General features: G+C 41.1%; 4 protein-coding genes across 7 annotated transcripts; all 4 read left to right on the top strand.

The window, feature by feature from the left end:
- Positions 1 to 94867: 94867 nt before the first annotated feature.
- EPCIP (exosomal polycystin 1 interacting protein) lies at positions 94868 to 101321 on the top strand. Its single transcript, XM_065397564.1, is given in 2 exon segments — positions 94868 to 94897; positions 100605 to 101321. Coding segments are annotated over 2 exon segments (747 nt in total).
- A 12895-nt stretch (positions 101322 to 114216) lies between these two features.
- PAXBP1 (PAX3 and PAX7 binding protein 1) lies at positions 114217 to 149467 on the top strand. Its single transcript, XM_065412352.1, has 18 exons — positions 114217 to 114700; positions 115539 to 115667; positions 118219 to 118395; positions 120954 to 121175; positions 121810 to 121913; positions 123287 to 123507; positions 124474 to 124663; positions 132746 to 132869; positions 135762 to 135861; positions 136656 to 136771; positions 138755 to 138954; positions 140042 to 140186; positions 140342 to 140463; positions 141292 to 141368; positions 141691 to 141757; positions 145540 to 145686; positions 146167 to 146321; positions 147989 to 149467. Exons 1-18 carry the CDS (start codon positions 114217 to 114219, stop codon positions 148104 to 148106), a joined length of 2898 nt encoding a protein of 965 aa, XP_065268424.1. The 3' UTR covers positions 148107 to 149467.
- An 8234-nt stretch (positions 149468 to 157701) lies between these two features.
- SYNJ1 (synaptojanin 1) lies at positions 157702 to 265377 on the top strand. The gene is made up of 32 exons (XM_065423535.1): positions 157702 to 157739; positions 159241 to 159386; positions 188677 to 188763; positions 190277 to 190544; positions 194139 to 194364; positions 195839 to 195922; positions 196647 to 196708; positions 197200 to 197296; positions 200347 to 200516; positions 202325 to 202406; positions 205924 to 206076; positions 209404 to 209560; positions 210807 to 210830; positions 217702 to 217893; positions 218022 to 218106; positions 223398 to 223538; positions 223991 to 224183; positions 225339 to 225497; positions 228499 to 228655; positions 229059 to 229176; positions 229305 to 229520; positions 231869 to 231947; positions 234302 to 234461; positions 239432 to 239644; positions 241171 to 241308; positions 241936 to 241974; positions 250151 to 250198; positions 251942 to 251980; positions 252080 to 252150; positions 257953 to 258061; positions 260755 to 260978; positions 265357 to 265377. Exons 2-32 carry the CDS (start codon positions 159263 to 159265, stop codon positions 265375 to 265377), a joined length of 3936 nt encoding a protein of 1311 aa, XP_065279607.1. The 5' UTR covers positions 157702 to 157739; positions 159241 to 159262.
- An 8580-nt stretch (positions 265378 to 273957) lies between these two features.
- Positions 273958 to 287901, top strand: CFAP298 (cilia and flagella associated protein 298). Of its 4 annotated transcripts, none has more exons than XM_065415754.1 (8): positions 273958 to 274027; positions 274794 to 274977; positions 276984 to 277151; positions 278529 to 278596; positions 283055 to 283213; positions 283779 to 283910; positions 287093 to 287188; positions 287297 to 287901. In XM_065415754.1, exons 2-8 carry the CDS (start codon positions 274839 to 274841, stop codon positions 287405 to 287407), a joined length of 873 nt encoding a protein of 290 aa, XP_065271826.1. In that variant the 5' UTR covers positions 273958 to 274027; positions 274794 to 274838; the 3' UTR covers positions 287408 to 287901. The 4 variants fall into 4 exon arrangements, with proteins under 4 accessions (XP_065271826.1, XP_065271818.1, XP_065271811.1 ...); XM_065415746.1 differs by having other exon boundaries at positions 273964 to 274034; XM_065415739.1 differs by lacking the exon at positions 273958 to 274027 and adding an exon at positions 274366 to 274428.
- The last annotated feature ends 457 nt before the right edge of the window (positions 287902 to 288358 follow it).

Here is a 288358-nt window from a genome sequence, read left to right as displayed (position 1 = left end):
ACAAGTACTTCTATACTGATGTATCTCTACACTGATGGATCAAGGTTCATGGCAAGATCAAACTCGCATGTTCCCTCATTTTCAGAATGGTCAGTTAGTTTTGTTGGCATGTCTTTAAAATATATAAATTAGGGCTGCTGTGATGGTCCATTTTGTTGCTTACCCCATGAATCACTTTTTAACAAACCCTGAAGGTTTTTTTTGTTAATAAACAGCTGATTGTAGAAGTTGCTTTGTCCAGATTTTAAGCCTCAGATGTTTCAAAATGTCCTAATTAGAAACCCTGAGATCTTGCTAAGGCACTCTGTATAGGGCATTATTTTATTCTCTTCTAGTAGATCTCCTAAAGTGATTGTTCCCAATAAAAGCCACCTATTGCAGTAGCCTGGCTGGTTAATAATGTTAATCATAGGGTTATGCTACAAGGAGTCCTTGATAGAAAAAAAGAAACTTCCAATATGTTCAGCAATTTTATCCCTTGCTGAGAAGGCCTGGCAAGTGGCTCTTATGATAGGATGCTGAGCTACAACAGAGCATAAAACCATCAAAGGCAAGGAAGCCAAGGGGAGTGCAGACACAATCAACTCTTCAATTTCCAGCTGACCAGGCTTCTAAGTTAAGGAAGCTGATTGCCTCCAACATATCCTTTACAAAGCTGCCAAGTTATTAGGGGGTGCTCAAGGGAAATGGAGTGCAGAAGGCATTCCCAAAAGCTTAAAACTATATTGAATTTCCTTGAATTTGCAATCAAGCTCAACTTACTTTACCCTGAGTAAATAGCATTATTTATGTGTGATGCTAGATAGTTTTCGTTTAAATTAGTTGAAACTAAATATAATTTGAATTTCTTTGTGATTTCACCTTTTTCCCACATGTGAATTACCTGTCAGCATCACCATTTGATTTGCAAAAGTGTTCTAACCTTTTGCACCAGCCTTCTGTTAGTGTACATGTGAGAGGATTTCTCGCTCATATGATCTTCAGCTTTCTTTCATGCTGATCCATTTTCCCCTTGTGTGTATATCAGAGCCCAAGATGTGACATGTTTACTCTTGCTGTCAAATCTTTGGTGGTAATGTGTGCGCATGTTCATATGGAAGGTGGTCTATAAAAATACGTGGCATTTACTGTTACCTTAAGAGGCAGAAATACACTGAAAGCCAAGATCAGAGCAATGAGATTAGCCTAAAGGGAATATTTGAGATGGTAAAGTAATAGGGTAGTGCTGCTTAATCAGCAATGATCAGGGCTTTCCATTTATTATTAGTTATTAATATTTTATTAATTGTTTGTATGACGGTAGCACATAGGGGTCCCAATCAAGATGGGGGCCCCATTGTGCTAGGCGCTGTACAAACACAGAGTAAAAGACAGTCCCTGCCCCCACAGGGTTTACAGTCTAAATAGACGAGAGAGGTAACAGATGAGAGGGGAAACGGGTGGAGTGACTTGCCCAGGCTTACCCAGCAGGTCAGTAGAAGAGCTGGGATCAGAGCAGATGCTGAGAGAGAACCATCCACATGAGACAAACAGCAGAGCATGTGTCATGGCGGTTGTGAATGCAGATTTGTAGAGTATGGCAATGTGAGACAGAAAGGAGAGGCTGGGCTTGAAAAGCTACAAGATCAGTGACCTGAGGGAGTGCAAGGGGGGCCAGAGCTGGGAAGGGGCCTGGCTGAACTAGATATGGGACTGAGAGCACTTCTCTTCCTATGTAGGAGGATGTCTGCCTTATTCCTGTTTGTGTTCCAGTACTGCCTAGGTGCCCCCGTTGTATCAGGCACTATACAGACTCATAATAAGAGAGAGTCCCTGCCCCAAAGGGCCCACGTTCTAAATAGACAAGACAAAGAGTGGGTAAAAGGAAGTATTGTTATTTCCCATTTACAACTGGGAAACTGAGGCACAGAGAGATTGTGACTTGCCCCTGGTCACAAAAGAAGTCAAGAAGAGCCAGGAAATTAACCCTGGTATGCTAAGTCCCAGGCCCTCGCCTTAATCACAGAACTTTCCTCCCTCTCTGTCTTGGTGAGGCTCAGTTGTAGAAGGATAAGAAAGAAATGTGTGTTCTCTGTTGGGGGAGAGGGAGCCAGAGAAATGGGGCACTGACAGGTTTAAAGGTGGGACCCGCATGGGTGGCAGTTGGAGTTCAGTTGTGACATGTCCAATGGGTTGGCCGTGATGATGAAGTAAGCACTGACACGTTGGGGCTACTGGCTTCAGTGTGTCCTTTCTTTCCACATCCACTAACAAACCCAAGGCTGGATTCTGTCAGGCACCCTTAAAGAATCAGGACTTAACCCCTGTGGGCAGGAAACTTAGTTACAGCAAGATCTCCTCAGAGAAAGCGGAAGCGGGTTTCTCACTCCAGCAGGAACACAGACTGTTGGCATGTGCTCACGACACAAGCCTTAGATACAGGACATGACACAGAACTGAAATCTGTGACCTCTATTATTAAATGACGTATTTTAGCTCCAGTGGGCTAGATTCTCAGCTGGTGTCAATCAGCAAAGCTCTGATTGACACCAGCTGAGGATTTGGCCCAACATATTATTCTTTTGGCTGCTTTCATGGAGCATTTTCACGGGGGTAACTCTCCGAGCTGTATGTCACACTACCTATTTCCTGTGATAACGTCTGAGTGCGTGCTTTGACAGCATGATTGCTTTTGAATTGGCTGGCCTCCAGGTTCAGTATAGCTGCAAATAGGCCTACCGATTTATCGGCACATGAGCCTGCAAAATAGCTACTGAAAAATTTAATTTTCAATTAAGGGTTTGCAACAGTTTGTCACATGGCTGCTGCCCGGGGGGGAGACGGGGGAGGGAAAGGCGGGGATAGGGCATTCAGCCTGTAGAATAGTAACTCACACTAACATATGGTTAAACACACTGACTTCAGATAGCAAAATCCAACCTGCATGTATTTATAGGCTAATGACTGCTGAACCCCCCCTTAGGAAAATTAGGGGGGTTGTTTTTGTGTTTTGCTTTCAACGGCCTTGCACATATTGGCCCCAGTCTTCATCCCTTGTTGTGCATGTCTATCAGGTCTAAATGTTATTAGGCTAGGACAAAAACCTCAGGTAGCCTCTCCCTCCTCTACAATGACTGCAGTTAGAAAAGCTAGACTCCTGCTGGGAGTAACAAGGCACCCTGTCAAGGTCAATGGTGGGGATGCAGGCATCTGCAGACAAGCACTTGCCCCCATTCTACACTCATGGTCATTGTTGCTTTCCACTGACCAGCTGCCTGCGATCCCTGGACCAAAAACAAAATGGGTAACACAGCCCCCATTCAACTGAGATTAAATGCCTGAAATGAGCCACACCTCTGAACAATTGCTTCCTATAAGAGGAACAGCATTCAATAGCCATGGAGCCCCATTGATCAGTGTTATAAAAGAGGTGAAGTCCTGCATGAAAAAGGTTTCACACCGCCCCTTAAACTAGCTCTGATTCTTCTGAGTCTCCCTTCTTTCACATTCTGACTGTCCATTTTGCCCACATTGTAGTCAGTATCTATCACATCCCAAGATTCAGGCAGAGATCTTAAAAATTCACACATACTCACTGTAAGGCATCTTATTCCTCACTGATCACATTAGGACCATTATCTGTACAACTTAACTACTTTAACAATTAGTTACTATCATTCATACTGTTCAATCAGCTGTTAAATCCTCATTTATGTTAATTTGAATGTAAATGCACTGCTCAGTAAAATGTTAGATTGCCATGTTTACAAATATACTACAGGTATTTAGAAATTTAGAAGATACAAAACATACTGTTTAAGCTACTTGTGATGCCAGCTTAAATAACTTAACTGTATTTATCAGTTACTTAGCAATTCTTTTCACATATTACTGCTTTTCTGCGCACCACACTGGTCACCCAAGACAAAAATGTGATATCTTTTTAAAATAATTTAATAACTGGTAATCTCCACTATGGAATTTAATTATACACAAATAGTATAATTTAGCAGGAACACATTTTTCTAATCCATGGAGACATTTTTTAAGGCTGTTGAATTTACAGATAAGGGGAAAACAATCTCTCTAGGCTGGTAGTTGTAGATCTACTTTGGGGTCTGTACATATGTCAACATTAAAGCAATTGTTCTAAAATGGGCCAGACAATTTAAATCTAATTAGTCCAAGAATTAGTTTCAAGTTAGTTTGCCTTCATACATTATCTTCCCTTTCTATATCTCTGTCTTGTGACAGAGTGCATCTTATTTCTTCTACTTATTTTTTTCTAATGTACTTTCAACAGGATTAGGTGCATGAAGTCTATCATCAGTCTATATTATAGAAACTATTCCCCATGTACACACTGGCTATGTTCAAAACAGATTCCATCTTCAGATGTATGTGAAACCAAGTGGGAAGGGATTGCATTGCTTTCTGCCTTTTCATGTGTAGCCCTGAGGTCAAGGCCATCCTGAGGTCCTAAGTCAAATGAGTTTGGCGGTCCTAACTCTAGTAAATAGTTGCCCAGGTCACACACAAAAAAGTAACATGCTGGCAATTCTCTAGTTGGGGAAATGACCAGCGTGAAATTGACAAGGAGGCTGACTTGCATCGCACCCTAGAAATGGTTGTCTCTCTAAGTAAAAGTGGAGGTCACTTAAAAGGTCATATGCAAATATTTGCACTCAGGCTGCCTGTACTCTGCTTTGTCTCTTGAGAAATGAAGAACAGCAAGTTCTAGTCTTTGTATTAATTTTGGTCTCTAGGCTATCATCTCCACAAAACAAAGAATCATCATAAGTGTAGATTTGTCACAAGGAATAAACTCGTATTATCATCATATGAATCCCTGGGTTTCCATCCTCCCATAGCTACAGGCCCTTCAATGCCAAAGCAACCCCAAAGTCTGTATGTATGAGAATCTGGTAATAGGTGGAACAAATACGTTCAACAAATTTTATATAAGGCATGGGGGAAATTTTTGATTGAAGATAATATCAGAATGTCCGGCTGAAAAGGTAACCTGGCAGTGTCTGGTCAGATGTACCAAAAGTCCGGTTGCCACGGGTGGGGGTGAGGAGGTGGTGGGTCATCAACCCATGCCAGCCCCTGCTCAGCCGGGGCCCTCTCTTACCTGCATCTCATGGGCAGGCAGGCAGACAGCAGGCTCAGCATCAGGCTCCAACTCCCATCCCAGCCCCAGAGCAGACGGAACCCAGCTGCGGGGTGAGGGAAGAGGAGAGGATCGAGCAACAAGGAAAGGGGACAGGGGAGAGCAGTGAGCAATGGGGGGAGAAGAGAAGAGGAGCGAGCAGGGGCAGGGCCTCAAAGGAAGAGGTGGAGCATGGATGGGGCTTGGGGGAAGGGGCAGAGTAGGGGCAGGGCCTTGACGGGGGGAGAGGCAGGGCAGGGGGTCCGGTTTTCACAAATTAGAAAGCTGGCAATCTATTAGCAGTAGTATCTCTACTAGGGGTGGAGAATACTGTAAATAGCATGGGAGGTTTAGTTATTGTAGATGGTGGTAAATGTCCAGTTTTTAATGGTGCCCACTGTTTAAGTGCTTGGTCTTACCACTATTACACAAGAGGTACAGCTCAGAGAAAAGGTGAAGGTCTCCAGTGTGGATGTGCATGGAGCAAGTGAATAAGATGCACTGGACTAGATCACACAGTGTGTTGAATGGGATAAGAACATTATATTCAGAGACAACAATGTCAAGGGGACTTGTGTAAGTACTGAGGGTAGCAATCTCTCTAATTGTTTTATGAAAGCCAGATCAGAATACAGTCATTCTGAGTTCTTTGGGGTCCTTATTGCTAGAACAGTTGGGAGATATGATTTATTGGAATGGAAAAAAAATCTGGCAACGGGGAAGCTGAGGCAACTGAAATGTGGTTTAAAAGTTTTACTCTTCAGTCCTCAAGAAGTTTAGGAAGCCTAATACTACATTTATAATGGTGATAAGTTTGCAGCATACTTGGTATCTTTTTGTCTACTTTAATTCTATATTGTAATTTTTTCAAATATAAACGAGAAAAATGCAAAAAGAACAGGAGTACTTGTGGCACCTTAGAGACTAACAAATTTATTTGAGCATAAGCTCAAAGAGAAAAATGGCTATAGATAAAGTTCTCTCTCTCTCAATCTCGAAAGAGAGAGTTATCTGTGAAGCTATTCATAGCTATGGAGAGACAGAATGGAAAATTGTGACCTCTAGAAGTATTATGAGGGTGGAAACATCAAGACCTAGGCCCTAGATCATTCAATGGGATATACACAAACAGACCTTAAATGCTTGGCTTCAGTGGGACTCCACATGCACATAAGGGTCCAATCAAAGGATCCCGTTGCAGGATCAGGCCCAAAAAGGAGAGAAACTACTTATCAAAGAGGTGGCATTAGTAAGAGTAATGAAACTAACCTAAACAATGGAAAATATAAGTTGGGTCTCACAGAACATTTCCTCACTGCAGAATCGTCTCCCAAGAGAAGTGACGGAGGCCATATTAACAGAATAATTTAAAATTAGACTGAATAAAATACTCAAGAATATATGGGAGGAAACAACTGTGCAGTAGGATGGTCATAATGACATAAAACATTTTCCCCATCTCTAATTTATATTATTCTGTCTCGTTAGACTGACTTAGCGTCAAGCTTTAAGGTAAATATAATTGGTAATGTTATTTCTCGAACAGTTAGGCTATAGTTATTGGTGTATACTATAGCTATTACTCGTAGACTGAGATATCAATGAAATGGCATAAAATCCTAGAAAATTGTAATTCAGTATGAAACATATATACATTGCCTAAGTCTAGAAGGTTACATGTTGTCATCTTAATTCTAGTGCTGACTGAGGGGAATGTCCATTTTTCTATTGTGAGAAATTTTTTGTATAAATTTACATTTGGAATACACCTTTAAGTCCTTTTAGCAGACCCCCTCCTATTTTTTCATAAGGGGACAGATGCCTGCGAAACAAATGTGACTCTGATAAGGAGAATAGTAGTAAAGATAGTGGGCTGAAATCTGTACAGAAAAGCTCAACAGAGCTGTTCCAGACTAACCCACTTAAGCCCCTCCCTGGGCTTCCTACCAACACTGGGCCAGACCCTCAGCTGAGCATATTTGTACTTTCATACTTCTGGATGCAGCTGAGTATTCCTGTTAGACTACCAGACAACCATGTTTATTACATTTTCTTAAAGGTACAGCTACCTTAAAAATAAAGTTTTTTGTATGATGAAAAATTGGTTGTCTGGACAATCTTCAAAGTGCTCGATTTGTATAAAATCTTAATCCTTAGGAACTCGATTTTAACTACTCTCAGTGTGGAGTTTTTTTTCCCCTCAGTTCACACACCTTGAGACAAAGGCTATAGTTCAGATGAGGGGAGGGGGAGGGAATCGTTTTTTGTGCAGGATGCATAACAAATTTATTCCAGAGACAGCCTGAAATAGGCTGCACAAAATGGATAGAGTGTCTTCTTGAAGAAAAGGCCTCTAAGTAAACTCCACTGCCATTCAGAAGATTTGCTCTGACACTTAACAAGTGGTGCAGGAAGAAAGAAAAATCTGTTGTCAGGTTTGGGGTGTTTATCAGCTACCCTCTAGACACTTGACCTGATGCCGTGGACCCCCTAATCCGCTGATCTGCATGCTGCAAGTCTTGCAAGATTCAGGCCCACAACTGCTGATGAAATTGACTGGAACACTTGTACTAATACACTGATCCCTCAGTACATTGTGTGCCACTCACCTACTCCCGCCTCTTCCCCCCTCCCACCATACAACTCCCCCTAAATTTAATTCTACTCACAAATTGTGAAATAAGTTGTTTGGGCTGGATTTGTAGAGTGAATTGTCCTACTAATGAAACAGTCTGTTCATTATACAGTTGTAGAAGGAAGATTTAGCGCTCCCATACCCCAAGACCCATGCAGGTTAACGTTTTTAGACTGACAATTGACAAAAGAATGAATAGCCCAACGCTGTCAAATCAGGCTTACAAACAGCTTGGCATACAAACAGTTACTGCTTGTGTGCATGTGGATTTAGGGTCCCCAGTCTCTTAATGGCACAGATTTGTAAGTACAAATCGGTCAGCCTTCAAACTGTTTGCAAAAGGAATAAAATGACCAAAAATAAGTTTGTTTTAGGCTTGTTCCCTCCCCTCTCCAGCAAGTAACACCATTAAAAAGGGGGAATGGTGTGTTATGGTAGCATCCACTTTCATGTTTTCTTGAGGGGAACATACCCAACTAACCTGTTTCTGTCATTCATAAACTATTGTGCCCCCCTTTCCTTTCAAAGCCATGGAAAGTCCAATAGATTAATTCTAAGATCCGAATATATGAAGCATTCATTTAAATTATTTTAATACTTGCTGGTTAAAACTGTTTGCAATTTCCCCCCATTTTTAATTGTATTAATCATTAACTATAGTTATTTAGATTTTGAACTCTTGTGTTAGATAATTGTGTATGAACTAGATAAAAACAGTTTGATTTTCATAAGCTAGGTTGATTTATTTTGACTAATGAATTGAACTAAACAGAAATCATACAGTGAGAGTACATGGTGGGAATTTTTTACCAGATTTATCACCAGAGGGATACTTTAAATCTGGATCAGTATTAATAATTTTTTCTTGTATTTATTAAAGCTGGAGCGGAAATAATAGCCATACGCAATATCACACAAGAACTATCATTCTAAAGCAAAAGCCAAAAAATAGTAAGCCAATTTTTTTTTAAAGGATAAACTCTAAACCTGTTTGAAATAACTTGAGAGCATTCTTCTGATCAGATGCACATTTCAAAAGTGAAAATGTATTTCAAAAAACCCTCCATCTATGCAATTTTCATGAGGAAATACTGTTTCTTCTTGTTGTTTTAGAGGGTGCATACTGTCAGAATGTTCACTGCGGAAGAGTGTGTAGTAACCCCTATATTAAAATTTCCTAACACTTCCCCTTATCCTATAGAAATATACTAGTGAAAAACTAAGAAGATGCTTTTGAAAGAAAGGTGATCTGCAGTTATGAATGAGTAGATTGTTTTAACTCAACACAATTATTTGATCATTCTGCTTTATATTAAATATCCCAGGGCAATTTACAAGCAAGGGATGCAGAAGGTGGGTTATCTGGAGTATCAGCATAAATTGGCAGTACCAGGCTCGTATACAAGATAGCCACATAGATCAGATGTGTTTCCAATCCTGACCTGATATTATTTCAAATATATTGGACAGTGTGTAACATTTATTTAAACAGCCTTGTGAAATTGCCATGAAATGTTACCAGCAAAGGGACAAAATCTAAGCTTCTGCTCTTGACCATGATCACTGGTGAAAATGTAGGCTAGGAATTTTAAAGGGGCCTAGTCATACAGCTAACTCCCTAAAGCCCTTTTGAAAATTCCCCCCCCAAAACCTAATGATCTCTTAATCATCCACCGAAAAATGAAGTGGCTTTCCTCACCCTAAGAGGGTGGATAAGTACAATTTTGCAGGACTATATTTCAAGTACTTATAAAATGGCCAGTTTTATTGGTGTTTAAAATATATTTGGCCAAATTCTCCATTTGGATACATGTGGGTAATTACCATTGACTTTAATGAGAGCCACGCATGTGCATGGGCAAAAGTTACCCCATAGTGTGATACAATGGCCCTGATGCCCCACTGTATTGCACCCATTGTACGTTGATGTAACACCACCGATTTGCATGTGCTTTGAGAGCGGGATGCTAGATTACACTCATACAGCTCCTCACATCTCAGAAGATCCCGGAGCACTTTCCAGACTGCACATGAATTTGTTTGCAGTGTTGTGTGTTAAGTGCGCAATTTCAGTCAGCTATATCTCTTAATGGCTTTTAGACTGAGGGCCTGCTCTGTCCTATGTGCAGAGCTAGTGGGAGAAGCAGGTGAGCTAGTGTGAGCAGGAGAGGGAAAGGCGTTAGTGGGTTTGCGACTGGGAGGCAGTATATGGATGGCATTTTTGAGGGGTAAGACTGTGAAATTGATGGATTTAGAGTGGACTGGGGTGTGAATGGACTTGGGGTGAAGGCAAGTATTTTACCCAGAGAATGTCACATGTATCGTTGATTGAGACAGAAATCCCATACTAAAGTGTTATCATCCCATTATTCCCCATGTCACTGATTTCAGTGTGAGCTGTGGGTGTTCAGCAGCTCAGAAAATCAGACCCCAGGTGACTAAAATGGGCCACACAGAAACTGACGCACCCAAAATTAATGGACACGCCAGAAAACATAGGCCTGCGTGACTTGCCCACAGAAAGCCTGTGGTGCAACTAGGAATAGAACCCAGGTTTCCCACATCCAGTCTTTTGCTTTAACCACAAGATCACCCTTAAATATACCATAGATGGTGTGATGTGTCATTCTATATTCTTTATAAAAATATTATTATGATATGAATATGATATAACTGAGATGTACTTTATGCAAGATGGCTCATGTGAGATATCATTGGAAAGATTATGATTTACTGAATGTGATTTCCAATTTGTATGCCTGTATCATTACTGTATCTGAAGTTAGGAATATTGACTATGTATCTGTATTTCAACTATGCTACTTTGGGTGACGCCTACTGCTAACACTTCAGGTACAACAATGAAAAAGCCAGATGGGGGGATGGCCCATCAGTGAGGACAATGAACTGTGAAAAGCTCCACTGACTCATGGACGCTGTGATCCTACAGAGTCAGGTGGTCTTGTCACCTGATACTAAAACATTACCTGGGACTTCTTGTAACTTTCCACTGTAAGGGAAGGGGGGTCAAGTTTGGGAAACAAAGGATTCCCGCCTTATGTAAATCCTATTTAAGGGTAGGGAGGAAGGCAAACAGGATTCCTCCTCTCCATGGCTTGTCTGCCCTAGAAAGTCTGCAAAAGGGAAGGCAAGGGGTGAATCCAGAGGGGTCCAGTCTGAAAAGGAACATAACTGGAACTCTGAAACACAGAAACTTTGCAACCTGCCTGCAACAATATCTAGGGTGAGAAATACTATTTGTAATCAATTTCTTTAGTGAAACTAGCTTAGTTTGCATGTTTGCTTTCATTTGCATAGTAATCTGCTTTGTTCTGTTTGTTACCCCTTAAAATCTGCCTTTTATAGTTAATAAAATTTGTTTTTTTTTTATTATTAAATCCAGTTTCTATAATTTCTAACTTGGGGGAAAGCGGGGGGGGGGGGGGGGGTAAGAAGTGTGCATATCTCTCTCCACATTGAGGGAGGGGGCAAATTTCATAAAACCTTTGGGTTTGTACCCCTTAAAAGGAGTGAGCACCAGAGTGTTGGAGCAAGCTGAGTCTTCCCAGAGCTGATCTGCAGCTGGGCTGTGTGTGTGTTAGAGGAGGCTTTAATAGCCTGGCTCAGCAAGACAGGTTAAAGGGGGCCTATGCTAGCAGAACAGGTAGACTTAGTAGTATCTCAGCACATCAGGTGGCTTCCTAAGGGACATAACCCATCACACATGGCATGAGATGGGTGGTAGACTCACAGCATGTGATACGACTTCAGTCATTATAAAAGTATTGGTAGGAGCTTTTACTGTATTTCAGACTTGTTTGAGATACTGTAGTGTTAATGGCAGTAAGTACATTTTGTCTAGTATGTTAATGAGAGAATACGGAGTTTGTTTTTATATTTGAGAGAACAGTGCATCAAGGCAGTACAATAACATTGACTCAATGAAATGTTTTGGAACTATTTTCCATGTCAATGTTGTTGGGCTTTTCATGATTTAATTCCAAACATTCAAACCCTCTTGATGTATATTACCTTCCTATTCATAGGCTTCATGAGATCAGTAGACATCACAGCCATATGTACTATTTATACAATATACTATTAAAACAGTGGTAAAATATATTTTTAAATGGAAAGACAATATAATCCAATGTAACTACTTTATGATTATTAGTGTGAGGAAGAATGGAAAATATGAACTTTTATTCAGCCTCAGTTAAAGGTCCATGAACAGAAGTTCAATAGTAAGATTTAAAATTCAAAACATAAGAATAAGCAGCACTTCATTGCAGAGTTGAAAGATAATTGCACAATTAACTGCCTGGGGTCAATAATGCCAAAGCTGGTTGCTTCTGACAGATAGGGATAATCAATGCAGCCTCTGTATAAAAGACGTGAAGGTAGCAATGGAAAATAACATAGCAAAAATGTTTCAGTGTTATAATGAACACCAGCCAAATCATTATTGATGTTTTACTTATTTTAAGTGTTCCTGTGCAAGTATCTACTTTGATTAAATGTAACTTTAGAATATTGCTATAAGATCAGTATTTATCCTGATCTAAGCAAGGACACTAATTTGGAAGCTTAGCAATGTATTCCCATTTCAGTTTCAGCATTTACATGTGTAACTGCAATGAAAGCTAACAGGAATTCATGTCCTGGTTTCTAGAGGTGCTGAGAACCTGAGCTCCCATTGACTTCAACCGGCATCCAAGTTTGAAAATACAGGCCCAAGTGCATAAATTCCATGGCATCATGATGAGAATGTATTCCAGGAAGTCTCTTGATTACCCCAGCTTTGGGAGGGCGGGGGGATGTGGATATAAGGGCTTGGGGGAAGGAAGAGAATTCCACCACACATCCTCTGCTGCATAATCAAGCTAAATGTCAAGGGATACACACTGCATATTAAGCCTTAAAACTTTCCATGTAAAAGATGAAAAACATAATCATAGTTTCACAAGATATGATATTTATTCCTCCACATTATGATTTGCTTTTACTCTCCTCACTCTCTGTGTGGTATCAGTCATCCCTCCAATGGGTGGCTTCTTCCTGAGCCAGTCTAATCAATTCCCAACGTCACCTAGGAAGAGGGTAATGAATGACCTAAGGAGGTATTTCAGTAAGGCATTTGATACCCTTACACATGGGAAATTATTGGTTAAACTGGAGAAGACAGGGATTTATTTTAGCTAACATGTTCATTCATGACCTTGGCACAAAAAGTGGGAGTGCGTTAATAAATTTGTAGATGAAACAAAGTTAGGAGGTACTGCCAATATGGAGGAGGACTGGAATATCATACAAGAAGGTTTGGATGACCTTGAAAACTGGAGTAATAGAAATGGGATGAAATTTAATAGTTCAAAGTGCATGGCCATGCACTTAGTAACTAACAATAAGAATTTTTGGTATAAACTGAGGAAATATCAGTTGGAAGCAACAGAAGAGGAGAAAGATCTGGGTGTATTGGTGTCACGGACTCACAGATCGTGCCCACTCTTGGCCCCGTGCGGTCCGTGGGGGGTGCCCCTTTTAGTGAGACAGCCCTTCTCGGGGGTCCACTCTCTCTCGGGGTCCGGCCCCTCCACCTCCTGGATCCGCACCTCTCTGAGCCTTAGCACGTCTGTCTCTGCCGTGGGCCCCCTCAGGGAGTCCACGCGCTCTGGACCCCCGGGGCCTCCACCCCCGAAGGGGTTGATGCAACCCTGTTCTCTAGACCGGAGTGACTCTCAGCCAGCATGAAACAGAAGGGTTTATTGAGAGTTGAACACAGCACAGGAAACTCTCTGACCCTCAGGCCTGGCCTCCCTCAGCCCAGCACATCCCAGTCTCTCTGCATCCAGGTGGGCTCTGCCTGCCTCCCCTCTCCAGCCCGGAGCCCCCCTGCTCCCAGCTGGGCATCTCAGATCACCGGCCCCAGGCCCCGCCTCTGTCCATTGTCTTCCCTCCAGGTAAACAGGGTCGTAAACCGGGGCCTCCTCTCCTGCTTCTCCCTCTGGCTGGAACCGGCTGGTTAGGTCACTGGGTCCTCACTCTGCAGCCCATTGTCCTCCCACTGGCCAGAACCAGCTGCGGCTCCTCAGCTGGGCCTCTGGGTCACCAGGTCGCCAGGTCATCGGTCGCTGGGGTATCCATCCTCCCGGCCACCGGCTGGGTCCCCACGTCCTCTCTCCGGTCCTCTGCAAAACACACTCCCTCTCCCCTCACCTCGTTAAACCAGTAACTCCCAGGGAAACTGAGTCCCACCCCCTCTGCATGCAAACCATTGAAACCCCACAGAAAACAGGAAAACCCCCCAGAAAACAAGAAAACCCCCCACTTCGTCACAATTGGTCGATCACAGGATGACCATGAGCTGCCAATCTAATGCAGCCATGAAAAAGCGTAAAAGAATCCTAGGGTGCATCAGGCAAGGTATTTCCAGTAGAGATAGGGAAGAGTTATTACCATCATGCAAGGCACTGGTGGGAACTCATCTGGAATACTGTGTGCAATTCTGGTATCCCATGTTTAAGAAAGATGAATTCAGAGAAGGGCTATTAGAATGATTAAAGGAAGGCAGAACCTACTTTACAAGAGGAGACTTAAGGAGCTTGGCTTGTTTAGCCTAACCAAAAGAAGGCTGAGGGGAGATATGATTGCTCTCTATAAATACATCAGAAGAATAAACACTGGAGGGGGGATAGGAATTATTTAAGTTAAGGACCAATGCTGGTGTCACAGGATTGGTGTAGGCTCTCCCACTTTTGTGCCTGCACCCGGTGTTTAGGCTGGTATAATAAAGAGACTTCCACGCCTTCTTTTGCTGGATCACCCAAGTGTCTTTATTTACAGCGTTCGTGCAGTTCCCCGGTCTCCCAATAGCTAGCGCCCCACAGACCCTCCCCAGGGTCTCCTGCCTTTGAGGCTTCCCTCTTTGGTAAGGAGACAGCGATTCTACCCTCCTGTCTCCTCCCAGTCTAGCCTCCTCCCGGAGCTTTGTTCAGGGTTTTTATAGCCCTCCCGTGCCTCAGCCCAGCTGTCAGCACTCAGCTCAGCATGTTCCTCTGAGTCAACCCTGATTAGGGCTTGCAGCTGGGCTCCCTGCTGAATACCTGTGTCTCTCCCCTGGCCTCCTGGCCAGAAAGCAGACTGCAGCCAGCATTTTGGCAGGGCTTTAAAGGGGGTTTTACCCCTGCCCTGCCACAGCTGGCACAAAAACAAATGGATATAAACTGGCCATCAACAAGTTTAGGATTGAAATTATATGAAGGTTTTTAACCATTAGAGGAGTGAAGTTCTGAAACAGCCTTCCAAGGGGAGCAGTGGGGGGAAAAACCTACCTTGTGTCAAGACTACACCTGATAAATTTATGGAGGGGATTGTATGATGAGGTTGCCTACAATGGCATATTGCCCATCTGTGACTGCTATTAGCAAATATCTCCAATGGCTGGAGATAGGACACTAGATGGGGAGGGCTCTGAATTACTAGAGAATTCTTTCCCAGGTGTCTGACTGGTTGGTCTCCCCCACATACTAACTGATTGTCAAATTTGGGGTCAGGGAGGACCCCAGGACAGATTGGCAGAGATCCTGGAGGGTTTTCACCTTCCTCTGCGGTGTGGGGCACAGGTAACTTGGTGGTTTGTAGTAGAGTAAATGGTGGATTCTCTGTAGCTTGGTCTTTGAATCAAGATTTGAGAACTTAAGTAACTCAGCCAGAGGCTATAGGCCTGTTACAGGAGTGGATGGGTGAGGTTCTGTGGCCTGCGGTGTGCAGGAGGTCACATTGGGTGATCATGATCGTCCCTTAGAAGAAGCTTTTCCACCCAAAGAAGCTTAATACCCTGGGCCTGATTCTCCACTGCTTTGCCCCTCTTCTAGTCATTTATCCCAGAACAAAATGGGTGTAAAATACTACCATCCTGAATTGGTAGCACTCTCACAGCTGTAAATGACTACCAAGGGGCCAGGCAGGGGAGACTCAGACCCGCTCTCTTTGCAGTGCTGTTGATCCAGCAACATAAAAAAGACCAACTCTGAGCCTTCAGTCTGGATTCCTCACACCGATTCAAACTGAGCAATTGCTCAGTGGAGGATCAGACCCAGGTGGCCCAGCTGCCATTTAAAATACAAAGTGCCATAGGTGTGTAGAATGCTGTACAAACATTTCAGTTATAACATGGCCCCTTGCTGCAGAGAGTTTTGTGTCTAAGTGCGTGATCCTTAAGTCCTTACTCAAGATCTACTACATGACTTCTGTGGGAGTTTTGCTTGGATAAGGCCATGTTGGATCTATGTTCCATGCTGACAGAATGTGACATGAATGCAAAATATTTTGTCATGCATCCCATCCACCAGACAGTGCCACAATTGGGCCATTAAAATAAACCTAGGAGAACATTTTGTGAAACAATTCAACTTCAAGTGATTAAAAGGATTAATTTGGTGATGTTAAAATCACGTGATTCATTATTCATCAGTTACGGGTCTAATCCACACAGCTGATTAGGGCACATCATTTCCTCAAATTAGAAACTAAAGGGACATTTTCAAGCGACCATATGGTTCTACTTCAAAAGTAGTTAGTTTACAAATTGAGCGCATTGACTAATCATGTCTCTCGATGAAACGTGAATGAACACATCACATGTATTTGGGTGGTTGGGGGGGGGTTTGTTTCAGTTTTTGGTTTTTTTGTTTGCTTGTTTTTTGTGAACAAGGTCTAATAAAGCCAGGCTTACTTGCTGGCTTGCTGTCAGAAGGAAAAGAAAGCTTCAGATAGTCTTCTTTGTTTCTCCCTTCTGAAATCATGCCGGTGGTAGCTCTTTCTGGGGAAAATGCTGGAATGGATGGTTCCTCCAGTTGGATTGGCTGTGACACACTTGGAATTCTTTGCTCTTCACTCAGCAGAGCAAGATGGGAGTTAATTATATCACTGCGGTTAAACAGAGCTAGAGCTTTGCAAACATTTGTTAAACCCCTGCTGAATATCTCTGGGAGTGGGTTGGGGGAGATGTTCCACAGCTTATAGTAGGAAAACATGAAGGGACACTATTCCATCTGGAGCCCCATTAGGTGTAGTTAGTAATATAATGCAAAACGGGTGCCTGCGGTAATGTAGCTGACAGGACAGGGTTTAAGGGATGGAAACTGTGAATGTGGAAAGAAGAGTCTGAAGTCTGATTCACTTTATAAAAGCAATGCCTTTGAGCAGACCCTTGGTGGAAGAATCTTGCTGATGTTACTACTCTGGCTGGCGTGCTGGATGGATTTAATAATTATTTTGAGATGGTGGATTGGCTTGAGACAGCCTATAGCCTTGCCCTTGCCAGCCTTCAGACAATGTGAATGCTAATGGAAAATTTGGTTTCATGTTTATTTTTAATTTAGGGCCTAATCTATAACCCAGGGGAAAGATTCCCATTGACTTCAGTGGGCTTTGGGTCAAGCCCTTAATCTTTAAGAGGCAATGTTTGGACAGATCAAAAAACAGAGGGACAGCTCTTCAGTGTAGTCAATGGAGCTAAGACAGCTTCTACCAGCTGAGGTTCTGACCCAGACTTTTCAGTCACCCAGTTGGAATGCCAAAACTGATCTTCAAAATATAAATGGTATTTTGGCAAATTACTGTCAAATGGGAAACAATTTCAGTTCAAATCACAGCCCATTTTTCTTACTGAAAAAACAACAACATAAACAAAAGAGGAGGTGTGCTTTTCAGAGTGGTAGCTCTTTGGGGCAGGTGCTGTCATTTACTAGATGCTTGTACAAAGTCTGGCACAACGGGGCCTATGATGGGGTATACTGCTCCAACACTGCAGCCTGACACTAAAGAGTTAATAAAAAGAGTCGCGACTAAATGGCTGGTTAGTGACAGCTGGGATAAAAAACTGCAACCCAGACAGAGCGGGGTGGCTGCTGGAGAGGCGGAGAGCCACTGCCACTGTGTAGGAGCGCCACAGCATCAGAGAGAGAAAAACCACCCAGCGAGACCAACTACCTGGCAGAAGGATCCAGGGAAGGTTGCCCTACAGAAGCAATAGGCAGGCAATAGGTAGGAAGCAGCCCAGGGTGGCAGCAGGTGATCCAAGCAAACAGTCCTTGACTGCCTAATACAGGGTCCCTGGGCTGGGACCCACAAGAGAGGGTGGGCTTGGGTCCCCTCACCACCCTCCACAGGGGAGGGGAGCAGAGACTGTCAAGGCTCCAGATTTTGGGTGACAGTCCCCACATAAGACTATTGGACTTCATTTTTGTCCCTGTTTTAGGTCCCCTTGTTCCTCCCTGGACGTAGACAGGAGAGGGGGATATCGGACCTAGAGCTAGTGATTACAGGCCCGTCTCAGGACCTTGGGGGTGAGACACCTGTTATCACCCCAATAGGGGAGGGACTCAAATGACCCAGCCAGAGGACTGGAGCTGTAAAGAGAGCCTGGGCACGGCAGGCCACACTTCTGAAGTGATACCAAAAGGAAAACTGAGGCAAAGCTGCTGTTACAAAACACCTGATGAACCATGAGTGGGTGCATTAAACGGTGACAGGCCCCAGCTGCTTGGCCTCTGGGCACTTCCTCAATAAAAATGTTAAATAATAGTTAATAATTTGTGAGAGAATGGAAGTTGTCATATTCAGATCACTTCTCATGTGTTTAATGAAAATGCCTCAAATTCAGACCCGGTGTAATTGTGTGAAGTTCCACAGAAGTAGAGCTGGTTGGGAATTCTTTGTCAAAATGTTTTTTCATTAGAAAATGCTAATTTGTTGAAATGGAGACTGGCTTTGACACATTTCTCGGTTTGAAAATTTTTGGAAAAAAAGTTTTGAACTTGTCGGAATGCCCCGTTTCAACATTTTCTACATGAAAAAGTTCCGGTTTTCAGTCCAAAATGACTTTTCATTTTGAAATTTAAGTCAAGTTATAGTAAAAATATGTTAAAAGCCCCAAAAGCTCAAAATTGAAACAAAAAATTTTGAACCACCTGATCTGATTTTTTTTTAAAAGAGGTTTGTTTTACAAACATTTTCGAGATTTCAACTTTTCATCCCAATTCATGGTGGGATAATTTTTTTGAAATCTTGAAAATTCATGTGGGACAGGGAATCAATTTCTGCCCAGATCTATAATGATATCAATTGCATCATAATTATTAAAAAAAACTTATTGTTACAAAAATGGGAAGGGGAAACTAAAAATCAAGACACATAAGATAGCTGAGAATTTATCTTCCATAGAAACTTTATGAAACTATGTAACAGGAACGCAGACAAGAAAAGTGTGAATCAAAAAGCTAAAAGCTGAGAAAAAAAATTCCTCTTATAAAAGTAAAGAGCCCATCTGTTTCAGGAATCTGGAAATATCATATTTCCCTGTGTGCCTTTCATTTCCTTTAGAAGCCATGGCATGTACTACAATTAATTCTTTACTCCTGAAGCTTTAAATAAAAGGTTGTTTCAAATCCAGAATGGCATCCACTAAATTTAATTAATTTCCCATGCAGCTTCCCTGGTAAAGGGGCAGCTGCTAATTGTGAGCAGCTTCTAAAATGTAGATTAGTGAGACTACTCTGGTCAACACAAAGAAGAGCATTACTAATTTCTTTCTATTTCTGAGCACTATGCAAATGACCATTTATAGAATCATTTTAATATTTTATTTTTTATGTGAACGTAGTGTTTGGGAAATGTGTTTGATTGACAGGCCTGAAGACTGAAGTCTTCTATTTACCCAGGCAACAGGTACAGCATAGGTAGCAGTCCCCACAAATGTTTATATTTATCTCATTTTTAAGGCTGATCATACAAAATGCAATTAAAAATACATGGAATGTGTTTGGTACATTTACTGAAAACCCTATGCCTCCGTGTTTATAGCGGGGAGGCCAAGCATGCTAAACCAGGAAATAAAAAAATTAAGCTTATGACAACAATGCTACATTGTAGATAAAACATATAACATGAAATATACTACAACACAAACAATAATCCATTAAATAATGTATTTAACAAACAACAATGGAAAAATATTATAGAAACTGGTTGCCATTCAAAAATTCAGCATGAACCAATAGTGATGGGTCTATGGTATCTGAGATATTTGAGTTATTTCACATTCTGGGTGTATGGAAAACTGGGGTATTTTAGCTACCACTGTGTAGTAACTTACCAAATGCTGACAGTTTGGTAGCAACCATGTAATAGTGAGTACCAAATGCAACAATGGCTGACTCACCATTGCTGTAGAAACCTTATTTATTTGAATTTTCTGACTTTGTGTGCGTGATTTCTCAACTTGAGCATTGTGCCAATGTTGGCATTTGCATTTACATTCCCTGTTCTTATTTTATTGTTAAAGAAAAAAGTGAAAGGTTACGCTAAATTGCTTTAGTAGCACACCCTTAATTGAGGTATCTTTAAGGCCTTTACTCAGGAATCCTTAAACAGCTATGGGAACTTCAAAACTAATTCAGTCGGCATGGGCACAACATTCTAAACTGCTCAGCCTTTAATATGCATGTAGGAACAATCCATACTGAACCATTTTTCTTCAATTTTTCATTGTTTTAACTTCACCAATGAGGACCATAAAAACAAATAATGTTAGATTATAACTTCAGCCACTTTTTGGCTTTGGAATACAACATAGCTATCACAACTCATGGAGAAAGTGTACTTTTTTCTCACTTGCCCCACTCAAAGATTGTTGAACTGATTTTCTTCAAATTTTACAAAATATCGTCTTCCAACTGAGACCACAGAGGAAAAGTTTCAAACCTAATTGAAAAATTAGGCAACCCCTCCCCCGCCTAAAAAAAGAGTGGAGTTAGAATGGAATCTATGCTCAACCTTAACTGTTGGATTAATTGTCATAAATTCTATACTGAATGTAAGGGGTCCAATTTTCTGCTTGTTGAACTCAGTTGACTCCAGTGGAGTTATGTCAGCAGAGAAGATGGTTCAAGATTTTATTTTCTTATTTTATTATCTTATTTTATTATCGTATTTTATTTAAAATATTATATTAAATCCATTTTAGTTCCCATAACAAAAAACTATGCAATGGAAAATGTTCTAATCTTTCTAAGATTAAACATTTTTTTTAAAGTATAGGAGTAAGACGCTACAAAGCGCCATGAATAAAAGTGGCAAAATATGGTTGGGAGGCTTTTATCTATTTTAAGCACTCAGATACAATGGTAAATAGGTTTGGAAGGAAATGAGAGAGAAAAAGAAGGTGATTAAAAGAAGAAATAAAATAAAGATGTGGAGAGATGGGTAAATTCACCAGCTTCCCTCTAGTCTTTCTCTGCCATGAACATTCTACAGCCTTCCCTGTTGTTGTTGTAGTTGTTCACAAAATTCACAAAAAATGCCAGGGGTCTTATTTTTCATATACTTTCAGGCCCTTTTACAACCAGAGCCTTAATGTAAATGAGAATCAGGTCCCATATGTGCACAATGTGTGGGAGTTAATTTTGTCTGTCTACACATTTATACCATGTTCATTACCATGATATCTGAGCACCTATTGGGCAAAGAACTGTACCAGCCATTCCCATGTATCCAGCCCCATGCAAATGCACACAGCTAAGACTGTTGTTAACTTAATCACCAATGCATTTTGCTATGCTTTAAAGCAGCATTTTATCAATTTATTGTCCCCTGATTTACATAAAAATAGTAATAACTAGACAACATGCAAACACATAAGCATGATAAGCATGTTCTGCCCTGCAGAGCCCTCATAATTGAGTGATATCTCAGCTTGAGTCAGGAGTGCTGGCAGCTTCCTAGAAGTGGGGGGGACACCGGCTCCCAAATGATGGCCCCGCCCTTGCTCCACCGCTTTCCCCGAGGCCCCACCCTCGCTCCGCCCCTTCCCCTGAGACTACACCCTCATTCTGCCTCTTCCCCTGAAGCCCCTCCATGCCATGCCTCTTCTTCCTGAGGCCCCGCCCTTGCTCCGCCTCTTCCCCCTCAAGGCCCCTTCTCCACTCACTCCTCTCCACCTGCTCCCCCTGTCATTTGCCCTTAAGGCAGGTCCCCCTGTTCCAGTGTCCCTGGCTTGAGTAACAAGCAGATTTACAGTAGTCATCAAAATGTCTTTTCAAGGGAAAAAAGTTACATTATCAAATCTTACTATTACTGATCTACAGGAGATGTGAATTTGGGAACGTACTTGTTCTTGACCAAGGGGAGGCCAAAGTCTGGGATCCTGGACCAGGTATCAGCAGACCTTAGCGAAACCAATTTGCATGAAAGGCCAGGGCATACAATCATCAGTACTGGAAGAAGGCTATAAAAGCCATCAACCCCAAATAGGGAAGTGGCCAGCAAGAAGAACTTGACTCATTCTCGCTCCACATTCGTGAAGACTAGGCTTGTTGCAGGAGTGATGTATGTATGGACGTTTTGGGTGAGTAAAGAAGGCAAAATAGAATCAGGTCATGCTTATGTTCTCTTCAGGAGTGTGGGTAGGATTTTTTAACTAAATAAGCCAATATCATGAAATTTCACCACATATTTAGATGTAAAATGCTGATGAAGTCTTCAAAAACGATTGCCAAGTCTGAGTGGTTTTAGAAGAGCCACTAATGCCATAGCAGAAAACCAGAACAGGGCCGTCCAGAGGGGGAGCCAAGTGGGGCAATTTGCCCCAGGCCCCGGGCCCCACAGGGGCCCCCACGAGAATATAGTATTCTATAGTACTGCAACTTTTTTTTTATGGAAGGGGCACCTGAAATTGCTTTGCCCCAGGCCCCCTGAATCCTCTGGGCAGCCCTGAACCAGTACAATCACTTGACAGACCAATAATACTTTCATAAATATAGAATGAAACACAGACAACTATTATCACACTGGGCCCAGTCCTGAAAATCCTCCTCATCTGATACTCCTGTTGAAACCAATGTGCATTTCCCATGCAGAAGACTGTCCTGGCTTGTGAGCTGTACATCAGCTATTGAAATTTGTTTTTTAATGTGTCACCCCACTATTGCGTGGAATGAGTAAGACCATAAGTGCTGCATTTATCAAATCAATTACATTGTACAAGGCAATTCTAAATACATTTTAATGAAAAGTTTATGAAATCCAAAATCTAAGTTGTTATTACATATGTCAAATATCAAGATAGAACTACACATGAGTTGTCGTAAGTAAAACATTGGACCTATGTCCTGTACTTAACATGCACTCAGTAACTGGTAAGATAAAATGGCACCAATGTTTGCAGTGATTCCAGATAATGTAACATTTCTGAGCACTTGTTGCAGGCATGATGTAAAATGTTTCAGAGTCAGAGGTGAAAGTAAGCCGGTCCGGTCCAGCGTACCGGCAAGAGCCAATACGCCGTGCTGGACCGGACCGGCTTCCCCAGGCTGGCGATTTAAAGGGCCCGGGGCTTCCTGCAGCGGCCAGAGCTTCGGGCCCTTTAAATCGCCTCCCGAGCCCCGCTGCCAGAGCCCTGGGGTAGCGGCGGCAGGGCTTCGGCAGTGATTTAAAGGGCCCGGGGCTCCAGCCGCTGCGGGGAGCCCCAGGCCCTTTAAAGCACTGCCCGAGCCCTGCTGCGGGAGCCCCGGGGTAGCGGTGGCAGGGCTCCGTCGGTGATTTAAAGGCCCCGAAGCTCCGCTGCAGTAGCGGCGTCCAGAGCCCCGGGCCCTTTAAATCTCCCCTGAGCCCCGGGGCTCCCAGCCGCCTCTGCAGCTGGGAGCTCCGGGGTTGATTTAAAGGCCCAGGGGCTCCCAGCTGCAGCCGGAGCCCCTGGGCCTTTAAATCTTGATTTAAAGGGCCTGCCTCTTCTGGTGGAAGCCATGCCTCTTCTGGTTGAGGCCATGCCCCCTGCTCAGGACTCCGGTGTACTGGTAAATCCTTTAAGTTACTTTCACCCCTGCTCAGAGTAAGGACAAAATAGAGGTTTAATCCTGCAAACCCTTAATTGTTGGCTTCAGTGGGGTGACCAGTGTGAGTAAGGTCTTGCAGGATCACCCCTGGATGTTCAGTAATATTACTAAAGTGCTTTTTATACAGTGACTTTAATTGGGATGTGACTTTAACACATACATTAAGGTCTGAAAACCTTGTAAAGTGTTAACTTGAGTTGAATATGTTGGTCTTAGTGGCAGAAGGTCAGAACTTATATAACCTGTAAAGAATTACATACAAAACCCCCTATGCTAAAAAAACATTGTTAAAGTTGCAAAGTCAAGCACTCAAAAGTTAGGAAATGGATTTGAAAAGGACTTTTATTGTACTGGCTGAACAGCATCATTCCACTGCTGAGAGTTCCTCATCTGCAAGTGAGAGACAGCAGGGATAGAGGAAGAGAGAGGCTATGTCAGCTCCTAGACCTGAATCCCCTTCACCTGAAAAAAGGGGAAGAGCAGAAGAAATTGAATCTTTTTTCAGATCCATCTTTGTATCGCCCTCTTAAGACTCGTACAAAGTCACTAGGCATATCTTTCTCACCTTTTATGTCTCTCCATCCTCTGGTGCCATTGCTGTCTCCAGTGAGGTCCATAGTGGATCTGAGGTCAGATTCTGAGATATAGGATGATAGAGAAAGAGTTTAAAAGACCTGAACGGTCCAGATTAATGCCACCTAAGTCCGGGTTTCCTTAGTCTTTTGGACGTTTGTCCCTCCTCCTCTGGGTATATCTCTGGATCCAAGGTACTGGGAAGACTGACAGTCCTGGGCTCCATTTTAATTTATTATTAAAATAGTGTTTATTATTTCTACAGCATGAGCCAGAAAGGTGAGCGAATTGCATGCTCTGATAGTGGATCCGCCACTTACTATTTTTCAGAAAGATAAAATGGTCTTTAGACCTAATCCCAGATTTTTACCAAAAATAGTATGTGAGTTTCACGTCAATAAGACAAGTAATTTACTGGCATTTTTCCCAAAGCCGCCTGTTCAATAAAAGGGAATCTTCACTGCATACTTTAGATGCTAGAAGGGTTTTAGCATGTTATTTAAATAAAAACCAAGAGTTTCAGGAAGTCATCTAGATTACCTGTTTCTTATGCTAAGACTCATATGGGACATAGTATTTACTCAGACTGTTTCCAGAAGGGTTAAACAACATATCATTGAATGTTACAAGTTAGGCACAGGGTCTGCTGCCACAGTTGTAAATTTTCATTCTACTAGGGCAGTGGCAGCATCTTTTGCCTGCCTGAAACATGTTCCCTTGGGGAAATTTGTAAGGCTGCTCCTTGGAAGTCAGTCCATATTTTACGGATTTGACTTTGAGAGCAGATGCTGGATTTGGTAGAGCGGTGCTTCAATCATTATTTAATTAGGATTCCGCTCCCTCCTGCTGAGTTTTCAGCACTACTTGCCAAACGACAGTACCTAGAAGCGGGAATATGCAGAGCCACTCAAAGAAGAAATGAAGGTAACTCACTTGTAACCAGAGTTCTTTGAGGTGACTCTGCATAGTCACACTCCCCGGCCTCCTTTTACTCTTGCTTAGATCTTGTCATGGTTTCTCTGAGCTGGCAGTGGAAGGAAGTGATGCAGTAAAGGGCACAGAGCCCCCCTATAGAGCCTTGCCCTCAGAACATGCAGAGACACTGAAGGGAGAGGTCCGAGGAGGAACATGTGCACTCTAGCAGGCACTGCTTGGAGAAGGGTCTGCCATTGGACTCCTCCAGGCGGTGCAGTGTGAATAAGTGGAGTCGTTCCAAAGAGCTCTGGTTACAAGTAAATAGCCTTCATTTTTCTCACGGGCTCCATGGGCACCAAAGTATCTGAGTTCTTAACAAACTTTATTTGAATTTATTTGAGAGAGTGGAATTTTCCCCATTTTCCAGATAGGGAACTGAGGCGCTCAGAGATTAAGTTCAACATTATTCACTAATTTTGGGTGCCCAACTTGAGATGCCTAGAACCTTATTTTTCAGAGTGCTCAGCATGAGACAGCATTTTATATGTTCAAAGCACAGCTCCCATCAACTTCACTTGCAGCTGTGAGTGCCCAGCACTTCTGCAAATCAGACTCCAGGGTCTCAGGTCAGGTACCCAGAAAATGATGGACAGACGAAACATTTGGCTTAAGTGTCTTGGCTAGCATCACACAAACTCTGTGGCAGAGGCAGGGATAGAATCCAATTTTCCAGGGCAGCATTTATCTGCCTTAACCATGAGATCACCCTTTCTGTTCCTGCAGTCCCCGGCCTCGTTCATTACACGTCTTCCAACTTCATAACAAATGAAGCAGGGTCCTATAGACAAGAGCCTCATCCACAACACAATTCTAATTCATCCCCAAAGCAGGTAACCTCCTGTGCATTGAAGGAAGCAGGGTCCTGTGGGGAAAAAAGCATGTAATCAGTTAGTTAAAGACTGTATCCTAATGCATATGCTCAAGAGGGTTGAATTAAGGTTGTACAGGCAACCTGAATTCTGGCATTTCATAATCTTTAAGTGCTTGACTTTGCAGCTTTGATGTTCGTTCAACATAGTTTTTTGTATGTAGTTTCTTGGGTTATTTTTAAAAAGTAAACTGAAAAAAACAGAAATTCCATCATGTGACGCCTATATAGGTCATCAGCAGGACTGGACCATTCAGATCCACCACACAAACCTCTGCCACTTGAGCTAATGGAATAACTGATAGCAGTATTAGGCTGTCATCCTCCATGTGGACCAACACTAAAGGGGGATGCGACACAAATTTTGTCAGTAGGTTTCATAGACATTTGTTGACAGCACGGGAATGGTGAGACTCAGGAATCTTGGGTTCTACCCCACACTCTGGCAGGGAGTGTGCTTTAGTGGGTACACACTTTTCTGCCCAGTACCCCAAACCATGACCCCCCTTCAGCCCCATTCCTTTCAATCTATCCTTGTCCCATTCCCATTCTCCTCACTTAGCCAGGCCCAGTCTGCACTCCTCAGGCTTCTCAGCCAGGTTCCAGTCTCCTTGCCCAGCCAGTCCTAGTCTCACCTCTTCCAGCTCTTCATCCAATCTTTCTTTCACCCAACCTAGCCTCCATTTCCCCCACCCCCACACACATACATTGCCCATCTATATTGGCTCCCAGGCCCAATCTCCAGTGCTTCCCCTTTGTCCCAATCTCTTTGCTCAGTCAGTCCCAGTTCTCCCATCTCCCCCGCCCCCTAAGTCCTTGTCAATCTGTCTTTCTGCTCCACCTCATTGGTTCGGTCCCTATCATCTTGCTCAGCCAGTCCTCGTCTCCTCCCAGAGTTCCTCATCTAATCCCAGTGCTACCAGCCCACCTCTCTGTGGATCACTGTGGTTCTTTTAAAAAAAAGCATAATAGTATGAGGAATAACCTTTTGCTTATTGGGTTGTAATGCTTCCTATGTCAGATGACCTACCAAGATAATAATGAAACATCTTTCTTTTTAGATAAAGGTCCAAGGGACTGAAAAGGACTGTTGAAAGCAGTTGCTATTTAGTGGAAAACAACGCATGAAATGCCCATTTTACAAGAAGGAAATGTTTCTAACCACTGACTGTTAACAGATGCATGAAACAATATGAACTCTGTTTCATTTGGTTAGGCTTCACCACATCTCCCTGGAACCATAACTAATCCTCTTAACTGAACAACTTCAAAGTCTTTGATTTGACACACATTGCAGGCATACAACAGATACCTCTTTGCTTCTAATTACCTGCTGGCAAAAGCTACAAAAAAAGGTGTTTCTCAAAGAAATGGCCCACTGCCTGAGATAGTGCTTCAGTTGAACCAATCAAAAATCTCTTCCGTTACAGAATGCTGCTCAGAGGCAGGCAACGGTCCCATTTGAAACAGTTAGAGAGTTATTTAATCTGACCTCTTCTCATCTCCATGTTTAAGCTAGAAGCAACACTAGGGTTAAAAGCTAAGGGCCATAACCCTGCAAGCCCTCTCTCACATGAATATTCCTTCTCTGGGACTCTTTGGATAAATAAGGGTCTGCAGATCAGACCCTAAGAATGGGTATATAATGGGGGGGAAATAAAAATCCCAACTACATATTCACAATAGTGAACAGGAAGATCACCTTCTTACCCACCTACTTATAATGTGTATGGGGGGGAAACTGCGTGGCCATGCGGGACTTCAGTTGTAGTGACACATATATGCTGGAGGTTTCATGTTGCAAATACTAAAACATCCTTGGAATTTCTAAACATTATAGATGACAGTTTCCTAGCTCAAAAAGTGTTGTAGTCAATACAGGGAAATTCTATATCTTGACAGATAAAGAGGAATTGATCACAGAACTAAAAATTAATGGTAACTTAGGTACAAGTGATCATGACTTGATCCCATTTATAGTGTGCAAACAGAATAAAGTCTAGACCAGTGATATAGAAAAATTCAATCAGAAAAATGTGAATGATCATTCGGAATTATTTAAGACCACTTTACTGGATGACCAAAAAGCCACAATTGAGGAAGAAGGGCCATGTTGATTAAAAAATTGAGCTGGTTTAGAGGGGAAGTGAAGGCAGCTATAATAAGTAAAATAAATAATATATAACAAATGGAAGAAAGGGGAAGTTGATAATAATAAATATAAATATGAAGCTAGAAATTGTAGGAAATGGGTAAGTAAGCTAAGATACACAAGGAGCAATCTATGGCCAACAGAGTAAAGAACAATACGTCAGAATTTTTTAAAGTATATTAGGAACAAAAAGAATCCTAACATTGATATTGGTCCATTACTAGAAGTATATGTAGAATTATCAATAATAATGCAGACAAGACAGATGTGTTCAATAACTAATTCTGTTCTGCATTTGGGAGAAAACAGTTGATGTAGACATATCATATGATAACACTCTTTCCATTCCACTAGTATCTCTGGAAGATGTTAAACAGCTGTTGTTAAAGTTAGATATTTTTAAATCAGCAGGTTTAACTTGCACCCCATAGTTTTAAAAGAACTGGCTGAGAAGCTTCCTGGACCATTAATGTTGATTTTTCAATAAGTCTTGGAACACCAGGGAAGTTCCAAAAGCTGGAAGAAGTGAATGTTGTGCCAGTATTTAAAAAGGGTAAACAGGATGACCTGGGTAATTATAGGCCTGTCAGCCTGATATCCCGGGCAAGATAATGGAGTGGCTGATACAGGAATTGATTAATAAAGAATTAAAGGAGGGTAATACAAGTAATGCCAGTCAACATGGGTTTATGGAATGTAGATCCTGTCAAACTGACTTGGTATCTTTGTTTGATGAGATTACTAGTGATAGGTAATAGGGATGATGTAAAAACATAGACTTCTGTAAGGCATTTGACTTGGTACATTTTGATTCAAAAACTAGAATGATAAAATTAACATGGCGCACATTTAATGGATTAAAGGCTGGCTAACTGATAGGTCTCAAAATGTAATTGTAAATGGGGAAACATCATTCAATGAGTGTGTTTTTAGTGGGGTCCTGAAGGGATCGGCTCTTGGCCCTATGCTATTAAACATTTTTATCAATGACTTGGAAGAAAACATAAAATCACCACTGATAAAGTTTGCCGATGACACAAAAATTGGGGTAGTGGTAAATAACAAAGAAGACTGGATCATTTGGTAAACTGGGCACAAGCAAACAATATGTGTTTTAGTATGGCTAAATGTAAATATATACACAACTAGAAACAAAGAATGTAGGCCTGCTTACAGGATGGGGGACTCTATCCTGGGAAGCAATGACTTTGAAAAAGATTGGGGAGTCATGGTGGATAATCAACTGAACATGAGCTCCCAGTGTAACACTGAGTGTGTCTACAATTAGACACCTGCAGCTGGCCCATGTCAGCTGACTAGGGCTCGCGGGGCTTGTGCTGAGTCAGCTGACTTGGACCAGCCCCAGGTGGCTAATTGCAATGTAGACATACCCATTGTGGCCAAAAGGGCTAATGCAATCCTTGGATTCATAAATGGGAATGTCAGGCAGGAGTAGAGAGGTTATTTTACCTCTGTTTTTAGCACTGGTGTAATCACTGTTGGAATACTCTGGCCACAATTCAAGAAGGATGTTGATAAATTGGAGAGGGTTCAGAGAAGAGCCACAAGAATGATTAAAGGATAACAAAAGTTGCCTTATAGTTATAGTCTCAAGGAGCTCACTCTATTTAGCTTAACGAAGAGAAGATTAAGGGGTGACTTGCTTACAGTCTATAAGTACCTACATGGGGAACAAATATTTAGTAATGGGCTCTTCAATCTAGCTGAGAAAGGTATAATATGATCCAATGGCTGGAAATTGAAGCTAGAAAATTTACCAAGGATTGTGGTGGATTCTCCATCACTGACTATTCTTAAATCAAGATTTCTAAAAGATGAATTAGGAATTACTTTGGCCTGTGTTTTCCAGGAGGTCAGACTAGCTCAGGGGTCAGCATCCTTTCAGAAGTGGTGTGCCGAGTCTTCATTTATTCACTCTAATTTAAGGTTTCGCATGCCAGTAATACATTTTTACGTTTTTAGAAGGTCTCTTTCTATAAGTCTATAATATATAACTAAACTATTGTTGTATGTGAAGTAAATAAGGTTTTTAAAATGTTTAAGAAGCTTCATTTAAAATTAAATTAAAATGCAGAGCCCCCCGGAACGGTGGCCAGGACCGGGCAGTGTGAGTGCCACTGAAAATCAGCTTGCGTGCCGCCTTCGGCACACGTGCCATAGGTTGCCTACCCCTGGACTAGATTATCACAATGGTCCCATCTGGCCTTGAAATCTGTGAATGTATGAATCTATATATAAAGTCTGGGTTATATATTTAGAGATGTAGAAGACAGTCTACTACATTGGAACTGAATTATTCTCAGACATACAGACTTGTGTTTTGTCGTGTGTTTTCTACAATCTAAGGGTTAATTTCATCTCTGCTGTAACCATGTTGATTCCAATGGCAGTTGCATTTGCTGTGCCATGCATGAATTTGTTCAGAATTTTTTTTATCAATATTATGTTTTAAAGAATAGCTTTCCCTGGTGTTTTTAAGAGCTTGTCTAAACACAAAAGTTTTATACCATTTAACTATGCAGCATAGTTACAATGGAACAACCCCTATACTGTGGATGCAGTTATACCAAGATAAGAATAGATTATTCCTATATAGGCAGGGCAATAATCTATACTGGTATAAGGCACCTTTATACTTGTATAACTGCCTCCACATTATTGGGGTTGTACTGATATAACTATGCCAGTAGAAAAATCACCCCCTAATCAAAATAGTTATACGGGTACAAAAATTGTATGTAGATCAGGTAAAAAAATACCTGCTAATATTTTGATATGTGACTTTTCCTGTTATAACAATGCACGGGACAAAATAATTTTCCTTTTCTAAAAATCTATTTTTTATTAAAGCCACTGCCACTAATACCTCTCTAGATATACAGTGTGAGTCTGTAGATTTTTCTATAGTGCCTCCTTTAACCTGGGTTTATAAATCAACAATAACAATGCACTTTAGGCTAAATCTGGCATAAACAATCATTTTTCAGTTTAATACGGCTGATTTCAACTGTAAAGCAATTAAAAAACACTACCATGAGTACAGATCCCATGACTCCCCAAGCCCCTCTTTTTAGCTTTCATTCAGTGTTATTAATGCAATTTGCACATCACCGAAAAAAGAAATCATGATTTCTTTTTAACTTCTCTGTGTCCAGATTAACCTCAGAGTGGTACAGTTCCAGAGGTGTGTATGCCCATTGCTACACACCCATCCCTTTTCTTTGCCCCTGTAAATCAAACACACATTCTGCTTATGCCACCTTGAAACCCCTGGCAATACCCCTATGCAAGGACAGTCATAGCTGTTGTCAATCATAGGCAGTTTAGCATGGAACAGAAACTGATTCCTAGATGGTTTGGGGGCAGGTATCATGTCTTTTCTACGTTCTGTAAAATGCCTAGCCTTGGTAAGGCACTGTTTAAACAAAACTAATTAATAATAATCTGAATGACCTGGCCATTTGGATCAAGGTGGAATATTAATTCTGCTGTATTATTAATTGGCTTGTTCATAGGGGTAGGAGAAAATAAGAATGGCCCTTAACCTTCATCTAACCAAACCTCTCTTCAGGTGCAAATAAGGACCCTGTTCCCTCTCCTTAACTACAGCATGCTCACATCCCATTCTTCTCTCCATGAATTTGCAAAAGGAAGGCAGGGAGCCATGGCCTAGGAAAGCCACAGGGGGAGAGAGAGAGAGGTGAGTTCCAGTGTTTTGGGCCATTGCAGTAGAAAGCTTTTCATAAGGGGGATGGAAGGAACCACTGAAGGGATTTGAGCTAGGAAGAAATCCCAGGGGCCTATTGGAGCGTTCCATGGAGTGGAGACGGAAATCTTTCCAAGTTAGGAAACATTCAGAGAGTCATTCAAACTGCTGAGGTTCTCCCTCGCCTGCGCTGTTAGTGTGTTCAACACTGGGAAGCTTTTACTGTAGTTTTTGCCTTCAAGATTGAGAAAAATGTTCACATTGTCAGTGTGCTAACGGGTCAAAGGATAGCTTGATATTTGTCACAATGCTGTTAAATAATATCAAATAAAGCAAACAAAAATTATCTATCTTGGCCCCCATCACCATAGTCTCCAAGTGCCTCACAGTCTTTAATGTATTTATATTCACAATGCCCCTCTGAGGTGGGGCAGTGGTATTAGCACCATTTTACAGGTGGGGAAAACTGATGAAATTTCTACAGCTCAGGGACTCGGTTCTCCCATCAGTGGCCCAGGAGGATGGGGGGTATATTGTGGCCTCTGAACCAGCAAGATCAGCTACACATTATTGGTGATGTCTGCACCACTCTCCTCCCTGAGAACTCTCTCCTGTCAGCATAATTAATCCACCCCCAGCAAGAGATGGAAGCTATGTCGGCAGAAGAAGCTGTCCCACTGACATAGCACTGTGCACACTACCACTTATACCAGCGTAATTTATGTCGCTTGGGGGGTGAGATATTCACACCCCTGAGCAACATAAGTTTTGCTGACATAAGTGGTAGTTGTGGCACGCTGTGCCTGAAAGCATCACACTGGCACCCCCATATTCACCACTGTCATATAATTAGGATATGCCTTGTGAGGTCTCCTTCTAAAAGTCTTGATCTGTTGAACATTAATCTCCTGTTGGATTGTATGTGCTACCATCGTATGGGAAGTTATGAAGTTTGGCTCTGTATGTGTTACTGAAATATGGAAAAAGCAACAGAGGGTCCTGTGGCACCTTTAAGACTAACAGAAGTATTGGGAGCATAAGCTTTCGTGGGTAAGAACCTCACTTCTTCAGATGCAAGTCTTGCAATGTCTTGCATCTGAAGAAGTGAGGTTCTTACCCAAGAAAGCTTATGCTCCCAATACTTCTGTTAGTTTTAAAGGTGCCACAGGACCCTCTGTTGCTTTTTACAGATTCAGACTAACATGGCTACCCCTCTGATACTTGAAAAATGGAAATACCCACAACCAGCCTTTCAGATACAACAATGGAGAAACCAGACAGCGTTGATGGCCCATTAAGGGGAATCCACACTAGCAAGGACTATCACAGGATCTGTATACAATGAAGACTTCTCAGAGGGAGCACGTAAAAAATAATGAACACAGCTTGATTCACGTCATAGCAAAAGATCTTTCCAGCAAGCTGGGAGAACGTATAAAGGAGGGGAAATGACATCACCATCGGTCCTCACTCCCTGCACAGCTCAACACCTGGAAACACGGCTGGAGAACAAAGACCTTGAACAGGGAGGTGGTCTCAGGCTGAAAAGAGGAATCTCAGCCTGTGTATGAAGGAACTACATCATCAGGGTGAGACACTGCTTGATTCAAATCCTGTCTAGTTTATAGAACTCAGATTGTGATTCTACTTTTATTTCTTAGGTGACCAACTTTGATCTGTACACGTACTACTTATAATCACTTCAAATCTATCGTAATAAATCTGTTTTATATTTTACCTAAAACAGTGTGTTTTGCCTGTGGGAAATCTGCTCAGGAACTAGAGCTGGTGCATGTCCTCTCCACATGGAGGGAGGGGTGGACTGGGTAATAAACTTACACTGGTCAGGCTTCTGACTGGGGCAGGATCCTGGTACAGCTCTGGGGTCCTAGGCTGGGGGGTTGTGGGGAATTGGTTGGAGTCTCTCTATTGTTAGTTCATGAGAGGCTAGAAGAAGCATTAATGTAACTCAGCTGGGTGCGTCCCTGCCTGTGAACGTCTGTACAAGTGCAGTACCTGGACAGGTTTGCAGTTTGCCACAGCATCACAGTGTGAAAGGAGCCCAGATTGGTAAAACTGAGGGTTCAGCGGTACCCCAGTTCCAGATTGCATCCTGGGGAACCCGTCACAGTAGTGTAGACATAGCCTATGACCAAGGTTGTTAGGATTAACAAAATTAAATCGGAGACTAAGGTTTACGATTTCAAAAGGGCTAACTTTAATAAATTAAGGCGACTAGTTAGGGAAGTTGATTGGACTAACATATTTATGGATCTAAAGGCGGAAGGCGCCTGGGATTATTTCAAGTTGAAGTTGCAGGAGCTGTCGGAGGCCTGTATCCCGAGAAAGGGAAAACGGTTCGTAGGCAGGAGATTTAGACCGAGCTGGATGAGCGAGCGTCTCAGACGGGTGATTAAGAAAAAACAGAAAGCGTACAAGGAGTGGAAGATGGGAGGGATCAGCAAAGAAACCTACCTTATTGAGGTCAGAGCATGTAGAGATGGAGTGAGAAAGGCCAAAAGCCGTGTAGAGTTGGACCTTGCGAGGGGAATTAAAACCAATAGTAAGAGGTTTTATAGCCATATAAATAGGAAGAAAACAAAGAAAGAAGAAGTGGGACCGCTTAAGACTGTAGATGGAGTGGAGATTAAGGATAATCTAGGCATGGCACAATATCTAAATGAATATTTTGCATCGGTCTTTAATGAGGCTAATGAAGGACTCAGGAATAGTGGCAGCGTGACGGATGGGAATAAAGGAGGGGGGGTTGACATTACCGTATCCGAGGTAGAAGCCAAACTCGAACAGCTTAACGGGACTAAATCGGGCGGCCCGGATGATCTTCATCCGAGAATATTGAAGGAACTGGCGTGAGAAATTGCAAGCCCGTTAGCGATAATTTTTAATGAATCTGTAAACTCGGGGGTGGTACCATTGGACTGGAGAATAGCTAATGTGGTTCCTATTTTCAAGAAGGGGGAAAAAAGTGACCCGGGTAACTACAGGCCTGTTAGTTTAACATCTGTAATATGCAAGGTCTTGGAAAAAATTTTGAAGGAGAAAGTAGTTAAGGACCTTGAGGTCAATGGCAATTGGGACAAATTACAACACGGTTTTACAAAAGGTAGATCGTGCCAAACCAACCTGATCTCCTTCTTTGAGAAAGTAACAGATTTTTTAGATAAAGGAAATGCGGTGGATCTAATATACCTCGATTTCAGTAAAGCGTTTGATACAGTACCACATGAGGAACTATTGGTTAAATTGGAAAAGTTGGGGATCGATATGAAAATCCAGAGGTGGATAAAGAACTGGTTAAAGGGGAGACTTCAGCGGGTCGTACTGAAAGGTGAACTGTCAGGTTGGAGGGAGGTTACCAGTGGAGTTCCTCAAGGTTCGGTTTTGGGTCCGATTTTATTTAATCTATTTATTACTGACCTCGGAACCAAATGTAGGAGTGGGCTGATAAAGTTTGCGGATGATACAAAGTTGGGAGGTATTGCCAATTCGGAGAAGGATCGGGATATCCTGCAGGGAGATTTGGATGACCTTGTAAACTGGAGTAATAGTAATAGGATGAAATTTAATAGTGAGAAGTGTAAGGTGATGCATTTAGGGATGACTAACAAGAATTTTAGTTATAAGCTGGGGACGCATCGGTTGGAAGTAACGGAAGAGGAGAAGGACCTCGGAGTCCTGGTTGATTGCAGGATGACTATGAGTCGGCAATGTGACGTGGCCGTGAAAAAAGCTAATGCGGTCCTGGGATGCATTAGGCGAGGTATTTCTAGTAGGGATAAGGAGGTGCTGGTTCCGTTATACAAGGCACTGGTGAGACCTCATTTGGAGTACTGTGTGCAGTTCTGGTCTCCCATGTTTAAAAAGGATGAATACAAACTGGAACGGGTACAGAGAAGGGCCACTAGGATGATCCGAGGAATGGAAAACCTGTCGTATGAAAGGAGACTCGAGGAGCTCGGTTTGTTTACCTTAACCAAAAGAAGGCTGAGGGGGGATATGATTGCTCTCTTTAAATATATCAGAGGGATAAATACCAGGGAGGGAGAGGAATTATTTCAGCTCAGTACTAATGTGGACACGAGAACAAATGGATATAAACTGGCCGTCGGGAAGTTTAGGCTTGAAATTAGACGAAGGTTTCTAACCATCAGAGGGGTGAAGTTCTGGAACAGCCTTCCGAGGGAAACAGTGGGGGCGAAAGACCTCTCTGGCTTTAAGATTAAGCTTGATAAGTTTATGGAGGGGATGGTTTGATGGGATAACGTGATTTTAGTCAATAGGTCAATAACGTGCCATCGCTGGTAATTAGTAACAATGGTCAATGATGGGATATTAAAAGTTACTACAGAGAACTTTTTTCCGGAGGGTCTGGCTGGAGAATCTTGCTCGCATGCTCGGGGTTCAGCTGATCGCCATATTTGGGGTCGGGAAGGAATTTTCCTCCAGGGTAGATTGGCAGAGGCCCTGGAGGTTTTTCGCCTTCCTCCGCAGCATGGGGCAGGGGTCGCTTGCTGGAGGATTCTCTGCGACTTGAAGTCTTTAAATCATGATTTGGGGACTTCAACAGCTGAGTCAAGGGAGAGAATTATTCCAGGAGTGGGTGGGTCAGCTTTTGTGGCCTGCATCATGCGGGAGGTCAGACTAGATGATCATAATGGTCCCTTCTGACCTTAAAGTCTATGAGTCTAGTATGAGACTACTCTAACTTCCTGTGTGGACACTCTTATTTGACTTTTTCTGGTTTATCTTAAACAGCTTCCAAAGTGACATAAGCCAAACCTGAAAAAGGACTCTTTTACCAGAGTAAGTCTTGGTCTACACTACCAAATTATGTCGGTATAACTAAGTTGCTCAGAGGTGTGGATTTTCCACACCCCTGGGTGACGTAGTTATACTGACTTAACCCCCAGTGTAGACAGCACTATGTTGATGGGAGGACTTCTCCCATAGACATAGTTACCGCCTCTCTCAGAGGGAGAGCATCTACATTGATGGGAGAAGCTCTCCCATAGCTAGCATCTTCACTAAGCGCTACAGCAGAGCAGCTGCACCACTACAGCAGTGTAAGTGTAGACAAGCCCTAAGAGTGTTTATATGGGGAGTTAGTATCACTGTGGTTTAAATTTACACCCTACCTTATACCAGTATAACTTCCCATATAGAGACGCCTTTAGCCTGGGCTACACCCTCTCCCCAGCCAGTGTTACCCATTTGGGGTTAAGGCTAGTTAGCTCCTTAGCAGAGAGGTGGTTGTGGACTCCATGGGCTACTCCTCAGTTTTCTAGGCAGAATTGCTGCCACCAGGTGCATTCTGCCCTGGCTTACATCAACAGACACTGAGGGCTCAGTGCACCCTGAAATATACCAAAGATTTGTCTGGATGTGTTTCCAATAACAGGTGCAATGCAGATAGCTCAGCTAAATCACTGCGCCAAGAGGGCATTACATGCTGACGGCTTATGGAGCAATAAGAGAATGTTTTGATCAATGCATTTTATAAACTGAAAAGATATAGTGAGTGAAAACACCAAATTTCAACTATTTAACAAACATCTATAGAAGGATGTGAATGGAAAACCTGGAATTCTATTAGGCTTATACGGACTGGTGCTCTTGGAGATACAGTTTGCTAACCAATCTTGCTCATGTTTCACAACAGAAGAATGGAAACCAACTGCTAATGTTCAGTGTCCACAAAAAAAATAATCAAGTGTCAATCACTGGTTGAATATAAGACAGTGGGTGGCAGCAGGGAGGTTGCTCTTCCTACCATATGTCTTTTCTCTTGCATTGGATCCACTGTGGCATTTGTGAAGTGTCAGTACTTGATTCCTTCCATTACCTGGTTTTAATTAACCCCCTAAAGTCCCTTTGTGTGACTGGTGATGTCAGCTGTGGCTCTGAATAGAAGCCATCCTGTCAATATTTTTCGGAACAAGCTCCTCCTGAATGGGCCCAATGAGCCAGCGGACTGTTTCCTCTTTAATCCCACATTTAATAGCACGAGCTGGTGACAATAAACAGCTCCTCCAGCCTCTTCAAGCTTGATTCCATTTGACATATCCAACCCTCTTTTGTCAGCCTCACAAGGACATTCCACCTCAATGTACTCCACACAAGATTCACTTCACAAGTGTCATTGAGATGAAACAGTCAGAGTACTGGGACCTGCAACTCTAGGCCTCAGCCTCCATGACCAGCACTGACACTTCTCTCGCATGCCTTTGTGACTATATACCTTCAGTGAATGAACCCATTTTATTTTCTAGAGCACTTGTACAGCTATAGTCATCAAAGCAATGCAACTGAATGCCACTGTATAAATTTTCTTTCCCCCCCCTTATATTCCTATAAGGACATGTTTTCATCAAAGAAGGAAAGGATTATAGATTTTGCCATGGCAACATGCTATTATGAATTCAAATGTACTGCTGGAAAGGAGGGAGGAAAGACATTTATTTCTCATAATTAAAATTAGAAAAGGATTTAAAATTGCAATTTTACATATATATTTTTAAAACTAGAAGCAGTGCTCATTGCAATGTCTCGCTCTTCGTTTTCTCCAGGAGCTTTATTTACTTCAAAAAGAGATTTTGGGGGGTGGGAGAAGAAAGGGCTTTATTTACTTTTTCTAGTCATGAGGTTGCCATTTCACATGCAAGGTGTTTGGATCTGAAAGTCGTTTGCTGCCTGGTGGAGGATTTTGCTATCCAAAAGGAGGAGGAAAGGTCAATGAGGTTGTTAATGCCAAGGAGCCATGTTTTAAATAAGGGAGACTTCACAAGCAAAAGCTGTGCTGGCTATTGCCTTTCATTTGTATTTACAGAGTTGGAGCCAATCGCACATTCATTAAATATTCCTTCAAATGCTCACTGCACATGGAATAAATGAACTAATTAGGTTAGGTTTTTTTTAAAAAGTCCTAGAATGTATACAATTGGCTAACATTGAGTTGAACACTGTGCAAAGAACACCTGTTAATATCTTTATTTACATGTTCCTATGAATTTATCCTCTTTGCTTATGCAAAAAGGGGAAAAAAAGATTAACCACAAAGTAAACACCAAACAAAATATCTCAAAGTCAGCAGATTACTGATACTCCAAGAAGAGGAGAGAGAAAACCAATGTGAACTTAAACATAGTTGTTTAAATCTCTGTTGCTATTTGCTAACAAACAAAAAACCTACCAGCCAACCAAAGAAAAAGTCACTAAAAGTAGCTGTTCTGTTAGAGTTATGTGGATATGACCTAAATTTTCAAAAGTGACTAGTAATTTGGGAAGCCTCCATTTCTAAGTGTTCAACTTGAAATAATTTTAAAAGGAGCCCAGTTTCCAGAGATCAGGTGCTCAGCACTGTCTGAAAATTAGGCCCCATCACGTATCTCAAGTTCAATAACCAAAAATGGAGGCACCCAAAATCACATATAATTTTTGAAAATGTCACCTATATATTTATAAATATCCAGCCAGTTCTACGTTCATGGTCCTTTTTTAAAATACATTTCCTTAAAGGTGCCTGCAAACCTAAGTCCTTCCCTCTAGGATGTTTAAACCAAATTGATGATGAACACCTCCCCCCCATCCCTCTCTCAAAAATTATGGAACCGACAAGACATATGATAAGCATTACTGCTCTCTCACCTGCTCCTTTATTGCAGCCCAACCCTAAAAGAAACTATCATATACTTGTTCTGTGTACAGGACTTCAGACATCAGAACGGACAGTCCCACAACTCTCACAACCATTTTAAAAAGTGTAAGTTTTTAGATCATTAATAAATGTTTTCTATGGACTCAAACACCTTTATGTTGTGTTAAACAATTTAAAGAGTCAGTGATACACAATGGACAGTATGAATGAAATACTGGCCCCACTGAAGTTAGTGGCAAAACTTCCATTGACTTGAATGGAGCCAGGATTAAGATTGGTGAAGTAGACTAAAACATCTCTTGTGAATCTCCATGCACATTACAATACAGGAGAAACAAGAGATATTTTTGGAAGCCATGTAAATAGGTAATATGATCAGTAGTTATTAAGCTCTACTCAAGCACAGAATACAAACATGTTGCTTTGTGGTCTCCAACAATACCAGCCTGGCTTGTGATCTCATCAGTCCCCACACTAAGCACCATCCACCCTAGTAGTTAGTTTTAATACAGCCAAATGCAAAGTTATACATATAGGAGCCAGGAATATAGGCCAGACTTACAGAATGGGGGATTGTATCCTGGAAAGCAGGGACCCTGAAAAGGGCTTAGGGGTCACAGTGGAAAAGCAGCTGAACATGAGCTCTTAATGCAATGCTGTGGCAAAAAAACTATAATGCAATTCTGGGATGTATAAACATGGGAGTAGTGACTAGGAGCACAGAGGTGATTTTTCACTCTATACACAGACTTTAAGGTCAGAAGGAACTATTGTGATCATCTAGTCTGACCTCCTGTGGAATTCTATGGAAGAATTCTTCTGTCCACCTAACTATTATTGCCTCTCAGGGAGGTGGATTACCTACGCCGATGGGGAACCCCTCCCGTTGGTGTAGATAGTGTCTACACTGAAGCACTAAAACAGTGCTGCTGCAGCACTGCTGCTATGCCACTGTAGCATTTCAAGTGTAGACAAGCCCTCAGTTTTCACTTATGGTTGCAGAGAGACACCTGAAGGCATGAAGCCGCTGTATCCTGAATGTCTGATACCAGAAGGCACATAAAAAGAGCCCCACATTTATTATTTTAAAAAACTCATGATTTTTAAGTCAATCTTGGGATTTTTTTGAGACCTGACTCAGGATTTTTGAATACTTGGGGTTGTGAATACTGCCTGTAGGAAACACGCTTGGTGATTCAGTAGGTGGCATTCCTTCTGAATGCACTGTCTATGTCTAACTGTGCTTTGTTTTCCTGTCACCATGTGTATGTATGTGAGAGCTTATGTATGGCTCTCATTTCCAATGGAGTTGAATGAGGTACTTCACCTGACTGGGTCTGTTAGACCTGTCCTGTCAGAAAGAGAAGTGTGGATGGGAAGCATTGGTATATGTAGCAGTGCTACAGCAAAACCCTTCCCAACAGGTACCGGATGCAGTTTTTAAAAGTCAGACTTTATGCTGGAGCAGATCCTCTCTGCACCTCCAAGATGAAGGGGAATGGCAAGATGTTTGTAGTAGATGTCTCCAGCTCATGTTCAGCCTCATCTGTCAAATTGGGAGCGCTAAACATTATCTGGCACTTCTCACAAAAGTAGGTGATATTAAATCTAGTGTCCTGGCTGAAATCCCATTTGGATAGCAATTTTCTGCTTACCAAATTTCCCCCCAGCCATGTAAGAGATCCTTCCTGAACAATTGTGTAGTACTGGAATGAGGCTGGTACACTGTCACATCATGATGTTGTATCTAGGGTTGCAAACATCATCCAGCAGCGATCTGCTTTCCTGGAGACATCACTCCCCAGCTGACAAAGATTATGTGCCACTGCCAAACAGTTACATATCCATGCAAATTAAATAAAAAACTTGTTCATGTGCTTAGGTTTACCCAAAATACCCCTTGTAGTTTTTTTTGCTGGTGTGTTGTCACTTAGGAAGAGTGTGAGATTCTTTCTCCCCTGGCTAACAGAGATCATTTGTGCCAATAAATTAACATGCCTAATCTCTAGAGCTTTGTCTACACCATGTGCACTGCTGCAACATGCAATCACACTGTGCTGTAGTGCAGTGCACCCTCCCTAGCCATCCAGCTTCAGGTGCACACTCAGCACTCCCTGCGCTCACTGCTGGGCCTATAGATTGTTGCAGCTATTCTACAATGCCTGACCCAGCTCCCTGGAACAGGTGCACAAAGTCTATGGTTTACAATGTATATTTGCACCTGCTCACATTTTTTGTTTGTTTCTGTGGATTCTGAGGACATTTCTGTCCTGCACAAGGAATGGATCCCAAGATGGGCAGGGGTTGCACCTTACTATACTCTCATACTCACAGATGCCATGGCAGAGGACCCCCAACACCCTGCCAGGCCCCCACTGTCTAATAGATTCAGGGCCTGGTAGCTCAAAGCTTACTATGAAAAGCATCGCTGCCTTTGGGTGGCACTACTCAAAGAGATAAAGGACTTATGTTTTATTACTGTTACTCTTCCATTGTATTGTATGTTTTGCTACATTGATTATTTTCCTTTCTTTTGTTATTGTTTTTTAATCAGCTTAACAGTTGTGGGGGGTTTCTACCCCCCAGGTATGCTGAGATGGAAGTGGCAGCACTCGCAATTCAGTTGCAAGTCTCACAATCTTTGGTGTTTTTCTTACAGCCCCAGCTCTTGGAGTCATGTGATTATGTGAGACTCTCAGCTTTCTTTCTTTTCTTTTTTTTAAAGTATATAGTCTTTATGGTTGCAGAGAAAAGCTTGAAAATGTGACACACACACACACACACACACACACACACACACACACACACACACACCCTCAAAGCTCCCGTACAGAAGGCAAATAAAAAGATTTTTTTTAAAAAAGCTCTCATGATTTTTAAGCCCGTCTCATGAATCTTTGGGGCCTGACTCATGATTTTTGAATGCTTGGGGCTGGTGATGTATGTGCATGTGAATGTAGTGTGTGTGCTCTTTAATCCTTCACTGTTGTTCTTATGAAAACTTACTGGTCAAAAAATAAAATTGTAAAAAAAACACTATAAAAGTTATTATTGTAAAAGAAAGTCTCAACCTGTTTTATTGTAAAAAGAGTTCTACAGTGTTTAAACAGCCAAAAGAAAAATCAAAATCTATTTTACTTTGAATAGGACTCTACACCTACATGAAGGAGATGTTAGTTGGCAGGTGAAAGACACTATGTCCTTCATTTTTTAAATTATTTTTAAAAAAAATTTGTCCATTCAAAGCGAAGCAAAAAGGTTCTCCTTTGTCACTCAGTGCAATTTCAAGGATTCACCAATGTACAGATTTTCCTTATAGCCAAACCAAAAGTTCTGCATGAGGACAATGATAATATTGTTCTTAAAGGGCCTGGTCCAATGTCCTCTGAAATCAGTCTACACAGGGTATGTCTACACGGCTCTGAAAGTGAGTCTCGCAGCCCTCAGAATAGCGATGTGGATGTTCGGGCTCCGGCTTGGGCTCTGAAGCTCACCCCCGCTCCCTAGATTTCAAAGCGCAAGTGCCAGCCCAAGTCTGAACATTAAGGCAACATCCACACAGCTATTTTTAGCACGCTAGCCTGAGCCTCACTAGCATAAGTCTGTTGACCCAAGTTGGGAGGCTGTCTCCCAGCAGCTGTGTAGACATACCCACATTGACTTCTGTGGCCTTTAGATCATTTTGTGGCATGCCTTTCATCTGAACATAATGTGCTGGCTAGTACATTAGTTTCCTCTACTGACTGGGAAGCCAGACATGCTCATATGTGTGAACATGTTGCTTTCAAGGGGGTGGCCTACAGAGGATATAAACCCTAGCACTTCTTCTACTACAGCTCCTTGAGATTCTCCTTGTGTTTTGGAGTTAAAGGTTCTGGCTTCTACACTTAATGTTGCATCTGCACAGATGAGGTGATGACTGTGATGTCTGTAGCTATGAATTAGTTAGGTAAGGATTCTGATGGTCTGGACAAACAATAATTAAGCCCAGCATCACTTTGCATGGTGGCTAAGTATTATTAGCTGGGTTAACTGAGGTACATGACTTATCCAAGACCACATGGCATGTCAGAGGAAAAGAGCAGAACCCAAAATGCTGTCTCCAACGTGCTAACCATTGGACCCACTCACTCCCAATCATAGGCTGGAGCACCCATGGAAAAGAAATAGTGGGCACAGCTGTTCGGTGGTGCTGCCAATCACCTGTTTGGGGACGCCGCCAAACAGCTGATAGGCAGCATTGCCAAACAGTTGTTTGGCAGCTCAGAGAGGGGTTTGGGGGAGGACAGAGAGCAGAGAGTGGCAGGTGGGGGTCTCGGAGAGGGGGCGGAGTGGGGGCGAGAAGAGGCAGAGCAAGGGCAAGACTTTGGGGAAAGGGGTGGACTGCGGGTGGAGCCTCAGGTGGAGTGGGGGTGGAGCATCCCTGGGGAAAAGGAAAAGTCAGCACCTATGCTCCCAATCACAGGGAGCATGTGAGAGCTGAAGGCCACAATTAAAATTCAGCTTGCCACATCACATGAGATAATCTGAATGTTACCCATGTAACCATCAGTGTATAATATTGCCCAGCAAGGACAGTTTCAAAGGGTTGGGAAAGAGTGGGACATAGTCCAAGTCTTAGGCCATGTCTACACTTACAAGCTTACAGCAGTACAGTTGTACTGATACAGCTGCACCGATGTAAGATCACTCGTGGAGCCGCATTATGCCGATAGGTGAGAGCTCTCCCACCAACATAATAAAACCAGCTCAACGAGCAGCAGTAACTATGTCAGCAGGAAAGCATGGTTTTTTTCACATCCCTGAGCAACAAAAGATATGCCAGCATAGGTGCTAGTGTAGACATGGCTCTAAGTGTGTGCTGAATGCCAGAAAGAAAAGCAAGGGTAATTGCAGTATCTCTAAACACTGCTACAAACTCAGTGCTCAGACTCCTGTAGCCTCCACAATGCCAGTCTAATGTAATTCTAGAGGGAATGTATTGCATGGAGGTGGTGTCAGTTTATTCAGTCACTACCCTGCCCCTACCTGGAGGCTCCTGCTCAAACTCTCCTTGTGAGACTCCCACTGCTCCACCTAATGAAGCTCACACACGCTCTCCCTTCTTTCCTTCCAGCCATTCTCACTCCTACCACATTCTTCCTGCTTAAATAAAGGAAAATGTACAGTTTATTGCCACTTTTCCAAACCCCAATGCCTTGATTACTGAGCTGGGTAAAAGCTTGGCTTACATATCCCTAACAGGGGCCCTGATTCTATATCCTGCATGCTGTGGCTTATACACAGGAAGTAGTAGAATGGAAGCTGAGGAAAGATGGTGGGAGTGTTTGCAAGAGCAACAGAGAGCTCTCCATTACTGCGGTCTTTTTAATCTGTGTAACTGTATGTGGCTTGTTAACAAAAGTGAACTAGAAGGCAATGGGCTGAAAGGGGCTCAGGAACACCGAAGTAGTGAGTTTTAACATTTTTGTCTGTGCTCTACTGTTTATCAGTAAAGTCAGCCATGACACAATCAGCCATTTTGCAGTTCTGCTGAAGTTGAACAGTGGATAAATTATATTGACTCAGTGAATCAGTTTTTCTTTGCAAATCACAGTCCTGAAGACAAACAGGGGCTTGTGTTGTGAGCTCTTTAAGCAACTGCACATACAAGATACTTAAACATCTGACAGGGCCTCATTTGGGAAAATGTATGCTGAGGCTGTTGCAATAGCAGGAGCAGTATTGTATTTAAAGTTAAACTGCTCATTTTGGAAGAGAAGTGACTTTGTAATCATAATCTAAACCATAAAGAATCATTTGGTGGCTGAAATTCACAGAATGTTGTGAATCTGGAGTAAGTGTAAATGGGCCACATTCAGAAGTGATATAAATGGTGGTGTTTGATTAAACACTGATAAGGGGACGTAACTTAAAGACTGAGGGAGTAGAAGGACAGGTTTGCATCAGGCAAAATTCCTAATGGAAAGGTATATAAAAAAGCAGTAAAGAGTTAAACCAGGGATAATCTCAGTCATTGCTAGAGTTGGCCAGGAAACCAAAATTCAGTTCTGAGAATATTTTCAAGTTTTTAGAAATATTTTTTATTCTGAATCAGGACAAAAAGCCAAAAACTCAAAAATTTTGTGTAGAACTGAAATTCTGCAATATTTTGTATCGGAAAAACGGAAATGTGTTTTTTCAGAAACAAAATATACTCCCCAGGATTCTCAGCAGCCTGCCTGTATTGAAAACTGTGTTGCAATTATAGGTTGCCACTTTAATTTGCAAGAGGTTTCCAGGTCCTGCATGCAGGCTAGGGGACTCTGTAGGAAAGCATGCAATCAGAGTCAGTCCGCTAAGAGGTAACTACAACAAAGTGAGGTGAGTTGTGACTCTCTGCCTTAGGGAGCATCCTGCTTTCTCGCTCTGTTTTTTGTTTTGTTTTGTTTTTTAATTCCTGAGTGTTAAAGTTCATAAGAACGGCTGTACTGGGTCAGACCAAAGTCTATCTAGCCCAGTATCCTGTCTTCTGACAGTGACTGGTGCCAGTTCTGGATTTTAAGAAATAAAGCATTGCTTTTTTTCAATTTTCCAGCAAGAATATTTTATGTTTTTCTAACTTCCCTGTTTGAATGCTGTGAACATAAACTGCCTAGCAGGCTGCAGCAGAGCCTCCAACCTTGAAAGCCCAGGCAGCTGTTGACTGAGGCTGATGTGATTCTTGTCAATTTCCCAGCTGCCCACTACTGACTAGCCGGGGTGATGCTGACCAGACTCATGTTGTCAAGTTAACCTTCCTGGGGCCCACTGAAAGTTCATCAAAATTGAACCATTTCCACTAAACGTTTTGTTTTAGTCAGCAAATTCTGACTAAAAATGTTTCATTGGAATGTTTCCTATCAGCTCTGCTTATTACCTCCACACAGCACTACCCAGCAACACATGGGTGTTGATAAAGAGATATCACATATATACACATAGATATATATAACACATATATTGATAAAGAGATAGAGATTTTTAGAAAGCATTTGAAAGAATGAACAAAATCGAGCACAATTCCATTAGAATCTGTCACATTCCCTTTTATCATGCAAGCAACTCCCTCATCTCTAACAATGCTTCTTTGGAAGCATACACTACAGACAAACTGGGACCATCTCCCCCTGAATACTGAGTGCAAACATGGTTTTTATCCAAAAAGGAAAACTCAACTAACAGACAAAGCTCCAGATCCTCAAATGGTTGAGTTAGGCACCTAAATTCCTTTGAGGATCTGGGCCCTGCTGTCTAAACATGGAATCATTCAGAGGGAGAGACATGGAAGAAAGGCACTTTTCGGAAACAGACCGGACTCTTTTCGCATTACTGACAGAGATGCAGGAGTGATTTGCAAGCAGGAAGGGCAAATTCAGGGAACTGTACTAAACATCACCCAATAACATGTCAGATCAGATTAGCATCACCCAAGAGAGATTTGTGAGTGATGTACCCTCCAGCTCAACAGATAATGACTCAAGTCAATGTAGCAGCATTACTATGATATTTAGTACTGAGACTTTAGTTAGTTATATTAACTGTCACAGAGCCAGAAGAAATGGAAGTAAAATATAATTGCATGCTGCCCTGGCTATCAATTAACACTATTGTTCATTTTAATTCAGTGAAATTATTGCTTTTCAAGAGTCACTTAAGAGTGACCCCATAGAGTAAACAAAACATTTTTTTTAAAAGTAATTTCTCTGGGCCTATTTCTAGCATCTCACAGCAACTGGTACATGCTGAGAATGACCTTTTTGCTTAGAACAATTTCCTAATGAGTGCTCCCCATGCATCCTCCCTCTTCTCCTTCCAACAATTCCTGAAGAGTCACCTGCTCCATGAAATATTTTGGCTTTAAAGCCCACAGGTCAGTCTGTGCTGGTTCTGTAACCTATTGTCCTGGAGTTGTGCTTTTAGGCTGGGACAGAATCTGTTATTTGTTTGGCACATTGTAATATAGGGCTGGGATCATCTTCATGATCAAATAAATAGTAATGTACATCATGACTGAGTGAGTACCAAACAGTGGAACTTTCCCAAGGTCAGACACTGACTCAGCAGCAGAAGCAAAAATAAATCTAAGAACTTCTAACTTTCAGTTCAACCACAACTCCTTGTACCCTTGCCTCCTGTATTCACTGGTTAATACACAGAAAGCTTAAATGTAGTTCAGTATAAGGTCTCTCCTGTCAGAGACAATGTTTAACTGAATGTGAACCAATTTCAAAAATATTGTCTCTCTGACCACTACTTGTTCTTTCAGAGCCTGATTGCATGCTCATTAAGTCAATGGAAGTCTTTCTATTGATTTTAGTGGGAGTAGGACTGGATCCTAAGTGAATGTTCTTGGGTTTTAAATAAAAGTAAAAAATGTCAGTTTCATATATGTATCTCCCTCCTGCAGGATGATAAGGAGTTAAGTTGCAGTACGCTGACATTGAGTTTATAATTATGACTTGCCTCATCTTATGTAGAATACACAGCAGCTCTGGAACTAATTGTTCAATGAAGCAGAGATTTTAAAGACTATACTGTACCTGTTGTACATATTGGGCTAGAGACAGTCTATCCCTTTTCAACTTGATAGTGCCTTGTTTTGTGATGGCCAGTTGGGAATAGAAAAGAGGGATTGATTTGATGAATCCCAAATGTGTATTCTTTAAATGGGAAAAGAGAGTTCTCCATTTTTCCTATGTACATTATGCATGACTTATTTAAATTGTCATTCCTAGTGCATGTAAAAAGATGAATGTGTAACCCAGAGGAAATGGAGCATTATAGAAATCTCGCATGATACTTGGCATAAGTGTATTGCATCAATATTTTCAAATGATTAGGATCTGATTGTCAGTCAAGATATGACTGTTTTCAGCACTTCAAACACTGAGGTCTACTATTACAGACCACTATTAATGGAATTTATTACTCTCATTGTGAACTTTCAGCTCTTAAAAACACTGAGAAAAGTAAAAGGAATAGAAATAGTCTCAAGTAAATGGAAAATAAATTCTTAAAAATATTTAGAAGTGGAACATTCTAGTTTTTTTAGACTCATTTTAGATCAGATTTGTAAGAGGTGTGTAAGGTGTAGGTAAAATATTTGCCATTATTTCATTATTATTACTGTCTCAAAATCTGATGTGTTATGAATTTTTCTGTAAGTGTATTACTCAGCTAGGTGTCATTTCAGGAAAGTATTCCTATTCCAGACAGGACATTAAGTATATTCTTAAATCCCATTGAAGTGTCTGGGTCTTAAGCATGTGCTTAATTGCTTTCCTAAATCAGGACCATAGGGCTTTATTGTGTCTAATGCACAACCCCACTTGTATTTTTATTTCTCTCTTTATTTCTATTTATTTTACTAAATAAAGCCCCCAACCCAGTCTCTGGGCTCCCTGGATAATTGTTCAAAATATTCAATTATACAGATAAATGAATGGATTATCTCAGCCACTCCCTAGACAACAGTACCCTGGCCACAGCCAAAAGGAACTAAAATTATAAGCCCTCACTTGCCTCACAAATCTACCCCTTCTCAAAAGCCAGGGAGAAAAGACAGGGCTTTGCAGTGTGCCCTGAAGGTCAACAAACTAAGACTCTTTTGGAACCAGGGAAGAGGAGTGAATTCCAAAGGCAAGGGCCCCTCGTGGAGAACAGCAAGAGGGCTCCCGCTCCAGGGCCCTAACTGAGCAATATGGCAGTGGGGGACTGAAGATATGCACTGTCTCAGGAACACCAAGAGGCATTAGGCCTGAAGCAGACACAATGCCTCCCAGAAAACCCAATCCTGCCAGGGGCTGAGAGCCCACTAGCCAGCAGGAGTTAATTACACTGAGTCCCTTGCCAGGTGAGGCCTAAAGCTGTAGGGAATGCAGTGGCAATACAGTTGCTACCCCACCCTGGAAGAGGGTGCAGTGTCCATGCCCTTACGCACATGGCCAGCTCTCTTAGAGAGTACAGGTGTAAGGCCCTGGCCCTGCCTTTCTTCCCTGTCCACTCTGGTGCTAGCAGTGGTCCTAGACTCGCATAGGCCCAAATCCTGAGCTGTGGCCAGGGTTTAAAGCTAGCTTTAACCACCGTGGTGCCCCCTAGTCATTATTGATGACTAGCTACGCACAAGGCCAGTCCCCAAGAGTAAACTGGAGCAGCTTGATGACTCCTATGGCTAGCACCAGCTGCCAATAGTGCAGGGAAGCCTCACCCATTTTCCCTTTTTTCCAGTCGTGTGCCCACCCTTCTGGTGGGCAGGAGAGAGGACAGCATAGGAGGTAGCTCTATGCAACTGAATGTCAGGAATCAGGGCCTGCAGCAGACCCAGTCTTCTGTTACCAGATTTGCCTGTTACTTTGGGGTACGCTCATTTATTAGGGTTACTCTTCTGGGGGGAGGGGTTCTGTAATTCTGTCAATGTACTGCTTGTGTCACTTGTGTTCTCATACGGAGCTCTACTTCTCCCTTCTGCAAGTTCCCTCCCAATGGAGCTATCCTGCAGGACCTAGGTTCCCTAGGGCTGCGTTCTTCCAGCCCCAGAATCAGACTAATACACACATTAACAGAGCGCGTCTGAGAGGACCGGGTCAATCAGCACTCACAAGCTGACCCCTTATATGTCCGTGGACTCAGCAGGCTGGGTCGAGCAGCACTTCCAAGCTGCCACCTTCCTATGCAACAGGTTCAGCATGTCCCTATCCCCACTTTCACGTTACAATTGTTCTGGTAGTAACCCACTTGATGATAAACCCCACAGGATTTTTGGCTGCTACAGGGATCTTTAGCTTAGGTAAGAGGAGCATTGCTGCAGAGCAAATGTGGAAACCAAAAACACACACACACACATAGAGAGAGAGAGAGAGGAAAGCAACCAGCTTAACCATAAAAGTTATTTATTGCCAGGTAATAACCATACAAGGGGAGCCAAACAAACAAAACAGTTACAATATTAAATCTAGCTTAAATTTGATTACAAAAATCAGGTTTAGAAAACTATACCTGATCATACAAGTCAGGGTTAGAAAGCTATACCCAGAGTAAAAAAAAAAAACAGATAGAGTTGGGTTCTCACCACTCCGTAAAGCTTGAACCAGTCGGGGGTCCCAGGTGGTGGTGGTAGCTGAGGGTCTGGAGTGCTGGAGACAGGCAGAGCCCCCAGCACGATCATCAGGAGAAGATGAAGTCCCAGGGGAACTGATGCAGATTTTGGATCCAGGCATCAGAGCACTTGAGCGTGGGTAGGGTTTTTTTTATAGGGAAACAACAATGGTTCAAGGGAGAACACTAGATTTGTTTATGGGTAAACTGATGGCTCAAGGGAATATACCAAAGTTGTTTTGTTCAGGCTAGACCAGGGATCTCAAACTCAAATCACCACGCGGGTCACATGAGGACTAGTATATTGGCCCAAGGGCTGCATCACTGACACCTTTTCATATAAAGGTACAAAAGCCCCCCACCCCCGCTGCCCCCGGCCCCGCCACCACTCCACCCCTTCCATGAGGCCCTGCCCCTGCCCGCCTCTTCCCACCCCTTCCCCGCCTGCATTCCAATCCCTTCCCCAAAATCCCCACCCCAACTCCGCCCCTCCCTGCCCTTATTCCAACCCATTCCCCAAATCCCCGCCCCTGCCCCGCCTCCTCCCCGAGCGCGCAGCTCCCCGCTCCTCCCCCCCACTCCTGGAAAGCGCTAAGCACCACCAAACAGCTGTTTGGTGGCGGGTAGCGCCTGGAGGTAGGCAGAGGAGCGGGGACATGGTGCGCTGGGGGGGGAGGGGGAGCGGGGGGGAGGTGAGCTTGGCGGGCCGCAGTAAATAACTCCGGGGGGGCGGGGGGAGCTTGGCGGGCCACAGTAAATAACTCTGCGGGCTGTGTGTTTGAGACCCCTGGGCTAGACAATAGGAGCTGATCATTCCTGGCTATGGGCAGTGTTTCTTCCAGGGAGCTCACAATGCAATTAGGCAGCTTCAGTATTTTGGATACCAATAAAGGATTTATTACTAGAATTGGTCTGATAACTACTGAGATGGGTGTGTGCAGGCGTGGGTTCATTAACATCTGGAGCAGAGATCCCCCATGATGCAGTGCTTCCCTGCTTTTCTGGTCCCAGAGTTCAGTGTGGTTCTTGCCTTGGAATCTCTGTTCTCCATTCTGTATGCTAATGGAGATGCCTCCCTGTCCCATCTCCGATGCAAATGAGGCTAGGGGAGTTTCCTTAATCCTGTCACCCTTGTCCGGAGGGGTATAGTTGTGTGTTCCACTGCCTTTTCATTGCTTTTTGTAAGTCTTTCTTCTGATCGGTTTTGGTTCAAGCAGAGGCTGAGGGTCCTTCATGAGTCAGACAGGCTGGATACTGCATCCTGGTTCCCCAGGAACACAGAGCTGACAGGTAACACTTCAGGCAACCTAACGAGCACAGCTGCCTGTCGTTGACTGCATGACTAGCTACCATTTGATTGGTGGGAAGAGTCAGCAGACCAGCTCCTAAGCCCAGCAGCAGCAGTTTGGTGGCTGCTCAAAGCATTTGCCTATGGCTATGATAGTTCCTGTGCCTGCTTGTTCCCAGCCTTGCCCTTGCACCCGGCCTTGGACCCAGCCTTGCCTCACTCTAGGTAACCCAGCTCTGTTCCTTGGCTCTGGCTCTGACCTTGGGGCTCCTATTCCTTGCTACTGACTCCCACTCTAACCGCTGGGCATGACTTCTGCTCTAACCAGTATCTGCAACCACCCATGTCCCAGTCTCTAATACTGAAGGATCCCTCTTGTAGTGGAGAGACGCTCCCATGGCTAGCTATGCTGGTTTTAGAGCTGCTTTGTGCCGGTGCTATAGCACAAAGCAACCAGAGTGCAGAATCTGCCTTGCAGTCTCTGCACTCAGGAGAACACAACTGTCAAATTGTGCCCATCCCCTGCATGGGTAAACAAGAAAGGGTTCCCTGTGCTTTTTTCCTCTTTGTGAATGTGCACAGAGCTGGGTACAAACATGCCCATGTTTTACAAAAATTATTGCTTATTAAATAAAGTGGGCCAAATTCTAGGCTGCTGTAGATTGTCCTGGCTGCACTGAAGTCAATGGAACTATACTGATATACACTAGCTAGGGATCTGACCCTGTATTTTTATATGGAGTGTGTCATTTAAACTATGGTTTGGCAACAAATCAAGTTTCGAAGCTTCATTTATTTTCCAGTGAAAATCTTGGTGAAATAACGCACATTTGTAATGCTATATCAAATTTTTTGCTGTAAAATTTAAGGAAATTTAACAACTACAGGTCCCACTGATCAATACCAAATTTCTGAGAGAAAGCAAGGCAAACAGTGCCCTCTATAGATAAAACTGTGATCATTACAGCTCTCCCTCTGCCCCTCAGAAAATAACTGCTGCTACTGCAACTCCACAGAAGCTGCAAAATGCTGAAATAATAATTAATTAATTAATAAAAAGACTGATGTTTTGGAAGAACTAATTCTTTGCTCATTTATTTCCCTACATTACTATTGTTCAGTGATATAATGAAAATCCATTACTGTACATTTCTAGGCTTGTATTTTTAAAAGCTTTAAATAATGGTGTGTCTAATCCTATTTTGTTTAGACTAAACTCGTCTTTGTAATCAATAGGCTGACCCACTTATTATTATTCATTTGTTTCTATTGACATCTTCAATGCACTGTCCAAACTTAGATTGTAAGCTCATCAGGGCAGGGACTGTCACTTTGAGTGTCTGTACATTCCCTGGCACAATCGGCCCCCAATCCATGATGGGGTCTCCTAGGCAAAACCACAATACAAATAATAAATAATAATAAAAATAGGCATAATCCCTGCTCTGAGGTGCTTACAATGACTAGCTGTAGTACATAGAATGAATTGTAAGAATAGAGCCTGATTCGGGAGGTAATAAGTGTTTTTATGTTATCTGGTCTTTGTTTAAACGTATATAAGAAGTATATTTAACTAAGAAAAGACCAAATCCACATGGGCTTCAGATGTGTAGGTGTGTGTTTATTTTATGGGGTATTTTGCAATGAAAGGTTCAACCAGCAGATCAGTTCAGGAGAAAATATTTAAAATGTCAATGTTTTTTCACTATGTCTTTACTGGTTTTAGAACAAAAAATGTAAGCAGCAAAAAAAGCTCATAAAAAAAATAAAATAGTATAATGTAATAAAATAACAGCCAAGCAACGTTTATTTTGCTAAAACAAAATCCTTGATTGTGACCCCATTCTCGTCCAACACCCATCCCTAGAACTCTCACTCACATCTGTGTTTTGTTTACATAAAAGTAAATTCCTCCCATGGTACAGGAAATCCCTCGATTGTCATTAATCCTATAATTGAGTGCTCCTATCATTGCAGTTTCTGGCATAGCAGTTTAGCAGACTTTTCAAATTGGGACACAAGCTTTCCCCTCTTCTGAGGATCAGTCTCTTTGCACAACCAAAGACAATTGCGGTCTGTTTATTAAAAGATTTAGATGTCTCATGCATAAATGAGATTTCATATAGGGCTCAGTTCTGCCTTAAAGGCACAGACCTGTGCTGGGGACACTCCACAGCCACGGTGGCCAAGGAGGAGCACTGGCACACAGAATGCTTCCTGGCGTTCTCTGGGCTGCTGGGAAAGCATGCACACTGCCACACCTCTTTATATGGTGCATCATACTTTACCCTGTACATTGGGCCTGTTTCATAGCCCAGTGGAGTCTGTGTATTCCTGAGAGAATATAAAAGGCATAGTCCCTGTGCTTCCCTTAGCAACTATGCCTGACCTTCAAGTGGGCCATGAATCTGTGCAAGGGAAAGCCTGGTTCTTTCCCCTACAGCCGTGCACCTGCACTAACACAATTGTTGTGTGTGACTCCAGCGGGTACTCCAGAGCTTTCTTCTTGGGGAGAAAGTGGAGAAGGAGTGCATCTAGTTATGGCACCAAACATAAACAGCACTGGCCAGAATTTGTAAAGGGCTCAGCATCTAGCAGTTGTTGTTGTTCACAGTGGGTGTTGCTTAGAGCTGAGCTTAATTCAAAATCTGGCCTCAAATATATAAATACAGTGAGATTTCATAAAGCCACATAAAGTTAATAAAAATCACCTATTAAACCTAATACATACATTCAATCTATCTAAGATGTATATGGGACCCATCACACACTTCAATGACTTTTAGCCCCACAGCACCCCTGTGAAGCAGGGCAGTGCTCTTATCCCCATTTTACAGATGGGGAACTGAGGCACAGAGTGACTAAGGGTATGTCTACACTACGAGAGTAGTTCGATTTTACTTAAATCGAATATGTGGAATCGATATTACAAAGTCGAACGTGTGTGTCCACACTAAGGACAGTAATTTGACTTTGTGAGTCCACACTAACGGGGCAAGCGTCGACATTGGAAGCGGTGCACTGTGGGCAGCTAACCCACAGTTCCCGCTGCCCATTGGAATTCTGGGTCGAGCCCCCAATGCCTTCTGGGGAAAAAAATGTGTCGAGGGTGCTTTTGGGTAACTGTCGTCATCCAACCGTCACTCCCGCCCTCCCTCCCTGAAAGCGCCGGCGGGAAATCAGTTCGCGCACTTTTCTGGTCAGTGACAGCGCGGACGCCACAGCACTGCGAGCATGGAGCCCGCTGCGACCATCGCTGCAGTTATGGCCGTTGTCAACACCTCGCACCTTATCGTCCACCTTTCCCAGAGGCAGATGCTGAGAAATCGGGTGAGGAGGCTACGGCAGCGCGGTGAGGACCTGAAGTCTGAGAGTGGCACAGACCTGTCACAAAGCACGGGACCCCGCGCCGAGGACATCATGGTGGCAATGGGTCATGTTGATGTTGTGGAACGGCGATTCTGGGCCCGGGAAACAAGCACGGACTGGTGGGACCGCATAGTGCTGCAGGTCTGGGATGAATCACAGTGGCTGCGAAACTTTCGCATGCGGAAGGGGACTTTCATGGAACTTTGTGAGTTGCTGTCCCCTGCCCTGAAGCGCAATGACACCTGGATGCGAGCAGCCCTGAGTGTCCAGAAGCGAGTGGCCATAGCCCTCTGGAAGCTCGCAACGCCGGACAGCTACCGGTCAGTCGCGAACCACTTTGGCGTGGGCAAATCTACCGTGGGGGTTGTTGTCATGCAAGTAGCCAACGCAATCGTTGAGCTACTGCTCACAAAGGTAGTGACTCTGGGAAACGTGCAGGTCATCATAGATGGCTTCGCCGCGATGGGATTCCCAAACTGCGGTGGGGCTATAGATGGAACTCACATCCCTATCCTGGGACCGGACCACCAGGCCAGCCAGTACATTAACCGAAAGGGCTACTTTTCAATGGTGCTGCAAGCACTGGTGGACCATAGGGGACGTTTTACAAACATCAACGTCGGATGGCCGGGCAAGGTTCATGACGCTCGTGTTTTCAGGAACTCTGGTCTGTTTAGACGGCTGCAGGAAGGTATTTACTTCCCGGACCACAAAATAACTCTTGGGGATGTGGAGATGCCTATAGTCATCCTCGGGGACCCAGCCTACCCGCTAATGCCCTGGCTCATGAAGCCCTATACTGGCGCCCTGGACACTGAAAAAGAACTCTTCAACTACCGGCTGAGCAAGTGCAGAATGGTGGTGGAGTGTGCTTTTGGACGTCTCAAGGGGAGATGGAGAACCTTACTGACTCGCTGTGATCTCAGCGAAACCAATAAACCATTGTTATTGCAGCTTGCTGTGTGCTCCACAATCTGTGTGAGAGCAAGGGGGAGACCTTTATGGCGGGGTGGGAGGTTGAGGCAAATAGCCTGGCTGCTGATTATGCCCAGCCAGACAGCCGGGCGATTAGAAGAGCCCAGCGGGACGCGCTGTGCATCCGGGAGGCTTTGAAAGCTAGGTTCCTGAGTGAGCAGGGTAACCTGTGACTATTAAGTTTGTTTACAGAGAAGCTGAACCTGCCCCCGTTTCTTTACCCAGTAAATGTTCACTATCCTCTCCAGTTACATACCTCGTTCCCCCCGTTCCCCCCTTCCAACACACGTTTAAAAATAAAATCACTTGAATTTTGTTAATGAACACCGTTTTCTTTATTACTGTTTTCTCGGTAAAGTGTTGAACCTGGGACGCAGACTGTGGTGGGGAGCGGGTGTAGTGTAGTGATGCAAAGGACGCTTCTAAACTCCAGGAATGACAGGCTCCGCAGTGGTGGACTGGTTGTTTCAACGGAGCCTGCCATCCCTCCTGTTCGGGACTCTGTGTGTGGGGGCTATGTGACTTTGTGGCAGGGGGAGGACGGTTACAGATCCCCTGCTGCGTGGCTCTGTGATCCAGGATAAGGACCGCTGCATAAGATCTCTAACCGCCCTCCCCCGCCACAAAGTCACATAGCCCCCACACACACACACAGAACATGAAAACCACCTCCCAGACTGACCAGGGTAACTAGTGACTGCAATGTGTATGTGCCCTGCTGCTGAACCTGCCCCCGCCGCTGTACCCTGGTAAAGGTGACTGTCCTGTCCAATTACCAACCCCCTTCCCCCCCTTCAGACAGACTCTCCTCTAAAAGAACATGATGGAAACAGTAATTAACATAAACGTATTTTTTATTAGCAACTACACATGAAACTGGGGGATGAAACTGGGACGGGGGCTTGGGTGAGGCGGGAAGGAAAGGACTTATCAAATTTTGGGGAATGAGAGCCTTCTGGTACTTGAGCAGTCTGCAGGGGTGGAGTGAGAGTTTTCACGGACTCTGCCTCCCCTCCTTCTTGGGACTTTGGGTGAGGGGGGTATGGGACTTTGTGGCGGGGGAGGGCGGTTAGAGATAGACTGCAGCGGGGCTCTGTCCTCCTGCCTCCGGTCCTGCAGAACATCCACAAGGCGCCGGAGCGTGTCCGTTTGCTCCCTCATTGGTCCAAGCAGCGTTTGAGTCGCCTGCTGGTCTTCCTGCCGCCACCTCTCCTCCCGTTCCATGTGTGATCGGTGCATTTGGGACAAGTTCTCCCTCCACTGGGTCTGCTGGGCTGCCTGGGCTCGGGAGCAGCCCATAAGTTCCGAGAACATGTCCTCCCGTGTCCTCTTCTTCCTACGCCTAATCTGCGCTAGCCTCTGGGAGTGTGATGCCAGGCTAGGTCGGGAGACAGTCGCAGCTGTGGGATGGGAAAAAGGGAGTGAATTCCTCAGAAAGATAAATTTAGTTGTGAACAAAGAACATAGTCTTTCTCTGTGAACAAGACCATGCACAGCACCTATCACATGCGCACTCAGGACAAGGTCGAATTTTCGGACCTCGCCTTCAGTGCCTGGGGTCTTGCACTGCCGATCTGGGAAGCGGGGCAGGACACCGGAATTTCTGTAGCAGGCAGACATGGTAAGCCGTAGACTTGTGGCTGCTTAAAACTTTAATAATAGCACTGGCCTCCTTTCACGTTCAAAGCAATGCCAGTCCCTGCTGCCAGCAATCCAGCAAGCATGAACTCTACCCCTGTCCCACCCCCTCGCGGCTGTCCCAGGGAAAGATCCCTGTATGCTGCCCCTCTCCCGCCTCCACCGCGTGGCTGTAAACCGCCGGTTACAGTTCTGTAAAGGAACAGGCAAGCAGTCCCAATACTAACATTCCCCTACCTAATTCAAAGCAGGTCACCATGAGCGACATCACTCTGATGAGGATTTCAGAGACGGAGAAAGAAAGGATGCTTCGGGAAAGCATGCAAAGACCAGGGCCGTATGCCGCCATGCTCTGCAAGGCAATGATCCCGGAGTACTTGCTTGTCTCCTGGCGCGGAAACGTTTCGTACCACGGAGGACCCAATAAGGCCGCTCTCCCCAGGAACCTGATGCAAAGGCTTTCCAATTACCTCCAGGAGAGCTTCGTGGAGATGTCCCAGGAGGATTTCTGCTCTATCCCCGGACATATAGACCAGATTTTACTGTAGCTGCACTGGCAGGGACTAAACAGTAGAGCGCCTAAGGCAAAACAATCATGCTAAACCGGACATTGTTAGATTTTTTTTCAGTAGTTGCACTGCCAAGGACTGAAACGTGAAGCGTCTAGGGCAAACTAATCATGAAAAACCCATTGTTAATATTGTTAATATTCCTGTTCTGTTAAAAATAAATGTTTACATGTTTAAAACACTTACTGACTGATCCTTCCCCTGATTCTGTGTCCGGGTTAACGCCTGGGGACGGTTGGTAGGGGATCTCTGTAAGGGTGATGAAGAGATCCTGGCTGTCGGGGAAATCAGCGTTGTAAGCGCTGTCGACTGCCTCGTCCTCCTCGTCTCCTTCCTCATCTTCCCCGTCCGCTAACATGTCCGAGGAAGCGGCCGTCAACAATATCCCATCCTCAGAGTCCACGGTCAGTGGTGGGGTAGTGGTGGCGGCCGCACCTAGGATGGAATGCAGTGCCTCATAGAAACGGGATGTCTGGGGCTGGGATCCGGAGCGTCCGTTTGCCTCTTTGGTCTTCTGGTAGCCTTGTCTCAGCTCCTTGATTTTCACGCGGCACTGCGTTGCATCCCGGCTGTATCCTCTCTCTGCCATGGCTTTAGAGATCTTCTCATAGATCTTTGCATTCCGTCTTTTCGATCGCAGCTCGGAAAGCACGGACTCATCGCCCCACACAGTGATCAGATCCAAGACTTCCCGATCAGTCCATGCTGGGGCCCTCTTTCTATTCTGAGATTGCATGGCCATCTCTGCTGGAGAGCTCTGCATCGTTGCCAGTTCTGCTGAGCTCGCCACGATGTCCAAACAGGAAACGAGATTCAAACTGCCCAGACAGGAAAAGGAATTCAAATTTTCCCGGGGCTTTTCCTGTGTGGCTGGTCAGAGCATCCGAGCTCGGACTGCTGTCCAGAGCGTCAACAGAGTGGTGCACTGTGGGATAGCTCCCGGAGCTATTACCATCGATTTCCATCCACACCTAGCCTAATTCGACATGGCCATGTCGAATTTAGCGCTACTCCCCTCGTTGGGGAGGAGTACAGAAGTCGAATTTAAGAGACCTCTATGTCAAACTAAATAGCTTCGTGGTGTGGACGGGTGCAGAGTTAATTCGATGTAACGGTGCTAAATTCGACATAAACTCCTAGTGTAGACCAGGCCTAAGTGACTTGTTCAAGGAGACATAGGAAGTCTGTGGCAGAGCAGAGGCTTGAACCTAAGTCTCCTAAGTTCTAGGCTAGTGCCCTAACCATTGGACATCCCTCTCTCCTTTAATGTACCTAGACGTCAAGCAATTGAGTGGTCTCAAAATTCTCTTATCAATTGTCTGCAATACCCAGCAAACACAAGCTAATTCCTTCTCACTTTTGCCCCCAGCCCTACCCCAACAAAGTCAAACAGTAAAACTACACTGGCAAAGTTCAACTGCCAACCCAGACAATATTACAAGTCTGTGGCCTGGTCCTTAACCCTGATGGCAGTCCCACTGATTTAAGGACTACTCACACAAGTAAGGGTTTGCAGGATCAGGCCCATGCTGTTCAATTCCTTAAAACAGTATGAAAAGTATCCCTTTTCCTGTGTCATACACTAGCATATGTACAATATTTGCAATACAGTATATTAAGAATATTTATTTCTCATGTATGTGTCTTGCAGAATTAAACTCCCCAACCCAGCTACTTCAGATCTGACCAAGAAGATAGCTCCTGCAAGGTAAATATGTAGATAAAGAATATTTTAACTTGTGAGTTTCCATAGATTTGTGTTTCTTGATAATGTGGCATGTTACCATTTTGCAAATAGTGTACAGAAGTCAATGTAAGCAGGGAGAGCAGGGCTGGCCTCGGGTTTTCGACAGGGCATTATATTGTGTGTGGTCCATATGGACTAAGCACACTACTCTGGGCCTCCTTCCAAAAAGCAGCTCAAGTAAAGTTCCCTAATGCAGCTTGGACCATTGCAGTATAAGCATCTCTTCATACCATCAGTATTCCTTAACCTTGACCTGGAGTGACCACCTTTAGGAGTGAGACAAACAGTATATCAGCCTGCAAACTCATCAGTCCCTGGCCTCTTTGCTGAGATTGTTCAGGGATGCCAGTTGATGCCAACTTTGGTGGTTTTTGTTCTTTGGACACTTCTCTGCTAAGAACTAGACTAAGACCTATCATCTAACTTCACAGATGGTACTGAACAGTCACTATCTACCAGCCTTGACCAGCTTTTAGCCGAGAAGAGAACATCCATTACTACTCCCCCAATCCATTCAGTATCCTGTGTTTTAATGTTGTTATATTTAATAAACCCTCCTTGCTTGTGTAGGTTCTTGTTGAAATGTTGCTTATTTCTATTGGTTGTAGCAAGCCCCGAGGCATCATAAGGTTTCCCTCTGTTCCACACACACTAAATGAAGAGAAAAGAAAAAGAATGTATAGTATAAGAGACAAGCTAGTTTAGCTCCCCAGTCCTATGACTTCCAAAAATTCTCCGTCAAGGAACTGTAAAACTTGAAATAATTTCCTGATTCAGGCGCTGAATCAGAAAGATACTTAAGTCTGTGCCTAATGTTAAACCTCTGACTTGTCATTCAAGTCAATGAATACTTACTATGCTTAAAGTTAGGCACGTGCTTAATCTTTACTTACCTAAAGAATTTAAAATATTCTGCCTCTTCCCTGTAATCAAACCTTCCAGAGGCAGCACTGCCCCCTTTCAGAAGCAGAGGGGTGGGAAGACACCACAGCCATTGGTACCCACAAGAATGTTATAGATAGATCATAGATCAGATAGTAAATGGGGGTGAATTTGCTGTCCTCAGCCGAAAGAAAAATGTTCTTAATTTGTATGGAAAAAAATATATAAACATAGACACAACTAATCTTTTTCCTGTAATCACATTAAAGACATGGGTGAACCAAGGGACAAATTATATCAGTCATCTTAGATAAATGCATCACTAGCAGTCTGCTCAGCACGCAGGTGGGAATGTGTTACCATTACCGGTTCTGGAAGTATATAGGAATAACATCAGTCATGCATTGCTGGATAAAAGCCAAACTTTGGCTCATTCCTCAGCCAGTAAAGCAGAGCTAAATACTGACAAGGCTAACACCAGTCACTCAATCTGGCTTGCAATTCAAGGTTTTGAGTCTGATCCTGCATGGTGCTGAGAGCACCTTTGAAGGCAATGGGAGTGGCAAGTGCACAGCATGTCACAGGATCTGGCCTTTAAGGAAGTTATGTCAATAAAGGGCAGAAGAAATCTGTGTATGATGGATTACTGGAGCACAGGGATTATTATTTGGTTTTGGTAGCACCCATACTGTACTCCGTGCTGTCCAGACAGAAAAGAAGGCATGGTCCCTGTCCTAAGGAACTCGCAGTCTAGAGGGAGACAAACAAACACACAGAGGGCAAGGGGCGCAACATCTAAGTGGAGTAGTCAAGGATCTCAGCCAACATCTTGACAAAGTAAGGCTACGTTCTTTTTTTAATGTGGGCAGTATGAGTTGGCTGAATTCTCCATAGGCAGCACAGAAGAAGTGGACTTCAATGGATGTTCTTTGTGGAAGAGCGCAGTATGTAAGAAGTCCAAATTCAGGGATGGACAAGCCTGCTGGAATGAGGGTTCACAAATTTCTTGAGCAATTTTTTAGTCTTGCAGAATTCACAATCTCATTCAAGATTGTGAACATTACCCCACCCCCATCCCCCAAATCCACCCTATGTTTTCTCCCTCACCTAGGGAGAGTCAGTTTAAAAGAAGCTTAACACTAAAATCGAAAGGAGAATCAGGGAAAACTGGACTGTTAAAATTATCCTACAATGCTATTATTGTGAAGTGGACCATTGACATCTAATTAGCACCATCAGTATAAAAGTCTAATGTATTTTTTTAAGTCAACATGTACAAAACAAAACACCACAACTCTTCTCCTTGCCAAAAATCAGTAAGCTCTGTGCTACAAACAGCTGTGAAGGGCCAAATCTGAAGATAGCTCTTTTTTTTCTTTTGGCCACTTGGGTTAGAGTAATCTGTCACCATGTAAGCAAAGCCATGGGCAGCAATACTACAAAGTACCAGAACACTCACATTTGAGAGGCAGTGTGCTCAAGTGCCAGTGGCCTGTAAATGAGGGGGCGGGGGTTCTATTCGCAGTTCTTCCACAGACCTGCGATGTGATCTGTGCCTCTGTTTCCTTCCTGCTACCTGCCTTGTCTGTTTAGTTTGTAAGCTCTTTGAGGCAGGGACTATCTCTCACTTTGAGTTTGTACATTGCCTCGTACAATGGGGGCCCACTTCTAGTTGGGGCGGGGGTGATGGTACTGTAATATACATAATTATAATAATAATTGGTCAAATAAATGTTTTCTGTAACCCAGTAATAATCATTTCTCCACATGAGGCATTCCCTAGTTCAAAAGTCAATTTGCCAACAGACAGTAATAGTTGTGTATATATAACACTCAGTTATAAACTGAAGTGCAGCATACCACAAGGTGGCGCTATTGTATGTTACATACTTACATAATTTGGACATTACTTCCATACACAGCAATGTCAGATGAAGCATCTTGTGGAGGAGACCTGTGCTTGGGGAAACATTCTGCTCAGGCAAACTCTCAAATCTATCTCATTTGTGTAGATAAACAAACCTACTACCGGCATTTTTAGCCCACTCAGAGCAAGACCTGAAGATAATGACATCTTGTTTTGTGACTACATCTGAATGTTTTGGCTTGACAATTAGCATTTCAAAGGCCAAGGATATATAACAACCTGAGCTAAGCAAACAGTATCTTGAACTGAATATCAGGATTAATGGTGCAGCACTAAATGAACTGACATTTACCTACTTGAAAGTGTCCTCCTGACTAACGATGCTCTAATAGATGAGGATGTGAAGTCAATATTATCCAAAAAGCTAGCTCTGCATTTGGTTGTCTGCATGATTGAGACAGGGCGGGGGGAATAGCATTTGCACAAAGATCAAAATGAACAGACAGCTGTATGGTGCAGAGACATAGCCATGGAATCAGTTTTACAACTGATTTAAGTTAAACTAGTGCAACCTCTTTGCAGAAAAGGCCTAAAATTATAGCTGAAAAGGATTACAGAAAAAAATGTTTTTTCCTGGATCTTTCAGTTTGTTTACTTTGTGCATTTGATAGCACTTTGTGTATAGCCAGTTTTGCTGTCTGACCTGCAGTCAGTTTTCCCTGTAGTATGTGTGTGGGTGGGTCTTTCACAACTGGGGAGAGGAAAACATTTTAGAAAACAGGAAACTGTTTTTGTAAAACTCTAAAAGTTGGCAGTGAGACTCCTGGGCAGATGTTTATATCTGACACTGTTTTAAATTCATTTTTTAAAATGGAAGTTTATGGTGTCCTTTTTGAAGGGGTAGAGCTTAAAAACCATATGTTTGCCTTCCATATTAGAAAGTACAGAAGGGGAAAACGTATCTGCTTTGTCTGCTCTGCAGCTCTGCTGCATGTCTGCTCAGAGACAGCATTGAGGAGACAGGAGCTAGGGCCTTCAAAACTCCCACTGATGCTGAGATCTGAATGAATAATGCATAGGAGACCCTCTGTCTCTATGCAAAACAGGGCCGGCTCCAGGCACCAGCTAAGGAAGCAGGTGCTTGGGGTGGCCAATACAAAGGGGCGGCACTCCGTCCGCTTTTGGGGTGGCCCGTCCGGGTTTTCGGCGGGAATTCGGCAGCGGGTCCCTCAGTACCTCTCTCCTATTTGAGCTGCCGCCGAAGAGGAAGAGAGGGAGTGAAGGACCCGCTGCCGAACTGCCGCCGAAGAATGGAGCGGCGCAATTGAGCTGCCACAGAAGTGCCGCCGATCGGCGCTTTTTTTTTTTTTTCCGCCGCTTGGGGCAGCAGAAAACCTGAAGCTGGCCCTGATGCCAAAATGCTCGGTTCCACTCTACCTCCAGACTTTTCCCTGCTCTTGAGCATAAGAAATTTTCCAACCAGCAGATGTTGGATTTCTTCAGTCCTGCTTCCAACCTGGCAATGGAGGTTTAGTCACAGCTTGCATTGATGCAGCTCTCATTTTGGAGAGCTGATAGATTTTTCAGGATAAAAAAGAAAATCATTATTGATACAGGGATAGTTCTAGGCCCATCAGCTTTGAGAACATCCCTTAAGTCATTTCTTCCCAAACTGTAGAAAACTTAGCTCCCCTTCACGAAAATAAAACCAGTCATGGCCCATTACCTAGGAACTTGCTAATGCATGTCTTCATAATATGATCATTCCTCTCCTTTCATCCATGCTTTGAGCAGTGAACATTTAAAGAATTATTATTGGCATTTGAGCTAGTACCTATTAAAATGAATAAGCAGTTCAGAGCTATTGTTTCAGGCTCTCTGCTAACTCAGGCAGACACTTCCTAATTGGTTACACTCAAGGCACATTTTATGTTTTGTTGGCAGTCATAACAGCTAGAGATTTACTCTCCCCTTGGAAAGCACTGCCTTGAAGTAAAGTTAAGGGTCTGTTTTAAACCCACACAAGTGGGGAAATTGAAATTTTGTCCTTACTTCACGACAGGAATGCAGTAAGTTGTAACAGATGCCTGGTATATCAGAGTGAAAATGCTGTATGTGCTGTAACACAGACACAATGGAGACAGAATTCTAGATACAACCGAAGTGTGGGATTAAAGTCAGACCTTCAGAGTGACTTCTAGTGCAGGTTTCTGCATGGTTATGCCCTTTATTTTATTAGCAAAAGTTTAAGTCAGAGGAAACATTCACCTGAAATTCATATGACTGTGTGTATCATTCTAGACTGTATTGACTCTATTAGGTCCAGCACCAGTCTTAGGATATGTCTATATTGTACTTAGACACCCATGGCTGGACCATGCCAGCTAACTTGGGCTCATGGGGCTTGGGCTAAGCAGCTGTTTAATTGTAGTGTAGACTTTTGGGCTCAGGCTGCAGTCTGAGTCCTGGAACCCTCCCCCCTCACAGGGTCCTAGAGCACCAGGTCCAGCCCGAGCCCAAATGTCTACATTACAATTAAACAGCCCCTTAGCCTGAGCCCTGCAAGCCCCAGATAGCTGGCATGAGCCAGCCACAGGTTTTTAATTGCAGTGTAGACATAGCCTTAGAGTTTCTGGTTTGCCAAGGCAGGCAGATCAGAAAGCTCTACGTGAAGCCAGAGTGAGAGTTTTTAGCAGAGATCTTCACTAAGAAAATGTAACCTTCAGGCTCTAATTTCAAAGAAAAGATAAGAATAGAAGCACATCATCTTCATGATACTTTGCTAGGTGGGGTTAATAAAATTAGCAGCCATTGTCCATTTATGTGAGGCTGTTTGATGCATGTTTAGGTCTCAGTATAGTGTATCTATTTACACGGAGATGATTAGGAAAAGGACTGGTTGATGAATATCAAGTCCCTCCATTTACCTCTTTGTGTTATGTATTGCTCATAGGAACCCCATGGAACTATGACGCCATATAGCTAATTTCAAATCTGAAGGAAGGCTGCGTAAATGGTGCTTTCAGTTCACAGGTTTTCATACAAAATATGGTTTTGGTTTCATTTTGAAGGGTTCAAATCTCCGAACAAAACTAAGCCAAATAATTCCATTTTTGCCTGGCTTTGCGCGGAAAACATGTCCAGCTATTGAACTTTGCCTGGTTTCCAACCGTTACAATAAATTACTCCTTCTTCATGTAAAATTTAGCTCAGGTTTGCCAGCAAACCTGATCAGTGAATCTGCACTAAGAAACTAGGCAAAACATTTTGCTACAAGTTTTTCATAGCCAGTCTGAAACCTATCTGAGCTGATCTTGACACTAGCTGAGGAAAATTAATCAAATATACAACCATTCGAACTCCACTCCAAGGAAACCTATCCAAAAACACAGGGCCACATTGTGGACCCACCTGTACAGCTGCATGCTGGGAAGAACTCAGTGGCTTCTGGTGAAAAGGGGGCAGAGGGTAGGCAAAACCATTGCTCTCCATCCCTGCACATGGTAGCACCTAGAGCTGACCAGCCACAGGGAAGGCGTATGCTGAAAGTATGCTGCATTTCCTGAATGAGTGTTGAGAATTGTTCTTTGGAGCTCTAGAGGCATTGTGCTTCTCTGTGACAGAATGTCACCTGATGCTTTCCATGGGGTGGAACTAAATGCCACAATTGAGCCCAGAGGGCCTGATCTAAAGCTCATTGAAGTCAATGGATAGAAAAACTTTTAGCTTACAAGGAAAGGCTGTTGCTTTCTTTTAATGATACTTACAGCTTTGTTTACAGCCCATTGCCATATTTCACTGGCCAAAGCCATTAGGTGGCATGATGGGCGTAGCAATTTTTACACCCTATGCCTCCCCCCGCCTTATCCTGCTTCAATTGAAGTTAATGGCAGGAATAGGCCCAGAGATTCCTTCATTGGCACAGTACCATATACAGGGCCGGCTCTAGCGTTTTTGCCGCCCCAAGCAGCAAAAAAAAAAAAAAAGCTGCGATCGCGATCGGCGGCAGCTCTACCGCCGCTTCATTCTACGGTGGCAATTCGGCAGCTGGTCCTTCGCTCCAAGAAGGAGTGACGGCCCCGCCGCCAAACGGCCGGACGTGCCGCCCCCTTCTTCATTGGCTGCCGCAGGCACCTGCTTGCTACGCTGGTGCCTGGAGCCGGCCCTGACCACATACTGCTATTGGGGCCATTTGTAATGTAAAAGAGGAAATGCTAGGCTCTTCAGGGCATGGATTGTCACTTCCTGTTTATTTGCACAGCACCTGGCATGATGAGTGAGGCCTCTAAGCATTATTGCAACATAATTGATAAATAATAAGTGTTTCAGAAAAGGGGAGTGAAGATGGGAATTCTAAATAGATGAGTGGTATCAGTGAGAAAACAAACCTGAACTGGAAAGATTAGCAAAGAGAACAGATAGGCTCTCAAAAGTGTGATGGTGGAGTGAGCAGTCAGGAGAATAAGGAGATTGGAGGTGTATTAACAATTATACATATTGGGCCAAATTCATCACTGACTTATTTGTAATTCAGGGGCAGAATTTAACCCATCATGTAACACTAAATTGAAAAAAATATTGTAGTAAACTCTTCATATATGCTCTTCACATTTGTCTGAGATAAACTACAAACGTTGTGCTGTAGCAAGCCTGTTGTAGCAAATTTCTTTTTTAAAGTCATGGTTTCTGAAATAAAGTTACCAATTTGATGATTCAGACTTCATAGTGGAATTCTTAGATGCAGAAATCAAAAGGCAAATTGTTAAATTCAAGATAGTTCTGAATTTCCCAGAGCAAAAAAACACTCAAACTCAACTCTTAAATCCACGGACAAAATTCTCCCCTTCCAGCTGAACTGTGGCTCTCCTCTGTGCAGTATGAATCTCTATTAATTCATTTGTATTAATTTTACTTGCACAACTCCCATTAGCAATACAGATCAAAATGGAGAACTTAGTACCACACCTGTCCCTGGCTGACTCAGATATCACTGACCTTACTCAGGTAACACTCCAATCAATTTACAAAAGAGTTTTGCCTAAATAAGCATTGAAAGGTTAGACCCTTTATTTTTAAATCTTCTCCCTTGGATCCTAATACCTCTGCTATTTATTCCATGCTAATGCCCTGCCAGATAATTTTTGCCTCTTGCTCTGTCCCAGGATTTACGGGGATTCCTCTAACTATGCATCCTTGTGACAGAGAGCTCTGCTGATATATGTATGGTCCTTCAAACCCTTGCTACTAGTCCCATTGACAACTCCAGGTGATGAGCACTACGCTTTGATAATATGTTTGCAGGTTTGGGTCCTACGTGGATAACAATGACACTGACCATGTGACATAGGTCTGTATTGCTACTTGGAACACCAGGTCAGGTGGGAACAGCTGCAGCACCTGAGAAGTGGTTGACAGAGGCATTATGCTTGAGTACCTTAGGGGAAATTCCATTTGAAAATCTGCAGTTTGTTCTGACCAGTTCCAGCTGGCCAAATAGGTTTTGGAAAGGAGCAACGGGTTTTGGGTTTTGCGTACTAGCATTCCTGGAGCTACTGGCTTTCCACTTTAAACCAACCGAGCCTAGTTCAAGCCAGCAGAGAGCAGCAGAAGGATTCTGATGGAGCTTATGGAATTTCCACCCAGGTTAAGCACAGTGGCGCTAGAGAAGCACCCTTGGAAGCTGTTCCCTACCTGTACTAAAGCTTTCATGTGCACTCCCCTCAGATCTGCTCTCCCAGCACTAGCAGATTGCATGCGGCAGGAAGGATTCAGTAAGCCCTTTCTCGCCATCCTTCCAGGGCAGCTGCTCTGGGGCAGTTTTAACTTGGTCCTAAATATTTAAAAGTAAACTATTTGTGCTCTGAGAGCATGTCTGATGCACAACGTCGGTTTTGTTAACCTGCCGCAATAAAAGTTCAGGGCTCTGTGTTTGCTTTCATATATTACAACCATAGTATGACACGTTTCTTGTGTGTGGGACACACTTTCAAGATAAGTATAATGCTACCAATCAGGAGTATGGACAGAGCTAATAAAGACAGGTACTTATCCTGCTGTGTTATTAATGAAATTGGTAGGCCTCGGCTGCTCTTCTGGTTGTCATAGAAACAGCCTGAGCTGTTGGCCTCTAGAAAACATAAAAGAACAGCAAATGCAAGACCACACATTCCACCCAGCCTTGTAGATTAACCAGCCTGTCAAACAAGAGCAAAGCATCAGTGGGTAGATAAGGTCTATAAAGTGGACAGCCACACACTAAAGAGCCTCACAGACTAAACCTAGAAATGTAAGTACTTGTCTTTGTTTCGGCTTTTTTAAAAACATGCACTGCTGTGATTAAAGGAGTGGCATTTAGTATCTTCTGCTTTTTTGCAACAGGCAATTTCTCTTATAACACAATTATTTCCCTGCCATTAACTCTCTCTTCAGACTGAAAGTTGGTATTTCAAATACACGGTTTTGTTTTCACAGTGAATTGATAGCAAATGCCTTAAGACAGGAGGCTTGTCTTCTATGTGCATATACAGTTAACTGTACATTTTTGGCTCACTATAGATAGTAAAGTAAACCAATAATAAATCTATAAATAATAATGCTAAGGAATGATTTTACTATGGAAATAGTTAGCCCAATCCTGCAAACTCTTTCTTTACACAAGTAGTTCAGTTAAAGTCAATGTGAGTAACTCAGTGTGAGTAATGCCAGAATAGAAGAGTAAGAATTGGGTCCACTGTGTGTAATTTTCTATGAATAAATCTGCCTTTTGAAAAGGAGAGAAAGAGGAGGATCAGGAAAGCAGCACCGATGAACTGTGTTTGTTCCTTCATTTAACTTGTAAATTCAGAATCATGCTAGTTATATATTACACAATAAATTAGATAAACATTCTGCTGCTATTTGGCTCTGAAATCCTAGTATCAGTGACAAAAATGTATAAATAGGAATGATAATGCAATAGTTGAAGACATGGTGTGAACTATATATAGTTCTCCTTTCTAACTTCACTGTCAACTTAATCAGTGGTCATTACTGTTTTTCATCTTCTTTTTCTTTCTTTCTTTTCCTTTTTTTAATATAGGCTTTGACCCAAAGAAAAGAAAATAATAAAATACACTTTTTACACTTATTATATCTCTTTGGTCAATAGAATCTCCATTATTTTTCCAGCCTTGGAAAATGTTTTCTGCTTAACTTAACCTCTGCCCAGGACATGTTAGAAAAGGCATAAAAAAATAAAAATTAACTGCATGCAAGCTTCTTGTCCTAGGACCTGATCCTGCATACACATATAAGTGGTGTTGTTTGGGGGGTGGGGGGAATTAATGGAATTTTTTGTTGCTGTAATAAAATGACTGTGCTGTTTAAAAGCTAGAATTAGCCCAATATGTTCTGTGTCAAGAGCTTCATGAAACCCACTGAAAATGAAAGAAATTACCAATAGAAACTAGTAATTTTGATGTTTCAACTTTTAGGTGCCCAACCTGAGACACCTTAAAGGGCCTTGATATCAAAAAGTGCTGAAGCACATACCCTCAGAACATCAACCCTCCTTTATTTTTTCCACCAACCACACTACCTACATCTGTAAAGTTACTCATGCACATTTATGCAGGATGATGTAAGATGTCTCATATGTAAGATGATATAAAATGTCTTAGATTGGGCACCCAAAACTTGAAGCACCCAAAATCAGTAGTCACTTTTGAAAATTTAGGCTATTGTACAATTGAATAACCAAGCATTTGATTATCAATATATTGTGTTTACTAAATGAAAACATTCAGTGGGAGACTGGCACATGCATGCACTCACACAGATAGACACACATTCATGCATCTAGGCATTTTTTTGTAATACTTTATTCTTTAAAACCACTGGGAACACAGAATCCTAAAACTATTGATTTTATATATATTCAGTGTAAATGTAAAGTACATCATACTTGTAAGGTATTCTCTTCCGAAAGACTTAACAAAGTATTTTCGTATAAGAGGCAAGTCTGGAAAGTTCTGAAATTGATAGCTGATATATCATTTAAAAGTAAGACAAATATCTTTCCATGAAATAAATTATATGCATGTGTTTTAAGATTTCTTTTTATGACAAACTCAGGATTTGATTATACAGCCCTAACACACCCTTACGGTAGGTCTACACTACAGCTGGGATCAATGCTCTGAGATCGATCCACTGGTGGTCGATTTAGCGGGTCTAGTGAAGACCTGTCAGATCGACAGCAGATCACTCTCCCGTTGACCCCTGTACTCTACCCCCAAAGAGAAGAGTAAGGTGTACTCTATACCCCCCACGGTGTAGACCCCACGGTAACTTGACCTAAAGTACGTCAACTCCAGCTATGTTATTCACGTAGCTGGAGTTGCATAGTGTGACGGGTTCGGTCACAGAGACCCCCTTGGGACTGTCACCTGATGTGCTGAGATTACCTCTGAACCCATTTTCCCTGCCAGCCTGGGACTCCAGAACCCTGTCTTGTTGAGCCAGACACGCTAGCCTGCTGCAACGCAGACCCAGGTCTGGTCCACATCCCCAAAGCTGCAGGCTTTAAGTGAAAACAGCTCTGCAGGTTACCTATCTCCAGCACGCAGTTCCCAATGGGATCCAAACCCCAAATAAATCCATTTTACTCTGTACAAAGCTTATGCAGGGTAAACTCATAAATTGTCCACCCTCTATAACACTGATAGAGAGATATGCACAGCTGTTTGCTCCTCCAGGTATTAATAACTTTCTCTGGGTTTACTAATAAACAAAAGTGATTTTATTAAGTATAAAAAGAAGGATTTAAGTGGTTTCAATAACAGACAGAACAAAGTAAGTTACCAAGGAAAATAAAACAAAACACGCAAGTCTAAGCCTAATACATTAAGAAACTGAATACAGGTAATATCTCACCCTCAGAGATGTTCCAATAAGCTTCTTCCACAGACTAGACTCCTTCATAGTCTGGGCCCAATCCTTTCCCTGGTACAGACCTTGTTAGTTCCAGCAGGCATCTTAGGTGAAAAGCAGGGGATTTCACATGAGTGGGAGGACCCCCTTTGTTCTGTTCCACCCCCTTTTATAGATTTGGCACAAGGCAGGAATCTTTTGTCTCTCTCTGGGTCCCCACCCCTCCTTCTAAATGGAAAATCACAGGTTTAAGATGGATTCCAGTATCATGTGACATGGTCACATGTCCTGTGAGAACCCAGCCTTCATTCTTCCAGGACTGGCCTCACAGACCCAGGAAGATTTTCAAGTAAACAGAGCCATTCACAACCAATTGTCCTAGTCAATGGGAGCCATAAAGATTCCAAGCCACCATTAATCGCCCACACTTTGCATAATTACAATAGGACTTCAGAGTAATACTTCATATTTCTAGCTTCAGATACAAGAATGATACATTCATACAAATAGGATAAACACACTCAGTAGATTATAAGCTTTGTAATGATACCTTACAAGAGACCTTTTGCATAAAGCATATTCCAGTTACATTATATTCACACTCATAAGCATATTTCCATAAACATATGGAGTGCAACGTCACACATAGTGTAGGTCGACTTACCACGGTAGTGTATACATAGCCTTAGTCAATGAGCCTACTCATGTGAGTGAGGAATATTCACAAGAACATAAGAACGGCCATACTGGATCAGACCAATGGTTTATCTAGTCCAGTCTCCTGTCTTCCAACAGTGGCTGGTGCCAGATGCTTCAGAAGGAGTGAACAGAATAGGGCAATTTATTGAGTGATCCAGACCCTGTCATCCACTCCCAACTTCTAGCAGTCAGAGGTTTAGGGGCATCCAGAGCATGGGGTTGCGTCTCTGACCATCTTGGCTAATGGCCATTGAGGGACTTATACTCCATGAACTTATCTAATTATTTTTTTAACCAGTTTTACTTTTGGCCTTCACAGTATCCCCTCATGAGTTAAACAGGTTGACTGTGCATTGTGTGAAGAAGTACTTCCTTATGCATTGGCCTGTAAACCCATGGTTATGAGTTCAATCCTTGAGGGGGCCACTTAGGGATCTGAGGCAAAAAAATCAGTACTTGGTCCTGCTAGTGAAGGCAGGGGACTGGACTCGATGACCTTTTGGGGTCCCTTCCAGTTCTATGAGATAGGTATATCTCCATAGTAATTTCATTGGGTGACGTTTGGTTCGTATGTTATGTGAAGGAGTAAATAACACTTCCTTATTCATTTTCTCCACACCATTCATGATTTTACAGACCTCAATCATATCCCCCCTCAGTCATCTCTTTTCTAAAATGAACAATCCCAGTGTTGTTAATCTCTCCTCATATGGAAGCTGTAAGCTGTTCCATACTGCTAATCATTTTTCTTGCCCTTCTCTGTACGTTTTCCAATTCTAATATAACTTTTTTGAGATGGGGCAACCAGATCTGCACACAGTATTCAAGATGTGGGTGTACCATGGAATTATATAGTGCAGGGGTCGGCAATGTTTGGCACGCGGCTCGCCAGGGTAAGCACCCTGGCGGGCCGGGCCAGTTTATTTACCTGCTGACGTGGCAGGTTCGGCCGATCGCGGCCCCCACTCGCCGCGGTTCAACATCCCGGGCCAATGGGGTCGGCGAGAAGCAGCGCGGGTGAGGGATATGCTGGCCGCGGCTTCCCGCCGCCCCCATTGGCCCAGGACGGCGAACCGCGGCCAGTGGGGACCACGATCGGCTGAACCTGCCGCATCAGCAGGTAAATAAACTGGCCCGGCCCACCAGGGTGCTTACCCTGGCGAGCCGCGTGCCAAACGTTGCCGACCCCTGATATAGTGGTACTATGATATTTACTGCCTTATTATCTACCCTTTTCCTAATGATTCCCAAAACTCTGTTAGCATTTTTGACTGTCACTGCACATTGAGTGGATGTTTTCAGAGAACTATCCACGATGACTCCAAGATCTCTTTCTTGAGTGGTAACAGCTAATTTAGACCCCATCATTTTGTATGTATAGTTGCGTGTGATGAAGCAAGGAGATCACCCACCAGCAGGGAAGGGATGAAAGAGAGACTTTGGACCCAGTTAGCTCTGCCCTGTTATACCTGCAGCCAATGCCAGGCCTGGAGGGGTAGGGAAGTAAAGGAGGGAGCCTGGCTCAGTTTGGGCCTGACTGGTGAAAAGGCAGGAGCTTGCTGCCTCCCTCCCTGAGGGGAAGGGTTACTAGCCTGCCAGGCAAGGCAGCCACAAGGAAATAAGTACCATCTCCGTGGCCAAAGAGACTTAGGAGCACCCAGCCTAAGAGATAACGGGGTGACTGAGGCACAGAGACCTTGTGGGGTTCCAGCCCTGCCAGACTTATGGCTGCCCCGCCTGGAGGAACATGGGACCGCAGCAGGATGCCACCCAAAGTCCACAAGGCGGCGCTTCTAGAGACAAGCCACCACAGTGATTTGGACTATAGGGACCACACCCCAAACTGAAGGGACAACAATAGGAAGTAGCCCTGAGCAGTGGATGTAGACTCCCCAGTGGCCGTTGACTCACGCAGGGCCCTGGGGTGGGACCTGGTAGAGTAGGAGGGCCCAGGTACCCCTACCCCATGGCCTTAAAACTGAGGCACCTTGATCAGGGAGGCAAAAGGCCAGAAGTCAAGAGTTCCAACAACTAGGCCACCTGGCCCTCCAAGATCCCTGTTACACTGGGATTGTGTTTTCCAATGTGCATTACTTTGCATTTATCAGCAATGAATACATCTACCATTTTCTTGCCTCATCACCCAGTTTAGTGAGATCACTTTGTAACTCTTCGCGGTCTGCTTTGGACCTAACTATCTTGAGTAGTTTTGTATTATCTGCTAACTTTGCCATCTCACTGTTTACCTCTTTTTACTGATCATTTAAGAATATGTTGAACAGCACTGGTCCCAATGCAGATCCTTGGGGGACCTTGCTATTTACCTCTCTCTACTGTGAAAACTGACCTTTTGGTCCTACCCTTTGTTTCCTATCCTTTAACCAGTTACCAATACATGAGAGGACCTTCCCTCTTATCCCAGGACTGCTTACTTTGCTTAAGAGCCTTTGGTGAGGGACCTTGTCAAAGGCTTTCTGAAAGTCCGGGTGCATTATATCCACTGGATCACGCTTGTTCACATGTTTATTGACATCTTCAAAGAATTCTAATAGATCGGTGAGACACGCTTTCCCTTTACAAAAGTCATATTGACTCTTCCCCAATAAATAGTGTTCATCTATGTGTCTGATAATTCTGTTCTTTACCATTGTAGCGGGGTGGTTACCCCGCTCCTGTCTGAGGGGTTTAAAACAGCCCTGGCAGAGGGCTGGGGCAAAGGGAAAAGCTACTGGGCTGATTGAGGAAGTAGCCACAGCTGGGCCACACCCCAATCAGGCCCCAGCTGGCCTGTATAAGAAGGCTGGGAGCTAGGAGCCCAAACAGTCTCTCTCTGCACTCAGAGAGAGAGAAGGGCCTGGTTGCAGAAGGTAGAGACAGAGTACCTGAGTGGAGCAGGGCTGGGGAGCCCCAGCCTGGAAAGCCCCAGGCTGCGGCCTGGTAGGAGGTCAAGGGGTACTGGGGGTTGCAGAGAGCGGCCCAGGGGTAGGCCAAGGCAGCAGGTCCAAACCCAACCTTGCCTGTGATGAGTGCCCTATACTGCAGTCTGCCCCAGGGAGCTGGGGCTAGTTGGTGACTGGCAGTGGCCTTATTATGAGGTGAGGTAGGGATAGTGGGTGGGGGTTCCTCAGGGAGGGGAGACCCTAGTACTGAGGGGTGTACTGCCAGGGGGCAGCACCCCAGATAAAAGGGCACCAGGGTCCAGGGAGGGACACGGGGGGGCTAGAGGACAGGTGGATCACTGGCCTGCAGAGGGCGCTCTGGAGCTGGAACAAGCTAATTCCCGGAGACGACCAGCAGGAGGCGCCGCAGGGGTGAGTCCGCTCCTCTACAACCATAGTTTCCACCAATTTGCTTGGTACTAAAGTTAGGCTTACTGGCATGAAACTGCCACAAATGCTTCTGGAATCTTTTTTAAAAATTGGCATCATGTTAGCTATCCTCCAGTCAAGTGATAGGTTACATACCCCAATTAGTAGTTCTGTAATTTTATTTTTGGATACCTTCAGAATTTATGGGTGGATACCATCTAATCCTGGTGACTTATTATTATTTAATCTATCAATTTGTTCCCAAACCTCCTCTATTGACACCTGAAGGCCCACCGACAGGGGGAGGGCAAAGGGGCAGTTGCCCAGGGGCCCAGGCAATTTAAAAGGGCCCAAGGGCCTGCTGCCACTACCGTAGTAGCATTTATTTTTGGCCTGACTAAACTTTTACACTTGACTTGCCGGAGTTTATACTCCTTTTTGTTTTTCTCATTAGCATTTGACTTCCACTTTTTAAAGGATGTCTTTTTGTTTCTAACCGCCTCTTTTATTCTGCTATTTTGCTATGGTGGTGGTGGTTTTGTTTTGGGGGTGTGTGTGTGTGTGTGTGTGTGTGCGCGCGCACCCTGTGTTTTGTTTTGTTACCTTCCATCTGAGGGTCTCCAAGTGTGTAGGTTTTTTTTGTTTTTGTTTTTTTGTTTTTTTTAAACATTGACACATTTGGGGCTCTAGGCAGAGCCCATGACAGAGGGCAGATTGGAGGCACAACACCCTAGTGGAGGTGCTGGAATGATGGACCTAATTTTCCACTGTTACACCAAATTTACACTATTGATTGCAGTGAGGTTACTCTGGTGGAATGGAAAATCAGGCCCATTGTGCTTCAGTAGACACAATGGGTCCAATTCACTATTGCCTGGCACTTCATGTAGCCATTTGACCAATTCCAATTGGTTGTTAAATGCGGTCATCTGATTTGGTAGCATTTTACACCGCTTGGCTCTCACTTTGCACTGGTGTAAATGCCTACACATGATGCAGGCCAAAGGTGAATGACTGGGCTGGTGCAGCCACAGTGTCACCCTTTGACAGGATGCAGTGTGCACTTCCATCCACACACACCCAAGTGGGACTAGCTCCAGAACTATTTGGGGGAGGCTAACTCTGCCTACGTTGTTAGGCTTTATACAGTCTTTAAGGAAGACTATGGATTGCAACTGTGCCTGGCCTCCGTGCAGAGGTGCATGAGAGAGAAGGTCCTTTGTACTCTTCTACCCATGTGCACTTATGCAGAGCTGGGAACAGTCTTGCTCTAACCAACTGAAGCTCACAACACCCCTGTGAAGTAGACAAATATTATCAACCCCACTTATTGGGGGATAATGCTTTCTTAGAATCATAGAATATCAGGGTTGAAAGGGACCTCAGGAGGTCATCTAGTCCAACCCCCTGGTCAAAGCAGGACCAATCCCCAACTAAATCAGCCCAGCCAGGGCTTTGTTAAGCCTGACCTTAAAAACCTCTAAGGAAGGAGATTCCACCACCTCCCTAGGTAACCCATTCCGGTGCTTCACCACCCTCCTAGTGAAAAAGTTTTTCCTAATTCCAACCTAAACCTCCCCCACTGCAACTTGAGACTATTACTCCTTGTTCTGTCATCTGGTACCACTGAGAACAGTCTAGATCCATCCTCTTTGGAACCCCCTTTCAGGTAGTTGAAAGCAGCTATCAAATCCCCCCTCATTCTTCTCTTCTGCAGACTAAACAATCCCAGTTCCCTCAGCCTCTCCTCATAAGTCATGTGCTCCAGCCCCCAATCATTTTTGTTGCCCTCTGCTGGACTCTTTCCATTTTTTCCACATCCTTCTTGTAGTGTGGAGCCCAAAACTGAACACACTACTCCAGATGAGGCCTCACCAATGTCAAATAGAGGGGAATGATCAAGTCCCTCGATCTGCTGGCAATGCCCCTACTTATACAGCCCAAAATGCCATTAACCTTCTTGTCAACAAGGGCACACTGTTGATTCATACCCAGCTTCTCGTCCACTGTAACCCCTAGGTCCTTTTCTGCAGAACTGCTGCCTAGTCATTCGGTCCCTAGTCTCTAGCAGTGCATGGGATTCTACCGTCCTAAGTGCAGGACTCTGCACTTATCCTTGTTGAACCTCATCAGATTTCTTTTGGCTCAGTCGTCTAATTTGTCTAGGTCCCTCTGTATCCTATCTCCACCCTCCAACGTATCTACCACTCCTCCCAGTTTAGTGTCATCTGCAAACTTGCTGAGGGTGCAGTCCACTCCATCCTCCAGATCATTAATGAAGATATTGAACAAAACCGGCCCCAGGACCGACCCTTGGGGCACTCCGCTTGATACCGGCTGCCAACTAGACATGGAGCCAACTACCCGTTGAGCCCGACGATCTAGCCAGCTTTCTATCCACCTTATAGTCCACTCATCCAGCCCATACTTCTTTAACTTGCTGGCAAGAATACTGTGGGAGACCATATAAAAAGCTTTGCTAAAGTCAAGGAATAACATGTCCACTCCTTTCCCCTCATCCACAGAGCCAGTTATCTCATCATAGAAGGCAATTAGGTTAGTCAGGCATGACTTGCCCTTGGTGAATCCATGCTGACTGTTCCTGATCACTTTCCTCTCCTCTAAGTGCTTCAGAATTGATTCCTTGAGGACCTGCTCCATGATTTATCCAGGGACTGAGGTGAGGCTGACTGGCCTGTAGTTCCCTGGATCCTCCTTCTTCCCTTTTTTAAAGATGGGCACTACATTAGCCTTTTTCTAGTCGTCCGGGACATCCCCCAGTCACCACGAGTTTTCAAGGATAATGGCCAATGGCTCTGCAATCACATCCGCCAACTCCTTTAGCACCCTCAGATGCAGTGCATCCGGCCCCATGGGCTTGTGCTCGTCCAGCTTTTCTAAATAGTCCTGATCCACTTCTTTCTCCACAGGGGGCTGGCTACAATTATTCTTGTTCCCCTTGGGTCTGTTTTTATATTAATTTGCCTCACTTAATTTTAAACATCACAGCCCCAAGTCTCTGAAAATGTTTTCTTCCAATATCTACAAAAACTTCTAGTGAGAGTGACAGGCTGCTATGATACCACATGCTTGACTAAACAAAACACTAACCGTGTCAGTGACTGAACCAGTGGCATTCACTAGCCTTGCTATTTCAAAAGAATGCTAATTTGCATCCTTCACATGCCCAGGCCTGAACAAGAATACTCATTCTGTGGTATCTAAGGCCCCAATCCTGCAAACACTTAATCACACATACTTTTACTTGCTTGAATAGTCCTACTGGAGTCCATGGGGCTACTCACATGAGTTAAGTTATGCGCTTGCATGAGTGTTTGCAGGATCTGAGTATAAGGTTACAGTTTTACATAGTTTGTCTTCAAAAGAAAAATTATTCAACCTATGAACAAGTCTGTGTCCTTATACCCAGCAGCATTCCTGCTACGACTGTTTGGCTGCTCCACTTAGAGATAGCAGCCTTAACTTCCCCTGTGCAAGATATTTTAAATATAATTTGCAGTTTAATAACAATAATAGCAGATCATATTGTGGTCTTGAATCTGCAGCCTCAAAGTCTTTAGAACGTCCACTCTAATCATTTGGTTATTGAACCAGAGGCTATTAGTGCTGGGGATTTTCTATATTTATCTGCAGTCTAACTAAATACATACATAAACTGACTAAACAAAAAACCTCATAAATCCTATTCTGCCATCATCCACCACAGTGAACCAACTACAGATTCCCTTACAGTAAACTGGACATTCTGGGCCAAACCCAGGACTTCTACTGCCTCCACAGCATGGATCCCACGATGGCTTCATGGTAAGGCCAGGTATCTCATCTGATATGAAGCTTATAAAGGGCCTGACTCTCATTTACAGTAAGGCCCCTTTACACCATTATGCAATGTAAATATAATTTACACTTGTTCTGAGGTTTCCTTACACTGCCAGGTTGGATTTAGTGTTCTTATCATTAAGAACATAATTTGTAATCCCATTGAATTCAATGAAGTTACTCATGTCCTTAATGTTAAGCACATGAATAAGTCTTTGCAGGATGTCCTTGGAGATATGGTTTCACAGAGTTACAGGTTAGGACTAAAGTTATGTCCAGAAAATTTGATAGGTTTTCATGTAAATATTAAGATAATCTTTATGCTGTGTATAGTGGGAAGAGGAGGGTGTCATTCTTGTTTCTTCAAAGGCCAGAAAGATGCACATCAAAAACTTTGAGGTAGTTACAATTTGAACATAAACACAACCATCTTAAGGAAATCCCAGGTGTTCTTTTAAATCACTTTTCTAGAGACAGTCAGTATTAAATATAAAAATAAAAATATACAAAGATGAAAACAAGTCTGGAGCTCTCTTTGCTCATTAAGGCTAACTAATTCAAGTGCTAAAAAAGTTTGCTTTTTCCCCTTTCTTCTGCTTCCGTCTTGTGATTTCTATGTGAGAAGGTTAGTAACTTATCCTGTGAAGATATATTTAAATAATACAAAGCCGTGATCATCAGCCTGTGCCTTTTGAGCCTTTTCAGAGTTCTAAATGTGGCTTTTCTGCTGTGCATGTGTCTGAAAGGTTCTCTGCATGCTCTGTCTGGACCCTGTCAGAAAGCATGGAGTTGTGATTAATAGTTCTCCCTGTCTACCTGATGTATGTGTATTCCTCTATCTGGCATAAAGCTGCTGTGGAGTCAGACCCAATACCTGTGTGTACCGGACCATACCGGTTTACTTTCATCTCTGAGCAGGTAGCAGACTTGCTACCCCACTCCTATAAAGCTGGCACTCAAAGGATTGAGGAACTCTGCGGGAAAGTGCTGAGTCACATCTTTCCTCATGTTCTTGTGTGGAAAGAGCAATACACTCCTTAGCAGTGAGTATGTATTACTTCAGTTCAGATCGAATCAACAGTGAGTCAGCATATGGGGCAAGACTCTTCAAAAGAGAAACAAGTTAAATCCAACACAGTAACTAGTTCTCTGTTTCTTACTTATCATCTTTTATGCTCTGTCAGCAGGCATTTCTAGGCACAGGGAAAAAACTGGCCCAGAGATCCAATTCTGTGTTCTGAGTATACTTTTCACTATGCTCTATTATAACATTGGTTTATAAAATCTGAAAGAGAATTGTATTTGGGTTTTTTTTTGTTTTTTGTTTTTTTGTTTTTTATGTGATACCCAGTACATCACAAGTTCTATTAGCATTAGATATCCTTCAGCAGGATGGTTGACCATGATTCTGGTCTTAGACAGACGAACATACACTCTGTTTCTTGTTCAGCTTTCTTATATCAGAAATGTAATTTGTTTGTTCTCTCAAAATCTAGTTTTTCAGTCTTCTTGGACTGAAAACTACTGGGTCACCTGCATACCATTCAGTAATCTAATTCTTGCACTGACATTAATAATCACCTTGAAAGTTTCTGAATTTACAAACTTCTCTACTGGATCAGCTGCCTCTTGTGCTAGACATTTTTCAGTTTTAATGTATAGTTGAAGGAAATGACACAAATGTGAATGTAAAGTTAGTCAGCCAAATATGTAACCTGCACTGTTTGTCTTGTTTAATAGTTTGCAAAGTTCATTCATATGTACTAATTTTTGAGGGGTGGGGAGGTGGTTAGGTTTCAAAACCATACCCACAAGTCATTTCTTATAACTTGCAACCGAATGGAGGCAAAAACATTAGTGGAAATGGATATTACTAACATCTCACAAGCAACAATGAGAAACAATATAAAATATATTTTTAAATTACACCTCTAAATTGTGGTGGAGGAAGTGGAAGAGGTAGTTTGTTTCTAAATACAAAAAATAACTTGTAAATAGAGTGCCCTGACATCAGGCCTGCCCTCTTGTCGTCCATCTGTGTGCTGAATGATTGTATCATAATGCGCACACAAGAGGACAGAATGAAGTTTGCATGAGCTTTGCAACCTTAAAAACATATTTTAATGTAGTTTGTTGTGACACCATTTCCTAGGTTTTGGGGAAGGTGGGAATTATGGAGGAGTGTGTGATTTTTGTTTTTGTTTTTTTGTTTGTTTAAGAAAAAGGAACAAACAGATTCTACTGTGTGCACTGGTAACAGTCCCCCTGCCCCCTCATGAGTCATCAGAGGGGTTGGATCCACAGACTTTCAACACTGTAGCACAGACTACCACTACCTGAGCTACTCAGCTAACAACATTAGTTAGCAACAGAAGAAGACTCTCTTTACAGAGGGGAAGATGGGTTGCTTGGTCCAGGTGCTGAGTCCAGGGGATGCTCAGGGGGAAACCCAGACTGGCCTGACTTTCTCTCTCCCCCATCCTCAGGAACTGGGGCAGCTCCTGCCCCAGGTGTTGCCCTCAGTGGGAGAGACTGGCTATTAGCACCAAGGAGTGGCTGAGAGGAGCCCTGGCCCCATCTTTCTCTCTTTCCCCCTCCACAATTAGATGTTGGGGAAGTTCCTACCCCATGTGGTGCCTTGGAGTATGTGTATGCATGTGAATGGGCCACTGAGAGCATAGGCTGAGTTTGGAGATTTATGTGGGGCGCTCAGCCTGGCTGTCTCTCAGACTCATAGACTTTAAGGTCAGAAAGGACCATTATGATCATCTAGTCTGACCTCCTGCACAATGCAGGCCACAGAATCTCACCCACCCACTCCTGTAACAAACCCCTAACCTATGTCTGAGTTATTGAAGTCCTCAAATCTTGGTTTAAAGACCTCCAGGTGCAGAGAATCCTCCAGCAAGTGACCCGTGCCCCACGCTGCAGGGGAAGGCGAAAAACTTCCAGGGCCTCTGCCAATCTGCCCTGGAGGAAAATTCCTTCCTGACCCCAAATATGGCGATCAGTTAAACCCTGAGCATGTGGGCAAGACTCACCAGCCAGCACCCAGGAAAGAATTCTCTGTAGTAACTCAGATCCCACCCCATCTAACATCCCATCACAGACCATTGGGCATATTTACCTGCTAATAATCAAAGATCAATTAATTGCCAAAATTAGGCTATCCCATCATACCATCCCCTCTATAAACTTATCAAGCTTAGTCTTGAAGCCAGACATGTCTTTTGCCCCCACTACTCTCCTTGGAAGGCTGTTCCAAAACTTCACTCCTCTAATGGTTAGAAACCTTCGTCTAATTTCAAGTCTAAACTTCCTAATGTCCAGTTTATATCCATTTGTTCTTGTGTCCACATTGGTATTAAGCTTAAATAATTCCTCTCCCTCCCTGATATTTATCCCTCTGATATATTTATAAAGAGCAATCATATCTCCCCTCAGCCTTCTTTTGGTTAGGCTAAACAAGCCAAGCTCTTTGAGTCTCCTTTCATAAGACAGGTTTTCCATTCCTCAGATTATCCTAGTAGCCCTTCTCTGTACCTGTTCCAGTTTGAATTCATCCTTCTTAAACATGGGAGACCAGAACTGCACACAATATTCCAGATGAATCTCCTCACTCCCACTCCAGCAGCAGCATGAGCCTGGCCTCACAATGTTCAGTGATTTTGGCAGGCTGTCCAAATTTTCCTGAGGAACACAATGAGAGAATGGGAATGTGCTTTTTTAACATGTCATAGCTGAGCCAAATCATAACTGAATTTCATGGAGCCAAAAATAAAGACATTCCCCCTGCCAAATATCAAAAGCCTTCTGCATACAATGGAGTTGTGAGAATTTATCAAAGAAAAGATCACAAGAATCTGTTATAATGGAAAATGTTATGGAACCTAAATTTAGGGCTTGCTACCAGCTTCTCCAATAGAACTTTAACAGTGTTCTCTTAAGATACATTATATTTGTAACACCAAGGAAATGAAATTTTAAAAATTACATTGTTGTAATATTATGGACAATATTTCATATACACAAAAGACGGATACATTTATGTTGTAGTTGTGCTGATCCTATGCTGGTGCAAATTAGCACAGCTCCATTGAACCTATACTGATTTTAGCTCAAGAACTGGCCCATAGTTCTCAACAGTTGTAGCTCAGATACTTTGCATATAGTGGTCTAAATGTTCAAATTGGCCTCTGCTTTGCACCCACAGTTTTTGATGTCATTTGGATATCTAAGTACATGACTGTACCTGGTGTTCCTTATGAAACTTTACAATCTCTGAAAACATCTGCTCAGTGTACAGTGGCAGTCAAAAAAGCTAACAATGTTAGGAAACATTAGGAAAGGGATAGCTAATAAGACAGAAAAATATCATAAAACCACTTTATAAATCCATTCTATGTCCATGCCTTGAATACTGCATGCAGTTCTGGTCACTCCATCTCAAAAATATATATATATTAGAATTGGAAAAAGTACAGAGAAGGGCAACAAAAGTGATTAAGGATATGGAACAGCTTCCGTATGAGAGGAGATTAAAAAGACTAGGTCTTTTCAGCTCGGAAAAGAGACAACTAAGAGGGGATATGTTAGAGATGTATAAAATCGTGAATGGTGTGGAGAAAGTGAATAAGGAAGTGTTATTTGCCTTTTCACATAACAGAAGAACCAGGGCTCACCTAATGAAATCAATAGGCAGCAGGTTTAAAACAAACACAAGAAGTACTTCTTCACCCAGTGCACAGTCAACCTGCACAGTCTGGGATGACAAGCAGTGGCTGCAGAACTTTTGGATGTGCAAAGCTGGAACTGTGTGCAAAGTTTGCACCAGCACTGCGGTGCAAGGACACCAAAATGAGAGCTGCCCCCTCAGTGAGAAGCATGTGGTGATTGCTGTGTGGAAGCTGGCAACTCCAGACTGCTACCGGTCAGTTGCGAATCAGTTTGCAGATGGGAAGTCCACCGTGGGAGTTGCATTTATGCAAGTGTGCAGGGCCACTAATCGCATCCTGCTACAAAGGACTGTGACTCTTGGAAATGTTTGTGAAACAGTGGATGGCTTTGCGGCAATGGGATTCCCTAACTGTTGTGGGGCAATTGATGGCACGGATATCCCAGTTTTGGCCCTGGACCATCTTGTGATGGAGTACATTGACAAAAAGGGGTACTTCTCTATGGTATTGCTGGTGCTTGTGGATCACCAGGGTTGTTTCACTGACATCAATGTAGGGTGGTCAGGGAAGGTGCATGATGCGTACATCTTCAGGAACACCGGCCTGTACAGAAAGCTGCAAACAGGGACTTTCTTTCCACACCATATGATTCCACTGGGGGATGTTGAAATGCCCAGTTATCCTTGGAGACCCAGCCTTACATGGGATACTCTCTCCCCCCCACCCCCCGCCCCCACTCCCCTGGTTCATGAAGCCTTACACAGGAAACTTGGACAGTGGCAAGGAGTGCTTCAACAATAGGCTGAGCAGGTGCAGAATGACCGTTGAATGTGCATTTGGCATATTAAAAGCATGCTGGCACTGTCTTTATGGCAGGTTAAACCTAAATTAGGAAAATATTTCCATGGTCATAGCAACCTGCTGTGTGCTGCATAATATTTGTGAGGCTAAGGGTGAAAAGTTTCCCCAGAGGTGGAGTGTGGCGGTGGATCGGCTGGTGGCTGATTTTGAGCAGCCAGATACAAGGGCTATTAGAGGGGCACAAGAGGGTGCTATTTGAACCAGGGAGGCTTTGAGGCACCATTTTGACAATGAGCACCAGTAATGTGTCTTTCTGTAAAGCATTCTGCCATGCTTTAACTTGCCGCCTTGCATGATAATTTTGATGAATGCTTCCTGACCGTGATTTGCAGACTGTGAATGTGCCAATTGCCACTGTGTATTAATTCCAGCAGCAACCACCATGTGTAGGAAACACAAAGACTGATTATCTTTCAGAGTATTTTTTATTAAATATCAATAAACAACACACAGAAAACGCTTTCTGGAAAGGGACATAACATTGACAAGGGCACTTCCCCGGCAGAGGCTCTCATAGCTGCGTGTAACTACAGTTACAGAGGGGGCAGAGTGAATGGGGTACTGTGACGGGCCAGAAAGATGCAAGGAGGGTGAGAGAGGAGTTTGGGGAGGGCATGGCAAGCAGTTCTGTATGGGCTGCAGGGGAGAGGGGGAGGCGAGCACATATGTGTTCTGCCTTCAATGCTATTAGGGACTTGAGCATCTCTATTTGCTTCTCCATCACTTTTATCATCCACTCCTGGCCCACTACAATTTGCTCATGCCCCTGCTTCCTCTCCTGGCTGACTATTTTTAAATTTTCATTAACTGAGTCTCTCCATGCTTTGTGTTCTTGATCTGTGGCATGAGAGGATTGGAGCATCTCCCAAAACATGTCCTCCTTGCTCCTCCTCGGTCACTTCCTTATCTGGCGGAGGCGCTCCGCTAGTGTATAGGGGGTTCCCGTGAAGACCACACCTGCAGAAGCATAAGAAACAATAAACAGGGGCATGATTCTTAGTGCACTCACAGCTTCAAATGATGATAGTAAAATACACCTCTTTCTCACTGTTCCTTGGAAGCACAGAGCTCAGCAAACACCCTACACATGGTAAGTTCAGCTCAGGAGTGGGAGGGGACATTCAAGATGGGGCAAAGAGTCTTGGTGGCTTTTTAAGGGGATCGCTGCAAGCGAGTAGGGACAATATTGTAAATTCTGCCACCATTTTCCACATGCAGGGGTCATTGAAGCTGATATCTCATTCCTGAGGGTAAGCAAGGATGCATCTCCTGCATGCGTGTGGCTTCAGACCCGGTCCTAGGGTGACCAGACAGCAAATGTGAAAAATCGGGACAGGGAATGGGGGTAATAGGAGCCTATATAAGAAAAAGACCCCAAAATCGGGACTGTCCCTATAAAATCAGGACATCTGGTCACCCTACCCAGTCGTTATGCTGCTCGCCTATGTGCTTCTTTGGTCCCTGCATAAATGATTGCCAATTGGCACAGGAAAGTTTCCTACAATAGGGGAAGAAACAAATCAGCTCTGCCAAGGAACCTCCGGAAGAGGATTGCCGAATACCTTCAGGAAACTTTCCTAGAGATCTTTCTAGAGGATTCCCATGAAATCTCAGTGTTCATTAACACACTGTTCTGCGGGGGCCCCACTGCATAGATGTGTAGCAGACACAAACACTGCTAGTCTTGTACATTTCTATCCCTTAACCAATTCTAGCATATAAGAAAGCAAAGGACAGCTCTACCTCATGTAACCAAGCAGTATCAACTCAAAAGAAGCACATCCCAGAGCTTTCTTCTCCTGCATCATGCACGCCAGAGACAGAGTGCTGGGACTGGCTCAAACCTTCCAGGGCTGAGAAGAGGTCCTGGCTCGCCACAGCACAGGCCTGTTCCACCTCATCCTCAATTCCACTTTCTCGTCCACCACTTCATCCTCGGGCTTGAGTCCACAGACCGCTCTCTCCAGCCCCTGTGAAGTATCCACGGGGCTCTTGATGGAGGAGGTGGGGATGCCACAGAGGATGGTGTCCAGCTCCTTATAGAAGTGGAAGGTCTTCAGCACCAGAGCAACGGTTTGACTCCCTTGTTTCTGGTACACCTGCCTCAGCTCCTTTATCTTCACACAGCACTGATGCGTGTCCCATTCATAGCCCTTATCCAACATGCCATGAGAAATCTCACTGTAGGTATTGAAGTTCCTACGGCTGGAGCGGAGCTGGGACTGCACAGCCTCCTCTCCCCACAGTGCCAGCAGATCCAACAACTCAGATATGCTCTAAGCAGGAGAGCGTTTGCTGCATGGAGCCGCCATGGTCAGCTGGGAAGATGCGATGTGAGCTCTCCAGGCCGAGCAAACAGGAAATGAAATTTCAAACATTCCAAGTCCTATAAAGGGGAGAAGGGGCGGTGTGAGGGTGGGACTTTGGGGGAGTGGGCGGTGCGAGGGCCAGGCCTCAGGAGGCAGTGTGGGGCGGGGGGACAGGGCCACAGATCAGGCCCTGTGGCCCCCACACTTTTAAGGTGCTTCCATCACTCCTGCTGTAAGGGGAAAGTGTCTAAGAGGTTTCAGGAGAGCTGTGGCACTTGTTCTGTGGTGTAGATGGCCAGACTGAGGGATTCCAATGCCCAAGAAAGGATGTCAGATATAAGGTCTGCACCTGGGAGTGCATCTGAGAGACCCAGAGCTTGGAACAGTGACCAGTCAATACCCAGACCCAGGGGCCTTAGAACCGCATGTGATTCAGTGGTTAGATCCAATCACAACAGACTGAAGTTCAATCAGAGAGGGGGGCTGGCTCAGGCTCTGACAGTCACTGAAAGAGAGGCAACAGAAAACAAACAAAGGAAAAAAATAAGAAATAGAAGAAGGAAAAATGCACAGAAAAGAAATAAAATAGACCAAAGACAGGGGAAAGAGAGAGGAAAAAGTGGGCAGAAATAAAATGAGTAATGGAAGCATTTTTCTGGGGCATGGTGCATAGGAACATGAAGAGTAGAACAGGGAGTGTGCAAGGTACCAGTCTAATGCAAGGTGAAGGCTCCAATATCAAATGCTGATGCACCTATGTTGTTCAGTAAAACTGTCTGGCCAAGAAGGAAGTAATACTGAAATGCTCCAGAATTTCATCTAATACCACTAGGCTGGGAAGTCATACAGAATGGGATTCACAAAGTTATTTAGGTGCCTAACTCCCATGAAAGTTAGCACCTAAATACCTTTCCCACCCATCATCATCTCATATCATAATATGAGCCCCCTCAGGAATGCGGGGAGAGCCGCAGATTTCTGAGCAGGATAGTCTTCTCCACTCAACTCCCTACTGTCATGGAGAAAAATATTAAGTGAAGGAGATAAATAGAACTAGGATCCAAATTGTTGGGTATGTGGAAGGAATTTGGAGTTGCATATTTGGAAGGTAGGAAATGGCTGTTCTACATTCACAAGAACCAAAATCCTGCCTCCAGTACCTAATGCAAGTGACGTAGCTGGACCCCTCTCTCACTCTGTCAGTCTTGTCTATTTAGACTGTAAGCTTGTCTGGGGGAGGGACAGTTTCTTATTATGTGTTTGCACAGCCAGTGATCCAAATAGAGCCCTCTATTTGTTTGGGGGCCTCTGGACACTATTATAATGCAGTTAAATAATAAGAATACATAAATAATGGTTGGGATAAGATATATGGCCTTTGGTCACTGCAAAGCAGGATAGCCTCACCCCAATCAGATATATGCAGACACTTTCATTAAATTCAATAGCTGCAGCATTAGGTCCAGACACTATGAAAACCTTGCTACTGTGTATACCTGTGTTCTTCCAGTGCTGTGCACAGGGTTAATGCATACACTGTAAAATCAGAGTTAATGATACAACCTGTAAGCAGGCCTCTCCATACCCCCACGCAAAGATTAGTTCAAGCAGGAATTCCTGTTAGGAATAATCTCTGTAAAGCCTGTAGGTAGGGACCATTGCCAGGGCAGGAGCTCTAGGCAGATGAACATGCCCAGTCAAACATCACACTCACTCTAGTTACAAAGTGCATGCAGAGCACTCTCTATATAAGTTTGGAGAGAGGCAAAATAGGGGTGAACAACTTCTATGTCCCCATCCCACTGTTGACCATAGACTTTCTTTCAGGAGTCCATGGGCAGGGCCTGCCAGAATGTGATCCCAAGGAGCTAGCAGTAGGCTGTAGCAATAATGCATAGTTCTGCCTCTAGACAGGGCCCTACAAATAGAGAATTACCTGTGCCCAGAAGAAAACAGCTGAATTCTTTAGGAATTTATACTTCATAATGTATCGGGGAGGGTTAAAGTATACCAAGAGTTGGGCAGCTTGACCCAAATAAGATTGTATTTATCTATGGATGAGCTCTAGTTCAGAGTTAGGGTCAGAAGACATTAATCTCAATTCTATTCCCACTGAATACCGGAGGCATAAATTAGACCAGCTCTAGAGACTATTCTGCCTGCCATGCTTTCCTAGTGCAAGAGCCCAGAACAGCAGGGACATATTGTGCTCTGGTAAAAGGACAATGAGGATACTTAGGAGGCTAAATAAGACGATATTACAGTAATCAAAGTGGACTATAATGAGGGCCCGAATGAAAGATTTGGATGTGAAAAGAAGCTCTGGGGGTGGAAAAAAAAGGATGGATGTTGAGGAGGTAGAAATAGCAGGATTTGAATATGGCCTGATGTATATGACTGGGAAAGGGAGGAGTCAAAAGTACCCCAAATCGCAGGTTTGAGTGATGGGAAAGATGGTGGTGCTGTCAGCAGTGATAGAAAAGGGGCACAGCAGGGAAGGTTTGGGAGGAAACATAAGGAGTTTGATTTTGGTCGTGTTATGCTTCAGCTGATGACAAGACATCGCATCAGGGAGAGGCTAAAATGTGGGATTGAATGGAAGGAGATAGGCAAGTCATTATCCTAGAGATGATAGTGCTATCTGATGAAATTGCCCAGAGATGGTGAGAATTGAGAAGAGCCCCGGGTATCCCTACAGGCAGTGGGAGGGGGAGAAGGAGAACCTACTGAAAGAGATGCTGAAAGAGCCATCAGAGAAATAGGAGGAGAACCAGGAGAGGACAGTATCTCAAAATCCCAGTGAGAATAAGATAGCAAAGGTGACTGACAGTGTCAAAAGTAGCAAAGATGTATGAATTTAGGATAACTTTTGAGAAAGATAACTAAATACTGCCTTAGCACTAGCATTTTACAGACTGTAATGAGACAAGCTGTGTTGTAATGTCTTCACAGAGTTCTCATTGCCCCAAGTCTTACTGAACTCTTGAAATAAGTATACAGGTTGACATAGGTGTCATTTGCAGGGTCTCCATATCCTCTCCCCACATTTGAGTTTGGCATCTCAGAGCAAACTTTAAATAAGCAAATTTTCTTTTTCCTGCTGCATGCCAGACTGTGGCACTACTAATTTCCCCAGAGCTCCTGAACCTCTTTTGGTTTCCATCTGATGATTCCTTTTAACTCACTGGAAGGTGAGAGTTGTTTAAATTACAGCTTGATGTCTTCTGTGCAGTGATGGGCAACCTGCAGCCCGTGGGCTGCACACGGCCCATCAGGGTAATCTGCTGGCGGGTCGCCAGTTCGTTTACATTTGCATGGCCGCCCACAGCTCCCAGTGGCCACGGTTCGCCATTCCTGGCCAATGAGAGCTGCAGGAAGTGGCGGTCAGCACATCCCTGAGGCCCGTGCCGCTTCCCGCAGCTCCAATTGGCCAGGAATGGCAAAACGCAGGCACTGGGAACTGCAGGCGGCCGTGGAAATGTAAACAAACTGTCTGGCGGCTCGCCAGCAGATTACCCTGACGGGCCGCAGGTTGTCCACCACTGCTTCTGTGGTTTATCAGTTCTGTGACTGGTAAGCACGCAGGTAGCTGTAAGTAAATGGGCTCCAGAGCTCTGGAGAACAGTAAGGGCAGCCCAACTAGTCACGGGAAACTGGGAGGGGGAAGTGATTTTATTTTGTAGGGATGATGGATTCTATCGCTGGATAGGATGGTTGGATGAATGCTAAAAGGAAAGGGGTAATAATATCATGAAAGAGCAGTGATAAGAGCAGCACTTCCTGATGGTGGAACCTAATTATTATTTCAGGCCTTGGCTCATTTCAGAAACTTGTAAACTTGATTAATTTCCCATTGCAATGGTAGTTCTGAGTGGCATAACTCAGAAGCTGTTTATAGCTGTCTTCTGTTCCTCTCCTTTTGTTCTATCCACTGAATTTATTTCCACAAGGCACCATTTAAAAAAAATTCCATGGGGAAGGATGGGAGAAAGCAGACCTCAGTCTATATTATTTATACATTGGGGGGTGGAGCTGGCAATAGTCTGACTTGTAACTGAGAAGAGAACATTATAGTCTTAGGCCATGTCTACATGTACAACGCTGTGGTGAAGATGCTCTATGCTGGTCTCCCATAGGCATAAAAAAACCACCCCTGCAAGCAGCATAAGTTATATTGGCAGGAGAAGCTCTCCCACCAACATAGCACTGTGCACATGAGTGCTTATATAAGTGTAACTTATGTTGCTCGGGGGTGGAATATTCACACACCTGAGGGACATAAGTTTTGCTGACATAGGCGGATGTGTAGACATAGCCTTACTTACATAGAGCATTAGATTTTCAGAGCACTGTAGAAAAGTTAACTAATTAAACTAGAACAGTTTAGAGACACTGTCAGTGCAATTGGGTGAAGGGTTTGCTCACACATTCAGCCCATCCCTTCACCAAGACCTTTCTTTCTTTCTGAAATGACATAGCTGCTGGTTCATCTTTTGGACAGTCCATTTCTTTGCTGGGTGGGATAAAGTCTGATTCTGCAGAATCACAAGGCCATCCTGCATCCTGACACAGCTTAGAATTTTCCAATCCTAAGACTAAAACAGATTCTCACTGGAAGCAAAAGAATCCTATAAACACTTGTTTAAACTGCCCCTGCACTCGGAGTACAGAACCTCTACATGTTCCGATCAGAAAGTATTTATCGGGCAAACGGTTAATTAAAATAAATGATTGAACTAATTCTACATATCTGATATGAAAATGTACTGATTTTCACATTCCAAACAATTTTAAAGACTAAATATCATGCATGAGTTTGGACAAGTTTTACTGTCTGAAACTACTGGATTGAACAGTTATTTAAAAACAAAATCCATACCATGCTTTCTAAGCTCAGGAATACACCCACCTTCCTCAGATAATGTGGTCATACTTAGCTCCAGAATGAGTATGTGAGGGTGGACAATTTCTGTTTACTGACTTGTCATGGAAGGATAGTGTTCAGTCCACTTGCCAAGCACCAATTTGAAATTCAAGAAGTAATGTTCTTTGAGCTCTACAGTCTTTCAAAGTACAAATTGAAAAGCTGAAAAAAACTGCATGTGGAATGCTCACAATTTCTCACTTTTATGGCAGTTGCTGATTCTCTGAAGGAAATATCATGTCTAATGGAAACAAATTGTACAGTGGCAGAGACTTTTAAATAGCCACGTATCATTAATATTTTAATGAGGAGTTCCCACAAGAAAATGTCCCTGTTAGCCTGTGATAAACCCCTTCTTCCAAATGTGCCTGGGCTACAAAGAGGAATGGGGGACTGACTGGACAGTCTGTTCATTTTTTTATGTCCAAAACACTGTCTCTTAACCATAGCCAAGGAAGGAGGGCAACAAATGTATATGAAACACATTTCACTGGAAATGTTTACACTTTGTTTCTGAAAATATAGGGGGTATATTGACAGTACAGCGGAGTGTTCAACGAAGTGTGATTTGAAATGGGGTGTTGTGTACGACAGGCCTTTCAGGGCGGGGACTCAAGTTCCTTCTCTGGGAAATTTTATTAAAGTACCTGACATTTAATGCAATCTTCTGAATTCCATAGACTACTCTCTAGAAAAAGCAGAGTCCTGTGGCACCTTAAAGACTAACAGATGTATTGGAGCATAAGCTTTCGTGGGTGAATACCCACTTCGTCAGACACATGCGGGTATTCACCCACGAAAGCTTATGCTCCAATACATCTGTTAATCTATAAGGTGCCACAGGACTCTTTGTTGCTTTTTACAGATCCAGACTAACACGGCTACCTCGCTGATACTCTCTAGAAGTATTTTAAAGAGCCCCAGGGATAAATTGTCTCTATTAAGGTAATTAAGCAACATCCAGAGAGTGAGAGTATGTGAGGAGCAGGGGTGGATTCCATAGCCCAGATTCTCTAGTCCTAAAGCCACTTTGTGCCATGATGTAACCTTGGACACAATGGAGACTCCAGTCCCATTAGAGGGCAGGAAATCACCCAAATCTTACCTTTAGTTTAGTGGTGGAATTTTAATAAGGAGCTTCTGAGTGTCGCTGTGAGCCCTTTCCAGCACCTCGTGGCTTTTAAAAACTCTCTAAAAATTAATCCAAACTAAGAGTGTCTCCCTCAAAGCAGTAAGACTTATGTTTCAGGAAGGTATAACCCACCATGAGTCGTGGGAGATCACCAAAAAATTGTTAAAATGTTTCCCCCCCTTTTTTAATTTAAATTTGAAATTTCAATGAAGAATCTTGTAAAAACAAAAAAACCCTGAAATTGTTGGCCAGCTCTACATAGCCACACTTGTGATGACTAAACCAAATAGTTCAGAGATTTGGTTTGGCTAAGCAGGAAAAGGTTTGTCTACCTAGTTGAACTCAAAAGATTCCCATCCATGCATACTCTTCAGACCCCTTGTGTCCTGTATCCCTTTCTCTCTTAGGCTCTTTTTCCTCACTTCACTTCTCCCTTGCCAGTCTTTTAGAACTCAACTACCTTCCCCTTTGCAACCCCCCTCCACTTTTTCTTCCCTACAGACTCCCAGTGCCTTCTGAGCCTCCCTGATGCCTCATGATCATATTCCAGGTTTCCAGCTCCTCCAGACTTTCCCAGGGGGTGTCTCCTGCTTGTTGAGTTGTGACCCTTCCCCTTCTAACAGCCCCTCCACAGCACTAATCATGATTCAAAAGATGCATCTAAGGGTAGGAGCAATTAAGTTGCTGTGTTCAGGTGTTATCACTGTTTTCTAACTAATTTCCTACTTTTTCTTTCTCTTTTTCTTTTGCAGAAAAGCTTGTTAAAAAAAAACAGATCTTTCTCAAACCTCCCAAAGTGTGCAGACAGCAGAGTAGTTTGAATAGGAGTTATGTAATGCACATTTCTTTGTAGATAATTGGAGGCTCAAATAGCAGTGCAGTGCAGGTGATTTTAATATTTTGTGGACACTCTGTAACCTACAACAGATATTTCACTGCCTGCATATTGCTTGCCAAAAACACACCAAAACTTAGCATGCAGTACTTATTGCTATGATTGTTTCTGAGCTGCAGGGAACAAAAGAGGATAGCAAGTAGTTTTGGAGATAATGCTTCATGCAATACCAAGATATAGAACACAGCTTGTGACTAAACTAACTGTGAAACAGAATTTTCCTGTGTTGGCTGCATGAGAGTAACAAAGGAAAGCAAAGCTCAGGTGAGTGCAAAAAATTAGCAGAGGAATAACTAGTTAGATCTGATTAGAATTTATCAAAAAAATTGTTTTGCTTTTGTTTTTTGTCATGCCTATAAGCTTTCAGTACTTACTTGGAAAAATCACTAAACTCCTATTGATTTTGGTTGGAGTTTGCAGTTCAGGAGAAATGCTGGGTTCCAGGCTCATATAGCACTTTAATTAAAATCTCTTTTATATAAATTCATATTGCTGCTAACCTTATCTATGAATTTTGCTTGCAAAATACTATCTTTAAAACAGATAAATCCAGATCATTCTTGGCAATGTGTGAGAGGAATATTACTGCATTTATGACACAATAGTGATACTGTAAATATTCTGATTTATTTTATCATAGCCTTAAGCCAAGGAAAAATAAACAAAATGTGAAGGTATGGTAGTAGAATTCTCATTGTAATGCGTGATTGGATTCTTAGATGTTTGGGGCCAACTTCATTGCTTGTGTAACTGCATAATATCAGGGGAGTTACAGCATGGTTGTACTTGACCTTTGAAGTTTAACATTAACTAAATGTTCAGGTGGTATTTCTGGTATGTTGTGAGAGATAATGCTGTGGAATTTGGATTAAATATTTAATTTCAACAAGAAGCTGTCTGTATCCTGAATTCAAAAGAAACATGTTTTCCTAACTTTTAAAATAGTTGCTAGACATGGGAGGTGAGTATGAAATTAAATTACCTTGGAGTGAGCTCCTTAAAGATTGCTCTAGAACACTCATCTGCCTCTTTTCATGGATGTGTAAATCCTGGGGCATTTGCCAGCCACCATAATTTCTGTAAATATACTGGTGTGTGACCAAACATCAAAGAAATAAGTGGACTGAAATGTACCTCTTTTGTAAACTATAAATTTGGAATGTAATTGAGAGGACAATGAAGCCATTCTATCAAGATGCAATGATGTTTCTAATTTTAAACATGCTCTTTGTTGGGTTTTCAGGAGGGACTGAATCCAGAATATCTAGATCCAAAGCATAGACTTCTACTATGTGACCAAAACCCATTAGCAGGGAGCTGTCCTCTGAGGATCAGCCACAGATTACTAATACAAGGGTAGTCTAACAAGCTACTAAATGCATTTTAAAATATTCTGTTAATAGGGTGCTACACAAACTTTTGTATATTAAAAGGTTCCATTGTTTAATTAAATCAGGATTGGATTGGTACCCTATGAATATTCATAATTATTACTATTCGTTTCTTGCAGACCCCATTTTTTTAAACAATCAGCTTTTATTTTACTGTGCTGGTTGATGCACTGGACATGTGCTCTAGAGATGAGAGAACATTTAAACATTCTAAGGGCTAAATTCTTCCCTCGGATTCAAAGAAGATTCTGGCTGGCTTCAGTGGGAACCACACCCCTGGACAGAATTTTGTCCTAATTGGTCCTACTGTATAAGATTTCAAATGAATCAGAAAAAAAATATTCCCACCCATGTATCTTATCTCTTATCTTGAGGCAGGATATTATGTATTAAGAGTAGTAGTAGTATTTACCATTAGTAGTACTGTAATATTTATCATGTGCGGTAGGTATAAGAGACCAGGGAGGCTAAGCCTCCCCAAACAAGATGCAGCGCACCTCTCTCTAAAGGCGCTGCTACTGGCCCACCGCCTTCAGAGTGCTGCCACCAAAAGGACATCTGGGCCATAGCCCCGCCCGTGCTCCACTCCAAGGCCCTGCTCCCGCTTGTCCTCTTCCCCCATGGCCCTGCCCACACTTCTCCTCTTCCCGCCCCAACTCCCTCTTCCCCCCAAGGTCCCGCCCTTGTTCTGCCTCTTCCCCCTTAGAACCCCAATCCCACTCACACCTCTCCACCCCCTCCAAGGAATGGTGGGCGGGGGAGATCTTGGGGGAGGGAGCGGAGAGGTGCGAGCAGTGGGTAGGAGGGGTTCGGGGGAGGGGTCAAAGCGGCGGCAGCCTCAGGGGAGGAGATGAAGAGGCACAAGAAGCGGGCGGGGGGGCCTCGAGGGCAGAAAGGAGGGAGCGGCAGATAGGGGAGCCTCAGGGGAGGGGGTGGAGAGGGGAGGGGACCAACCAGGAGGAGGCCTGGGGTGGAGTGTGGATGGGGCCTTGGGGGAGGAGGCCGAGCTGGGGCGGGCCTCAGGGTGGAGCAGGGGGCGGGGCCATAGTCCAGGCACCAGTGGCCTCCCCCACTTCTAGGGAGCTTCCGGTGCTCACACCCACCTCCCCAAATGCAGGAGTCACACGCCGCCCATGGTATTTATTATTTATACTCCCTTGGTAGGGACTCTAAAAACATGGGGCTGGATGGCTGAAGATCAGGGTGTCCCTATTAGCTCTTGTGGCTCCTCCATCCAGTGCACCCAAGTGGAGCTTGGGCAGGATGAAGAATCTACTACATTGTCTGTAGCACACATGAAGGTTGTTAAACTGCTTTGCTACTTTGCTTTGATGAAGTATTATAAAGGGGGAGGGATAGCTCGGTGGTTTGAGCATTGGCCTGCTAAACCCAGGGTTGTGAGTTCAATCCTTGAAGGGGCCATTTAGGGAACTGGGGTAAAAATCTGTCTGGGGATTGGTCCTGCTTTGAGCAGGGGGTTAGACTAGATGACCTCCTGAGGTTCCCTTCCAACCCTGATATTCTATGAAAGGAGGCAGAACATATCCATTGAATCTGGCCAGAAAAGTGATAAGAAAATAAAGATTTTTGTTATTATGCCTATTACAAGACAGTAATAAAATTACAGAACTGTCTAGAACAGGGGTTGGCAACCTGTGGCACGCGGCTCGCCAGGGTAAGCACCCTGGCGGGCCGGGCCAGTTTGTTTACCTGCCGCGTTGGCCGATCGCGGCTCCCACTACCCGCGGTTCGCCGTCCCAGGCCAATGGGGGCTGCAGGAAGCGGCGCGGTCTGAAGGATGTGCTGGCTGCAGCTTCCCACCCCCCCTTTGGCCTGGGACGGCGAACTGCGGCCAGTGGGAACCGCGATTGGCCAAACCTGCCGACACGGCAGGTAAACAAACTGGCCCAGCCCGCCAGGGTCCTTACCCTGGCGAGCCGCGTGCCAGAGGTTGCCGACCCCTGGTCTAGAAGCTAGGAGGAGAAAGAGAATGGGTGAAGTCAATGACGACTGCATAGAGGGTCATAAATAAGAAGTGGAATCAGCTGTCTTTGGACACAGAAGAGAGGGGAGAAGATGGAGCTGTGAATTGTCGGTTTACAACAATGCTTTTGGAAGGCCAGTGGACCATATAAAATGGGATTCTAAATCAAACTGACTAGCTCACCTTAGTTTTCTGTCTTGAGTCTTCAGTGTTGAATTCACTATGTGGTTTTACCAGTAATAACTGTGAAAGCTGCAGATCAATGCTGCGAACATATGATTAGTGTTTAGTGATTATCAAACATCATTGTATAAACTTATCATACTCTACATGTCTAAAGTTGAAGGGAGTGTAGGAAATAAGTTATAGTGTGCTCTGAAGTAATGAAAAAATAATTATTTTGAAATAAAATGTAAACCTTACTACTAAAATGACCTTACTACTTGATAAGTAGTAAGACAGGAGTCATATCCATCTCAAAAGGTGCAGAAAATCAGTTTTTCAGATTTTCAACATTAAAGGGGTCACTGAAACTCTGTCTGTTGAAATGGAAGAGCAGACCATTAACTTAATGATCCTGAAAGTGAGACATTTTCCATGCCGTTATCATAAAAACATAGATGTGATGATAATTTAAGTCCCGGTGTCAGGCTCTTTAGCAACTCTTCAGCATCAGGTTCATTCACAAGCAATCTCCGTTCATCTTCTGCTTAAAATTTATGTTCAGGAAAGGAGTTGTTGCATACTTGGTTGCATCATAATGGTGAAAAATTATAGAAAGTAAAGTTAGTTGAATTCAGATTTATTTCAAATTTTAAAAGACCCACACCCTTGTTTAAGCAGCCCAGTATCAACCAAGTGTGTTTTTAGCATATTTGGACTGGTTAAATCTAAATTGTGCAACAGGTTAGATTCTGAAAAAGCAAATAAGCTGGTAAAAGTATCTAAGAACAAATACAAAAGACTGGTGGGCCTAGCCAGTTAGTAGTCGATCATTGTGTTCTTGTGTTTTACTTACAAAATTACAAGCTCTTCATTTTGGACAATGAATGCCTTTTTATGTCTGAGGAATAATTATGCATATGAAGTGAATGTATATGTTTTGTGTTTTACTTCATAAAATCTTCATGGCTTGTTCTAGTTTTACTCAGAAGAAAAAGTGGGTTTTTTTTCAGGATGAGGGCAAATCACAACAGCCTGAGTGTAAGATGCTGTCTGTATCTGATGTCTACACAGTACAGACACTCCATGCCCCTCCCAGCATGGGTATAAATAGCAGTGTAGACAGTGAGGCACTGCTTAGGTGAGTAGAGTAAAGACACACCAGAACCTTAGGGATGTACTCACCACGGCTCTCTAACTTGCCCAATCAGTGCCTCCCTGATCTACACTGCTATTCTTAGCAGTGTATTATTCCCCTGCCTTCCCCTGCTGGAGCCTTGCCCCACTGCCCAAGTCTTTCACTACAGTGAGGAACAGCTCCAGCAGCAGGAGCTGCTGCGGCATTTCCCTGCTGCCTCCCCCCCAACAGAGCCTTTTCCTGCTGCTGGAGGGTCGGGACACTACACTGCTATTTTTAGCAGTGTAGATGGGAGAGACACTATTGGGGGGGGGGGGGGGTAGAGAGCTGTGTAGGGTATGTACCCTAAGGTTCTGTCATGTCTTTACTCATTTAAGCAGGGCCTCACTGCTGTTTATACCCATGCTGGGGGGCATGCAGTGTCTATAGTCTACATGCCGCCATACGTGTAGGCTATGGCCTGAGAGAAGAATGTTCATTATGGTTTGGTACTCAACCATAGCTCTGAGAGCTATAAAACAGTAAAGATTAAATGACTGAGATACAATTTGTTCTTTATAAACCTCCATGCCTTTATTATTTCTATTACAGGCATGCCTAGAGGCTCCAATGACTGTAGGGACGTTATTGTGCTAGGCACTGCACAAACACATAGTAATAGACAGTCCCTGCCCCCAAAGAGTTCACATTCTAAAGGCTAGATTGTCACAGCCCTTACTCAGCCATGCAGGGGAATAAGAGGCAGTAAGACCCCATCTTTTACTTCCCTGCTCAGATTGCCCTCCACTGCAGCTAGTGTTGCAGGGGTTATTAGTACTCACTCAATATTCCTCGCAGCAAGCAAGTGCACTGGGAGGAGACAGATAGGAGCAAGGAGTAGGAGTAGCCCTATCTTTGCCCTCACCCTTGTCAGCCAGAGTAGCTGGCGAAGTGCACAGGGGGAAATAAGCTGTTCTATAAAAGTGAGTAAAACAATTTATTCCTCCCCCAATGGAAGGGAACGGCTGGCAAGAAATCCAATTGAGTCACAGTTTGTTCTCTGACCTGCACTGGGATCAGTGCAGCTATGTGTCTCCCCTAACCTGATGAAGTGCTCTGTGTGGCTTGAAAGCTTGTCTCTCTGACCAACAGAAATTGGTCCAATAAAAGATATTACCTCACGCATCTTGTCCCCTAACTTAGGGTAGATTGTAAAGTGGCAACGTAGCCCTGAATAGACAAGTCAGACAGTGAGTGGGAGAAAGTATTAACAATTAAGTGAACCCTAGTATAATAAAGCTACTCTTATTCTCATAGGTAATGGCAAATGATAAGAATCACTGAGTAACAGACGACAAGATGCCTGGAAACGTGATGTCAGTATCCTGCCATAAGCACCGTTTCCTTTTGGTTGGCTTTCTTGGTTTCTGTCTTAACAGTTTTGTGAGAGGTCAGAAGAACAACACTCTGATTTGCACCAAGGAAAATACAATTCGCAACTGCAGCTGTTCTGCTGATATCCATGACTGTGACTACAACTTGGCAAACCTCATGTGCAGTTGCAAAACCATCTTGCCTTATACAATAGACAGAGCCAGCTACCACAGTGACCTAACAATTTGGTTCACAGATACGACCGTGCTTGGAATGCTGTTGAACTTTACAGTGGTGCACTACCTGAAGCTTTCACTCTGTGGCTCCACTCCTCTACCAAGAGAATACCTGGCCATTTTGGGATTGCGAAAGCTGCAAATAAACAGTGTGGTTATGGGCCAGTTTCTAGAGCAAAATTTAACAATCTACAATAGTGGCGACAATGAGATGAGACACAAACTGAAGGTGCTACACAAAGACAGGCAAATGTTTTTGTATATTTCTGTCTTGGATACATCTCTTTTCAACAGGTATTCTTTACTGAAGTCCTACAGTGTGGAAAATGTCTCCAGCATTACAGACCACTTTCCAAGTCTGCCATATTCTGATATATTTTCAACTACTACTAACAAAAGCTACGTTGTAACATTCATTTACTGAGACATGTTCAACAACTTCAGCAGTACAGTAAGGGGGCACGTTAACCTGTCAATAGAACAAGATATGGAACTTTTGCAAGTCTGTTTTGTTTGACCCAGAAAGGAAAGTAAGTGTGGGTCAGTTCTTACTGCACTCAAAATGACACTACTCAAAGTGTGGGGTTCAAAATAGTTTGAACACAGAGAATTAATTCTGTAACCTGTTTCTTAGAGAACAGAGAAAATGTGTAACGATCAATTTTAAAAGTGATGTAACTAAGTTTTCATAATGACTTAATTATTGTATGGTCAACATTGAAATATGTTGATTAATTTTGTTATGAAATGTGCATTACTTGGGCATATGAAAACATGACAATGTACCTTTGGGTATGGAACTACCTAATAATAATAACCCATCTGTAGTGTGTTTTTACACATTCTGCTAGATGTACTAAATATGTGGAAAATGTATAAGTAGTATGAATAGTAGTGAGTATATCTAGTTCAGGGGTCGGCAATGTTCGGCACGCGGCTCGCCAGGGTAAGCACCCTGGCGGGCCGGGCCAGTTTATTTACCTGCTGACGCGACAGGTTCGGCCGATCGCGGCCCCCACTGGCCGCGGTTCGTTGTCCCGGGCCAATGGGGGCGGCGGGAAGCGGCGCGGGCGAGCGATGTGCTGGCCACGGCTTCCCGCCGCCCCCATTGGCCAGTGGGGGCCGCGATCGGCCGAACCTGTCGCGTCAGCAGGTAAATAAACTGGCCCGGCCCGCCAGGGTGCTTACCCTGGCGAGCCGCGTGCCGAACGTTGCCGACCCCTGATCTAGTTATATGTACTGAATCTCTTATCTTTTTACATAAAAGTACATGGACCTTTTTCAGTTGTAGTTTGAAAGCTCACACCATTATTTGCCTTGGAAAACGGTTCGGATAAAGTATAATGAGCAATTATGTCTCCTTATGAAGGCTGTTTGATTACTCCAGTGTTAGCTTAATTTGGTTCTACATTAACACAAAACTTGGAGATTTGTTGGCTGCACTGATGCAGAAATCTGACAGAACCTTTGGCTCTGGCTCCAGCAGACCCTTTTATATAGGTTACCAAAGATGAATTGCCAGTTTTCACAGTAAGGTTAGGTTAATTATATCACATATATAAAGTATAATAAGTATCTAGAACAGCAGATCTTTACAGTCTTGTACTGCCAATAAGGGATATCTAACAAATCTTTCCCCCTTAGCTTTTGATAACACCTGGGGGAGTGATGGTGTTAAGGAATTGGGGAATCTATTAATTTGTTTTCCCATTTAAAAGAAATCCTTTCTCATAACTATAACCGAGAAAGATGGCAGGGCCCTTGGACAAAGAACAGTGTTCAGCTTGTGTAATTTGAAAAGGGAACGGGGTGATGGTGTTGTAAGTAGTCAGAAGATAAGGAAATCTTTCCCTGAGAGAGATTTCAAAAATACTCAAAACTTGGCGCAGTCTGGTACATTCCAAAGGTGGTGGTGGGGGAAATGCTCTCTAGAAGTATTTAACTTCTAATACCAGTAGCTGATATCTCTGGCAGGCATGATTTAGCAGTTTCTAAAGAGAGGGTAAACTCACTCTGACTTCTAATTTCTATCTTTCTGATCTATATGTTGTCAGACCATACTCACTGTGACGTTGCACTCTATATGATTTTATGAAAATATGCTAATATAACTGGAATATGCTTCATGCAAAAGGTCTCTTGTAAGGTATCTTACAAAGCTTATAATCTACTGAGTGTGATCATCCTATTTGTATAAATGTACCACTTGTATCTGAAACTAGAAATATGAAATATAACTCTGAGGGCCTATTGTAATTATGCAAAGTGTGGGCCATTAATGATGGTTTGGAATCTTGATGACTCCCATTAACCAGGACAATTGTCTGCAGATGGCTGTGTTTTACTTGTAAGTCTCCCTGTATACAGTACGTGTGTGCTGGCAAGTGGGTAATGAAGTCTTACAGTGACATGTGATCATGTCACCTGAACTGGAATCCATCTTTAACCTGGTGCTTTTCCATAGAAAAGGTGGGGGTGGGAACCCAGAGAGGGACAAAGGATTCCCACCTTATGCAAAAGAGATATAAGTGGGTGGGAGAGAACAAGAAGAGGCAGCCATCATGAGGAATCCCCTAGCTACCACCTGAGCTGGAACAAGGGCCGGACCGGGGAAAGGATTGTGCCCAGACTAAGAAGGCATCCAGTCTGTGAAAGAAACTTATTGAAACATCTCTCAGGGTGAGATTTTATCTGTACTCAATTGTATTACTGTATTAGGCTTAGATTTGCATGTTTTATTTTATTTCACTTGGTAATTCACTTTGTTCTGTCTGTTACTACTTGGAACCACTTAAATCCTACTTTCTGTATTTAATAAAATCACTTTTTACTTATTAATTAACCCAGAGTATGTATTAATACTGGGGGCAAACAGCTGTGCATCTCTCTCTCTATCAGTGTTTTAGAGGGCGAACAATTTATGAGTTTACCTTGTATAAGCTTTATACAGGGTAAAACAGATTTATTTGGGTTTAGACCCCATTGGGAGTTGGGCATCTGAGTGTTAAAGACAAGAACACTTCTGTTAGCTGCTTTCAGTTAAGTCTGCAGCTTTGGGGCAAGTAATTCAGACCCTGGGTCTATGTTGGAGCAGATGGGCGTGTCTGGCTCAGCAAGACAGGGTGCTGGGGTCCCGAGCTGGCAGGGAAAGCAGGGGCAGAAGTAGTCCTGGCACATCACTTGGCAGTTCCCAAGGGGGTTTCTGTGATCCAACCCATCACACTCACCATCATGGTATCTTTAACAAGGAGCTTTTATTTTAAATTATGAAGATATTTTAAATTGAGTTAGGCCCTCCAAATGCAATATTTATTTATATCCATGAATAGTTGTAAATACCCTGATGCCATAAGCAACTACCAACATTTTACCTACTTTTTTCTCTTTACTCTTTTATTTGCTTTAAGGCTTTGTTTCTGATGGTTAGAGTGACCAGATAGCAACTGTGAAAAAACAGGACGGGGGTGGGGGGTAATAGGCCCCTGTAGAGGGGTGGACTCACCCCTGCAGCACCTCCTGCTGGTCTCTTCTGGGAATTAGCTCTTCCAGCATCCTGGAGCACACCCTGCAGGCTGGTGATCCGCCTGTCCTCTGGCCCCCCGTGTCCCTCCCAGACCCCGGTGCCTTGTATCTGGGGTGCTGCCCCCTAGCAGTACACCCCTCAGTACTAGGGTCTCCCCTCCCCAGGGAACCCCCACCCACTATCCTTACCTGACCTCAGAATAAGGCCACTGCCAGTCACCAACTAGCCCCCGCTCCCTGGGGCAGACTGCAGTATAGGCCACTCATCACAGGCAAGGTTGGGTTTGGACCTGCTGCCTTGGCCTACCCATGGGCTGCCCTCTGCAACCCCCAGTACCCCTTGGCCTCCTACTAGGCCACAGCCTGGGGCTATCCAGGCTGGAGCTCCCCAGCCCTGCTCCACTCAGGTACTCTGTCTCTAGCTCACTGCAACCAGGCCCTTCTCTCTCTGAGTGCAGAGAGAGACTGCTGAGCTCCTGGCTCCCAGCCTCTTTATAGGGCCAGCTGGGCCTGATTAGGGTGTGGCCCAGGTGCAGCTACTTCCCCAATCAGCCCAGTAGCTTTTCCCTTTGCTCCAGCCCTCTGCCAGGGCTGTTTTAAACCTCTCAGGGCAGGAGCGGGTAACCATCCCGCTACAGCGCCTATATAAGAAAAAGTCCCAAAAAACGGGACCGTCCCTATAAAAACGGGACATCTGGTAACCCTACTGATGGTGAGATTCAGCATTATTTTATTTTTATGTCTGAAAAGTAAAGACACATTTTCTCTTTTTTTGAAAACAGATTCCATCAAAGCACAAACCACTTGGATCTGAAGCTCCTTTCACCCTTCTCCCAACCACTAGACCACGAGTACTTACTCAATTTTTAACTCAGTCATTATGCAGGCAAACTTCCATTGCAAACAGCGAGTAAGGATAGAGTATAAAACTTGAGTGAAAACTGAGTAAGAACCTCAGAGTTTGGCCCACAGATAAGAAACAGCTCTTCTTATGCATTCTTCAATTTTATTTCCATATAGGACCTTTCATTTATTTATTTTTAGGGACTAATGAAAAAGATGCCAATCCAAAAATTAGGCATTCTAACATTTACTTGTCCTTATAACATCCAACGACAATATGCCATAGTGCTGAGTGTCCATAGCCACACTATTCAGCTTTATTCCAAGTATCTATAAGTTCTACAGGGCTATTACTAGGGCTGTCAATTAATCGCAGTTAACTCAAGCGATTAACTCAAAATAAATTAACTTGATTAAAAAAACGAATCACCATTTTAATCACATTGTTAAACAATAATAGAATACCAATTTAAATGTATTATGAATATTTTTCCACATTTTAAAATATATTGATTTCAATTACAACACAGAATACAAAGTATACAGTGCTCACTTTATATTATTTTTATTACCAATATTTCCACTGTAAAAAAGATAAAAGTAGTATTTTTCAATTCACCTCATACAAGTACTGTAATTCAATCTCTTTATCGTGAAAGTGCAACTTATAAATGTATAATTATTTTTTTTACATAACTGCACTCAAAAACAAAACAATGTAAAACTTTAGAGCCTACAAGTCCACTCAGTCCTACTTCTTGTGCAACCAATCACTAAGACAAACAAGTTTGTTTACATTTACAGAAGATAATGCTACTTATTTACAATGTCACCTGAAAGTGAGAACTGGCATGGCACTGCTGTAGCCAGCATAGCAAGGTATTTATGTGCCAGATATGCTAAACATTCATATGCCTCTTCATGCCCGCTTCATGCCCCTTCATGCTTCAACTTGTAGATTTTTTTTAACAGTGCAAATATTTGTGATAAAACATAATATAAAATGAGCACTCTACACTTTGCATTCTGTGTTATAATTGAAATCAATATATTTGAAAATTAAGAAAAACATCCAAAATTATTTATAATAAATGTAAATCAGCATTCTATTCATAGGCGTGCATACGGGGTGTGCCGGGTGTGCTTTTGTTTTTGCCCAAGAAATCCTTAGTCCCAGGGCAGCTGCCACATGCAGGAAGCTCTCTAATGTGTCTGTAAGGTCATTTGCGCCCTGGCTGAAGAGGATGATATCACCCGCATAATCCTGTTTGGTAAAAGTAGTTGATCCAAGTTATACCGGTATTTGTGAAGACATGTTCAAGGAGCCAATGCATTGGATGGCAGAACAGGGCTGGGGGCAGGACATATCCAGTGGTACAAGTACAGTGATATGGTCCAGTATGCCATACCAGTAAGATATTTATAGTTGGTATGGTGTACTGGAAAGACACAGGAGGAGCCCACCCCCAGCCCTTCCATGCAGCTGCATCTCCTGAGTCCTCCTGCCTGGGGTCTACAGGGCTGAGGGGGTGGGGGTGGGGTGCTGGGGGCGGTACAGCAGCCACGCTGGAGGAGCTGCTGGCGTGGGGCAGCCCAGCGGCCCCATGTTCTTCTGCTCCTTTCGCCACTGCAGTTCCGGAGAGCCCTGATCTCCCAGGAACTGCAGTAGCGAAAGGAGCAGAACGTGGGGCTGCTAGGTGGCCCCACACCGGCAGCTCTTCCGGTGCGGCTGTACCGCCCCCAGCCCTTCCACACAGCTGCATCTCCTGAGTCCTCCTGCCTGGGGTCTGTACAGCAGAAGTCTCTGGCACAGCGGTAGGAGGACAGAAACCCCCACCCCCCGACAGGTAACATGGGATAGATGTGGATCATGGGGAGGGGACAGAGAGAGTACGGGGGCCCTGGGCTGGGGGTGGGGCAGAGTCATGTGGGGAGGTCACGTGCCCCCCCCCCCTTTGTCTCCCTCCCATGAGTGCAGCATACTGGCAAGAAATGATTTCTATTTGCACCACTGGACATATCCCTGATTCATCCCAGATCTAATGTAAAACCTGTCAGATCTATGCGTCCCTCATTGTATCCATGCCCATGAGTCATTACGTAGATCTTGAATTAATCTCAGGAAGATGTCGGGAACGCCATTGCCTCACAGGGCCTTCCACAGGTCAGATCTATTGACAGAACTGAAGGCTGCCTTTAGGTCTATGTATGCTGCTGCCAAAGGACAATTGAATTCGTAACTGATCTCAGATAAAAGATGAAGAGGAAGTATAGCGTCCATTGTAGATCACCCAGCAGTGAAGCCTGATTGCTCTGAGTGATGATGTTTTACAAGGAAAGGCTGGAGCTGAGCAAGTAGGACACGTGTAAAAACTTTTCCAGGAACATTAAGCAGAGTTATTGACTTGTAGCTGCTGCACTCAGTGTGTGGGACTTTCTCCTTATAAAGTGGGTTGATGATCACTTCCTTTCACTCTACTGGTACCTTGACAGTAGTCCAAGCCTGGACAAAAAGCTGGTATAATGCTACACTTATGGGTTCTATGGCACACCTGGTAAGTTTAGGTGTTATGCCGGCAGTTCTGGTGGATGCCTGTTTCACAGTTTCTATAATATCCAGCAGCATTCAAAAAACAAAGATTCAAGAGGAACAAAGGAAGCCCCCAATCCTGCAAACACTTACAACCATGCTTAACTTTACTACCATGAAATCCCATTGATTTAAATCGGACCACTCATGGTAGAAAAGTTAAGAATGTGCGTGTTTAAAGGATTGGAACCAAACTCAACTCAGCCAGACAGTGAATCAGCTACAAACAGCCTCCTTTCCACCTGCCATCTCTGGGAATATACCCTCAACCTACTACAAAAAATTATTTTAAATAAATAAAGGGCTTTTTAGTTGATTTTGCCAACTCTCATGATTTTATCATGAGTCTTGAAATAATTGGTGTTTTTCTTAAAACTGCAGATCCTAGAGTCACATGTCTACATGAGAATTCCAGCTTTCATAAACAAAAACAAATTTCTAGCCATCCTGATTACTGAGAAAAGCGTGGAAATATGTCCCCAGTGTATCCTAAAGGCTCACAAACCAGAAGACAAATAAAAAGAACCTAAAATGTATTATTAATTTTCATCTCATTAATTTTCACCCAATTTCATGATGTTGAGGTCTTACTCATGATATGGAGCCTTTGGGGTTGCTTCATAAATGCTAAGGACTCAGTTCTGAACTGTGGCTGAGTTGAGAGAGAGACATAGCTCTTCATGAGCAAGCGAGAGAGACTAATGCAGATTGGTTTTCTAGGAACTCCAGACACCACCTCTCTAAGCAATCTTATTAAGGTTGAAAGCACAAATTGGTTTTGGCTGATTAATAATCCTGAGGCAGGACACTCCTGTATTAAAAATTCTCAGAACTGGTTTATACAAATTAACTAATTTGTGGATGTTAGTACACCATATATAAAAACTGATTTAATCAAGAAAGTCTAATAGATTATCAGTGACTATACTGTGAGGGTGTGCTGCCCTCTAGTAAAAAGATGTTGAATAACAAAGTAATTAAGTATTACCATTACAACATCTTTTAAAATGGAAGCATGCAGTACTAATAAATATGAGCTCTGGCTTTGGTGGGAAGGCTAGTATGGAAATAGGAAAGCACATAAGTCTTCCAGATACTTAAAAGAAAACTGCACTTAGTTTTGCTCAGAGTAATGTTCTGAATAAAGGTCACATAATATAATCGTCAACCCTCTGCCCAGCTGAGCACAAGAGAACTCTGATCGGGGAAGTAGGGAGGAATCCTTCCTCCAGCCCATGAGAGGGAAAGGAGCTGAAAAGTGACTACTACTCCAGCTTAATAGCTGGGGTAGCCTCTGCAGTCCTCATGCCCCTCTTCTGGAGACACCAAAGACTTCAAAGTCTGTGCAGTGGTCAATCAACCTGCTCTTACCCTACCCTGTTTCTGATGTGCCCTAAAAAGGCTGCTGCCTTAAGAGATGCCACATAGCTGGCCTCCAATGTTGCACATGTACAGTAACTCCTCACTTAACGTTGTAGTTATGTTCCTGAAAAATGCGACTTTAAGCAAAACAATGTTAAGCGAATCCAATTTCCCCATAAGAATTAATGTAAATGGGGGGATTAGGTTCCACGGAAATTTTTTTCGCCAGACAAAAGACTATATTATATATATATAAGTTTTAAACAATTTAATACTGTACACAGCAATGATGATTGTGAAGCTTGGTTGAGGTGGTGGAGTCAGAGGGTGGGATATTTCCCAGGGAATGCCTTACTGCTAAATGATGAACTAGCACTCGGCTGAGCCCTCAAGGGTTAACACATTGTTATTAATGTAGCCTCACACTCTACAAGGCAGCACGAATGGAGGGAGGGGAGACAGCATGGCAGAGAGAGATAGAGACACACACCCTGTGTGTGTGAGAGAGAGACACATGCATTGCCCCTTTAAGTACACTGACCGCACTCTAAGTACATTACCTTTTAAAGTAGATCAGCAAGTTGAGACAGCAGCTACTGCCAGCAAGTTCCCTCCATCCTGAGCCCTGTCGTGTCCCCCCTGCTCTGTGGAGATGGCCCAATGGGGTAAAGGAGCGGTGGGGAGTGGGACACCCTGACATTAGCACCCTTCTCCCCCTCACACAGCAAGCAGGAGGCTCCCAGGAGCAGCTCCAAGGCAGAGGGCAGGAGCAGCACATGGCAGTGGGGGGAGGGACAGCTGAACTGCCCGGCAATTGATAGCCTGCTGGATGGCTGCCGCACAGGGAACTTAGGGGAGCTGATGGGGGGCTGCTGGTCCATCCTGGTTCCAAGCCCCCACCAGCTAGGTCCAACGGGCTGCTCTTTCTGGAAGCAGTGGGCAAAGCAGGCGGCTGCCAAACAGCGTTATAAGGGAGCATTGTGCAACTTTAAATGAGCATGGTCCCTAACTGATCAGCAACGTAACAACAAAACAATGTTAACTGGGACGACTTTAAGTGAGGAGTTACTGTAGACATCATGTGAGCTGCAAACTCTATTAATACCACTGTTCAGGACCCTTCTCATCTGCAGGTGAAAGGGAGGATTTGGGCCATACATAAGCACCGCTATTTCTGGCTCTGTCTTAAAGCAAATAATATATCTTTGTGAAACAAGTATCGGGGTCCAGGTAAGATGCCTAAGAAATTGTAAACGACTTTCCATGCTTTAATACTGGTTGAACAATTTGATGAAGACCTGTAGTGTTTAACAGTGTATTTTCATGAAAAGGGTAATGTTTACATATGATTCTCTATCTGGCTCAGTTTGCAGCATGTAAGGAAAGTGGCTGCCATAAAGTCTTTCAAATTAATGTGTGTTTCTCATTAGTGGGAACATCAACGAATTAAATATATCAAAAAATGGACACTAGTGCAAGGGCTATGGAATGGTTTTTCTTTCACTCAGTAGTTCAGACATAACCTATGAAAAACACTATAAATTTAGAACAGCACAGAAATTAGTTATATAGCACCTTTCCTATTCAACAGGGTTTACAAAGTGATGAGTTAGATGCTGGCAATACAGTGACCGTGTAAGCACGGGGATTCTGGAGGAACCTGCTCTTCTGAGTGACCTTCTCTGCTTCTGCTTCCCATTTCAGCCCCTTTAGCTCTCCATGCTGTCCATCATCTTTCAATCTCTTCCACTGATTCTGTTCCCTACTTCTGCCACTCCCCGTACCCATTCTCTCCCCACCACCTCAATTTCCCAAAGTGTCTGCCCCCTTTTTCTAGTATTCTCACCTCCCTTGCCAGCAGAACACACCAGGGCAGCCAGCCAGAGGTACCTATGCCTCCTCCTCCCAGCTACCCTAGGCTTACTTGGATCCAAAAGAGGGAGTTGTGAGAGCAAAGGGAGATGGAGGTAGTCCGCCTGCAAGTTCTCTACTATAGAAGCCAACTGTGGTTGGAAAGTGGATCTGTTGGGAAGTTCCTGAAATCTTGCTAGATGCCTGATATCCTAGGAGGGTTGCAGGGATGCCTTGGGAGCTGTAAAACAGTGTCATGTGAGTTGCTAACTCTCCCAATTTTAGATGCTTTGTTTCAAATTGTATTGTTTTCTGATTTCTACCAGCAAACTCATGAATTTTGCTTAGTTAAAATGGCTGCCATCTCTTATTACTTCCAGTGGGAGGGACTGACCAGGCTGCCCTCAGTTCTGATTAAACCATTTCCTGACTACTACGCCTAATAAAGATGGCCCCCAACTTCCATTTTTTTCTAATAAGACAGAAGCCAGGCTGTCCTCAGGGAGGATGGCTACTCTTAGTGCTTATACTTGATGAACGGTGAGTAAACATGGGAAGGGAGGCTACAGGGAGATTGAGGAGGGAGCACTAGGGAATAGGAGAAAGGAGTCTTGGAGGGTTACAGAGTTGAGGCAGAAAAGGAAACTGAGGCAGATGCAGGGAAATGAGCACAAGAAGGGATACAGTAGGGATACATCTTGTGCAATTATAGTTTACCCCTGGGATGTTTTAAGGCCTACTGAATTTGAACTCTGATGGGACTTGTGTATGATAAATATATGACCGTGTCCTGATAACTTTATTAGTGGGAGACTTTTATTTTGAAATTTAAACTATAACGGGGGAATTAACCTCCCTCACTGGCGGGAGAGGCTAAGACCCAGAAACTGGAAACAGAACAAAACACACTCCTGGGGAAATTCTGCGCCACTGCATATGCGCAGAATTTAGGTCCCCTGCAGATTTCTTTGCTTCCCTGCAGAAAAATGACTTTGACGGGGAAGCAAAGGGAAGTCACAAGAGCGGTCATGCAACCCTCCCCAGCAATATGTTTCGGGGCCCAGCAGAGAGATAAATCACTGTGGGGCAGGAGGTGGGAATGGGGAAGACCTGGCTAGTGGCTCCTACCCTGCGCCGGCTCAGCTGATAGTCCCGGCTGGGTTGGGGAGGACAGGACTTCTTCTCTTGCATGGCATCCAGGGCCGGGTCAGACCCACCCCTAGATTTCTCCCCCAGCTGAAGGAAGCCCTGCAAACTCCCACCCCACCATCCCCTGCTTCCTGCACTCATCGCTCCTCAGCTGCAGGGGAAGGGATCCCTGTACAGGAAGCTGCTCCCCCATCTAGCCAGACCCCCCCACCATATCCAGACCCTTGTTGACGCCACTAGGCATCACCCTAGGTAACTCAGGAGGGTGGAAAATCACAAGTGTCAATGAAGCCTTCCTGCACTAGGCCTGAACCAAACTCCTTCCATGTTTAAACTCTAATCAACCTCAAAAGCCAGGTGCAAGCGGAATGTGTAAGCAACTTGCTATCAGTGGTACCCCCCCTTACTGGTAGCAAGCGGTAATAATGAGGCCTGCATGTTTCTGGCTGAAGGGAAAAAGGACAAGATAACGGTTTAAAGAAGTTACTAACAAGCTAGGCTTATAGCTGCCAAGAATGACTTAACTGCTTAAATGTAATCGTTATTTGCTTAGTAATTGTTACCAGGGACGGGAGGGGTAGAGAGAGAGGAATGGGGGGAGGAAGGGAGGGGTAGCGGGGGAAGGGGGGGGGGATGAGGCTTGACTGTAAAGGTATAAAGGAAAAAAGTTGTTTCTGTTAGTGTGCTCGATTTGAGACGTGCCTGTCTCCTAGCACCGCTTTGAGATCTCAAATAAACTTGGTTTGCTTCTCCACCTGGTGTGTTTATTGACGCGAAGCACACCGGGCCACGAACCTCGCTGTTGCTTTGCCTCGGGCACCCTGTGCTGGCAACACCCTCCCACCGAGCCTCACTCCCTGTACTCAGAACTCCTCCCCCCATGAGCCCCACTCCCCTTGCTGCACCCTGATGAGTCACCTGCACCAGGATCTCCACCCCACCAAGCCTAACCAGTTGCATCTTTATCCCCCCACACCCATAAGCCCCTGCTGAGCTCTATCCCCCCCACACCCAGACTCTCCCCGCTGAGCCCTAACCAGTTTCATATGGACCCCTGCAGAGTCCCATTACTGTTGCACCCAGAACCCCCCAACAAGCTCCTGTGCAGCCAGATTCCCCCTCTGCACCCAGATCCCCCACTGAGTCACCTGCACCCAGATTGCCCCACACAGAACTCTCTCAACCCACACCTGGATCCCCCTCCCCCCCGCACTAAGGCCCTTCACACTTGGATCCTGGCTTGCTGAGCCTGCCTGCCCACACCTGGCATGGAGGGACAGGCCAGGATGGGTGCAGCCTCACCACTGAGGCTGTGTCCGGGGGTGGGGAATGCACAGTGATCTCCCATTTCTGTGCAGCCAGTGGCCTATGTTCCCCCAGGCCATGCTAGCACCTCCACACTTCTTTGACAATTTGCAGAATTTTAAAATATTGTGTGCAGAATGTTTATGTGTTTGTTTGATGCCTACTGCCCTCAGGAGTGAAAACACATCTGCAGATCACGCCTGGCTACATGTGTGGGCGCTGGCAGTGGCCACACACACTGGTTCCCTACACGCCTCCCTCTCCCGCCCCCCCCGTGACCAGTCATGGGGCGGCGGTGCGAGACTCACCAGCCCCTCAGCGACACAAACCCACAGAGGTAAGTCCCCTCCCCCACCCCTAACGCCCTAGGCAAGTTACGGGCAGCGCCGAGCGCCGCGGCACCCAATAGGAGTCAAGTTTCCACCGTCCTCAATAGCACTTCCGTAGTGCCGCCCTCCCTCCGAAGGCCGCCACAGCAGTCACGTGATCGCTCCCCCCTCCCTTGTTTCCCCGCTCACACAAGATGGCGGCGGCTGTGCAGGCGCGGGTGGGCGTTCTAGTCCCCCGCCCTCTATGGTTGCGCGAGGCACGCTAGCCCGGCGCGGCACTCTATGGTGCGGTGCGCAGTCGCTTCCCCTTGCCGGCGCTGGGGCTGGCTGGGCGGGCCGGCAGGTGGCGCTGTGACTGCCCGGTTATCATGCTCCGGGGAGGGGGATCCGGGGCTGGGCCGCGGCGCGCTGCTGCGGGGCGAGTGTCTGGGCTGCGCGGTGCCGGGCCCGGCGGGATGTTCCGCAAGGCGCGGCGGGTGAACGTGCGGAAGCGGAACGACTCGGAGGAGGAGGACGAGGAGCGAGAGCGGGACGAGGAGCCGCAGGAGCCGCTGGGGGCGGACGGGCCCGGCGAAGCCGCCATAGCCCAGGCGGCCCCGCTCCTGCCGCTTCCCACCGGCTGCGTCCCCCTCGCCGTCCCCGCCCTGACGGGCTACGGGGCGGGGAGCGGCCTAGGCCCGGGCTTCGGCCCCGGCCTGGCCGCGCTGCTGCCCCCGCCGCCGCCGCCACCGCCACAGCAGGGGAACGGGCTGCCGGGGGCCGGGCGGGCCAAGGAGCGGAAGCGGCTGCGGGAGAACAAAGAGGCGACGGCGCCGCGGGCCAGTCTGCTCAGCTTCCAGGACGAGGAGGAGGGTGAGTGGGGCCGGGCCGCCCTGGCTGCACGTAGCCAGCCCCGGGAGGCCGTGCCCCGTCGGGAGCCCGCAGCTACAAACCTGCCGTCCGCCTGTCGGCTGGTGCTCCCGTGGTGTTAGGGGGGAGAGGAGAAAGGTCTCTCGGTCCATCAGGCCAATCCCCCCCTGCCGGTATAGGCCCTAGTTCGTCCTTCCCGGGGCCACGTGTGACTGTAAATTTACCTATCGCGGTTTTATATTAAGGCAAAATGTTGAACGTGTGGTTCCCCCCAATAAGGACTAAGTGGAAAGGAAAACTAGCACTTAAAGGGGGGGGGGGGGAATATCACAGCGATGCGCAGTATATTGTTTAGGTAATAAAATGAGTGATAAGGTGTCTTCAATTTTTGATTTAAAAGTTATATAAAAAGTGCACGTGCGGGTTTTTTCGTTTGCCTTCTCTTTTTGAGCCTTTAAGATGCAATGGGGGGCTTATTTTTATGTTTTAATCTGCAACTGGGATAGTTACGAATGTTTTTAATGAGATTCTCATGTATTGATGTGATTCCAGGAGTTTGGGCTTTAAGAACAACACCTGTTATCACAAGGCTTATGATGAAATCATCAGAGTTTATAGCACTGAAAATATATGCAATTGCAGTGCCTACTTGTGAAAACTTTTATAGTTCTTGTATTTAAACTTTGAATTTCTATTTGTGGGATACTTTTGTTAGTAACTCTACTATGAGGTTGTGCTGTGCACCACGTGAAAAGACTTGACAGATGGTAAATATTTTTGAGTTGTAGCTGACCAATCTGTTCCCAGGTCACTTAGTGTTTTCCGATTTTCTTTGTTAAAGAAGCTGAAGAAGTTTTTAAAGTGAAAAAATCAAGTTACAGCAAAAAGATAGTAAAACTACTGAAGAAAGAATACAAAGAAGATCTCGAAAAATCGAAGGTTAAACCAGAAGTCAATTCTCCAGCAGATGGTAATTGCAAAACTACTACTAGTAGTAACTTGTATTAGCTGAAAGATTAAATACTGTTCATAAAAATGAGTTGTGTTAAAGATGCAGTGTCAATTCTGTAGGGGGACTGAGCATTTTAATACTTAGAGTGCTCTACATATTCAGAGCAGTCTGTATAAGCATTAAGTTAATCCTCATAAGCACCCTTTTGGCATAGATGAAATTTATCCCCATTTTATTGATGTGGAGAGGTGAGGACACTTACTAGAAAGCTACACAGTGAATCCTCATTACAGCTGGGATGAAAACTGAGTAGTTCTTGACTCTCAAGCCTATGCTAATTTCTTTAAATCACGCTTACTTCTATTTTCTAACAGCTAGAATTTGGAGCTGCATCTAGCACACTCCTCTGCCAGGATGTTCCCTCTCAACACAGGTGCTAAAAGGAGAGCATTGAAATGAGGGAGAAAATTGAGGGGTTGGCAGAGTGGAATTCCTTACGTTGAGATCCTATGTTTGAAGAAGTGACCTATATCTTTGTGTTCCAAACTAAGAACTGGAACAATGCTCATGGGGAGGTGAGGCAGAGACTGAGATGAGAACAGGCTGGAGGAGTGGTTCTGCAAAAAGCTCTCTAACCATTAGAGTACATACCCTTAGAACCTTGAATAGAACGTAGGGTTCCCGAGTTTCACCATTCCTGCTAATAACCGAAGCTTACTGGCAAAGTGTGTGCTTCATTTCCCTCTAACAGCTGGCCCACATGGAGGATGGCAACCTACTACTACTATCAGTTACTGTTAGCTTAGGTGGAGAGTCTGTGCTGTGAAGGTTCATGGCCTGCTGATGAATTATGTGAGACTCAGTATGGTTTCAAATGATGGAATTTCTATTTTTTCAGTTTGCTATTTAAAAAAAAAAAACCCTAGAAAATTATATAAAAAATTCCATTAAAGGAATGTTAGTTATAAAGTCAAGCACTCATAAGTGAGAAAATACCAGAATGAAGGTTGCATTTGCAACCTTCATTTGGCCACTGTGTGTATGTTGTTATGATAGTTTATGATCACGTAATTAAAGACTAACTTTGCCCCCTGGGATCCCTGCCTCAGTCAGTGCACAAAATGTATGTTGCTCAGGGAGTCAATCATCATTGTGTAGTTAATAAGCCTGTTGTCTTTAGGACTCCTGCATCACTTGTAGCAGAAAATCTAGGCCTGCCCAGGGATGGCATGTAGAGAATGAGGCAGAGGACTGCAGGAAGTAAAAGGATGGTTTTGTAGTTTACTCAGTTGAATGGAACTGTGAAGAACTGGATTCTATCCCTACCTCTGCCATAGGGTACATCTACACTTACCGGAGGGTCCGGCGGCAGGCAATCGATGTTCTGGGATCGATTTATCGCGTCTGGTTTAGACGCGATAAATCGATCCCAGATCGATCCCGGAAGTGCTCGCCGTCGACGCCGGTACTCCAGCTCGGCGAGAGGAGTACGCGGCATCGACGGGGGAGCCTGCCTGCCGCGTCTGGACCCGCGGTAAGTTCGGACTAAGGTACTTCGAATTCAGCTACGTTATTAACGTAGCTGAATTTGCGTACCTTAGTCCGAAGTGGGGGCTTAGTGGGGACCAGGCCATAGAGTACCTATGTGATGCTGGACAAGTCATCTAAACCAAACTTTTCACAGATGGCTACTGTGTGTTTCTCTTTTTTTTGGTGCCTATCTTGTGGCAGTTGGGGTTGGATTTGCAGAAATGCTGAGTGTGCTCAACTGCAACTGAAGTCAATGAGATCTGTGCTCTGAACAAATAAAGAGCTATGAAATGTTAAATTCTCTGAAAATTCAGGCCATAGGCATCTCACATTGGGCACCCAAAATTAGTGTGCATTTCTGACAATGCCTCTGTGCCTGTTCCCCTTTTGTAGAATGGAAATAATATTGCCTTACCTCACGGGTGATGTGAAGATGAATGTATGTTTGTGAAGCACTCAGATGTTACAATGGAGAGTGTCATAGAAAAGCCCCTGTTGAAATGAATAATTATGTCTTCAAAGCAGTGTTTGAGTGGTGTGCAGTAAATCAGGTCTGGAGCCACACACTGATTAATGAGAATAAAATAAAATATTGGACAGCTGCTCATTCAGTGGGTACTGTCCATCTTGTGCAATGAGTGAGGCAGGGTTCCTGTGCAAAAAAAGCGTGTGTTCAGTAATTGAAGACTGTCATAATGCATATGTATGCACAGGCAGCCTTAATTCTGACATTTCCTGACTCTCAAATGCTTGACTGTGTGAACTTCATATTTAATGTTTTCTTGGGTGTCTTCCTATCTGAGGCTGGTCAGACTGTGTAGTGTGAACTTGAGAAGATTTCAATGTTTTTTTTTATTGAAGCCACAACATACAATGTGTTCTTCCCCTTGTAAATTCAGTAGTTAAAAATTAATGTGATTGTCTGTATCTTGTTTTAGATTGCTGGCTTAAACATAAGCATATCTGGTGGTATTCTTTAAAAGTGCTTTTAAAAAAATGTTCACAGAAAGAAACTGAAGTATAGGCTTTTCTCTTACAGCTGAACAGGCCATAGAGAAAACAGGACAGGTTAAGGATGCAAACCAAGAAGATGGGACTGCAAACAGTGAACAAGGTGAAGAAGAGATGGAAGTCGAAAGTGAGAAGGAAGAAGAAAAGCCTAAAACTGGGGGAGCTTTTTCAAGTGCTTTATCATCTCTGAATGTTCTCCGTCCAGGTTTGTACTTTATAGTAAACCTAGTTTAGTGGGTTTGGAAATGCTGTCTCTAACACTTGGAATGTAAGTACTGTCAGCTGTATGCACTCTTCCCAAGCTCAATATCTACACACCCTCAAACAGATACTAGAAATGGAAATTTAAAAATAAATGGAAGTGTCCACTTTCCAACGTTCATCCGTATTCTGCTGGTCCTGTGGAAGAATATAATTGCACACTGTTTTTGAAGAATTATGAAAACTGAACTGATTAATTTAAGAACTAAAATAGGACCATTTAATTTCCACAGAATCAAATAGCAGAGTTTAATGTGCTGAAAACAAAGGCTGTAACAAAATGTTTTGTTTTATTAAGTTAGGTATTTATATGAATTCCTTCAGGTGCCAAGTTCATGGCATAATATTTCAAAATAAATCAAAATGAAGCATAGCTCAAACTGGAGTCTCTGGTCTTTAAAAAACTAAATAAACACCCTGTCTAGTTACAGCATTTGTTTTTTCTAAAACTTTGAAATATTGAACGTCCTCAAAACCCACCTCTATTTTTGATATTCTGGTAATTCTCCAAGTAACCTATCTTGTGGTGCAGGTTGGCATTATCCTTAATTTAGGCACCAGAAAATGTTCTTACACTTTTGACCCATATTTGAGTGTCTTGAATGCTGTTAACTTGATTAAATAGAATAAGAAACATTTTCTTGAGACCCTAGGGGCCAAAGAAATCAGTTTGAAATATTATTCTTCATGGATTTAATAACTGGCAAATTTGCACATAAGGAAACTTTTTGTCTGGGGAATAAGGTTGTTGCCTGCATGCTCACAATCCACAGACAGCCATAAACATGAAGTAGAGGGAAAAGATCTTATACTTGTGCCTAGTTGAAAAAAGAAAAAGATTTCTCCAGTCAACCCACCAGACTAATCTGCTTTGCTTTTAGAAGAAATAGCAAACTGATAGAGTGGGTACACTTCAGATAACTTCACGTTTAAATATATTACCGGTTCTAGCATATTCCTCCTTTTAAATTAAGGGAATATTTTAATCTGTATTCTCGAGAACTGGAATTAATGTTTTAAGCGTGTTTACTGAAAATAGGTGGCTGAACTTTCCAAACAGAAATTCCCTCTCAAAATAATGTAACTTGGGTACACACAGCAAACTAAGACTGCTTGTACAGAGTTTTCAGGCATGTCTGCCGCCTTGTTTCCCTTATTCACCCAACTTTCCTTAGTATCTTTGTCCTACTCTGTCAAATTCTATGGCAGGAGTTCTCAAACTGGGGGTCGGGACCCATCAGGGGGTCACGAGGTTATTACATGGGGGGATCGCAAGCTGTCAGCCTCCACCCGAAACCCTGCTTTTCATCCAGCATTTATAATGGTGTTAAATATATTAAAAAGTGTTTTTAATTTATAAGGGGGGTCACACTCGGAGGCTTGCTATTTGAAAGGGGTCACCAGTACAAAAGTTTGAGAACTACTGTTCTATGGTAATCTTTCTGAAGGGACTAAACCTTGAGCAAAATGAGAGGAGAGCTGCTCTGTTTTTACCTTCTCACACAGCTCCAGACTCTTATTAAGAAGCTACCCTTTCTCTGGGAGCACCTCCCTAGGGGAATCACTCTCCCCCCCAGCCTAATGGGCTGAGGGAAGCAGAGCAGGGACTTTGTTCCACTGCTGCTTCTGGCTGTTACTGGGAGAGAGATGCCCAACCAGGACTTCCTATTCCATGCCAGTGACTCCAGGAGGGAACCACCAAGTGCTTACCACAGAGGCTGAGGGAATTAGAACAGAACTTCCTATTGGAGTGGGTCCAGCCTCCAGAGTCCCGATCTTGTTTAGCACTACTGTAATACAAATAACAGGAATTCTAGACTGATGAACCTTGGTTTGCTGTTTTATTGGAAGGTTAGTACCATTTTGGCTCCCCTAGTCATCAGGAACACATGAGCAAGGGAAAAGAGCTGCCACCAACAATAGTTTGTGTCTAAACTTAGAAAATTTCAAGAAATAATTGAATCTAGAAAACTGTCCACTTGGCTATATCAACTATATGCAACAGGTGACATTATGCTGTATGTATGCAGCTTGTATATACTGCTGCATTTTCTGAAAGCCCATGAAATATCTTTCAGGGCTTGCCTATCAGAATAGTTTCTTTTGGATTTTTTTCTCTGGTTTCCTGAACAGGGAGAAAAAATGTTTGCCCTTCTTGCCCCTGGAATGTATTAAAGAAGGCCTGAAACATATATATTTTTAAACTTTCTTCTGTTTTTCTTGTGGAATATCTTGTCTTCCCTGTCTTTGCTGGAGGACTCTTAAGTTCTTACCAGCAGAAGGGGGAGCTTTCTTAGGCCTCAGTGGAAAGGGGTGAGAGTGCTTTAACCATTAAAAATCTTTTCTGCTTGGATTCATCTGTTTTCCTTACTGATAACAAGTTGATGTGTCTGCAGTACCATTTTCCTCAGCTGGTGTGGCAGTAGACAAGTAGCAAAGAGTCTCAACTGTGAGTTTGGATGCAGTGATTGGCTGTTTAACCTTGTAAACATATGTTTCCAGGAGAAATCCCAGATGCTGCTTTTATTCATGCTGCTAGAAAAAAGCGTCAAATGGCTCGTGAACTTGGGGACTTTACGCCTATTGACAATGAGCCAGGCAAAGGCCGCCTTGTTCGAGAAGATGAAAATGATGCCAGTGATGATGAAGATGATGATGAGAAGAGAAGAATAGTATTCTCAGTGAAGGAAAAATCCCAAAGGCAAAAGATTGCAGAGGAAATAGGTAAAATGTTTTTTGAAGGAAGGTAGCATATCTAATAAATATAGAAACTATTTTCATTGTAGGTTACTCACCCTGACCTTTACAAGCCCTTAAACAAAATGTTCTGCATAGCTAATAGCAGTTCTGGTTTCCCATAATCGACATTGTAGTTTGGTATAGAATATTTTATTTGAACTCAGTGTCATAAAACTTTAATGGTCCATTTTAAGGAATTATGGTAAAGTAGAATCTAGCTAAGACACCCTCAATTTGCACATGAAAATGGCCCCTTTTTGCTTTTGAGCAAAACTTGGATAGCACAGTGCTTTTCTGAAGTTTCATGAAAACTTAATTACACAAAATATTTGTGGTGAACTCTTAAGTATAAACTAATTAAAGCTATGCTTGTCAAATGAACAAAATGTATCGTGCCATATTATCTTTTGATTATTTACCAACTTACATGTAAAATGAATTTATGGCAGATCTCCTAGTCATGGAAGATTAGCAAGGTTCTATTGCATAGACTTGTAATAAGCATTAGATGTTTTTTCTTACTCTGTTGTTTACGTAAATTTAACTATTGGAATTTGGAATGAAATATTCTTGGTATAAATCCATTATCTCCTTTCTGTTTGTTTCCCCGTGTGCTCAGGTATTGAGGGAAGCGATGACGAAGCTCTCGTAACTGGGGAACAGGATGAAGAACTCAGTCGATGGGAACAGGAACAGATACGAAAAGGAATTAACATACCTCAGGCATGTATTCAGATAGTTCAAAAAAGATGGTATATTTTTTGGAAAAGGTATAGGATTTTTAACATTTCAGTGCATATATTGACTAAAACTTCCCCAAACTCAAACCAGTATTATGCTGGCTGGTATAATTTGATCTGATGAGATTAGTGGTGTAACTTTAATTTATAAAGTCCTCTCATATGGAAGTAGGAGATGTCTTGCTCCTGCTTTCTATCCATTATGGAAGAGTAATGAGCATTGTGGTAGCATTGACCAGCACTTACTAGCTAACTAGGGCCAGTAAGTAACGAAGCTTTGAAGTGAGCTTTGTTTCTATTCTTCCTGTCCAGAATGTTAGGCATGCATGGCCCGATACTGCTGCGACTAAAGTCAATGGGAGTTTTGCCACTGATTTCAGTGGGAGCAATATCAAGTCCACAGTGGCAAGACATTATAATAAAATCTAAAGCCTTAATGAACATACATGTTCATCCCAGATGCACCAATGCCTGAGCCTAGTTTTGACTAGAGCTAGGGGAAATGTTTTGGCCAAAAAATGCAGATTTGGGTTGAATGAAAAAATGTGTGAATTCCTGTCGGATTTACCAAACTGTTTTGGTTGGGGGGGAAACGTGTTAGTAAAAAGAAACCTCCCAAAAACCTCAAAACATTTAATTTTGACACTTTTAAAACAAAACATTTTGATTTTTTTATATTCAAATCAACTTTTTGTTTCAAAATTTACTATTTTCTTTTTTTAATGACATTTCATTTTGGATTCAACGAAAACTTTGACTCAGAATGATTTTTTTTTTTTATTAGTACCGTCAGCAAACTGAAAACTCATTTGTACAGCTCTACCTATGACCTCTTGGGGAAGACTCTTATGCCTTGTGGTAGCTGCAATTCGTGGCTTTGCAGCAATGGTGAAGTAGCTGGCTCAGAGTTGGAAGGGGACACTAGTTGGCCTTGAAAGCTGTTTTCTAAAATTGTTTGTAAGGGCTTTTATGGCATGTTGTTATGCTATATTAACAGCAGAGATTAGTACAGCCTAGGATATTTAGTAATTGGGTGTTGCAGGCTTGCTGAAAGTAGAACTCCTCATTCAGTAGTATGCCATGAGCTATTACTACAAATAACGATAACCATGCTAAGAAATTCTCCATGGAAGAGATTGCTTCTGTTAATTACTGTACACCATAATTCTGTGAACACATCTTGGCTCTGTTTGTTCCCATCTATCTTTCATTAGGGGGTTATGAAAAATTTTAATAACCATTGTGATTTGAATAACTTCTGCCTCTGCATATAAAATGTCAAAACTAAATTACGAAGTAATGTTTTTAAAAGGAGTAACATAAGCATTTTGAGTATTACATGTCTTGTTTCTATAGGTTCAAGCAAGTCAGCCTACTGACGTGAATAATCTGTACTACCATAACTCTTACCAAACAATATCTTATGGTTCATCGTATGGCATTCCTTACACTTATGCTGCTTATGGATCATCAGAGACCAAGTCTCAAAAAACAGATAATATACTTCCTTTCAAAACTCCCAGTAATGAGATGACTCCTGTTACTATTGATTTGGTAAAGAAACAGCTTAAAGACAGGTAGGGCAGACCATCTTTTTTAGACTTAAAAGACTTGTCCTCAGCTTTCTGTTCCCTCAGGCACCCTTTAATCTCGAGCAAATGCAGAATTTCATCGCTGGAAAACCACTGACTTGGCACATCATTTAAAAAACAAAACAAAATGAAGATGACATTGAAACTTTGTTCAAAAGTTTGCTTGGATTTCTTCTGTGGAAGTGACGCTTTTAAAATGTGGCAATTTGATCTTGTTGAAGACAGATCTGAGTTGCATCTTCTGGACACTGAGAAAAATCTTGTAGTCAAGAATTTAAAGGACAGTGAGATATTTAGCTTACGAAGTAACATTTTTATAAAGTGTGTAAATCGGATTTTTTTTTTCCTGAATACATAACAATCCTACATTTTAGGCTAAAATCTGAGGGTTTTTTAGGGCTTAAACATTGTAATCTCCTTGGTAGGTATCAAAAAGATCCTACTGCATGAACAATCCAATTGCAATGAGAAATATTTTACAATGAACAGCCCACACTTTTTGTAATATCTTCAAAACTGGTTTGTATGCCCCTTGTCTTAAAAACTTTCCATTAGCTGAAGTGAGTCTAGTCAGTGCAGTATAATAAAGGCTGTGTTATAGATGATATTTCTTGCTAGATATAGCATATGCCTTTGCTTCTAATTTAATTTCTTAAGGCTCAGTCTTGCAAGGTTCTAAGCGCCTTCGACTCCTGTTGAGATTAACAGGAGTTGACTGTTCTCAGCACCTCGCGGAGTCTAGCCCATCATAACTTAAACTACTCTCCTTGCTGATAAGAACTGGAGAAGGGAGAAAGCATTGACAAATCACAGGTAGTCAATGTATCTTAAAAATATTTTCCTTATAGAGATTTGGTACTTGTGCTCTCTTATTCTGAAACAGATTAATATCTCAACAGTTTGCGTTATATAGACTTTTCGATGAAAATTTATCTATCCATTGTTCCTCAGGTTGGACTCAATGAAAGAATTGAACAAAGCCAATCAGCAGCAACATGAGAAACATCAACAAAGCCGAGAGGACTCTACCAAGGCAATTGAACGATTAGAAGGGTCTTCTGGGGGTATTGGTGAACGGTATAAATTTTTGCAAGAAATGCGAGGGTATGTCCAAGACTTGCTTGAGTGTTTCAGTGAAAAGGTAAGGATGCAAAAACATTAATCTCTTTTCAATAAAACAGAAGTAGGGAAGCTTAGTACAGGCCAAACACATGCCTCCTTGTACTTACCCCCCCACGCATACAAATAAAAAAATCTGAGCATACTCAACAGAAGGTTTGGTTTTAGAAGTGATGAAAAGTCACTTTTTCATCACACTAGGCTTGTAAAGAGAAGTCTCACTTTTACAGTATAACAGATCTCTGGTGTACTTCCAGTTGGAATGTAAGTGCTGACTTGACTGAAATGTGTGGTGTTTTTTTTGTTTTTTGTTTTTAGAATGTTTAAGAAATTGATTTTATTTTTTTTTATATTTACTCAAACACTTCCATATACACAGATTGGATGCCGTGTTAACGGATAAAGTTAGTATCCATTATTGGTGAATTGTTAGATTGCATTGAGGTAAAACGGGGTTGAGGTGCAACACTAACGTTTTCTGGAAGCATTAATGAGTGCCATATAACACGTTTCTGCTTCTTGCTGTAAATTTTCTGCTAGTAGACAGCTTAAAATATTCGGCAGGGTTCTGATATCTATTTGGCTGGAAAAGTTTTAGAATCAGCATAGCTAGCTGAAGATTTCAGAAGGTTTTAGCCTTTTTTTTTTTTTTTTTTTTTTTTTTTTAAGGCTACTCTGTTGTATACTTCTAACTTGGAAGAATTAATTTTATCTCCCATTTAAGATAATGGAAATATCCTTTATACTTCAATTCTGTAAATATTAGTATTAATAGTTAATTTGTATGGAAATCTAATCTAATTTACTGTAGTTAAATTTGGTGAAAAGATTACATGCTAATGATCTTATGGGTCATGTGTACCTTACACAAGTGAATTGCAATACAGAGGAGAGAGCATAGATGTAGGCTTTATCACTCCTCTTTTCCTGAAAGTGATTTCTATTTTATATGCAATAGGAAGCTATTTATTACATAAATTACATAAGCCAACAGAACTGAGTATTTAGGCTGGGGAAAGTGCAGCTTTTACTTTTCTATCTGTAGGCTTCCCTTCACACCTACCAAACATTCAGGTTGATAAAGCAATTGATTCTTACTATAGTGAGATTAGCTGCTGTCTGTTGCTCGTGGAGCTCTTCAGAAAATCCCCCATCTGTACTCTGAATCTTCACCACTACGTATCAAGCAGAATGCCTCTGAACAACCTCTGTGTAAGCACTTGAAACACATTACTCTCTAACTTTTTCTCTGAACAGAACAATGCCAGTTGAGACTTCATCTAATCTTTTTAATGTTAACAGTTAAACCAGTGATCAACCATTTAGGGGGGGGGGAAATTGGGAATAAATAACTACCTTGGTCCTCAAAACTGAGCTGTGTGGAAGGTGGACTGTGTTTATTTCATTTGATCCACTAGCCATACTATATGCTGCTTAACTGAAGAAGCAAAATTTTTGAACCTGTAGCATTGTTAGCTGACTATAGGTAATGAAGTTGACAACTTATTACTGCCTCATTTTGTTGTTGTGTGTCTAAAGTACAATCCACATAAATTATGGACTTGGCTTCTCTTCTCAGACCTTGTCTTTATTCAAAAGTGCACCAGTTTAAAGGTGTGACTTTTTAAAAAGACTGATTTTAAACAACTGTAAAACAGCGTAGACATTTAATTTGTTTTAAACCAGGTTTATTTAAAAAAAAAGTGTCCACACTGGTTTGCAGTTTAAATTAGTCTTAAAAATCACACCTTTACGTTGGTGCAGTTCTGAATATGTACAAGACATTGGTCTACACTAAAAAATTAACTGACCAGTAATGGACCAAAACCAGTTCTGATACTAACAGTTCAGTTATTTTCAACATTGGTGTAGGGGATCTGTTGCTGACAAACATGGGCAAAAACTGGTCAGTTTCCTACTATACGTGGAGGTATTTGAGACTTGAATTTGTTAAATCTGCCTTCCTTTAGTATGTCATTGTCTGCTCTCATCTCTCTCTGGATGTTCTATAGATGACTTGTTAGGGGGAAAAAAGGCCTTAACTTTAAAACTTGCTAAACCTCGTGCCTATATAAAGCAATACTTTCAATAAGTTGCCAAAAAAATTACTTGTAAACTAAGCCCTTGATTCTACAATTGACTGCACCCAAGCATAATCCTGCATCCATACAGAGCGACTTTGGCTTCAGTTGAAGTCCACAGAGATGCATACACAAAGTGAAGTGTAAAATTGGGGCCTAATGCAGACAGTTTGACTAATATTTAAATGCAGCATGAAAACTTAAATATTCTCAAGGTTCTATGTATTCCCTAATTCTGTGGCCACAGAATTTGCACTGGAATCCACCGCCTGTTTTTTATAAATCTGTAATGTGTTACTACAAAGATCTGTAACCCATGAAAAGGTAAAACTGGGGGGCAGCATTGCAGAATTTTCATATTGGGTCGTTAAAACCTCTTTCATTTTATTTAAATGAAACTGCAGCAGTAGAATTTCCAGTCTGAATTTAGAGATGCAGAATTTAGATTCAGGTTGCTCTGGGCCTTGGGTATCTCATGTTGGCTTTAATTTGTTTTAAATTTATAATAATGCAGTTCATTTACCACTGTAGAAAACTTCACAAAATAAAAATTTTTATTAAAGCTAATGTTAAAAAAATTATATAGTACACAGATTAAGAAAATAGTGTCTGTACATCTGGGTATAGTGCTTAGATATCCACAAATACAAAGTTTGTTTTAAAAGTCATAAGATGCATATAATGCATAATCTGCAATAACCCAAATTTAGGTGAATAAATTTAACAATACAGTTTACATATTAGAATCCAAATACTCAAGTACGCCACTCATGAAAAGTTGTATAGAGATGGTTGTGGAAAGTAAAATATATCAATGAGTGAAGATTGTCCCATAGTAATTGAGAATTTAGGGTAGGTTTACTATTGACATATCTTGTTCTATAACACTGAAACTGGTGAGGATTGTGGTTAGTCATTTTCACATTAATGCTGGCACTACAGGGAAACTTTGCATGAATGAGCACAAATGGGTTCATGACAATACATTTTTCTTCAGAAAGAGATTGAGTAGAGAGATGTGGAAGTTCTAGTGGTGTATAGACTTACTCCGGCAATAACGAGAACATTTTAGTTCTATAAAATCGATCTCGTCTCCCTTCTATCTTTGTACCTCTCCTCTCCTTCTCCGCCCCCGCCGGGGCAGAAATCTTTCTGAATTATTTACTTTTTTTACTTAGCATATTTTTAAGTATCAAACAGTTTTAGATATGAAAGAATTGCATTTCACACAACACTGAGGTGCAACCTATACTGTAGTAACTGTTGCATAGGTTTTAGGATAAAGTAGAATCGTAGGACTGGAAGGGACCTTGAGAGGTCATCTAGTCCAGTCCCCGGCACTCATGGCAGGACTAAGTATTACCTAGACTGTCTATGACAGGTGTTTATCTAACCTATTCTTAAAAATCTCTAATAATGGAGATTCCACAGCCTCCCAAGGCAGTTTATTCCAGCGCTTAACCCAGGGGTTCTCAAACTGGGGATCGCGATTATTACATGGGGGAGGTCGCAAGCTGTCACCCTCCACCCCGCTTTGCCTCCAGCATTTATAATGGTGTTAAATATATTAAAAAGTGTTTTTAATTTATTAGGGGGGTCGCACTCAGAGGCTTTCTATGTGAAAGGGGGTCACCAGTACAAAAGTTTGAGAGCCACTGGCTTAACCACTCTGACAGGAAGTTTTTTTTCCTGATGTCCAACCTAAATTGCCCTTGCTGCAGTTTAAGCCCATTGCTTCTTGTCCTATCCTCAGAGGTTAAGGAGAACAATTTTTCTCCCTTTCCCTAGTAACAACCTTTTATGTACTTGAAAACTGTTATCATGGCCCCTCTGTCTTCTCTTCTGCAGACTAAACAACCCCAGTTTTTTCAATCTTCCCCAATAGGTCATGTTTTCTACATCTTTAATAATTTTAGTTGCTCTTCTCTGGCCTTTCTCCAGTTTGTCCACATCTTTCCTGAAATGTGGCACCCAGAACTGTACACAGTACTCCAGCTGAGGCCTTATCAGTGCAGAATAGAGTGGAAGAATTATTTCTCATGTCTTGCTTACAGCACTCCTGCTAATACACTCCAGAATTATATTTGCTTTTTTTGCAACAGTGTTACACTGACTCATATTTGGATTGTGATCCACTATGACCCCTAGATCCCTTTCTGCTGTACTCCTTCCTAGGCAGTCATTTCCCATTTTGTATGTGTGCAACTGATTGTTCCTTTCTAAGTGGAGTACTTTACATTGGTACTTATTGAGTTTAATCCTATTTACTTCAGACCATTTCTCCAGTTTGTCCAGATCATTTTGAATTTTAATCCTATCCTCCAGAGCAGTTGCAACCCTTCCCAGCTTGGTATCGTTCTCAAACTTTGTAAGTGTACTCTCTATGCCGTTATCTAAATCATTGATAAAGATATTGAACAGAACCAGACCCAGAACTGATCCCTGCGGGACCCACTCAATATGCCCTTCCAGCTTGACTGTGAACCACTGAAAACTACTCTTTACAGTTTTCCAACCAGTTATGCACCCACCTTATAGTAGTTCCATCTAGGTTGTATTTACCTAGTTTGTTTATGATAAGGTCATGCAAGACCGTATCAAAAGCCTTACTAAATTCAAGCTATACCACGTCTACTGCTTCCTCCCTATCCACCAGGCTTGTTACCCTGTCAAAGATAGCTGTTAGGTTGGTTTGACATGATTTGTTCTGGACAAATCCATGCTGACTGTTACTTATCACCTTATTATCTTCTAGGTGTTTGCAAATTGATTGCTTAATTATTTGCTTCATTATCTTTCCGGGTGCTGAAGTTAAATTGACTGGTCTGTAATTCCCAGGTTGTCCTTATTTCCTTTTTATAGATTGGTGCTATATTTGCCCTTTTCCAGTCCTCTGGAATCTCTCCCATCTTCCATAATTTTTCAAAGATAATTGCTAATGGTTCAGATATCTCCTCAGTCAGCTCCTTGAGCATTCTAGGATGTATTTCATCAGGCCTTGTTGTCTTGAAGACATCTAACTTGTCTAAGTAATTTTTAACTTGTTCCCTATTTTAGCCTCTCCTTCTACTTCATTTTCCCTAGCATTCACTATGTTAGACGTCCAATTGCTAATAACCTTTTCGATGAAAACTGAAACAAAAGTCATTTAGCACTTCTGCCATTTCCACATTTTCTGTTGTCTCTCCTCCCCACACCCTCTTTCTCTCCCCCCCCTCCCCCCCATTAAGTAACAGACCTACCCCATCCTTGGTCATTCTCTTGCTTCTAATGTATATGTAGACTGTTTTCTTCTTACCCTTTATGTCTCTATCTAGTTTAATCTCATTTTTGTGCCTTGGCCTTTCTAATTTTGTCCCTGCATACTTGTTATTTGTTTATTAATCCTTTTGTAATTTGATCTAGTTTCCACTTTTTGTAGGACTTTTAAAATTTCTGATCATTGAAGATTTCCTGGGTAAGTCAATGTTAAGGGCCAAATCCTGCATTGTCTTCCATGGATACTTCCATTCATTTAGCTGAAACTACTTGCATGACTAGTGCTCACACAACTAAAAGTTTGCTGAATCATGCCTTAATACTATTTTGGTTTAAAGCGCAGGGAGAATTTTAGGCAGTATGTAACAATTCCTTGTCCTGGCTAAACGTCAATTCAAGTTAACACCTCTTGCATTACATGCAGTGCTATAAGATCTGGAATGATCATAGATGATCCGAATCCTGACTGTGCATCTCATCCAAGTGATGGCAACTCCCACAGCAGAGTGCCCCACAATGCCATGCTGTCATTGGGATTTAACTGACTTAAGTTGGGTTGAAGAGTGCCACCTGCTGATTTGGTGCAATCACTTCTTGCAGGAGCTAGGTGGTTTCTTATTCCAAGACTTTTGCCTTCATGCTGCTTAGTTTGTGAGACGTTAGAGGGTCACAAAACAAGGAATGGCTTTCAGCCATCCTTCTACCACAATTAACACGACACTGTTTTTGGCTCTCTTAAAAGGTAAAGATATTGGCCATCATATCTTGCTTTTATTGTATAGCTATGGAAAAGATGTGGGAGGGTGAGACTATTCGTGGATGTCCAACTGGATGTTAGTTAAATTGTATTGTAATCTTAATAATCACAGTATTGATGCATCACCAAAGCACACTTTGGAAATAATTGTAAATAAAAACTGATGCAAATGGAATGAGATACTGTGCACAAATCTCTGCACATTGATTTTTTTTCTTGTTTTATTTTTTTGAGAAAAGGTAACAACCAAATGTTAATGGATTAAATGCATATGAATTTTAAAACTGTAACAATGTAATAGGTAGTGTGAGCCATCAAGGTTAATCACCAGCTGCAATATTGTGGATATAAAGAGTACTAACTCCTCAATTTATTTGGTCCCCAGAAGGAATCTGTTTTGATTGTATTCAAACACTCATGCATAAGTTTAGCTTATCTTTTGAAGTTCAGACACTGATTGGAGGAAACCTCTGGGGACATTTTTAAACATTCTTTGAACTCTTCAGTTAAAATTTGTAGAATAAACTGCTCACAGGAAGAAGCTATTTTCTTTATGAACACAAAGCACAATAAAGCTAGTATATGTACTTCGCCCTTCAGTTAACATTACTTTTTGGTTACATCTGTTTTTGAAAAGTCTTGTAAATCTGAGTTCAGAATTTATTTAACTTTAGAAATTTTTTTAACTTTTTTGCATCCATTTGCAATTAGTTCAAGAAGCTGTTCTGACCTGTTGGTGCTGATGTTCTCAGGCCAAGAATGCTAATGTGAAGAGCTGACACTTTTCTTTTTTCCCTTGCTATCAAGGAAAACCTGACTTGTAGTTCCTTTGGGTACCTGCAGTGGCCATTTCAACTACAGTACCTTTAGTGTTAAGCTTTGTTGGAGGAGTTTTCCAAATACTGACTCCAGTTCTAGGTTAGTTCAGAAAACATTTTTCTGAAGCCTTTCTTTATTAAAAAAAACTTGGATTTTAGGTAGCAGTAAAATGCTTGATCTAAAGAGCTGTAAGATTTTGAACTAGACATATCTCAGAGATAAGGAGGCCATACCATAAGTGTTTTAATGCCAGATCTGAATACATTACAGGAGGTGTCTTGCCAAATAAACTGAGAATTACTGTTTATTGTATTCAAATAGAAATATGGCCAGTTTCAATTCCTTGGTGCCAGGAACAGGGATCACCCAACATAAGCTATGAGGCTGCTGTCCAACACAGTAAATTCTAATTGCTGTAATATACAATTACTTTAGAAGTAAAGGTACAACTGAAATACATCAGTTATTTTATTAAAAAGTGAGTAGCAGATCATCACAGACTTAGACTCCAGTCCTGCAAAGATTTACACAAGTGCATAGCTTTCCTACATGACTAGTACCATTGAAGTGAAAATTATGCTCTTGAGTAAATTTTTTCAGGTTTGGAGCATCAGTTGTCATACACAATAGCATGTGGATGATGTTTCAATGATAAAATTCAGTAATAGTAAATGCGCTGATATCAATCATTGGCATTGATTTAGTAAGTTCAGTGTATGTTTTATTTCTGTACCGCTTATTGTCAATAGCGTACTTTCTCAGTAAACTAATTTTGAATCCGTATCTAGTATCTGCTGTTGTAAAAGTGAGTTCTGCTAATTGTAAACATTAGCACAAAACACTGTTTACAAGTGCATACAGTGAAGACAATCCCACGGAATACATTTGTGGCATTTATACTCTAGTTCTGCATCTCTTTAAATCAGCCATTAACTTACTATTCAGGCTTTTCACACTGCTGCTCAATCAATGAAAACTACTTGTACAACTTTTGTATTATAACTGAAGGCCATTATTATAAACTCTGTCAAATGCATATATTGGCTCCAAAGATATCAGCTGGTAAAAGAAAACAACTGATGTATCTAAAAACTGCAACAACCTACATTGCATCTTGGAATAGTATGGTACCCCAGACAATTAGGCACCTGAAGAGTTTGATATTACGTAGTGTGTTATATTTTTACAGGTGCCCCTGATTAATGAACTCGAGTCAGCAATGCATCAGCTGTACAAACAGCGAGCTTCCCGCCTTGTCCAAAGACGACAAGATGATATTAAAGATGAATCTTCGGAGTTTTCAAGCCATTCAAGTCAGTCCATCTTGAAGGTTTTTATTATTCATTAAACAACCTTGTTTACTTAGTATGGTTTAATTTAAAAATAAATACTGCAGAGCATGATTGACTTAAAACTTATCTTTTGTGACGACTAGAAGCAAATTCAGATTTTAAAGTATTCTGATCTGTTTTGTTTAAATACTGAGACATTCTTACTCTTGAGACTTTATCTGTCCTATCTGCTAGTCTTAACTATATATATTCTTTCTCTTTCCTAGCATTCAAGATATTTGAGAGTAGTGATGTTTGGAATGAAACTTTTTCCTTATGTCAGGCTCTCTTTTGACCTACTTAAATTAATGTAGATACAAAATTCATGATACATCTACCATTGATTTCCAAAAAGGATTTTTTAAATGTTAATAATCTGAAGACTTAAAAAAAGTACAGTTTATTCTGTTAGCCATAAGTGTTACATTTCAACAGTGTAAGTTTCAGACACTTAGCTTTGAAGTGCTTTTTCTTTTCTTTTCTAAGGAGGCTGGAGGATAGTTCCTTTCCCCTCTCAGCCAAATTTAAGTTGTAGTATTCAGATGCTAACTTTGTAATATTACAAATACTTTATACATAATAGCCTCCTTTTGAGACCATTGCTCCAGAAGTGGAAATCAATTTAAAAAAAATTGGTCAGTATCTCCGTTCTGGTGATCACTGTTAAATGCATAAAATAAGTTCTGCAAAAAAACACAGATGCTCGTTTTATCTACCATTTTCCTTGAGAATATTTTATTCTACATACTAATGATATCATGTAAAATTTCACTCAGGTGCTTTTGAAAACTTTTCCTGAAATTGGTAGATCTCCTTAAAAGCAGGAAACCAGATTTCCATTTTAAAAGTGTTCATTGCCCTCAGTGTTTTTTTTTTTTTAATATGTAGAAAACGTGTCCTCTGAGCAATCAAAAATTCACCTTGGTCCCCACTTTCTGGTATATATACCCATTACCCATTCATCTATTTAAGAACAATCGAAAATGGATTTTGTACCTTGTTACAAAACTACATTCTCATGCCCACTGCAAGTCCCTTTTGAAATAATATTCATCATGTGCACACAGCCTTATTAACTCTAAAGTTAAAATCACTCGCCCTCTTTTGAGAGCTTAGTTGAGCATAGGCCTCGTGCTGGCTCTCCCATTTACCCTGGGTGCATTGCTTTGAGGCCTGTGATATGCCAAGTATGCTCTGAGCAAATTTCTTAGGGAGCCTACAGTGGGGCATGTTGGATTACAATGTGATTTTTGGGGATGGGAAGAGTCTGGATACTATCATAAAGGGGAAGCCTTATCTGAAGAATGGGAGCCCTGAGGATATATTTTGGTAAATAGATATACATAGATATATTCCTGAAATGTTTCAGTCTTGTCCTCCTCTCCACTGAGACTGTTAACAAGTGTCAGTCAGTTTCTCAATCAGAGGTGCACGAACACATCAACTTGACAATCAGCTCACTTTACTCCTTAAACCAAAAAATTGTTACCTTTGGAATGGACTTAAACAGGTTCCCCAAATGGTTACTTTACTCTGTCTTGTTACAATCTGTAACATAATCTTGACAGATGTAACATATTGAACAAATTACAACTTCACCCATGCTGTAAAGCAGCCGTTCTCAACCTGTGGGTCGGGACCCCAGAATGGGTCACAACCCTGTCTTACGGGGGTTGCCAGGGCTAGCTTGGACTTTCCGGGGCCAAAGCCCGAGCCTCAGCACTGGCGCTGAAGCCTGAGGACTCCAGCCCTGGGTGGCGGGGCTTAGGTTACAGGCCCCCTGCCTGGGGCTGAAGTCCTTGGGCTTCCGCTTTGGCCCTCCTGCCCGGGGCAGTGGAGCTTGGGCTTTGGTTATTGCCCCTCCCCGTTGGAGGGGGGGGGCGGCAGGGCTCGGGCTTCAGTCCCTCCTTCTGGGGTCATGAAGTAATTTTTGTTGTCAGAAGGGGGTTACGGTGAAATGAAGTTTGAGAACCCCTGCTCTAAAGCTCTTGTTTTCCGAAAGGATTTACCTTTCTTAAATAGGAACACTAAGACAAATCAGCATTAACATTCTTAAATGATGAATGATTTGATAACCTGGTTTGGTAAGAATGCATAGCCTCAAACTACACAAAAATAAAGTTATCGTTGAAATCTTGTGATGTTTATATTCTAGTGGGTGGATCTGGTATCAAGTAATACTTGTGAGAATTTATCTCAAAGGTTAGACAAGCTGGAGACCCTTGTGTTAATTTCAGTCAGTGGCTTATCACCGTCTTCACTGATTAAGAGCAGAATTTAATGTAGCTAATCAGAATGATCTATCATTGAATTGTTGTTTTAAAAAAAAAAATGGAAAAAACGTAGGCTTTATTTCCTAGGAGTTTCAGATACATATCAAAACCTACACGTAACTTAGTGAACTTGATTTTATTCTAGGAAGCAAGACTAGATGAATAGGAGTCTGAGATACTGAATCTTTGTTACAGGGCTGCCTTTCTCTTCCCTCCCCCTCTTCTCTTCTCACTCAGTGTTTTTAAAATGTTGCATGCTGAATGCTATATTTATAGCAGCAGTACAGTTTTTCCATTTTTGTTGTATCAAGCAGTTTAAACATTTACTGTTTTAGGCCATGGAGTGTTGATAACTTGTGAGCACCAGTATTAGAGGGGAAGACTGAAGTGTGATGAAGCAAGATATGTATTAGAATAAATTTGGAGTATCTTCAATTTGAGATTCCAACTTCCATCACTACTTCTCTCAACCTCTAGTAGCTACAGATTCAAACATTTGAGTTTGTCTGTTTTCAGCTGCTTCAAAATACAACTGGACAACACATTATTCTCTGTTACTGTAGATGAAAGTGTTTTAATTTCAATCAATGTAATCTTGCAGGTAAAGCACTGATGGCACCAAATCTTGATTCTTTTGGACGAGACAGAGCACTCTATCAAGAATATGTAAAACGGCGGACTGCGGAAAGGGAGGCTAGAAGGTACAGTACTGAGATTTCCTGACTCTCTTGGGGTCGCACCCAAAGGCTCCATGCAGTATCATGGAAATCCCTTCATGATGTAATAACATGTAGGAAAGCGCTGTCCCCACCCTGGACAACTTAGGGTACGTCTACACTTACCTCCGGGTCCGACGGCAGGCAATCGATGTTCTGGGATCAATCCCGGAAGTGCTCGCCGTAGACGCCGGTACTCCAGCTCGGCGAGAGGAGTACGCGGCATCGACGGGGGAGCTTGCCTGCAGCGTCTGGACCCGCGGTAAGTTCGGACTAAGGTACTTCGAATTCAGCTACGTTATTAACGTAGCTGAATTTGCATACCTTAGTCCGAAGTGGGGGCTTAGTGGGGACCAGGCCTTAGAGACTGCTTTGTGTAGTGATGGAGAGAACATGTCAGTTAAATGACAAAAGTACATATCTGGTTTGTTGGAAGGAGAACTGTAACTAAACTTTCTCCTTTCATCCTAATCCCTCTGTCCAGGCGCCTCAGCCCATGTGTTTGCCAAGGATATCCTCAAAGAAATATTCAGGCTTAGTATGTGGAAGCAGCCAATCAGATGGTGCTTGCTAAAGTTACTGAAAATGCCTATAAGCCACTCCAGTCTTGCTGCAGTCCTTACTGCTTTTCCCTAGTTCCCATGGTGAGGGATGGAGAGGCTCTCTTTACTTTGGCTCTCCTGGGGTCAGGAGCAGGACCAGCATGGCTAAAACTCTTGTTCATTTGTACAAAGATCTTAATGATTGGTTTATACTGTAATTGTATTGTTGCCTTATAGAGCCCGTCGTAGGCAAGCAAGAGAACAAACTGGGAAGATGGCAGATCACTTTGAAGGCCTTTCTAGCGATGATGAAGAAACTTCAACAGATATTACTAATTTCAACATGGAACGAGGTTAGAAAAGTCACTCACTTATTAACTGAACATGGAAATCCTAAAAATAAATAAATAAATAAAAATGCATGTTACACAATATGGATTTTTTCTAGACTCAGAATGACAAGATAACAGAATCACAACAGTGACTTGAAGTTGTTTTTTTTAAAAAAAGCATTTAATAAGAATATGGAACTTGATGGGGACAATATCAACTCTTAAAACCAAGTTTAACAGACCTGTTCTAAAATCATGTACAAACTCAATTTATTCTATGGAGATATTCTAGCTAAAATAGAAGAATTGCTCTTCCTCCCTTCTTGCTGAACAAGCTTACCCTTTACTATGCAACAACATGCCTCCTTCCCCATGCCACCATATATTTTTGCACAAATTCAGGGCTCTCTTTCTTTGCAAGTCTGAGTGGTTTCTGTTGTATTATGAAACACATGCTCCCTCTAATGACAAAGAGTTAAACGTTAAAGTTTGTGTGGATTTTGGCAATTCATTGTTCAATAGGGGACACTTGAACTCTATCTTCTAAAAAACTATTTTTGGGTGATTTTTGGCATGATATTCTATTATCCCTTAGAATTCTGAAGTCACAGACTTTGGTAGGACAATGTCTTTTCTCAAGTTCTGCATAAGTGTCTATAAGCTTATTGACAATTTTTATGGAGCTATGTTGCACTAGTAGTTTGAAATTTTAATATTTTTTTCCTTGCATACATGTAACTAAATGGGCTGTGTAGTGACTAAGCCCTGTAAGCCTATAACCCTAAAATTTCCATTCTTTTAATTGGCTGTGGTTTCACAAAAACTGCTCTCAGTGCATAAGAGTAATCTGTTTGAGTTTTGTAAAGTGGAGTGTCTGTTTAGGTTTTTTGCAGGTACAATAAAACTGTGTTTAAAAACAATATTAACCTCAACTATCTAGTTAAAAACTTAGTGCCTGAACTGCTGTTTTAACTTGGCTTCTTGTGCATATATATGAGATTTAGAAACAGATACTATGCCTGCTCAGTATCTATTAAAGACTTCTAGTATATTCATATGACACATACCATAGATTCATTTTGGATTGCAAGATGCACAAATGGCGCACATATAACTGGGACATAATGGCAGTTAAAGATCTCTGGGACAACTTAATAGGTTCTTAGTTTAGGTATCACTGTTGTGGGAGCCCGGTGTAAAAGATACAGCTATATGGTGCTTCACTGTGTAACACCTCTCATTGGTTTCTCTTTTGGAACTGAAGAGCTACAGGAAGGGCCCTTTGAAGTTTGTCTCCTTTATATTCTTGATGCTCTAACTCTAAACATTGTTTACAACAAAGAGAACTAGAGCTGCAGGAAGAAGGAATGACTAAAATGAAGAGAATGTAATAGTGTAAGAAAAGGGGTGAGAGGGAGTAAAAGGATAAAGCAGGAACTTGGACAGCTGCTAGGCTAGCAAACTATTAGTACAGTAAAAATACAAAAAAGTTCCTGTTAATTGTAATGTTCACTAAATGTGATATATGTATATTAACATTATCAACAGTTCAATACACACACTCTAAGATCCACATGTCTGAATCCACACTTTCTGGAACCCTCATTTGACTGGCTAGTATTAAGGATGCCCCATCACACTTAGAACGTGGCGCATGGTTCTTCATTTTCACCCTTATTTATCATTATTGATACAGTCCCACTACTGGCTACTACTGAAACAAAACTGGCGGTGCTACAAAAGCTTACTAGATCTTAATATAAAACATATTTGCATGATAAAACAATATACCAAATAGACACTTGTAGCACCCAGGCACTGTTTGTGTTGCAGTGTGTGGGAAGAATAGAGGAGCAGAAACTAGAAAACTGATTTTTTGTTGTTGCTTTTGTCAGTTTCTGAGCTGAATCTCCTTTAATTTGCTTGGGTAAACCACCTTATGGGAGCTCTTGCAGACGATAGAACATCAGCTTGTTACCTAGTTCTCTACACTTTTTCCCCTAGATCGCATTTTGAAGGAGTCCAGCAAAGTTTTTGAAGATGTACTAGAAAGTTTCTACTCAATTGACTGCATTAAATCACAGTTTGAAGCCTGGCGTTCCAAGTATTTCTCTTCTTACAAGGATGCTTATATTGGCCTCTGTTTACCAAAGCTGTTTAATCCTTTAATAAGACTTCAGCTCCTTACCTGGACTCCTTTGGAGGTAAGATACTGCAATTAAAATTAAGTGAACTGTTGTGCAGTAGAGCGTCATTTTTTCAAAACAAGGTGAATTACCCTCCAGGTCTTTTCGACTATGCCACTCTCAGGTCTTGGGCCTCAAGCTTATAAGGGGTAAGCTCTTTAGGGCAGGGACCTTGTTTTTGTTCTTTATGTACCACATCTAAACACAGTGTGGTCCTAGACCATGGTTAGGTCTCCCAGGAGGTATGGAAATATAATTCATCACCTCTTTTTTTTTTTTTTTTTATTATTATTTTAAATGGAATCATATGATTCTTCCATGCTCAGACCGGGCCACAGGCTGTTGTCCCCTGTGGTTACCACAGCAGGTCTGACTTAAGTTCAACACCTGCAGTTCTCTTTCCTTTGGGAGCAATGACAGTGGTATCCAGTAACCAAATAGCCTCCTTAAGGCAAAGTATTTATTTAGAACAAAAGCACTTAAGGGAAAACAGATCTTAAAACATTTTAAACTTGTTTACATCAGGATTCTGTAGTTAATATGGTATCACTAGCGTATTCCATACTGGGGTTTTGTACAGAGTGGTAGCCAATGATTTGTATGCCACGAACATAAGAAAACAAAGTACTTTACATCTCTCTGAAATAAGTGAATACCCTCCCCATTTTGTTAATGGGGAAATTAAGGCAGAGTGGCTTACCCTCAGTCACGCAGAATCAGTTGCAGAAAATAATAGGACCTAAGTGTTTTGTGCTTAACTAAGGTATTTTGGGCCAGATAAAGATGCAGACAAAAGTCTGCATTGAATTCCATGCGAGTTAGGTGCCTTTGAAAATCCCATTAGGTGCTTAAACACCTCTTAAAAATCTGGCCCTTTGTCTAATGGCTAATGTGCTTAATACTTTTAGGATGTCGAGGATACTTGGCACATAATTCCAAAGCTATTTTTTTTCTTTTTAAAAGGAGAAAAAAACTTAGCCTTCAAGTGTATTATGCTGATGTTTTAGGATGGCTAAATAAGTTGTTCAGGCTCTTTAAAACTACTGTTGGCCTCAAACAATGTTTAGATGTATGGGATTAACGTCAGCCTTATTAATTTTAATAGGGCAAGTGTCAAGATTTTGAGAGTATGTTGTGGTTTGAATCGTTGCTATTTTATGGCTGTGAAGAACAGGAGCAAGAGAAGGATGATGCTGATATTTCGCTATTACCTACCATTGTGGAAAGAGTTGTTCTCCCTAAACTAACAGGTATAACTTAAAAATGCTATTTTGTAACTTCTACAAATATTAAACCATAGTAAATACAGGAGAAAACAACTTTCGTATGATTTAACTGTCTTAATACCTACTTTTTGAGCACCTGCAAAGAAAACTGTGTAGTAATTCTTAATTATTTTTACTAGTACTTGCTGAAAGTATATGGGACCCTTTTTCTACGACACAGACATCTAGGATGGTAGCAGTTACACAGAAACTAGTAAATGGATACCCTTCAGTGGTAAACGCAGAAAACAAAAATACACAGGTAACATTTTTTTTTTCTCAGTCACACTTGTTTGGGAATCTATTTTATAGAATTTATGCAGCATAATGAGAGACATTACACACATTGGAGCAAGGAGCAGAATCTTACAACTAATGGATGTGTCAGTGCCCAATTCCGTAGCACTAAAGATCCAGTGCAGCAGCTGGGGGAAGTAAACCAGGAAGGGAGCTAAACCATTTGAGTCTGTACAAAATGTACAATAGGATTTGAACAGGATGATTCAAAATGTACCAAACTTAGTTATGGGGCTTATAATTTCACTTTAAGGTTCAGTTGGAAACACCGTTGCTTCGGTTTTCATAGCATATTGTATTGATAGAACCTTTTCTAGATTGAGTTCCACATTTGCTTGTCTTATATGATAAAAGAACTTGTCTTTGACAACTTAATGATATTTTGCAGTGTCGTAGCTGTATACTTACAGTATCGGAGTTAACGGAGTGTGATGCAAACCTTAGAATAATAAGAGAGAACTCCCAGCAGAGTTGATAGATTAAGACTCTGTAAGACCCTGATCCTGCAAATTGTTAAGAATTTGTTTAAAGTTAAGCACAGGAGTAGCCACATTGACTTATGTTCCCTTTAAACTGAAGTCCAGTATTTTTACTGACTTGTTAATTGTAGATATTTCCAATATTCGACTTCAGTGGGACTACTCGCATACTTGAAGTTAAGCATGTTTATGTATTTTGCTGAATTGGGGCTTAAAGCACTTTGCTTTTTTAACTTCTAAAGAGATCTTTAATTTAGCTAACAACCAAAGCAGGACTGCAAAAATTTTTAGCATTTTCATCTCCACTTTTTCAGACACTTTTGAAGGCCCTGTTACTAAGAATGAGAAGAACGCTAGATGACGATGTATTCATGCCATTGTACCCCAAAAAGTAAGTTGCTTGTTAAATGTGCAAAACAGCCATAAACATCTTGATTGGCAATACCAGTTGCCTTTTGTCTTGCATATGGTAGCTGAGGCTTTTTCATAGCTCTGGGCTGGTTCTTAGTTTTGGGTTATAGTGATTTTTTTTCAGGTTTAACAACATACTGTAAGACTGTAATGAGGTGAAAATAATGAAAAGATTATTTGAAACTGGAATTTTTACTATAGTTTGCCCTCCATTCATGAAAATAAGCGTAGTCCACAACCTTCAGACTGAAATTTTTATGGTTACTTATTAAACAAGTTTAGAGAAATCTTTTATTTTCCAGCATCTTAGAAAACAAGAACTCTGGTCCTTATTTGTTTTTCCAACGCCAGTTTTGGTCCTCAGTGAAGGTAAGTGAACAAAAATATCTGATGAGGCCTCGGGCCAGGTACTGCTACCATAAAATACACTTAAATATTTTAGAGAATTACTTAAAATGCATAAGATGGAAGAGAGGTTATGGGAAAATTTAGAAAAAAAATATTTTTGTAGACTAATGAAACAGCTATATTCAGTACTTTGAGTGGGGTAGATAAGTACAGATATGGTGAACATTTGTAATTTTAAGATAAATTTTAATTTTAAGTTAAAGTACTACAGGGTTTAAAGGAAATTACCTTTTGACAAAATTTCATCCCCTTTTTAAAACCATCTCTTACACAAAGAGAAGAGAGATCTTGGACAGATCACTTTGTAAATGACAACTATTTTAAAATTATGCATTACATATTTATTTGACATACAAAGCAGATCAGTCTTGATAGTCCAAATGACCACAAAAAAATAATCTGACAGTCTAAAAAAGTGTGCGGGCAAAATATAAACAGGCTAGCTAAAATGAAAGGTCTTGGTTGGGGATAAAGGACAGAACAGCTACTTAGGTTGTGTTTATTTTTAACTTTTAAAAAAGTAGGAAACATCACTCATTGTGCACAAGTGACACCTTTATTTATCCCATCGGCTTTCAGTCACTGCTTGCTGTAGAATTCTAGAACAATTGTAATCTTGGTCTACTTGAGGCCGGGGGGTAGAGAGAAGATGGAGGAAACACCTTCACAAATGCAGTCAGAAGGTGGCCCTCTTTTTTTTTTTTTTTTTTTTTTTCCCCCTTCCCCTTTAGCGACTGTTGAAATTAGAGACTATGGTCGCTTGCCCTTTCATTTGAAATAAAGTATATGAACTCAACAAATGAACCAAAGGAGTGGATGCATAGATTGGAGTTTAAGACAAACTTTACAGACTTCTGCAAACAGTAGTAGATCTTGGATTTTCCAGTGGTGGGTGTTGGGACTGAACTGGGGAGAATGGGATTGTTTCTCCAACTTCTGGATATGTTTGAAAATCTGTTCATATACATAACAATACTTGTAACATTTTGGCAACAAACATTTCAATTTAAAAGTGTACAGTTTGCCACCTTTAAACTTTTTTCTTTCCTTTTTAATTTTTTTCATGGGTGTGAGTGGGTGTGCGTTCTAAAGGAAAAACTGGGCATGGCTCTCAGTTCTCAAACATTAAAATGAAAGTGATTTGTAGAAGACCAAAATTGGTCACATGTTCATGATCTTGCTTTTTTTTTTTTTTTTTAAGTAAATTCAGCCACATCTTGAAAGCAATTTTCATCAATAACCCCCTCACTTCACTATGATGTGGTAGGAAAATGTCATTTTACAGATGGGGAAAGTGGCACAGAATAATTGTGACTTGACAAAGCCATAGAAGTCTGCGAGAGTCAGGATTAGTATTGAGTTCGTGGCCTTTCCAGTTCTGTGCTAAACCATGAGACCAGTGGTGTCCAACCTGTGGTCTAGGGCAGTGGTTTTCAAACTTTTTTTCCTGGGGACCCAGTTGAAGAAAATTATTGATGCCTATGACCCAATGGATCTGGGGATGAGGGGTTTGGGGTGTGGGAGGGGCTCAGGGCTGGGGCAGCGGGTTGGGGTCCAGAAGGGGATCAGGGCTCTGGGCTGGGGGTGCAGGCTCTGGGGAGGGGCCAGGGATGAGGGGTTTGGGGGGGGCTCATGGCAGGGGCTTGGGGCACAGACTTACCTCCGGTGGCTCCCAGTCAGCGGCGCAGGTGGGGTGCAGAGGTAGGCTTCCCGCCTGTCCTGGCATCGCAGACCACGCTGCGCCCAGAAGAGAGCCAGCAGCAGGTGTGGCTCTCGCATGCAGGAGTGTGGAGCTGGTGCTCAAGGCAGGGGCAGTACACGGTGCCTCGTGGCCCCCCTGCCTAGAAACCGGGCCCGTTGCTGGCTGCTTCCGGGGCACAGCACGGTGTCGGAACAAATAGGCACTAGCCTGCCTTAGCTGGGCAGCACTGTCGACGGGACTTTTAACGTCCTGGTCGGCGGTGCTGACCAGAGCTGCTAGGGTCCCTGGGTGCTGAGCAAGGCGACCCAGTGCCTTGCATGCCGCGACCCAGTACTGGGTCACAACCCGAACTTTGAAAAACACTGGTCTAGGGGCTCTGAGGCTCTACATTGCAGTCCTGACTGACAATCTTGACAAAGTGTCACACACCTTGCATGGACACTTCCATTTGACAGCCCTGTTACTTATTCTTTACAACCTGCGAGACATCTTAGCAAGTTGTGGAAGTGACTTGTAATATTGGTGCCACTGGTTGCCAGGAGTTGCTGTGGCACCTGCTCAGCAGGCAGCGAGGCCTCACTGCTCCCCCTGCTGGATCAGAGTAGGGAAGGAGCATAGTAGTGGCAGCAATGGTAGCACATTGAAGCAACAGAGAGAAGGTGAGGGGCCTAGTACTGATCCCAAGCTCTAACAGCTATCCGTACCAGCTTTCCCCCAGGTACTCTCGCAGAGCTTTCCACCCAGACAGCCTCAAGTCACCTACCACTGAAACCATCCCATGCTCCCAAACGCGCTCCAACACCCATTTATCTCCCCACAGCAACAGCAATCAAGTTTAGTGCAGCTGCATGTCTTCCCCTTTCACTGTTTGGGACAGATTGTATTGACTGAAAGCTGAAGTCTCTAGTTATGTTCAGATTTGCAAACATGCAAAATAGCTTATTAAATCTGCATAAAATGTCACACACTGAGCACAACAATTCGACAGCTATGCTGTTAAGAAAACTGGTATTTATTTCATTTAAAATGTTGCTCCCTGTAACTTTTTTAATGAAATGTTTTGCATCATCCCTGCTGCTCCAGGGAGGAAGTAGGAGCAGGCACATCCTCCCAAACTGCCTTCCACTACTTTCTTTGAAGCCCCAGCTGGAGCTTTGGTGTGAATTGGGAGTGCTCTGAACTGCTGCTTTCACATTGCAGGATAGGGTGCCTGCTTTCTTGCCAGACTATGGAAGCTCCAGAAAAAAGGATCTGGAGTTCCACTAGCTCTGACTTTGCTTAGGGGAGTACCTGTCAAAAAAGTCGCTTAAACCCCACACAGCCACTGACTGCAGCACAGGAGAATGGAGATCAAGGAGAAGCTGAGAACCAACAGCTCCCTTATTCTCTGCCTCTGCACTGGTCTGCAAGATGCTTTAATTTGTACCACCTGGCATTGGTTCCCTATGGTCCATATTCCACTTGGAGATAAAACACTTAGCCACTCTCCCCTGCTCAACATCCCTTCTGTACCAATGGCTGTCGGGAGTCAAGTGAAGGCACTACCCATGCTGTCTGTACGATAACGGGATTTTTCCCGTGCCAGGGTTGTTTGCAGGTGGTACAGAGGAAGCAAGAACAGGGCAGAGTCTGCCCCAAAGTACTGATTGTGTTTTTGTTGTGTTTAAATTTGTTCAGCCCTCAGGCTTAAAAGTTCGGACATCACTGCACTAGACTACAGTTAATAGACTTTATAGAACAAATTTTGGCTGTAAAAACTCAATTTGCTCTTGTAGTTTCTTTGTATATATTTTCCATAGAATGTTCTGTAATCCTCATTTTTGTACAAATCCAATGTTATAACATTGGGAAGAATGACATCTCACTGGTTCTATTTAGTCATGAAACTGAACCATAAGAAGTTTATTTTCTTTACCTCACCCTGATCAGTACATTTAAACATGTCTTTTTACCTGCTTAAATTTTTTTTTCTAGTTTATCAATAGTTGCTTATGTTTTGCCTTCAAATATTCAACACTTCCATTGTCTCTGGTGTCTTTAGTTACTAGGAAACTTTCTCCAGTGGTATGGAATTCTTTCAAACAAAACTCTACAGGAGTTATCGATAGATGGCCTGCTAAATAGATATATCCTTATGGCTTTTCAGAATTCTGAGTATGGAGATGACAGCATTAAAAAAGCTCAAAGTGTAAGTAAAATGGAACAAAATATACTTAGAAAATGTTTTTATGTATAATATTTTCTAACTCTTGAATTTCCAGTCAAGTAAAATGAATATTTGGAGCCCTAGTGGGAGACTATTCGGTTTCGTGTATTTAGCCTAAGATTTCCAATGTTGCCCATATCTCTTTTTACAAATAAAACAGTTACTATGTTTTCATAAGACAACTGTTTTTAATAGAAGATACATTATATGAAATTAGAATTCTGCTTATTGCTATCCTCTATATTATTGGTGATTTTTTTTTTTTTTTTTTTTAAGATATTGATTAGAATGTTGCTAGCATCTTATTTCTCACATTGGTCTTTAATATGTTATAGTATCCTCACAGTGTAAGCCTTATTGTTTTAGGCCTTACCAGTGCCAATACTGGTATCAGACCGTAGGTATTAGTCATCTTTCTTGCCTTTTTGCTGTTAACACATTTTCTTCTTCCCTCATCTCTAGGTAATTGCTTGCTTTCCTAAACAGTGGTTCACTAATCTAAAAGGGGACAAGACTATTTCCCAGTTAGAAAACTTGTGTAGATACCTTGTTCATCTGGCTGATACAATTTACAGAAACAGTATTGGATGCTCTGATGTGGAGAAAAGAAATGCAAGGTAATTTATTTTGAATCATTTAATGCAGTGGCATCTCATGCTGCTGATATACCCAGCACAAAAGCACATGTGCCAACAGACATGTCCATATATATTTTTTTTCTTTGGGAGGCGTTCCCCCCCTTTTTTAAAGTTTAAATAGGATCCTTAATATGATATCAATGGCTCTTGGGAAGGGCTAGTGTATTGTATAAAGGTCATATTTAATCTGCTCCCATTGTGTAGTTCTGCTCTAAAAAATTACTTGAAAAGTAGTATTTTGGTATTTTGTTTGGTTTTGATGGTTTCTTTACAAATTTGCTGATGTTGCAGCTAACTGCTTGCCAAGCAAATTCCTGCCACTGTCAGCAATACAGATTTCTGTAATCCAAATTGTGCTCTTGTCTTAAACACACCTGAACAACCTACTGGAGAAATTCCTTACATTCTCAGATAACATTGTTTACCCCTGCTCATGAGAATCACCATACCTAAAAGCATAAATGGGATTAAATGCCCATATGTGGCTATTAGAGGTGAATTGGAGGAGGTGAGGGGAGAGATTCCAGTAGAAAATTAAAGTCTTTTGATAGTCGTCCTAGTTTATAAATTGGTATTTTCTTTCTACACTAGCTGTTTGTCTGGTAAACTCGCACTGGAACTGTGGATTAATAAAGAAAGGGTAGATAGATATTGAGCCAAAAAGATTTCTTCCTGATATTCCAGTTCCAATTAATTTAGTTGTCTTTGCTATGTGCCGATAACTTTTATTAAGTATATGGAAATATACAATAAATCCCAAACTTTCCTGGTAACAATTGTGCAATTGGCCACTGATCTATATTGACTTCATCTTACAAAATTACATAAATGTCCTTATTTCCCTTTGCAACATAGCTATTCATCTAGGCTCCTCCGTTCCATAGTAACTGGGGAAATATTACTCTACTACATTCTATTTCAAAGCAAAAACAATCATCAAATACTTGTGCCAAGAGGGAAACAAAACATCATAACCCATGTTTGCATCTGTTTGTTTCTCGGAGTGTTGGACACCACTTCATAGTTCAATTTGATAGAAAAAAGTCCCATTTAGGGTAGATTTTGAATTTCTGTAGTCATGAAAATTTCTTTAGATAGTTAAATTTCATGTCTGAATCTTGTTCCTTTTGTGGGACTTTTAAAATTTTCCTACCAGGCTTGTACCTCCTAGATTGCTAGGAGTTTGTTTACTGTGAATCTGTTATTACTACCCAATCCAGGTCAATCTATTACAAATGTGTAACAGTATTTTTATCTCTTGTGGCATGCACAAAAACTGCTCATTTTTTAAATTTTTTGGTTCAAGCAGTGTGTGTGTTAAATGGAACTGTGACTGACTTCCTAACACCGCATATTACCCAGTAGTTTGTCCTGAGACTATGCTATGTCCAAATAAGCCATACATATGCAGCTTGTCTTCCCTTTGTTTCTAGGATTGTTGTCCCCAAAAGAGACTTTTTTTGTTTTCATATCCAGAAACACACTAATTTCAATGAGCCGTATTTATATAAAAAAAAAATTATCCACAAGCTGGCTCACTAGCTGTGAGAAAAAAGAATAAGCAGTGAAACATTTCTAAAATATTATTTGACTTGTGCAAGGTTTTGATTTCTAGTTGTATTAACTTATTTTCCCCCATCATTTAGGGAGCACATAAAACAGACGGTAAAGCTTCTAGCAAGTATTCGAGCGCTGGACCATGCTGTGACAGTTGCAAATGAACATAATGTGAAAGAGTTAAAGGTTTTAATTGAAGGGAAATAACTTTTAGGTGACTCATTTTGAGCTTTAAAACCATTCCTGATGTGTAATTTATGTACATATGTAAAGTTTCTTAAACTGTAAAATATTGATCCTTGTTTTAATACAAAGTGCATTGTTACATACATCATCCTTAATAAGTATTGATTTCTTTAAAAAAGAGAAAAGGAATCCAGGAAGACCATCTTTCCAGCAGTCAGACTTCCCTTAAAATCTCTCAACATATTGTTTACAAAAATATTTTGTATCCCATGATAACTAGTCATCTACTCAGTTAATTGTCCCATGGTTAACTGGAGTATGTGTAATATATAATGTGTAATATACAGTATGCTTATATTTATACCACCCTGTTACTTTCATACTGGATATAGTGGTCTCCTGCTGTTGAAATAAGTGTTTCAGTTGCTGAAATTTACTTCAATAAACTGACTGCATTATTGGTCAAAAGGGCTGGCAAAATATGAGAATCATTTGACCTAAATAGTAAAGAAGCTTTCACATAGCACCTAACATTACAAAGCAGCTGTGCTTCACTCAGACTGAAATAGCTTAACTTTACATCTCCTATTCAGAGTTAATATGGATCTTTCTTCAGACTGTTTTTAAAATCATCATTAGCATAGTTTTTGATGCAAACAGTAGTCTGATGACTTAAACATGTGGTAACTTATGTTTTAAGTTAAATGGCAACACTGGGTGATGGTGTGCCCCCCCCCCCCCAATTACTCATCTTGAAGGGGGCAGCATTTCACTCATGGATACTGGACCCTCATCCCTTCAACAACTCCTCTAAATCTACTCTGTGTTCTATTGCATAATTTATAATATCTTTGATTTAGATATGAAATCTATTTGCTCAAACATGGGTATTTCTAGAGGTGTAAAAGCCAAGCAAAGGAAACAAATATTTCAGTCAATATAAATATCACACAGTGAATAGTCAAACAACTTTTAAATTTAACACTTCCTGTCAAGTAAGATCATTTTAAAAAATGGACTAGCTTACAAAACAAAATGGCCTTTTTAGGTATAAGAGGTGTTTTTTGTCAGAACACTAGTGACATCTTGGAGTCCCAGGAACACTAACTTGCAGTCACTGTTTTGGACAAGCTATTTCCAGGTGTGCCCTGTGTTAGTTGGGAATTGTAGCAATAAATTGGCATACTGAGTAACATTATAATCATTGTATTTTATGCTCATGTCATGTGGTATAAATTAGGATATTAAAAATGTACAATTTGTAACATGCACACATCATTTGGAAACCAAACAATTGTTTTCTGAACTTGGGCTGATGGAGCACATTCAGAGTATCTGCTTTTAAGAATCCTTCCAATAAACTTGTCTGTCATGGAGCTGTCTCAGTGAAACCTGTGAAGCTTATTTTGTTCGTTCCTTGGGAGAGAGATAAAGGAAGAAATCTGCATGCTTGTTGACTAATTCTTTAAACAAATAATGAAGGAAAAACTTGAATTGGAAGGAGGATTTTGAAATATACCAAAGCCATATTGTCTTCGGATGGGATCTCATTACATTATTAGGATCAAAATCCACCTTTTATAGTGGAATTCTGGTTGCAATCTTAGTTATGGAGAGGCTATACCTTTTAGTTACACACAGCTGCAGCAAGAACTCTGGTCCTGCAGTTCCTAAATTCAGAGTTTTATGACTACGGTGGTTGCTAGCTAAAAGCAACAGCCCTGAATATTCGATGGTACTTTATTTGCTATTGAGTGTAAATAGCTAACATTTTTCATTACTGCAACTGCAGAAAACATACTTGATTCCTTTAAAAATCTTGTAAAACTGAGTGCCTTCAAATGCAATTTTAATCAAAGGGGTTTAAAGACCGTACCAGTGTAAGTGTATATTGTTTTATAATATATTAGGATAACACTGTTAAGTACTCAGTCAGCTCCAGCTGAGGTAGAGCTCTTATCCCCTGGAGCAAGACTTTCTCAATAATTGAATTGTGGGGTTTAACAGGCATTTTATAAATGTTCAATTTTCTGTGGCCTGAACAATGGCTGCAATCTAATACCTTATCTGGAAAAGGAATTCTGGCAAATTCAAACACCTCCACTGTGGGCTAGGATGTACTATGGCAGGGGCAGTGTGGGGAAATGTAGACAATTATTTGATATGGCCTCCATGAATATAATAAAAAAACTCACAAACAAACCCAAATAGCTGTATGAGCCACCACTGATGCACTACCATATTATCTTGTGGAGGAGGCAGTGAGAAGCAGAGAAGAACCCCACCAGTGTGTCTGGCTGGTACTTCTAATGGAAGACCAGATCTGGAGGAACAGCTGATTCTATTATGCCCTATGAAGCTGAACACTATTTTGCTTGGCTGCCCAATTGTGTCCACCTCCATGCAGAGGGGAATTTTGACTCCTGAGGGTAGCAGTATCTCACTATGCTCTTTGCACTTAACTTTCCCTGACAGGGCACATGCTTCAGAGCAACTATTCTCCCAAACTCTAACCACCTGGTTGTCTTTACCCTCCCTGGAGCTAAGTTTCTATTGAGGGAGTGGCCCCTTCTTTTCACCCACTTGTTCCCCTCTGTACCAAGTAGCAGTAGGAGGTGTTATGCCCCTTAAAAAATAAAAATGCAGGCTTGCAGTTGACCACATTATTTCACTGATTAAATCTGTATACTATATTGATCAGGCTGGACATTTTCAAGACCACTGCTAGAAAGCTGCTGCTACTTACAAAGCTTCAAGTTATGGCATCTTAAATCAATTTGGGTTGTCAAACAAGTAATTTTTATTATATTTACAGGCCTGTTGAGTACAACACACACACATACCTGCTTTTTCATTACAGTAGAGTGATTTTTCTTAATAGATTGTCAGATTATAAAATGGCAGTTTATCAATATGTATTTATTGTTAAACATTTTCTTTGAGAAAAATATAGTTAACTATAGCTAATTTACATCTTTAATGAACATCAGTTTGTGGTGGCATGCTAAAAAGGCAAAACAAAAGGAGTAAAGGTAATTCTAACCTCGTTTCTTAAGATGCATATAGGAATGAAATATTTAAAACTATGCCAAACTTTTAAGTTTAGTTAGTGAAGGGTGTAGAAACAAGTACTATGTTCAATTTCTGTTGCTGAAGGATGCAGTTAAACAACTGTATACTTTTATACTTTTTTTCATAATTTGTGGCGATTTTAAGAAAATCATAGAATTTATTGCCAAATGCAAAACACTGAAATCCAGCTATTTATCATTTAAGGGGCTGCTTGATAACAGGACTATCCATCTGTCCCATGTTTGTAGTGATCAAGTTGCTACATTCTGATGGTTTTCACTGCCAGCTAATGGCCTATATGAAATGAATTCTAGGGTCTCAATCCGGTTTCCTGTTATCCATATTACACTTGCCACCTTCATTGTTGTAGCAGAGAGAGGAAGGACTGAATGGAGATGGAACTTTTTTCATATCTTGAGGAGGACCTTTTGAGATTAAAGTTGCTGTATCTGGAGGATAAGTGCAGAAGCTCCTATAATGTTGATTTTCTGTTGACAAATAAGGAATTTAAATTTGTACTGCAGTCACCTTTACAGAACTACAAATGATTTGAGCTTTAGAAATACTTGAGCACAATATTCAGCTAGAGAGAGAACCTTATTTGTTTAAAAGTGTTGCATCTTTAGTGACAAATTAAAATTTCATTAATGTAGCATTTATCTCAAAGCACTTTATAAACTATAAAAAGCAACAGAGGGTCCTGTGGCACCTTTAAGACTAACCGAAGTATTGGGAGCATAAGCTTTCGTGGGTAAGAACCTCACTTCTTCAGACTTGCATCTGAAGAAGTGAGGTTTTTACCCACGAAAGCTTATGCTCCCAATACTTCGGTTAGTCTTAAAGGTGCCACAGGACCCTCTGTTGCTTTTTACAGATTCAGACTAACACGGCTACCCCTCTGATACTTTATAAACTATGTAGCTTTATGCAAGAATCATTCACTCAGCAATGCTATATAGCTAGCTCTAGAGTGGGATATAATTGCACAGCACCATAGTTTAGGGGGGAGGGATAGCTCAGTGGTTTGAGCATTAACCTGCTAAACCCAGGGTTGAGAGTTCAATCCTCAAGAGGGCCATTTAGGGATCTGGGGCAAAATCAGGACTAGGTCCTGCTAGTGAAGACAGGGGACTGGACTCAATGACCTTTTAAGGTCCCTTCCAGTTCTATGAGATAGGAATATCTCCATATTTAAATAGGACAGTAGTCAATTAAAATTGCTAGCTGGATTTAAGAAGGTCCCAAGTAAATAAATACCAAATTGGCATTTGGCCAGAAAAACCTGTACTCCCTAAATTTTCCAGTAAGTTTTATGGGGTCTCTAGTGGCCATAGGTCATTAGACCCTCAATTTTAAATTCACTGGAGGAATGTCAGGGTTACTGGGCTATTAAATCAGTAATGACTTGGGGCTGGGGGTAGATGATGTCCTGTTGAATTACTAATCTCCTCCACCTGCAGCACTTGAGTGATTATTGGATTATTCTGAAAAGGAGCCTTTTTGTAAAATAAGAGCAAAGTCATTAGCAATAAGAAAAGGACCTAGCACCCAAATAACATAAAGGGAAGTTAAATTTGACACTGAAAAGTTTGGGGAGGGAAAGGGGAGAATTTAGCATGTGATCTTTTCTCTCCTTCAGGTACCAATCTTTGCATGAGTTCTTAATCTGAGATTTCTCTCTTACTTACCCCAAAACTCATTCCACTGAATCTTTCAGAATGTTAGAGCCTCAAAATTATTTTAGGGAACCTGCATGGAAACATGCTGCTATGATGTAACAATGCTTTTACATGAAGACTTTAACCTCATTTAGCTACCTAATGTTGCTGCATGATATAAGTTTTGAAGTTATATTTTTTTTCTTGAAAGGCAGACAATTAAATGTGGCAACCTTACCTGTCCATTTGATAGTTACCCAAGTGGAAATTAAATATCCCATGATCATGTTTCTAAAACATGGGGAATAAATCCAGTGTCTAAAATGACAATCTGGTTTTAAATTTAAGTGCACAAATTAATCATCATTCTATTTTAGAGTTAATAGTTGAGAGATACGAGCTTGAGATAAATGGGAACTATAACTAGGAGGCTCCATAAATTTGTTGCTGCAGATAGAGGGATAGTCATGTTTTACCTGAAACTGAACCTCATGCTAGTCTAGTAAAATGGATGTTTTGTTACGAGAGTTGAGCATCTTTCTTCATCCAGCATACCTCGGAAATAAATTCTGCAGTGGCATTAGCTGTGTTAGTCGCATTAGTGTGTTTCTATTAGATTGTTTAATGGCATTTAAACATTTCTGTATTTATAATTTTAAACCTTTCATTTAGAGTAAAGATGTACAAAATACATTAATCAAAGTAGAATAATAGAGGGGCCAAATGAATAATAAAAAGGTTGAAAAATTAAAAACCCAATCCAACAAATCACATAGAATATACTCGGACTTCAGTAGGACTACTCATCTGCTTACAAATATGTGCTTAGGTACTTTGCTGGATACTGGCCTGTGAAATCTGGTAGGGCACTCTCCATTTTGACTAGTGTTTGATGTATTACCATAGCTGCACGGAGATGCCCCAGCCAGGATTGTACATCATTTAGCTCAATGGCAGTTCAAACACATAAAATGTGGACAAGGTCCCTGCCCTGAAGAATTTACAACTGAGGGACCCTCAGCCTGCAAACACTTATGTATGTGCTTAACTCCAAGTCCTTTGAGCTTAGTGGGACTACTCATATGTAAATGTTTGCAGGAACAGGGCTTGAGATCAGTGATAGACTTATAATTTATAGTGGTAATTTAATTTTTTAATAAAGGGGCGTGCCAACCTTCCCTAGCCACATATCACACCACCAATTGACCTTGAGGAAAACAGGTCTTAAAGGACATTGTAAATGTGGTTGGACATGGCCTGATCCAAAGCCTACTGAATTAACTGGGAGTCTTTCCCTTGACTTCAGCATGCTTTGAAGCAGACCCTGGGAGGCCACTCTGGACATGAGGGCATCACCCCCATTAGGGGAAGAGGACAAACTTTCCATCACCCAAGAGTAAGGATAAGATTTTATCATGGAGGTCACAGAATCCATGACTTCCAGAGACCCCTGTGACATTTTCTGCTTCAGTCCCAGGGTGGCGTGGGTGGAGCTCCCAGCTGCTGGGTGGTGTGGTGAGTGGTAGACCCCACCACCCCATCCCCATTTTGCCACAGTTATTTTTAGTAAAAGTAATGGACAGGTCATGGGCTTCCCAGAATTCTTGTTTTATTGCCCATGACCTGTCCTGTCCTTGACTTTTACTAAAAAGTTACCATGCACGTTTTCTCAGCAACCACCCGGCCAGACAGTTAAGAACATAAGAATGGCCATACTGGGTCAGACCAAAGGTCCATCCAGCCCAGTATCCTGTCTACCAACAGTGGCCAATGCCAGGTGCCCCTGAGGGAATGAACCTAACAGATAATGATCAAGTGATCTCTCTCCTGACATCCATCTCCGCCCTCTGACAAACAGAGGCTAGGGACACCATTCCTTACCCATCCTGGCTAATAGCCATTAATGGACTTAACCTCCATGAATTTATCTAGTTCTCTTTTAAACCCTGTTATAGTCCTAGCCTTCACAACCTCCTCAGGCAAGGAGTTTGACAGGTTGACTGTGTGCTGTGTGAAGAAGAACTTCCTTTTATTTGTTTTAAACCTGCTGCCCATTAATTTCATTTGGTGGCCCCTACTTCTGATATTATGGGAACAAGTAAATAACTTTTCCTTATTCACTTTCTCCACACCACTCCTGATTTTATATACCTCTATCATATCCCCCCTTAGTCTCCTCTTTTCCAAGCTGAAAAGTCCAAGCCTCTTTAATCTTTCCTTATATGGGACCCGTTCCAAACCCTTAATCATTTTAGTTGCCCTTCGCTGAACTTTTTCTAATGCCAGTATATCTTTTTTGAGATGAGACCACATCTGTACGCAGTATTCAAGATGTGGGTGTACCATGGATTTATATAAGGGCAATAAGATATTCTCCCTCTTGTTCTCTATCCCTTTTTTAATGATTCCTAACATCCTGTTTGCTTTTTTGACTGCCGCTGCACACTGCGTGGACGTCTTCAGAGAACTATCCACGATGACTCCAAGATCTCTTCCCTGATTATTTGTAGCTAAATTAGCCCCCATCATATTGTATGTATAGTTGGGGTTTATATGTCTGCCGTTTTCTGATGTGTCAGATTCTTTTTTATGTGAATGTTTCTTGTCTGATCTGGCCCATACTTTATCCTCTTCCATCTTCTCCTCCTGACTAAAATCTAGAGAATCTCTATTAATAGACTCTCCTCTAAGGCCAGGTCTACACCCAGCCGCTAGTTCGGCGGCTGGGAATCGAAGTTCTGGGTTCGATTTATCGCGTCTGGTCTGGATGCGATAAATCGATCCCGGAAGCGCTCGCCGTCGACTGCGGTACTCCAGCTCGGCGAGAGGAGTACCGCGGAGTCGACGGGGAGCCTGCCTGCCGCGTGTGGACCGCGTCTGAACCGCGGTAAGTTCGAACTAAGGTATGTCGACTTCAGCTACGTTATTCACGTAGCTGAAGTTGCGTACCTTAGTTCGAATTTGGGGGGTAGTGTAGACCAGGCCTAAGAGAAGTCTTTGTCCGATCCACATGCTACGCTGCAGCAATCGGCTTTCCCCATCTCTTAGTTTAAAAACTGCTCTGCAACCTTTTTAAATGTTAAGTGCCAGCAGTCTGGATCCACTTTGGTTTAGATGGAGCCCATTCTTCCTGTATAGGCTCCCCCCATTCCAAAAGTTTCCCCAGTTCCTAATAAATCTAAACCCCTCCTCTCTACACCATCGTCTCATCCACGCATTGAGACTCTGAAGCTCTACCTGCCTACCCGGCCCTGCACGTGGAACTGGGAGCATTTCTGAGAATGCCACCATAGAGATCCTGGATTTCAGTCTCTTTCCTAGCAGCCTAAATTTGGCCTCCAGGACATCTCTCCTACCCTTCCCTATGTCATTGGTACCTACATGTACCACGACCACCGGCTCCTCCCCAGCACTACACGTAAGTCTATCTAGATGCCTCGAGAGATCCGCAGCCTTCGCACCAGGCAGGCAAGTCACCATATGGTTCTCCTGGTCATCACAAACCCAGCTATCTAAGTTTCTAATGATCAAATCTCCCATTACTAACACCTACTTTTTCCTAATGACTGGAGTTCTCTCCCCTGGAGAGGTAACCTCAGTGTGAAAGGATACCCCAACATCATTTGGAAGGAGGGTCCCAACTATGGGAAGGTTTCCCTCTGCTCCCGTTGACCACTCTCCTTCCCTGAGCCTTTCATCCTCCTTAACAGTGCAGGGGCTGTCTGACCGGAGGTGGGACAAATCTAGTGTCCCAGAAAGCCTCATCAACATACCTCTCTGCTTCCCTTAGGTCCTACAGTTCCGCTATCCTGGCCTCCAAAGCCCGTACGTGGTCTCTGAGGGCTAGGAGCTCCTTGCACCAAATGCACACAAACACCACCCACCCATAGGGCAGGTAATTATACATGCTACACTGAGCGCAATGAACAGGCTAGCCCTCACTCTGCTGCTGGGCTTCTACCTGCATTCTGTCCCACAGCTATCTAGGTTAATGAAAGGGTTTTTGTTTAAAACAAGAAGTTTTGATTATAGTTTGGTTTGAAGAATGGCAAGTGTACCTTGCCCCCTTCCAAACTCCCTGTTAGCGGCCCCTAGTTGCTTGCTCACAGCTTTATAAAACCCGGGTCTTCCTGATAGCCCCACCCACTGACTAAGGCTCAGCCAATGAACAGAGGCTTCTAGATTTCAAACCTTGTTTACAAGCTCACAGCTTCCAACTGCCAGCCACAGCACATGGTCCTTCAAACAAACACACACACACACACAAGCTCAGCACAGGGCAAGTAACCCCCAAACACACACTAGACAGCCAGATAGTTGATGGTGGTTTGTTTAAGAAAAGCAGATTCTCCCATCCCAGGAGATGAGGTTTTAAAATCAGAAGCGCTGGCAACACTGCAGTAGGCTCCCAGGCCCCAACCCCCAACCCAAGGCTAGGCTAATACCGCCCAGCCCCGACCACTCCCACTCATCTCGGGGCTCAGCCGGCCCGCGGGGGCGGGTTCCCGGCACGGTTGCTCATTTTAGACACAAATTTAACTCACATTCCCCTCCCCCGAGTCGGCCCGCGGCGACACCCCGGCCCCGTGAGGGTCCCAGCGCGAGCCATGGGGCGGCGCCGACACTCTACCCCGCCAGCCAGGCCTGCAGGCCAGGGACGCGCCACACCTCGCAAGTTTGCGGGGGTCTCGCGCGCCCCTCCGCTTGGAGGCTCGTGAGCGTTTATATACGTGACAGCAACGACCCCGTCTCACTGCCTCGCGCACCCAGCGCCACGCGCAGCTCAGCTCTCCCTCCTCATCCCCCCCCCAACTTCCGGCCCCGGGCGGCGCAATGCGGAAGAGATGGTCGGACCAGAGCGGAAGTGAGGTAGCCGCTGTCGCCGGCAGCAGCAGGAGGCGCCCCGGAGGTGGCGGCGAAGCCGGTAAGGGGCCGGGGCCTTGGAGGCTGGGGCCTGCGGGGGACGGGGACGGTGTCACTGCGGCCCGGGGCATGGGGGGAGGCTGCGCTGCTCAGCACCGGGTGCGACCGGCGCGGGGCTGAGGGAAGCGGTGCCGCAGCAGCTGCACAAGATGGTGGATCATTGAGCATCAGCGGCACCCACACGGTCCGTCCGCCCGCCGGGGGAGATGTTTGGGTTTGTCTGTCCGTCCCCGGGGGAGGGGCAGGGCCGCTTGTCTCCCAGCTCTCGGGTTTGCCTGTCCCTGCCTTGGGGGGCTTCTGCATCCCCCCCTCCCCCCCCCGCGTGAGCTGTTCACCACGCACGGCCCCCGGGCATTATCCCAGGGAGCCCCGAGGGGGCCGCGCCCGGGGTGACCTCGCCCGTGTCTCGTCCCTTCCCCTCCCCGCCGCTCCGGCGCTGCCGTTCGTCCTCCGCGGCGTCTCTGGCCCTAGGAGGGGAATAATCCGAGCATGGCAGAGCGCTCTGTGCCCGCTGCGCCCCCTCCCCGTGAGGAGACAGGTAAATATCGGGCCCTTTCTAGAGAAGGGAATTGAGAAATGGAGAGGCTCAGGCCGTATTGCTAGGATAAAAGGTAACCCAGATGTTTTTAAAAGGCCTTGCCCTTGTTACTAACAACACGTTAGATTGCTATAATAGTGTTCTTTATTTTACTTGCTTTTCCCCTTTTGTGCTTTTCCCCCTATCCTTTTTGTTTTTATTGTTTTGTGTGATTAAAATTAGCCAAATGACTCTGAGTTCACTTTTATTTATAGTCTCTTTAGGGAGTCTCATCTTCTGGTTTCTAGTCAATTTCACTAGCATAGTGTTGTAATGATTGAGAGGAAGGTTTAAATCCAAACAAACCACAACAAAAACCTGTATCCATTAAAACGACAGTAGTACCAAAAACATTTCTGTCACCACTAAGTTTTGTAAAAATAAACAGCTTTTGGGCTTAAACTATTGACAGTGTCCCTTTGGTCAGAGTCACTAATAGAGCTAGCTAAAAATGGAACCTATCTGGGCTCCCAGTCACCTACTTTCATCATTAGGTAGTTGTCACTCTTTTTGCTCAGTGTGATCTGTTTGTCAGTGACTCCCTCTCATCCAAGAAATCATAGTCTGTTAACAAAACCATTTCACAAACATTATTTAACTTGGTGAAATTTGCAAATGAGCTCTTTTAAAAGTTGCTTATTTAAGTGCTTATGTTCTAAAAACCAACTCATTGTAATGCTTGTCTATAAATATCCCTTGAATACATTTTTCTGAGCAAACTGAGCTTTATCCTAAATCATTCAGCCCTTGTGTGGGTTCTGTCTGTCTTCCTCATGACATTTCATGTCTTCACCCTTCTTCTCCACCCAACCCCCAATTAGATACTCTCTTAAAATACCTGAGTGAGGATAAGAATTGGGGCTGCTTTGCAGTGAGAACCCTGAAGGTACAGAAGCTTTCACTAACATAGTCTTGTATTGGACAGAGCTGCCTCTGATAAAGGAAAAATGGCTTTCAGCAAAGGATATCGGGTCTACCACAAACTGGATCCACTTCCATTCAGTGTGATAGTGGAAACCAGAAATAAGGAAGAGTGCCTCTTGTTTGAGTCTGGAGCTGTGGCTGTCCTCTGTAAGTCAATATGTTTTATTAAGTACAATGTGAAAAGTTGACTGACATGAAAATGCATTCTATCAACTATATTTTTATTTATATTTATTTTTACTTAACTTACAGAAGATGAAGATGACTTGTTACATCACTTAGTCTGTTCTTTTCCCGGTGTTAGATTATTCTTTTTTATACAGTAACTAGTGTTCAGTCTACTTTAAAATGAGTAAAATGGCAAGGTTTTTCTACCTGCTTAAGAGTGAATTCTACAGTTTAAATGACTTTTCTGTCAAAGTTTGTGTTGCCTGACATTTATCCTACATTTTCCCTGTATTTATTTAATTCCATTACTCCTAGTTATATTTTGTTCATCTTAATACAAATTCCTCTTCCTCTGTCAGTGCCATGCAGTTATTTTTCCAACTAATCAACTGTATTTCCTCACAAAAATTCCATATTTCTCATTTCTGTTTATTTTCTAAATTTATTTGTTATCTCTGATGGTTTTCATTTCTTAATCTTCAGTTTTGTTTGTATTATTGCTTTGTCTTGTTACTTTCTATAATAATATATTGTCCATTTCCATTCCTGAGGCCTGTTAAGAAATCACAAACGTGCATATATGCAGTACATCTTAGATTACCAGTAAGTAAAAATTTTTTGGAGAAAGGTATTTTTACATAGCAGTCACTTTTATAAATATTCAGTGAAGACTATATAAAATGATCAGTGTAATTTTCACATGAAAATATTCACTGATTGTTTTTGAATCATTTAATCTCTCATGAGCATTTGGCATCTGCAGAGTGACATTCGATAGATGCAGTTGTAGGTCTATAAGCCATTTCAAGGCCTCTTCTGTAGTGTGGTGGGTATCATCCAATTCACCTTTGAATCCATGTTTGGGGTACTGAATTATGATGTGTTTGATGGTTTGGATGTTCTCACCGCAGTTGCATGAAAATGAGTCTTTGATTTTACACTTGTGCATCAAGTAGTTGTATCTTCCATGGTTTGTTCAGATGCAGCTCAATGTGGTCCAAAGTCTGCGTGGCAGGTTGAAACCAGGAGGGCGGCTTGTTGGGTCATTAATAATAAACTTGCTTGGAATGGTAGATGGGGTCCAGATGCTTTGCCGTTTCCAGGCCGCATCCATAGACACGAGGTGGTCATGAGTTTTCATGATTTCAGGCATTGTTGGGGTATGTTGTTCTCCATAATCTGCGAGATGGGAAGGTCTGGGTAGTTTTTGGTGCATTTAAGTTCTTGTGCTGTGGCTATATCTTGATGGATAACTAGAGATTTGATGTTTGCTAAATAGAAAGCCATGGTAGAGGTGTAGAGTTCCCGTGATGATTCGGCTGCCTATCCACAAGTTTGGTATGGAAGCGTCTCGTCCACGCCAGTGCACAGTACTCTGCAACTGAGTATGCCAGGGCCAAAGCTAATGTTTGTAGCACCGGGGCAGTTGATCCCCAGCTTGTTCCCACTAACTTCTGAATAATGTTGATGTGAGTCTTTGCTTTAGAGGCTACTTTTTAAAGGTAGTCATGAAAGGTGAGTGTGTGGTTAAGAATGACATTGAGATATGTTTGCTTTGGGTCATAATGCACAGTTTCACCACAAAACTCAACAGTTAGTGTTTTGTGTGATGTTGTCAAGGTAGAAAGAAGAGACTACCTATTTGCTCGCATTTGTCTCAGCTGCACCTTGCCTCCATGATCTTAAGGTCAGATGTAAGGGTCACTTCAAATTCAAAGCTATGGGCCTGAATTGCGAATGCCAAATCATCAGAATACACAAACTTCTGCGCTATCATTTCAGGCATATCGCTCATGTATACATTGAAGAGTGTTGGAGCAAGTACAGAGCCTTTTGGTAACCCATTATTCAAAGTGAGCATCTTACTGGCTTGACTTCTGAGGGGTATGCTCATGGTGTTCAGCAGCCTGAAAATCTGCACACAGGGGATCTCTTTGGCCAGCTTCAGTAGCAGATGACCCTTCCAGACTGTCATATCCTGCTGACAGATGGATGAAAGCAGTACTGGTCTTGAGTTTTCATTGGAATATAGCTTTGATGTTTATAGTGAGGGCCAGGACCTGGTCACAGCAACTTCTATGTGGTCCAGCTTGCTGCTTGGGTTGGTTTGCAACTTGGGCCTGATTTGGTTTAGAATCATATGCTCCATCACCGTGTAGGTGGTCCTCAAGAGGGAGATTAACCTGTAACTAGAAGGGTGATCTGCAGGTCTTCCAGGCTTTAGGAGTGAAATAACCTTGGCTTTTCTCCACACACGGGGATTTCACTGGTCTTCAGGATGTTGGTGAAAAGTTGCATCAGCTATTTCCATGCCAGTGGACTCAGGATGGGACACCATCTTTTCCTGCTGCTTTTCCCAATTTCTTTCATCAATCTCCTTACCTGTGAATGGTCCAGACCATTGGAATGCTGGAGGGCATGTGGATGTCACCTGCCAAAGTCAATGCTGGACTTGTCTGCGATACTGTTTGTTCACTGGCTGTTTTGATGTCCACAAAACTTTAGGAGTGAGAACATTGGCTTTCATCTGCAGCCTAGTGGCACGTGAGGATTTGCAGCCTCAGCAAGTTCTAGGCATGTCTGCTCGAGTATGTGAAGTTTAGACCTACGCATTCAAGCCACCGTTTCTGCCTTGCTGGATCCAGTGATGCCAGGAGGACCTTTCAAATTTCTAGGTCTCTAGAATCATCATATTTGTGGAGGAGTCTGTGTTGCTCTGTACCTCTGGGGAACACCCTGTACCCCCCTGTTCATCCCTATAATATGGTTGTGTGGTAACCAATGCAAAGTTTGTCATGTTGAGTGTCTTCGGAAGGCTCCTGATGCACTGAGCATTGTTGTTATAGGTTGTAATTTTATGTATATAGTTATGAGACTGAAAATGTGTCCTCATGGCTTAAAACATGCGCAGGCAAAAACTCTCCAGGAGCAGAGGCCCAGGAAAAACTCTCCAGGAGCAGAGGGGCAGTTCACGCCTCATCAGGGCCATGTATGGGACAAGCCCAGCCTCACAGGAACAAAGGACGTGGCCTAGGCAGCAACAAAGGATCTATTGGACTCTTGAGTGAGTCACCCCCCTTCCCTTAGTCAGTTTGGGACTACAACGAGGTAATGCTCACCTGACTCTGAAAGGGGGTTGGGGGGCAAAGCCAAGAGGGAAGAAAAGACATGATAAAAAGGAGAGACGTTTGCCATGCGCGCGTGCGTGCGCGCTCTCTGTCTCTCTCCCACAGCCATCTACAGACACCACCACCAAGTGACTGAAGCGCTGATCAAAGGGGAGAGCCTGGCTGAAGCGCAGCCAGCCAGCCTGTGGTGAGAAGCATCTAAGTTTCTAAGGGCACTGAAACTGTTAAGATCAGCTTAGAATGCGTTTTGCTTTTATTATTTGACCAAATCTGACTTGTTGTGCTTTGACTTATAATCACTTAAAATCTATCTTTGTAGTTAATAAATTTGTTTGTTTATTCTACCTGAAGCAGTGCATTTGGTTTGAAGCTGTCAGAGACTCCCCTTGGGATAACAAGCGTGGTACATATCAATTTCTTTGTTAAATTGACAAACTCATATAAGCTTGCAGCGTCCAGCGGGCATAACTGGACACTGCAAGACAGAGGTTCCTGGGGTTGTGTCTGGGACCGGCGAGATTGGCTAGTGTCATTCGGTTGCACAATCCAAGCAGCAGCTGGCCAAGAGTGTCGACTCACGTAGCTGGGAGCAGCTTACGTGCTAGAGCAGGGGTCGGCAACCTTTCAGAAGTGGTGTGCTGAGTCTTCATTTATTCACTCTAATTTAAGGTTTCGCGTGCCGGTAATACATTTTAACATTTTTAGAAGGTCTCTTTCTATAAGTCTATAATATAACTAAACTATTGTTGTATGTAAAGTAAAGAAGGTTTTTAAAATGTTTAAGAAGCTTCATTTAAAATTAAATTAAAATGCAGAGCCCCTGGACCGGTGGCCAGGACCCGGGCAGCGTGAGTGCCATTGAAAATCAGCTCGCGTGCCGAAGGCGGCACGCGTGCCACAGGTTGCCTACCCCTGTGCTAAAGGCTGTGTTTGAACAGCCTGGGAGTGGGGGCTCTCACAGCAGAGCAGGGTAAGGCTGGCTTCCAGAGTCGAGGTTTGGAGTGACCTAGCAGATCACTGGTCCAGATAACACCAGGGGAACGTCACAGAGCTCTTGGCGCTCTGCAGCCCAGCAAGGAGTGTACAATGATTTGAGTCCCTGGGGGATGTTCTTCTTTTGGTGGAGATTAAGAGTGCAATAAAACGGTCACAAGTCTTTGGTATTGGGGAACTGTCAGAGACTGTGTTGTCCACGGTCATAGTAAAAGCGACCCAGTCTGCTGCTTTGACGTTCCAGCGCAGTGCTGGATTTGAGTAGAGAACTGGGATTTGAATGCCAATATGGTTCAGTATTGGTCTGTGCTGGCTGTTCTGGAATTCACTGAAGACCATCTGCAATACAGATATTGGTGTGCCTGTATCATCTTTAGAGATGAATGACACAGGTCAGGGCAATGTTGTCTACCCCATCTTGCAGAGGGGAAAGTGATGCACTGTTTTGCATCAAAAAGGAGGAGCATATCATTTGCCGACGCCCAGTGTGTCAGTTCTTCGCCTGCCATGCTGTTTGCTGCATAGCCCCATTGCATGTGGTGACTATTAAAATTGCCCATAACTACAGCAGGGTTCTGTGCATTCTGCAGAGGTGGTTGAGGCCACTGTGCACCAGCCTCTTGCAGTGTCAAATTTAACTGTATTCATATTTGAATAATTAAAAAATAAAATGCACTAAACATAAAATAATTCATCCTTGCAGCAGTCCTTGTTGCCATTTTAAATTAAACTCCATACTTTCAAGCTTCCTATATTCTGAAGAAATGCTTAAATTAATTTAAGATTTGATTAAATAATTTAAAACTATCAAATCAGTACTTTATTGCTGAGTAGCATTACAAATTCACAAACTTAAAATGTCATTATTTTTGCCATCTCTGGCAGACATCTCCATTGTGGTACAATGTGATTAGCCTTTTAGTGTTTTTCTCAGAAAGTGATTCCCTCTTGTCTGTAAGTAGATTTTTATATTTACTGAGCTTCTCTCTGTGTCTTCTTCCCTGTCAGCTCTGTAGACATAAGGTAGGGCAAGCTCTGCTACTTCAGGCACTCATCCCTTCGTAACCTTCCAGTAAGCGTAAAGATCCAGTGGGCTCACGTTGAGAGCTGCGCAGAAACACCAACCACTGTTCACACAGTTCTGGTGAGGGATGAGAGGTGGTTGCTTGCTGTGCTGATCAATGTTTTGTTGTGTGGCTGGGTTCTGCCTGGGACCTGCAACTCCTGGCGTGAAACTGACACCACAAGGAACTGAGTTCTCAGAAGCTGCCCTTAAATCCCAGATGCTGGCCCTTCTCCCCGAACGCCTGCATTCTCTCGTGGCCCTAGCCCCCTGAAACTTCCTCCCCGTGCCTGTTGGTCTCTTACTTCCAGCAACTGCATGTAGCTCAGTTGTGCAGCCTGCCTTGCTCACCTGCCACTGCGGTCCTAGTGCTGGAAAGAGCCTGGATCCATGTTATTGTTTTGATTCTACGATTCCGTCCGTGTTCTTGTTAATGTGGATTTCATAGAGCCCTACCATGGTAGAAAGTCCTCTTTTGCTCATGGCAGGCAACTGAAGAGTGGAGAGAGCCTCCCACTCACTCCCCTTGTTGATTCACTATAGAGGTGCTGGGAGGGAAGTCATCTTCCTGACCAGATAACTGCTGCTCTCTCTATAGTGCATAAATATTTCATGAAAACTCTTATTTTAAAAAATTGAAATGTAAAAGTGCTTTTGTTTACTAAATGGGATACAATTCTATAGCAGCCTCCAACAAAACTCTGAACACAGGAGCTGTAGATATGCTGACATTTACTGCTAAAGCTCTGAGAGCAGTGGTTTTCAACCTGTGGTTCACAGACCTCTGGGGGTCTGCAGACTGTCTAAGATTTCCAAAGTGTCCGCACCTCCATCTGAAATTTTGTAGGGGTTCCCAAATGGAAAAAGGTTGAAAGCACTGTCTTAGAGCAGCAGCTCTCAACCAGGTGTCCACAGCTCTGGAGTTTTAATAATATGTTGGGGGTGGGGCCTCAGAAATAAAAAGCTTGAGAACCCGTTTTGGGGAACCTTAGAGAGCATGTTTTGGGCTCCCTGCAGAGCAGTACAGGAGAGTGTGATAGCTTCATAGTAATGAATGACCTAGAAAATGAAACTGACTAGACACACGGGACTGTTAAATGCACAAAGGAAATATGTTTCCTCTAATTTTTCAATGATAATAACTTAACCTTGTTACAAGTAATACATAAAGTTAAACACGTCAGACATATAACTCTTGAACTGCATTCCTTTTGTTGTGCAACAATAACTGTTCCGAACCATTCCCATTACCTGTTTCCCCTTTTACGTTTTCCCCTCGACTGTTTATTTGAATGTGTTGTCTTAAATCACAAATTCAGTGCAGATACAACTTGCACTGAACATTACGCAGTCAGTGTATGAAATTTTAATGCTAGCATAGAGCGCCCAACTGAAAAGCCTCTGAGTCTTTTAAGGTTAATACTTTTATCTCTTCCTTTCCAAATGGGAGGGGGATGGGCTTCTGCTAAGATGGCATTTAAGGGGGTCCAGTAGGTTTGCATATCTTTCTTCTGGTCCAAGTTCAAATTTCAAAACCTGTGTGTTCTGGAAGGTGCAGTGTACTGTGAGGCTGGCATTACTGGAGCTTGTAAATTTCTTCTAAGACTCAGTACATTTCATTTGAATGTGTAGTGTATCATTGACACTACATATGCCCAAGAGTTATGGTTGTTAATGGACTTGTGGAGAACATAAAACTGCATTTCCTACTTTTGTGCATTTTAAATCCAAGCCACAACCATGTATTCATGTTTAATATATCATAAATTGGGATTATGAGGAAAAATACTTTTCTTACAATTTATTCTGCAGTGATGCCTGCTATGAATTCTACAAAAAGTTACTTTGTCTGCAGCACCCAGCAAAAGTATAGTGTGTGCTTTCTGTAGTTTGAGTTGATGCTGTAGTGGATTTAAATGTGCTTTTGATTTGGCTGCACCTGCTAGTTGTTTCGGCTACACTTTCCAGCTATTTAGGAAGCTTTTCTGCAGACACTCTTGCAATGAAAGAGACTGTTCTTTCTTCTGTTTCCATTGCTTGCACTGTGTGTGGAACATCTGGAGGCTTCTGGATTGGAATGGAGAGCTTTTGCTTATTCCTTCCTTGTGATTGGAGATTTGGAGTAGTAGTGCATTGCATAACTTCCCCCAAAGATAAAGAGCACAATTGCTGCTATTTCTGAAAAAAATTAAAAAATATATACATTTTGAGGAACTGCTGACGTGTGGATAAGAAGAAGGCTTCAAAAGAGAGAATAAAAAATGAAGGTTTAGGTCTGGAATTGGATTCTAGTTCTCTTCAGTTTTCAGTTCAAGGCCAGATCCTCACCTCCAAAGCTTCAAAAGATTTTGATCCATCAACTTTAGTGACCATCTCTATTCATGACTAGCCATGACAGCTACACTTTCCTTGGACAGAGCTGCTTGCAAAGCCCAGGACAAAGCGCTTGAAAGATAAAACATTCTCAGTCAAGGGGGTTCAACTGTAGAATGATTATCTGGAAGATATCAGACTAATTGATACTCTTCATATTATGCTGCAAGATGCTTCTTTTTGACAAAGCATTTGCACCATAACCAGGATAATAATGATAGATGACTTCTAGAAATTTTATTTTTCCAATAGATGTTCTGTTAATCAAGAAGGGAAGAAAAGTAGAAAACTCCTATAAGTAACAAATCATGCAGTTTTATTTTTGGAGGGAACAGCTCAGATCTGTGTTGTACATTGTACAAAACATGAGGAAGAAAGATGGAGTTAGCTCTTCTTAAATTGAGACATAATTTCGAATTATTAGGACTCAAACAAGACTATTAAAATTATTTAATCGGGACAAGTGACCTAATGAAACAGTGATGACTCAAAGACAATAACTTCAGATTCAAAATCTATATCTGGCAGCTCCATTAATCCAGATTCATTTTGTATCTACAGTTTAGAGGGATTAAATTATAGATGCAGCCAAGAGGAAGAGAAATACTTAGCATTAATGGATTTTCCCCTCAGACTTGAGTGGAACTATTCAGAAAGAAGAAAAATGTTTCTTTGAGGGATGAATTAAATAAGTAATACAGACGAGGAGTCTATGCACTGCGAAGCTATGGGTGACATAAATATATTTTTTCCTGTGATTTTGATAGCTCATTTTAAAGAGCTCCTAAATCAGTTAATTAATGGATTCTGATGTTGGTCTGCTTGAGATTGGTGCTTAAAGTTAGAATCTCTTGCTCATTTTATATAAGTTTAATTCAAAATTTTGGAATAGTTGCTTGAGTAAGATCCTTTGGTCCATTTCGTCTTTGCTCCTGTTTTCCCTTGTGTCTTTGTCTAATGAAAAGAGCTTAAAAAACAAAAACAAATCAGTAATAAGTGTGGAACAGTATGTAGCTTTCTCAAATGTGGTTGTAATTACTCTTTCCAGTTATTTGTCTTAAGGTATTCCTTACATATATTCTAGTAATTATAAGAGAAAAAATTGTAAATATCTGATTGTAGTGTATGCACAATCTATCCTCGTATCTCCTTTAAAACTTTTATTTTTTGTGAATGCTTTTCTCTTCACTGTACGATGTCTCCGCACCACTGTTTTCTCTAACTTTATACCATATACAGAGTCTGCTTTTTTACTTGTACAAAGCATTTTAAATACAGGCTGTATGAAAGACACTAAAATCCAGAGGGATGGAAAATATATTAAGAGTTTTATGGCTAATCTCTCCAGTCAGAAAATGATAGTTAAGGTTGTATACTGAACTTCAATCTTGCCCCTTGTGTGGATTCATTATGGTTAGGTTTGGCAGAATTCAAAATATTTTTTTTTCATAATTTTGATGGATATCAATGTTTATTTTTCAGCATTTTTTTTCAATTATCAATTTAAATTTTCACAGGTGTGCAAAACTATGGGAGGTCAGACTATTTAATGATCGTAGATGTTAAAAGTAAAACTTTATAGCTGTTGAAACATTAATTGTCATAATATACAAAATAAACAACATTAAATCAAACTCTGAATTCTCAAACAGCATTTTTTTTACTTTGCCTATCTGTAAATTTCGATTATCATTGGTGGAAATATTTTTTCATTGATTTATGTGTGTACCGTGGAACTGACATTTACCAATTAAAATCTAATCCCTTCCAAGCCTGATTATGGTGCAGTATCACATGAGCCTGTGTTAGGTTTGAAATAACACAATATAAAAGTTTGCTTATAATTCCTTAGATACAAATGTGCATCATCTTTTAATATTTTCTTATGGTTTTCTACTTAGATTATATTTGTTAGAATGTTTCAGTGTATCTGTATTATCTTAAATATTTTATATAAATTCCTTTTTATTTAAGGTATGTGTTCTGACTTCATAAGCATCCATGTGATATATACTTTTCAACCAGCCATTCAAATTTGCTTCAGTACAATGCAGAGGATAAGGCAGTTAACAATAAAAGTAATTTTGGTGGCCTGTATGTTTCATCATGTAATCTGACAACTAGACCAAGAAATCAAAATTGCTGAAGAGATGGTTGATTGTGATAATATAATGTAAAAATCACGTGGTTGATCTACATATTCACTTGTCTGATTGTGGTTTTGTTTCCACTAGAGTGTCAGTAGTTGAAAGAATTTAAATTTTCCAGATTAATGAACTGTAAACTTGAAGTGGTATTATTCAAACAGGTATCTTTTTATGCACTTGTCTCTGATGTATCTTTATTCAGAACTCAATGTTTTTACTGGTTTGCAGTATTAAAATGTAATGGCTAGGATCTGAAAAATCTGTTTTTGTTGTTGTTGTTGCTTTTTTGTTTTTTGTTTATTTTATTACTGCATTGAGATCTTTGCTTTTTGATTCACTCCTCCTCCCACAATCTTGAAATGTGTGTGGGCTGTTCTATCCTTTAAATGTCTCAGCAATGAATAATGATATCACCACAATGTACTGAACTATGAAAGTGAAACTAAAAATCATGCCTAATAAGTTCAAAAGGGAAGATACAAGCTATGCTCAAAATGGCTCAATCTGTTTATTTCACTCTTTTAAGCAAAGCATTAATGAAAATCTGCAGATGTATTCCTTAATTAAACCCAACCTGCTCCCATTAAAGAGGAGCAGTGTTGCCAACTCTAGTGACATTTTTTCCTAAGGCCTCAGCTCCTTGAGTCACTTAATTATGTAAGAACCTCAGCTGTAATTCAAAAACAAAAGTGTTTCTAGTCCTCCTAATTACAAAGACAAACTTGAAAACATAAATCCTAAAGGCTCAAAAACCTGAAGATGCACAAAATGAACCCTAAAATTATTAAAGTTCTCATGATTTTTTTTTGTAGTCCGACACAACTTTTTGAACCTTTTGAGGTGGTAATACTACGAGTTCTGCCATTGACTTAAACAGTAATTTTACAGCCCAACTTCAATGTATACCCCAAATTAAGAAACACAGTAAAAGAACTAAAAAAGAGCCACTGTGGCTTAACAACCATGTAAAAGAAGCAGTGAGAGATAAAAAGACTTTCTTTAAAAAGTGGAAGTCAAATCCTAGTGAGGCAAATAGAAAGGAGCATAAACGCTGCCAAATTAAGTGCAAGAATGTAATAAGAAAAGCCAAAGAGGAGTTTGAAGAACGGCTAGCCAAAAACTCCAAAGGTAATAACAAAATGTTTTTTAAGTACATCAGAAGCAGGAAGCCTGCTAAACAACCAGTGGGGCCCCTTGATGATTGAGATACAAAAGGAGCGCTTAAAGACGATAAAGTCATTGCGGAGAAACTAAATGGATTCTTTGCTTCAGTCTTCACGGCTGAGGATGTTAGGGAGATTCCCAAACCTGAGCTGGCTTTTGTAGGTGACAAATCTGAGGAACTGTCACAGATTGAAGTGTCACGAGAGGAGGTTTTGGAATTAATTGATTAACCTTAACATTAACAAGTCACCGGGACCAGATGGCATTCACCCAAGAGTTCTTAAAGAACTCAAATGTGAAGTTGCGGAACTGTTAACTAAGGTTTGTAACCTGTCCTTTAAATCAGCTTCTGTACCCAATGACTGGAAGTTAGCTAATGTAACGCCAATATTTAAAAAGGGCTCTAGAGGTGATCCCGGCAATTACAGTCTAACGTCTGTACCGGGCAAATTAGTCGAAACAATAGTTAAGAATAAAATTGTCCGACACACAGAAAAACATAAACTGTTGAGCAATAGTCAACATGGTTTCTGTAAAGGGAAATCGTGTCTTACTAATCTATTAGAATTCTTTGAAGGGGTCAACAAACATGTGGACGAGGAGGATCCAGTGGACATAGTGTACTTAGATTTCCAGAAAGCCTTTGACAAGGTCCCTCACCAAAGGCTCTTACGTAAATTAATCTGCCATGGGATAAAAGGAAAGGTCCTTTCATGGATTGAGAACTGGTTAAAAGACGGGGAACAAAGGGTAGGAATTAATGGTAAATTCTCAGAATGGAGAGGGGGTAACTAGTGGTGTTCCCCAAGGGTCAGTCCTCGGACCGATCCTATTCAACTTATTCATAAATGATCTGGAGAAAGGGGTAAACAGTGAGGTGGCAAAGTTTGCAGATGATACTAAACTGCTCAAGATAGTTAAGTCCAAAGCAGACTGTGAAGAACTTCAAAAAGATCTCACAAAACTAAGTGATTGGGCAACAAAATGGCAAATGAAATTTAATGTGGATAAATGTAAAGTAATGCACATTGGAAAAAATAACCCCAACTATACATACAATATGATGGAGGCTAATTTAGCTACAAGAAGTCAGGAAAAAGATCTTGGAGTCATCGTGGATAGTTCTCTGAAAATGTCCACGCAGTGTGCAGAGGCGGTCAAAAAAGCAAACAGGATGTTAGGAATCATTAAAAAGGGGATAGAGAATAAGACTGAGAATATATTATTGCCCTTATATAAATCGATGGTACGCCCTCATCTCGAATACTGCGTACAGATGTGGTCTCATCTCAAAAAAGATATACTGGCACTAGAAAAGGTTCAGAAAAGGGCAACTAAAATGATTAAGGGTTTGGAACGGGTCCCGTATGAGGAGAGATTAAAGAGGCTAGGACTCTTCAGCTTGGAAAAGAGGAGACTAAGGGGGGGATATATGATAGAGGTATATAAAATCATGAGTGATGTGGAGAAAGTGGATAAGGAAAAGTTATTTACTTATTCCCATAATACAAGAACTAGGGGTCATCAAATGAAATTAATAGGCAGCAGGTTTAAAACAAATAAAAGGAAGTTCTTCTTCAAGCAGCGCACAGTCAACTTGTGGAACTCCTTACCTGAGGAGGTTGTGAAGGCTAGGACTATAACAGAGTTTAAAAGAGAACCACCATGAATTTATCCAGTTAAGTCCATTAATGGCTATTAGCCAGGACGGGTAAGGAACGGTGTCCCTAGCCTCTGTCCGTCAGAGGGTGGAGATGGATGGCAGGAGAGAGATCACTTGATCATTGCCTGTTAGGTTCACTCCCTCTGGGGCACCTGGCATTGGCCACTGTCGGTAGACAGGATACTGGGCTAGATGGACCTTTGGTCTGACCCGGTACGGCCTTTCTTATGTTCTTATGTAACAGTACTTGGTCCTAAATGAACTAGATGCAAGGGTAAGAGTTATACTTTTTAAGGCCCCCAAAGTATCTATCTTCAGAAACTGGCTAAACCTTGCTACATAAATATAATGCTGCTTACCTGATTTACTATAGACCTCTTTCATCCTCTCTGTGATGGGTTGGATCACAGAACCCCACCCTACTACCCCACCCCGGGAACTGCCGCCTGATGTGCTGAGACTACCTCTAAGCCCATTTTCCCTGGCAGCTGGGACTCCAGTGCCCTGCCTGGTTGTGCTAGACATGCTAGCCTGCTACAAACACAGACCCAGGTCTGAACCACGTCCCCCAAAAGCTGCAGGCTTAACTGAAAACAGCTTAAGAAGTGTTCTGGTCTCCAACACTCAGATACCCAACTCCCAATGGGCTCCAAACCCGAAATAAATCCATTTTACTCTGTATAAAGCTTTTACAGGGTAAACTCATAAATTGTTCGCCCTCTATAACACTGATATAGAGGTATGCACAGCTGTTTGCCCCCCCAGGTATTAATACATACTCTGGGTTAATTAATAAGTAAAGGGTGATTTTTATTAAATACAAAAAGTAGGATTGAAGTGGTTCCAAGTAATAACAGACAGAACAAAGTGAATTACCAAGCAAAATAAAATAAAACATGCAAGTCTAAGCCTAATACAGTAAGAAAACTGAATACAGATTAAAATCTCACCCTCAGATGTTTCAATAAGCTTCTGTCACAGACTAGACGCCTTCCTAGTCTGGGCACAATCCTTTCCCCTGGTACAGTCCTTGTTCCAGCTTAGGTGGTAGCTAGGGGATTTCTCATGACTGCAGCCTCCTTTGGTCTGTTCCACCCCCTTATATATCTTTTGCACAAGGCGGGAATCCTTTGTCCATCTCTTGGTTCCCGTCCCTCCTTCTAAATAGAAAAGCACCAGGTTAAAGATGGATTCCAGTTCAGGTGACATGATCACATGTCACTGTAAGACTTCATTACCCACTTGCCAGCACACAGGTATACAGTAAGACTTACAAGTAAACAGAGCCATCTACAGTCAATTATCCTGGTTAATGGTAGCCATCAAGATTCCAAACCACCATTAATGGCCCACACTTTGCATAAATACAATAGGCCCGCAGAGTTATATTTAATATTTCTAGTTTCAGATACAAGAATGATACATACATGCGAACAGGATGACCACACTCAGTGGATTATAAGCTTTGTAATGGTCCCTTACAAGAGACCTTTTGCATGAAGCATATTCCAGTTACATTATATTCACATTCATTAGCATATTTTCATAAAATCATATAGAGTGCAGTGTCATATTCTCCACGCCCAACAAATTGCATGGAAATAAGTTGTGTATTTGTAAACAGTAATACAGTAACTCCTAGCTTAATGTTGTAGTTATGTTCCTGAAAAATGTGACTTTAAGCAAAATGATGTTAAGCGAATCCAATTTCCCCCTAAGGTTAATGTGAATAGGGGGGGTTAGGTTCCAGGGAAAAAAATTTTTTTCACCAAACAAAAACAAACACACACTCTCACACTCTCTCTTTAAAGAATATATATATATAATCATGTTTTAAACAATTTAATACTGTACACAGCAATGATGATTGTGAAGCTTGGTTGAGGTGGTGAAGTCAGAGGGTGGGATATTTACCAGGGAATGCCTTACTGCTAAACGATGAACTAGAACAGCTGAGCCCTCAAGGGTTAACACGTTGTTAATGTAGCCTCACAATCTACAAGGCAGCACAAATGGAGGGAGGGAAAACAGCATGGCAGACAGAGACACGCACCCTGTGTGTGTGTGTGTGAGAGAGAGAGAGATGCGCATTGCCCCTTTAAGTATGCTGACTCCACTTTAAGTAGATCAGCAAGTTGAGACAGCCCCTGCTGCCAGCATGCTCCCTCCGTCCTGAGCCTGTTGTGTCCCCCCCGCCCCCCACTCTATGGAAATGGGGTAAGTGAGGGCAGGAGCAGGGGGGAGGAGGACACCCTGACATTAGTCCCCTCTTCTCCTTCCCTCCCCCCGCACAGCAAGCAGGAGGCTCCCAGGAGCAGCTCCAAGGCAGAGGGCAGGAGCAGCACATGGCAGTGGCGGGAGGGACAGCTGAACTGCCCGGCAATTGATAGCCTGCTGGGCGGCTGCTGCACAGGGAACTTAGGGGAGTGGGAAGCTGATAAGGGGGCTGCCGGTCCACCCTGATTCTAAGCCCCCACCAGCTAGCTCCAACGGGCAGCTCTTTCTGCAAGCAGTGGACAAAACAGGCGACTGCCAAACGACGTTATGTGGGAGCATTGTGCAACTTTAAGCCTGTTCTCTAATTGATCAGCAACGAAACAACGTTAGCTGGGACGACTTTAAGTGAGGAGTTACTGTAGGCTGTTCTGTGGGCCCAGTGGCCTATTGCTTAGCACACATGATAACCAGCCCCTTGGTTCCCTGACCAGGTAGTTGTGGTTCCTGGTTCCTGATCTTTGGCCAGGAATCTTCTGGCGTCCACTTGCATCTGGGCTTCAGCTCTTAAGGGGAAGTGGTAAGGAGACCCCGGCCCTCGCTCTCTAATGCGTCCCAGCCCAAGACCCTGTGTGAAGCAACTACGGCAGGGTTCTTCCAGCATAGTCAAAGTTTACTGCCCTGAGCTATTTCCTACTTATGTCCCTTCAGTTTGGGGTAGTTCATACAGTCTGTAGAATTATATAAACTTGTTTAAAAGTCTAGAAGGAGGTGAGGCAAACCAGTTGAAAGTCTCTGGGTGAAGATGAAAGGCAGATGAGGGTGGAAAACAGAGGTGGCATGATGGTAAGGGTCTACTATAGCCCACCAAATCAGGAGAAGGAGGTGGATGAGGCATTTCTAAAACAAATAATAGAAATATCCCAAATAAGAGACCTGGTAGCGATGGGTGACTCTTAACTACCCAGACATCTGTTGGTTTATAGGGTGACCAGATGTCCTGATTTTATAGGGACAGTCCCAATTTTGGGGGCTTTTTCTTATATAGGCATCTATTACTCCCCACCCCCGTCCTGATTTTTTTACACTTGCTATCTGGTCACCCTAGTTGGTTAGGTAATACCGCAAAACACAGTCTCCAATACATTCAAAGAATGTATTGGGGACAACTTTTTGTATCAGAAGAAACAGCGAGGAGTCCTTGTGGCAAAGCTTATGCCCAAATAAATTCGTTAGTCTCTAAGGTGCCACAAGGACTCCTCGTTGTTTTTGCTGATACAGACTAACACGGCTACCACTCTGAAACTTGTATCAGAAGGTAGAGGAATAACCAGGGGGGCAGTCATTTTACACTTGATTCTGGCTAACCAGGGAAGAATTGGTTGCAAAACTGAACGTAGGATGCAATTTGGATGAAAATGATGGATTTCATGATTCTAAGGAAAGGAAAGTGTGAGAGCAGCAAAATAAGGACAATAAACTTTTTTTTAAAAAGGCAGACTTTAAGAAGCTCAGAGAACTGGTAGGTAAGATTCAATGGGAGAAAATCTAAGGGAAAAAGTAGTTCAGGACAGCTAGCAGTTTCTCAAAAAGACCATATTAAAGGTACAACAGCAAACTATCCTGATTCATAGGAAAGATAGGAGGAATAGTAACAGGCCAATATGGCTCCACCTGAAGCTCTTAATGGTGGGAAAATCAAAAGGGAATCCCACAAAAATTGGAAATATAGACAAATTGCTAAGGAGGAGTACAAAAGAATAGTGCAAGCATGTAGGGACCAAATCAGAAAAGCTAACAGAGAATGAGTTACACCTAGCAAGGGACATAAAAAGGCAATAAGAGGTTCTGTAAATACATTAGGAGCAAGAGGAAAAATTAATGAAGGTGTAGGTCCACTACTTAATGGGAAAAGGAACGCTAACAACAACAAATCTCAAAAAGGCTGAGGTGTTTAATGTCCTTTTTGCTTCAGTCTTCACTAAAAAGGTTAATTGTGACCAGATGCTTAACACAATTAATATTAACAAGGGGGAAGGAACACAAGCCAGCACAGGGAAAGAACAGGTTAAAGTTATATGAATTAAAGTCATTAGGGCCCTGTAGCAATCACTCTAGGTACTTAAGGAACTAGCTGAAGCAATCTTGGAACTGTTAGCAGGTATGGTAGAGAACCCATGGCAAGGTAAGGTTCCAGAGGACTGGAGAAGGGCGAACCTAGTACCTAGCTTTAAAAAGCAGAACAATGAGGACTTGGGGAATTATAGACCATTCAGACCTGGTTGGTACTTGGAATGATACTGGAACAAATTATTAAACAATCAATTTGTAAGTAACTAGTGGATAATAGGGTAATAAGTAATAACCAGCATGGATTTGTCAAGAACAAATAATGCCAAACCAAATTAATTTCCTTGTTTGACAGGGTTACTTACCTAGTGGATGGGGGGAAGCAGTAGATAGGATGTATCTTGATTTAGTAAGATTTTAATTTGACACAGTCCCACATGACATTCTCATAAATAATCTAGGAAAATGTGGTCTAGATTAAATTACTATAAAGTGGGTGCATAACTGGGTGAAAGACCATACTCAAAGTGTAGTTATCAATGGCTTGCTGTCAAAGTGGGAGGAAATGTCTAATGGGGTCCTGGATCTGGTATTAGTCAACTTTTTTGTTAATGATCTGTTTAGTGGTGTTGAAAGTACGTTTATGTAACCTGCGAATGACACAAAACTGGGAGGGGGGTTGCAAACATTTCGGAGCACAAATACAAAATCAGGAATAACTGGTTAGGCAGCAGTCTAGCTGAAAAGAATCTGAGGGTGATAGTGGATCACAAATTGACCAAGTCAGCAATTTGAAGCAGTTGCAAAAAAGGTAATATTCTGGGGTGTATTAACAGGAGTGTCATATGTAAGACACGGGAGGTAATTGTTCCACTCTACTTGGTGCTGGTAAAGCCTCAGCTGGAGTATTGTCCAATTTTGGGCACCACACTTTAAGAAAGGTGTGGTCAAATTGGAGAGAGTCCAGAGGAGAGCAACAGAAATGATAAAAGGTTTAGAAAACCTGACCTATGAGGAAAGGTTAAAAAAACTGGGTATGTTTAGTCTTGAGAAAAGAACAACGATGGGGTGCGGTAAGTCTTCAAATATGTTAAGGGATGTTATAAAGAGGACAGTGATGAATTGTTCTCCATATCCACTGAAGGCAGGACAAGAAGTAATCAGCTTAATCTGCAGCGTGGGAGATTTAGTTTACCTATTATGTAGCCTATAGAACTAACTTGCTTGCATATATATAATATATAGTTTAAGTATTTGGTTTATTGTAATAGGTTTATAAATTTATATTTGTAAATTCTGTGAAGCCTAATTCGGGACAAAAACTTTTATCTTCTAATCAAACAAATTGGCGAGCCTAAAACCTATACTATTAATATTATAATTATTAATATTCTTAATTAAATAAATAAAATACAATTAACTTAATAAATGAAATTCCCGTATTATCCACATTAATATTAGTACACCCTAAATCGGGCTACAGACTGGCAAGTCAGCTACGAGTCTCAAAAAGTGTGTGACCAGAAATTTTCAGGGATTCCACGCATCCTTAAACCCCTGAGAATCTCACCTAAAACATAAGTAAAAAGTTAAAGCTACAGAGACTTGAAGAGCAAGATTGTGTGTCTTACTCACTCTTAAGAACACAAAAACCTAATTTCCTGTGGCTGCGGCTTGGCAGAAAGCCCAGTATTTCCTGTTCTGTATTGTGGTTTAGCTTAAAGTTTTACTTATAAGTTCTAAAATTTAATTTTGCAAGATAAAGTAATAGTGTTGTTATTTAATGTGATTCGCGCGTTTAAGGGGCTTTGCTGGAGGTTGAAGTTGTAACGAATGGTACCAATAAAATATAAGCAGTAGCATTGGGCCCAATAACCCACACTAAGTGGTGGCGGGGAAGTTAATAAATCTATGTATTAATTGCCACCAAAAGGCCGCAATAACTCAGAACTTGTACAGTTCTTCAGTCCCCACAACTCTCCCAGGCTACACCTCTAATCCGTCTGCCTCAGTTCCCCAGCTGTTTGGCAGGTCCCAACCACAAAAAAAAAACCCCTCTCGATTAGCTACAAGCCATCGGGGGGAGGGGGGAAGGGAAACGCGCCCCCACCCCTCTAACATTTACTTAAAACGTCTTACCCCAAACCAGTTTTACACCTAGTTTATTGTTTCCTGTTGTTTCCGTAAAGAAACGTTTTCAGTTACAAAGTAAAACAGCAAAGGGTTCATTATAGTTTATTACATAAGCTAGTAAAGTGTTAAAATTCAAATAAGTTCTATGTTACGTGTTAAGGTAAGTAAAGTAAGGGCAAAAGTAAAGTCTGTTAAAGTTACCAGCAGTATGGTTTTAAAAAACGTTGCCAAAAAATACATTCAAAAACATAAAAAAGGTTTAGAACAGCTAAAAAATAGCTGTTGATAAAATAATCTCTGAGCATTGTAACCCAGGGGGTTTTGTAAGTAATGTATTTAATGTAAAAACAGAGCACACAAAAAAAGGCTAAACTGGTTTAAAAAAAAAAAAAAGCTGTTAAATGTCTGCTCGTAGCTTGTAGTTCGCTTAAAAAAAAAAAAAAAAAAAATTAAAGTAACTCAAAAAAGCCCAGCAAACTTTAAATGCCAGCTTAAAATCGCTGGACGGCTATAAATCAAACTGTGGTCGGCTTTTTAAAAAATCAAAAAGTTTAAAAAAAAAAATCGATTCCCATCCATATTGGCATGGTGGAACCGACAAAAACAAAAAAAACCTGCAGGGCCAATTACTAAAAGTAGGGCAAAAAAATTAGCTCAGGCTAATACAGTACCTTCAAAAGCAAAATTAAAAATGAAGGCTAAAAAGCCACAAAAAAGTAAAAACAAAAATGCAGTGCAAAAGCTACCAGCAGTCTGCAAATAAATAAAAACAAAACAAAAAAAAGTCTCACGGTGGCACCACAAAAGGTAAAATTAAGTGTCATAATAAAAAAGGTAACTAGTAATGTAAAAAATAAAATAAGCAAAGGGGGGAAAAAAATCCTCTCCTCTGTTAGTGTCCACCCCAATAGTAAAAACAAAGTGCCTTTAAAAAATGTAATTGTTCAAAAACTAAAAAATGTGGTGTCACAAGTGATATGGGTAGCTAGTGCCTGTAATGTAGTAATCTCTAGGGCCAGGTCTACACTACCGCGGTAGTTCGACGGCTGGCAATCGAAGTTCCGGGTTCGATTTATCGCGTCTGGTCTGGACGCGATAAATCGATCCCGGAAGCACTCGCCATCGACTGCGGTACTCCAGCTCGGCGAGAGGAGTACCGCGGAGTCGACGGGGAGCCTGCCTGCCGCGTGTGGACCGCGTCTGAACCGCGGTAAGTTCGAACTAAGGTATGTCGACTTCAGCTACGTTATTCACGTAGCTGAAGTTGCGTACCTTAGTTCGAATTTGGGGGTTAGTGTAGACCAGGTCTAGGTTACAACAACAAAAAATACAACAACAAAATGCATTGGCATATAAATAAAAAAAAAAACAGCCCCTTTTGGGTTAACACTTATTGGCATTTGGGCAATCATCCACATTACCTAGGTCCCTAAAATTGCATAAACCCTCTAAGCCTCCTTGGTGTATGCTGGTATCACCTGGTGTACTCGTAAAACACCCTACTATACCAGATCTTAACAAACAAAAAATGTCCTGTGTCAGTGTAAAAATGCCTTAAGTGTAAAATGTAAAGGTTTTATAAAAAGTAACCCTGCTCATCCAAAATTATCTCCAGTGCAATACTTCAAAAACCACAAACTAATACCACTGTACAAATTAAGAAACCCCCAGGGTTAGGCCAAGGTGTTCCTAAATTCCCTAGGTACCAGCATTTGCAAAATAACCATAACCAACGTAGTAACCCTGGACCTTGGAGTGGGCATGCCCCTCAACAGGGTTATGCATTTAAATCCCCATATAGGAGTCCAAAACCGTGTTCCTTTATTTTCAAATGCCGCGCAAAACAATTCACGCCTGCAAAAACCCAAGTCAAAAATAAAAACTCAGTTGTAATAATGTTTAAGCAAACGTTTAAATCTCAACAATAAAATATTCAAAAACGCCAAGCCCATGTAAATAAGCTAATAATAAAAGGCCAAGGGCCCAGCACCCTCAAAGCATCCGGTGGCCTCTGTTAACCCATTTCCTTTTCTCCGGTAAACAGCCCCCCCCCCCCCCCAAAACCCCAACCCTGTACGTTTGTCTGCATACTCTACAAATTACTCGGCATAACACCAATAGGCCCCAAGTATAGTCATAGCCCCTTTAGGCAAAAATGCAAGCAAAAAACCCACAGTATCTGCAGTGGTAGGGGGCCGCCACAAAATTTTATTATAAATAGTGGGGCAGCAATTAGTATTATCCATGTCAAAAATCCTAAATCCTCGTCTCTGTCATCCGGGTGTACAAAAACACCTGCAACTTTTGCAAGTAATCAGGTTGTTACCACACTTCCTATACCCATTAAAGTATAAATAGGTCACCTAAAAATGGTTTATACCTTTGCGTTAATAAAATTAGCAAACCCAGAAAATTGTCTATTAAAAACTAATTTCCTATACAAACAAAAATGTGTTCTTAATTTGGGTAACCAATTGTTGTCATACTGTAAAATAGGCAAAAAATAACTCAACAATAATCATACCTAAGTGTGGCATAGTATCTCCAGTAAAGAACTCTAAACCTAAGGAGTATAATTTAAACAAAATAGGTTGGTTTGCATGATTAGCTACTAAGTTATGGGCGTTACTTTGCAAGCATGTAAATGCCTTTGTTAAACACAAACAATTGTAAATGTATGGCAGTCACTATTGTTTAAAAAAAAAAAAAAAAAATCAGCCCAAAAACAATATCCTTACCCAAAACAGGCAAACCCATACATTAAAAAAAAACAACGATCAAATCTTTATTAACATATAAAGTGCTATGTAAATGTACTTCCATTGCCAATTCATCTATTTGGCCCGTAAAAAAACCAAATGGTTCTTGGCATCTCTCAATTAATTATAAACGCCTAAATCAGGTCACACCCACTTGTGCCCCTACAGTGGCCAAAATGCCAAATCTAATCAAGTCTTTTAATCCAAAGGCTGTGTGGTTTACTGTCCTTAACAAACAGCTTTTAAACATTATCATTGGCACACATTTCACAGTACCGTTTTGCATTTAGTTTCCAAAAAGTCCAATATTCCTAAACACATTTACCCCAGGGGTATAAAAATTCTCCAGCTTTATTCCATGCGCAAATAAGGCAGTTACTGTCGCAATTTTCCAAACCAACTGTTTTATTTCAATATGTAAATAACCTGTGTTTAGCAACACAGACCAAAAAAAAAAAAATCTAAAAAAGCTTAATAAGCTCCTACAAATTCCAAAAAAAGCAGGGTTAAAGCGCAATCTGGCCAAGGCACAGCTAATGGTCAACCGTGCCTCTTTCTGGGGTCTCACCCTAACAAAATGGGGTAGAACCCCAGCACAACAAAAAGTAAATGCAATCCAAACATTGCCTTTACCACAAAACCCTTCAAGATCCTTTTTGGGTTTAACTGGGTACCACAAAAATTTCATTCCCAATTTTGCTTCCATTGAAGGTCCCTTAAACCAACTATTTAAAAAAAAAAAAAAAAAAAGTATCCAATAAAATTTACTAAGCAACACACACAAGCAGTATCCCAGCTAAAACAGGCCATTGTTAATCACTCCAAATCCTAAAATACCCTACAGTGAAACCCCGCTATAACGCAATAATTGGGGTCCAAAAAATTCGATCGCGATAAATGCAGGGTCGCTTTATAGCAGGGTTACGAAAATTTACCATTTCAAGCCGGTCAGTTTAATCTTGTAAAAAAAACAACAGTTATCCCAGCATGTTTTAAACAGAAAAGTAGTAATTTAATTACATGTACATAAAAGAAACATGTGAAATCGACTATACTAATCATTGCGCAGAGTGCAAAGTCAATCTGGTTGCATGACTCCATAATTTTAAATTTCATCACTTCTTAAAAAAGCTATCTAGTGTGGTCTGCTTATTTGCCGCAGACTGTTGGCTTCTAGTAAAGTCAAGTATGCTTCTGAGTTGGAGGATTTTGACTCTGTCCGCGTCTTGAGTTTCCAGCCACCTCAAACTGGCTTCTAGGTGCTTTACTGCCTCAGACGCTTTTGGTGGGGGAGTTGAGGTGCCATCGTCGTTGTCGTCATTAGCGCCACTGGTTTCGGGCTCTGGTGGTGCAGCTTCATTCTTCCCGCTGACATTTGCAACAATGTCTCATCTGAGATGTGTTCATATATGGGGCAGACGTCATCTGCTGAAATCCAGTTGAGGATATCATGATGACTGTGCTCATATTCTCTGAGTGCTTCTTTGGCTAAACATACGTCATCTTCAATGAATCTTGTAAATTCAGGCTCGTCGTCGTTACCATCATTGTGTGTAGATGATGGAAAAGCTGGACCAAGACCTTTTATCCAGCATCGTTCAATGCAACGTGCAGAGATAGCATCCCAGGCTTTCCCGCCGAGGTGACAGACTTCTTTCAAGTTGAGTGATGCTAGTGATGTGTCGACGGAGGAGTTGTTTTCCGCTACCATCCGCTTGATCATTTCGCAACGATAGTTTTGCTTAAATACCGATATGATGCCTTGGTCCAGTGGCTGGATTTCTGAAGTAGTGTTCTTCGGGAGATAAGAGACTTTAATCTTGCTGTCACGACTGACAAGATTTTCCGCTGAGGGGTGGGTAGGGCAATTATCCAGCAGGAGGATAGCTTTTTCCTCCTGCCTGAGTTTTCGCAAATGAGCCCAAACGGCTGGCACGAAAGTTTTATGGAACCAGTCTTTAAATATGGAGCTATTCATCCATGCGTTCTTGCTGTTGGTGTATTCAAAGGGAAGGGCCTTCATATTAACATGATGAAAACATCTGGGAGACCTCGCTTTTCCGATCATCAGAGGTCTGACTTTGTGGCTGCCAGACTTGTTGACGCAAAACAAGAGAGTGACTGCGTCCTTCCTCTGCTTAAAGCCTTCTTGTTTGTGACTATCAGTCCTGATTGCAAAGGTGCCATTGGGGAGCATTTTAAAGCATAAATCAGTCTCATCGCAGTTGTAAACTTGATCGGCTGTGTAGCAACCTTCCTCCAGCAACTTTTTAAGCTCAATTGGGTTGGAATTGGCAGCCTCTTTATCAGCTGAGCGGATTTCCCCAGACAAAAGAACTTGGCTTATAGTGTCTAGCCAGCCGTTACTCGCCTTAAATTTGGATTCATTTCCATTGATAAGGTGATCACATTTCTCTGCTTGAGCTTTCAGAATAGGGCTAGAAATGGGAACTTCTTCTGAGCGAGCCTGGACAAACCATTGATACAAGGCTGAATCTAGGCTTTCGTCATTAGCAAACTTGACCTTTTTACGCTGTAAACCAGTTTCCTCTTCAAGAATGCAGGGTAGGCTACAGAGCTTTTCTTCTTTTTTCCACCCTCGCAGAGTGGATTCGCAAATTCCTAGATCTCTTGCAAGCTGAGTTTGTTGTTTGCCCTTCTTTAGTTGATCCAGGGCGTACAGTTTCTCTTGGGCAGAAAACGACTTGCGTTTGCGAACTGGCGTATCCATAACGGTAAAATATTTTTAAAAATATAGGAAATTAATAACAAGTTCATGGGTTGTACATGTGTATGGTGTTTACCTGAGAACTAAGTGCAATGGGCCTGCAATGGCCACGAGTCACTTTATCCTATAAGACCGGAAGAACGCGGTTTATTTATAAATGTCGTAAAAAAAGTATTCCGGCAAAACGCGAACAGTATTGCCAGTAGACTCAAGATAACGAATTTGGCCTATGCCTCAAGTTTAATGTCATCAATTAAATTTAAGTATAACAATTATAAAAAGTACCTATTGGCAACCAGTTGGGCCATACAACACTTTTCTTTTCTAATTGGCCTCAGTCCAATCATATTACACTGCTCGCACACTCCCCTTCAGTTCTTACTGTCCAATAGGGTAAAAAATGGGCAAGTCTCAAATGCTCGCCTAGCCCACTGGGCATTACTGCTGCAAAAACAAACAAACACAAAAAATACTACAGTAAAACCTATTAAAACACCATCTTTGTTACCAACTGCCCTACTATACCAAGGGAAGCCACATAAGTGTCCCAATCTTAATCAATTACATCTAAAAAAACCCAAAGAACCAAAAGCCTTTCCAACCATTAATCCAAAAAACAGTTTCTGTTAATAGGTATCATTTCTTTGTTAATGGTTCTAGTCATTACCATCAAGGTAAACCTCATACCAAATTTAATAAAAATGCAAAAATCAAATAAAAACATAGTAAAAGTAATCCTAAAGATTTCCAAAACCAAAAAAAAAGGGGTCACTAACAGTAAATCCTTTGTACAAAAAATATGCGCCATTAAAATCTCAGGTGTATAAAGGTCCTTAAAAGACTTTGCAGATTAACTTTGTAGGTCCTTTGCCAAGAACTCAAAGAGGTAACCAATACCTATTAGTGGTCAATCCTTTTTCAAAGTGGGTAAAGGCATTTCCTCTTAAGGCCAATACTGCAAAAGCCACCGCCAAGGTCCTAATAAAGCAAGTCTTCTCTCAATAAAAAATCCCTGCAAAGGTAAAATCAAACCAAAAATCACATTTAATTGAAGAGTTCTTTAGGAACTGTCTTAAATTAATAAAAGTCCCGCAAAAGCTACACATCCCGTACAAACCATAGTCATTAAAAATGGTAAAACAAACCAATCAAACAATAAAAGTAATGTTAAAAAAACCTGGTTAATGCCAATAAACGTCACTAAAACACTCTCATGCCTCTAATTTTAATGGCATTAAAAGCAACACCGGCTGCATCTACTAATAAAATACCCTTTAAAGAAATAATAGGCCAACCAATGCAATTACCAAAACATTTAATTTGGCACACCAGTGCAGTCAATTAAAAAAAAATAACAATAAATACCTACCTGCAAAATCTGCAAAAACATTTAAATCAAATCCACTTGCAGGTAGCAGCCAAATTTTAAAAAAATCCAAACAAAAGGCAAAGGCTTACTTTAAAAAAACCCTAATAATAATTAATAAATCCCTAAATTTAAAAACCAAGTAATGTTGTTGTTGTTGTATAAATCACCGAAACATGGGCTGTGTAACCAATAAATCGAACCTTTCCGAATCATCGATAAACTCAGTTCAGCAGTGTATAAAATTGAAATAACAAAAGGCATGTGTAATAAAAACGAAATCTATCATACTAATCAGCAATTTCCTCCTCAAAAAGTAAGTAAACAGCATCCAACAAAATCGCAACAACTAAAGCCCAGCAAATTGTAACCATAAAATAAACATTAATATTTCTAATTTACTACCTTATTGTTGCTCTAAGGGTAAAACTAAGCCAAAATCACAAATTTAAAACTAAACTGTTACAGCCCCATAAAACCAAACAACATGGTCGTGCTCAATTGCCTGAGCACGTAAAACAAAACATACCAACACAAAAAAACCAAACTATTATACTCAACCCAAAACTTGTACACAAAAAAAGCAATTTACTGTTTATAATATGCATAACATAACCCAACTGTTTAATAAAACCCAATGTAAAATTAATCAGCTAATCATTTTAAACAAAAATCAACATTTAAAAAAAATGCTCTGCATTTGAAAAATGTCGTTAATGCATTACAATCCTTAAAATTAAAAAAGGTTCCTAACTTAATTAAAAATAAGCAACTATTAAGTTGGTACTGTCCCAAGTGTTTTCAAAAGCTAAAAAAACAACCCAATCCACATGTTTAAATTCATGCTAGCATTTGTCAGTGGGTGCTATTAAAAAAAATAAAATCTGTAACACCTCACTCCAACCAAAACAGTTGTTTTCTTTAAAAAAAAAAATTGTATAATGGCACAATCTTTGTATGTCTCATGTACGGTCTTGTTACCAGTATTTAATCCAAACAAAAATGTGTACAGGCAATTGACTGCTGTCCATTCTATAGGTCACCTCAAAAACAACATCTATAAAAAACTCATTAATGCACCTCCCCTGGTGGACTGTCACATTCCAACTCAAACTTAAAAAGTGCCACAAATGTGGCTCTAAAAAAAAAAAAAAGCCTCAGTACATCTGTAGATATAACGTGTTTAAAACAAATACTGTTCTGTGTAAACTACAAAAAAAACATTACTATTATTCAGTCTAACCCAGCCTATCATCTTTATAAAAATGGCGTTAAAACTGTCCCCATAAATACTTAACCACCTACATCCTACCTGTGTGACGGGGTTCATTGGTGCAAACCACCCCGTCAAACAGGAGCTTGTAGCCTATAGAACTAACGTGCTTGCTTGCATATATATATCTTTTCTTATTGTTTAAGTATTTGGTTTATTGTAATAGGTTTATAAATTTATATTAAAGTAAGTTTGGCTGTAATGCAAAAGACCTACAGGCTATATCCTGTGTGTTAAGCTAAGGCAAAGTTAGCATATCTATATTAAAACCTTTTACTCAAAAAGCAAAGTTAATCTATAGCTTGTTACCTAAATAAATAAGTACCCACGCCTATGTCTATAACCTTTTATCTAAACCAATAAACAATAAAGAATGGCATAGGGGTTTTTTCAATGTTGTATCCACAAACTTAACAGGTACTCCACAAAAAAACTTATGTGCGTATGTACATGTCATCAATACGCACATAGATACTAACTTAAAAAGTAAGCATACCCTAACATTTTGTGGGTAAGAAATAAAATTTGGGCATTAAAAATTTTTTTTTTTGTCATTTGTGCCCTATAAAAAAGGTAACCCACTTCGCTAAAGCACTCCGCTCTATCATTCTCACTTACATTCTATTTCTACTCTATCTCTCTATCTAGTCTATTTACAATAACTACTAGTATTCGTAGGCTATACTTCTTCTTAAACTTTGTTTCAAAAAAACTAGGCTAAGCTTGGTTTCCCTAAGTTTTATACTTAGTTTTGTTTATTAGGTTTTAATTTTAAGTTTGTTAGTCAAGTAAACCCTAATTTAGTTTTAATAGCTCTTAGCATTAAATTTTTCTAAGCACTGCATCCCTCACTCAAAATTAAAAAACCTAAACTGCAAGGCTGGTCCTGTCTCTCTTACCACCAGGTTATCAAAAAAGGGTGTAAGTATATTAACCAAAGCTTTGTTGCATATAATACTATATTAGCATATGCATCTTTTAAATAGCAGTAGTGCAGTTGTAACTTTGTAACTCTAAATATTTTACCATTTACTTACTATTATTAATTTTAATAAAAAGTCTTTAAGGCTATATCTGTGTCAGTGTAAGCTTCCTGTCATACCCCAAAGGGTCCTTTGTAAATTCTGTAAAGCCTAATTTAGAACAAAAACTTTAATCTTCTAAGCAAACAAATTAACAAGCCTAAAACCCTTATTATTATTATTATTATTATTATTATTAATAATAATAATAAATCAAATTCCCATATTATCCAAATTAATATTATTAGTACACCCTAAATCAGGCTACAATTAGAAAAAAAAAATTCTAACTACAGTTAAGTACTGGAATAGCTTATCAAGGGAGGTTGTGGAATCCCTGTCATTGGAGATTTTTAAAGAACAGGTTAGACATCTGTCAGAGATGGTGTAGGTATACTTTGTCCTGTCTCGTGGTGGGGGGAGAGCAGGGAAGGGGCTGGACTAGATGACTTCTCAAGGTCCCTTCCATCCCTTCATTTCTGTGAGTCTATGATTATGCAGTTGAGTGGGTTTGAAACTTCTTCAGGGTGTGACTGCTGCTTTGATGGCAGCGAAGTGACGGTGGTGTATTTTTGAAGAAATTCGTTGTCTTGAGTCTACTGGCCTGTTTTTTCTGCCACTGGTGCTAGTTCTGTTTCTTCCTGCTTTTTCCATTGTAGGTCATCAGAAAACAGAAGCAATTTCTCTAGGTGATAGGATGGGAAAGGGTGCTTTGGTCTGGTGCTTGAGTAACAGCAGTAACTGAAAGACTGTAGTACTTCACTAATTCTATTTTTTTCCCCCTTTTGTGTCTTGGTTCAAGGTTGACTTTTCTATAAATAAGTCTTAAAATTTGGCAGTGTTCACTATTTTAAGCACTGACTTGCTAAAGCTTAGCAAAGATAGGAGGCATGTTGTTCATCTTCACATAGCAACACAAGTAAAATCTATTGTAATCCCCAGAAGACAGAGCGGCTGCTATTTTAAAATGTCACTAATGCTGCTAGGAGTCCTTAGGAATAGTGACATAATTGAATGAATGTTGTAACTTTCTAAGAGCTTCAGATACCTTAAGCATTATTGTTGTATTTTCTTAAATTTCCAGTTCAGGGTGGAACTATTTTCAGAGCTACACTGTTAAGTCAAAAGGTTTTTTTTAGAATAGTGACTTTATCTTTTTTTTTTTTTTTATAGCATCTGCAGAGAAAGAGGCAATCAAGAGCACATACTCCAAAGTAATGGATGCATATGGATTTTTAGGTGTATTAAGATTAAATCTGGGTGAGTTTAAAAAAAAGAAAAAGAAAAAAGGTGATTTATTAATTGGAGAGAGCCTCTCTGTCCCTGTAAGATCTTCAGGACAAGGATTATGCTTCCTTTCGTGTTTGTACTGTGCCTAGCATGTTGTATTACCAGAAACAAAGAGTAAACACAAATAACTTCCACTTTCACAACCCCTCTTGCTTTCAGTAATACACTCCCCGTGTTTGCAATCCCTTGACTTCCATAGGAGAAGTTGAGAGCTCACAAATTAGGGGTGCATGTGTATACTTGTTCAAGAAGAGAACACCAATATCTTCCAATATCACCCACCCAGCAAGGTTCACTGTACTGCCTCTGAATTCGATTTTCACTGTTTAATGAACAAAGTTAATACTTAACCCAAAACTAGATATAGTATATAGTTGTTTTATGACTTGTAAAGTTATCGTATTCCTCTGTCAAAATATTCATGCAAAATAGAATACCAAAAGGAATTGCCTTGGTTAAAAATTAAGAGTACCGTGTATATACTCGATCATGAGCTGGTTCGTTTATAAGCCGACCCCCCCCCCCCCCCAAGATGGATAAGTAAAAATGGAAAAATTTTATAACCCATTCATAAGCCGACCCTATAATTCAGGAGTCAGCAAACTTTGGCTCCCGGGCCATCAGGATAAGCCGCTGGCGGGCCGAGATGGTTTGTTTACCTCGAGCGTCTGCAGGCACGGAGGTAAACCTAAGTAAACAAAGTGTCCCAGCGCGCCAGCGGCTTACCCTGATGGGCCAGGACAGCAACTGATGGGGAAATTTTTTGGGGGGGAGAAGCTAAGAGTCAGGGGAGTAACCCCTGTGACCACCCCCCACTTTACCCCACCCCTTGCCCAGGACCCCCACACTCCCCATCCCATCCCTTCCCACCTTATCTGGGAAGGGCCAGGGGAGGATGTCTCTGGCCAGGCTGGAGCTGCTCCAGCAGGCTGGGCGGCATGGCCGCAGCCTGCTCCGGCGGGCCAGACCTGGTGGCGTGGCCGCAGCATGTTCCAGCGGGCTGGGCCGGGCAGCGCGGCCACGGTCTGCTCTGGGGGGCGGGGCCGAGTGGCACTGCTGCAGCCTGCCAGCCCCGGAGCTGCAGCTGCTTCGGAGGCTGGGGGGAGAGCAGCGTGGCCAGAAGCGGAGAGACTCTGGCCCCGCCTCTTCCCTTCTGGCTGTGCTGCCTCTCCTTGCTCCCTCTGTTGGGGGGAGTGGCTGTGTCACACCTCTCCCTCTCTATACCCGTTCATAAGCCGACCCCCTTCTCTGGTGCTTCCCTTTTTTACTAAAAAAATTCGGCTTATGAACGAATATATACGGTAAGTAAATTTTCCAGAGCTATAGAACTAAGCTTGGTGGATGTAACCACTGGCTATATTGAAATGGCAAATTGGCTTTAGGACAGGGGGGAAAAGGCTGAAAATCACTGATGATCTCCCTTGTTATCTTTAAAATATTTGTAATTCGAATTCATCACTCAACTATATTTCTGGTTTTACAGGAGACACTTTGTTACATTATCTGGTTCTAGTCACAGGATGTATGTCTGTGGGAAAGATTCAAGAATCTGAAGTTTTTCGAGTTACTTCCACTGAATTCATATCATTACGAAGTGACCCTTCAGATGAAGATCGTATTTCAGAAGTGCGCAAAGTTTTGAACTCAGGAAATTTTTATTTTGCATGGTCTGCTACTGGGGTCAGTTTAGATCTTAGTCTTAATGCTCACCGTAGCATGCAAGAACACACCACTGACAATAGATTTTTCTGGTGAGTTGATAATACATTTTGCCAGGCCTGACCTAATGTAATGCGTGTACATATTGATCTATGGCAAGTTTTGATCATTGACTCTGTTCGGCAAAACTTGATTATTAAAATTGCACTCATATATAATTCCATGTTGTTTTATTTCCGACTCCTATAAAAGTGATTGTTTTCTGTGATAACAATCAGACACAGTTTGGGGTGTTGTCTTCACTAAAAGATCAAGTTGTGAAAACAGACAATACTGTACTTTGATCAAAACGCTGTGATAACAATCAGACACAGTTTGGGGTGTTGTCTTCACTAAAAGATCAAGTTGTGAAAACAGACAATACTGTACTTTGATCAAAACGCTTGTCACAATGATGTAACATTTTGCTTTTTGTGTTGCCCAAGAAACTAATTGAACCTCTGTAAAATGAATCATTGCTTTTCTATAGAAAACTGGTATTGGCTGGGAGATTCCAAAGGGCATTTCTTACTTTTGAGCACTGTTGTTTCTAAGGGCTTGTCTACGCTGGTACTTTAAAGTGCTGCAACTTTCTTTCTCAGGGGTGTGAAAAAACACCCCGCTGAGCACATCAAGTTTCAGCGCTGTAACGTGCCAGTGTAGACAGTGCAACACCCACTGGGCGCTACGCCCCTCGTGGAGGTGGGGTTTTTTGAGTGCTGGGAGGGCTCTCTCCCAGCGCTGTGACCAAACAAGTCACGTTAAAGCACTGTCAGGGCAGCGCTTTAACATTGCCAGTGTAGACAAGCCCTAAAACTGTGATACTCCCTCTGTTGTTTGGAAACTACATGTTGCTTTCACTCTTTGTTTGCAGCTCTTTATTACACAGTTAACTACATTGTGTCCTTCCTTGTAGAAGGTAGTTTTAAATAAAATGTATGTGGCTTTTTTATATATGTAATTCTTGATAAAACAAGTACTACTGCTTTTTTTTTCTGAGACTGCAAACAAATGGGTCAATTAGTGCCAATCGTGAGAAATATGGACAGTATTACAACTCTTAAGAGTAAATCTTAAAACTTTTGAAGGTTAGTATACTTGTTCTTATGATTCTTAGGTGAGGTTCTGCTCCAGTTTCTCTTCTCCCCTGCCTTTTGCCTTCCTTCCTTCCATTTCTCATGCTTAGTGAATATAGGTAACCCTCCTACAACTACTGAAAGACTCAACACTGCCCCGTTGATGTACATGTACATTAGAAGAGGTGAAAAGCTACTTGTTTCCCACCTGCTGTAACTTTTCCACTGACGTGGCACCTTGAGCCTAGAGCAGCTCTGTTTTTGTGCCAGTTCTGTCCTACCCTTTGCCACTTCTTCGTGGGAAGTGGGGATAGAGGGATGACAAGGTAGAGTTGTAGTATGAAGTCAAGCATACAAAACCAGGGTGGGGGGAGGATTCTGGGCTTTGAGGAGATGGGTCAGGTCAGGAATGTTTCCACACACAAATTCCAGTAGAATTCTTATCTTTGCGTGCCAATACCCCAGGAAATTGGCATTGGCTATTTGAATAGGCTAGTAACTTAAGGCTTAAGATCATCATGCTAGAGGACCATCATAGTAGCTGACACTATTCAAATCAATTTAGCTTAAAATTTTCTGTGCATCCTTAACTTTCATTTTTTTTAAATTTAAATCGCCTGCTTTTTATGCCTTCAATAGCTAGCCAGTAAATCACTAGTTACAATGTGAAATAGATTAAATGACCCAGATTTGCATATCCAGAAAACTAAACACTAAAAATCAGTTTTAAAAAGTAATATTCTGTATACACATTTTAATCTTGCCAAGAGTTTTGTATATAAATCCATTTGTCAGATTCCACGAAGAAAAATGTTGTTTACTTTCCCAATCTCCTATTTCAACAGAGCATATCTTTGTACTGTATTGCAAAATAATACATACCCAACCCACAGAATTTTTGAGGTTTCATTAATAAATACTTGTAAATTTCTCTGGAATGCTTGCTAAAAGTCAGGTATGTATTTTGAAAAACAATGGAGACACTATTAAAATAAACAACTAACTTAAAAATAAACCACTAATGTACCCAGAGTGTTAAGAGAAGTTCTTAAGAAATTATTTGTGGTTACAATAAAATATTCTGAGAACCAGCTCTCTTACTGACCATATCTTTTTTTCCTATTCAATAAACTTTCCCTCTTTTCATAAGTGAATCTCTCACTCAAAAGGAGTACAAAAGCCAAACACTAGCTGCAAACTATAATCTTATTTACCAGATACTGACCATTTATTTTTAAAGTGCTTCCTGTTGGCTCACAGACATATCTAGTTTATGCTTTTTTCATTTGCGTTGTACTTAATTTTAGAACATTGTGAATGTGATGTTACAACATGTCAGCACTCTGAATTATTACCCCCTTTACCTTTTCTCTCATACTAACCCTGCTTCACAGTATAAAAAAGTTGTTTGAATTAACTAATGAAATGCTGCTAATATTACCGTTGTGACTGTCATATTAGTAATTTAAAATACTACTTTAGATATTTTGTGTTTTATGAGAATTCTTAGTGTCTATACTATTGCTTATGAAACACTTACTACTGTAATTACATTATGTTTTTGTTACCTGTAGTTAACACTAAACATTACCTGGAGTATGACTAAAGGAGTAACAAAAACTGAATTCACTTAGTTTTATATTTCATACATTACACAATAATAACACCAAAGTTATAATTTTTGACTTATATACCTATTACAAAATCCCATAACCAGTGGTTAACAACCTGGATTACACTTCATAATCACCCATCCCATTGTTTGGATCAATGAGTTTCATCATTAGGCTGTAGTGTTGACTAATTCGCAGTGAACTGACAACTGGGGTGCTTCAAAGAAAACAAGCACTGTTAGCTTAAGCGAACATAATTTGAACAAAACTGAGATGCCCCAAATACTGATGACACTCCTAGAAGCCTGTTGAATTATTCTTGCAATACAGGATCTCTGACATGGTAACATGTTCCAGGGTTTTAAAATAAGCTCTTTGGGGGTGGGAAACTGTCCCAAGAAATTGTTAAATGTGTACACAGAGGGTTTTTTTTTTTTTTTTTTTTTTTTTTCAGTTTGTAGCCAGTCCAAATTCTGTCCTGGTTAGCAGTGTACCAGTTGGTTATAGGGTGGCCTATATGAAATGAGTTTGTGGGTCACACATGACACACAAAATAGCCCCATCGTTGGCATTCTGGTTTTATTTTCTCTGAGACTGACTGACTGACCATGAAAACTCTACTCTCTAATCCATGGTTTTCACATTAGTAGGAAGGGATAGGGGAATCTGCACTATTAACAGAAGATTCTAGGTTGTCAGTTTTTATGTCCATTAAAATTTACTACAGACAATTTTTGTCCTACAGACATCTAAGCTACTGTCTAGAAGGTTTTGCTATGTCAAATATGTTTAAATAGGAGTTGTGGATGAAACTGTGCATGTTATGGAAAGCTTTCCTCTTCACGTTCCTTATATTGAGTATGGAGTTTCAGAAATAAGACAGCAGTTGCCTAAACAAAATGAGCCATTTTATTTCTTTCTAATTGTCATTAATTCGAGTCCCTTCTGTTTCTGATAGGAACCAATCCCTGCATTTGCATCTTAAACACTATGGTGTGAACTGTGATGACTGGTTATTGCGTCTCATGTGTGGAGGAGTAGAGATTAGAACAATTTATGCAGCTCACAAACAGGCAAAGGCTTGCCTCATTTCACGACTAAGCTGTGAACGAGCTGGGACCAGGTTTAACGTACGGGGAACGAATGATGATGGTCATGTTGCTAATTTTGTTGAAACAGAACAGGTATGCTGTATTATTATAACTATATATTGCCCATCTGTCTGTACTCAATATAATGATAACAACTTACGGCTTTTTGCTCCAGGTGGGCCAGAACCATAGCTAATGTATGTTGGTGTTCTTCTTTTGCAGTCAGTGAAGCTAAGTCAATTTACACTGAGGATTTTCCCCTATACCCCTCTACCTCGATATAACGCTGTCCTCGGGAGCAAAAAAATCTTACCACGTTATAGGTGAAACCGTGTTGTATCGAACTTGCTTTGATCCACCGGCGTGCGCAGCCCTGCCCCCTCCCCCTCCCCCGAGCACTGCTTTACCGCGTTATATCCGAATTCGTGTTATATCGGGTCGCGTTATATCAGGGTAGCAGTGCATTTGGAACTATTACTATACTGTAATGCATGAAATTATAGATTATTCTGTGGTTGGTACTTTTGATTGCATTGTTATGAAGAGCCTGATCCTGCAGTTGTATACATGTGGGTAGGTCATATCTGGGTGAATCTCTGTGCTTGTGCAAAGCCCCATTAATTTTGATAGTTTCACCCAGGTGCAGGATTGGGGTCAGTATGCAGTCAAGTTTCTTGAACTATATTTTTCCAGTAAGCTACTTATTAGATGATAAATTGCAGTTCATTTTTATAACATTTGAAATTTATTATTTTTAACCTAAGGCTAAATATTAGCACTTTGAGGAAATCTTGGAGTTGACATTGTCAAGTAATGAGTTAATATATTTTAAAAACATGCATCTCATAATGGAAATAAAGTAACTAAACCATCCTAAGTCCCAAATTTAACTCTTGTGATCTAAGAACTTACAGAAATAAGAAAACATTTACTTATGTAACAAGAGTGAATATTAAATACTGAAAGAGAAATCAAAGCTTCTACACAAACTTTGAAAGAGCCTTATGGAAAGTTTTAAAGATAAACGTGAAAGGGTTCCTAGAAACTAAATTAAGAGAATCGGGTTAAATATTTTTGTCTGTTTTACAGGATTCTTAAGTTTTCCATTTTATTTCTCTTACACACAATCCCATTTAAGTCTTCTCTATGATTTTTGTCTAAATGTTACCAAAATATATATTAAAAAGTGGATGTGAAATGAAAAAGTTTTAAATATACTCTGCATTGCCGTCTTAAAGAAATCTTTACAGGGAAACACTTTTTATGAGAACTTGGAGCAGGACTTAATTTAAAAAGAAGAATACCCTCTTTCTAAAACCACAATAAACTTGTCCCTGAGGTATATTGTATCTTCTTACTATTGAATACTTATTTATTCAAGTTGTGCATTCCGAGGCATGAGACACACAGGTAATTTAATATGAATTTTTAAAAATAACAAATATTATTACTCCTGCTTATACTATGACATAGTTGTATTTTATTCACTGTGTTTAGATAATGCAAAAAAGACTGCTTTGTTTCTGCAATTCCCCAGTAAAATTACAGTACTGCTTTTTCTCAACAGGTGGTATTCCTAGATGACTGTGTGTCTTCCTTCATACAAATTCGTGGATCTGTTCCGTTATTTTGGGAGCAACCTGGTCTGCAGGTAAGTAGTTAAGATAAAAGTTGAGGCCCTGTTGCACTGTTATCTTTTTGGCTGAGCTCTGGATGAAATTCTTTGGGAGAGAGACTTTTGCTTCTTAACGGACTGGTGGTATTGCTGTTGAAGACACTACTTCCTATGGGACCTGAGCACACTATCTCTAATGCTTAGTTTCTTTTGGCCTAGAAGTTTTGAATTCTTTGATTTTTAACGATTGCTTCTTGGAAAAGGTTGTTCTGGAGCACACATGCGGAGAGGCTACTCTTGATTTAGTCATAAATAATACAAAGGAGTCCGTGCAAGGAGTAACTATGGGCGAGACACTAAGTAATAGTGACTACAGTATAATTAAGTTAAACATCCTTGGGAGAGGAATTGTACGAAAATCTAGTACTGTGACACTAAAATAAAAAATGAGGACATTTAAAAATTCTTAGATGTAGCATGGCAGCTGTATAAGCATACCATAACAGTCACAGAAGGCTCCCGTATCCCTAAACGAAAAAGCTAGAAGTGTAGTTACATGACAAGGTTCAAGAGGTTGTGTCAAAAAGGTGTTCTTCAGAAAACTAACATTAATGAAACCAATAGAAAGAAGCACATATTATGGAAGGAATAATGTATGACAGAAATAGGATTTAAACGGATTTTGGAGAGCAGATAGCCAAACACACACAAACAAACAAAAAATTCAACTATGTAACTTAATGTACTCTTCTTGTCAAAGGTGGGATCCCATCGTGTCAGAATGTCAAGGGGATTTGAAGCAAATGCACCGGCTTTTGACAGGTGAAATAGTGGCTTGCATTTTTCTTAATATGCTGTTCTGATCAGGTAGTTTTACTGATTTAAAGCTGTAATTCAGCAAACCGTGTGAGTAGTCCTTTTGAAGTTCAGTGGGCTATTCATGTGCTTAATATTTCATCTTGTAATCTTTATTTGGCAACTTCTTGATTAAAATTGGAGTTTAGACTTTCATTTCATACTGTATGTAACAATGCTTGGTTAAACTCCATGTAACTTCCTGGTATTAGCCAAATGTTTCTTCTTAAGTAGAATTTTTGCTACCATTGAACTAAATAAATAACAGTCAATTGTCACTTGGTATCACCGGGCTGGATCACTTCCTTGGGATGCATTTCCATAAAATGGCTGCCATAATAAATGTACACTGTACTCTAGTATTTAATTCAGATGGGGTTGATTAAGAGAAGATGCTGATTATATTACCTTGTTATTAGCCAAAAGGTGAGTGAGGATTTTTTTTCTTCTGTTAACAGGCATTTCCGAACACTTAAAAATGTATATGGCAAGCAAATTATTGTAAATTTACTTGGGGCAAAAGAAGGGGAGCACATGCTTAGCAAAGCCTTCCAGGTAAGTATTATGATTATCTCATGCCCTGTATGTTCTCAGAATTGGCTTATGCCTTAGGCGGGTGTTAAATAGTCATTAGAGAATGAAACAGATATGTTATACACTAGAGTAACTGCTTGTTGTTAAAATAAATCTGTACCCATTTCGCTCAATACAGGATCCTAAAAGCTCACAGAGGCATTTCTTAGGATATATACAAATCGTTTTAATGACAATCAATATGTCTGAGCATGTTAGCCAAAATAAGCATTCTTTTTAAAAATTATAACTGGAATATGGCAGGCCGCTGATAATAAATTGTAAATTATCTTCCCTCAATACTTGTTTATGTCTAAAGGAAATAACTTCTGCATTCTAATGATAGGCATATAGGTATATAGGCAACAGATGTTTTGGTATTTAATACTGAGTGTGCTTCAGGTAAACAATTTTTTTTCTCCAAAATACTGCTCTTGTAATTCCTGGATGTATTTTTAGACTGTAGAGAAAAGGACTTCTTGAACTTCAAATGAATACATCACTTGAGGCTTAAAAATAATTTAATAGTTTAATTGAAATTTAAACTTTTAAAACTTATTCAGAAGACCAGCATTTTGATTGTAACTGGCCAGTCTCAAGATTTCTTGCTACCGAGTTATATAGTTGAATAAAGATTCTCCTGGATTCTAATTAATTAGAGAATAGCCTGTAATATCAGTCCAGTTTCTCTCATATTATCTTTTTTTCCCAACCGAGATCATTTTCTAATTACTTACAATTAATTTGTAAATAAATTATTTTATATTACCAATTTAGACTGTGAAATCACCTGTAAGATGCTCAGTTATACTTATAAAATATATTTAACCTTAAAATAATACCAGGATAGAAATTCCAATAAAAAGAAAACTAAGCTGAAGATGACAGTATTGTGTGTCTGGGGTACAGAAAATTTTATTTCATTGTAAATGTCACTGGAGTTATTTTTTTTAAATCTAATTTTAATGTAAGATGCTCTTAATACAGTGTAAAGTTTATTTTCATCATCCTTTTTTACATAGTTCTCTTAGAGAGAATTGTAAGGAAAGTAGGAGCTGCCTTAGTGGAACAGACAAATGATCAGTCTAGTCTGATATTTAACAGTATCAATGCCATGTTTCAGGGAACAGCAGAAAACTGTGAAATCCACCTCAGTAGTGTGCTGTGGGGAAATGTGTTCTTGGACTCAATTGGTGTTCTGTAGATACCCTACATAAGAAGAATTTTGATAGTCTTTATTTTTATTCTGCCTAGGTTTCTCCTAGCTACAGATGAGCTTCATTTAAATGTCTATTGTTTCCTTTTTGTTTGTTTCCCATTATTACCAGGATACATTTATATTGATTTAAAAATCATAGGCTTTGAATTTTGAATAAGTTTTTAAAAAGGAGGAACAAATTTTCTTCTGATAAAGCCATTATTTACGTAAGATGGCAACTATAGTATTCATTCACTACTTCTACCATGGACTTGCATATTAACAGTGCTGGAAATGATGTCCCATTTAATTAGTATACTGTCACCAGCTGTGATCTCAAAATGGACATTTTTAATTAAAATTGTTGCAAGTATATTTTCACTTCTGAAAAAATTGCATTTATCTTTGACTACTTTATGAGCATGACTTTTAACATTCCAAACTTCTGAACAACTTCACACAGACAATTTAGTCATCTCTTTTCCAGGCTGAACAATCCCAGTCCCTTTACTTTCTCCTCATATAGAAGCTGTTCCTTATTCCCAATGATTTTTGTTGCCCTTCTCTGTATTTGTTCCAATTCTAATATATCATTTTTGAGATGGGGTGACCAGAACTACACACAGTATACAAGGGGTGGGTGTGCCCTGGATTTATAGAGTGGCATTATGATGTTTTCTGTCTTATTATCTATCCCTTTCCTAATGGTTCCTAACGTTCTGTTTTCTTCTTTGACTGCCACTGCATGTTCTTGGCTAATACTATTAACTAAGTTCCAATGAGCAAAATTTAATTTTGCCTTGGTTAAACTTCTGAACTCCATTAGAACAGTAGAGTTGTCCAAATGTAACTGAGATAACAATTTGGTTTGCAGACTCTTTTTATTCTTTAGTGGTGATGTGTGGGCAGGAAAGAACACAGGATGACTTTCAGAGTTTAGGATGAATTTTCAGGCTGGTACATTTGGGAAAAAAAGGCCATTGTTTTACTTGTAAAGAGAGCAAATTTGCTCAGAAGGCATTGAGACGAAAACATGGAATTCCCCCTCAATGCCACTTATACAAAGTCACTTTTCAGAGCAGATTGGCAATTTAAGAAGACAAATAAGCTATGTATAGAATTAAGCTGCAAATAAACAGTCTATGGTAGGGGATCTCAAACTTCAGTATGGGTCACATCTTAATAGAGTGCATCTCTTGGACTCATACTCTCACATTTGCAATCCTACAGGCTTCCTCCCCATCTTTTTGTGATCACATAACATGTGGCAACTACAGCAACTGTTTACATGCAAAAATAATATTAGGAAATCAGTTAACGTACTTTAGCTGGATTTTTTAAATGTAATTTAACAGCTGAAAACAAGGAGAGTAGGCACCATGTGACCACTATAGTGGTCCCTGGGCCACTATTTGCGAACATCAGTTCTAAAACTAGTGAACTTGTCAACATATGTTTTGTTTTGTTTTTTTCCTGCCGTGGTTGATGAGCTTACTAACACCTTAAACTGTGGAAGAAGATTGCAATACTTACATTGCTTTAATGATTTTAAAGTAGAAGGTAGAATGTAAATCTGCTTCTGGTTTTGGCAATTAAAAAACAAAAATTCAGTTGTAATAATTTAGAGTCTTGGTTTATATTTTATTAGAATGGTTTGGATTAGTATATAATAAAGTGTCTCATTTTAGTAGAAAAAGTGATAATGATAAAGATACTGAACAAATGGAGTTAATAACTTTCTTAACATTGGTGGCATGTTTGGCTTATACTAATCTAACACCCTGTTTGTTGCTTGGTATATTTATACTTTTTCCTCTCTCTTTCCTGATATCAGAGCCACTTGAAAGCCTCTGAACATGCTATTGATATCAAAATGGTGAACTTTGACTATCATCAAATGGTTAAAGGCGGAAAGGCAGAAAAACTACACAGCGTGCTTAAACCTCAAGTCCAAAAATTCTTAGAATGTGGATTTTTTTATTTCGATGGAAAGGAAGTTCAAAGGTTTGACTATATGACTTCTGTAACTTTCCTACAATCAGAATACGATCGTAATTTAATTTTTCACTCTTTTAGCCACAAATATAGAAGAAAAATATTTCTGGTTGTTTGTGTGAAGACAGACTGTTTTCATTTATCTAGGATGGTGACCTGAGACTGGAATATGAACCAGTTACTTTGTGTTTATATATAAATGTATGCCATGTTTTCTTGTTCCTGAATAGTCTCAAAAAGTCTAGGGTGATACTAAGTTCATACTGGTATTCGATTAAAGTCTGTGTTTTGAACTCACCATTTTGGCTTATTTAATGCAATCTTCCTTGTACCTTATTAGGATAAGGAAGTAACTTTTGACAGGGAAAGCAGAACCAGTTTTCCCTGTTGCTGGTACTAACACTGTCTAAATTATCTTTGGTGATGGAGCATAGCTGTTTGATATTCAGTCTAAGTGCTGTCAGCCAATGGGACTAATTCCCCTAAATTATTTCTGAGCCTGGGTTTCCCATGTGGTTGTAGAGGGCTGTCCACAAAAATGAACTTTTTTTTTTTACTGAAAAATAAAATATCCTAAAATCTACTCCACCACACGATCACATTTTAATATCTTATTAGCCTTAAAGCCATATCAGTTTGAGAGTTTCTTTTTTAAAAAACTATAATTTTTGCCATTGAGAGAACTAGAATTAGAAGTCTGTCTTAATTGTGATGTGTGGGTAAAAATGATTTTATTAGGTTGTCCTCTTGGAAAAACAAACAGCCCTGGTTTTTTTTTTCTTTCTCTCTTTCTGTCCTGACAAATTAGATTTGCTAATACCCTCTTTATTTTGACCAGTGCAATCTTTTTTGTTTACTACAGTAGAAGTAAATATGTATTGTCACAATAAGTGTCCATTCTAGCATAATTAGGAGATGGAAAACAAAATAAAACCCAATTTAGAGATGTTTGTTCTTGGAGGATTATAGGTGTTCAATTGGCTCCTAAGTTTTTTCCAGTTTTACCAAAATATTGTTTCAGTTTTAACTTTCATTAAAGATAAACACAATTGATAACACAAATTATTTTTTTAAATAACTATTAAGAAGCTGACAAATATAGAAGGTAAGGGAGTACAACTGAGATAAGACACGTTAAGTTATAACTTGCAGTAGGTATACAAATTTTTTTAAAGTTTTGCTATAACTTTTTAAAATCTATTCATCCTATTTGTTTTATCTCTTTTCAATAGGTAAATTGTTAATCTAGTACAGACAATAAGTCACTTCATTTTTCTTTATTCTTTTATTGTGTCAACCACATTTCTATAGTTGTTTTTTCCCAAAGCTAGTGTTGAAATAATGTACTGGATGCGGTTTTATTACATTTACTGTTTACTACAGTCTTACTTTAATTTCAGCAAATCAGGGCACTTTCCTAATGCTTTGTTTTCTAACTTTTGTTTTCTTTTATAAATAGTTTATTTTAACTAGAAGTGAGTACCCCTGAAATACTTAGAAAATGCATGTTGTATTTCCTGGGTTGTCTAGAAAGAGAGTTCATTCCAGCATTACACTTCAGAAAACAAGGACCGCACCAAAAAATTGAAGGAAGACTTTGTTTTATTTGCTGGAGATAAATTGCTCTTGTGTAAAGAGATGCCAGTCTTGTTGCTATTGGTGGATCTATAGCTGCCAACATTATAAATGTATTTTTATAACAATAACATTGCAATTACAGTGCCTTGATTTACTAGTCTCTTGGTGTCCTTTGTTGATGTTCTTTGTCTTACTGAGTTATTTCAGTGGTTCTCTTTATTTTGTTGTATTTGGCACAGATATCAAAGTGGTACTATCAGGACAAACTGCTTGGACTGTCTGGATAGAACAAACAGTGTGCAGGCTTTCTTTGGCTTAGAGGTAGGAAAATAATGTAGATTCTTGATGTAGAACTTGCAACCACTGATTGATTCTGATGCTTCTGTAATACTTGAATGACAAAATTACCATAATTGTTAATAGGGAAGATTAATTACAATATGCTCAAGTTATGAGTTAGAATCTGATTTGTAGCATGGCCCTGTAGTTCAGTGGGCTAACATATCTTGGTAGCTCACAATTCTTAGTGCAAAAATTGTGGTATACCAGTTTTAAGGAAAGTATATTTTGAACCACTGCCACTGATGTATTTTCCTTTCTTTGTATGTCCATCTGTTTTTCCTTTCAGTTTCAGGCTTGCAATTCCAAAGGAGGAGTAGCGTAACAGTCCCGCACAAAAGCACTTTACCCATAGCACTTGCTGTGAGTTCAACTAAGATTCCTCAAATTGAACTTACAGTAAGCACTGTGGATAAAGGTCTTTGGTGCACATGCTACTGTCCTAAATGGTTACCAGTACTGCTGTCTAGGAAACATGATTAGTCCATGAGTTTTGGATTACATAGAGAATGTTACAGTTGGGCCCCCAGCTATGCCCCAAATCTGTGGCTGTCAATTCACTCTAGAATTCAGTCTTTTCTGTAAAATTGTGCTCCAGGATATCAGCTTTAATATTTAAAAAAAAAAATGTTTCTAGTACTCAAGGTTATAAAGCAAAGCTTGAAAAGATGAACTGAATGTAAACTGAAGCAGTGATATCTGTGAGCCTGAAACAATATCTTTGAGAGATTTGGTGTGCTCCACTCATCTTAATAAATTATTAATTCTGAAACCTAAACATGAAAACCTGCAGCATATTTAAAAATAAAAGTGAGTGGACACTGAAACTAAATTAATATAAAAATAAACAAGACTACTTTACTTAAGATATTTATTTTTCTTCTAATTCAATAAAACCCTCCAATTTTAACATTTATATGAAAATTCTGCAGAATTTTCAATCAAAAGCTGTAGAATCCAGTGACTTTGAAGCAAAATTTAAATCAAATTGTCTGCCAAATACATAGAGCTTTGATTATAGTAGTTTGTCTGTACAATGATGTTGTAGTAAAATAGTCCACTGAATTGAAACTTTATCTGATTTTTTTTTTTTTTTTTTTCTTCACTGTTAACCTGTCTCATCCATAGGTAAATGGTGGATTTAACCAAAGCTTGAAAGATCTAAGGTTTTTGTAGTGTTTCAGCTGCCTGTACTGCAGGGAATTATTATAATTTTCATCTTTTAGAACTCAGAGAAATAAAGGGAAAAACAGGCCAGCTAGGGTCTGTTGTTAATATATATTAATCTTGGTTGGTTTTGGAATTCTTCCTCTTTCTGTATGACTTAATTCACTGTGTGTACTGTAAAAAATGTTTTGATTAAGTATTCGTTCATCCATATATCTATCCCATATTGATCTTGTCATGGAAAAGATACCGAGATTGTAACCTTAAAGAAGATCCTTTTGATCCTAAATCTGTGTCCATCATAGTTTTGAGCTTGACAGTTCATGGTAGACTGATACTCAGGTTCTGAAGTAGTCCAGTTGGGTGAGTTAGGATGACCTGTATTGAATAATTTCTCATGTTTTATGTGCATTTCAGTTGTCTGTTTTGTAGCAAACAGACACCTGACACTCACTTGAATCAAAATATATAGCAATTTTATATTTACAGGTCTACATTTTGTTCTCTTATACCAGTGTAAATCTGGAGTAAAGTCACTAATTTCATTACAGCAGGAATGTCCAACTCATTCCGTGGTGAGGGCCACATTACCATTTCAGTTAAAATTCATGAGCTGGGAATATAAAGCTCACCAGCAAGAGGCAATTTTTTCAGTAGTTTCCAACTGCTGAATGAGCCCCTTTAATTGTATTTAAATGAAATACATACACTATTTTTTTTTTTAAGTAGGAAGCCTGTTTTTTCCTCTTCCAATTAGTTTATCTCTAGTTCCTTGCGTTTCTATAGCCACATTGTAGTTTTTTTTCCTTCGTTTTCTCCAACCCCTGCCCCACTTTGGACATTTCTCTTCTCCCTTCATCCTAACCATACCACTTTAGGATTCTTCCCCAAATCTCTTTTTCTCCTTGCATCCTTCATAGCATTGCCAACCCTAGGTGTTCAAAAATCACAAGTAAGGCCCAAAAATTATGAAACTTCCAAAAAAAAAAAATCTTATTTGCCTTCTGGTTTTTGAACATTTAATGTTTGTTTTCAAGCTTAGATCCATAACCATAAGGGCTAGAATCATTTAAAAAAAAGGAAGGGAAAGAAAGAAAGAAAGAAAGAAAGAAATTCCCATGTGATTGTATGACTCCAGAAACTGGGACTTTTATAAAAATACCAGATCTCATGAGACTCATGATAAAATTGCAAGAGTTGGCACAATTCTGTCCCTTTGAAGATTCTTCCTCTCCCTTCTCCTGGGGATTTGTCCTACCCCATTTTTTGCTCTCCCTGCTTCTTTGGGAATTTTTCTCTACTCTCTTTTCTCAACCTCCTTCCCCCCACACCCTTTTGTTATCTCCAGGAGTTCTTTCTCCCCCACAATTTGGAAAATTTCCCCCCTCCTCCTTTTTGGAATGGGCAATGAGTAAGGAGAGAGAACATAAAAGGAGCTGCTTCCCCAAGCCTGGGATTGGGTAACAGCAGCTGGGTACAAGAGGAAGTAGATATCCAGCTGAGTCTGTTGCAGTAGGGTTCAGTGACTACATCCGGGACTGGAGAGCAAGGGAAATCTCTGTTCCCCTGAGCCTTTTATGTGTGGCATTGTGGAGGTGGCAGTGGTGACTATAAAAATTGCTGCTAGGGCCAAGTCAGGCAGATCTCCTCCCACTTTATCTCCAGCTTCTTCCAAGACCTTTTCAGCTACACCTGGCAGATAGATGCCTGTGAGAAGGCTGTCTGGAAGAAAAGATCCTAGGAGCTAGATCTGCCTGTGTGCCATATATGTCTCATACCTCCAGTTTTAAACTAATGCAACTGTAACTTATAAAGCTTACTTGATAAATTAACATCCTGCCTACAGTGACTATAAGAATAGTGATTTGAAAATTGTTTCTTGACTCTATTAGTAGAATTTTGAGGGAAGATAAAGTGAAGCACAAAAGACATTGCTGCCTTACTCATTTGAGTATCACAGAGCTCTACATCCATTGCATTCTGTTGGGAAAGGTCAGTGATACTCTGAGACTTAGCTGAGGCTGTGATAGGAAGAATGTAGAGTAAACTCTATTTGGATACTAATGAAGAATTAAAGACGTGGAAATAAAAAATAAGGTTATGATATTAAAAAAAGTCAAACCAAAAATAGCTAATTTGATATAGGTGGTCTTTCAATGTTTTAATGTTATGTTTAATGTTATGCTGCTGTGAAAGAGTTTAACGTGATATAGTGTCATTTTCTCCAGAACACAGAGTTAAAGTAAATGCTTTTTTTTTTTTTTTAAGGGAGAATTTGACAATATATATTTTAGTGTATTCACTTCATGAGCCTTCTCTTGAACTGTTGCAGATGCTAACAAAGCAACTGGAGGTTTTAGGTTTAGCTGAGAAGCCTCAGTTGGTTACTCGCTTCCAGGAAGTTTTCCGGTCCATGTGGTCATTAAATGGTGATTCTGTCAGTAAAATATATGCAGGAACTGGAGCTCTTGAAGGAAAGGCTAAGGTAAAAGCACTTTTTAATAATAAACATTTAGCAGTATTTGAAGTGAGTGTTTCATTTTACCATGTTGTGAGGGTTTTCCTTTATCAAATGTACTTTTGTAAAAAAATAATGGTGTAATCAAAAAAAGATAAAATTGAATTAAAATAAAAAAGAAGTCCTAATTAACAAACAGTGTTTCGGTAACATCTTTTCCCAGTTTGAATTTTCCCCCTATTCCTGGTTAGTACCCTCTTTAGAGCCTGGAGAGGCTCAGAGAAGACCCACTGGTCAATTCACATTGCAGCATCAGAAGATATAGGTTCAATCCACACTAGTTTCTTTGCATAGTTTGTTTCCTCTCTGGGCCGTTTCCTTCAATTGCATTAATTTCATCTAACATATCAACTTTCAGTTGAACATATTGTGAAAGAAAGTAATAATTCTTGTGTTTACTCTGGTTGGTCTTGTCTTATATCTTCTATTTACCATGTTAATTTGGCTAGATCAGGGGTCTCAAACACGTGGCCGCTTGCGGAGTTATTTGCTGCCGTCTGCCAAGCTCCCTGCCCCCCTCGCCTCCTGGAGTTATTTCCTGCGGCCGCCAAGGTCCCCTCCCCCACCGCCCCCTTTGGCCCCCAGCGCGCCACATCCCCGCTCCTCTGCCTACCTCCAGGCGCTTCCTGCCACCAAACTGCTGTTTGGCGGCACTTAGCGCTTTCCAGGAGGGAGGGGGAGGAGCGGGGAGCCACGTGCTCAGGGGAGGAGGCGGGGCAGGGGCGAGGATTTGGGGAAGAGGTTGGAATAGGGGCAGGGAGGGGGCGGAGTTGGGGTGGGGACTTTGGGGAAGGGGTTGGAATGGGGGCAGGGCGGGGGGGGGTGTTTATATCTTTATATGAAAAGGTGTCAGTGATGCGGCCCTCGGGCCAATGTGCTAGTCCTCATGTGGCCCTCGTGGTGATTTGAGTTTGAGATCCCTGGGCTAGATCATAGTTCATGTTCCTTCAGCTGTACCTTTCTAGTTTTCTGGTTACTGGGAGGAAAAAACCAACCAAACAACTCCTTTTCTAGTTTCCTGTGTCTTGTAATATGCAATCCTGTGCTGTTTCCCAGCGTATTGTTCATTTTATTTCTTCAGCCTATTTTGTCCCAGTTAATACACAAGTTGTTCAAATCACCTAATGCTATCTTTTTCTTTTCACAAATGTTTTTTTTCTTTCTTTTTCTTATCCGGTGATATAATTTTTATGGTGCAACATTTGCTATATATCCCTCTCTTAATCCCTCCAATGTATCCTTTTTCACTCTCATGCAGTTCTTCATGTACAAGAATACTCTTCTTTGCAGTCTCTCAGATCTCCATTTCCATCTTCATTGTGTCATTAATATTTAGACCTTATTTAACTATTTTGTTTTTCCACCATACTTCAGTTAATCCATAATGTCAGAAATCCTGTGCACATGTAGCTGTCAATGGCAATAGGCTCCATAAAAATTAGTTAACTGATGGATCAGATTCTGCCTTTAGATTGGTACATGCAAGTCCCATTGATTTGGGAATTGTTTGTGTTCCTCTGAGGGTAGAATTTGGCCCATTATTTTTCATTCTATTTTCTGTGCTAGCAGTGTGATCCAGACCCTGGAAACTTAAGGGTTTCTCCCTGTTTCCTGACTTTTTTTTTCTCCTTCGGCCTTATATGTTTGTTTGTTCAATTAAATTAATGCTTCCCTGTCATGCTTCTGATTATTTAGCATTTCATTCACTTTGCTGGTTTCTATTTAGGCACACTATATCTTGTTCCTGTTTGCAAGTTATAAATATTCCTTGTACAACTATTAACCTTCTTTGCTAGTTCAAAAGTACTCTTTGGTCAGGTACAGCTCATTCTACCTGGAAAAGGTCCATCTGTTCTAAAAGAAACAGTAATACTCACAAAGCCCTGCAATATATGACATTATTTTTGGTAACACATCTAGATCCCGCATGAACTATCATCTGCTTCAGGGGCATATTGTTAATATACCTAAAAATATTGCTGGTAGGTTTCTATCCTAATTTCTCAAAGCTTGTTTGTAATCTGTATAGTTGTCATCTATATGTAATTTTGATTCTTCAAGGTCCAAGAGTGCTTAAAAGTTTTTTAAAAAATCACATTTAAGATATGAAAAGATTCTACCTTTAAATTGAAATGTATAAATATACAGTATATTTATATATAGAAGAATCTAGCTTTAAGGACTATTATATTCATTTACATCTAACACCTTAACTACTCTTTCTTTTGCTTTCTCTGGGTTCCTTTCAATTAATTGCCTGAAATGTGAATGGTGAGTGTTTTTTAGATCATGTCCTACATTGTGTACATTGTCTGATAGAAAGGAAACAGCCTCTTATTAAAAAAAAATTACGGTAAAATAGTGAAGAAACTTTACCACAAGAACACTTCATCCATAAATTTTTAAAAACTATGATTCTGGTTAACTTCCTTCTAACCTTGACAACAGAATAGCTTCTTTTGCTATTTTGTATTATGCTCAACAGACCTAAATAGTGGGATGATTTTGAGCTTTCTTAAAGCTTTGTTTTTAACTATTGTATGCACTGAAAGTGTCCTTTACAAACAATTCAAGCCATAAATTTACAATTCTGTAGAGAAGATAATCCCATGCAACATCCATGAAGGAATATAGTCTACATGCAGTACTGACTGTGCGTATACCACTGAATGAAATATCAGGCATTCATGATGTGATTATATCATCCTCTCATGTCAGCTGACTCGGGCTTGGGCTGTTTAATTGTGATGTAGATGTTCAGGCTCCAGCCTTAGCCCAAATGTGTCTGCTGCAATTAAACAGCCCCATAATTAAACATAGATATTTCATAATATTAATTATGAATGCATATATTCGTGTGTGTGTGTATGTGTGTATATATATATATATATATATATAAAATAATGTTTTGGTTTCATGTGCTTGTTCATCTCCCACTATTTGGGAAAAGCCCAAAATTCCATAGCATGGTCTAAACATTGCACTGTGTGAATTTTTTTTTTAAGACCAAGAACTTAGGTAAAACTAATGTTCTTCTCTCCTCTTTTACTGGAATAATTTGATTTTTAAATGTACCTTGACATCTCAGAATTGTCTTGTGACTTTTGCGGAAGGAAAAAATGACATATTACAGTAAACCCAGAAGTTGGAGTTATTTTAGCATTTAAAGTAAATCAACTCACTGATTGTAAAAATTAGAAATTGAAATTTCAAAATATGTGAATGAGTGTTGCCAGTGTTTTATATTTCCAATGTAAAATATTTTATAATCTTCCTCCCTAACAGGCTGGAAAGCTGAAGGATGGTGCTCGTTCTGTGACCAGAACAATTCAAAATAACTTTTTTGATAGCTCCAAGCAGGAGGCCATTGATGTTTTGTTATTGGGGAATACCCTAAATAGTGATTTAGCAGATAAAGCCCGGGCTCTCTTAACCACCAGCAGTTTACGTGGTATGTGTATTTCAGGATTTTACTCTATCTGATAACTCTTGTTGCTAATAAAATTACGCAGATTCTGTCTCTAAGCATTATTTAAAAGTATAAATGTCATATAATCTGCTTATTTAAAAATATAGATTCTTATGCTTTGCTAATATTGCCAGGCTACCCTGCAGTGATGGTTTCTGTGCTATTTATATGGTGTGGCTAGTTGTAGAGGTGGGATGGTACAAGGGATAAATATTTGTAAACTACATTTTTAGAAAATAACTAGCTTTGTCAGACAAGTACTGTACTTTTAATAAACAGCTTATAGATGTAATTATTTATCTCAAACTTTGTTTTATAGCAATTAGAAACCCAAGTAATTACATATCTAATTTGAGAAACCAAAATTCCTGGTTTAGTAAAACTTTCTACCTTATTTTTCCCAGTTGGGAGCTGGATGTCTTCATCTGACATGTCATATTCATAGTGAAGGGAATTCCCAGTATGAAAATATATTCCCAATAAATTTTGTTAAGGGTTTGGAAAAATCTCTTTTTACAGTCAAGTTTTATTTCAGAATACTAGTGTTTATCGCAATGTCAGTTTTCTAAGGCATTTCATTGAACAATTAAAGTAGTGCAGAGATTAGGGGAAAATTAAAGTTATAACTCTGGATGGTTTATTTACTGCTTGAAGCCCTGAAAGTCTTCACCCCTCGGCCCCCTCTTTTTTGCCCTGGTTGACACACAACAAGACTCCGTATCATTGCAATCTTCCGTGCATCTGAGGAGTGTTAGTAGATGAGTCTCCTAGAGCAATTCAGTGTCACTCTGAAACTGACTGAATGTTGTTCTGGATTGACTCTGCTCATTTCTTTTCAATCCCGCTGCTGAATGCAAGCTGTCTGTTCAGTGCACATAGATGCTGGTAGCCCAAGGAACAAGAGAGTCCCTGTTCATCAAATGTGGATTTTTTTGCATGATCATGCGGCCTATTAACAATAGGGTTACCTGGCCATCGTGGAAAATCATTTTAAATTAAAGGGTTCACCAGGAATAGGAACATTAATTAATGACCATCGTAGAGCTTTTTAAAGATCTAGATGGGAGTGTCAGGATTTTATAGCACACATAAAGATATGCTTGAACTGATAAAGCCAAAAAAAATTGTTACAAAAGTTATATTTCAGAGCATATTCTCATAGCACTACAGTTTTTAAAGCATAATTGTTTACTAATTTCTTCTTGTTTTCTTCTTGCTGCATCCATAGTTTCAGAGCAGTCATTGCAATCAGGTATAGTATAGTAAATTTAAGCCAGAAACATCTGAGTAATTATTGTTCTTCCCTAGCTTTCTCTTGGGTTCCTGCTTAAGAATTCACTCATTCTCTGTTTGTGTAATTTAAGCAAGAGACCAAATCTGTTTTGCCTTCAGATTTTTTGGACTCTGCACTTATGTACCTACCACAAAGTTGGGGATGGTTGTGTAATATGAGGAAAGCTGATGGGGAAAGGGGAAATAAAACATATTTAATTTGTTTGGGAGTGTGATGACAAATTTAATGGATATTTTTCAGAGACTGTTTCTTTCAAGTCGCAAAGGAATTTTTTTGTTTTTAGTCAAAACCAATATTTCAGCTAGGATAAGGAGTAATATACAATAGCAATATCTTTAGAACAGTCACAGTTTTAAGTACGGTAACTTAGGCTAACTTGCTTTTAGAGAATATCTCTTCTTACTGGTTTTGTGTTCTTGCACACAATTAACGAAGTTCAGAATGTGTCATAGGTAAAGATCTAATTGGTTACCCAGTCTCTCCACTATGTCAGGCACAACTTTGTTATACATTACACTAAAGCTTAGAACCCTACTGTTTAACAATAATATATTGTACTTAGATATATGATGTCTTTTATCTGAAGGATAAAACACAAAACATTTTACAAACATTAAGCCTCACAACTCCCTTCAGTATTATTCTTGTTTTACTGATGGGAAATCTGAGGCACAAGAGACATTCAGCATGTCCATACAGACACTTAGCGTACAGCAAGCTGGGAGGTAAACATAGAGCACACTAGCCTGCTGTGAATCCTGTTGCCATGTGGACCTTGCTATCATGCACTAAAAGTTCCCTAGTGCAATTTGACTTATTGATGAAGCAACTATAAGTCAAAGCACCCTATGGAACTTTTAGTGTATAGTATTAGGGTTCACATGGCAAGTAATGCGCAGCAGGCTAGTACAATGTAACTTCATACCCTAGCTGGCTTTACACTGAGTCTCTGTGTGGATGAGCCCTAAGTGACTTGCATAGTTTTACACAGTGAATCATTTGCAGAATATAAGAGAGAGGCAGAAAATATATTTATGGGAACTGAAGGTTCCAATGGGTCTTGTAACTCTGCCCAGCCTCAAGAACCTGACCCCGGAGGTGGAAGTGTACGTACAGTCATCTTGTTCATTAACTACCTAAATGCAGTCGTCATATTAGTATGTTGTACAAGACATGTTGTTGACTGGTACGATTATCATATAAAGTGCTTGGTTATTTCTACCACAGTAATGTTTCTGCATGGAAGAAATATTGTGAATTCACTTGGGTGTGCTACTCCTGAATATATAAACAGGTGATGTCTGTACTTCAGTAAAACACCCGTGGCTGGCCCGTGTCAGCTGACCCTGGCTCATGAGGCTTGGGCTATAAAATTGTAGTGTAAACATTCAGGCTTGGGCTGGAGCCTGGGCTCTGGGACACTATAAGGTGAATCATAGAATATCAGGGTTGGAAGGGACCTCAGGAGGTCATCTAGTCCAACCCCCTGCTCAAAGTAGGACCAATTCCCAACTAAATCATCCCAGCCAGGTGGTAGGGTTCCAGACTCTGGGCTCCAGCCCAAGCCCAATTGTCCACTCTGCAATTTTATAGCCCTGCAGCCCGAACCCCGTGAGCCCAAGTCACCTGACACTGGCCAGCTATGGGTATTTTATTGCAGTGTAGACATACCCTTAATGTTTAGTAGCAGTCAGTATTCTCCAGTGCTTGATACACAGACAACGGCCTACTACTGTTCCAAAGCTAATCCAGCTGCTCCTAATATATGGAGATATACCTATCTCATAGAACTGGAAGGGACCCCGAAAGGTCATCGAGTCCAGCCCACTGCCTTCACTAGCAGGACCAAGTCCTGATTTTGCCCCAGATCCCTAAGTGGCCCCTCAAGGATTGAATTCACAACCCTGGGTTTAGCAGGCCAATGCTCAAACCACTGAGCTATCCCTCCCCCACTCCTGTAGCTCATTTGCACGGATAATGCATGGTAGGGGTCATTACAGTTGCACATGACTTTTTTCCCCTCTTTTTAAGAACTCAAATTAAATTTTAAAAATCCACATTAAAAGAATGTTAAGGTTGCAAAATGAAGCACTCAACATTTAGGAAATGCAAGAATTAATGGATAGTAATGCAAAATGCTACTATATGTAAAGTACAGAATAAAGACCTGGTGCTGCAGCCGTTATATTGTCAAAACTCCCACTGACTTGGCCTGAGAGAGAACGACATAATCAAGCCTATGTCTTATCATTTAAATCACCAAAATACCTTGATTCATGGTTATGATGGTTTGCCTGTAAATTAACAGATCAGAATTTTTAAAAAATGTCCTTGTGGATTATGAAAGTAAGACACTTTTGCAACATTCTGAGGAGAAGGAAGAGGGAACGCACAATAGTATATTTGATTGGGTAGGTGCAGGGAATAAAAAGGTTGGATTCTTTCTTTAATTTTTTTTAAATCCTTAGATTGTAGTTGTTTTGAATGATTTGCTAGTACACCTCTACCCTGATATAACGTGACCCGATATAACACGAATTCGGATATAACGCGGTAAAGCAGCGCTCTGGGGGGACGGGGCTGCACACTCCGGCGGATCAAACCAAGTTCGATATAACGTGGTTTCACTTATAACACAGTAAGATTTTTTGGCTCCCGAGGACAGCGTTATATCGAGGTAGAGGTATATACTCATTTTTATCTGAAAGCCACTTTCTACTGTTGTGCAAGCAATATAAATATAATAAAGTTGTGCCATTCTTAATCTGTTGTATATATTATGAGACAATTTAGACCACTTCTTTAAAACAAATTACTCACCCGCAGAGATGTCAAACTTTTGTTGGACATTTATTTTGTACAACAATTTCTGGGCCTTAATCTTACAGGGCTTGATCCAACACCAGTTGAAGTCAGTGGCTTCAGTGGAGTATCCAGCTCCACATGCCCTTAGTCCCTGGGTGAGGAGAGATTGTAGACATAACCAGTGGAAGAGTCCATAGTATTGTTCAGCAGTGACCCTTTGGCCACCTGGGGGGCATTGATAGGTAGAGCTGGGCAAAAATTTTTTATCAGACTCGTAAAAAATGTAGATTGGGTGATACCAAAACATTTTGAAGGCTCACGTTGGTTTTGTCAAATTGTTTTGGTTGGGGGGGTGAGGGGAATTTCAAAAAATCCTTTTAATTTTATTTTAACTAATTAAAAAGTCATTTTGAACCAAAAAACTGAAACATTTTATTTACAAAAAGTAAACACACAACATTTTTACTTTGGGTACTTTTTTAAAGTCAGTTTTAAAATGGTTTTTCAATTTTGTCCAAGTGAAAGTTTAGTTTGACCCAAAATTATTTTTTTATTTTTCGTAATTGCCAGCAAACCAAAAACATTTGTTATTCACATAGACCTCTTGACAGATTCTGCAAGGCATCCTATTGAACACTTTGCCTAGAGGATGGTGGTTGTTGCCTGAGGCTTTAAAATAATGAGGATTACAGGGATAGGATTTTTGGAAGGAACCCTAAAGAGAACTTAATCAAGCATGTATTGCTCTGTAGATTAAATTATTTAAACAGTACTTAAATGTTAAAAGCTTTTTGCTGGTAACTTATAGTTAAGCATGTAAATAGACTACAATTGGAGCTTTAAACATGTAGGTTCCTTCCCCCCCCCCCCCCCCCCCGGACTTCCTATTAGCTTTGGGAGGTTTCTTATTAGTGCTCATTGCAGCCACTTAACTTTTTATTTAGTATGTCTAAATGAGACCACTAAAATTCTCTTACTCCCCTTTTAAAATACCAAGTATACCTTAAATATTTTAAAAAAATAAATAAGTAAAAAAAAATAGTCTAAAATGTCTCCAGAACATACACTGCAGCTAAATTACTTTTTCTTTTCTGAGATATAATTTGAAAGGTAGCTACTGGGTTTGTGGAGTGATGGAATAAAATACATTTTTATTGAACGGAGAAAAAAATGGAAGGAGATAATGTTGATAGGGAGCTATGAAAGAAAATGGGTTCATTACATTTTTGGGGAATGAGAGGCACAATCTCACATTTTTTATTTGTTTTCCTTTTCATATATTTCAATTTAGGACAACAGTCGTGTGGTTTAGAAATCTTTCTGGTTTAAAACATTGTTGATTTTATGCCTGTATTAAGCATGCTGCTAGCAATCTCCTGAAAAATTAAACCCCAGTCCTGTAAGAAGATATGCCAAAAGGGCCTCCTTGCAAAATCAAGGGCTAAGTGATCAAATATTTAATTTTGTGACACTTTTAAAAAGCTATGTGGTATCAGAGCACTGTTATTTTTTTAATCTAAAATAGCCACTGTAAATAAGGATGCAAATTTGAGTTGAATAGATGAGAGAGAACTGTGGTACTTTTCCAAAATATGGCCACTTGTTACCACTTGCAGTAGGTTGTGCAGATGTTCAGAATATGACCGTGCATACATTGATGGGTTCCTTTGGTTCGTCTCATCCTCTTTGGGGTTTGGATACTCTCATTGGGTCTGCTAAGCTTCTTGGGCCTGGTTTTCCTTCAGAGAGTCTCGGATGCTTTGCTTGGCTTCCCTTCAGTGGGATTTGGATACTTCTCTGGCATCTGTTGGGCTCCTTGACTTGGCTTTCCCTTGATGGAGTATGGATGTTCCACTAGTCTCTGTTTGGCTCCCCCTAGGTGAGCTCAGATACCTAAGGCTCCATTCCTCCCTCTGGTTTGTTGGCCCCCACAGCCCAGGTTGGGGAAGGAAATCCGTGGTATTCTCCCAAGTACCACCCATTTGTGGTACCCAGAGGAGATGTCAGTTAAGTACATTGGGCACATCTTGCATAATGGTGATCATCCCTCTCCTTTCTTAATGTTTTAATCAGCAGTGAAATAGTTAAACTCGATAAACTATATTGGTTTACACTCCGTTGACATTTTGAAGATTTCCTTCCAAACTATAAGGGCTAGACATTTACTGAGGGTTTTTTTTTTTCTCTCCCAATTTGAAAGCTGAGATTCTGGAACAAAGATGGTAGCTTAAAAAGAAAACAAGTACTAGCTCGCCAAACTGCCATGAGCTGACCTAGTCCGATCTCTGAATAAATATATTGTGATCAGTTGCCCACTGTTTCTCAATGGAGTACAAGGCTAAGGGAAAAATACAATCAGGCTGTTTGCTTTTTGTAATTTTGATAGCACACATGCACCAGGATGATGGTGTTACAAATATGTAAAATAACTATCATTTGGTAAAGCATAATGCACATAAGACTTGCTGTTAATCTATTGCATTTTTTTCTCACTGTGGTTAAAGGAAAACTGCAATGTTAATATGAAAGTATTTGGATCTTTAATCTAATTAGGGAGAGGTATTGTTCACTCTAAAAGTGTATCTTCATATATAATACAATTAATCTAACAGGAAGCTGTCACATTACTGATATATGTAAGAAACGTAGTCCCCCAATACCATGGTATCAGAGCATCTCACTGTCACGCTGTCAGGAGTGGCTCACGACCATAAGTGCCAACCTCAGGGAGACTGTCAAAAAATAGAGCAGACAACCCAAACTGGCTCTTCTGTTCTATAATTAGATTTCCCCCAATCCAGTAACAAGTGTGAACTCCTAAACAGTCTTACCAAGGAGTCACAGACAGTCCCCATGGGCATTCGAGTATATCTTGCCACCCAGGACTATGTTATAGATGGTCACTTTACACCAAAAATCACAGTAGTGTTATAGTTACTCCCAGTCCCAAAGGACCGGTCACTTACCCCAGGTTGTTTGTTCTCAGATCTCTTCCCAAAGACAATGTCTATAGCCAGTCCTGTTATAAATTAAGTAAAGGTTTATTAACTAGGAAAAGAAATAAGTTATTTACAAGGTTAAAACAGGAAACATACACACAAATAAGTTATTATCTTTTAAAATCTAAGACTATGAGCTTCTGTAGTAATCAGCTCCATATGTCCTTTACGGCTGACCCATGCCAAGCACTATGGGGGGGTCTCTTGATTATGTTTAGGAATCTTTGCCCCTCAGAGTCCAGACAGCGTGAAGATCCTAGTTTCTCCAAGTCCTAGGCTAGTGCCCTTACCCATTGGTGAATCTTTCCTCGTCTGATACAGAGTTGGACTTTGGGAATTCATCTCCCATTTCACACACATACACAGTCAGATTTGTACATTTCTATTACTGTGTATGATTAATTTAGAAATGTCTAACCAAAATAAACAATTCTATTAAAATGATAGGTAAGATAAACTATTTGTATAGATTTATTTATTTATTTAAACTCTCCACATTTAATCAGTGATACAAATTAAGTGATACAAATTAACAAACCTGAATGTCGTCTTTTGTGAGCATTTAAACAGGAACTTAATTTCGTTTATTAATCAACATAATCAGAGAGGACTTCATGTTGGGATGAATCATTAAAAAATGTTGATTTCCACTGAGACAAATCATTCAGATTAGAGACAGTGCAACAGTGATAATTTTCTAAACAGTTTTAGAAATATCTATCTTAATATATTTTCTTTCTTAGAAAAGTTAAGAATTTAACTCTAAAACATTATAAATTACTCCAGTTCTGCTTTGTCGGCATCCTGCCCAGACAAGTAACATTCTTATTTTCCATTGTGAAGTACATCACTCTTTTTCAATACACTGCAGTTTGCTTTCAAAGCTGATAATTTTCTGCATGCATGTGCATGGATTAGTTGCATTTTGTTTAAGAAGAGAAATGTGTCTTCTAGGATCTTGTTCTGTTGAATTTTGTGAAAGTCTTCTTATGCTGGCTAATGCATTTTTTAAACCTTTTTTACAGCATCTGTAAAAACACTAAAGGGTATGTGTGAAAATTTTTATAAGTATTCAAAGCCCAAAAAAATTCGAGTATGTGTTGGAACATGGAATGTCAATGGTGGGAAGCAATTTCGAAGCATTGCATTTAAAAATCAAACACTCACTGACTGGCTTCTAGATGCACCAAAGTTAGCTGGTATCCATGAATTCCAAGGTAGGATATATATTCTCTTGATTTGCTTGAAACCTTTTGATCATTAGAAATAAAAATTGGGATACAAGGTCTTAGTTATAAAGATAATTGTGAAGAACAAATAGCATTTTTTTAATACTTAAATGCAGATCGAAGAAGCAAACCTATTGACATATTTGCCATTGGATTTGAAGAAATGGTTGAGTTAAATGCAGGAAACATTGTGAATGCAAGGTAAGTGGTATCATTATATACAAATATTGTTCATCTGATACAAGTATAAAGTTACAAGTTTTAGTAAATATTACATTACATTTTAGGAAAATTATAGCATTTTATAACACCCGTGATTAATTTAAATAACTTTGGTAGAGGCAACTAGTACAGTGACAATCTTCCAAAAGATGTGTACTTTTCCCCAGGAAAAAACTGGAAAGCAGTGACCACTAGGGCCAAATCCAATATGCTCTCACAGATCCGAATAGTCCATACAAGTACATATCTAGAATTGTACCCTCACCAGCCCTAAGACTTTGTTTCTTCCTATAGTGCTGTTGAGGCAGTTTTATCCCAGAAAAATTATTCTTCTTTCAGAATTTTTGTACATTCCCACTTCTGGGACAGCAGCTCCTAATGTGAGCATGTGGAACCCTCTTTCGAAGCACTGTCGGAGGGGGTGCGAGGACTCTAGGCAGGACGTATGTCAGATGCCCTATTTTATACAAGAAAGCACATTCCTCCAGCCTGGCTGTTTCTTCACCACGGCAGAGAGCAGAAGTAACTCTTGGTCATGTCCTGGGCTATTCCTAGTTTGCATTTAGCTATTTTATTTCTTGTATATAGTTTTCCTAGTGTAGATTAGTAGGGAATTATATTTTTCCAAGTTCTTTCAGAGTTCTCTCCAGCACTGGGACCATGGTCGTCAGCATGGACGCTAAAAAGAGTTTTAAGAAGTGCACGTTATGCCCACCTTCAATCCCAGAATCAGCTGCACATGTTCACTGCCTTGGATAGTCACACTATTGCATGATAGGTTGATGAGTAAAGTCAGAACTGGGATTGATAGCAGCCATCACCACCCTCGACAACAGCCTGTTCTCTTATAGAATCATAGAATATCAGGGTTGGAAGGGACCTCAGGAGGTCCTCTACCCCAACCCCCTGCTCAAAGTAGGACCAATCCCCAGGTGGATTTTTGCCCCAAATCCCTAAATGGCCCTCTCAAGGATTTGAACTCACAACCCTGGGTTTAGCAGGCCAATGCTCAAACCACTGAGCTATCCCTCCCTCTAGGTCTTCCAGTGAACTGGAAGAAATTCCTCTTTGACTCACTCTGAGGATAATGTTTCTTGGTGTAATTCTGGCCTTATCACAAGCCAGAGCCTTCCTTCTGGAAACGGATTCCTCTGCATCCAGCAGGCCCATGTCATTCTGAAAAGGTTTCCAAAGCAGACCATTTGCTTCTTTCGAAGCCTCCTGGAGCTAGTGGCATTGACACATGTCATTTCTATCACCGGCTGCATGTGAGACTTCTGCAGCATTGGGTAACTCAACTCCATGCCCCAAATAGAGACAGGCTGGAAAGGAGGCTCACTGTCTTGATGCAAGTGTTGTTGCAGTTGAACTGGTGGGAGTTCAGGGAACGGTGTTCTCTGAGGATTGTCTTCCTTTTTCCACCTGTGATTCTAGATTAGGTGAAGCAGATAAAGTTTGAAGGACTCTCTGCCTGTTCCTTGAAAGTCCATCAAACAACTATATCTGCATGCCACCAGCATGTTAAAAGGAACATTGAGTTTCTCACCTTACAGCTGTCAGATTCTTAAGGGAACTTGTTAGTTGCCTTTCCTCCTACAAAGGAATCTTCCACTTCTTGGAACTAGAATCTACTTCTAACGAGGCGATGGAGCCTCCCAAGAACAACTTTCCTTAAAGACACCTTTCATTTGTTGCCATTACCTCAGCAAGGAGAGTTAGTGAGCTAAGAGCTCTAATGGCCAGTCTACTGTATGTAGTAGTCTACAAAGATGAAGTGGTATCTACCCTTCACTTTTCTCAAAGCCCTTCCCATCCTGTGTTCTTCCTTAGACTCCATTCACAGCTTTTACCCTGAGAACACAAAATCCTTTGGAAAGTCAAACAGGTTACTTTCAGCAGATGAGGAAAGATGCGAGGGAGAATTTACCTCAATCCAGAAACTGTTTTAGTGAATTAGGAAGCACATAAGCTCTCTTACAATATAACTAGAGTGCCAGTGCCTGCAGGATTAAGGGTCCACTGCATATGGCAACTGCTGCCTCCAGGGCTTTTTTAGACATCTTCCAACATTGGAGGTTGGTAGGGCAGCAACTTGGAGTTTAGTATATACCTTCAACATGTATTATTCCACAGACTTGACATCACGCTCCAGTGCCCATTTTGGGATAGTGGTGCTACAGTCCATATTTCACTAAGAACTCCTTGCCCACTGTTCATCAGAGAGTGCACAGCCTAGAAGTTTTAAAAAAAAAAAGTTATTTACCAGTTACCAGTAACTGCTGCTCTTTGAGAGCTGCCTCTGTGCATTCGCATTTCCTGCCCATCTTCATCTCTAGCTTGGAGTTCTACAAGTCATCACTACTTGTGGTTCAGGAGAAGGAACTGAGGCAGTTTGGGGGTGGGATGTGAGTGACTAGGGTATCTGATATAAGATGCCATGCAAGAGTGATTGTGCCCTCCTCAATGGACATGGTTTTAAAAGAGGGTTCCGTATGAGCTCTTCTAGAAGCATTATAATCTCTATTTCTGTTCAGTTGGCTACTACAGCATTGGGTTTGTTACACATCTGGAATGAGATCCAAGGTTTTTGGTTGCATAAAGAAAAAGCTTTCCAGTCATTGCCTCGAGGGGGAAAGCCGTTAAACTGAAGTAAATGGAGTAACCGCACATTTACACTGGTGTAGCTGAGTTCAGAATCGGACATGGTGCTCTGTACTCACTATTGCAAATTGTTAGGCAGTGATTACCCAGTACAATTTCTGTGTCTGGGATTTGTTTGATCCTTTCTTGGACCATTTGGTTGCTGACAAAAAGAGAACGACGACATTATGCAGGTCCAGAATGTGCCTTATCATTCTGTTTAGGCAATGTGAGATGTATTTGATACAGTAACTCCTCACTTAAAGTTGTCCTGGTTAACGTTGTTTTGTTGTTACGTTGTTGATCAATTAAAGAACATGCTCATTTAAAGTTGTGCAATGCTCCCTTATAATGTTGTTTGGCAGTTGCCTGCTTTGTCCACTGCTTGCAGAAAGAGCAGCCCATTGGAGCTAGCTGGTGGGGGGCTTGGAACAAGGGTGGACCGGCAGCCCCCTGTCAGCTCCCTGCTCTCCTAAGTTCCCTGTGCGGCAGCCGCCCGGCAGGCTATCAATTGCCGACAGTTCAGCTGTCTCTCCTCTCTTTCTCCCCCCTCCCCCCCCCACTGCCATATGCTGCTCCTGCCAGGGCCGGCTCCAGGGTTTTTGCCGCCCCAAGCGGCGGGGCAGGGGGGGGGAAGCTGCGATCGCGATCAGCAGCACTTCGGCAGCAGCTCCACCGCGCCGCTTTCTTCTTCGGCGGCAGGTCCTTCCCTCTGAGAGGGACCGAGGGACCCGCCACCGAAGAGCTGGACGTGCCGCCCCTTCCCCTTGGCCGCCCTAAGCACCTGCTTGCTGCGCTGGTGCCTGGAGTCGGCCCTGGCTCCTGCCCTCTGCCTTGGAGCTGCTCCCAGGAGCCTCCTCCTTGCTGTGCGGAGGGGAGGGGGAAGAGAAGGGCTAATGTCAGGGTGTCCCCCTCCCCCTTGCTCCTGCGCCCCGCTTACCCCATCTCCATAGAGCTGGGGGGGACAGGACAGGGCTCAGGACAGAGGGAGCTTGCTGACAGCAGCTGCTGTCTCAACTTGCTGATCTACGTAAAAAGGCAATGTACTTAGAGTGGGGTCAGTGTACTTAAAGGAGCAATGCGCATAGCACTCTTGCTCTCTCTCTGCCTGCCATGCTGTCGCTCCTCCTTCCATTTGTGCTGCCTTGTAGAATGTGAGGCTACATTAACAACAATGTGTTAACCCTTGAGGGCTCAGCCAAGTACCAGTTCATCATTTAACAGTAAGGCATTCCCTGGGAAATATCCCTCCCTCTGACTTCACCACCTCAACCAAGCTTCACAATCATCATTGCTGTTTACAGTATTAAATTGTTTGTTTAAAACTTATACTCTGTGTGTGTGTGTGTGTGTGTGTGTGTGTGTATATGTATGTTCTAGGGAAATTTTTTTTCACTACACAAAAGATATATATATATATCTTTTGTGTAGTGAAAAAAAATTTCCCTAGAACCTAGCCCCCCTCCCCCCCTCCATTTACATTAATTCTTATGGGGAAATTGAATTCGCTTAATATTGTTTTGCTTAAAGTCACATTTTTCAGGAACATAACTACAATGTTAAGCAAGGAGTTACTGTACCAGACTGATCAGTGACAATCACTGTTACACTGTGACCCTAGAGTCTCTGGCCTCTCCCAAGAAGTTCAGAACAGACCTGCCCTTCAAAAGTTGTGATTCTAACATCTCAGTGGTCTTCCTGCTAAAGAGGAACTTTAGTGAGACTAAATCAACTGCCCAATCCTTGGGCTTCTCCTAGCTGTTTTAGTGAAAGATTTACTTCCTTCATATACCCAAAGGCAGCTTCCACTTATACACTTTCCATCTCATTAAAAAGGCTGTCCAAAAGCTCCTCCCAAACAGTTTCATGTTTCAGACTCTTCCTGCGGCGAGACCAGCGAAGAGACTACATGATTCAGTTCCACATCAAGCTACCTCCTTTCTCCGTTCCTTTTTCAGGGATCCCTTTCAAAGAAATGGAGAAGATGTTGCTTCTCTCATCAAATTCGGAGTAATAAAAGAGATCCCTCAGTATTGCCTGGGGAAACGGGATTTTATTTTGATAATTTTATCATAAAAAAGGGGGAGGGGTAAAACGGGGGGGGCTTCTAATACTTCAGACTGGAGAAATCTGAACGAACATGTGAATGTTGAATTTTCGTATTGTGATGCTGACTGCTGTTATCCCTTCCCCAAATTAATAAGACTGGCCCCCACTGTGGAGGCAGGCACTAGACCTTGCTTATTTTTTTTCCTCTGTAAAATCTGTTGATTCCACTCCATTCCCACTATGAAAGCCCTTGTTCAGACCCGGCTTATTTCTCATGCTGACAACTGCAGCCTCCTTTGGCCTACTGGACTTGCACTTTGCCTCCCCCTCATTCTGTACAAAATGTAGCTGCAAATGTCATCCACTTTGTTCACCACTGTAACCATGTCTAATCAGTCTTCAAATCCCTTCATTATTTCCCACATCAAGTTACATTTCTTGTCCTGCCCTTCAAGACCATTGACAATCTCTCTTTTGCCTACTTCATTGTTTTATACAATATCCTTTAAATGCAACACACTGTAGATATGTAGGTGTCTTTTTTTTTTTTTTTTTAAACTGCTTTTTTATCACACTGGTAGCACAACCAATCAGAAGCTGTGGGCTGCTGAACTGCAGAAGACCATCTCAAGAGATAACAAATATGTGCTGCTGGCTTCTGAGCAGTTGGTGGGCGTCTGTCTCTTTGTATTCATCAGACCCCAGCATGCTCCTTTTATCAGGTCAGTGAGCAGACAACTATACTAAAATTGGTATGCTTGCCAGACTGCTTTATGCTGCAAAATAAAACCCAACACGAGTGGTTTGCGAAGTGTGTGTATGGCTTGACACCAGCACTTAAGAAAAGCTGTTGCATTTCCTGTTAAAAGTAGTTGCTTAAATGCTGTAATCTTACATTTGGAAATCTTGTACCTTGCCTGTAAGACTTGGAAAGCATCCATATATCCATGCCTTATCTGCTCAAAACCAGTTGATGTCTTTAAAACACTGTATTGCAATGTGATGATCATATTACTGATGATGAAATGATGTAAACATCCAACACCCTGTCATTATTTTGTACTTCTCCAGTTTCATTCAGTGACCGTTAGAGCTCTGTTTGAATGTCACTAATGGCTGCTAATTTTTGTCATTGATTTAAGGTTTAATAGTAAACATTTACATTATTTTTTAGGGATGTTGCTGTTGATACTGTAAAGACTGGTATGGGAGGAGCTACTGGCAATAAAGGTGCAGTAGCAATTCGAATGTTGTTTCATACGTCCAGTCTTTGCTTTGTCTGTAGTCACTTTGCTGCAGGGCAATCACAAGTCAAAGAGAGAAACGAAGACTACATAGAAATAGCCCGAAAACTCAGTTTCCCAATGGTAAGCAACAATGCTGTTCAGATTCCATAATAAAAGAAAAATTAAATCCTTAAGGCCATTAGGGCAGCTGCTGAGAGTGTGTGATACTTTAATTTTTAAAATGAGTCTAACAAAGATAATCTGCTAACAATCCAAGAGCATTACTCCTAAAACTTTAGCATGGTGTACTCTGCCATACATCCTACAGAAATTTTAAACATAAAGTAAATGTTTGGAAATTTGAACAAATTGAAAAATGTTTTGTTGAATTCTAAGCTGTAAAAAAAAAAAAAAAAAATCCAAGCAGTGATCACTAATTATAGTTTAGATTTATAACTCTGCCTACTACTTAGTATTAGTATCATGCCTAAATTAGCCTTCGCTAGTTTTCTGTGGCATTGTTTGAAGAGAGGGTTCCTTCCCCTTCAGCTTTCTCCTATTTCAGCCATATGAGATGGTCATGTTTCATTTTCTCTACAAGATGCTCAAACATGTATTGTCTCCACTGACAATTTCCAAGACCTGAATCGGGTTGTCTTAAATTGAAAGCAGACTAGATTGGCAAATTATATAAAGAGAGTGGGGAAAAATCAAACTCCAAAAAGAGAGGTACAAAAGAGACTCACCTAGTTAATTATTTGCTAGATAGGCCCCTGGCTTTGTTACAAAATATTGTTTGACACCTAAAGATCTTTCATCGCTGAAAAGTCTACAATCTACCCTGAACAGCAAAGCTGCCTTTCTCGCAGCGTATCATCTTAGTATGCCAAATGATCCCAGGGAAGTGGCTCTTTGTTCTTCTTAAAAACCCTTTTGTGAGGCAGAGTTCAGGTTTCTCATTATAGCACCTTTTGAAACCAGAGCAGAATGATCAAATCTGTTAAAATCCAGTTCAGATAACTCTTGCATAAATATGAGACTGTCATCTCATGAAATATTTTTTTCGTTCATTAATGTTCTGCACATGAGACTGTGTGTCTGGTTATCATATGGCTCCATCCAGATGATCAGTATCCACAAATGTGTATTTCACCCACCCCACCAGAAAACACACATGCAGATAGAAATTACATTGATTTTTAAGATTGAAAAGGCTCATAAAGTATTACTCACGCATCTAGATGTAGATTTCTGTCACACGGTTGTTTTTAATTTCAACGTGTATTTATTTTTCAGGGAAGGCTCCTCTTTTCCCATGACTATATATTTTGGTGCGGCGATTTTAATTATCGTATAGATCTTCCTAATGAGGACGTGAAGGAGTTAATTCGCCAGCAGAATTGGGATTCCCTTATTGCAGGAGATCAACTTGTCAACCAGAAAAATGCTGGACAGGTAACTCTTTAGAAAATGTTGCATTTAAGAGACCTTTATTTTTCATACTGTAACTCTTACTAAAGCCACTTCATGGGGGGGTACTTGTGCAAGATTGTTTCTGCATTGCATTGTTAACTTGTCACTTTAGTCCAGTCACCAGTCTGGAATAGGGTGGAGTGGAAAAACAATCAGTAGGATGTTTGTATCAGTTGCTCTGAAGAAATTGTTAGTAGTGCAACTACGACTTGCTTTGAGAATGAGATTTTTGATGTCCCTTATAAAAGAGAAACTTCATTGTCATCCAGTGAATAGTGTTTGGAGCATATTAAAGAGAAAACAGTAAAGGTTATCAAATGCAGTTGTCACAGCACTGGATTTTTAAAAGAGAGCATAGTAAAATCTTTTTTTTTTGGTAACACCACTTGTCGCATTCAAATTATGTTAACTGAATGAATATATTTGCTATCACCTACTTAGTAACGATCAAATAGACACTGATAGCAGCTTCAAATCAAAGCATGGCTTTATTTAGGAACAAAAAGATTTTAGGGGGTTTATTGTAGCAAGACTTCTGACATCAACTTTTTTTAGCATGTCATAGTTAAATGGACACTGGCAATGTAAAAATCATACTCCTGTGTGAAAGTGTTTTATCCCAATTGTTAAAGTATCAATGCATACTATAGTTGAAACATTAGAGGCAAATATTTTTTCTATTTTTTTAGTTTATTTTGTGCGCTTGGCAACACTTTATTTATAGGTAGTTTCTCCTTTACCGGAGTTAGCTTTCCCTTATTTGTGTAGGTCTTTCACATAGCAACAGTGGAGAGAGAAACATTTTATAAAGGAATATTATAAAAACAAAAATCCTCAGGGAAATTCAGAGGTGTGCAAAGTAGCAGAAACTATTTAAATTAGGTTTTTTTTTGTTTTTTTTTAATTAACTAGATTTCAAGTTGATTGTGTCCCTTCAAAACAAGAAAAGCAGGCAAATGCTGTATTTATGAGGTCAGCCTTTGGCTAGGGGATCAAAGTTAGATTCATATCTCAGGGTTCCTTTAATTTTATTGAGATTGCCAAACGCAAAACCAAGTTCAAAGTAGCAGTTGACTCAGAGTTCTTGCTTATGTAGCATACATTTCACCAGTGAGAAAGCTTCTCTGCCTTTTAGGGAAGCAGACTAATTGGTCTGTCTTGTTATTGGGGAGAATTTCAAAAGTGCCTAAGAGATTTAGTGATGTTTAATAGGGACCTATGCTCCTAAATTCTATAGGCACTCTTGACAGATTTCGGAGAATTCTCAGAATTTCTCATATTTTTGTGCTTTGATCAATAATACAACAGTATTATCTTCTTTTGCACTTATTGTACTTCTGCTCTTCCATGTCTCTTCCCTTTAGACATTTTTAAGACATTTTTGTTTTTAGTAACTTGTTGGGAGACATTGATGGGATGCATCTTCTGTCCAGGCAAGCACCTCTGATGTAAACATTTCTGCTTAGAAATATAGATGTTTCTATAGTGGGATAGACCAATCTATGTAGATCAGTGTCTAGTCCTAGTATTTGTTCACACAGCGCCGGCAAAGTGCAACACAAGGATGTGATTTGTAGAATGTGCTAGTATGTTGTGTTCTAATTGTCCCATATAGACCCTGCTGGCACACTCTAAAACAGGAGTCTCAAACTCAAATGACCATGAGGGCCGCATGAGGACTAGTGCATTGGCCCGAGGGCCACATCACTGACACCCACCCCTTGCTGCCCCCGGCCCTGCCCCCACTCCACCCCTTCCCTTCCCTGCCCCCAGGGGATACAGGAGGGGTGCGGGGTGTGATGGGGGCTCAGGGCAGGGAGTTGAGGTGCAGGGTACGGCAGGGGGCTCAGGGCAGGGAATTGGGGTGTGGGGTACAGGAGGGGTGCAGCAGGGGGTTGGGTGCTGGGTGTGGCAGGGGGCTCAGGGCAGGGAGTTGGGGTGTGGGAGAGTGTGGGGTGTGGCAGGGGGCTCTGGACAGGGGGTTGAGGTGCAGGAGGGGTGCGGGGTGTGATGGGGGCTCAGGGCAGGGAGTTGGGGTTCAGGAGGGGTGAGGGGTGCAGCAGGGGGTTGGGGTGCAGGGTGTGGCAGGGGGCTCAGGGCAGGGAGTTGGGGTGTGGGAGGATGTGGCAGGGGGCTCCGGACAGGGGGGTGCGGGGTGCGGGCTCCGGCCCGGGGCCGCTTACCTAGAGCGACTCCGGGGTGGCAGCACCGCACACCGTGGCCAGGGCAGGCTCGCTCCCTGCCTGCCTGCCCTGGCCCCGCTCAGCTGCTTCCTGGAGCGGAGCAGAGCGGGAGTCCTGGGGGGGGGGGGGGGGGCACCATGTGCTGCTCTTGCTCCTCCAGGTACCTCCCCCAAAGCTCCCATTGGCCGCGGTTCCCCGTTCCCGGCCAATGGGAGCTGCGGGGGGCAGTGCCTGGAAGCGAGAGCACGGAGCCCTCTACTGTTTTCCCCCCACCCCCGCCCGGGGCTGCAGGGACATAGTTCCAGCCGCTTCAGGGAGTGGTGCGGGGCTCGCGGCGCCGCGGGGGGGCGTGGGGAGCTTGGTGGGCTGCACAAAAGAACCCCGCAGGCCGCATGCGGCCCGCATGTTTGAGACCCCTGCTCTAAAAGGTACCTAGTTCACGCTGAGGTAGTTCTATTTCATACAGGACTACATTAATGCAAACTACATACCTTTTTAGACAGTGCCAGCAGAGTCTACATGGGCAGTTAGAGCGCAGCACATTAGTGGCTTTACGAATCGCACCCCTCTGGTATGCTTTGCTGTGCCATATAGACACATTCTTAGACGATGGCTGATGCAGGATGCATTCAAAAGTTAGAATATGAAGATGGATTCACATTCTTCTGAGAGACACGGTTGGGCTCATTTGTTTCCTACTGTTGAAAGAAGACAGAATTTTGATTAGTTTCAGGAAGTTTTCCACAATGATTTCCCATTTTTCTCTTTTAGTATAACTCAAAATGTCTTTGTTTATGCAGATCTTTAGGGGATTTTTAGAGGGAAAGATAACTTTTGCACCTACATACAAATATGACTTGTTTTCTGATGACTATGACACCAGTGAAAAATGTCGCACGCCAGCATGGACAGATCGGATTCTTTGGAGAAGAAGAAAATGGCCATTTGACCGATCAGGTTTGAGAGTTTACATAAGTTTAATTCAATATGAATTTAAATTACTTATACTAGCTTTCCAGCAGTATTCATAATTCCTAAAATGTTTCAGGATTACTACTGAATTCACACCAGAAAAAAGTAATTGTTCATTTTGTTAGATCATTTCAACAAGAAAATATGTATAGCCCTCGCTCTTCTTTACGTGCCTGCCTTTGTTTTTTTGTGTGCAATGTTGTAATGTTGCATGGCAGTAGCCAGAGTTCAATATCAGTTACTGGCATTTGTGTAAAGTAAAAGAGCCTCCAATTTTCCCCATCCTGTTTTCAGTTTGGTTTAATATCTAGATATTTTTTTTATTTTTTATTTTTAGCCTGTCCGTGTGATCACTCTTGTTTTTTGTTTTCTTTTATGCTTATTATAGCTGAAGACCTGGATCTTCTGAATGCTAGTTTTCAGGATGAAAGTAATATCCTTTACACATGGAATCCTGGTACTTTGTTGCACTATGGAAGAGCAGAGCTGAAAACGTCTGATCATAGGTTTAAACTTTACTTTCTGTATTACTCTTTAACCATCTAAAATATAATGCTTTTGCTTTATTATTGTGTTCCTCAGGCACTCTGATGTTTTCTAACTTTTCATATATATGTATGTATATTTCTTTAAGGCCTGTTGTTGCATTGATTGACATAGATATATTTGAAGTTGAGGCAGAAGAGAGACAGAAAATTTATAAGGAGGTGATTGCTGTGCAGGGACCACCTGATGGTACTGTAATGGTCTCCATCAAAAGCTCTTCACCAGAAGAAAACTATTTTGATGATAACTTGATTGATGAACTTCTTCAGAAGTTTGCAGCCTATGGTGAAGTTATACTTATAAGGTTAGAACACTTCTGTTTACCATTTAACCAATACTCTTTATTATTATTTATCAACTTTCTTATCAACTTTCTGAACTGACTTTCTTAGGATGCATTTTTGTTCTTATTTACTTCATTGTTTGAATTTAGACATTTTCTCAATTCTATCTGTTTAAATTGTGGCCAATGATGAGAGCAATCAATATTAGTGGTTTTTGTTTTTTATAAAGTGCCTTATTCCATTCTCCATCCAGAAGAGATGAAAAAAATTGTAAAGCAAAAAATTGGTAGTGGGTTCTATTTTTTATCCCTCCCTTAAACTTAATTTCAAAATATTAACCTTTTGGAAACTATTTCCCATGGAAACTAATTTGTTATCTGGCCAGTGGAGGGTGGGCCATATCATGACTTGGGAGCGGAATTTAAATATGCGCCTAGATAGGCTCTGTGCAGGAAAACTTCCTAGCAGCCAAGGGGAAATAGATGGGGACATTGGTGTGCATAGAAGGACCTAAGAAAGGAGAAAAGAGCTCTTGCTGAGTGGCATGGAAGAAGGAATAGAGATTTGTGGTGATTTTATTGCATTATGCTAAGAACAATTCCATTCATCTTCAGTGTTCAAAGGGTTGAAAAGATACAATTTTAAAATAGGATCTAGCAAAAGTCAATAATTTGACACTGGGGACAAATGTGGTGAAAACTGATGAGCAACTAAGTCCATCTGTAGTCTCTGGGACAGGTGGCAGATGATAAAAACATCAATTCTTATTAAACTGAATATAAAGGGAAATAGAAGATACAGAGTAGAAAAAAGTCAGTTTGTAATTTTAATCTTGTTAAATAATGAGTCCTCAAACAGGTCAGTTTGACTTCAAGTGGCATCTTGACACAAACCTGAAGTGAAGAAGGAAACCAAAATCATGGTTGTTGACAGGGAAGTGAGACTTAAAAGATCTAGAGGAGTCCCTATTTCTGACTCTTCTCTTGTCTTCTGTTTTGCTTTCTCCTTTTCGTTTCTATCCACTACCCACTGGTGGAGGGTGGATTTGTCATGTTCCCTGCTCAGTTATCTGTTGGCAACCTGGATGCATCTTTGGTGGCAACTAATTTATCAGTAGCCAGAGAAGCGGTCCAGCTTAGTAGTAATGCTTTATCAATGGAGACAGCTGAAAGGGAAATTCATGAGGCTTGCGTAACCTAGTCTTATGGTCATTTCCTTTTGTAGCCTTACCATGTCTATATTTATCTGAATACATCAGTGAACGAGGACAGACACGGATGGATTTTAAGCAGGAGGCTGCAACTTTATTAATCTCAATGCTGGGAAGGGTTGCTACCCACCCTGTCACCCATACTTTCACATACCAGAAAAATTTAAGTGGTTCTAGAGCAGTGGTTCTCAAAGCCGGTCCGCTGCTTGTTCAGGGAAAGCCCGTGGCAGGCTGGGCCGGTTTGTTTACCTGCCGCATCCGCAGGTTCGGCCGATTGCAGCTCCCACTGGCCGCGGTTCGCCGCTCCAGGCCAATGGGGGCTGCGGGAAACGGCGCAGGCCGAGGGGTGTGCTGGCCGCAAAGGCTAGGAGGGAGCCTGCCAGCCCTGCTGCACGGTGCCATCAACCAGACAGTCAATGGTCTGGTCAGCAGTGCTGACCAGAGCCACCAGGATCCCTTTTCTACTGGGTGTTCCGATCGAAAACCAGACACCTGGTCACCCTAGACCCCATTGAAATCATGTGGAGTAGCTTTTAGGACCAGCGCTGTAGTCAGATCCTGCAAGGTGCTGAGAGCCCTTCCATTAATCCAGTAGGAGGAGTAGAAGGAATTAAACACCTTGCAGGTTCAAGCCCTTATGCCCTCCTTTCTTTCTTATAGGGTCTTATTTGTTCTCATATGGCATAAAGCCCAAGATATATGTAAGGAAAAGGCTTTGATGATGAGTGGATAGTAAAACCAAACTTTATATATAAAAATAAAGCAAAGAAAATTGCATCTAATATACTGTACTCGTACAGACAGATAATACGATTTGACATATGCCACAATATGATTTAACTTTGAGTACTTTAGGCAGATATCTAATAATGTGCCACAGCAGTGTTTCCTAAGAGGGAAATAAAAATTGTACTGTATGATTTTCATTTGTACTGTCTTTTGTCTTCTGGTTTAAAGTAATAACAGATTATGGAAACTATGAACCAAATAAATAGGCTTATTTTTAAAATGGAAAATTTTAATTTATTTTTGCCTTGATTTTTTTTTATTGCTTCATTTACGAAGGTTTATAAGATAAGATAGTCAATAGATGATAGATAACAAAGTAGTTCAATCATATTTTGTCATTTCAACATTATCTGTCAATGTACTTTGAAGGTTTGTAGAAGACAAAATGTGGGTAACATTTTTGGAAGGAAGCTCCGCTTTGAGCGCTTTGGACCTGAATGGTACTGAGGTAAAGTACAAATTACTGAAATTGTCTGTAGTTTGCTAAATTGTAATTCTTTAAGCACTGTGTGGTTTTCAGGTTTTCTAGATAAATGTTTTTTAGCAGATTAACACTCAGCATGCAGATTTGTAACATATACTCTCTCCTTTTGAATTTTATTTCATTATCACTCAGCAATTTAACTATGGTAAACTGCATTTTGCAAATAAGCAGCATTAGCAGGAGAACAACTTGTTAATGTGCAACTTCTGCCAAGCATTTATGTACTTCAATCCCATTTACTTCTATGGGATTCAAGTACATACTTTATGCTTTGCTTAATAGATATGAACTTAAGCCCGGCTTTAGGTTCTTTGCTGAACTGGAACCTTCGTGTAAATATGGGGCCATATTTAGTCCTAGCAGAAGCAGGCAGAACTCATTTGAAGTCATTGTCACCCGTGTTTAGTAATTTAAGCTGCTATACCAGTTGTAAAAGTGCCTATATCTAAGTAGATCCCAGGCCAAATGGATGAGGTTCTTTGGCTTGTGTTATGGAGGAGATCAGACTAGATCAGGGGTGGGGCAAACTACGGCCCACGGGACCGTCCTGCCCGGCCCCCGAGCTCCTGGCCCGGGAGGCTAGCCCCCAGCTCCTCCCCTGCTGTCCCCTCTCCCCCGCAGCCTCAGCTCGCTCGCTGCGCCGCCGGCACAATGCTCTGGGCGGCGGGGCTGTGAGCTCCTGGGGCAGCGCAGCTGCAGAGCCCGGCCTGACCCAGTGCTCTGTGCTGCATGGTGGCGGCGGCGGTGGAGGCAGCGTGGCCCGGTTCCAGCCGGGCGGCGCGGCCGTAGCAGCACCAGCCACCGGTGCTCTAGGCAACGCAGTAAGGGGGCAGGGAGCAGGGGGGGGTGGATAGAGGGCTGGGGAGTCCAGGGTGGTGGTTGGGGGGGGGGGGGAAACAGGGTTGAATGGGGGCAGGGGTCCTGCAGGACAGTCAGGAAGGACGGGGGGTTGGATGGGGTGGCAGGGGGCAGTCAGGGGCAGGGGTTCCGAGGGCGGTCAGGGGACAGGGAGCGGGGGGTGGGGGGGGGTGGATGGGGCAGGGGTCCCAGAGGGGCCGTCAGGGAACACGGGGGGTTGCATGCGGCAGGAGTCCCAGGGGAGGGGCAGATAGGAGGGGGACCGGGCCACGACCCCCTCCCCTAACCGGCCCTCCATACAATTTACGAAACCCGATGCAGCCCTCATGCCCGCCCCTGGACTAGATGATCATAATTATCCCTCTGGCCTTAAAATCTGATATCTTAACTTCTATTAATATTTATTTTTCTGCAAATGAATTCACTTTTTTATAGTTCTAAGGATGCAAAAAAAAATGAGGTTTTTGGTTTTTTTTTTTTTTACTGGTTTATGATACATTTGTTTTTTAAGCAAATAATCAAAGAAAAGTAAGTGTCCTGAGACTACAGTGTGGACTAGGCTCTCATTTTTATGGTGGAGTATATTATTAATCCAAAATTTAGCACTCCTGTGCATAGGTGCTGGAACTAGGAGTTCGGGGGGTGCTGCAGCACCCCCTGGCTTGAAGTGGTTTCCATTATATACTGGGTTCACAGTTTGGTTCAATGGCTCTCAGCAATCCTGACCCTATTAAAGTTGTTGGGGAATTTTGCCATTGGTTTCACTGGGACGAGGATTTCACCTGTGGTACATAGTAACCTCTATTCAGGTTTGGAATTGGCTAGATCCCTAATAAGACTTTGATCTTGTAATCTGATCTTCACAGGTAGACTCTTATAACTTTGAAGTCACTGAGGCGCCACATAGGGAGTAGGAGTTCAATTCATGGGTCAGATTGCAGGATTGAATCCTAACATTGTATCAGTCCATATTACAGAATCATCACGATTTGCTTAGCTCATAATTAAGGCTGACTGTCATGACAAAAAAAGAGAAAATAATGCTTTTGTCAGAGTGAAGAATGCAAAAGTCATACTTTAATTTTTTTTAAATCCAGACAATAGTTTTACATTTATTTTTAATTAGAAAAGTATTAAATAGTTGTAATTAATAGTTAAAAAGCAAGTGAAGATGTCAAAATGTCAAAAAAGAAACAAATCGGTCAAAACTCTTGGAACACACTTGCTGTGTAGTAGGAAGATGAGAATGAAAAAGATCATGCCTTTTCATAAAAAGCCCCCAAAATCATTGTTTTGTCACAGAAATCCTGAAAAACGTAGAGGCTTGTTCATAATATTCTGTATAGCAGAATGTGCTTTTTGTGTTTCTGTATTTTTTTTATGTAGATCCCTGATTTTTAGTGCTTAGTTGTAAATTTTTGTACTTGGAGTGTGTCTTTTTTTATCATGTGGAAATTCAGCTTTTAGGAAGGATCATAAACATTAACTTGAAAAATTCAGACTGGATCAGAAGTTTGGAAGAGGAGATGAATCTAGAGAAGATGGTTGGATTGCCTTCATCAACCAGCTCCACTTTGCTTTGTGAAGATGCTGAGATTTCTGCAGACTATGATATGGAAGGTCTGAATCAAATTAACTTCTTTCCATCCTAGATATATTACTTAATTAAATTGTTTAAGAGATGTATAGATTTATTTTAACTTTATGCCAAACAATCCAAAGGTGATCAATTTAAAAATCAGAGACTCTCCAGCAACATATGCATAGCTTGCAGAGCAAAGTTAGTTTTGGTTTCAGTTTGCACTGTATCTGTGCTAGTGGCTTTGATTAATTTGCCACCATTTTTTTTTTTCTAGATTTGCTGGGTATTGTTCAGAGGCATAGGAGCCACTGGGAATAAAAGCTGAGGTTTTCAAAGGGTTTTAATTAGGGCTGTTGATTAATCGCAGTTAACTCACGCGATTAACGCCCAAAAAATTAATTGAGATTAAAAAATTACTCGTGATTAGTCGCAGTGTTAAACAATAGAATACCAATTGAAATTTATTAAATATTTTTGGGTGTCTTTCTACATTTTCAGATATATTGATTTCTATTACAACACACAATACAAAGTGCACAGTGCTCACTTTATATTATTATTTTTTATTACAAATATTTCCACCGTAAAAATGATAAACAAAAGAAATAGTATTTTTTAATCCACCTCATATAAGTACTCTAGTGCAATTTCTTTATCGTGAAAGTGTAACTTACAAATGTAGTTTTGTTTTGTCTTTTGTTACGTAACTATACTCAGAAACAAAACCATGTAAAACTTTACAAGTCCACTCAGTCCTACTTCTTGTTCAGCCAATCGCTAAGACAAACAAGTTTGTTTACATTTACGGGAGATACTGCTGCCTGCTTCTTATTTACAATGTCACCTAAAAGTGAGAACAGGCATTCACATGGCACTTTTGTAGCTGGCGTTGCAAGGTATTTATGTGCCAGATATGCTAAACCTTCGTATGTCCCTTCATGCTTTGGCCACCATATCAGGGGACGTGCTTCCATGCTGATGATGCTCATTTTAAAAAAAATAATGTATTAAATTTGTGACTCAACTCCTTGGGGGAGAATTGTATGTCTCCTGTTCTGTTTTATCCGCATTCTGCCATATATTTCATGTTATACGTCTTGGATGATGACCCAGTGCCTGTTCATTTTAAGAACACTTTCACAGCAGATTTGACAAAATGCAAAGAAGGTACCAATGTCGGATTTCTAAAAATAGCTACAGCACTCGACCTGAGGTTTAAGAATCTGAAGTGCCATCCAAAACCTGAGAGGGATGAGGTGTGGAGCATGCTTTCAGAAGTCTTAAAAGAGCAACACTAGGATGCGGAAACTACAGAACCTGAACCACCAAAAAAGAAAATCAACCTTCTGCTGGTGGCATCTGACTCAGATGATGAAAATGAACATGCATTGGTCCACTCTGCTTTGGATTGTTATCAAGCAGAACCCATGTATTCGAATGGTGGTTGAAGCAAGAAGGACATATGAATCTTTAGCACATCTGGCACATAAATATCTTGCAACACCAGCTACAATGGTGCCATGCGAACACCTGTTCTCACTTTCAGGTGACATTGTAAACAAGACGTGGGCATCATTATCTCCTGCAAATTGTAACCAAACTTGTTTGTCTGACCAATTGGCTGAAGTAGGACTGAGTGTACTTGTAGGCTCTAAAGTTTTACATCGTTTTATTTTTGAATGCAGTTATTTTTTGTACATAATTCTACATTTTTACGTTCAACTTTCATGATAGAGATTGCACTACAGTACTTGTATTAGATTAATTGAAATATACAATTTCTTTTTTTACAGTGCAAATATTTGTAATAAAAATAAATAACTTGAGCACTGTATACTTTGTATTCTGTGTTGTAATTGAAATCAAATATATTTGAAAATGTAGAAAACATCCAAAAATATTTAAATAAATGGTATTCTGTTATAGTTTAACAATGCGATTAATCATGATTTTAATTTTTTTAATCGCTTGGCAGCCCTAGTTTTAATGAAATTAGGCTTCCAACTCCCATTGAAAGGCAATGAGTGGGGCACCTAACTCTCTTAATCTACTTTGAAAATACCAGATAAAATGACCAGCGTGAATTTAGGTATGTAAAGTGGCTGATTTTATACCTTGATCAAAAGAGGAAAAATGTTGACTCTTATGATGGAAGGAAATTAGGTTCCTTTGATTTTAAAATAGCAGTTACCCCCGTTATCAGCATCCTCCATAAGAGGTTTGATAGTTTACAGAATGGCCTTTCTTTTTTTTTTTTCATTGTGGGAAGAAAGGGATCTAATAACCAGCCAAATGAAGACTATAGACATATGTGTTACTGATTAAATAGGATTCCTCCTTTGGTTATCTGGCTCAGAGAGTAGATATATTTGAAAATAGGTACAGTACTGCTAATGTTCACATTGTCTCTGGAAGAAAGACAAGAGGCAGTGGATGTGGTTTAATTAAGCCACAACTTTATTCACTTAACATATCTGTGAATAATAATAAGCATCTGCACTGTCTACCTGCCACACCTACTGCCTATGAAATTGTGACATCTTGACCTAATCTCTTTACCTACTTCACCAGGTCCTTGACCTGCTCTCTAGAAAGTCAAAAACCCACCCCAAATTTGCCAATCTAGTGATGGGGGGAGGGGGGAATTCCTTTCTAGCCCCAAAAAGAAAAAAAGTGAACTAGCACAAGCCCACAGCCGGTCTTGGAACCAGGTCCTGCTCTGCTCACATGAGAGGGAGGGTGAGTGGTGCAGATCAATGACTGAGGAGAAAGAGTGTGAATTCCTTCCAGAATACATAGGGTATAAATACCTCTCCCTTCCCCCAGTCCATATGGTGGGTCAGTGCCCCCACCAGGTTCAGCCATTTCCAGTTCTCCCCTTGATGCTGCTCGGGTTAGTCTGTTCACTTTTCCCGCCTTCATAACCCAAATGCAGTAGGGACATTTAACGGAGCCCCAGGCTCACTTTCCTGCTGTCCAGACAACGATCCACTGCATTAAGTTGCAGTGAGCACGTTTTGGTACTCAGGAAAAGATTTGTTATGGCTAAGAAGGTACTATACTGAAGAGGAAGACTTCAGGTCACTGTACTGATATCCTGAGGTTTCACTCAAGCTACAAGAAAGAGAATTGGTCAAGCAGGATTGGCAATCTTTGAATGTGCTAGAGGGGAAGTAGAAGACTTCCAGATCATACCAGACCTTCCTATACTGTCTGAAGAAGTTGAGTATGTCAAAAAGAGCTGAACGCACATGATTTCATCATCTGTATTCATATTCCCTAACTGACTGTGAGTTGTATTCTCTGGCTGCAGTTTGTTTATTTGACAACTCAAAGTTGTTAATACAGCTTTTTGTTTATGATGGTCAATGAAGAGACTTTACCAGAGAATTGGATGAGTCTTGAACAGTAGAACTGAGTTGATCTCCATTTTTCTTTCATTAATTGGTCTGTTCGTTTTTTAGACTCTCAATTTCAATACCGTATTTTTTCTTTCCAGACCTTTGAAGTAGTTTAATAGATTCTACTGTCTTTGTGGATTTATATCATTACTGGTTTCCTAAACAAAGGTCTATTCTGTTGCTTGGCCCACAGAGTTTAGACACGAGCTATGGGGGTGGGTGGGTACTGTTTAAGTATTAATACAAAGAAGAATACATTTCTGCAGCCCAGTGTCTTCAACAATTCTGATAAGTATGGGATATTGCCTTCATTGGCAGTTTCTAGAGATATTTCAGAGCTGCAGCAGAGTTTGTGCTGGCCATGCTCCCTTCTCCGGCTTGCTGCCAGATACTCTGCCTCTGGCTGGCTTAGAACAGGCGGGGCATAATTCGCCCTCCAAAGAACCTGTAAAAGCTGCCTTCCATATGGAACACTATGATTTAGCCTGGTGTTTGTGAGATAACCCTGTCACACAGGGTGTGGGTGGGATTCTGGCAGGGAGGCATTTGCTGTAGTATCACACATGGTACTGTGCCCAAACCATTTACAGCTTTTATTGATTAAAAATGCCATCTTAAATTCCACCCGGAAATTAATGAAGAGCAAGTGCAGATCTCCTAGTACTGGTATGAGTTCTTTGCATGAAGAACTGCTTTGTAAGTAGACAGCTATGTTCTACACTATTTAAGCTTCCTAATTACTGTAAAGTTCTATGTAGAACATACTATTGAAAAGATTCATACACTTATTAAACTTTTTTTTTTTTTTTTTTTTTTTTTTTTTAAGACCTCAGACACCTGTTGCAATGTCCCACAGGGACATGAAGGCACTTCAAAGTCTCTCCTAAATGATGGAAGGAGTGCAGGGACCTCTGTTATCTAGCAGTATCTTCAGAAAGAAAAATCATAGCTATATAATTATTTTACTTATCTTTGAGGTATGACTAATATATCTGGTGAAAATATTTCCCAGAACTCAGCAAGCTTTTCTCATTCCCAACTTGGATTTTTCTCATTCCCAGCTCATTTGATATATTTTTCTGAGTAGGAATTATTCATTTGTTTTGGGACATGGGCTCCTATTTTTAGGAACCTTTGGGCTATAGAATTACTTATTCCCCAATTAGATATATGTTTCACAATTAGCTTCTGGGTCCTTTAAGTACATACCTAATTAAAATGTTTACTGAAGAAATCTTTATTTGCGTTTTATGAGCAGAACCTGCTCTTCTCTGATGGCCATCTGAAAGGATAGGCTTTGTACAAAATCAAGATTTTTAGATACTGTGATTTTCCTTTTGTACTTGACATTTTCAATATGCACAGAGTTTGAGTATTTCCAGCTGCTCTGGGTATGCCTACATTCTTCATATGAACGGTTGTATCGTGTAAGAATCATGTAGAAAGGATCTTTCAGTAGTTAGTTAATTCTTTGAAACGTAGGATTTTGATGATTTCATTATGAAAAGTAGACATCACAATAAATGACTTCCATGCCTGGAGTCAGTGTGGATGGGACAAAAATTTGTAGATCCCTTTACTTTATATGCTTTTTTCTGTTTTTCTAGGTGATATTGATGACTATAGTACTGAAGTTGAAGAAATTTTTCCTCAACATCTACAGCCAGGTACAAGTTCTGGTCTTGGAACCTCACCAGGCTCTTCACCTCGTTCCAGTCCCTGCCAATCACCCACGTTGTCAGATGGACCGCTACCCACCCTTCCAGTTAGACCAAGTCGAGCACCTACAAGAACTCCTGGACCACCTATATCCTCACAAAGTATGTATCATATTACATAAGTCAGACAACTATATCTCATTCTAGTTACCTAAAATTTGACCTTGAAGAATATAGTAAATATTAAACTAGTTAGTAGGTATTTTATCAGGGTTACATATATTCAAGGTCAAGTTGTAGGTAACTAGAATAAGTGAAGTAATCTGTTTTATACCTCCAGTGAAGAACCCTGTGACATGGTGTATCAGTATAATCCTCATTTATTTTAACCACACTGATTAGATAAACGTTTCTCAAATGTGGCCACAGCCTCCTGGCTGTTATTGAGGGGGACAGCAAAGCAGCGGCTCCTCCCCTGGGGCTGCCTGTAGGGGTCCCCCAGCCACAGGGTTTTAGACTCCATCCCTGGATGCACCCCCCCCCCCGCCATCACCTCAACCCCCCGCTGTCTCCTCCAGACCCCATCACCCCTGGCCCTCATTCCTCCTTACCCACCTCCTCATCCAGGGCTCAATTTGTCCCCCAGCATGCCAAGGCTGAGTAAGTCTGCTGTGAAAAGTGATATTAACAAATATCACTTTTAACAGTAGCAGACTTACTAACTAGCAATCTTTAAAAAAAAAAAAAAAAAAAAAATCAAACCATGCAAAGTACCTTATTTTTTTTCTATTCTGTTTACGTCCAGTAAAGAATAGAGATGACTGTACATTATTTTTATTATTGAGTCTGCAAAAAACCATACATAAATAAATTACAATGATCTGGACATGTATATGTGCATATTTATTTGTTTTTCCTAAAGTTAATTAAGGGTGTTAGGAAAAATTCTCGGAGCGGCCACCAGCAAGAGTTGGGGGTAGCACTCTGAGGCCACCAAAAGATATGTTGAGAACCCCTGGATTAGATGCATCTCATTTCAGTGAAAAGTGAATTTGTACCATTATGATATAAGGCAAGATTGTTGCATGACTAACTTCAACTGGTAGGAGAAGGAGCTTTGTGTATATGATTTTCAGTTTAAACAGCTTTATCTTAGTGATAAGAATGGGAATAGGGAACTGTAATGATATTTTGGCACTTTAAAAATGAATTTGTGTGGCAATGTTTTTTAAACAGTTTGTTTGTGTCACTGTAATGGGAAGTACTTTTTTACAGTGATCATGCTTATCTGACAGAATACCCTCCAAATTGCCTTTAAAATTTCCCTTTCTCCAAGGAAATAAGCAAATAAAGAAAGCCTGGGTTGAAATAGAATGGAAATGTATTTGATGAAATGTGGTTTATAAGAACCCTTCAGGTACCCAGAAAATACTTAATGGTCAAACTTTTTGGCAGATATCATTCCTAATCAACCTGTGAATTAATTCACACTCTCACCAAAGTCCATTTCTCTTATTCTTGCTTCCCAGAAACTTCGATGCCACATGACAATGCAACACGACCACTGTGTGTGTATCCATAGTTGGTGGTATTGACAGAAACCTTTACAAAAAACTTTTCAATAGAAAATCTTTAGCACTTTTTTTTTTTAACAAGGTCATTAAATATGTGCTGATTTTCTTGATCAGGTTCTCCAGTTGATTTTCAACCAATTACACAACAGAAAGAGTCTACTCAGAGCTTAGAGCCTAAACGTCTTCCTCCCCCTCGCCCAGTGGCTCCACCTACACGACCTGCTCCACCACAGAGACCACCCCCACCATCAGGTAATGCAGTGATGTATACCACACAATGGGCAATCTTTTGATGTACAGTTTTATTTAAGTCTGTGTGATTTTATTTATTTATTTGGCCAGTTGCCTTACTGACCTTTTCTTTACAAAATGTATTCGATCTGTTTAACTAATTTTAAAAAATGGAATTTTTCAGCTAGATTTTTACATATCACAGCTACTTTTTATGATTACTTTTTAATACACAATTGTGCTAATTATTTTGAATAAGGAATATCGGCTTCCAATGGATGTTTGTATTTAACATTTTCATTATCTACGGCATTTTAATGTTTCTTTAAAAACTAATTAATCTTTTGATTTCACTAATTTAATTCAAATGTTAATGATATTCCTGTTAACTTTTGAGTAAGTACAGATTGCATATGTATGTTTAATTATATTAAAGTTAATCACTTTAGGGAAAAGTATATTTAGATAAATTGGAAGTGTAAGCAGTGGAGCATTAAGAGAAACTGGATGTTGAGAGAGCATATATGAGCCATGTAACAACTAACCAAAGTGACTCTTGATGTTTGTAACTTTCTCATTCTTTTTTCTCCCCTTTTTTATACTGATGCTTTTTCTTTAATGCTGCGTACATTTCTTATATACTATAAGGGGGTAGGAGTCCTGCACCTGCTAGAAAAGAATTTGGAGGTAATAATATAATTGTGTTTTCAAACATGACTAATAAATAGCAAAACGTCTATGGCTATTAATATAACAGTATATTTATCCTGAGAATATTTAATCTGATGCTTCCCAAAGGCAGAAGTTGATATGTGTTGTGGCATATATTCAGTTACTTTAAAAAAATAATTCCTTTAAAAAGCAATATAGCTTTTTTTCTGAGCCCTTAAACTCTATCCTCTCTCTAGAATTACAGTTTAATCTTAGGGGTCAGTAAATTCTGGACAGCAGCTACTACTACTTGATGAGTAAATAAGGAGCATGACAATATTTTTTTCAACAGTTATTTACATGCTATAGTCATGTCAGTTAAAACTGGTCCTGACCTTCATAATTTAAACGTAGTCAATATGCGCAACACACTTTTTAAAAATATAAAGCTCTTAACTTCAGACTAGCTGTTTTTCTCCATGAGGAGCATTGTAAAAAGGATGATAGTCATTCAGGTAGGTAGTAACATTTCACAGATTAAGACTAGTTCATCCACAATACCTTCTCTTGTGGTTTTAAGGTAGAAAAATCAGTAGAGAAAATTGTTTAGTTTTATATTATTTAAAAAAATGTTACTGTAAAAAACAAAGTTAAATGGAAATTAGAAGGAACAGTCACAAGAGTGAAATGCATGCAAATTGCATGAAAACTTTTTAAAAAACACCATTATAGAGAGACAAACTAAAAAAGGGAAAGGAAAAAAAAAAGTACAAGGGCCAAAAAAAGGCACCATGGCTAAATAACAGACTGAAAGAGGCAGAGAGAGAGAGAGACAAAAAAATCTTTTAAAAATTGGAAGTCAGGTCTTACTGAGAAAAATAGAAGGGAGTATAAACTCTTGCAAGCCAAGTGTAAAAAAGGATAATTAGGGAGGCCAAAAAAGAATTTGAAGAGTAACTAGCAAAAGACACAAAAATTAACAGCAAAATATTTTTAAGTACATCAGACGCAGGAAGCCTGCCAAACAATCAGTGGAGCCACTGGATGATCAAGGTGCTAAAGGAGCACTTAAGGTAGCGAAGCCTTTGCAGAGAAGCTATATGAATTCTTTGCCTCGGTCTTCACTGCAGAGGAATTGAGGGAGATTCCCACACCTGAGCCATTCTTTTTTGGTAACAAAAAGGGAACTGTCACAGATTGAGGTGTCAATAGAGGAGGTTTTGGTACAAATTGATAAATTAAACAGTAATAAGTCACCAGGATCAGATGGTATTCACCCAAGAGTTCTGAAGGAACTAAAATATGAAATTGCAGCGCTACTAAATGCGGTATGTAACCTGTCGCTTAAATCAGTCTCTGTACCAGATGACTGGAGGATAACTTATGTAATGCCGATTTTTAAAAAAGGCTCCAGAGGTAATCCTGGCAGTTACATGCCAGTGAGCCTAACTTCAGTACCAAGTAAATTGGTGGAAACTGTGGTAAAGAACAGAAATATCAGACACGTAAATGAACACGATATGTTGGGGGGAAAAGTCAACATGGCTTTTGTAAATGGAAATCATGCCTCACCAATCTATTAAAATTATTTGAGGGTGTCAAAAAGCGTGTGGATAAGGATGATCCAGTGGATTTAGAATTCAGAAACTTCAAGTATGTCTCTGACAAGGTCCCTCATCTAAGGCTCTTAAGCGAAGTAAGCAATCCTGGGATAAAAAGGGAGGTCCTCTCATGGATCTGTAACTGGTTAAAAGATAGGAAGCAAAGGGTCGGAATAAATGGTCAACTTTCACAGTGTAGAGAGGTAAATAGCGGGGTTCCCCAATACTCTGTATTGGGACGAGTGCTGTTCAATATATTTATAAATGATCTGGAAAAATGGGTAAACAGTGAGGTAGCAAAGTTTGCAGATGATACAAAATTACTCAAGGTAGTTCGGTCCAAAGCAGACTGAAAAATTACAAAGGGATCTCACTAACCAGCATGACTAGGCTAACAAAATGGTAGATGGAATTCAGTATTGATAAATGCAAAGTAATGCACATGGGGAAAACACAACTATACATATAAAATGATGAGGTCTAAATTAGCTGTTACCACTAAAAAAAGAGATCTTGGAGTCATTTTGGATAGTTCTCTGAGAACATCTGCTCAATGTGCAGCGGCAGTCAAAAAGGCTAACAATGTTGGGAATCATTAGGAAAGAGATAATAAAACAGCAAATATCATAATGCCACTACATAAATCCATGGTACACCCACAACCTTGAATACTATGTGTAGTATTGGTCACCCCATCTGAAAAAAATATATATTAGAGTTGGAAAAGGTACAGAGAAAAGCATCCATATGAGCTTCCATATGAGGAGAGATTAAGAAGACTGGAACAGTTCAACTTAGAAAAGAGATGACGAAGAGGGGATATGATAGAGGTCTATAAAATCATGGCGTGGAGAAAGCAAATAAGGAAGTGTTATTTACCCCTTCACATAACACAAGAACCAGGGGTCACCCAATGAAATGAATAGGCAGCAGGTTTAAAACAAACACAACGAAATATTTCTTCACACAATGCACATTCAACCTGTGGAACTCATTGCCAGGGGATGTTGTGAAGGCCAAAAATGTAACTGGTTTCAGAAAAGAATTAGATACGTTCATGGGGGCTAGATCCATCATGCCTAATAGGCAGGATGGTCAGGGACGCAACCCCGTGCTCTGCGTGTCACTAGCTTCTGACTACCAGAAGTTGGGATTGAGCGAGCGACAGGGATGGATCACTTGATAATTGCTCTGTTCTGTTCATTCCCTCTGAAGCATCTGACACTGGCCACTGTTGGAAGACAGGATACTGGGCTAGATGGACTATTGGTCTGACACATTATGACCATTCTTGTGTTCTTATGAAGATAGCTAAGTATACATAAACTTGATTTCAGAACTTCAGGTATAAAATAACTGAATTGGAAGATAATTCTGGATATTCATATATGCGTGAACATACTATGTGTGTCGCTCATTTTTAAATTTCCCGTTACTTCCACAAGAGATTCCTGAGTGAGAGTTAAAGTTAACATGTACCTGCTTGCAAGAAGGCACATGTTCCAGAAAAATAAAATTGCAGACTTTTGGTGAGTCTTACAAAACAGGATAAATGTTGTACACAGTACATAAGTTAACAACTCGTATTTTTATTGTATTGAGCCACAGATGTACGTAGCACTTAAATACATTTGAGTGGGGAGGACAAGGAAACATTTCTGTGGCAGTTTGATTTATTTTATTTTTTTTAAATGGCAGCTGTTTGAAACTTTTCCTGGATTTGGGATGTTAGAATAAATAATGGGGAAATGGATTATTGAACAGGTGGAGGTGGCTAAAGGCATATTAAAATTGCATGTGGCTGTGCAATTCATCACATGGCTATAATTTATATATGCACACAATTAACTTCTGTGTGTGTGTTTACAGATCTATTATTCACAATTATCTCTACATGTATATTTTAAGTTAGAACATTGTAGAACACAAACCCTTTCACTCAATTTCTCAAGTTTAGATAGGTATAAGAAAGTGTGTTTATGGTGCATCAGTCAAGCTGTCAAAATCCAGATTTGCCAGCATTTGGTAATCTGTAGTTTAAGATGAACCATTTTGGTTTTAGTTAAAATAATTACAATTTTAGAAAGCAGCTAATGTTGCACTTTCTGCATATTATTATATATGGTTCGCTTGCATCATATGCCCTTGCCAAGTATTTTTCTGTACAATGACAGAATCCTCTCTATCCTACCTTCAGCCTAAGCTGTGAAAAAACTAGTGTGTCACTCAATGAGCATTGCAAACTATTATTTCATTCTTCTGTAACTAGTAAATTAAAATTGTCATGCTATCTTTCATTTCCCATCCTGGCAATACATTCATCCCATGCTTTCTACCTTACTCGTCCCTTCTCTACTTCCCATGCACAGCTTCATGCCTTATGCCTTGCTGCTCCATACACTTGGAATAGGCATCCTCTGTATCTTCTTTCCAATCCTTCATAAAGTCATCTCTTCGAGCAATTCCTCCTTTCTTCCATCATTGTCCAATCCTGTGACACCTTTCCTTAAACTGTTGTCCTGTGTCTCATTTTGTTTCTTTCATCTTGTTTAGAGCGTAAGCTGTTTGGATCTGATCTATATTTATAATGCATGGTGTAGGTGGTACTACATACTGTAAAAAATGTTGCAGCACTTGGTATACAATAAATATCAAATACTGTTCATAGACCCATGCAACACATACACTGATGCGAGTTAAGGATAGCTTTCGTGTCCTCTTTAATTATAAATTGATGTACTAGTATGCATGTAAGTTGAACCCTTAACATCATTTTAAACATAGACACCTTATGTGATAGTTTTGCCCATAATAATGTTTTTGGGGTTTTTTTTGTTAACCTTTTATCTCAGGCACTTTACATCTTCAGGGTCTGTGGCACTCCTTGTGCCGCTGTAAGCTTTGAAGACTCCTCGTGGGACTCTAAGCTTTCCCACAGTGTAATTATGTCTTGCATCTGTATTAGGAGTAAGCTAGAACTCAAGGGTTTTTTTTGTCTTCAGCTTTTAGATATTTGCAAATGAATAATGCTTTTGCCTGATCATTCAAGCTATGATTGTCATTGGGTACCTTATAATAATAATAATAATTTAATAAATAAAATTAGCTTTCAGTTGTTTGGAGTTCAGGATTCAGTTAGCATATTTTGTAGTGCCTTACATATTTATGGTTTAGAAACACATTAAGTAATTTCTTACAGAATATGAAGAAAGTTAATGATTGTGACTTGTCACCATTGTATAATATTTTTTCCTTTAGCAATACCAAGTTCTGTACAGAGAATATTTCTGTTTAACTGTACAAACGGCTAAAAGTTGCCTTTGTCAGTTTAAAAACTATTGTTAAAATGGAGTTAAGTTTGAGGGTATGTACCAGTAATGTAGAGTGAATACGTTACAGGGACATTGTTATTATCCCAAAAACAAATATTATAAAACCAGGAAATGTATAGTTAAGGTTTACCTTAAAAGAAATACAAACACATTAAGGAATGGAGATACGCAATTTATATACACACACAACCTTTACTCCACCTTGTGGTGATGTCATGAAATAACCAGACAGTTAAGGATCAGTGCATAATGTTTGTACTCCCAGATTAGGCTAAACCGATTTCAGAGACCTATTCCATTTTTTTTTTTTTTTTTTTAAATCCCCCTTCTGGTATGTCTATGGGGCAGAGTTAAGGTTGTCTGGATGCATTAGGACATGGCAATCATTTTGAAAATAGGTAATTCTTTGTGGAATTCTGTTTAAAACAAAATTCTGCATCCTTTACTGAAGAAATTTTCAGTAATGAAGAAAAATGGCAAAAAAGACCATTAATTAAAAAAAAAAAAAAAAAGTTTTGACATAGGGTGCTAAATTTCTGAAAGGAACACTTTTTAAAAAAAATTTCACTCTAATTAACAGATTTGCTTGTTAAGTCTCAGAAAATTCATTCAGTACTCAAGAGTAAGTGCTGTAAGTTAAGTGTAAAACTCAACTCAGCCTTAACTATAGACTAGGGACTGGCACTTCCATAATTTGGCTGTATCTGCTGTTGCTGTGCTAGGATAGTAGTGCTCCCAATGTTATTACCAGAGTGTTGGGACTGCTACTGTGCCAGTAGGCTCACACTGGGGGCAACTATATAATGAAGGAATTGTGGGGGCAGCCAGTCTGGTAACTGGAAGAGAGAAAGATGGGGAGAATAATCTTCACACTGGACAAAATACATTTTTTAAATGTTGGGAAACAAACTTAAACAAGCTTAAAGAAACCCAAAGAAACCCTCTTCTAAGGACTAGTGGAAAGTGGACATTGACTAATGTGGCACCAGAATACTGTCATTAATCAAAACAGTAATTTGTTTATTGTGAAAAATAAACACAAAACAAATTTCAACATTCTATCAGAAATAATTCATCCAGTATACACAAACAATGGATTACACCTATCAGTTTCACTCCTTAAAGGGTTGTTCCTTGGAAACAGGGCTGTGAAGGAAATGTGAGACACTAGAAGAATTTCAGTCACAAGGCTCTTTTTAAGACTGTCAAAGCAAATGTCAAATGGTATTTTCCTCCACACACTATTTAAAAAAAAAAAAATCAAGAGGTGCATAAACTACAATAAAAGTGAAAAGTGATACTGTAACCCAAAAGACAGAATTTTTGTAGAGCTTTTTCACTACTGTTAAAATAGAAATCCTGGTGTAACGTTAACTATTAACATCAAGGGTAGCATTAGTGGTGGAAGTTGGGGTCATTTGATCCAGGGGTTCCCAATATATGGTTCCCCACATTATGATCTTTTAATTTTCAGTGTTTTAAAATCCATGTGTCTATTGGTATGCCAGAACAGAGTCAGGGGTATACTTGCTGTAAATTTGGTGTTATTTAGTCCAAAGGTTTCTCAAATACAACCTCCCATAGGGAGCTGATTTTAATTCAAATTGCTCTAAAACTCGCATGCACAGTGACATTGTTTTGAAAACTTGTATTCCACACTGGGAGCTGAGGTAAACATTGGGAGAGGGGGGAGGAGAACACTCAAGTAGATGAACGAGTCAGTTCACACCTCTGCAGTGAGGAAGATTGTGCAGAGTCTCTTCCTCCTACACTAGCCCCTGAGGTAAGTATGGAGTCTGGGGCTTCCTTCCACTTCTCCTTTCTGCCTCCAACTGATAGATGTGTTCAGAGCCCATCAGTTACTGCCTTCCTCACTCCCTTGCTGAAGGCATGGAGGGGATACAGGAAGAACAGAACTGGTAGCTGAGTGGCAGTGAGATGTTCCCAGGAAGCCTTCTTTTGCTCTCCAATCATGCTCTCCTCTCTACCACACCTTCCTCAAAAAAATAAGGGAAATTCACTTCCTTAACACAGAGTTATGGTTGGTAGCAGTGCCTTGTCCCCTTTCAGAATACTGAGTGCACCTATACTTAAACCTTTGAAAACGAGGAAATACAGGATGAAGTTACACACCAGTCCCACCCACAACGTTAACAATGCCCACTTTGAGTGAGTCTCCAACCTGCTCCTGGCAAATTTTTGTAGCACTGTGTCCTTCCAGATGCTATAGAACGCTCTGGGAATACAGCATATGGGTACGGAGGAGAAATCATCAGTGTGTGGCTTCACTAAGGCAAACGTTGCATTTAAGGCAGTCTTAGTGAAGACTAGCTGACTCTGCCTGGCCTCTACTTGACCACTGAGATCTACTAATGAAAAGGACTATATAAGAGCTAGGTAATAATAATAATATATTTACTCTGCACAAATCACTCTATAGGTCCCAGATGTTACCATCCCTTTATCCATATCCTAAGGATTACCTCTGGAACATCCCTTGCACTTGGGTCTGTCTTGTAGTGCGGTGTTGTGTGCCACCAGACTACTATTTTCACAATCCAAATAACTCAGAATAGAAACAAGAGTCCCTCAGGCCTTTGGGCACAGCCACACCTCTCCTCATACTTTAGTGTGAACTGTGGGAATCTACTGCAAGATATAGCTGCCCCTAATACAGTGAAGGTCAGTTGGTGTGCATACAAATGAATGAAAGAATACAGTTTTGAAGAACACCATATACCTGGTAAAATATCACATGTACTTAGTCATTCGTCATGTCTGCTTAGTATAGGGCAGCCCAGGCTGAAACATTGGGCTCATCTACATAGAGAAATTGACGGGCAGAACTAACCCCCTGTGTGGACACTTTATTCCAGAGTAAAAGTGACTTTATTACGGTATAAGTACTCCCACATAACTATAGCAGTATAATATAATTAAGATATTTTGGAAGAGTGCAAGGCTCTGCCAGTCAACTTTAATTGTGCCTTTACAAAATTTTTAGGCAGTGAATATAGCAGAAATTTAAATTCTCTTTAACAAAAATGTAAAACTTAAGCCATGTAATATTTCTAAACATTAACTGAATTGTTGAGTTATTTCCAATTAGTGTGACTTTCTTGTGCTGCTGCAAGTGGTAAGAGTGCAATATGGTTAGGCCACTTAAAAATTCCTTAAATATGAAAGCTCTTTTGTATGTTATGTCCTGTATGTTTCTGCCTCTTTTCAGTCTGCTGCTTTCCTCATGCAATATACAGCTTCTCTTCTTTCTCTGAAAAGGTCTTGGAGCTCCTCCCAGTCCTGGGGTAGCTAGGAGAGAAATAGAAGGTAACATAATGATTTTTGCATGGTAGAAATGAATCTTTAAATTAATATCTGAATGACATTATTGTCCTCGCTGCTTAAAGACATTCTTGCTGTTTAAGTCCATCAGTTTGTTGTGTAACTCCTAAACTTTTATCCTTCTACAGTATATTTTTCCAGCCTGTTTTCTATTTAATTACTTGCATTTGTTGGTTGTTTGCAACTTTATGTTGTGAGTCAAAATTCACTCATGAAAGATTAAGTGAAAAAATTAAACCATGGTAATGAAAACTTTCAAGATTTAATCTCAGAATTGTTTAAAATAATTCAGCAGGGTGTGTGTATGTGTGCAGGGGTGGGTTAAGGTGAAATCTTTTAAATAGGTGCTTAGAGGTATCTGTTCTAGGCAGAAGACTTAGGAATAAAAAATATTTTATCTGTGACTAAAGCAGGGCTCTAGCAAGTTCTTTTTTTCTCTCTCCCTTTTAAACAAAGAACTGAATGTCGTGTACTTTCAAGGGAGTAATTTTCACTAAAATATTTTAGCAAACTGAAAATAGAGTATTGCTGCAGGGGGAGGGGCTAGCTACCCCGCGTACATGCCTGTTGTTTCGAATGGGCCCGTACTCGAGACAGCTAGACCCTCCCCTGTACCGCCATGGCTACGCTCAATCTTTAGCGTGCTAGCTTAATTGGAGTTAGCATGGATATGTCTACTCCAACTGGAAATTACACCTTCCAGCTCTAATGTAGACATACCCTAAGGCCATGTCTACACTAGAGAGCTTACAGCAGCATAGCTGTACCGCTGCAGCTGTGCGGCTGTCAGATCTCCCGTGTAGCCGCTCTGTGCCGATGGGAGAGAGCTTCCTGTCCACATAATTAAACCCACCCCCAACGAGTGGCGGTAGCGTTTCTCCCACCAACATAGTGCTGCTCACACAGTGTCACTTATGTTGTTTGGGGGGCGGGGGGGGGGGTTTCTACACCCCTGAGCAGCATAAGTTTTACCAACAAAAGTGCTAGTGTAGACATAGCCATTGAGAGCAGAATTATTTGCCAGTTAGAGCAAATTTAACCAATTAAGAGCTGCCTGTCTTGAGATTAGACACCCCCATTATTCAGCATCCTTCAAGTTACCACAGCTGACATTCTAACTGGGACCTTCATGATTAATAGGCAGCAGATCTGTCACTAGTGAGCCTCTCTCCCTTCCTGAGGCATTCAGAAGTGTGTGTTTGTGTCAGTTGGAAAGAATTTTTTTTTTTTTTTTACACATATTTTGCACTTCATAATTTGAGTGTTGCGTTCAAGGCTGATCATCAGAATCATCGTTCAAATGTTGACCTCATTGTCAAAATGTTGTGTCCAATAACAGGAGGAAGTTAGAGCCAGGAATCTGTACATAAATTCTTTAACTCACTGAACAATGTACAGTTACAGACGGACTTTATTGAGACCATGTTTTTGAATCAGCTCCTCTTCCTGAAACTCCTCCTTTTTGAACATATAGCTGCCAGAGTTGCTGCAGAATATGCTACACAGTACAGCAACTTCCCTCTAACAGAGGCAATCTTAACCCTAATATCAATAACCTAGGCAATATCTGCAGAAAGAGATCTCACACAAAGGTTTTTTCATCACTAATGCAATCCTATTGTTCCCATTTCTGTTAGTGATAACATACCATTATTGCGTAATATCAGTTTGCACCTGATCTGTCAATGAAAATCTCATTTGTGACTGATTTTTCTTCATGCTTCAAAGTTCAAAAAAGCCCTGGAACACAAAGAAAAGATAACTTAGGTAATACAGATAAATGTTTGTTTTGCATTAATTATATTACAGAAAATTTCAACTTAGAAATATGTCCTAAATCAATGGTCTCTAATGGCTTTGTTACAGTTCGTAGTCAGCTTCCACCTCCAGCCGGATTCACAAGCACAGGAACTGCTGGATATAGTGCAGCCAGACCGGTAGGCATTCAAACTCTACATAATTTTCCTTTTGAAGTTTTTACACTGTATTAGTTAGTTGAGAGGTTTTCTTAGGAATGGTGTTATGGATGAGAGATATGTAAAATTGAGTGTCAAGTATCAGGGGGTAGCCGTGTTAGTCTGTATCTACAAAAACAACAAGGAGTCTGGTGGCACCTTAAAGACTAACATTTATTTGGGCATAAGCTTTCGTGGGTAAAAACCTCACTTCTTCAGATGCATAGAGTGAAAGTTACAGATGCAGGCATTATATACTGACACATGGAGAGCAGGGAGTTACTTCGCAAGTGGAGAACCAGTGTTGACAGGGCCAATTCGATCAGGGTGGATGTAGTCCACCCCCAATAATAGATGAGGAGGTGTCAATTCCAGGAGAGGAAAAGCTGCTTCTGTAATGACTGGGAGTGGCTGGCTCATTACAGAAGCAGCTTTTCCTCTCCTGGAATTGACACCTCCTCATCTATTATTGGGGGTGGACTACATCCACCCTGATCGAATTGGCCCTGTCAACACTGGTTCTCCACTTGCGAAGTAACTCCCTGCTCTCCATGTGTCAGTATATAATGCCTGCATCTGTAACTTTCACTCTATGCATCTGAAGAAGTGAGGTTTTTACCCACGAAAGCTTATGCCCAAATAAATGTTAGTCTTTAAGGTGCCACCAGACTCCTTGTTGTTTTTGTAAAATTGAGTGGATATCTTACAAGTTGTGTGAGGAGACACAATCTTAAATCATATTCATGCTGTGTTCAGCCTGTAAATACACCAATAAAGATTTTGAGCTGACTGTGTATTGCCTTGGACCTTGTATAGTAATTTACACATGCAAAGTATATATAAAACTTTATCAAATAAAAGTGATTGTGCTTTATGGCCACTTTTAAATAACAACACAATGTGTGAAGCAGACTCAGACACTTTATATTTTGTATGTTTTATAATCTTGTTTAAAATGAGATGATTTGGAAGGATAGGATTTATCATCAGTGCTTATGTGCATTCTGAAGACTACAATTAATTGATGTATAATGGTGGTTGTACCTTGATTTTAATCAACCTTAACACTTTGCCCTGGGATCTTTGTATAACAGTGAAGGACTCGGTTGAATGTACAGTAGCCTTTAGTTCCTCTTTGTGCAGTGTTAGTGTGAACAAATTGAAATACTGCGTACAGTTTTCAGTAGTTTGGGTACTTCTCTACAAGTAAGAAATCAAAAAATAGAGAGAGGGTCAAGAAAAGGGCAACTAATATTATCAAAATTGGATGGAATGACCTATGAGCAGGCAAGTTTGACAGCTACTAGTCAAAGGACTAAACTTGCTAACCAAAGGCTGATATGAAAAATTGTTGTTGGAGCAACAACTGACATTCAAGGGTGAAGCTCAGCCCATAGCTGGTGGTCTTCAGGGCTCCACTATTTATATCACCGCTGGGTAGTGGGTTTCAGATAAATTTGAAGCCACCCACATCTCTGGCTCCTAGAAGGGAAAATGAATACTTGCAAACTCTTCATTTCTTCCCACCTGCCCCAGAAGCCTCCTAATTGTGAGAGGGACTTGACTGCTCTGTCTCATTCACCAGCAGTGAGTTGGCAAATACTTTTTCCAAGAGTTGCCTATGGGGAGAAATTAAAAGGCGTTGGATATTGTGGAAAAGTCAGACTGCACAGCTGTAAGAGAGTGGTGGAATCCGTACTAGAATGGTAAAGACCCTTTTCTCCATGAGCTGAAAAGAAGCTACCTCAGGTCAACTATGGAAGCCTGAGTCCAATTAAGGGCTGCTTGTGACCTTTAAAAACCCCTCTTCTGGTGAGAGAGAGGTGGAGACATGAGAGAGACCCTGTAGCAGGGAGAAAAGACTTCTCCTGGGTGGAAAGCTTCTCTCCTCCCAGCAACCAAGCTAATTGCCTGTTTGGGGAAGAACTGGCACCCAGCATCACAAGGCAACATCCCAGAGAGGGGACAGGGAAAGGTATTCCCTTGTTCTGTTGTGAATTTGTTTCTTTGGTTTGTCTGAAGAGTACTACTCCCTGGGCCTTGTAAGTATTGGGGGGGGGGGGGAAAATACCCAAGTGAAGAATAAAATCTTCCTTAGTGGAACTGATTTACTCCAGGTCCTTCCACCACAACCCTGACAAAGGGGGGAAATGCTGAGCCCAACAAGGCAAAGGAGGTGCCTTGCCACAACATATACATTTTGTTAAAAAGACTACTAAGAGGTGAGAACTGTCTACAAATATCGGAGATAATTGTTTAAAGCTTTGCTGATGCTTCTCACAATGCTTTGCAAAATATCCTAGGAAGAACCTATATAGTATTTACTGGGTTGTGGAAGGCTTGTATTTATTAGGACATTTGCATGAAAAACGGGAGCTCTGTTGCTTAGGAGATCTCTGCTCCTTCTGTTTGTTCCTCACTGCAATCACAATAGCCATTTCAGAGGAAAATAAACTGCAGTAGCATATTCTAGATAGAATATTTTTGTGTGTGTTTGAGGCATTAAGTGCCCATCAATTTGTGAAAGAAAGCAGCTATGGAATAAACTTGTTAAAGGGAATTTAGGCTAAATATAAGGAAATATTTTTGAAAATAAAAATCACTTAGGCTATATTTTGGTCTTCTAAAGGAAGTTGTAGGGAATTCCACCAAAAGAGCCATTTACAAAATGCTTGAAGATATACGGGGTTAAGATGTTGTTGTGTTTTTTGTATCGGTGTCTGCCAGTACATTCTGTTTCCTAGTGAACTGACGAGGAGAGAGGCAGATTCAGACCAATCACTTTTTGGCTTTGGAGTTAAGCTCTGTCTCCTTAATTTCTTGGATACTTATAGCACTTTATCTAAACAAAACAAAAGGCAGCAAAATTGAAAATTTACTTAAATTTCTAAATTGACTCCTTGGCCTTTCGCTGGCTATTAGAGAATGTTGTCTCCCTTCTCTAAGGCACCTCAGCAGTGCTCCTCCTTGGATAGGCTCCCAAAATGACTGACAAGACAGAGGCCAAGGCTAACAGTCCTGAGAGACTGCTTAGGGCATGTCTGCATGGTAGGACAATGCACACTGTGGGAGTGTGACTTCTAAAGCACTCTCATATGTTGTGCATTAATTGGTCCGCGTAGACTCTGCTGGTGCGCACCAGGGAATTTTTAGATAGTATTGTTTGAAACAGCACTATGTTAAAGAGTGCTAGAGAACTATTAATGCATACCTGCAGAGTTTACATAGACCAATTAAGGTTCAATATGTTAGTGCTCTTTAGAGATCACACCCCTGTAGTGCACATTACCCTACTGTGTAGACATGACCTTAGCCTGCATAGATCTCCTCTTAGGAGGTACTGAAGGGAATTTTTGCCTCTACGGCAAATAGCTCCAAAGTTTTCTTCCATTATGAATACAGCACAAGAACTCAATAGCCTACCACCAAGTCAGCACTTAGGTTAGATCACCAAGTCCTAGGCAGGAGATAATCAGTTCTGAGATCTCTTCAATCCACATGGCTTGATGGCCTAGCTGCTGACCAGGAGGAAGTTGTGTTTGGGAGAAACCATTGAGGAAAAGTCCTTGCTAGCCATAATGTTGAATCTGAGTCATCTATCCTCCACAAAACCAGAAATGTAGATACCTCATTGTGGATGCACTTCATACCACCTTAGCTAGTGAGAGAGCAAAGACCCTGCCAAGAGAAAGCAGAGGTTATTTTCAATCTTCAGTTGTTGTTCCTAGACAACTACTACTGAATCAACTTTCCTGCTGCCTCAGACCTGACTAGTGCAAGGGTCTTGAGGTAATTTTTCAACAATCTGGCCTTCATTGTTACACCAGAAGTGTTAAACTGGCTGTTTTCATTTCTTAGGAAACAGACACAGTTTGAGCCATGGGAGAAATCTTTTCCTGTCCCTTTTCTGGAGCTGACATGAGACCGTTGCCATTACTAACCAAAAAGGGATACTCCAAAGAAGTTGTTAAAACGGGCTGGCATCCAGCAAAGATTCCACCAATAGTTCCTATTCCAGGAAATGGCTTTAATTCAACCATTGCTGTTAGATGAATAAATCAGATTAAAATCAACATTTTGTACCACTTTTTCAAAAAATTAAATTTGGGGCTAAAAGCCAGTTCCTAGAAGGTCCACATCGTGGCAATTGCCGGCATAATGCAGTAAAACAAACCAAATCTCATCCCTTCCTAACTGTATGTGAAGGATTTCTTAAAGCCCTAACCCACTAATCATTCAAATCTCAGAGCTCAATTTCCTTATTTTCCTTGCCTTACACAGCCTTTCTGGCAGCAGTTATTTCTGCTAGAAGACTTTCAGAATTAGAGACACCACGGTGTCCTATTATTGCTTATTCCATTAACACTGAGGGGTTTTAAGGACTGCTTCAGCCTTTATTTCTATTCTATTCCGATTCAGAGGAGCCTGTATAGGTTTCCTAAGGAAAACAACTTCTTTTATAAATCCTGGAATATAATCCTATTGTCCTAAATATCCAGTTCCTAAACATCCAAAGGAAAAGTGGGCATGTTTCTTGGGATGGATTTTATTCCAACAAAACTTGTTTCTTAAAAACTACCTTGGTTGGTTGGGTTTTTTTGTTTGTGTTTTTGTTTTTGTTTTGCTGCTTGGCAGTCAAAAGGAAGAAAGCTATATTTTTTTTTTGATGCTTGATAGCTTAAAGCATTTAAAAGTCACTAGATGGAGTTAACCCAGGTATACTGGACCACGGCCATTAAACATTGTCTTCTAAATCTAGTAAATGTATTAGGCCAGATCAAGGGTGATTTCTTCTTCTTTTTTTTTTTTTTTTTTTAAGACACAGTTTGTAAGAGGAATTATGTGTATAAGTTTTGTTCCAAAAAAATCCCTGGGATATTCTCACTGCTGTTAAATCTCACAGTAGGATTGGCAACAATGGATAAACGGGACAGAAAACATTTGCTTTACGTGATCATTCGTTTTCTTCTGGTTTCCATTCTTGGCAGCTTGACTCACACCACACGCAGTTTATAGGCATGTGTGTTCTTTCAAATTATATTCCTCTTTGGAATAGTTTCATATTTTTCCTTTAATGCTCTGCTCTACAAGTTCATCAAAAAAGGATATCCAATAGCCAACATATTTACTGGCGCTCTTTGGTTAGGCAGAATGTCTCCATCCTGCCTGGAGACAGTATACCCACATGTAAGATTTGCAAACATGGGTTCTAAAGAATAAGTCCCATGTCAAGCATAACATTTTCTGTACTGCACGTCACAGGTCTTCGGGGCATGGAACGCATTATAACGGGGGGTTGTAAAGGGCTTGGTAAACTTTTATAGTGCTGTATAAATGGTTTACAGTGATTGACTGTTAGGTCTTTTCCATCCCAGAGTATCTTTGATTCCGGAAAATGGTGATTCTTCATTCCCATCCTGCAGTAATCCTTCGCTTCTGATTAGAAATGACCTCTGAGTGGTTTTCAACGCCACCAAAATTTTATTAGCAGTTTACCAATTCTGATAAACTACTACTACTTTCAGAATGACATGAACATATATTTCTTGAGACCGCAGAACAAAAGTTTGAAGCCACCTATGTGACTCCCACTTCTCTGGGTAAAAGACTGTCTTTTTGTTATGTGTTTGTACAGTTCTGAGAACAGTAGGGCTTCTGGTCTATGACTGGGGGCCCTTGGCACTGCTGCAATACAAAAAAATCAGCAGTCGTCATTCAGCAGGAGATCACTTCAATTCCAGAAGTATAGCTTAAGTATTTTATTTTTACCAATTATTATTTCAGACTGTTCCACCCCGAGCTGGAGTTATTAGTGCACCACAAAGCCATGTCCGTCCGTCTGTGGGGAGGCCAACACCTGAAACCCAAACCAAGCCAGCTGAACCACCAAGAGGTAATACTATACTTTAGAAGAAAAGGAAATGTAGTGTACTGTTTAATGGCAAATCTAGGTTGGCTGCCTTATTACCCTATCCAAATCTGCCCACCCTTACCTTTGACTTGCTTCCAACTGAAAAAGCCATCAGTTTTCTGTGAAAATGAAGATTCTTGCATGTAATCATGTATGGCCGTTCCTCATAATTAAGGCTGCGAGTTTGTCATGAAGGTCACGGAAGTCACGGATTCCATGACTTTCCGTGACTTCCGGGATTTCTGCAGCTGCCGGTGCGCCTGGCTCAGAGGCAGCTCAGGCAGCCCCTGTGCCAGTCACACTGGCTGCTGCTGGGGCAGTCTCGGGCCACTGTGCCCTCCTCCTCCAGCAGCAGAGTTGGGGGCAGGGACAGGATGGGGTGAGGCGGGCTCTGGGTGACGCTTACCTGCAGGGCTCCCCGGAAGCGATGGCATTCCCCTCACTCAGCTCCGTCCTAGGTGGAGGTGTGGCCAGGCAACTCTGTGCGCTGCCTCTGCCCAGAGTGCTGGCTTCGCAGTTCCCATTGGCCGGGAACTGCGGCCAACGGGAGCTGCGGGGGCACTGCCTGCAGGTGGAGACAGTGTGCAGAGCTTCCTGGCCACGCCTCCGCCTAGGACGGAGTTGAGCGAGGGGGATGCCACTGCTTCTGGGATGCTGCCCAGAGCCTGCCTCACCCCGTCCCATGCCCCAACCTCCTGCCTCCCCCCACCACCACCCAAACTCTGCTGCTGCTGGGGGGCGGGAGGGGGTGTGGAGCCAGTTAGGGAGACTGCTGGCCCCGCCAACACACCTCTTCCCCCCAGCACCCGCAGGAGTCCCGTGCCACTGCCGTGCACTCCCCCAGCATCCGCAGGGATCCCGGGTCGCATGCCACTCTCCCCCAGTACCCGTGGGGCCTCCAGGAAGGGCCCCTCTCCCCAATTTTTAATCATGGGTATTTTTAGTAAAGTCATGGACAGGTCATAGGCCATGAATTTTTGTTGACTGCCCATGACCTGTCCATGACTTTTACTAAAAATATCTGTGACTAAAACTTAGCCTTATGCATTATTCCATAATGCATGGAATAATCTAAGTCAGCAGCTAATGCCTTAAACTGCACTTAGAAATAAACTAGCAGCCAGTGTAGATCATGGAGCCTCAAGTGTAATGTGCTTTTAGAGGGAAACAACAGTAACTCCTCACTTAACGTTGCATTTATGCTCCTGAAAAATGCGACGACGATAAGCGAATCCAATTTCCCCATAAGAATTAATGTAAATCGGGGTTAGGTTCCAGGGAATTTTTTTTCAACACACACACACAAACACACACACACACACACACTTTTAAACAAACAGTTTAATCCTGGTACACAGTGATGATAATTGTGAAGCTTGGTTGAGGTGGAGGAGTCAGAGGGTGGGATATTTCCCAGGGAATGTCTTACTGCTAAATGATGAACTAGCAATTGGCTGAGCCCTCAAGGGTTAACTCTCACACTCTACAAGGCAGCAGGAATGGAGGGAGGGGAGACAGCATCACAGACAGAGACACACACCCTGTGAGAAAGAGAGAGATGCGCAATTCCCCACTGCCTTGTTAATTAGATCAGCTTGCTGAGACCACAGCTGCCGCCAGAAGCTCCCTCCATCCTGAACCCTGTCGTGTGTCCCCCCTGTTCTATGGAAGATGGGGTAAGCGGGGTGCAGGGGGGAGGGGGACACACTAACATTTGCCCCCTTCTCCCTCCCCTGCCCCCCCTCCTCCCGCACAGCAAGCAGGAGTCTCGGGGAGCAGCTCCAAGGCAGAGGGCAGGAGCAGTACATGGCAGTGGGGGGAGGGACAGCTGCAATTGCTAGCCTGCTGGGCAGCTGCTGCACAGGGAACTTAGGGGAGCGGGGAGCTGATGGGGGGCTGCCGGTCCATCCTGGTTCCAAGCCCCCACCAGCTAGCTGCAATGGGCTGCTCTTCCTGCAAGCAGTGGACAAAGAAGAGGGCTGCCAAACGACGTTAGAAGGGAGCATTGCACAACTTTAAACAAGCATGTTCCCTAATTGATCAGCAACATAACAATGAAACAACATTAACCGGGACAACTTTAAGTGAGGAGCTACTGTACTTAAGAAGTGACAGGTTTCAGAGTGGTAGCCGTGTTAGTCTGTATCAGCAAAAACAATGAGGAGTCCTTGTGGCACCTTAGAGACTAACAAATTTATCTGGGCATAAGCTTTCGTGAGCTAGAACCCACTTCATCTGATGCATGGAGTGGAAAATACAGGAGTGGGCTCCCTCATTTTGCCCTGGACACAGTACTACCTCCTGCCTTAGTTGTATTTCACAAGTAACTTTTAATGTACCAAGAGGAATATGTAACAAATTGTGTGTTGTGGTGGCCTGGTGCTCATGATGGCTGCACCGCTAGTGTTCTCTTCGGATTTTCAAATCACCTAGGTGATTCAGGAGCACACGACCAATTGACTTTCAAAGGGACCACCTTCAGCTTCCATCCTAAACTGATTGATAAAACTGTCTTAAATATGTATTGTTCAGCGTATGCATCTATACAACAGTGATTTTCAAAATATATTTTATGTTTGACCTTAGTTACCTAGATATCTATTTTATTAATCATTTTTATGGAGAAAACATCCAGAATATATTTCTAATAAAATGCATTGTAAATGTATTTGTAGGGTCGCCATTGCTTCCTGAACCACTAAAACCTCAGGCCGTAGTTCCTCTTCAACCCACCATTCAGCCACCATCTGTTCAAAAAATGCAAGAGCCTCTTATACCTATGATGATGCATACCTCTCAGACAACTCCTCCACAGAATCTGGAAGCACCACCGCAACCGCCTCCCCGGAGCAGGTCATCCCACAGCTTGCCTTCAGAATCGGTTCCTTCACAACAGCAAGTAAGTGTACAACTGAATCTTTTAGTGTTGTGCCTTAACACAGCCTACCGTGCCTTAACATCACAGATCACGGGAAAGCCCCAGAACAAAAAAAAAGTACCATTAATGATTAAACTTAGGATATTTAAGCACAAAAGGATAACGACACGGCAGTAAAATAACCTTAGGTGATTCTATATTATCCTTGTAGACTGAAGATTTAAACCCTGAATATAATTTTTTTAATTTCTTGAGAATTTTTAATTTTGATACAGTTACCTAAAATATAAATTACACCTCTACCTCGATATAACGCTGTCCTCGGGAGCCAAAAAATCTTACCGCGTTATAGGTGAAACCGCGTTATATCGAACTTGCTTTGATCCACTGGAGTGTGCAGCCCCGCCCCCCCGGAGCGCTGCTTTACCGTGTTATCTCGGGTCGTGTTATATCGGGGTAGAGGTGTACATGTTCTTACATCGTGTCATGTAACAATAGAATTATAATCTTATACCTTATATGAAAAATGTGTTTTCTAAAATTGAATACATTTCACAATAACACAAATCCATAACTTACAGACCGGGCAACTTAAGAGAGATCTCTTAAGAAAAAGTATCTATTTAAATCTTGCACAGAAATACTTGGAGCTTCGTACTGGAGCTAATTCATTTCAAGGTTGGAATGCTGAGTCCTAATTTTAACTAAAGTACATTTATTCTGTTTATTTCCTGGTGTTCATTAAAATATACAATACTCCAAAATAATTTGACGTTTTAATTCAGTAACACTGAATGCTCTGTTCTGTGTACTAGCTAAAATATTTATTTAAAAACAAACCCTTTGTTTAAGAAAAGCAATAGTTCTTTGAGGAGTGTCCCTGTGGGTGCTCCACTTTAGGTGTCTTGGCGCCCTGCGCTTCTAGTTGGAGACTTTTGGTAGCAGTGCGCTGGTTGGCTGCGCACGCGTGGCAGCCGTCCTGCGCCATTCCAAACAGCTACCCCAGTCACGCAGGCAACCGCCACCCAGTTCCTTCTCTACCGCCCTTGATTTCGGTTGGAACGACAGCAGCGCCCTTATCTATTTTCATATTCCTTTATTCTCTGCCCTTTTCTCAGTTTAATTTCCCTCATTGCTAATCTCCCTTCATTTTTCTTTCGTTTCCCATTTAAAACAAAAAACTTGAAACATGCTGCTCCAAGGAGGTCCAAGACATTCTACTTAACAGCCGACCTTTCTTCACACAAAAAACATATGCACACAAGTGGCAAAGATTCTCCATTTGGTGCTGAGACAAGCAGATCATTCCACAATTGGCCCCGTTACCCACTATCCTCGAGTACATATTGACACTCAAAAAATCAGACCTCTTGACTAGCTCACTCAAAGTGCACTTATCAGCCATCACCGCCTTTCACGACAAGGTGGACAGACTCATGGTCTTCACCCATCCACTGACTAAGCATTTTCTCAAGGGTATTGAGAACACTTATCCCACATTAAGGGACCTGACCCCTGTGTGGGACCTCGACCTGGTTCTCCATCCCCTCATGGGCAAACCTTTTGAACCACTAGCGACCTGCTCGTTCCTACACTTATACACGAAGGTCGCCTTCTTAGTAGCTATCATGTCAGCACGAAGGGTGGGAGAGTTGGGTGCCCTAATGGCTCACCCACCTTATACCACATTCCACAAGGACAAAGTAATCCTACGCCCCCACCTAAATTCATACCCAAGGTTGCCTCCCTCTTCCATCTCAATGAACCCATTTACTTACCTGTATTCTTCCCCAAGCCACACGCCTACAACAGGGAGGCATCCCTTCACATGCTAGACATCCACAGAGCGCTTGTGCTCTATGTAGAGAGAACAAAAACATTCAGAAAATCGTCCAGGCTATATTTGTATCCACAACAGAACGATCAAGAGGCCAAACCATTTCCAAACAGACTTTCTAAATGGATCTCTAATTGTATCAAGCTACATTACCAAAATTACAATTTGCAAGCTCCTTCTGGACTTCACACACACTCCACTAGAGCTATGTCCACATTCATAGCCTTTCTCAAACATGTATCCATCACTGATATTTGTAAAGCAGCTACCTGGGCATCGCCCCATACTTTCACCAAACATTATGCCCTGGAACAGCAGTCAGCTGCAGATGCTCACTTCAGTCTGTAGTGCTCTCCACCATACATAAATCAACTCTGAAGCCCCTCCTCTCCACTGCTCTTCAGTCACCTAAAGTGGAGCACCCACAGGGACACTATTTGAAGAAGAAGAGAAGCTTACTCACCTTGTGCAGTAACTGAGGTTCTTCAAGATGGTTGTCCCTGTGGGTGCTCCACTACCCACCCTCCTCCCCTCTGCTTCAGAGTTTCAACTCGATCCTCTGGGGGTAGAGGAGGAACTGGGTGGCGGTTGGCTGCACGCCTGGGGTAGCCACTCGGAGCGGCGTGAGCTCAGCCAACCCAAAGGTCTCTGACTAGAAGCACAGGGCGCCAAGACACCTAAAGTGGAGCACCCAGAGGGACAGCCATCTCGAAGAACCTCAGTTACTGCACAAGGTGAGTAACCTTCTCTTTTTAGACATTTCTTACAAAAAAAAAAAAATTAAAAGCACATTTGCAGTACATTGTGTATGCACAAAAGGCTGAGATTCTTCCCTAAGCTATAACATACTAAAGATCAATGTTAGCAATTAGGGACTTCGCTTCCAGGTAACCAGATATTGAACCAAATTCTCCACTGCCTTAAAGTATCAGTGTACTTGTGTCCACTTACACCAGCAGTGAATTTGGTCTCTTAAATGTACAGTAATTCTCAGCTGCTGGACTGCTTATTTGGACTGAAAATCAACAAATACGCATTGAAACATTTTTTTAGAAGAAATTTTCTATGGAACAAGAAATTGATGCTTTACATTTATGCCAACATTCTAGATATTTTTTTCACATCAAAGATTGTGTCAACTTTAAAAGCACTTAAGCATGTGCTTAAATTGATCCCTATTCATGCTTAAGACGGGGGCTGCATGGGTCTTTGATGGGTTAAAGATTTTAAATTGTAGTTGAAAGCCTATAAATACCACCTTTCCTCTTCCTTCTCCTGCACGTCTCCCTGCCTCTGAATCACTCCCTGCATTGTGCACCTTTGGCTGCTAATTTTTTTTTTTCTGATGGAAACTTATAACAAAAAAATAGTTTTAAAAATAACCAAAACTTGATTATCACACTTCGGAGGGTTGGTTTTTTTTGCATAGTAGTTATGACAGTTTATCTCCATTTCACAACATGTATAGACTACAAATATACTTAAATGGTTAAACAAATGTCTCAGAACATCAGAGCTTCTGCAATTCTGTATTCAGAAGTAGATATGAAATTGTGATAGAGGCACCTGAGCTGCCACAAGAAGTACTGCTCTGATTAAGTATTGATTCTGAAACATCATTTTCAAAAGCCATATTTTTAACTTTTCTGATGTAGTTTAAAACTTGAAATTCTTTGTGAAATATGTGCAGTGAATGTCCTTACCGAATCTTATTCTAAAGTTTTATCTGCATTAATCACAAGGGAAAATTCAGATGTCTATTTCGATCTTAAGTTATTGTTCTCATCTTTCATTTTTCTTCTTTGTAGAATTTAATTATAGAATGGAAACCATGGCTATCCCATTTATCTATCAACATATAGTCTTCTGAAAGGAGTTTTGGATTGAAAATATTAAGTTGAAGTTCAAGTCTTTTGAAAGTTTATGGGTCCAGATCCCACTCTCTGATTAAAGATTACTGAATTTTTGTGCATTTGAAAACCTTAAAACTCCTGTTGTCTTTATAAAATAAACTACTGTAAAAATATGAATTGCATGGGTTCTATAACTATGGGGTAATGAAAATGTTGCAATATAAAAAAATACCTTTAGAACTAAGGTAAAACTGATCATTTTAAATGTAAAATGACATTTTCTGATAGAATGTGAGATTTAAATGTTATAGGCCCTCTCTTGCAAAATGAATTACGTGGACTAAGTGCTTGGAAAAAGTCTTTTAAAATAATCATAGACTGCTCCATAGCATGTGATAATGTCAAAGTAATATCTGACTTAAATTAACCAGGGAATATGTTGTTGAGCCTTCATGATCAAATTTATAAAATCTTATGCTCCAGTTGAAGTTCTACTTCAACAAAATTTTAAAATTCAGGGTATTAAGGGTATTAAGTCCACTGATATTCTCATCTTGTATCTGTTGTATACAGAACATCAGACATATTTTTCTTCACACATAATATAGTATTTAAAACATTTTGGATAATGAGGATTATTGAGGTTGGTGAGGTACCTTGGATTTTTCCTCTAATTTTTTCCTTTGATGTCTTTTTTTTCTTTCACAAGCAGGAGCAACCATCAGGGTAACAGGTACCTGACTACTTACCAATCTTGTATGTGATCTCCATCTCTTCTAGCAGAAAAGATGTATGAGTCTTTTTTTGCTTCATACATCTGCAGTCTCATCCACATTAAAAACCACTTGTCCACATACTAAAATAACTGTCATGCCATAAAGTTTGCTTTTTCCTTTCTTAATAGATGAATATTGACAGAAGGAGTCTCTTAGCTGTATTTGCTAGCACTATAGTGAAAATTTGACTTCATCATCTTTTATGAACCAATTAAAGCCTTACACAGCTTGTTTATTTTGTAGGGCAAAATAGATCTTTGAAGTAACGTGTACCATTACCTCAAATTTAGACTTGATGAAGCTTTCAGAAAGTGTCTTTTCATGAGAAACAGATTTTACCTTTTCAAAGTCTAAACAGTAGAATAGCTGCTATCCTGGGAAGTAAAATATACTCCTTGCCTCAATATAAAAAAATTCAGTCCTTATATGTGAATCAGTGAAAGACAAGAATTTGTTTTGAAGACCTCTGACCAACATTACTTAAATATTTCTAGTTAAAATTAAAGAGTAATTGTGTTTGTAGTTGATTTTGGACATCATAAAATTAAATTACTTGCCTGATCAACATGGGATTCAAGCAGACCTATGTTGAACTGTAGTTGACTGCTTACATTCATCTTATAGTTAGCTTTACCTTTTTTCTACATTCCCCATGAAAATTATTAAATGTATATAGTCTAATGCTATTTTTTCCCAAATTACTCCTGCAATTTATGTAGTGTAGTTCATGATGCATTATTTTTTAATTACAGATTGATATCTGTATTAGGCCAGATCTACACTAGAAACATTTGCAGGCAGAGCAGTGTCAGCTGAGGTGTGATTTGTCTGCAAAATTTCTATGCTGGCAAAAGCTCTAGTCTAAAAGTGCTTTTGTTGGTATAGCTTCTTTTGCTTGCCTAAATGGGATAAGCTATCCTGGCAGAAGCTGCTGGTGCAGCTATACTGGCAAAACTTTTAATAGTAGAGTAGGCCTTAGCCTTATAAAGCACATGATCCCATAATTGTACATTGCTGCCTACTGAGTATATTGTTTTATAAAACAATTCTCAAGAGTCAGAACAACCTGAAAGTAATTATAGTAAATAAATAACACTCAGATTGTGAGATAAACAAATGTAGATTCTTTGTAAGCTATATTTTAGTTGATGGTTGCAGTTAGTGTCCTAGTTCAACAAAACTTTCACTAACAAAAGAATTTTCAGGTTGAAAATTCCAAATTAAGGCGGACACAGCTATGTTAAAAGTTTGAGTTGCTTATGAATTTGAGAATCTCAACAAATATTTTACCTTGAACATAATTCCTTCACTTTAGTTAATTATGGAGCATAATTTGAGCTTTTTTTAGATAGTGTTAGAGAGAATGTGAAGGTTATACTGTACACCCTTGGACACCCAAGGAAATTATAAAAGCAGGAATGTTTTTTCATACGTTTTTAAAAGATGAGGAAGTTGCATGGAGAAAATTGTTATTATTCTCGTTTGGTCATATTCTAAACAATTAAAACTTGCTATTTAAAATAAATTTTCTGTTTTTTTTGTTTTTTTGTTTTTTTTAAAAAAGGCTGGTGATCATCACTTCATGTGCAGAGAAATGAGTGCCTTAATTTAGGCTTTTTAAAAGTAAAATATATACTACTAACACTAATTTTCCATTCATTGTGATATTTAAATATTAATAACATCACCCTTTTTATAAATTGTGAATAAACAATGATCCCACAGCACTTAAAACCTTTTCTGTGCTGTGTTATCAGTTGTTTAGAATATACCATATTTGCCCCAGTTCTTCAAATGGTAACGTGTAATTTTTATAATTTGTTAAATGTGATGTACAGTAGTAGTGCTTTGTCTGATTCAGATAATTGCATGAAATGTATTCAAGTTGCATCAGCAAATAAGAGTAAAATATTTATATTTACAAGAACTAAGGAGTTATTTGTCTTTGTGCACTTGGCAAATGGGATTTTTAAAAGAATGTTGCCAAGAAAACAAATAATCATCATTACTATGTGTACATTGTATATATTATAACTAAACTGCATTGAAGCTTCTGTTTAAGCCCCAAAGCTTCTACTCTTGCCATAGGAACAATGAGAAATGGGAGATAGTATAAAGATCTTAAAAGCAAACTGAAATGCTACTACTGAACACCTTGTTTTCTTTACAGATTAACGCAAATGGAGTCTATGGCATTAAACTTGAAACACAATTAAACAATGACCCTTTTGAAGATCTGTCATTTAATCTGCTTGCTGCATCAAAGGTTCAGACATCTGTTCGAATAGCACCTGTTCCAACTTTAAACCAAAAGGAGTTGACTTGGTTGCCTTCTGCAACACAAAGCAATGTTAACACTTTGGATACTGTAAATTGCATGCCAGCAATGCCTCCTAATCCAGCCTATAGCAAATCCCAGGAACATGTACGCAGCTCTCCAAATTCATTGGCTACCAGACTGAACAGCACAAATCCTTTCACTGAAAGAACTGTTAATGCTGGAAACCCATTTAGAACTGAAACCCAAGAACCTGAAGTAACTTCACAGCTTTTAATAGAAGGACCTGCTGCTTATAACCCTTTCCCCTCTCTAAATCCTCCAAATCCTAGTAAAGGCAAGCCTATGTTCTCTATCAGTGCTTTTGAAGACAAGTTTTGTTTGCAAAGTAAATCTTCAATAGTGAAAAACGCAAAACCAAAAGGATGGGTAACATTTGAGGAAGAGGAGGATTCCAGTGTAAAACTAAAGACGTCCTCTGAATGTGTTACAGAATTCAAGAGAGTCAGTTCCAGGAAACCTACTGGTTTTCCAGATTTAGTGGGCACTGAACCAAATATATTTCCTGGCTCAGACTTTACCTTTGATAATGACTGGAATTCTACTGATCCCTTCTATACGCTGCCAGCAAGAAGACCACCTGCACCTCCTGTACCATCAAGAATAACCCAGACCATATCCCCTGCAGATCCTTTTGCTTTGTTGGCACCTAAAGTGTCACCAACACAAGATTTTACAGAAAGATAGACATTCTAAAATACAAGAGATTTTAAGTTTGTTGCTAGGTGTATCCAAAAGAATAATTGGGCATTGAGGTTATTCTATGTGCAATATTCATTGTCAAATGCACTGAACCTTAACTCTATTCATAGCAACCACTGTTTGTGTACAAATTTTGAATATGTACTATATCAAGGTTGTGCACAATTAGAACTTAGATGTCCATCAATTACATAGAACTTAGTTAATCTATTCGAAAGGATACCACGTTAATCGAAATAGATGACTTTTTAGTATTAACAGTTTACTGAATTTAGCACTAGGAATTTCATTTACTGATCAAGAGACTTCCAAAGACTGTCTAGCAACTAAACATCATCAACAAACACACATTCAACACAACAAAAAAAACTAGCAACTCTAGACTATTCAAATTATATTACAAAGACCAGCCAAAGTCAATCAAAATATTGACAGTGGAAGGTATAATCTAGCAAAGTAACTATCGAATAACAAGTAATTATCAACAGATAAATTTAATACAAAGCAAGCACAAACAAAGTATCAATAGATCACATAAAATAAAAATACAAACAATAATCACAAAAAAAATCAACAAGATCAAAATAATTCAGAGTACACAAACAGAAAAAACAAACAAACAAACACAAAAAAACACAATAAAAAATAAACAAAACAAAACAATACAACAAAGAATCAAAACAAACAAAGAACTTCACAGAATCAAAGAACAATCAATAAAAAACAAAAAAAAATCAAACAAGACAAAGAACAAAACACACAAAAAATAAAAAAAAAAAAAGCACAAACAAAAAAAAAATTCAAACAACAAAAATAAACAACAAAGCTACAAAACACATCTACTACAAAAAATACAAACAAGACCTCATGTATTAATATAGTAAATATTAAATTTATTGACTTTTGTGTCTAGTAATTTCCACCATTTGTTGATGTAAACTTAGAATAGCTATTTAGTATTCAATTTCATTCATTTATTCATCACTCTCTTAAAGGCTTTTTTTTTTCCCCCCCAGAAATTGGAAACTACTGATATTACAAAAGTCTTTCTCTTCACCCTTAAAAAATAAATCCCATTTTTCATCTTTTGCTTTGATTTTTAAAAACAGGCTCCCTCAATGGAGAGCAATGTATTTCAATTAGTTTATCTCCTGCTATCTCATTTTTGTGTCCCAGTCATTCCAGAAGAGTTTCTCGTCCTCTGTAAAGATCTGGGTGAGGAAATAAGCAATTATGCTGTGACTTCAGGAGTGTGTTCTGGGCACCATTGTGCCCAGTTTCGTCCCTCTCTACTAACTGCTATATTTTCAAAACCTTGCCTTCAGCAGAGAAAGCAGGAGAGCAGCAACCCTCTGAGCTGAACGGTACTGTTCTATCAGCATTCTTCCCTCTCCCAGAGGTTGTAAATGCCACATTTGTTGTGCTGCTTTGAAGTCAGTGGAGGTTACATCTTTTCGCATAGGATACTGTAAACATGCAACTGGTCCTGTTTCTATGGTTTTCTGGAGTTCACGGTATTTACATAAAATGTGGTATTTTGGTATCTTGAAGGAATTTAAAATAGCACAGATTTCTTTAGCAACACTTGTGTATGCTAAAGAAATGGTAATGTTCCTTACCATTCACAGTATCTTTTATAACATGACTTTTATATAAAAAAGTTGTGTACATTCATCAAAAATGGAATGCATCAACATTTTATTATGAGATGTATTGGGGGTGAGCCACCATACACACCTGCACTTACTGGCTTATTAGCAAACAAATTATGCTATTTCTGCACCATTTGTAAGTGAATCATAGTTTACTAGCATTACATTTATAGCAGCAAAAGAATATGACAATACTACTTCTAAATTCTCCAATACTATCAAAATATTCCATTCAGAAATAATCCATTCTTCCTTTAACAGTATAATTAGGAGATGCTGTTGGATAGAAGTTACAGTAGTGAGTTTTATATTGTGCTTTTCTTCTGTTCAGGTCATTAAAAAGTTCTTGTAAATTTTAAACACAGTACCTGTGATAAACTTTGTGCTTCAATATGTGAATTAACTAGTTTAAACTGTGGCTATTAAAACATCTATGTGATTGGTGGTTTTGGTATACAGTCTTACATTAGCAAAACAATTTTGTTTTGGAAACTTTGCTTGTGCAAATTGCAGTTTTGTGATGAATATGTTCCTTGATGAATATTTAATTACAGTGCTTACAAACTGCTGTCTAAAATGTACTTAATATGCAGCACCTCAACACTTGTATGGGATTAAGGAGTTTGACAAAATACTGCACAAAAAGATGCTAAAATATATAGTACAAATAGCTAACCACTGTAATGTGTATTACTGGAAATAATTACTACCAAAAGTACTAAAATACTGAGAAGTAAAATTAGAAATGCTAAACGTATTTTCATGAATTGTGTTCCCCGTAGTAAATTGCTCTGTTAATGTGTTACAATTTTACTGCTTGTGGCACACAATATTTATGATTGTATACTTTACAAAACTGCAGTATTAAAACTCGGTGGCATACAACATTCCGTATCTATCCTGTGAAATGCAGTGATGTATTATTGAAGTAAATACACCTGTCTTTAAGAAGTTTAGTTTATCTTTATTCTCTTTTATTTTAGGTACTTACATGGCCCCTATTATCACGATATGTGAGTGCCTCATGATCTGTAATGCATTTATTCTCACAATACCCCTGTGAGGTAGGAAAGTACTGTTATCTCCATTTCACAATTGGAGAACAGAGGCACAGAGCGTAAGTGACTGGACCAAGATCACAGGCAAAGCAGAGAGTTGGATCTCAGGCCAGGTCTACACTGACTTATAACTACGTTGCTCAGAGGTGTGAAAATTCCACACCCCTGAGTGTCGTAGTTATCTCAACCTAACCCTCTGTGTAGACAGCAGTATGTTGACAAGAGAGCTTCTCCTGTCGACATAGCTACCATCTCTCAGGAAGGTGGATTAACTACCCCAGTGGGAGAAGCTCTCCCATTGGCGTAGTAGCATCTTCACTAAAGTACTATTGTGGCGCAGCTGTGCTGCGGTAGTGCTATACATTAAGACCAATCTCCGAAGTCCCAGGTTAAAACCCTAACCATAGGACTGTCCTTCCTCTCCTAAATTAAAGGATAATGTTGACCACAAATAGAGACCCACACAGCGATCCCTCCTGTTGCTGCTTTTTAGCTGGGCCAGAGGACAAGCAGCTTCCATTGCTGCTGTTGCCTCTACTTCTGAATGAGGAGGAATAGCCACTGCCCTCATTAAACGACCCCTTCACCATCAAATCATTCTTCCATTCTCTTACATTTCCGATTCAGCTTGAATCGATAACTTTAAAATCTACTTTTCTGAATTAGTAGGGTCCTTTTAAAACATATGGTAACTTTCTGAGAATCTTAGTCACATGACTTTTTACCCATGGATAATTAATTTTCACAGTAACGTGGTGAACTGCTTAACATTATGTATATTAATAGATCTGGAAGTATAAAATAAGTGCCCAAATTTGCAGTGATTTTGGATCAGATAGGCACCCTCTCTCTGGTTTTGTAAATTATGTTAGAGGTGCAGTTATTTTAGTGTGGAGTGCATTAGAAGTAGATATTTTTCCCACCAGGATCCGCTGTCTATTCACAGTGAATGGGCATTGATCCCTGTCATAGCTAGATTGAGACTGGCTGCTGTGCAATCACTTTGGATGGCTGCAGCCATGACTGGTGTGTTGAGGGCACTAGGCGATGTGCTATTTCTTTAGAGCTATATTCCTTTCTATGTTTTAAGGCAACTCCCCATCCCTGCCCACTATAGGCAGGGTAACTCTCACCTTATAATACATGCCTGGAAAAAGAGAAACCCCTGAAATTACCCTCTTGACTATTACCACTATCATGCTGTCTGGGCTTCCTTCTGCCATTTTAAAAAGTATTGACATCTTTTATTAAAAATCAAGAAAAAATGATATCACAAAAGGCTTTATATTCACACTTGTCTTATACTAGTAAAAGTACTACTGTAGCCAGGTCTCTAGTGTTTCTTCACCACCATGTCATCACATGCTGCACAGAGAAATAAAAATGTCAATGGTCTGGTCTACACCAGTCATTCCACTATTGGTAGCGCTGCTATTAAATTAGCAGGGGCCAAAGAGCTGACAATTCCCAGGGTAGTAGGTGCAGCCAAAGGCTCTGTCAACTCCACTGCTGCTTCAACCCTTGCTGTGGTCCCTGGGCCTTTAAGCTAAACACCAGCTATCCCAAGACCCATGATAAAATCCTGAGAGTTGGTAACGCAGCCAAGGTTAGCAACAGAGGCAACTTCTAGACAATGTGTCTGTTCTAGCCTGGACTGATGGGACCCCTGTCCTGTTGGGGCAGTTTGTGGCTGGGGTTCTTGGGGCATCACACCCCTCAAAGTATGCAAGAACATATATATATATATATATATATATATATATATATATATAATATACACACACACACACACTAAATACCAATCGTGAACACAGTAGCTCCAGATGGATTTGCTGTGCTGCTTGTGGGTGGTATTTAGCAGTAGGGTGGTGCCTCCTCCACTGCCCCCGTAACACTTGCCCAGGCTGTGGCTTGAGCAGTGGCCATGAACGCAACACCCCAAGCCCCACTGACAATCATCATGGCTTGGCTATCGCTTAGGCAGATCTGCACAGGTGCCACAGAGCAGTGGTTCTGAACCAGGTAGGGTGACCAGATGTCCCGGTTTTATAGGGACAGTCCCGATTTTTGGGTCTTTTTCTTATATAGGCTCCTATTACCCCCCCACCCCCATCCCGATTTTTCACATTTGCTGTCTGGTCACCCTAGAACCAGGGGTGTGTACCCTTTGAGGTGCGCAGAGGTCTGCCAGGGGTACAGCAACTGATACAGTATTTGCCTCATTTTACAACAGGCTAGATGCAGTGGTTCTCAAACGTTTGTACGGGTGACCTCTTTCTCACAGCAAGCCTGTGAGTGCAACCCCCTTTCTAAATTAAAAACACTTTTTAATATTTAACACTATTTTAAATGCTGGAGGTGAATTGGGACTTGGGGGCTGAGACTGACCCCTGGGCTACAGGAATAGACTCAATGTGAAAAAAAACTTTAATTGTTGCTCTTGCTTCACTGCCTCCCAGAACGACCAGGCTCAGAAATGAAAAACAAGCTCAAGTATCACACTGAAATGGAAGTATAATATTTATATTCCAAGTGATGTATTTTATAATTATATGGTAAAACTGAAAAAGTAAGCAGTTTTTCAGTAACGGGGGGCTGTGGCACTTTTGTATGTCTGTCTGATTTTGTAAGCAAGTAGTTAAGTGCGGTGAAAGTTGGGGGTACGCAAGACAACTCAGACTCTGAAAGGGGCACAGTAGGGTAGTCCAGGAAGGGTGAGAACCTGGTCCCCCGGGGGCGGGGCACGAGCACTGCTACTACATGCGAAGCAGTGTCGGGCGCGGGGAGAGCGGGCGGGCGCTGTGCAGCTCAGTGCTGCAATAAAGGCAGCGCAGTGGCTGGAGGCGGCTGCTAGGTTTGGGGTATATCGGAGGTCCGGGCACGGGGCGGGACTTTAGGGCAGCGTCCCTGGGGTGCTCTAGGATAACGTATGTTCCCCTGGAGGGAGGGGTAGCTGGGTTTGGGGCTGGGGAGCCCCCAGGACAGGAGCATGTGGGGAGGGGCTGCAGGGCCTGGGGTATCGGGGCAGAGATCAGGACACGGGGGACCTGGGCTGGGGGAGCAGATCCCCCCCCCCCCCCCCCCGTGGGGCTGGTGCAGCTGCTCGGCCCAGCCCGTGGCTGCTGTAGCGGGAGGTCGCTGGGCCGGGCCTGGGGGATCTGGGCCGGAGTATTTCGGGGGCCCTTCCGGGGAGCGGTGGATCGGACACGAGGTCGGCTCGTGCCGCTGCGGAGCGAATCCCAGGCCCCGGGACGGGTGAGAGGCTGGGGAGGAGCCAGGCCGGGCACCCCCCTCCCGTGCACCGCAAAGTGCGCACCCCCCCCGCACACACCCTCCCTCCCCGCACCCCTATGGGCCCCGGCTGCCCGCACGCGGCACCCCCCGTACACCCCATAGAGTCCCCCCCCCATACGCACCTGCAGCACTTCTTGATTGTGACAAGAACATTTTTGTTTAATCATAAACTAATAGATTTCCCTCCCTCGTCCTCCTTCCCACTCCTGGCTGCAGCTAGCAGGGAAGTTGCTTGTCCCTTGTTAAAATGTTGGTAGCACACCATTGCCTGGTTCTCAGTGCTTTTGCCCTGATCTCTCTCTCTCTCTCTCTGTTTGATCTGACAGGAAATTGGAGCCAGCAACTCCCATCTCCTTTCTGTCTCTGCAGAAATGGTTCAGCTCCATGTGAAGCGTGGCGACGAGAGCCAATTCCTGCTGGAAACAACCTGCAGCATCTCCATGGAAGACTTAACACAGCAAGTCACCAGGATCTACAATAGCAGACTCAAAGTGCAGCGTATTTGCTCAGGTACTAGCCAAATCCATACACCACACAAGCGACCAGGGAATTCTATCTCTTGTACTTATGTGGCCCCATTACCACAGTATCTGAAAGCCTCATAGCTATTAATGTGCAGTAGGCAAGTACTGCTATCCTCATGTCACAGTTGGGGAACTGAGGCACAGAAAGAGTAACTAAGTTGGCTTAGTTTGAAGAGAGACTGGGAATGGTTGGGTCATTACACTAAGGGCTGGTCTACACTAACCCCCCCACTTCGGACTAAGGTACGCAAATTCAGCTACGTTAATAACGTAGCTGAATTCGAAGTACCTTAGTCCGAAGTTACCGCGGTCCAGACGCGGCAGGAAGGCTCCCCCGTCGATGCTGCGTACTCCGCTCGCCGAGCTGGAGTACCAGCGTCGAAGGCGAGCACTTCCGGGATCGATCCGGGGCACTTCCGGGATCGATCCGGGATCGATTTATCGCGTCTTAACCAGACGCGATAAATCGAACTCAGAAAACCGATTGCTTACATCCGGACCCGGATGTAAGTGAAGACGTACCCTAATTGAATCTATTTCCCCATGTTAAAATATCCTCACACCTTCTATGGGTTATATTGATTATCACTTCAAAGGTTTTTTTTCTCTCTCCTGCTGATGATAGCTCATCTCAATTGATTGGCCTCTTACAGTTGGTATGGCTACTCCCACCTTTTCATGTTCTCTGTATGTATAAATATTTTCTTTCTGTGTGTTCCATTCTATGCATCCGAAGAAGTGGGCTGTAGCCCACGAAAGCATATGCTCAAATAAATTTGTTAGTCTCTAAGGTGCCACAAGTACTCCTGTTCTTTTTATGTTGGCGAAGGTCATACAGGAAGCCAGTGGCAGAACTGGGAACAGAGTAGAGCTGATCAAAAATTTTCATCGGAATGATTTTCAAAACAAAAAAATATGCTTTTGTAAAATTGAAATTTTTGGCAGGAAAATGTCGGTTTTGCTGAAAATCAAAATGAGGGGCTCTGTTTCTTCTCCCCCCTCCCCCCCCCCACATAGCTTTGGGAGCTGGAGAGGCAGCTTCTTTGACCCCAGAGCATGTGGGGAGGGCTGAACTCCCTGGCTCTCCCAAAATGATTTTTTTGTCAAAAAACCCATCCTGGACATTTTTTTGCATTTTTGATGTTTCATCCTGATTCAGGGCAGTTTTGTTTTGTTTTAAACTGTTTTTCATTAAAAGGGATTTCTATTTTTCAGGCAGCTCAAAAATTAACCACAGAAAGGGACCCTCATGGTAGTCGCTGATGATGATACTTTGGCCAGGCCAGAAGAACAAGCAGCTTCCATTTATCTTTGCCATCCATGCTCCTGAATGAGTAGGGAACAGCAACCATGTGCTGTCCTCACTTCTAGCTTCTGGATCAGTGCTTGTACCCATTTGTATGCGTTTCTCTTAGCTGGCGTAATTCTGTTGTCAGTCATAGGTTCTGTGTTGCTTTTTGGTATTTCAAAGTAGGGTTAAAACCCGTTTCTTTATTTCAATGTATATTATTTTGATGCCTCGTTACTTTACAGTCATTAAAACAGTTCTCAAAACTTCTCAGGCCTGACTTAACGTAGAGACAGCATTTCAGTATAAAAATCAGGATATCATAATGCAACAACATTTTCCACAAGCATGAAGTCTAAAAGTTGGCAAAACCAAATTTCAATACTTTGGTGTTTTAGGTTCTCTTCCCACATCAGATTTAAAAAAAAATTATTAAACTGTATATCACAATAAAGTATAGTTGTGCCATTTTTCAAATTTGTTCGTTTAACTACTCAAAAAATGTGAAATTAAGCAAAGGAGATTTAGGAATTATCACTAGAAAAAGGTGGTGGCAGCAAAACAGCAGGTGGCACTACTGTATATGTGCTTACAAAAGTCCCTCTTTGCAGCTCTTTAAAAGCTGAAACTTAGCCTGTTGTTCAAATAAGTGCCTTTGACGTAACATTGTTTTCTGCATCTAAATTCTGACCTTGTTTTTTAAGAAATGGAGGAACTGGCAGAACATGGTGTCTTCTTGCCTCCTAATATGCAAGGACTGACAGATGAACAGACTGAAGATTTGAAATTAAAGGATGAATGGGCAGATAAATGTGTACCAAGTGGTGGAAGTGTCTTTAAAAAGGATGAAATTGGACGAAGGAATGGACATGGTAAATGCATCTTAAACATGCATATCTCTGTGTGAGCATAACTAAGACATAGTTTCATGAGGAACTTAAAATTATTTGATATTTTGACTAAATGCTGTTGAATTCATAACAACAAACCTATAATTTAATCTCAAAACTCTTAAATAAGAGAAAAACAAGTAGATGTTAGTGTATAGTTTAAAATTATGCCAATTGGAATATCTGTCAGCCAGTCCATTTCCTGTAAAGTACATAATTATAAAGTTATTTATAAAGGCAGTTCAAGTAGTATTGGACAGCAATTAAACCCATAGAAACTACTTGTTTGGCAGCAATCTCACAAGAAATGGGATTTGCCACATCAGGTCTTGGATTTAGACTTGACTTAATGCTGATATTAATCAAGAACAAATAACACTATACTGCTTTTCCTCAACACACATTTTAGATAACATCCACACAAAAATTGTTAAAAGAACAATAGGGTTGCAAAGTCAAGTACTCAAAAATTAGGAAATTTCAGAATTAAGTTTGCCTGTGCAACGATTATTCAGCCCCTAGATATAGTTATTAATAACATGATCACATACTATTTTTTCCACAGGACCCCAGCCTCATTTAGTGAATGGATAGTTATTTAAGATTTCTTTTTCTCCTCATTCATTAGATGGCCTCGGGCCTTATTTAACGAAGATTTCCCCCTCTCTTTCTTTTCTCTTCTTTTCCCTCATCTACCTTCATTGAAATCAGGCAGCTTCCTCCTCCTCGTTTTCTCACTGCCAAGGTGCCAGCGGTGTAATCATTGAGATCACAGAAGAGACCGTTTCCTTGTTCTCAGTTTCTATGCCCAACACCATAATGACCTTTAACAGAAGGAAGGCGCAATGACCCTTTTGTTTTTATTTTTATTTGTTTCTTTTTCTATTTTTTAAAGTAACCACATTTAAAATTAAAGGTCAAGAAATTCAAAGCTCTAGTTCCCATAAAAGCATAGCTCAGAATTTTACACAGTAGAGACTGACAGAAAATAATACATACAATATGAGCCAGAGCTAATACAGGAGAGTCAAGCTTTACATGATGTTTCAGTATAACAAGTCCATTTAAAAGGCAAAGCCCTATCAAAGTGACCTTCTGGGTGCATGTCATAAATCTTACCCTCAATTGTAAAATAGTGTTTTTGTTTCATGTTTAGAGTACAATCAAGAAACTTGATTATGAATTTCTAGACTTATAAATAGAGTGAAACTAAGTAGGATGCCTTCTGGATTTGTGATTTAGTAGTTTTTAAATTAACTTGCTTACAGTAGATAATAATAATATATGGCATATTTAGGCAGATTTTTATAGCAAGAAATGTTAATGTATTGTATTAAAGATGCATCTATTGTTTTTAAGCTCCAAATGAAAAAATGAAAGAAGTTTTAAAAAAGACAGTAGAGGAAGCTAAAGCACAAATATCTAAGGTAAGATTTTAAAGTGACACTGAATCTTTCAAAAACGTTATGGATGCTACATAGCTCTTCTGTTTTTCAAAAATAACTAATTAATTTTTCATTTGAGTGCAAAGGACAGTAATTTCCAGTTGCAATGTGAAATAATTTGAATAGTCTGATAAAAACTGTGGAACTCCTATTAATCATTTTCTTAATGACTTGTGGCAAGATTTTTTTCAGAGAGTTACAGGATCAGATATTAAACTCTGAGTGAATGCTGGCATCACAAATTTTGCATTAAATGATTAAACCACATTTCATTCCACCCACATGCTCTTCATTTTTTATTTGTTATTGATACATTCTTTGAGTGAATGCTTGTCAAGTTTTCTAATGAAAAATTAACTACGTTCGGAAATTTGTAGATTAAAATACCTATTGCTCATTAATGTAGTGTGCTGTAGTTTTACATATAATTGAGTAAATATTAAAGTAATTGAAATGAGGTGGTCTGCAATAACAAGGGATTGGACTCGACGACCCAGGGTTCCTTCCAGTCCTATGTTATCACTTTTTCATACCATAGATGATTTAAGCCCCAATCCTTCCAAAGCTTATCCACATGCTTAAATTTAATCATGTGTAGTCACATTGAGTTCAATGGAACTAGGCATACTCGTATGTCTTTGCAGGATTGAGGCCTAAATTATTCAATTCCACTTTAAGAATAGCTGTATATTTTATGTTGACACACTACTTGTTTATGACATAGAAGCACAAATGCAGTAATGACTTTTTATTCATATACTTTCCCTTGTAAACCGTGGCTCTTTGAAATTCTTCTAAAATACATAAGCTGACGGAGAAATGTTGCAAACAATGGGGATTTATATTACTGTTTTTTGGTCCCATTAGGTTTAAAATGAACATGCTAATTGATACTTTTTTTTAGGTTGGTGGCTATTCTACATCTATAGTGGCATTAGTGCTGCATTATTTCTTCAGACTTGGGTGTCAATGAATCCTGTGGATTTTTTTGGTCTCTGGTGCGAAGTCATATCTGATAGCATCCCCTTGCTAGCCACAGGTATTGATCAGCTTACCAACTGCTACTAGCTGCTAGAGTAGTGGTCTCCAACCTTTTTATGCCCAAGATCACGTTTTGAATCTAAGGGCAACCCAGGATCTACCCCGCCCCTTCCCCAAAGCCCTGCCCTGCTCACTCCATCCCCCCTCTCTCCCTTGCTCGCTCTCCCCAACCCTCACTCACTTCCACTGGGCTGGGGTAGGGGGTTGGGGTTCAGGAGGGGGTGCAGGCTCTGGGCTGGGGCCAAGGGGTTCACAGTGTGGGAGGGGGCTCTGGGCTGAGCCTGGGACAGGGGGTTAGGGTGCAGGAGGGGGTGAGGGCTGCAATCTCTAGGAGGGAGTTTGGGTACAGGAGGGGGCTCTGGGCTGGGGCAGAGTGTGAAGGTGCAGGTTCTGGGAGGGAGTTTGGGTGCAGGAGGAAGCTCTGGGCTGGGGCAGAGTGTTGGGGTGCAGGAGGGGGTGCAGGGTGCGGGCTCTGGGAGGGAGTTTGGGTGCAGGAGGAGGCTCTGGGCTGGGGCAGAGTGTTGGAGTGCAGGAGGGGGTACAGGGTGCTGGCTCTGGGAGGGGGGTCAGGGCTGGGGTTCAGGGTGCAGGAGGGGGTATGGGGTGCAGGCTCCGGGAGGAGGCTGGGGGTTGGGGTGCGGCCTCCTGGTTGGGGGGCAGATGGCTCCGCACACTGCCCTTCTCTGCAAGCACCGCCCCCACAGCTCTCCAGGCCAATGGGAGCTCCAGGGGCAGTGCTCGCAGGCAGGAGCAGCACCCGGAGAGAGACGCCTGCCCACTGGCCGCTTCCAGGAGCGGCGTGGGGCCGGGTAGGCAGGGACCCTACCTTAGCGGCAACCACGCTGTGCCACCAGAGAGCATGATCGACCGGAAGAGCCTCTAGGATCAACTGGTTGGTGACCACTGCGCTGGAGCATGCTTGCAACCTGTATACTCTTTGCGTTGTGTTCCCAGATGCCATAATGATTTCTCAGGAACCTATAGGATTTGGGGCACAGACTGGAGAGAAGATGGCTGGAGAGCCGTCTGTAACCTGATCGTCTTCTGTGCAATGATTTTATGAAGGCACGCTATTGCACTGACTGAGGCAGAGATATAACTTGTCCTTGTCCTTGGACATTGCAAGGAACCTTCCAGCTGAAATATTTGTTAGTGAGCAGTTTGATTAATCATGATTGACTCTTCACCCATCCCTCTCCATGTTTGTTCCTTCAGCTGGTTGATGTGATTTTTTTTTTTTTTAGCTGAGGGGTGAAAACATTAAACTAGAACTCAGAATTGGTCTCTGAGTCTATAATTAAGAGAGTCAGGAGTTCCTGATTTCCTGTCATGTTCAGTTTGGTTTCTTATTTTGATGTGTCTGGTGTTTTGAGTTTCCTGCCTGCATCACTTGACTCTGATCCATCTTGGTTGTTTAAAACAGGTGATGTAGCTATAATATCATCACTGATAGGGATTATCAGTGTTCCACTTAGCAAGGATGTTGACCATTTTGCAAACATGCAGCGCTTGTCCTCAAGAAACTGCCATTTGATTATAGATTTTTTTCCAATTGTTGTCCAGTCTCCTACCTCCCCATTTTCCGTGATGCGATTTGGAAAACAGTGACCATTCCATTCAAGGTTTAGGCACTACTGACACCTTTACATGCGTTCCAGTTTGGGTTCAGCAATCCCCTTGTAGTGACCCTGCTTATGAGAGCCATGAATGATGATCTCCTGGTTTTAGATTATTGCCATTTGGCCATTCTGGTCACGCTGGACAACTCATATATATGAGGCCTCTTGGCAATATCACTTCTAAATATGAGGTAGATTATTAGAATAGTGCTGAGATGCAATTTTGTGTCCCTTGCTAAATTGAATCCTGCAAATTTGGTCTCTGCTCTAGAGGAAAGCCTGCATAAAATTAGCAGCTAGATACTGTATTTTCATTTCCTGACCATAACTATTACATAACATTGCTGTGTTTCACCCTGGAGGATGCTGCATGTAAGTAGTGGGTTGAAATTGTTTATATATTGTATTTATGTGAAGTGTTTTGGGTTGCTGTTGGATGAAAGGTGAAAACATGTTTTTTATTTGCATATACATTATTTATAGCTAAGTGCCTAAAAATATGGTCAATTTACAAATAAATAATATATGGAGATACACTTATCTCATAGAACTGGAAGGGACCCTGAAAGGTCATTGAGTCCAGCCCCCTGCATTCACTAGCAGACCAAGTACTCATTTTGCCCCAGATCCCTAAGTGGCCTCCTCAAGGATTGAACTCACAACCCTGGGGTTTAGCAGGCCAATGCTCAAACCACTGAGCTATCCCTCTCCCCCCTTGGCTTTGGAGATTAATTTGTTTTCAAATTATCAGTCTATAATGATGAAAATGAACACACACAGTACTTTTCTTGCCAAGTTTGGTCTTGCAGATTGGGGAACAATATATTATACTTACCAGCTAATGAGGCTAATAACGTCCATAAGGAGGCATCATTCTTTTAGTCTCCTTTTTATAACTCCCTGTATTGAAAACTTTGGTGAGGCAAAATTCATTAGTGAACTATAAAAGTTTGTTTCAGCTGCTTCTTGTTTCTTCTCATCTGTGCAATGATTATTCCAATCATATGTTGTATGCAGTGTAGGAGCTGCGTCAGTCCCAGGATATTAGAGAGACAAGGTGAGTGAGCTAATATCTTTTACTGAACCAACTTCTGTTGGTGAGAGAGACAAGCTTACACAGAGCTCTTCTTCAGGTCACCAACAGAAGTTGGTCCAATAAAAGATACTACCTCATCTACCTTGTCTCTTCCAATCATATGGCAATTAAGTGTCTGTGCTGCTACAAATCTCTGTATGAGCTGCACAGAGTGCTGAGCATTGCCTTAGAGCAGATCCCATTTGTGTTTTGCTCATTCGTGTCTTTCATTTGCAGGTGCTCTTTTACCTGAAGGCTCAGGTCCATAGGACCCCCTTTCTACCCTCATTTGACTTTTACTACTTTTGTCCATGAATCACAAATAGTCAAAATAAGAGATTTCCCCCTCCAGTTTCTACAGTCATCGGCATGCTTATTTGAATGCCTGTGTTCAATAGACAGCTACAGCAGAAATTTTATTAAGTTGTGTAGCAGGCATTTAATGGATATTTGAGATTTCATTTCTTTGCCAATAAAAGCAAATAGCAGTAAACTTTTGTCTTGTTATTCTATGTGCAGCTGTTTTATGAATCAGGATAAAGAGAACTAAGAGTGATTTGCTCTGACATAAGTTTCTGTTTAGCCAGTTGGCTTCATTTAAATATCACACTGTTTAACATTATGAACTGATTGCAAAACAGATGCTTTCCTCCTAACTTAATTACTTTGTTTAAATTTTAACAATGGCTCCTGTCTGTATCTCAGAAACAAGTTCAAGCTAACGTATGTGTTAATATGGAGATGGTGAAAGATGCACTGGACCAGCTCCGAGGAGCTGTAATGATTGTTTATCCGATGGGATTGCCTCCACATGATCCAATTAGAATGGAGTTTGAAGATAAAGAAGACTTGTCGGGAACTCACGTATGTAGTAACATATTTGGGTTATATACAGTGTCTGGATTTAATTTATGCTCTCCAAGGAAAGGAAAGAGAAATTCTTCATTTTATGTGACAGTGATTCTTTGATTTTTTTGTTGGTTTCTAAATATTTTTGTCTCTAATGGTTTTTAAAAGTACATGAAATATCAATAAATTAATTAAAAATAAGATGAACAAACATATATTCAGTTAAAATGCCCCATACTAATGTGAGTTTATGTGGGTTTATTTGGTTGTCCATTTTAAACACCTATGAGAATTAAACATCTTGAGTGATAAAACTGGAGTCAGAATTGAGGAGGATAGTACTGTATTGGATGACCAAGACACTACAGATTGAGATCAGAGGAAGAAAGATATAGCAGTAACCCTTTTTTAATAAGGATAGAGTGTAAAACCAAGAGAATTTTAAATATTAACTGAGCTTTTTGTTGTTAATCCCAGAGGGATCATCTTATAAACTGACTATGGAAGGTTGCTGCAAGAGTCTCTGTTTATGCAAAAATTACTAGTGTCATTTTTTTCTTGCAAATTATGATTGTCACAGGCTGGACTTGAGGTTATTGAAGAGTCTGAAGCACAATTGTGGTGGGCAGCAAAGGAGTTAAAAAGAACAAACAAACTTTCAGACTTTGTGGGCAAAAATGAAAAAACTAAAATCATTGTCAAGATACAGAAAGTGAGTATTACTGTCAGTCTCTACTTATGATTCAGCACTGACTTTTTTACAGAGAATTTCTAATAGATTTAGAAAATGGATCTAGTTAATTTCAGCTTGGATCTCTTAAGGTTATAAAACCAAAACTGAGTTAAAGTGAAATCCTGCCAATATTACAGAATATACTTTTGAAAGAACAACCAAAAATTGCAGATATTAAGGTTCGCATTAGACTAAAAATGAAATAAAAATGTCATTTGCTGGAAGTTGAGATAGAAAATTTGTTCTTCAAGTGATTGTCCTCATGGATTCTCTTTCTGATACATGTGCATCCCATGTGCAAGATCAGATTATTTTGGCCACCAGTGTCCGTTGGGGATCTGCACATTGGATGCCCTCGCCGCATCCCCTCACACCTGAAGTCATAAAGGGTGGAGTGTGCCCAACCGTCCTTCCATTCCTTCTTACTGACTGTGGCTGCTAGACAGAACCCCTGCAGTGTCTACTTCCTTGTGTATTGTGTGACTTTCTGTGTGTGTGAAGATAGGTAATGTGGTAAGCTTAATTTTTCCTCTCTTTATACCCATTGGCCCTCTCACTTTAAAAAACAAAAAACAAACACTTTATTTGTGCTAGGGACTTCCCCAGTACGGGATGTATCTAGGATTATGGCTGAAACAAAGCCCGGAGGGTTCAAAACTTGCCTCGTCTTTGATGAGGCTTTTCTGTTCAATGACAATCACTCAAGCTGCCTTTTGTGTCTTGGCGAGGGGCACATCATCCCTAATAGATGCTCAGTGTGTTGCTCCTTCACCAAGAGGACACACAAGGTGAGAGAGGCCTGTCTTAAATTCTTCCAGAGTACTCAGTGAGAGCTTCCTTGGAAACAGAGAAAAAAGGGCTTGAACATTCTTCCTCAGCTAATGCTCCTCTGAGCTGTGGCTCAACTCCAACCTCGCTTCAAAGAGATCAAACCCTTCAGTGCCCAGGACTGTCAGCTAAGTCCTCCTCCACCACCCAGTCATGTGAAAGGCACAGGCAGGAACATTGTTCCCACAGTGAGCACAGGCCTAGGTCACCTTTCCCAGGGCCTAGTAAAATGAGGCAAAGATCTTTTCCGGTCACTCACCCAAAAGGCAGTTTACAGCCCAGATTGGGTTGTTGGCTGTTTTAGCAAAATCTGGTCACCAAGTACACATGGTACCCTCTGATATAGCAGTCCGCAGTTCACTTGGTACCAACTTCTCAGTACCAAACTGTATTAGTATTAGCACATGTGGTCCCGGCACCATGACTGAGGACCCCTGTATTTGCATATGCTTCTGGCACCAGCTTTCTTGATACTGACGTTCTTCTCAGTACCAAGTGATCTTGCAGAGACTACACAACATGAGTCACCATTGCTCTTCTCAGCCAATAGAACATGTTTTGCTTCATTGTTTAGTAGTACTGCTACGGTACTAGTCAGCTCTTCAGCTCCAGTGGTGGGGGGAACTCAAGATCACCAGATACGGTAGCTCAAGTCCCCTCCAAGAGATCTAAATGATTTTTACATATACCCAGATCCTGGTCACTGGTAGTGACATCAGCAGAGGCCCACAAAGAGGATACTGCAAAACAAAGACCCCAAAAAGCTAGATTTATTTGGCAAAAAGATGCATTCATTATCAAGTCTGTAGATGTGTATCTCAAATTACCAGGAGCTTCTGTCAAAATCTGATTACCTTAATTTGGACAAGGTAACACGATTTATAGAGAAACTCCCTCAAGAACATAGGGAGGAACTGAAAGTTATTGTCTTAAGGACTGTTCGTAGCTTGAACATCAGTATAGGTTGCATTAAGTGCTTAGGATCTGGCAGCACTCTCAGTAGCCACTTCCATTGTCAGGGCTTCATGGCTCCAGTCTTCAGGACTACCAAAAGAGGTCCAAATGAAGATAAGGGATCTCCCTTTTGAAGATTGTGATCTGTTCAGTGTGCATACAGCAGTCACGTTCCTGGCCCTGGGACAGTCTGCATAGTGGAGCTGCCTGCCCCAGAGCTGCAGACCCCTAGGAACAGCAGCACAATGAAACTGACTAGAATGTCAATTTCATATATTTGGTTTTGGAAACACCATGTTTTGGTTTCCTAAATGAAATTTTTGATTCACCAAGAAATGTTGGCAATTTGGTTTCATTCCAATGAGGAACAAACCCAGATTCCTGGTCATATTTGTGGATATTATACCTTAAGTATTCTACACGTTAACATCCTGGGCCAAGATTTTCAAAAATGAGTACCTAAATTTAGGCACATAAAGCCATATTTAGGCACTTTAGTAAGCAACCTGCCTTTTGCAAGTGCTGAACAGTCATCTGCTGTCATTGAAATAGCCTATTTTATTATTTGTTATGTAGGCCTGTTTCTGGGATGTGCAGAGATATTTATCGATACTATTTAATTTCATACATAGATGTTACACTAGCATTTGTACCATCCTTCGCATCCATGATTAAAGATGAAATCTAAGTATACTTATGTTAAAATGTAAATTTTAATTGCTTCTCATGGATTAAACTGTTTCAGTGTCATGAGTACAGTGTACATAGACAAACTGAACATGGATAAAACTAGTCTTTGAATTTAAAATTCAATGTAATTGGGGGGGAAGCACATCATGTGCTTCACAAATTTAGATACTAAGATTGTTATGTATATGAGGACAATAATGAGACATCTTTAAGAATTTTAAATTGTGGAAAAATAGAATTTAAACAAGACATTTTTAAAAAATGTTTTATTATTGAGTTTGTTTTGTAACCTTAAGAATTGCAGCCCTCATCCTGCACCATTAAAGCCAATGACAACTTTGCCATTGATGTCAGTGATTATAGACTAAAGCTTTCTGAAAGATTTTGTTAATTACTATTATAGAAATTTCAATATTTTTAAGTTCGTAAATAAAATAGACAGAGGCCTAATCATCAAGCTCACAACTCCCTTGACTTTAATGTAACTGATTGGGCCCAGAAATAGAGGAATATTTCTCAGTTAAATTAAACTTTAACGTTGATTCTTCTGTCTTATATAAAGCCATGAAACTTGAGAAGACTTACTGTTTGAGGAAATATTTGTTTAGCACCTGAAGATTCTTGAGTACTTTTTTTTTTTTTTGTACTGAACATACCATCATGAATAAATTTTATCAATTTACTTCCAGAAAGGACAAGGTGCCCCATCACGTGAACCGGTGATAAGTAATGAAGAGCAAAAACAGATGATGCTGTATTATCACAGGAAGCAGGAGGAACTCAAGGTAACAAGTGATTCTACTGTGTTACATGACACAAATAGAGTGAAGCAAATATAACTAAGTCTCTTTTCAATTATTTCATAAAAGCTTCTTTGTTAATTTTATTTGCAGAAATTAGAAGAAAATGATGATGACGCCTATTTAAATTCAGAATGGGCAGACAGTCATGCTTTGAAAAGACAGTTTCATGGTGTAAAGGATATTAAGTGGGGACCGAGATGAAGCTCTCCAAACAGACTTTGCCTCTTTAGAAATAAATAAATAATTGACCCACCCTTGTTATGTATATGACAAGCACATTAGTAAACCTCAGTTAGTATTTGTGACAAATGTTGAAATTTCCAGTTTCATAGTAGAGGTTCATTTTAAGCTTGAGTTTTTTAATGAAAACTTCACATTTCTATTAACTGTCTATAGCAGGACTCTTCTGTAGTATGACTATGTAGATTACACATTGTAAATTTTCATAATTCTATTTTTTACAAATGTTTGTAACTGGAATAATTAAATCTTAAATTATTTTGCAGACAGCATTCATAGCTAATAAAAATAATTAGATGGTTGTGCTGGTAGCCTTAAAGTTTTATTCTTTATTTTGAAAATCAGTTTTCATGTATACCATCTTGAATCAATGCAAATTCAGTGGTGTTAATTATTTGTTTGTATCTTACCAAGGTTAATTTTAAGCTATCAGTTTTTAAATGAATGGATTTTTGTTAGCAATTATTTAAACAAAGTAGTTTTGTTTGAACACTGATAAAATGAAACTTTTTTGTATGCTTCAGTTTCACTCCACATTTTCCTCATTTTTCACTTATACTTATTTTTCTTTTAAAATGGCAAGCAAGGAACTGAGCCCAGTTAATATTATCTTGTTTTCATATTTCATCATTTTCATGTATAGACTGAAGGAAATCCAATTGTAAATGGTAAGCATCACTTCTGAATAGGATTGAGACAATGCAATAGTTGTGTCTATATGAAGGTGAAATTTTTAAAATTGTAAGTGCTTTTAAGATTGTAAAACAAGCTATGCTTTGGAAAATGTTACAGTGGTTATGTCAACATCACATTTTCTTTCAAACAGATACTTTTTATTTTAACATTTATTATAAAAGTGGCCAGTTATAATTGAGGTTCCACTATAAGCTTGATTTTAGCCCCTCTCTGAAA

This window comes from Emys orbicularis, chromosome 1 (assembly GCF_028017835.1).
Source record: "Emys orbicularis isolate rEmyOrb1 chromosome 1, rEmyOrb1.hap1, whole genome shotgun sequence".
Taxonomy (NCBI): domain Eukaryota; kingdom Metazoa; phylum Chordata; order Testudines; family Emydidae; genus Emys; species Emys orbicularis.
The sequence above is the reverse complement of the archived record's forward strand: the minus strand, read 5'-3'. Positions and strand labels throughout refer to the sequence as shown.

What these genes read in the sequence shown, in the direction of transcription:
- PAXBP1 (XM_065412352.1), top strand. Translation starts at nt 114,217, where the DNA reads ATGCTCCGGGGAGGGGGATCCGGGGCTGGGCCGCGGCGCGCTGCTGCG. An exon ending in AAAGATTGCAGAGGAAATAG is followed by an intron (nt 121,176 to 121,809) that starts GTAAAATGTTTT and finishes CCGTGTGCTCAG; the next exon opens with GTATTGAGGGAAGCGATGAC. An exon ending in AGTTTTGGTCCTCAGTGAAG is followed by an intron (nt 141,758 to 145,539) that starts GTAAGTGAACAA and finishes TGGTGTCTTTAG; the next exon opens with TTACTAGGAAACTTTCTCCA.
- SYNJ1 (XM_065423535.1), top strand. Translation starts at nt 159,263, where the DNA reads ATGGCTTTCAGCAAAGGATATCGGGTCTACCACAAACTGGATCCACTT. An exon ending in AGAGCAGTCATTGCAATCAG is followed by an intron (nt 210,831 to 217,701) that starts GTATAGTATAGT and finishes CCTTTTTTACAG; the next exon opens with CATCTGTAAAAACACTAAAG. An exon ending in CAGCATGCTCCTTTTATCAG is followed by an intron (nt 223,539 to 223,990) that starts GTCAGTGAGCAG and finishes ATTATTTTTTAG; the next exon opens with GGATGTTGCTGTTGATACTG.
- CFAP298 (XM_065415754.1), top strand. Translation starts at nt 274,839, where the DNA reads ATGGTTCAGCTCCATGTGAAGCGTGGCGACGAGAGCCAATTCCTGCTG. An exon ending in AGTGCAGCGTATTTGCTCAG is followed by an intron (nt 274,978 to 276,983) that starts GTACTAGCCAAA and finishes TTGTTTTTTAAG; the next exon opens with AAATGGAGGAACTGGCAGAA. An exon ending in CTAAAGCACAAATATCTAAG is followed by an intron (nt 278,597 to 283,054) that starts GTAAGATTTTAA and finishes TCTGTATCTCAG; the next exon opens with AAACAAGTTCAAGCTAACGT.